The 288,358-nt window shown below is 44.8% G+C and overlaps 3 protein-coding genes and 1 non-coding gene across 4 annotated transcripts; 2 read left to right on the forward strand and 2 right to left on the reverse strand.

Moving 5' to 3' along the window:
• Positions 1 to 6,002: 6,002 nt before the first annotated feature.
• LOC115480546 (NADH dehydrogenase [ubiquinone] 1 alpha subcomplex subunit 7-like) lies at positions 6,003 to 21,562 on the reverse strand. The gene is made up of 4 exons (XM_030219301.1): positions 21,428 to 21,562; positions 19,245 to 19,294; positions 8,725 to 8,874; positions 6,003 to 6,234 (listed from the first exon to the last, which is right to left on the reverse strand). The coding sequence occupies exons 1-4, from the start codon at positions 21,476 to 21,478 to the stop codon at positions 6,138 to 6,140; spliced, it is 348 nt and encodes a 115-aa protein (XP_030075161.1). The 5' UTR covers positions 21,479 to 21,562; the 3' UTR covers positions 6,003 to 6,137.
• A 355-nt stretch (positions 21,563 to 21,917) lies between these two features.
• Positions 21,918 to 28,924, forward strand: RPS28 (ribosomal protein S28). The gene is made up of 4 exons (XM_030219302.1): positions 21,918 to 21,987; positions 24,747 to 24,794; positions 27,184 to 27,326; positions 28,807 to 28,924. Exons 1-3 carry the CDS (start codon positions 21,949 to 21,951, stop codon positions 27,304 to 27,306), a joined length of 210 nt encoding a protein of 69 aa, XP_030075162.1. The 5' UTR covers positions 21,918 to 21,948; the 3' UTR covers positions 27,307 to 27,326; positions 28,807 to 28,924.
• A 9,887-nt stretch (positions 28,925 to 38,811) lies between these two features.
• Positions 38,812 to 38,899, forward strand: TRNAY-GUA. Its single transcript is given in 2 exon segments — positions 38,812 to 38,848; positions 38,864 to 38,899. It is a non-coding gene; the product is annotated as a tRNA-Tyr (tRNA).
• Positions 38,900 to 56,319: 17,420 nt separating this feature from the next.
• Positions 56,320 to 227,166, reverse strand: LOC115479778 (KN motif and ankyrin repeat domain-containing protein 1-like). Its single transcript, XM_030217970.1, is given in 16 exon segments — positions 56,320 to 56,394; positions 57,502 to 57,503; positions 57,807 to 59,076; positions 61,487 to 61,585; positions 74,658 to 74,858; positions 75,383 to 75,525; positions 77,358 to 77,577; positions 78,809 to 78,902; positions 82,732 to 82,995; positions 83,632 to 83,731; positions 93,337 to 94,459; positions 94,461 to 95,335; positions 99,232 to 99,347; positions 105,828 to 105,944; positions 171,725 to 171,811; positions 227,085 to 227,166. Coding segments are annotated over 11 exon segments (3,240 nt in total). The 5' UTR covers positions 99,269 to 99,347; positions 105,828 to 105,944; positions 171,725 to 171,811; positions 227,085 to 227,166; the 3' UTR covers positions 56,320 to 56,394; positions 57,502 to 57,503; positions 57,807 to 58,992.
• Between the last annotated feature and the right edge of the window lie 61,192 nt (positions 227,167 to 288,358).

The following is a 288,358-nucleotide window of genomic DNA, read 5'->3' on the forward strand; positions in this document are numbered from 1 at the left end:
GTTTTCTATTTCTGTTGATGGCTCTCGTTTACCTACGTCAGAGGAGGGCGGGCCCAGGAAGAAAGAAGGGATGTCTGAGGCCTTCTGACTCGCCGATCAGCTGTTCTTGCCCGTGCAGCAGAGGTGAGAGGCGCTGCACGGGCCGGTAAGGCAAAGGGGGGGGGGTCGTTGGAGGAGGGGAGCGGCAGCCACGACCAAAGGGGGGCGGCGGGGGTGGGGCACGGGACCGGAGCATGGCGGGAGGCAGAGCTAGTGTGGGAGAAGACACAGGAAGGGAGGAGGGCCGGCCCGGGGCTGCTAAAATTTGAGGTTTTTTGTGCGGGGGGGGGGGGGGGGGAACAGCGACCTCGGGCGGGGGTGGGGGGGGCAAGGACGGCCATACAGGACGCTCCTCACGAGCACCTTTGCCCCCTCCCGACTTTTTTTTTTTTTCTTTTGGTGCTGAGGGAGAGGGGAGCAGCAGCGACCTGGGGCGTCAATAAAGGACGCCCCTGACGCGCGTTTTCGCCCCCCTAGTTATTTTTTTTAATACATTTCACTTTTAAACTTGTAGCTGACAGCCCTAACGAGAGGTACAGACCTCTCGTTAGATTTCCTGCCTTTTTCCTGCGTAAAGGCAATCGGAAAAGGTTAGTGCATCTCGTTTCTATGGGGTTTTTACACTAATTGCTCATCTCCATTCCGTTTTCGTTAGCTGCAAGCTTCCACAGTAAAAGCCCTTTGATGCATGCAACGGATCAAAATTTCCTCGTTGGAGGGTCATTAAAGGCTCATTAAGCTTTAGTGCATCTGCCTCAAAGTCAGCAGTGCACACTGCACCACCCTACCCAAAGCAAACACCACCGTTGCAAAGGCCGTGAAGGAAACAACACCACTCCCTTATCAAGGCCCTCCCTGATGATGTCACACTCCCTAGACCCAGGCAACAGCAAACTGACCCAGAGAGCACACTGAAACCCAGAGGCCCAACCCACACCAATGCAACACCGTGAAGCACTTGAAGCCAGTACACCCAAAGAGAGTTAGAGCTAACTCTGTCCACACGCACAGCTGTAGTAAAGTGAAACAATTAGCCCCATGCTGCTGGAAGCTGCCAGCACAGAGAGACAGAGCCAGCTCAGAAAGGGCAGACAAAAGAAACAGAAGCCAGCTAAGAAGCTGACCCACAGGAAAGAGGTAAGTTTGAGAGGGGTTCTGACCCCAATCATAACAGGGGGAAGTTATCAAGCTGCATTAGGACTTTGGGTTGCATTATTTGCCCCTTAATGCACTTAGGGCCCCTTTTACCAAGCTGTGGCAAAAGGGGGTCAACGCTGGCGTCTGCCTGTGTTTTACACACACACTGAGGCCCCCTTTTAACCACAGCTGGTAAAAGGGAAGTCTTGCGTTCCTACAGGAAATGGCCAGGCGGCAAGTGAAGAACTTGCCGCGCAGCCATTTGGGGGGGGGGGGGGGGGGCTTTTACCGCCACCCAGGAGCTAAAAACATTAGCGAGCCTTTGTAAACAGGGCCCTAAGAGATCACATCACCCCACTGCAGCAACGATACCCAATAACAGCAAGGATTAAATTTAAAATCTTTATCCTAGAATGTCATGCCTTTTGCACAGCTATTTACACTCAAAGCTTATCCCTTATAATCCCATCCATTCTCTCATCTCAGGCAAACCTCGCTGTTGTCCTGTCACACATTAGATATCTCATGACATATGCCTTTTAATTATGTAGCTCCTCTCTTTTGGAATTCATTTTCAACAGACATTAGGCAGGAAAGCTCGCATAAGAAATTTAAACTAGGAGTTAGGTTTTGATAAATGTCAGATTGGGAAGATCATGGGCAGTGTTCCCCCGATATTCGGCACTATTTAACCGGTCAGAATGGCTGCTGACTGGTTAAATAGTGTTTAACCGACTATCTGCCGATATTCAGCAGAGGATAACCAGTTATCCCACGCTTAATAGCCCCAGTTAGCGGCTAGCTGGTTATATCAGTTGATATAACCAGCTATCCACCGATTTTTTTTTTTTTTTTATTATTTTATTTATTCATTTATATAATTAACACAAGCATAAAACTTGTTACATGTAATTCAGAGCACAAAGAAATAAAGAAATATATATACATATATACCAACATCATAGTATATCTCCATAACAAAAAAGGAAAAGTTGTTATCTATTTCTTTGTCTCTTCCTTAGACCACAAATCTGTTTAAGAGGGGGTGTAAAAGTAAAGATCAGGAAAAATCTAAATTTAAAAAAGAAGAAAAAGGTACTAAAGTAAGACATGGCTGCCTCTCCACCAACATAACTTTGAAATTTGCCCTTCAGATGTTATGTCTTTACTACTCTTTTCAGGTCTATGAAAGATTTCAATTGTTCTGGCATAAAGAAAACATATTTAAGTCCTAAATATTTAACAATACATTTACATGGGTAAGCTAATAAAAATGTAGCACCCAGTAACCGTGTCTCCTCTCTTAAATCCAAAAATTTTTTCCTTCTATCCTGTGTGACTTTGGTAACATCCGGAAATATCCATATCTTCTGGCCACAAAATGTTTGATGCATATTTTTAAAGTAAAGTTTCATTACCGCATTTAAATCTTGTTCAAACACATATGAGACCAAAAGTGTAGCCCTATTTGTTACTTCGGATAGAGAGTCCTCCAAAATTAAAGAAATATCTTTCAATTCATCAGGATTTCCATAATCCAGAGCCGCATGGTTCTCTTCCTGGAATTTTTTAGGAAGATAATATATTTTGTTCACAGGGGGAAGGTTTTGAGGTAACATTTTCAAATTTTCAGTCAAATATTTTTTAAAGAGTTCCAGAGGAAGAATTCCAATTGGTCTAGGAAAATTTAATATTCTCATATTCAGTCTCCTGTTATAATTTTCTATTTGTTCGATCTTTTGTCTAATGTTCAAATTATCTTTAATTATCACAGACATATTTTCTTGCATTTTAGATATATCTTTTTGAGACATCCGTACCTGATCGTTGAATTCTTCCTTTAAATTATCTATTGATTTAGAGAGTTGATCCACAGTTACAATTAAGTTTGCTGTTTGTTGAGTAGATTTAGTTACGATATCTTTCAGACCTTCCATAGCCTGCCAAAGAGCTTCGAGAGTAACCACCGTAGGAGGCATCGGGATTTCCACCCTACCTCCTGTCCCTCCTGCCTTTGATTCCGGGAGGAAACCTCCTCCGCTGAGACCAAGTTCTCCGCCTTCCGGGTCTTGATTAACAGCTTTACCTTCCCGTAGTAAGGCAGGGCACGGTGGGTTGTCGGGCGCTGGAGGAGAGAGTGTTATATTGTTTTCCTGAGGTGTCGGGTTTCCTGCCCCGACATCTAGCAGAAATTCAACTCCAGGCTGATTTGGTGGCTGCCTCAGAGCGAAGCTGTCGATTGTAAGTTGCTTCGGGGAAGATGTCGAGGTGGTGGAGGGTTTACCCCTAACATTCCCCTTTCTTTTTGTATGCGGCATAGCAGGTAAGAGGAAAAACTTTTCAACAAACGCTCGATCAGTCTCTGCGTCTTCAGCTCAACGGCGCCATCTTGTCACGCCCCCACCATTGGAGTCCCATATCCACCGATTTTTAAACCGGGTTTCGTGGCCAAAAATCTGGTATATGTTTTTCCGGTTTAAAGATAACCGGCTAAGTCTGAATATTGACTGAGCCGGTTATCTTTAAACCGGCCAAACATATACCGGATATTCAATGCCGGTCACCTAAACAGCCATTGAATATCCAGGCTCAGCAGTCTAACTCCCACGGTCTGAATATCGGCCCCTGTGTTTATGGGCAGGTTTTGTAGAGCTGAGTCCCTCAATGAAGTTTTGTTTTTATGTGGTATTATTTGGTACATTTTACTGCAAGCTGCTTGGTTTCAGGCGGGGTAAAAGTTTTAAAAATAAATAAAACCTTGGGCTTTTTCAAAAAATTTGTGAAGAACTTTTAATCTGACAGAAATCCGTAGAAGCGGAGAACTCTACAATCCCAAGAGGATGCATGAACAGGAAATTTCTGTTGGACCCTCTTCTCGGAACTTTTAATCTGAGCCATCATTGCTATCCTTTCTGGAGCTGCATCCCAATTCTTTACTTATTCTTAACACTTACCCCCCTGTTTACTAAGCCATACTAACAGCTGCCATGTGCTAATGCTGACACAGCCCATTCACTTTCAATGGGCTGTGGCAGAATTTCTGCACAGCTTAGTAAACGGGGGGGGGGGGGGGGGTTAAGCTTTACCTTATGTTTTCTCAGTTATATGTAAAGTTTTTGGATTGAAAATTGTTGCGTTATTACTCCCTCTTCCCTTTCTGGTTGTATTTCTACATGTTTTTATTGTGACACTGACTGTTTGATATCCATTTGTTATACATTGTAAGCTGCTCTGCTCTATGAACTGTGATGAGCAGTATACCAAATCTTCTGAAAGAAATACATCTGAAATCAATCTGCAGCACAAAGCCAAGCCATGGCACGCCATGGAGCCTCTACAAAGGAAACCCACCAAATTGCTGAACCTATTAATGATTTGGGGTGGGGGCATTGCTAGGAATTTTAAACAGGGGATGAGTCTCATGCTGCACCTCCCTCCTGCCACTCCACTTCTCCGCCCCCCATACCTTAAAATCACCTCCAGTCTTGCTCTACTCTTCAGACAACAGAAAGTTGCATCAGAAAGGACAGGAAGTTGCATCAGAAGGGACAGGACAGTTCAGAGAGAAAGACCTGGTGCAGTCCACAGGCAGCCTATGAGTGCCACTGATGCTGCCCGGGCAAAGTCTGGAGGCGATTTTAAGGCATGGGAGGGGGGGAGGTGGAATTGTGAGAGTTTTGCAAGGCTGGGAAGAGAAGGGAGAGATGTGGCTGGAAGGAGAAGAGAGGGACTGACGGGGTGCATATGCAACACACGCACCTTAAATGGATAGGCAACGGGGGGGGGGGGGGGGGGGGGGGGAAGAGCTATTGGATCATTAACATTTTTAAAAGGCAGTTCTATAAGCTAGGGCCTAAGTTTGGATGCCAATAGTTTGCCTAGTTTATAGAACAGTAGCACGTCCGCATCTGAGTTCCATGCGTAAGTGCTAGGTGCTGTTCTATTAACAGTGAGGCTAGATCACTGGGCATGCAATGGGCAAAGCACAGGTGTGTCACCAAGGAATGCACAACTTATACAATCCTATACTATTGCATGGCACACTTAGGCGTGCTCACTCCAGCCACTGACCTGCTATAAGTAGGTGCACCAGTATTCTATAATCACCGAGGCACGCCCTTAGGCTGTTGGTGCTTCTGGCGCCTAAAATGAGGAGCCAATTTCACACCTCTCCCGCTGCGGCTGCAGGCACTCTTCCCTTTCTTCCCATTTCTCCCCCTTCCCTGTTGCCCTTTTGTATGTTCTCTTTTCCTTAATGGCTCTCTGCTCATTACGTCCTCTTCCCACCTCTCCCGGTCGGAGATGTTGTTGTGTGGACGATATTACCCTCTTTTCTGCAATCATTGTAGCTCCTTTCTCTCTTTGCCCTAGTCTGTACACCGCCTTGTCCTGCAAATCAGTTAAGGCACTATAGTAGAAATAAACATAAACCTTACCCTCCTGGACCTGCTAAATTCTGGACAACCAATTTTGTGACTCCTAAGATTGAGTTGTTCACAGATGACCCAGTCTATGGTTTGACTACACCAGATGGGTGTCTGAGCTATTTCCCATCACACTCAAGAACTAGCTATACATTATTACATATTTTTGAGCACAGGTCAGTTTAGACTCCTCCCATTTTCTGGAACACACTTCTGTTTTCCTTTGGTCACTTTTATTCTAACCAGACAGCCATGGCTCAGCTCCACACATTTGAGCCTCTGAAATACTGTCTGTTTTGCTGGACCTGCTGGCCTATGTACTTTCAGAGCCCAGCTATAACTCCAACATGTGTTCTGAGGCCAGACACAAAGCACTGTGGTAATAACTCATACCAGGTCAGGGGCGCTTATCAACAATGTATTTAAGAAGCGGCATGGCAAAACATTTTCCTTTTAAAGGTGAAAGTCTGATGCACTCTCAGTTTAGATTCAGAGTTTAAAGAAATCCATGTGATTCTCCTTCTCGTCCTGCCCCACTCAGAGGTAAGGCTCATCCTTTGACAATTCCCACTTGGGTGGAGGCATCCCTGGAGTAACGTGCTTTTTTGTTGAAGTGGCTGCAGCAGTTTCCGAGCTGGTAAGAAAGTAAAAGACGAGAGAAACAGTGTTAGCACAGCTGACAGCAAGAAACTTGGAATATGACAGCAGATAACAGTTCAGCTGTCCATTTTCTCTTTCTAGTGCAACATTACAGGTTCTGCATAATTTCTGGCTCTTCCCACTGCTAAGGATCCTGTGTTTTATTGCAGGATTTCTGGAATCCCCATTACTATTTTGGCCTCCACTACCTCCCATGGTAGGTCTTGTTATCGGAATGTATGTTTAAGATTTCCGCTTGTATAATAAACTCTCTCTCCCCATAATATTTATTTGGATTTTGCTCACACTTTTTTAGTAGCAGCTCCAGGTGAGTTACATTCAAGGGTGCTTGATATTTTCCTGTCCCTGAAGGACTTTACAATATAATTTTCTACTTCAGGAGGCAATGGGGAGTTAAGTGACTTGCCCAGGATCACAAGAGGCAGTACAGGGATTTGAACCAGGAACCCCTGGATATCAAGCACAGTGCTCTAACCACTAGGCCAGTGGTTCTCAAACCTGGTCCTGGAGGCACCCCAGCCAATCAAGTTTTCAGGATATCTGCAGTGAATATTCATGAGAGAGATTTGCATGAACTGCCTCCACTGCATGCAAATCTCTTTCATGAATACTCGTTGTGGATATCCTGTAAACCCAACTGTACATTCTTCCTACCCTTGCAGATTTGAATAGAGGTCTTCCTTTCATGTCACTTATCGAAGTCACCTAATCCAATGGCTCAAGCCCCAAATGTAAACAGCCCCCTCCCCAGATTTAATGAATTTATTCCAAGGTGCATCCTGTGATTTGGTTCTGCTTTGGCAGAACAGAAAAAAAAAAAAAAAAAAAAAAGACTACAATAGCTAGCTGTCCCTATCTGCATCAACTCACACCACGGAACCATGATCTCCCTGAAGATCCAGTATGATCACACCCCTGGGTGTACAGCTGGGGTACTGTCTGACGCTGGAATAAAAAATGGTTATAAGTGCATGGATAAGTGGTGTTTTTAGAAGGGAAAGTATGTATGTATTTTCCCTTTCTAAAATTACTTTTTAGATCTTCACAGGCTGCATCCACTCATACCCAGTTCTAAAATTAACTTCTATGACACTTAACCCAAAATGCTGGAAGAATAAAATGTTATTCCTAGCCAAGAGCTACCTTGGATGAGCTCCCCAAGGTTCACCAGACAATCCATACTGTACTTGCTTTGGAATAGACATGAGAGTATCTCACACGGAGAAATCCCTAACGTGCTTACAAGTTCTTCAAAACAGGACAGCCAATTAGTTTTTAATGCTAATTGTTCTGATAGGGCACGCCCAGATCTTATTAAGCTTCATTGGCTACCTATACGTGTGCATTGCTTCTTTAAAAATTGTACGATGGTATTTAGAGCTCTTGATGTTACATGTGTAAGCCTCTCCTTCCTCTTCTCTCTGTAAGAAATTCTTGTACTAAGAAGATTTTGTTATTACATTTTCTATCATTGATCGATGTTCATTTAAAAAAATAATTTACCAATTCTTTTTCATTTCAGGCTGTACAATACTGGAAATCGTTACCCCCTGTAATACACACAGAACTTTCTTATATTCGTTTTAGAAGATTGTTAAAGACTTTCCTGTTTAACAAATTTTTATCTTAATTTTTAATTTTATGTTCTTATTTTTTATTACTTTGTAATTTGAGAACTATATTGTTCTCCTATTCTTAATTCATTTGTAATCTGCACTAGACTTTTTGATAATGTAGCGGACCAAAGATATTGTATGGTACACATATGCCTGAATTCTATACATGGCGCCAAAAAAAGCGCCATTCTATAAAACACGCTTAAAGTTTGTGTGGTTTGGTTTATAGAATAGCGCTTACGCCTGGGAATTGTGCCTAACTTTAGGTGCGGCCATTTGCACCAACTGAAACATGATGCAAATGTTCACGCCTAATTTAGGCGCATATTCTCCTTATCCTATAATTACATGCGTAATTTTTTAGAACACTCCCATTCTGCCCATGACCCTCCCATTTCTGTGCCCCCTTTTTGAACCAGCGCCTAAATTTATGCATGCATATTTCAATTAAATCTAATTAGTGCCAATAATTGCTTAAGTCAATTATCAACACTAATTAGCTTGTTATTCAATTAAATTGGGCATGCAAATTGGACGCATGACCAAATTTGCATATGCATTTTTTAGCGACTTTTAAAGAATTTGGAGGATAACACCAGCCTCTGCAATAATATCCTCTTTATTTAAAATATTAGTTTGCTAAGTATGAGTAAAATCTTCCGTTTCTCCAGGCTTCTGCCATTTATACACCACTAGTTCTACAGCTAACGCTTTCTGTCTGATCTTCATAAGCTCCCTGCTTCTCCGGTGGCACCCTGCTCTTTCTGAAGCAGGCCCATCCTTCATCCTATCTTTAATTTGAAATTATGTATTACTCAAGTGAAATAACACTGCGGTTTGACCCTTACCTGGCAGATGGGGCTCCAGAAGCGAGAGCTTTCTGTGGTGACATTACAATGATGGGAGGGGATGACTCCCGCCGGCCATCACGCGTACAATAATAATTAAATGCAAACTTGTGACTGGGACCCACAGGAAGCTTAGGTGGAGGCTGAGTCCTAAACAAGCAATGATACAATGGTACGAATTGAAATGAGTAAAGCAGATAAAACTCTTGAGTGCAAGACTAACTCTTCAACAAATATTCAGCTGCAGTTTAAGTTGGATTGCTCAACTTTCCGAATCTCAGCTCAAGATTAATAACATTCAGATATAGTAGGTATTTCCCTTCCTGACAGGCCTTAAAATCTAAGTTGTCCCCAAAGCAATGGAAGGGAAAGTGACTTGCCCACAGACCAGCGAATCATCTTTAAAACTTCTCACACTTATTTTCGGGGCTTTTAGACATTGAATTCCTATCTGGTTCCTTGAAGGTAAAATTATGTATAATCATACCTGATAATTTTCTTTCCATTAATCATAGCTGATCAATTCATAGACTGGTGGGTTGTGTCCATCTACCAGCAGGTGGAGATAGAGAGCAAACTTTTGCCTCCCTATATGTGGTCATGTGCTGCCGGAAACTCCTCAGTATGTCGATATCAAAGCTCCATCCGCAGGACTCAGCACTTAGAGAATTACACCCACGAAGGGACACTCTGCCCAGCTCACCACCGCCGAAACGGGGGAGGGGAATTAACCCAGCTCATCCCCACACAAGTGGGGGAGGGGAATCCGTCCAGCTCATCCCCGCGGAGCGGGGGAGGGACACCACACCCGCCGATGCGGGGGGATCTGGCTTATCCTGCAACCGCAACCGCGGGAGGAGCTGACTGACCCTAACACCGCCGAAGCGGGAGGGGTACAAAACTGCCCTACAGCCGCACGAAGCGGGAGGGAGTGCCGGCAGAATTTTAAGTCTCAATCCAGCCCCGTAAAACGGAGGGGAGAGGAATGCAGCAGCTCACTGTAACACAAACTCGTCTTAACTCTTGAAGAATCCAAGTGAAAAAACTTGAACACGAAGTCTTTCTGAAGTAACTGAAGACTGAACTTGAACCTGAAATGCAACCAGAATAAAAACAGTACAGATATCTGGGAGGGGCTATGGATTGATCAGCTATGATTAATGGAAAGAAAATTATCAGGTATGATTATACATAATTTTACCTTCCATATCATCAAGCTGATCAATCCATAGACTGGTGGGATGTACCGAAGCAGTACTCACCCAGGGCGGGACATAGAAATCCCTGACCTCAACACTGAAGCTCCAAACCGGGCCTCCGCCCGAGCAGCCACAGTCAAGCGGTAATGCTTGGAGAATGTATGGGCCGAAGCCCAAGTTGCCGCCTTGCATATCTCTTCCAAGGAGACGGAACCGGCCTCTGCCATCGAGGCCGCCTGAGCTCTTGTGGAGTGAGCCTTCAGCTGGATAGGCGGCACCTTCCCCGCGGCCACATAAGCCGCTGCAATGGCTTCCTTGACCCATCTTGCCACTGTAGGCTTAGCAGCCTGCAGACCCCTACGAGGACCTGCATACAGGACAAACAGATGATCCGATTTCCGGAAATCATTGGTCACTTCCAAGTATCTGATGATGACTCGTCTCACATCCAGATATTTAAGAGCAGAGTACTCCTCTGGGTAGTCCTCCCTACGAAAGGAAGGGAGACAGAGCTGCTGATTCACATGGAAGCGAGAAACAATCTTGGGCAGAAAGGAAGGCACTGTGCGAATAGTCACTCCTGCCTCAGTGAACTGCAGAAAAGGCTCTCGACATGAGAGCGCCTGGAGCTCGGAAACTCTTCTGGCTGAAGTGATAGCCACCAAAAAGACTGCTTTCAACGTCAGGTCTTTCAGAGATGCCCTTGACAAGGGTTCAAACGGCGGCTTCTGCAATGCTCTTAGCACCAGGTTGAGATTCCACGCAGGCACCACTGAGTGCAGAGGAGGGCGCAGGTGATTAACTCCCTTGAGAAAGCGCACCACATCTGGCTGCGAAGCCAGGGAAGCACCCTTCAGGCGGCCCCTGAAGCAAGCCAGAGCCGCTACCTGCACTTTAAGGGAACTGAGCGACAGGCCTTTGTCCAGACCTTCTTGCAGGAACGCCAACACTGAAGAAATTGGAGCAGTGAAAGGAGAAAGTGAGCCTGCTTCACACCACGCTGCAAAGATACGCCAAACCCTGGCGTAAGCAGTAGAAGTAGAGCGCTTCCTCGCTCTCAGCATAGTGGCGATGACCTTGTCTGAGAAGCCCTTCTTCCTCAGACGCTGCCGCTCAATAGCCAGGCCGTAAGACCAAAGGGGGAGGGATCCTCCATCACCACGGGACCCTGATGTAACAGGCCCTGCTCCACTGGCAGCCGCAGAGGATCGTCGACTGAGAGCCTGATCAAGTCCGCATACCAGGGACGTCTGGGCCAATCCGGACCCACCAGGATTACCCTGCCGGGATGCTTTGCCACCCGGTCTAGCACCCTGCCCAACATGGGCCAGGGCGGGAACACATAGAGAAGCTCTTGTGTCGGCCACTGTTGGAGAAGAGCATCTACTCCCAGGGATCGAGGGTCCCGTCCTCTGCTGAAAAAGCGCGGCACTTGGCAATTGGCCGATGACGCCATCAGATCTAGGCTCGGCTGGCCCAGCGCTTCGTGATGTCCAAGAACGCCTGAGCAGATAGCTGCCACTCTCCGGGCTCCAAGGTATGGCGACTGAGAAAGTCCGCCTTGACATTCATGACTCCGGCAATGTGGGCCGCTGACAGCTGTTCCAGGTTCGCTTCTGCCCACTGGCATAGACTCATAGCCTCCTTGGCTAGAGGGGCGCTCTTGGTACCTCCCTGGCGGTGACATAGGCCACAGCTGTGGCATTGTCCGACAGGACCCGTACAGGCTTCAACACCAGTACCGGGATGAACTCCAAAAGCGCCAACCGAATGGCTCTGAGTTCCAGGAGGTTGATAGACCACTTTGACTCTGCAGGAGACCAGAGCCCCTGCGCTGTCCTTCCCAAACAGTGGGCTCCCCAGCCCGACAAAGAGGCGTCCGTCGTGACGACAATCCACTCTGGGGTCACCAGAGGCATTCCCGCAGACAACTTGTCTGTCTGCATCCACCAGCTCAGCGCCTTGCGCACTGCTGGATCCAAGGGAAGGCGCACAGCATAATCCTCCGACATCGGAGTCCAGCGCTGCAGCAGAGAGTGTTGAAGTGGTCTCATATGAGCCCTGGCCCAGGGCACTACTTCCATCGTGGCCGTCATAGAGCCCAACAGCTGCACATAGTCCCAAGCCCGAAGAGGAGAGGCTACTAGGAACTGGTCCACCTGAGCCTGAAGTTTGACAATCCGATTGTCTGGCAGGAACACTCTGCCCACTTGGGTGTCGAATCGAACTCCCAGATACTCCAGGGACTGAGTCGGGCGCAGCTGGCTCTTCTCCCAGTTGATGATCCATCCCAGGGAGCTCAAAAGAGCAACTACCCCGGTCCACAGCTTTGCCGCACTCTGCATAAGAGGGGGCTCGGATCAACCAGTCGTCCAGATAAGGATGGACTTGTACTCCTTCCTTTCGCAGGAAGGCCGCTATGACCACCATTACTTTGGAAAAGGTCCGCGGAGCAGTAGCCAACCCGAAAGGGAGGGCTCTGAACTGGAAGTGTCGGCCCAGGACTGCAAAACGCAGAAAGCGTTGATGAGGAGGCCAGATGGGAATATGCAAGTATGCTTCCTTGATGTCCAAGGATGCCAGGTACTCCCCTGCCTTCACTGCCGCTATAACAGAGCGGAGAGTCTCCATGCGAAAGTGCCGCACTTTCAAGGCCCGATTGACCCCTTTGAGGTCGAGGATAGGCCGGACAGAACCTCCTTTCTTTGGTACCACAAAGTAAATGGAGTAACGCCCCTTGCCAAGCTGACTTTCTGGCACCGGAACGACCGCACCCAGGCGGATCAGATTGTCCAAAGTCTGCTGCACGACCACAGCTTTGACCGGAGACTTGCAGGGAGAGAGTACAAACCCGTCTCTTAAGGGTCGGCAGAACTCTAGCTTGTAGCCGTCTCTGATGACTTCCAGCACCCAAGCGTCTGAAGTTATTGTGGTCCACTCGCCCAGAAACGAGGACAGCCGTCCTCCAATCTGCACTGGGGCGTGGACCAAGACCCCGTCATTGGGTACGAGACCCTGGGGGAGGACCGGAGGGAGCACCTCCGGGACGGCGGTCTCTGCGAAAGGAATGCTGCTTGGGGGAGAAATTCCTCTTAAAGGAAGAGGGGGCAGAAGAACCCGACCTGCCCGGGCGGTACCGACGGGCTTCCTGAAAACCGTCCTCTGGAGGGTACCGGGACGAGCACTAGCCCGAGCCCTGACCTCTGGTAACTTCTTGCCCTTAGACGTGCCGAGATCGGTCCCGATTTTGTCCAGCTCGACCCCAAAGAGCAGCTTGCCTTTAAAAGGCAATCTAGCCAGGCGGGATTTAGAGGCGTGGTCAGCAGACCAATGTTTCAGCCAAAGCCACCGCCGCGCAGAGACTGTCTGAGCCATGCCTTTAGCTGAGGCTCTCAAGACATCATACAGCAAGTCTGCCAAATAGGCTAAGCCCGATTCCAGGGCCGGCCAATCAGCCCTCAAGGAATGATCCGAGGGGGAAGCCCGCTGCACCATAGTCAGGCACGCCCTGGCCACATAGGAGCCGCAAACTGAGGCCTGCAAACTTAAAGCAGCCGCCTCAAAGGACGACCTTAAGGCCGCCTCCAATCTTCTGTCTTGGGCGTCCTTTAGGGCCGTGCCACCTTCCACCGGCAACGCCGTTTTCCTTAGTCACCGCAGTGATTAAAGAATCCACGGTAGGCCACAGATAGGCCTCACGCTCACTCACAGCCAAAGGATAGAGGCGGGACATAGCCCTAGCCACTTTAAGGCTCGCTTCTGGGGCATCCCATTGAGCCGAAATTAAGGTGTGCATGGCATCATGCACGTGGAAGGTTCTAGGCGGGCGCTTCGTCCCCAGCATAATGGCAGAGCCAACAGGGGCTGAGGGAGAGACGTCCTCCGGAGAGGAAATCTTCAAAGTGTCCATGGCCTGTAACAACAGGTTGGGCAAATCCTCTGGGCTAAAAAGCCGCGCTGCAGAGGGGTCATCCGCTCCAACCGAGCGGGGATCCGTCTCCTCCAAGGAATCCGCAAAGGACCGTTGGGAGACCTCAGACACGCTGCCCTCATCTACATCGGAGGAGACAAATTCCTCCAAGGCCTGGGAATCAACCCGAGGGCGTTTGCCTCTGGGAACCTCAACCTCTTTACCAGACGAGGGAGCAGGGGCAGCGTTGTGCATGAGGAAGGCCTGATGCAGCAGCAAAACAAACTCGGGGGAGAAACCCCCCAGACTGTGCACTTCCGCAGCCTGGGCAACAGCCCTAGACGCACTCTCAACCGGCGCTCGAAATAGCGGGGGAGAGACCTGCTGCGCATCCAAAATGGCGTCCGGCGCGAAACTCCGCGAAGGAGCCGCGCGGGAAGAACGGCTCTTAACATTAGCCGGTTTTGTGCCGTCGCCCAAATTAAGGGCGTTCATGGCATTAATGTCTCCAACCTCAAGGGCGGCCCCCGAAGAAGCCGTCCGAGCCGCGTGGCCGGCCAAGATGGCGGAGGCGAGGAGCGGGGGATGGGCGTTTATGGCGGGAAAAAACCGCCACGCCGGAGGAAGGACCGGGACATTCATCGGTCACTAAACTGTCACCCATCAAGGGCGAATCAGGCTGTAAAACCCCCGCATCCCCTCTAGAAGCGCTCCAGCGATCCGGGGAGCGACCCTTTGCGCCCTCGCCCTCCGACGCCATATGCCACGAGGAGAAGAATCGGGGAACCCCCTGCCCGCTATAAAAAGGTAAAATTACCTGCTTGCCGCTCCGAGCTGTAACGAACTGGTGTCCCAGTGAGTAGCTGCAATGAACGTTTAAATAAACGTCAAAATAAACGCCTTTAAAGACGTTTAAAATTTTTTTTTTTTTTTTTTTTTTTTTTAAACGGAGCCAGCGGGAGGGGGGAGGAAAAGGAGGGACCTGGCACCACCAGGTTTGCACTTGCTCAAAAGAGCCCTCAACCCCAGGCCTCAACAAAACCTAAGGATTAGGCTTGGAGGCCTAGCCAGAGCTGCTGCTGTGTGTGACCACCACCTGCTGAGATAGAGAACATACTGAGGAGTTTCCGGCAGCACATGACCACATATAGGGAGGCAAAAGTTTGCTCTCTATCTCCACCTGCTGGTAGATGGACACAACCCACCAGTCTATGGATTGATCAGCTTGATGATATGGAATATTCCCTATTCCCTGGTTCGTTTACTTTGCTCCAACAATGATTTCCGCCTAGTTCTTCCGGGCCCAAAATCTGCCCAACTCAAATCCACCCATCGCCGTGCTTTCTTCTTCACTGCCTCATTCTTCTGGAACTCTCTCCCCCTCTCTATCAGGGCTGAACCAACTTTCAAAAATTTAAAGGCTGCAATAAAAACTTGGCTCCAACATCAAGCTTACAATATGACCACCTGAAGTTGGATGCACTCGCATGATTATCACTGACTTCCTACTTCCTGGCTACTCCCCCCCCCCCCCCCCCCCCCCCCCCCCCCACTTTACCCCTCTTTATGTGCTCCTTTTATCCTTTGTTTACATAGTATGAATGCCAGGTTTTCTTTACTCATATGGAACGAATGTTGAACATCTTTCCTATCTTATATTGGAGTTCCTTTTCCACTCCGTTTTTGATTTTATATTATTTTATGCACACCGTCAGGTCTGCCAGTAGTTTGAGCGGTATATTAAATTTTAATAAAATATGACAAGAAGCGGCAGTAGGAGAAGCAGGACTTGAACCCTTTGTTCTCTGGTACTCAGATCACTGCTCTGATCCCTAGACTTCTCCTGCACTCCAGTATGACAGATTGTAGTGGGATGCACTGTGACACAACAGACTTAAGGTTCAGGTCTGCTCTCCACTGAGGCTGGCTAGGATTTGGCTCACTAAGGAACCGGGCAGGTGACTGTCCTCTTCTGGTTATGAAGAGCAGTGGTGCTGTGTGTCTTTCTGTCTCAATCATTTTTAAATACAGATGGCATTTTAAGAAGATTCTTATACCACTATCTTTTGTTCTTTTTATCCTTAGGTGGATTGTCTGTCCAATTTACACTTTTAAATTTTGCACATGAAGCACACACTCACTGTGTGCCGAAACATGTTGGGCTGATGGACTATTATGTAAAATGTTTTGACTCAATATTTCCACTTTTTACAAGGTTGTCTTTGATTAATTTAAGGATTTTAAATGAACTGCTACTGGCTCAATATCTGCTGCTCTGTGTTTTTGGACCCTTGTTTATTCTTAGCTCTTAGCTCTAAGTCCCTGCCAGGTCCTGTTTGGATTACTCTGATCCTTGCTTGTGCTTTGATTCTCTTTTTGACAGCACAGGGTTGAATGAAGCATCTGAATCCAGGGTGCTTGGGAGCTACTCTCTGATCCCTGCTGGGCCCTATCAGAGTGTCTTAAGTTGCTCTTAAGAAAAATTCTTGTGCTGACGGACACAGAACTGTAAAGCTAAAGGTCTGGGAATGCAATGAACCATTATGACCTCCTTTAAGGCTCTGATGAAGTTATGGAAACTTTGCACAGAATAAACCTTTCTGTAGCTATTCTACAAAAATAACAGAAAAGTCAGTGTGTAATTTCACAGATAATCTTTTTTTTTTTGTTACATTTGTACCCCGCACTTTCCCACTCATGACAGGCTCAATGCGGCTTACATGGGGCAATGGAGAGTTAAGTGACTTGCCCAGAGTCACAAGGAGCTGCCTGTGCCTGAAGTGGGAATCGAACTCAGTTCTTCAGTACCCCAGGACCAAAGTCCACCACCCTAACCACTAGGCCACTCCTCCACTCCACTTTTAACCTGCAATCTCTACTATAATATATTGCCTTTACAGTAGGCAAATCTCAGAGATATGAAATACTCAGTCTTCCGTCAAGGACTGAAATGAATTCTTCCAATGTAAAGCTTTTCTTCTAGCCAATATAAGCACAGTACTTGTTTGTTTAAAAGATTTATAGCCTGAGCTATCCACTGTCCTAGACGGGTAACAATAAAACATACATAGCCTAAATAAGATAAAATACAAAATTAAAAAGCTGAATTACATTATTTCAGGGCAGTATTTTCAGAAGAGCTTAGGACTCTTTTTACTAAGCTGTGTCAGGCACTAATGCATCTTAAAAAGATGAACCATGGGACACATTCATGGGTCCTGCAGCGACTGCTGAATTAGTGCATGCTAATCCAGATGCTAAACATTTTTTGTAATTATGGGGGGGAAGGGGGCGTGTCAGGGGACACTCCTGCGCTAATCAGCACAGATACATTACTGTGCGCTAATTAGCACAAGATTATCACGTGAGCCCTTACCACCTAGCACGAGACCATTAATTTAAAAAATGGAAAAGCGGCCATTTTACTGATGTGGTAAAAACGGCCTTTGAATGGGAAGAACCCACAAAAGGGCACACTAAGGCCAGTTTTTGCCACAGCTTAGTAAAAGGACTCCTTAGAGCCTCCTTATTTCAAGACTTCCGACTCACATGAATAAGAGAACCCTCTTTCTCACTTTTCCACAGAGAGAAAAGGAAAGGGAAAAATAAACCAGTCTAGAGAGTCTTAGGCTCCTATTACTAAGCTGCAGTAAAAAAAAAAAAAAGTGGTCTTTGAGTGTCCTTACGTGAATTTTTTCCCACACGTGGCCTTTTCTATTTTCTGTATTAATGGAAAAGCACTAGCGTTGCCGTTAGCCCGCAGCCAATAAAAAAAAAATTAAGTGTATGTGCTCTTGTTGCTACCTATTTTGTGGGCAGCAAGGGCTCACACGCTATTCCTGCGCTAACCAGTTAGCACACGGTAATATAGCTGCGCTGATTAGCACAGGAATGCCCACTGCCCCAAGTTTATTTAAAATTTCCTATCCCGCCCTATGGGGAACCATCACAGCGACTTACAATCCAACAATAGTATTAAAAAAGAGAGAGTACTAAAAATGAGAAAAAAAAATAACAAAGGAAATGACAAAACAGAAATAATAAATTCAAATAGGAAACAGGGAGTAAAACAAAAGGGAAGCGAAGGCTCTGTAGAAAAATATGATTCTTCGAATTGCAGCATCAATTTCCATAGGCATCTGCAAAAAGATATATTTTAAGAGTGGTTTTGAAGGTAGCAAGAGAGGGTTGGGAGCAAAGAGAATTGGGTAAAGCATTCCAAAGGTGAGGGCCTTGTACTGAGAAGATGGGAATGTCTTGTACGTTTCAAGGGTGATCAGACGGTAAAACGAGATGACAAGCAAATTCTGAGAAGAGGATCTAAGAGTAAGAGCTGGACTGTAAGGAAAGGAGGTTCGCTGGAGGACAGTGTCTTAAAGACAAGCTGTAAAAGCTTGTAGGTTATACGATGGGTTATGGTAACCAGTGTGCTTCTTTCAGATGGGTAATAATATGATCATATTTCCTAACATTGCAGATTAGACGATTTTATCGAGTGGTTATCGCGTGCACATTTGGCACTTACCACAGGACACCTGAGCGTGTCCCAAGGAACGCCATTTTAAGCTACGTTACGCATGCATCAGTGCTTAACGCAGCTTAGTAAAAGGACTCCTTAATGCATTATATTAAACCTTATGTAAAAATGTAGAGGGTAGCTCAGCGGAGTCCTGATTGTAGTTATTCTCAGGTATAAAAACATTCCTCATATGTAAGATATAGGACCAGGTGTCTCAAAAAGGATTTCCCAGTTTGTATCTAGAGAAAACATGTTCAGTACATCTGACCTCTATACATGGCCATGCAGTAAGATTGTTTTTACTGTGTGGCCGTGTGGGAGGGAGGAGGGAGAGCAGTTAATGCCACCCACTAAGGTGGTGATAAGGACCACCGCGCTAACCAGACAGCGCCGATTACTGCTGGGTAACCCCCGCGCTAGAAAACCAGTTCTGATTTTCTGTAGTGCGGGAAATGGCACACGCTGGGGCTGGAACTCCCGCTGGCACCTGCGTTGGGTTGGCGGTAGCTCCAGATTAGCCAAGCGGTAAGCCCATGTTGAGCTTACCGCCACTTTGTAAAAGGGCCCCTAATGCACTACAGGCAGAAATGTGTGTTGTGGCAATGTGTAAATGGTGTGTGCGGCACCCCTTTCCAAGGCTCCTTTACTAAAGCTTAGCATGTGCTAAAGGCTATGCTGCCCATTTTATACTTATGGGTCATGTAGCACTTAATGCACTCTAATGTCCATTACCACACACTAAGCTTTAGTAAAAGATCCCCTCTATCTCCAACACGTACCCTTCTTGTCTAAAGCTGAACTACAGCATATAACACAGAAGTGAACTTGGGGTTTTCAAGTTTATTTGAGAGAATGCATGTTTACAGTAGTGAAAATCAAAAATACAAGTTACCTCTTAGATATCTCTGTATATCGAAGCTGTAATTTGGCCTGAAGGTTTTGCTGCAAAAAATAAAGACAAGCTACATATTAAAGGAAATAACTGTGGCTTTTGTCCTAGTATATTTTATTCTATAATAGATAACTTGCTTTCAGTAATCCTCCTGTTATAGAAACAGCACAACAGGCACAAGTTGCAACCAAAAACAAGTATACTGCTGAGTCTGTATGCCATTGTGCTACATTAAGCCCTGTGGAGCCGGCACTAATCTGGCAAGTAACCCTGGTTTTCCTCAAAATGCTATTAGCTTGGTAACTCAGAGCAGAGATGCTAAGGGTGAACCACCTCAAAGAGTGAAACTGGAGGTCAACAAGAGATATTTTTCAGATAATGAGTCTATTTTTCATTAGCAAAGCAGTACTATATATAAATCTAAAAAGATTTAAATGTAGTACTGCTTTGCTAATGAAAAAACAAAAAGTTGGTACAAATTGATATTCGCTTTTCTCTGGAGCCTCTGAAAAGATGCAGACACAACAGTAGCAATATGGGTACATTCTCCCAGCTGAAAATAGCTCTCCACTCGGTGGCTAAAAGTAAGCACATCCCCCCCACCCCACCCCACCCACACACAAAATATTCAGCCGGTGGTAGGCAGCGCTTTTGCTGTCCGCCGCCAGATTAAACCAGGACAATCAATGTCGGGGCCATTTTTGGCAACCAGAATTGAACATCCATTTCATTTTTGATTGCAGCAACTTAACTGGTTAAGTCGATATTCAGCGCTAACCAGTTACGTCTCACTGTGGTTTGGAGCCCAGCAGTTTATCAAGAAAAGATCAAGGGTAGAGTAGAAGTAACTGCAGTGGTTCCCAAACCTGATCCTGGAGGCATCCCAGCCAGTCAGGATATCCACAATGAATATTCATGAGAGAGATTTGCATGAAGTGGAGGAGGTGCATTCAAATATCTCTCATATTCATTGTGGATATCCCAAAAACCTGTTGGGGTGCCTCCAGGATCAGGTTTGGGACCACTGAGCTACTACATAATGCACACCACTACTACTACTACTTAACATTTCTAAAGCGCTACCAGGGTTACGCAGCGCTGTACAATTTTAAACGAGGAAGGACAGTCCCTGATCAAAAGAGCTTACAATCTAAAGGACAAGTATGCAGTCAATCAAATGGGGTAGTGTAGGTTTCCTGAATAGAGGTAAGTGGTTATGTGTCAAAAGCTACAGTGAAGAGATGGGCTTTGAGTAAGGATTTGAAGATGGGCAGGGAGGGCGCATGGCATATGGGCTCGGGAAGTTTATTCCAAGCATAGGGTGAGGCGAGGCAGAAGGGGCGGAGTCTGGAGTTGGCGGTGGTGGAGAAGGGTACTGATAGGAGGGATTTGTCCTGTGAGCGAAGGTTACGGGTAGGAACGTATGGGAAGATGAGGGTAGAGAGGTAATGAGGGGCTGCAGATTGAGTGCATTTGTAGGTTAGTAGGAGAAGCTTGAACTGTATACGGTATCTGATCGGGAGCCAGTAAAGTGACTTGAGGAGAGGGGTAATGTGAGTATATCGGTCCATGCGGGAGATAAGACGTGCGGCGGAATTCTGGACGGATTGAAGGGGGGATAGATGGTTAAGTGGGAGGCCAGTGAGTAGTAGGTTGCAACAGTCAAGGCGAGAGGTAAGGAGCGAGTGGATGAGGGTTCGGGTGGTCTGTTCAGAGAGAAACGGGCGAATTTTGCTAATATTGTAGAGAAAAAAGCGACAGGTCTTGGCTGTCAGCTGGATATGGGCAGAGAGGGAGGAGTCGAAGATGACTCCGAGGTTGTGGGCTGATGAGACGGGGTGAATGAGAGTGTTGTCAACAGAAATGGAGAGTGGGGGAAGAGGAGAAGAGGGTTTGGGTGGAAAGACAATGAGCTCAGTCTTTGCCATGTTCAGTTCACCAATCCAGGATTTCATACAACCCCACCCGTCCTACTACAATACCCCTGTGCTCATGCCAGAAAGAGGAAACCACACTACAAACCCCACAATACAATGGGCTAGAAACTCTAAAACCATAGCTTAGCGCACTAGTCAATAGCCTCTCTCTATAATCAGTATCCTAGGAAGCGCCTCTATTTCAGAAAAGCGATCACAACCTCAACACACACCTTATAAACCTTTCTCTCGCTCCAAATCACTTACCCCGGACGCCCAGTTTCGCAGCTTTTGGATAAATTTTGTAGCCGATGCCATTTTTGTTGTCAAGGGCAAGTAAAACCCTGGTGCGCCCTGGGATAGAGGCGGAGCTGAATAAGCAGCCAGTCGCTAGGAAAAGGGTCAAAACGGGTTATGGGCACGTTACGCGGTACCACGTGACTAAAGCTGAGGCTCACTACGACCATTTTTTATTCTGGCAAAGGAAAAAAAAGCTAGAATATCTGCCATAGAAAAGTGAAAAGTTCAGCGACACCTGTGACGCTATAGAAGACCTAGCCTGGCAATTTAATGTATAGTTTATTAATAAATTATAAGATATCGGGAGTCTTTTTTTTTAACCCTTCCCCCAAAAATGGTCGCACTGCAGAGGCTGTAACTTAGTCACGTGCTTGTAGTGGACCCGTAACAAACGAGGACGCTGGACGTCGGCCCGCCCTCTTTCTTACGTAGCGGTATATATATGCCTACGGACCCACGTGACTTTCTTTCGCTTTGAGGCTGACATCATGGAAGCGAGCCGCGTGCAGCCGATTAAACTGGCGCGAGTAAGCGTGGGCCTGGGGTACTATAAGGGAGTGAGGTCTGGGGGAAGGAGAGAACGGGCTAGGGGAGGGGGAGGTATGGTAACCGTGAGAAGAGGGTCCTGGGAAAGGAGGCAAGACTCGGTAATGGGTGGAGGGGAGGATCCTAGGCCTGTATAAGGATGCTAGGTTTGCTTTACCCTCCCCCACTTAAATTGTTTTTCAGACCTTCCTGGGATTTTGACAATTCAGCTTCATAATCACGTTTACCCCTGTGTTTGTATAGTAACATAATAGATGACTGCAGGTAAAAGACCTGTACGGTACATCTAGTACCATCCGTTGTGAAATTGTATAGAAACATATGTATTTGGATTCCATATGTTTAGTATTGAACTTTAGTTTATATCTATCTATATATATATATAGATATATAGATATATATATATAATTTATTTTTTTTTGCTATTTATCCAGGTGAACGGGTTATTGGAAACTTGCTCACCTCCATTGTAGTGATGGTGGCTACTCAGTACTGCCCTAGATGATTGTTTAGTCTTAAGTTGATTCCTGGAGAATCGCTCTGATGTGGTGGAGGGGAGGCTAGCGCAGAAAATTTGAGGGTGCAATTCTGGTTACTACTACTTAACATTTCTAGAGCGCTACTAGGGTTACGCAGCGCTGTACAAATTAATAACCAAGGACAGTCCCTAATCTAAAGGACGAAATGTCAAATTGGGGTAGTCTAGATTTCCTGAGTAGAGGTGTTGTGATTAGGTGCCGAAAGCGACATTGAAGAGGTGGGCTTTGAGCAATGATTTGAAGATGGGTAGGGAGGGGGCCTGGCGTATAGGCTCAGGGAGTTTGTTGCAAGCATGGGGTGAGGCGAGGCAGAATGGGCGGAGCCTAGAGTTGGCGGTGGTGGAGAAGGGTACTGAAAGGAGGGATTTGTCTTGAGAGCGGAGGTTACGGGTAGGGACGTAAGGGGAAATGAGGGTAGAGAGGTAAGGAGGGGCTGCAGATCGAGTGCAATTGTAGGTTAGTAGGAGATGCTTGAACTGTATGCGGTATCTGAGCGGAAGCCAGTGAAGTGACTTGAGGAGAGGGGTGGTATGAGTATATCGGTCAAGGCGGAAGATAAGACGTGCAGCAGAGTTCTGGATGGACTGAACGGGGGATAGGTGGCTAAGTGGGAGGCCGGTGAGGAGTAGGTTGCAGTAGTCAAGGTGAGAGGTAATAAGAGAGTGGATGAGAGTTCGGGTGGTGTGCTCAGAGAGGAAGGGGCGAATTTTGCTAATGTTGTAGAGGAAGAAGCGACAGGTCTTGGCTATCTGCTGGATATGCGCAGAGAAGGAGAGGGAGGAGTCGAAGCTAACACCGAGGTTGCAGGCAGATGAGACGGGGATGATGAGGGTGTTATCAACTGAGATAGAGAGTGAAGGGAGAGGAGAAGTGGGTTTGGGTGGGAAAACAATAAGTTCAGTCTTGGCCATGTTCAGTTTCAGGTGGCGGTTGGACATCTAGGCAGCAATGTCGGATAAGCAGGCCGATACTTTGGCCTGGGTTTCCGCAGTGATGTCTGGTGTGGAGAGATACAGCTGGGTGTCGTCAGCATAAAGATGATAGTGGAAACCATGACATGAGATCAGGGAGCCTAAGGAAGAGGTGTAGATTGAAAAAAGGAGGGGCCCAAGGACAGATCCCTGAGGAACTCCAACAGAAAGCGGGATAGGGGAGGAGGACGAGCCATGAGAGTGTACTCTGAAGGTACGATGGGAGAGGTAAGAGGAGAACCAGGAGAGGACAGAGCCCTGGAACCCAAAGGAGGACAGTGTGTCAAGAAGTAGGTTGTGATTGACCGTGTCAAAAGTGGCGGATAGGTCGAGGAGGATGAGGATGGAGTAGTAACCTTTGGATTTGGCGAGGAACAGGTCATTGCAGACTTTAGATAGTGCCGTTTCTGTCGAGTGTAGGGGACGAAAGCCGGATTGAATCGGATCGAGGATGGCATTAGAGGAGAGAAAATCAATGCAACGGCTATGAACGGCGCCGGCGCGTTCAAGTATCTTGGAGAGGAAGGGTAGGAGGGAAATGGGGCGGTAGTTGGAGGGACAGGTAGGTTACAAAAAAGATACAGCAGAATTAGAAAAGGTACAGAGAAGGGTGACAAATGATAAAGGGGATAGGATGACTTTTCTGAGGAAAGGGTAAAGTGGCTCGATAGAAGAGAAAATTACCAAGTGGCTGGGTAGCTGTGAATTACTTGTTTACCCTTTCCAAAAACAGCATATAATGAAACTGAGTAATAAATTTAAAACGCACCAGAGAAAATCACTGTGTAATTACAGCAAACACAAGCATTCAATACAGCAGTAGTATAAAATATAAGCTCTGGAATGCATTGCCAGAGAATGTGGTAAAATTTTAGTAAGGCTTAAAAAAAAAAGTTTGGATAATTTCCTAAAAGAAAAGTTCATAAGCCACTATTAAGATGGACTTGGGAAAATCCACTGCTTATTTCAAGGATAAGCAGCATAAAATCTGTTTTACTGTTCTGGGATCTTGCCAGGTACTTGTGACCTGGATTGGCCACTGTTGGAGACAGGATATTGGTTTTGATGGACCTTGGGTCTGACCCAGTATAGCAACACTTATTTTCTTATAAATTTGAAGCTGCGGAAGTGGAGAGTACTCTCTGCCTGGTCAAGTTATGGGTGTGGGAGGCACCAGGCCCTAGTGTAAACTGGATGCTATTCCTGCTGATGATCTTTTTCCCTTTATAGGTCACCAAGGTGCTGGGCAGGACTGGTTCACAAGGACAGTGTACCCAGGTAAGACCCTACCTTGGTTTGGAGGAGAAGTATTCCAGTCTCGCATATTTGATATGCTGGTCCTGTTAAAGAGGAATACTTTGATGGCTTTTTCTTGATCCGACACGAGATATTTATTGTACTTGAGCTCTCCAAGCTTTGACACTGGAGAACTCCTGAGAGGTGCTAGAAGCTCACGTACAATAAGTTATACCTGGTGTTTTGTGTTACTCTGGTATAATGGTTCTCAACCTTTCTTCTTGTGTAGATCTGACAGACAATGTTTATATATGACACACCAAACACTAGAATTCACAGATGAACAAAGCATGCCTAAATATTTCATTTTTTAACTGTGTTTAGTATGGATTTGCATACAACATTTTGATATGGCATAGGCAACATATCAGTCCCAGATAAACGTGTATTCAAATTGTAGTGTCACCTCAATAACAGCAGCACAAAATTCCACCACAGCCAGATACTGTGAAGCAACACAAAAACCTGCAAATATGCTACTCGGAATCTATGCAAGAAAAAAAGGGGTTCCTCACAATTTCCACAAAAAATCAAGCAGAACCAACAAGAGTGAAAGTGAGGAGAGTTCCAAATGAGCAAGGCAAACAAGGAGTAAGAGCATCCAAGAGTTGCTATGCCTTTCAGCGCATATCATTCCAGCACTTCCATGTTATGTTCCCATTTAAATACTCTGCGAAGCTGATTTTATTTGAATTGCTGCGACCCCTGAGGAAGGCTTTGGGCCGAAACACGGCCTTTGTAGGGTCTTTGTGTCAGCATATTTTGGTAAATAAACTCTTGGATGCTCTTACTCGTTTTCTTTGGTCATTTGAAACTTGCCTCACTTTCACCCTTGATGGTTCTACTCAGAATCTATGGACAGCAGACCTGCAAAGTTTTTAGTTGGGGCTGGAAGCAGCAGTTATTATTGGGGGTTGTAGGGAAGCAGAAATGGGGACCAGTTATGGGGATTTCAAAAACCTGACTCTCAAGATCGCTGGTCTTCCCAGCTTTCAGGCTCAATGGTTTTAAAGGAAACTCGGACTTGCTGTCTACACCAAACTTTTTGTGACACACCTCCCACCTCTTGGCGGGCACCAGTATGTCCTGAAACACTGGTTGAGAACCAGTATTCTAGTAGTATATAGGAGGGTTAGTGGGGCCCATGGTGCTTTCATGGTATCTCTGGACATGTGAATTCTTATTTGTAACAGTTTTCTAGAAACTGTACAAGACTAAATGTATTCTAAGCATATATGTTGGCATGTTAGGATTATAAGGCTTGTCTATTCTGAATTCCTGTAACATTTTATATTTCATCTGCAAATTTTCTCCTGCACATTGAAACTGTCAGGTCAGTTTACAGTAGCCTTTACTAATGCTGTGGAGGTAGGTGCTAGAGAGTGGACCCAGCTGCGTGTGTGCTTTCCATTTGGCCATTGCATTGTTACCATTGTATAATAGCTTGTATTGGGGAAGAGTCACTGTCTAGCACCTTTGTAAGCATTTTCCTTATTGGATGCAAAGGTTTTGACTTGTGTACTTGCTGCTTAAATTGTGCCTATTCATGTGACTGTCAAAGAATTAATCTCTGGTTTATGTTCTTTGCTGTCTCTTACATCGGTTAGGAACTGTGCTCAGAAGCTGTACAGAATAGTCTTGGTGTATTTTTTATTGTACACAACTGTAAACTGGAAAAGGCAGTATATCACATTTTTAATAAACTAAACCTATGAACTGAGTCTGGCGTCATGAAAAGTTGATTCTGTGGTGTTTTGAGGAAATTTAGAACCTATTTAGAAAATACCTCTAGAAAAACAAAGGCATGCAATTTTGACTTTGATCTAGGTACGATGCTGTTTCCTTGTCTTATAAGACTGTATAGTAGGTTCTTTATGTGCACCAAGCTATCTATAGCTCTGCTCCATTATATTTGAAAGACACCTTGTGTGTATCGTCCTGCCAGGAGTTTGAGATGAGAGACTACAATGAGTTTATCATCTGTTCTAGTGTCTCAAGTTAGATATTGAAACTAGATCTGCTGCCTTTTCTGTGACTGGGGAGCAGTTATGGAGTGTATTGAAAGTCAATTGAGATTGTGCTGAAACTTCACAATTTAAGCGGCTATTGAAGACTGCATTGTTCGTGGAGGTATTTATGTAAAGTTAGCATATATTGGCACAGTTTTTGCTGCAAGTTCTTGAAATAATACAATGATGTATGTATTGATGTTTTGGGATTTTGTACGTTTTTATTGTAAACCACTTTGATTTAAGCGGTGTATAAATGTGTAAAATAAATGTGTATTAAAAGTACTCACCTCACCTATGAAATGCTCAATGCAAAGAGACTTGTTGACTGTAGATAATGCATTGTTCTCTTTTTCCTACAGGTCCGTGTGGAATTCATGGATGACAGCAATCGATCAATCATCCGGAATGTGAAGGGCCCCGTGCGTGAGGGGGATGTCCTGACACTGCTGGAATCTGAGCGTGAGGCCAGGAGGTTACGATGAGCTAAAACCAGCTCATGCAGGTAATATCTGCCTTTCTAATGGTAGCACAGTTTTATTTGTCTTATTTACAACCCCCTTACACCTAGTTTGTGACATAATGACTAAACTTCAGATAGCACTACTGTGTGCAAGAGAAAATGGTCTGTATGTTGTCTGGGGAGCAGGAGCAGCCACTCTGAGACCTGTAGTGGTTCATGAAATTATTGCCTGGTAGCAGCTTCTGGAGAACGTAGAGCACTGTGCTGCCATGCGCTCTAAAAGTAGTGCTGTTATGACATATTTTTAAGCGTGGCTATACTTGCTGATTGAGAAGAAACCCCTGACGAAGACTGTGTTTGTTGAAACATGGCCCGTGTTGGGTCAGTCTGTCAGCAATGTATGACTGGAGAATAAACTTTGGTCACCCTGGACATTGTGGTTGACTTTTTCCACTCTTCTTGGTTTGTCGGTTTAGCAGTCTACAGTGCCCATGACACCTGTATTTTGTCAGATTGTGCATGGTTTTCCATTCTTTCTAGTCCTGACCCCAGGGCATTTTAAAACTTTTTTTTTTTTTTTTTTTTCATATCAGGAATACCTACCATTCTCCTTTTGAAAAGCTGAAATGTATACTTTCTCAGGTTCTGGTCCTCTGAAATTTAATAATAAACTTGATATACCACCTAACCTAGTTGCAGGTCTAAGTATCAAGTCAACTGAGGCAGTGCATGCAAATCTCTCTCACGTATATTCATTGTGGATATTCTGAAAACCCCCGCGGGACTAGGTGTGCCTCGAGGACTGGGATGGGAATGGCTGCTATAGGGTATACCACTTTTCAAATAGAGATAATACACTTTTTCTCCTACAATAATCCCATGTGTCATTCGTTAAGTGTCCATGATAAGGCAGTGCATACAAATCTTTCTCATAAATATTAATTGTGGGTATCCTGAAGAGGGCAAGGATGCTAGTCGGAGCTAAATTCTGACACAAGTTTTAAATACTCTGTAAAGGTGAATGAAATAAAGTAGAAAATTTTTCCTCCATTCCCAGGTACAAAATTTAGATTGTGAGTCCACCAGGGACAGAGAGAGTACCTGCATGTATAATATGTTGGCTGTACCAAAGAAAGGTGGTATATCAAATGTATTACATTACTGTACCCATCCAATCTATTTACCTATTAAAACCTGAGAGGTCATACCAAAAATATCTGTTTGTTTCTAAAAGTTGGTACCAGCTTTCATGAAGCATTAAAAGTAGAAATAATTGCAAACAGTCCAGCAGGTGCCACCTGCATCTGGGGGGGCATCCTGACATCCAGTTTCCTGCAGGATAGGATGTGCTGAAATGTGATGAGGGTGTTGCCTACACTCTGCTGGTGTCCATCTTCTAATCTCCACTTAGCCAGCTTGACATTTTCGTGGTGGTCATGTTTAACTTAATTGGTTATTGTGTATCTCTAGCTGCAATAAGTAAATCCTGTGCTTATAACTGTTTTGTTTTTTTTGCTTTCAGATTTTTTGTTTGGATCTTGAAGACAAGACCTGGAGTTTTCACATCCTATTTCCCCCCATGTAAATTACATTACAGAAACAGTGCTGTTGTGAAATAAACATATTTGACAAATCCTTTTAAGTATTGTGTTGCTGTTGACCTATTTCCAGTCTGCATTCCTCTTTAAGAATTTTACTACTGGAAATAAAAGGATTGTTTCTGCTCTTCCAGGCTTACAAATGGTACTGTTTGAAAACTGTGCCATACTTTCTGGGTAATAAGGCATGTTCTGACAATGGGCAAAAGGGTTTGACCATTGGGGAGAGAGGGTGGCTTGAGGCAGGCCTGTCATAAGGGGTGGGAGTTGGTCTCTGAGCGCACAAGCCAGAAAGGAGAAAAGTCACTTAAATCTTTCCCTGGGTCCAAGCTCTGCTTTTATATAGTAAATGATGGCAGGAAAAGCCCCAAAATGGCACATCTAGTCTGCCTAGTGAGGTGATGTATTTTATTTATTGTGCGTTTATTTTACAGCCTTTGAAGACATTCAAGATCAGTGTGGTCATAGGCAATAGACAACCAAAAAAAAAAAAAACCCATTCATAATTGCATAGTATACTACTTACAATGTTGACAGAGGATGGGCAGACTGGATGGGTCATATGGCCTTTATCTGCCGTCATGTTTCTATGACAGTACACAGTAATCGCATAAATAACTGCCACTCCAGGTTCCTTAAGTGATGAGATTTTAATGCTGTTTTGAATAGAGCTGCCTACTGCTTTTCTTAACTAATTTATTTACAATTTTATTAATAAACAGGCAAATTACAGTACAGTAGGCAGAACTGTTGAGTGGTTTGTACGGCTTTCAGGGGGCCTTGGATTTGACTGGATACAGGGCACTATTTAACAATAGTGGGGAAAGATCAGGCTTCTTGAGGATAATTCTCCCCCCCCCCCCCCCAAAAAAAAAAATGTGGCCTCAACAATCTCCTCCTTCACTTTTTATTTGCCTTAACTTTCTATATTGCTCTAGCTGATGGGCAGAACAGAGCGGAGTACAGGCTAAAAAAATGGAAACAAGAAAAGAACTCAATATATAGGAGAGCAGAGTGTTAAGTTTAGAAACATAAACATTGCAACAAAAAAAAAAAGGGTAAAGCAAACACGTGAAGGACAGGGTCGAAGAGTAACACTGGTAATTTCAGCAAACATTTACCAAAAGCTAAGTGGAAAAGCCAGGTTTTCAGCTCAGTTTTAAAATCCTTACAAGGAGTTACTACGAAGGAACAGGTATGAGGAGCCAGGAAGAAGAATGCGCTGTGATGGGTATGTTTTAGAGAAGGTAGAACTAAGCGGTGATCGTTTAATGAATGGAGGGTTGTGGAGGGGCAATAAGGATTAAACGAGAGAGATAGTCGGGCATACCAAGTCTAAAGGCCTTGAAAGTGAGGGTGGCAATTTTATAAGTGATCCTTTGTTCAATGGGGAGCCAATGATATTGTTTCAGCAGAGGTGATGTATGATCATAGCGATGGGCACGACAGAGTAATCGGATGGCTTGTTTTCTGGAGCGATTGAAGTTACTTTATTGTTTGACAAGGTAGACCAGCATAAGCAATATTACAATAATCAAGACAGGTGTTAAAAAAAAGGATTAGTGCATGGAATTGTGATGTATCAAAGAGGTGACAACTTGCACGTAGCTTGCGGAAAACAAAACTAGTTTTGGTAAAGTGAGATAGCTGTGGCAAAAAAGAAAGTGAGAAATAGAGAGTAATACCTAAATAACGAAAGGGTAGATACTGATATAATAGATGTGCCAACTAAAGTGCTGGAGGAAGGAGAGTTGAACCAGAGAACTAACAGGTAACTCCGGATTGAGCACTAATTGATCACTTAGCCAGCTAGTAGTTGAGTCAAGACATCTGTAAAGGAGTAAGGGAAGGAGAGGAAGAGGATAAAGAGCAGCAGAATGTCATCGCCATAAAGATAAGCAGAGATTTTGAAGGATTGTATGAGAGCAGTAAGGGGATGAGAGAGAGTCTAGACCCTTGGGGTACACTGATGTGTCAGAGAGAATGGCCTGCAATGTGTGATGAGATAGAAAGGAAGCAAACCCAGAAAAAACTGTACCAGTGATGCTTAAGTTAGATGAATGTGCGAGTAAGAGGGAATGGTCAACCGGATCAAAAGCAGCAGAAAGGTCTAGTGAGACTGCCAGTACCTTTTGATACTGGTCCAAGTAGAAATGAAGTTCACTGATAAGTGCTGCCATGATGGTTTCTTTACTGTGGTGAGACCTGAAGTCAGATTGATGGGGATGTATAGGAAAAATGTTCTCAGAAAAGCATGCGAGTTTGGTAAACACAATTTTTTCTTAGCACTTGTGTCTTCTCTTCAGTGCAGCTTTCCCTTGTTGATTGAACTGGGTACATCCATCTAATATAAGAGTTCTCAACCCCAGTCTTCAGGAAACATCTACCCAGTCAGGATTTCAGGATACCCATAATAAAAATGCATGTGGGATCTTTATTTATTGTGGGTATCCTGAAAACCTGACTGGCTAGGTGTGTCCTAAGGACTAGGTTGAGAAACCCCTGATCCAAAGCAATATCATGATCAAGCTCTATATGACCAGCATCTGTATAAGCTTACCTCATTCATCACTTTGCAATAGCAGTTTCATTGCAAAAAAAACAGTTTGGCACATGTGCAGGCCATTTGTATGAGTGTATGTTCTACAAGTTCCACAGTGTGCATAACTGCAGATCTTACAATAATCTTAGCCAAATATTAGAAATTAGTTGATAACTATCAAAGCAAGAAGAGGATCTGGGTCTATCACACCACACACATGTATTCAAATTAGAGATTGACTAAGTTTTAGCTTCTGCAAAACCGAGCTGAAATTCAGGTGGGTTTCAGCTGAAACCCAAGCATTTCCAGTTGGAACTGAAAATGAGGCCCCTGGTATTGCCATTGCAAGACCACTTCCCACCGCCAGCCTGCCCACCAGCTTCGCATGCCCTCCTCGGGCCTACCTTCTAAAGGCCCTGGTGGCATTGAGGCAGGAGCATCCCTTGTTAACTCCTGCCGTCAGTGACTCCGTGTTCAAAGTTATGGATATGACTTCCTGGTGCAACGGTGTGGCTGCCATTTTGAAATTGGGAATAGCATAAGTAGGAAAAGCTTATGGTATTCCCAATTCCAAAATGGCAGTAGCGACCTCCCACAGCAGTCTTTGCTGCTGTTTTGAACATATAGCCACTGGGGGCAGGAGCAAAGTGAGATGCTCCTGGAGCAGGGGAGGGTGGCTGGAGCTGGTGGATGGGTTTTCTCTAGGGGGTGCAGGGCCATGTTTTTATTTCTGGTTCTGGCTGCAACCCAGACATGAATATGGTTTTGGTCATAACCAAAAGCACCAGCTTCAGTTGGCATCTAACTCAAATCACTACTGTAACAGTTAATACTATACTAGCACGGCTGGGTGAAAATCCTAGCAAATTAAAAAAAAAAAACCTGCAGTCTTGTTCCAGATTTTTCTTTACGTTTATGCTGAATCCTAAATTACAGCTTTGTTTTCAAGATAAGTACAAAGAAAGATAGTGAGGTATAAGACCCTTTTCTGTGAGTGTAGTTGTAGTGTTATGCCATTAGCCATTATATCCTGAAAATTGAATGCATAGAAATAATATGGCAACCATCGTTTTATCAAAGGGCTTGTTCCATTAGAGTTTTAAGTTTGTAACAAGAATTGCTAACTGGCTTCCAGCAGGTCATCTGTCAACCAGAAGGAAACTTGATTAAGATAATAGCTTTTATCTCGAACAGGAAACATCTGAGCAAATGTTTATGGAGCTAGACATCCACTTTCTCTACCATTTCCACATACTTGTTTGTGCTGCTTAACCAACCCGTCTGGCTGGGACTCTGATAATTTCAGCAACAATTCACTATTGGCTCCAAACGTTTCAGGAAGGTGGTGTGTGGGCTGAGCATCTACCATACTGAAAACGATTAAGTCATTTTTAATGGGGTCAGGCATGGGCTTGGTTTTCACGGCCTCATTAACATTAACGCTTAGATTTAATGAAAGGTGCTATTGTGTTGCCACATGCTGATGTACATGGTGGGATTAGTCTGATGATTATACAGGGGCGTAGCCACGGGTGGGCCTGAGCCCACCCAGCTTGGACTCAGGCCCACCCAGCAGCAGGTGCAACAGTGCCAGCGATAGTTTGGAACAGGCTGGGCTTCCCTGTCCTAAATCGTTTTGTTTCCAATGGGGCCTGTGCAGCATCTGTTCTTTGTTCCTTCCCTCACCTCATCCATCCCACAACTCTCCTTGCTTCAGTGGGTCCCCGACAGCGGCAGTGCGATTCCTATACACTGCCTGTCACTAAACCGGAAGCCTCTCCTCTGCTGCAGCTTCCTGTTTCTCTGCCTGGGTGGGAAACGACAGGGGGGAGGCTTCTGGGTTAGCGGCAGGCAGCATATATATAGGAATCGTTGCCGCTGCTGGGGACCCACTGAGGAGCTGAAGCAAGGACAGTCATGGGATGGGTGAGGTGAGAGAAGGAACAAAGAACAGATACTGCACGGGGGGGGGGGGGGGGGGGCAAGAGAGGGAAGGAGAGTTGCTTCACGGGGAGGGCGAGAGGGGAAAGGTGAATTGCTACACGGTTGGGGTGAGAGGGAAGGTGAGTTGCTGCCCGGGGGGGGGGGGGGGCGAGAGAGGGACAGAGAGTTGCTGCATGGAGGGGCAGAGAGGAAAGGAAAATTGCTGCATGGAGGGGGCAGAGAGGGAAGGAGAAATGCTGAATGGGGAGCGAGAAAGGGAAGGAGAGATGCACAGGGGAGTGAGAAAGGGAAGGAGAGATGCTGCACGGAAGTGAGAGAAAAAAGAGATGCTGCACAGGGGGGTGAGAGAGGGAAGGAGAGATGCAAGGAGGGGGGGGAGGGAGGGAGAAATGCTGCATGGGGGGAAAGATGCACAGGGGGGAAGGAGGGAGGGAGGGAGAGATACTGCATGGAGAGGGGTGCAAGAGAGGGAGAAATATTGGACATGATGGTGAAGGGGAGGAAGAGTGAGATGTTGGACCCTGGCCACAAGGGAGAGATGGTGGGGAGGGGGAGAGAGGGAGAATTGTTGGATATGGGGTGAAGGGGAAGAAGGGAGAAATGAGAAAGGGAGGGAGGTGGAGGGGTGAGAAAAGGGAGGGAGAGATACTGCATGGAAAGAGGGAGAGATGATGCATGGGAGAGAGGGAGAAATATTAGGCATGATGGTGGAGGGGAGGAAGGGAGAGATGTTGGACCCAGGGCACAAAGGAGGGAAAAACAGAGATACTGGACAATGGGAGAGAGGGAGGGATGTTGGTCAAGTGGGGGGGGGGGGATGAGAGGGAGGGATACACAGGAGGTGGAGAGGGGAGAAAGGGGGAGATGTTGGATCCAGGAGCAGAAGGGAGTGATGCAGAGATGCCTGACAATGGGAGTGAGGAAAGAGAGGGAGAAATACTGGGCCATGGGGCAGAAGGCAGAAGGGTGGAGGGAAGAAGATGCTGGGAATGGTGGAACCATGTGGGAGAAGCCTGGAAGGGGGTGGCAAGGAAATAAATGAGAGGATAGTGTTTACAGAGGGTAGAAATATGGTAATGGGAATGGAGGGCTGAGGAAGGAGTGAGATGGGGGAATGGGACAGCTAGTAGGTGAGAGAACATGGACATTTGATAGGTAGCTGAAAAGTAAAGAGGAGAAGACTGGAAAAGAGTGAAATTTGAGTTGACAGAAAATAAAATAAAAGATAGGAAAGAGATAAAAAGGATTGAAAATATGTCAGAGGCAGGTGTAGTGAGGGAATAGACAGGAGAGAGGAGAAAAGAAATGGACAGCAGCCACTTGAAAGAGAATTAGCAGATGACAGACAGGAAAGCATAAAAGAAAAACTGGGACCAACATGATGGAAAAATAAAATGACCAGACAACAAAGGTAGAAAAAAGCATTTTATTTTGAACTAGTAAAAAAGGCCCGTTTCTGACACAAATGAAATGGGCGCTAGCAAGGTTTTCCTCGGAGTGTGTATGTTTGGGAGAGTGTATGTGAGAGTGATTGTGTGAGAGACAGAGTGAAAGTGTGAGTGTGTGTGTGTGAGAGAGAGAGTGAGTCTGGGTGTGAGTGTGTTTGTGAGAGTGTGTGTGTGTGAGAATGAGAGTGTGTGCAAGTGTGTATGTGAGACACAGTGTGAGAGAGAGTGTGTGTGTGTGCGAGAGAGAGAGTGTGTGTGAGACACAGATTCTCTGTGAGAGTGAGTGTATGAGACCAAGCGAGTGTGTGAGTGACTGTGTGGCACATAGAGAGTGAATGTGATACAGTGTGAGACAGAGTGTGTGAGAGTGTGAGTCAGAAAGACATTGTATATGAGAGAGAGTGTGAGCCCTGCCCTCCCAATCCATGCCCATCTGTCCCCTGCCCCCTCCATTCATCCTTTTCCAGCAATTCCCCTCTCTCCCTGAGCCCTGCCCTCCCAATCCATGCTACTCTGTCACCTGCTCCCTCCATTCATCCCTATCCAGCAATTCCCCTCTCTCCCTGAGCCCTGCCCTGCAATCCATATCCATCCATGCCCATCTGTCCCCTCCATTCATCCCTATCCAGCAATTCCCCTCTCTCCCTGAGCCCTGCCCTCCCAATCCATGCCCATCCATGCTCCTCTGTCACCTGCCCCCTCCATTCATCCCTATCCAGCAATTCCCCTCTCTCCCTGAGCCCTGTCCTGCAATCCATATCCATCCATGCTCCTATGTCACCTGCCCCCTCCATTCATCCCTATCCAGCAATTCCCCTCTCTCCCTGAGCCCTGCCCTCCCAATCCATGCCCATCCATGCTCCTCTGTCACCTGCCCCCTCCATTCATCCCTATCCAGCAATTCCCCTCTCTCCCTGAGCCCTGCCCTGAAATCCATATCCATCCATGCCCATCTGTCCCCTCCATTCATCCCTATCCAGCAATTCCCCTCTCTCCCTGAGCTCTGCCCTCCCAATCCATGCCCATCCATGCTCCTCTGTCCCCTGCCCCCTCCATTCATCCCTTTCCAGCAATTCCCCTCTCTCCCAGAGCCCTGCCCTCCCAATCCATGCCCACCCATGCTCCTATGTCACCTGCCCCCTCCATTCATCCCTTTACAGCAATTCCCCTCTCTCCGAGCCCTGCCCTCCCAATCCATGCTCCTCTGTCCCCTGCCCCCTCCATTCATCCTTTTCCAGCAATTCTCCTCTCTCCCTTCCATGTCCCCCCCCTCGCATCCATGCTCCTCTCTCTCCCATGTCCCAGCCCGGCCCGGCCTCTTCTCCTCCCCCCCTTCGCATCCATGCCCCCCCTTCGCATCCATGCTGTCGTTTCTCCCCTGCCCTCCTGCTCCCATTGTTCAACTTTACTGCCCACCCTCTTCTCTCCCCCCAACATCTTTTTGTTTTTTTTTCTTTTTAAATTTACCTCCGTGGCGGTTCCGGCAGCGCAGCGTCAGGGAAGGAGGCGGCGCTCCCGACGTCTAGCCTTCCCTTCGCTGTGTTCCGCCTTCTTCTGATGTCATCCTTGACGTCAGAAGAAGGCGGAACACAGCGAAGGGAAGGCTAGAGACGTCAGGAGCGCCGCCTCCTTCCCTGACGCTCCGCCCTCGACGTCAAGTTTGACGCGTGGGCGGGGCAGACACAAAGCAATCTCACCCCCTTCACTTTTGGAACGTTGGGTAAGTGAGGCTTCATTCGAACGTTGGAGGTGCGTTTTATATAGAGAGATATTTTAAATGGAATATGTTAGCTGTGGGAAATGTGCATAGCAAATGTCTTTGTACTGTGTTTTGTAGAAAAGGAAATGCATTTCTGTTGGGGTTTTTTTGTCTAAATATTTTAATTTATGATCCCTTCTATATTTGGTGAGGGTAATGGCAGGTGGGGAAATCAGAGAGAAGGCAGGAAGGAGAAGGGATAGGGAGTGGGGGCCCTCCTTTATTTTTTATATTCTGACCAGGGCTCTAGCATGTCTAACAGTGGTCCTGACCCTTGCTGTAGAGCTTATGGGGATCCCCAGCTGAGGACCTCCTCCAAAGGTGGCCAGAATTCTCATCTACCAAGCTCTGCAGCTGGTGACAGCATCCTTGAGCCACCAACAACTAAGCATGATTGGGGTGCTGGCATTAGTAACTTAGAGACCTTGCTGCTGCCTGCCAAGCTTGTTAAAAGGGAGTTCTGGCCACCTTTAGAGAGAGAGCCTTTAATTGACAGGTGTGGGGATCCTCATTAGCTAAAGTATTTATATTTTGATGCGGGGCGGGACAGAGAAAATTTTTGTGCCCACCCACTTTGGGCTCAGGCCTACCCAAAATTGGCTGCCTGGCTACGCCACTGATTTACTAACAGTGTGGCACACTTTAAATGGTCTAGGATCAAATGTGGTTACAGCATTATTAATACAATTGGAAATATACAACCATCAGAATAAGAATTCAGTCCATGTCTCACAGGAAAGACATATCAATGCACCTGATATTATGTATTTCTTGAAATAAAATCTACACGTTTCTTTATGTGTCCTGTTCTGAGATGGTTATCACTAAGTAGACCTCTGGAGATGATTCAGCAGCATAGAAATCATTTCCATCCAAAGCAGAAAATTTTCTTTGATTTTCCCACATATGACGTGTTCTACTTTGGTGCATCCTTTGCACAGCAGGCTTGTTTCCTGAATGCATATCTGGGGCTTCCAACAGCATCACTTAAATCTGACCGCAATCGTCCACAGAAAAGATTGTAAGCTCTTTGAGCAGGGACTGTCTTTCTTCTATGTTTGTGCAGCCGCATACGCTTTGTAGCGCTATATAAATGCTAAATAGTAGTAGTAGAAAAGGAATAGAAAAACAAAGTCTTGTTGTGACCCTTTTAAAACAGAGTAGGCTGTCTCAGCTCAGCCTCTGTCCTACCTGGTAAGATTTGTGCACAAATTACAATGCATGGTCTGCTGTTCATTCCCTGCTCCATAACAACCACCAGCATGGTAACGGTGAGCGCAGCTAATGCACAAAAAGTTATCACATGTTAGTAAAACGACTCTATGTGTTTCCTGCTGTAGAGCAGCCTTAACTGCACTCTGCCTCTGATGACCTGCATCAACAAGAACTTTAAAGCACACCTGGGTATGTTGCCTGTATGGATGAAACCGTAAGCTCAAATCTGTTGACCTAATGCAAATTATTTTAAGAAGCGTTTGTCAGAAGTGAGGTTCATTTTTGTGACGGTATGCACAAAACAAACCCCTCGGGGGACGTGTGTGGGTGTGTGCATGCAAGTTTACCAAATCTCCGGAATCAGACCGTGTGAGCCGGAAGGGCAACGTGGCGGCACTTGTAGCCTGAAAGGTGGGTGGCACTGGCAAGCTTAGAAACTGGTGGGGGTGTGCAGGACTGGAGGTGAGAGAGTGACTGGGCTGGGGCAGGAAAGGGGAGAGCACTGGGGGTCAGGTTTGGGGAGGCGCAAAAGGGAGAGCACTAAGGTAATCTCGGTCTGGGGTGGGGAGAAGAGATAAAATGGTTGTAAGGTACAATTGGGAATTAAAAAAGGGAGTAAGTGGATCACTCTCAGGTAGGGTTACCAATACCTCCAGAAAAAGGAGGTATTGGTAACATTGATCCAGTCCGAGTTTTGCTTCCATTTTGAATGCAATGGAAGTAAAACCCAGACTGGCTCAATCTGTCCTCCTTTTCAGAACGCTAAGGCTCCCAGGTATTGGGTGCATGTGTACTCTTGAAGTATAGGTGCCAACTCTGTAGTTGCAGTGTTGAGCAAGCCATTTAGGGACAAGCAATTTGTGCTGTGGTTAGCATACCCAATAAAAAAACAAAAAAGAGTGGCATCTATGCTCTCTGGTTTGCTGCTACTGTATCCCTGACTCATAAATCAAATTTGAGTAATGTACCATACAGGAAAGAAAGCATAAAAGCCCTACAGACAGCAAGGAACTCGGAGGTCCCTTCGATAGCTCAGCTGGTAGAGCGGAGGACTGTAGTGGAAATACGCTGAAATCCTTAGGTCGCTGGTTCGATTCCGGCTCGAAGGAGATCAAAAATTTTTGTTTTTCACTTCTAATATTTTTTTTTGCCTTGCACATTCTTACTATTTTTATAGCCCATATAGTCAGGACACCTGCTTTTTACATTATAGGTGTTTTCCAGCAGTTCATACCCCTTGGTCTAAATTTTGAGATTTGCAGCCAGGGTATCTGGGTTCGGCTGGGTGCAAGAGAGGGGTGCTAAGCAGAAGAAGCAAGAAAGCCTGAGGCTTCCCAAAAAACACAGGCCTTATCTGAAGCACAAGAGCCTTCCAGCACAGGCCAAGATCTGTGAACGTTTATACATAAGTAAGCTATAATATTGAGTGCTCAGGGCCACATTTAATGCTCCATATTACACCTAAGATCTGATAAATTATATGGAGAGTACCACAGAACTGCCAAGACTCCTATCTGCTGGGGAGCCAGGATCTCCTGCTAAACAAATAATTTATTATAGGTAAATTATTTTATGTTTGTTTTTGTTAAATTGTAAGCTGCTTAGTTTATTAGGTGTGGAGGAGTAGCCTAATGGTTAGTGCCCTGGGCTTTGAGCCTAGCAACCTAGGTTTGATTCCCACTGCAGCTCTTTGTGACCTTAACCCTGCACTGCCCCAGGTACAAAAACATAGATTGTGAGCCCGGCCTCTAGGGACAGAGAAAGTACCTACACATAAAAGTAGCACTATAGAAGTGATTAGTAGTATTTATACATGCAATTCTGGGGTATAAATTTAAAAAATAAAATATATAAATGAATCTGCTGCAGCAGGACCAGACCCACAGCTCTTATAGAGATGAAATATCTTTGTCTTTTCTGCTTCTCTAGGTGGGAAACATCATGCTGGACACATTAAAAAAAGTGTGTATAAGTAACAGTAACATAGTAGATGACGGCAGAAAAAGACCTGCATGGTCCATCCAGTCTGCCCAACAAGATAAACTCATATGTGCTACTTTTTGTGTATACCTTACCTTGATTTGTATCTGCCATTGTCAGGGCACAGACCGTATAAGTCTGCCAAGTACTAGCCCCGCCTCCCAACCACTAGCTCCGCCTCCCCCCTCCGGCTCTGCCACCCAATCTCGGCTAAAACATCTTTAAAATATATTTTTTTAAAATAGTGATTTGGATATTTTGGCAAATAAAACATCCAAATGTAATTTGCCACTTTTTGGATGTTTTTCCGTTTCAATATCCTTAAATTGCGTCACAAAAACACCAACTCACAGAAGCGGCAAAAAAGAAAAAGCAAATTGTTGAGAGAACATAACGCGTAAAAGGTGAAATTAAAAAAAGAGGGAATATTCCTATTCTTTGATATTCTATAAGAAAGTTGTACAAAAAAAATCTGTTGTAGGAATCTCTGAGGATGAAAAAGCAGTATCATAATTTCAAAGGTCATTTGTTTGCTCAGGGTATCACAACACTGAATAACTATACCATTAATTCTCCACATAAGCTATTACAATGACTACAGCAGTCTTCTTTATTTCTATCAAGTGCAAAATGCACTGACCCTTTTGCATCTTTTGACCTCTTAAACCCTGAATGAGCAAATGTGCCACATCCTTTATGCCTGAGTGCACAAAACATATTTTAGTTTGAAGTGTTGCTCTTCTATGCCAAAAAACAAACAAACCAACCTCAAATACATCCAAGGAATCTATGTTCTACACTGATCACATAGCATGGATATGAATTTTTATTCATTAAAGGCAGACACAACAGTTAATATGATCAACCCCTCCTCATTCCATTATTATTAAAACATAAAAGCATCTCATTTTGAGAACATACAGGACATCAGCAAAGAAGTGGATCTGTTTGTCCTGCGGGAATCCATTTTGAAGGTTTCTTAACCACTGAGATGTCCATATGCGCTGTTGAATTCTTACAAAAAATATATATGTTCTAATTCTATTATATAGCATAATTTTTTTAATGTATACATGTTTTTATGCTTTATTATATATGTATAATATATTCATATGTTTTTTTAGAATCTCATTTGTGACCCCTGAGGCAGACGCCTTGTTGTGTCCCTTGAATAAGGGAGGATGCTATATTGGAGAAACAGGCCAGATGCTTAAGACAAGATTCAATCTGCACAGACATCACATGAAGATAGCCAGTGCCAGTCAGGTTCCCACCCTGGTGGGCCAGCATTTTACAAGACCAGGACACTGCACCAGTGATTTCATAGTTAGAATCCTGAAAGGTAACTTTAAAACAATACAGAATGATTGAATATTTTGACACCCAATAGACAGGACTTAGCAAGGATCTGGGTTTTCTAGCCCATTATTTTTTATTACATTTGTACCCCGTGCTTTCCCCACTCGTGGCAGGCTCAGTGCGGCTTACATGGGGTAATGGAGGGTTAAGTGACTTGCCCAGAGTCACAAGGAGCTGTCTGTGCCTGAAGTGGGAATTGAACTCAGCTCTTCAGTTCCCCAGGACCAAAGTCCACCACTAGGCCACTCCTCCACTCCTATATAAACCATAAAATTGTATTTCTCTGTTTACCACCCTCCTCTCACCTACCCACACTCATCCTGTTAGAATATCAATTAAATGCTTTGATGTCCCCATGCATACCTCCTACCCACCCCCACCCTGTCAGACTGTCAAAGTAATGCTTGGATGTCTCACTCATATATACTATCTGCTACCACATTTGCTTATTTCTGATCTGACGAAGAAGGGCAACCTTCGAAAGCTAATCAAGAAATGTATTAAGTTATGTCCAATAAAAAAGGTATCATCTTATTTTCTTTTCCATGGTTTATTGATAACCTTAAGAGTGGACTAACACAGCTACCACACCTCTCTACTTGAATAATCCATAAAGCGTTTTCTCAGCATTATCTCCCAAGTTGATTCAGTCTGTGGTCAGCCTCTACTCCTCTTGTGCCTCAGGCTGTGTGACATCGGTGTGGGGGAGGAGTGGGGCAGGGCTGGAGGCCATGCCCTAAATGTCCTCATGAGAGCTCTGTTACCAAAAGTTCAAATTATGGGCCCTCGGAGTGGGGCAGTCTGCCTCAAAAGATTTTAAAACATCTGCATATGGACCCCCTTCTTCCTTGGGGCCCCCTGCACTGCATCCACTTTGGAAGAATTTATATCACTGCATAGAAGTACATAAGCATCACAGTACTGTAGTGATTTCCAATTTTTTTTTAATGGTGGAATCCCACTTCCTCCTTCCTCCTCCTCCTCCACCCAACACAAGGAGCCCTTCTGCTTCGACTAGCTAGAACTCGCACTGACGAGAAACACCTGAAGAAAGTTGAATTCCATGGAACCCAGTTTGGGAATCACTGCAGTAGTGGGACAGAACAAAGGTTGATCAAACCAACTATCCTGTTTCCAACAGTGACCATAAATACCTGGCATGATCCCAAAAGAGTAAAATAAGATTTCATGCTGCTTATCCCAGGAATTAGTGGACTTTCCCAGGTCCACCTTAATAATGGTTTATGGTCTTTTCTTTTAGGAAGTTGTCCAAATATTTTACAATTCCTGCTATACCAAGTGGCAACAAATTCCAGAGCTTAATCACACATTGCGTGAAGAAACATTTTCTCCAATTTGTTCTAAATGTACTACTTAGTAATTTCATTGCGTGCCCCCTATTCCTTGCACATTTGAAAAGAGTAAACAAGCAATATATTACATCTACCAGTTCCACTCTACTCAGGATTTTATAGACCTATAATATCTCCCTACAGCCATCTTTTCTCCAAGCTGAAGAGCCCTATCTTCTTTAGCTTTTTCTTATAAGAGAGTAATCCCATCCCCTTTATCATTTTGGCTGCCCTTCTCCTACCTTTTCTAATTCCATCATATCTATTTTGAGATGCAGTGACCAAAACTGAACAGAATATTTAAGGTAGGATTGCACCATGGAGCGATACAAAGTAACGATAGTAACATAGTAGATGACGGCAGAAAAAGACCTGCATGGTCCATCTAGTCTGCCCAACAATTTTAAACTCATATTTGCTACTTTATGTGTATACCTGACCTTGATTTGTTTCTGCCATTTTCAGGGCAAAGACCATAGAAGTCTGCCCAGAACAAGGCCCACTCCCCAACCACCAGCCCCGCCTCCCCCCATCGGCTCTGCCACCCAATCTCGGCTAAGCTTCTGAGGAATCCCTTCCTTCCGAACAGGATTCCTTTATGTTTATCCCACACATTTTTGAATTCCGTTACCGTTTTCATCTCCACCACCTCCCGCGGGAGGGCATTCCAAGCATCCACCACTCTCTCCATAAAAAAATACTTCCTGACATTTTTCTTGAGTCTGCCCCCCTTCAATCTCATTTCGTGTCCTCTCATTTTACCGCCTTCCCATCTCCGAAAAAGGTTCGTTTGCGGATTTATACCTTTCAAATATTTGAACGTCTGTATTATATCACCCCTGTTTCTCCTCTCCTCCAGGGTATACATGTTCAGGTGCGCAAGTCTCTCCTCATACATCTTGTAATGCAAATCCCATACCATTTTCGTAGCTTTTCTTTGCACCGCTTCAATTATTTTTACATCCTTAGCAAGATATGGCCTCCAAAACTGAACACAATACTCCAGGTGTGGCCTCACCAACGACTTGTACAGGGGCATCAACACCTCTTTTCTTCTGCTGGTCACACCTCTCTCTATACATCCTAGCAACCTTCTAGCTACGGCCACCGCCTTGTCACACTGTTTCGTCGCCTTCAGATCCTCAGCTACTATCACCCCGAGATCCCTCTCCCCGTCCGTATATATCAGACTCTCCACACTTAACACATACGTCTCCCGTGGATTTCTACACCCTAAGTGCATCACTTTGCATTTCTTCGCATTGAATTTTAATTGCCAAACCTTAGACCATTCTTCTAGCTTCCGTAGGTCCTTTTTCATGTTTTCCACTCCCTCCCGGGTGTCCACTCTGTTACAAATCTTAGTATCATCCGCAAAAAGGCAAACTTTACTTTCTAACCCTTCAGCAATGTCACTCACAAATATATTGAACAGAATCGGCCCCAGCACCGATCCCTGAGGCACTCCACTACTCACCTTTCCCTCCTCCGAGCGAATTCCATTTACCCCCACCCTCTGGCGTCTGTCCGTCAACCAGTTCCTAATCCAGTTTACCACATCGGGTCCTATTTTCAGCCCATCAAGTTTATTTAAGAGCCTCCTGTGGGGAACCGTGTCAAAAACTTTGCTGAAATCTAAGTAGATTACGTCCATAGCATGTCCACGATTCAATTCTCCGGTCACCCAGTCAAAGAATTCAATGAGATTTGTTTGGCATGATTTACCTTTGGTAAAACCATGGAATTATAATATTCTCTGTTTTATTCACCATTGTTTTCCTAATAATTCCTAACATTTTATTTGCTTTCTTAGCCACCACTGTACACTCAGCAGAGGGTTTCTTTTTTTTTTTTTTTCATTTTATTTATAATTTTACTTAATTACATTCACATTTATCACATAAATGTAAGGAAAAACAGAAATTGATATTAAAAAAGAAAACATTTTCTCCCACCAATATATGTTATATAATCGTCCACAACTGGGAGATCCAAGATCAGGAAAACAATCTCAAAGAAAAACTCAAAATGGTTAATCTTACAATTCACTTTTTCTGAGGGAGGAAGGTTAATCGGTAATTGCAGCCGGTACAGTGGTAACTAAAAGAAGTTGCTGCAGAGGGTTCTTCATCTGTTCTTTCAACTCCACAAACTCTTGTAATTTCTTAGGTTCAACAAATAAGTAATTATTAAAATTCAAATAAATAGAACACTTACAAGCAGGGGCGTAGCTACGGGTGGGCCTGGGTGGGCCCAGGCCCACCCAATTTCAGCTCTGGCCCGCCCACTCCCATTGCTCCCATTGCCGGCCACTGCTGCTTTTCCTGTTGAGCAGCAGGGCCGGCGCTACAAAAAGAAGAAGTGCTCAGCTGACTGAGCTGAGAGTCACCGCCAACGTTAACAATGAGAAAAAATGTTTAAAAAAAAAAAAGCGCGGCACCGTAGGCAGCCTCGAAGCATTGGCTGCTGGCTCTGCAGGCTCCTCCTGTCTCTTACGTCATTGCCCCTGGAGCGAAGCAGGGGCAGTGACGTAAGAGACGGGAGGAGCCTGCAGAGCCAGCAGCCAATGCTTCGAGGCTGCCTGTGGTGCCGTGCTTTTTTTTTTTAAACATTTTTTCTCGTCTTTAGCATTGGTGGTGGCACTTAGCTCAATCAGCTGAGCGCTTCTTCTTTTTGTAGCTGGGGCTGGCGGGCCTGAATTGGGTGGGCCTGAATCGGGAGAGGGAAAATGAATGGCAGGATGGGGACTGGGGAGAAAGAGGGAAAACGGAAGGATGGGGAGAAAAAGAGGGAAAACGGATGGATAGGGAGAGAAAGAGGTAAAACAGAAGGATGGGCAGAGAAAGAGGTAAAATGGAAGGATTGGGAGAGAAAGAGGGAAAACAGATGGAAGGATGGCAGAGAAAGAGGGAAAACGGATGGATAGGGAGAGAGAGACACTGGATGGAAGGATGGGGAGAGAAAGAGGGGAGATGGATGAAAGGATGCAGAGAGAAAGGGGAGAGACTAGAAGGATGTGGAGAGAGAAGGGACACTGAACAGAAAAGGGTAGAGAGATAGACACTGGTTAGAAGGAGGGAGAGAGAGACATTAGATGGAAGGATCAGGAGAGAGGGTAGATGGGTAGAAGGATGGGGAGAGAAAGAGGGAAGATGCTGGATGGAAAAGGAGAGTAGTGAAAGACTGGAGAATAAGAGGAAGGGGCATGGGGGGAACAAGGGTGAGAAAAAGATGAAAAGCCATAAGTAGATGAAGGAAATTAAAGAATGGATAGTAAGAATGAATTAAATCTGGACACAGAGAGAGGCAGAAAAATATTGAAGAAAGCAAAGAAAAAGGAGAGAAAAATGATAAATGGCCAGGAAACCCTGGCAGAAGAGTTAAGCGAAAACAAAGGAAAGCAGAATCTAGAGACTGGGAGCAACACAATGAGAAAACGTAAATGGCCATACAACAAAGGTAAAGAAAATAATTTTATTTTTAATTTAGGATAAAGTAATATGGTGTTAATAAAGTTTCAGAGACCAATACTTCCTTCCTTAGGTCAGGTAACAGCATTATACTGACCTGAGGCAGGAGGTTTTGGCCTCTGAAAGCTCACTGAAAAGGATGTTAGGCTATTAAATAAATTGTCTGAAATCTGATGCACTGAAAAGCAGCACTTTACCCTTTGTGACAAATGCATCTGAGTGTGACTACATTTTGCTGGGGGAGGGGGGTAGAGAGAAAATTTTGTGCCCACCCACTTTGGGTTCAGGCCCACCAAAATTGGCAGTCTGGCTACGCCACTGCTTACAAGGGAATTGAACTAGGAAGGTCCCACTTAGGGCAATGATCTTTGGCTTAAAAGCCAAGAGTTCACACCTCCTAGTCTGCGATTCCCCTGATAAGTCAGGAAATATATTTATCTTTGAACCCAAAAAACTATCAACCATGTGTCGGAAATACAATTTCAAAACATTATTCCTATCTAAATCAAAGGTGAAAGTCACTAGTAATATAGCTTTTCCAAAATATCAGTTAAGTTCACATCTCTTTTCTCTGATAAAGAAGATTATTTAGGGGAAATATAAATTGCTTTAGACACCGGAGGGTGGCTATCAGAAAATGTTTGCAAATTATCAGAGAAATATTTCTTCAACAGTTCAATAAAAGAAAAAATTCCATAGTCAAAGTCTCTATTTTTATATCTTGGACTTCCACTTTGTTAGATAAGTATTGATATAAATTCTTTAATTCACATGTTTATTCCTGAAAAATTTTAAACATCTGAAGAAGAAAGTTATTCACACTCTGCAGCGCTTCTCATAATGCGTCCATTGTGACATTTTTTGGCTTCACCAGGTCCAATTTCTCTACAGAAACCGCTCCAGATATCTTCGAGGGGGGGGGGGGGGGGGGGGGGGGAGAGAACTCACTCTCCAATCCCCCAGTTGGTTTATTATCTGGAGTCGATGCTGCACCAGGACCTCCTCGGGTTGCGTGAAAATCCTGACCCTCGTCGGGCATTTCCACTGTCGACCTCCATAGCGAAGCGTTACTGTTTCCGGGTCTTGGAGGGGTCATGCCAACAGGGGGACTCAAAGTCACTCCCTCTCCACTGAGATTCGGCAATAAAGCCTTGCTGTTCCCCGAAGCAGGAACCGATATCCCCGACGTTATGACCCTGAATCTCTCCAAAGTAGGCTGAGAAGTGGTGGGAACCCGAGCCGTGTTTGAGGAGGACAACACCACGGCTTTACCTTTTCTCTTCCCCATTCTCTGGGGAGCATGCCTACTTCTTCAGGTATTCTGGCGTAAAACGGGAACTCAACTAATGTACGTCCTCCCTCAACGCCATCTTGGATCCTCCAGTGTGGGACACTCTTTGTCTGGTTTCTCCTCAGAGGCCTGTCTGATATGGGTAACCCTACAGCATAGCCCTCTGAGTCGATGAAACACTGAAGCCCCTCCACCACGACACGGTGGTGTCCCTTCGGAGGGGCAGCAGAGGGTTTCAATATATCATCAATAATGATACTCGGATCCTTTTCCTGAGCAGTGATTCCCAATGTGGAACCTTGTATTGTATAGCTATATTTGGATTCCTCTTCCCTACATGCATTACTTTGCACTTGCTCACATTAAGTTTCATCTACCATTTGGATACCCAGTCTAATAAATTTACAATTTAACAACTGTAAATAACTTTGTGTCATCAGCAAATTTGATCACCTTACACATTATCCCTCCAGTTCTTAATATATGATATGGATATGTTATTCTGGGGTTATAATGCACATGTATTTATTTATTGATTTGTTGGGATTTATTAACCACCTTTATGTATTACATGACATGGAATATATGTATTGACTAGCTGATACCCAGTGAAATTCACCAGAATTGGGTTCCACTCTTCACCCTGCTGCTGTTGCTTGTCCTCCATCTTTTTAAAATAATTGATGGTGCTAAACTCAATACAATTTGCCCCTCCCTGTACATAGTGAAGGAGTTTGTTCAGTATTAGGGGCAGTCAAGAGCCCACCGCCCCCATGGATCTGGTACCTGTCCTTACACTAGCACATTGCCTCCCCATGGTACCTGGTCAAAATAGCCCTGACAAAAAAGCTCCCAACATAAGCCACTATCAAAATGGCCTGCCCATACTACAGCCCCTGACAAATTAGCCCCCCGACAAAAGGGCCCGATCAGGCTGCCTAGAATATGGCCTCTGACAAAGTAACCCAAACAGTATCAGACAGGGGGAGAACTTACCTTGCAGCACACAGCATTTTTTCCTAATAATCTTACTTTGCCAAACAGGATATGGTTGGTAAGACTATGAAAATGATGACAATATTGGGTTTTTTAAAATTCGCATGTTGATGGAAGAATAGTTTCCTTAAACAGCAGAACAGATCATGAATACCAGTTAGTAGCTATAGAATATTGTTCATTTATATACTAGTAAAAAAAAGGCCCATTTCTGACACAAATGAAACGGGCACTAGCAAGGTTTTCCTCAGCTCTCCTGCAGCCACCCATGTCCAGCGACCCTCCTCTCCCCCTGCAGCCACCCATGTCCAGCGACCCTCCTCTCCCCCTGTGCCCACTGCAGCCACCCATGTCCAGCGAACCTCCTCTCTCCCATGCCCCCCCTCCTGCCACCCATGTCCAGCAAACCTCCTCTCTCCCCTGCCCCCCTCCAGCCACCCATGTCCAGCGATCCTCCTCTGGACATGGATCAGCTGTGAGGCATGTTTTTTTCCCCCTGGGTTCTGAAGTTGACATCATAATGGCTATGGTGATGTCAGCCTGATCTACGGAGCCTAGCAGACCAACTCAGAATGAGCCATGGTCCCAGGCAAGTCAGAACGTTTGAGGTGAGAATTATTATATAGGATGCTTTATATGATGCAATGCTAGTACGAGCCTTTATCAGTGATTTCACTTGTAGTTTATCATCTTTTTTTGTGATGTGTTATTTTTTTCTAGGGGGCTATTTTGTTAAGGGGGCTATTTTGTCAATGGTTATTTTGTGGGAGGGGCCATTTTGTCAAGGGCTGTTTTGTTGGAGGCTGATTTGTCAAGGGCTATTTTGTTACAAGGCTGTTTTGTCGGGCCTATTATGTCTGGGTGCCCCTCCCCATTCCTGCCTGATCACTGACCTCACCTTTGAAACCACGTGCCAATCGAGCCATCACAGGCCCTGGCTCCATCTGCTGGCTCACATGGCCCCCACGCATTGGGGTGGCACACACGTAACCCAACCAGTTGCTAACAGAGAGACACCATCCAAGCATATTATAGATTTAGATTAGGAGTGGGCAACTTTTATATACATCCCTAGCAGGCCACAACATTACGTGATGTCTGAGCCAGAAATGCACAGAACTCCATCTATCTTCTGTGATTAGTAAATAAATAAGTAAAAGTGTGACTATAAATGATGGAAGCAAACTGCTAGAGTGACTATTCTGAAAACATTTGAGGAATACAGTATTTTCTTTTCTTCCTCTTCCCTTGCTGTCCTTTTCTAGATTTTGGATGGAGTTCCTTCCCCCCCCCCCCCCCCCCCCTCTAATTATTTATTATAAACTACTCTGAAGCACTCAATAAACTAAACTAAAAGACACCAAAACTTTGGTTAATGATGTTTTTTGTGTATACTTCCCATAGTCTCACAAAGCACTTAAAATTCAGTACCAGATCACAGGTTGCCTACCCCTGATTTAAATAGTAATATATTAACACTGTAAATGACAGCAGATAAAGACCTGTATGGGCCATCCAGTCTTTGTGGACAAAGTTGTACCTGCTGATACACTCCTCTATGCCCTTTTTAAAATAGGAAGATCATTTAAATTTTGCTTTGATTCCATCCTCTTTCTATATAGGAATCCTCTGATAAATATGACAGGCTTACAGTGTATATTTGCTACTTGTATGGGAATGATAGAGAATGATAAATATGACATGGAATTCTATACTGCTTCTCCAGACCAGCAGCAGCAGCAAAACAAGTTGCAACCATTGTGGGGCCAACTCTCCATATGTGCGGCTGCCGGTCCCACCCCCTCTTATGTCACCTTCCTGTTCTGGGGCAGAGATGGCAGCCATGTTTATGGCTGCGATGAGCAGCAATGATGGGGGTGGGTGTTTTGGGGAGTGGGGAGGAGACAGAGAGAGGAGGCAGATGCTCAATGAAAGAGGGGGGCAGATGCTGGATGGAAGTGGGGAGAGACAAGAGGCAGACACTGGATGGAAGAGGGGGAGAAAGCGAGGGCAGATACTAGATGGAAGGGGAAGAGAGAGAGGACAGACTGGATGGAGGAGGGCAGAAAGAGAGAGGACAGACATTGAATGGAGGGGGGAAGAGAGGGGGCAGAGAGAGAGAAAAAAAAGGACAGATGCAGGATGGAAGAGGGGGAAGAGAGAGAGGGAAGATGCTGGATGGAAGAGAGGGGAGAGAGAAGGGACAGACGCTGGATGGAAGGGGGCAGAGACAGTATAAACGCTGGATGGAAAAAGGCAGAGAGAGGAAAGACGCTGGATGGAAGAGGGCAGAGAGCAAGGACAGATGCTGGATGGAAGAGGGGGGACAGAGAGGGAGAAGATACTGGATGGAAGGGGGCAGAGAGAGAGAGGACAGATTTAGAATAGAAGGGAGAGAGAGGGCAGACACTGAATGGAAGAGAGGGGAGAGAGAAGGGAGAGATGCTGAATGGAAGGGGCAGATAGAGGGGGCAGATGCTGGATGGAAGGGGCAGACACCGGATGTTAGGGGGAAAGAAAAAGGATAGAGTTATTGAGAGACGGGAATAAGAGGAAGTGGATTAGGAGAGCTGGGATAAGGGAAGGAGTTGGAAAGCTGTGGGTAAACCCAGTAAAAAGAGAGCAATTAAAGACTAAATAGTAAGAAAGAATTACATCTGGACAGAGAGGCAGAAAAGTAAATTGAAGAAAGCTGAAAGGAAAAGGAGGAATGAGAAAAAATATAAATGGACAGGAAATCCTGGCAAGAGATTCAACTTAGAAAAGAGATGGCTGAGAGGAGACATGATAGAGGTCTATAAAATTTTAAGTAGAGTAGAATAGGTATATGTACTTTTGGGAAGAGTAAACAAGCAATATACAAGGACTAAGGGAGCACACAATGAAGCTACTAAGCAGTACATTTAAAACAAATAAGAAAAAAAAAGTTTTCTTCACTCAGTGTGTAATTAAACTCTGGAATTCATTGCCAGAGAATGAGTTAAAAGTGGTTAATATAGCAAAATTAAAAAAAAAAGTCCATAAACCATTACTAAGATGGGCTTGGGAAAATCCACTGCTTATTCCTGAGATAACACAAACAATTGTGCCTATGCTCTGTCGAGCATCAAAATATAACAAAATATTTAAACACACATGAATACAAGTGTATTGCTTCTTCAGCTTATTGAGAGTGGAGTAGTCTCATATGTGACACACGATAGAGGTTATTTGATTTTTCACCCACTGACTGGGTGTATTATCTGTGTGTATTGTCTAATCATTGACTGAACCTCCACCACCCTTTGCTAATCTTATATATGAAGATATATTTCTATTTATCAATATGCTATCATCTAATTTTATACAGCACTTAGCTTGAACAAGTTGGTGCTCTTAAAACCCCGACAGGTCCCCGTTTCGTGGCTACTTTTTCAAGGGGGAGTCACCAGTTCTAAAACCAAAAACAAGATGCAGCACAAAGTTACTTACAAAATAGTTCTAAAAGGCATATTAGTTGTATAATTACTTGTATTCTAAATAAAATTGCTGTTAGCTTACCAAGTAACAGTCTCAAGTGCAACTGCAGCATTACTCTGTCTCTCTCAAAAATGGCCACGGCGTCTTTTTGTTAGTGCTCAGCCATGCCAGCTGGTTGTGAAGCTAGCTTCAAAATAAAAGTCCTTAACACAGTCTTCTAACTAAATAAAAGCCCTGTCTAAGACTAGTATAGAAAACTGCCACTGTTGATATTCATCTTGTATGTCTCGAGCAAGCACTCCTTGATTAACCATTTGTTTGTGGCAAAAGTTTTAACATATCAAAAGATTTTTCTATATATTAGGAAATGGAGAAAATTGAAAAACATTGAAAAAAAAATTTGTTAAACTTGGTGCCTACTCATCACTCTAGGACTGATATGGAAATATTCCAATACCAGTGTACGTGTTTGTTATAAACCATACAACCAGAGACAAGAACTGAATAGCTCACTTCTTATATCAAAAGGGGAATATTATGTTAGAAAAAACAACTCCACTGTGTGTAAGTGTTCAAGCCCCTTGGTTCTATAGTATCCAGTGTAAAAATCCAAAAGGTTTCAATAAGCTGAAGAAGCAATACACTTGTATTCATGTGTGTTTAAATATTTTGTTATATTCCTGAGATAAGCAGCATAAAATCCAGGTACTTGCCAGGTACTTCTGACCTGGTTTTACCACTGTTGGAAACAGGATACTAGGCTTGATGGACCTTCGATCTTTCTCAGTGTGGTGATGCCTATGAAGTTTCAGTGCTTGAGAACTGTGGCGCCTGTTTTGTCCTCATTGGCTGTTTTCCATCCTGAATAGATGTTGCACCATTAGCCTTAGAATGCTTCTAGCCTTTCTATATTCCTTCAGAGTGTGCATTATTGTCTCCTTTTTAACAACTGTGCCTCTCCATGTGTCCCTGCCACCCCAGAGTCCCCTTGGTTCTGGCCACCACCATATCACACTGTTTTACCATTTTGAGATCATTGGACATTAGTGCCCTGAGGTCTCTTTCCTGATTAATGCCGAATCTCCGTGTGTTATTTTCTTGGATTTCTGCATCCCAGATTCTTGTCTGAACTTTGTTGCACTGAATTTTAACCATCAAACCCTCACCCACTTCTCGGGCTTTTTTAGGTCACTGCTGCTCTTTCTGTCTTCTTTCTTCATGGTGTCCACTGTGTTGCAGATCTTTGTATCATCTGCAAAAAGACAAACTTTTCCTTCTAATCCTTCAACAGTATCACTCTAAAAGATGTTGAATAGAACCAGTCACATGACTGATTCCTGAGGCACTCTGTCCATTCTCTTCTCAGAGTACATTCCATTTACAACCACCCTCTGTCACCTACCACTCAACCAGTTTCTAATCCAGTCCACTGTCTTGGGACTTACCCCCAAGGCTTCTTCCCCTGGAGTAGTTAGACTACAAATAACAAGTTCTGCTATTTCATTTTTCCAAACTCAGAATTTTGTGATTGCTTCACATATTGTTTGCTGGAATTAGAAAATAGCAATGTGAAATCTACCCATACACACACTGCCCCACCACCAAACCAGAGTGACAAGGTGAGTGCTCCACCTAGGTGGTTGAACACAAAATCCCATGAAGTCAGAAGTGCAGGTAAAAGAGTGGGAAGTGGACCAATGACTCCAGGAAGCTGTAGTTATGGTGGTATAAAATGAATCAACTACAGCTTCCTGGTGTCATTGGTCCACTTCCCACTCTTTTACCTGCACCACCACCAAACCAGAACAGCACAGACAGCAGCAGTGCAAACTTCCCTCACACACTCCACACTACAGGAAGCAGCAGTGCAAGTTTCCCTTACACACATACACAAACACTGTCCCTCTACAGAATACATACAGCACAGGCACACACAGAACAAGTATAGCACAGGCAGCAGCAGTGCAAGTTTCCCCCACACACATACTCTGCCCCAACACAGGACAGTGTTTCCCCCACACATACACTGTCCCACCACAGCACAGTGTTTCCCCCACACACATTCACTGCCCCACCCCCAACACAGGACAGTGTTTCCTCCACACACATACTCTGCCCCACTCACAGGACAGTCTTTTTCCCACACACATACACTGTCCCACCACAGGACAGTGTTTCCCCACACATATTCACTGCCCCACCCCCAACACAGGACAGTGTTTCCTCCACACACATACACTGCCCCACTCACAGGACAGTCTTTTTCCCACACACATACACTGTCCCACCACAGGACAGTGTTTCCCCCACACACATACACTGCCCCACCCCCAACACAGGACAGTTTCCCCCACCACAGGACAGTGTTTCCCCCACACACATATACTACCCCACCCCCACCACAGGACAGTGTTTTCCCCCCACACATACATTGTTCCACCCCCACCTCAGGACAGTGTTTTCCCCAAACACATACACTGCCCAACCACAGGACAGTGCTTCCTCACACACATACAGTGCCCCACCCCCACCACAGGACAGTGTTTTCCCCACACACATACTCTGCCCCAACACAGGACAGTGTTTCCCCACACATATACTTTGCCCCACTCCCACCACAGGACAGTGTTTTTCCCCCACACACATACACTGTCCCATCACAGCACAGTGTTTCCCCCACCACAGGATAGTGTTTCCCCCCACACACATACACTGCCCCACCACAGGACAGTGTTTCCCCCACACACATAGTGTTTCCCATACACACATACACTGCCCCACCACAGGACAGTGTTTCCCCCACACACATATAATGGACAGGTGCAACAGTGACAACACCAGTGCAAGCTTCCCTCACACACTCAACAGACCAGGTAAAATAAAGACAGAAGCTTGCATAGGGAGATGAAGCAAATCTCCTTCAGGGCTGGAAACTAGTAACATTATTGACCAGCATGAACTATTTTTAGCTTCCTGCTTACAAACATAAGTGAAATCAACTGAATAAAACCCATTCTCATACAGTGAAAATAAAGGCAGTTTTTATTAACTGAAGATCTGTTAGTCTGCATAAATACTGTAAAGAAGGCTTGTTACATATCTGGAAATAAAATTGCATGACTGTGCTGTAAATATGCACAGTTAAACACTTCACATTTATATATGATGGACAAAGCACCATACAGACCGCAGGAAGGTGAAGGAGCAGTGGTGTTAAATGGCTGTAGCAAGGGACATTCAACAGGCCTAGGGCTCCCCTGAGGCTTTCTCTAGAAACAGCAAAGGAGACAGGAAGATCTGACAAATTACGTAGTTCCAGGAGGGAGACTTTTTAGTCAGTTCCAATTTTGAACTCACATCCTTAAAGCAGTGTGGCATTTGTGGTCCCTGAATCTACTCATTGAAATCAGTACTGTAGGTCTCATAATGCATTAGGATGGGGTTGTTAGACATTGAGGACTGGCCTAAAACTCCCTCCTCAAACTGGTTTACTTGGCAGCTCTCAGGAATGGGGTGCACACAGACAATCAGATTTTCAGATTACTAAACATTCCTAAATCTTGTAAGATTAGGATGATGGGGAGGGAGTTCAGGTGTTCATTTCTTGTTGGTTTCAGGTTTCCAGTTCCCCCTGCTCTGTGATTATTTTACACATTAGAAATCTTGTGTTACCCTTTGTCTTACTGCAGCAGGGAGGACCAAGTTGTCTAATGGTTGAAGTTCTGCAAGGGAAGGGGGGGGGGGGGGGGTCTTTCAGCCAGTTCCAATTGTTTGATGCATCTCATGACTTGTTGCTTTCACATAGGGAGTAGCACAGTGTACTTGGCTAAAGCTCACTCAACTGAGCTGGCCAGACTTCTCCTGACAGCTGTAGGTAAACAAGCTGTTTGGCTTGGGCTGTGCTTTTCCTGACCGTGATCTCTGGAGGGGCTGGGATGAGGTTCTGAACAGGGAAGACACAGCTGAAGCTTCCCAGTCCACATCGACTTGAGAGATAACTAGAAGGAGAAAACAATTTATTTCTACAAAGTGACTCTTTGCAGGGTTGGAAAATATTAAATTATATATGGGGTGGGGGAGGCGCAAGGGTTGGCCCTGCAGGTTCTTCCTGTTCACATAGACTTCCACCAGGGGTGTGCTGGTAAATTGTTAACAGGGGGCTCTCTCTCGCCAGCAAAGTAAAAGAGAATTCAGGAGGGGCCCAAGCCCACATTTTGGGATCCATTTGTTAAAAGTAGCCATGGAGAACCGGCTCCCAAAATTCTTAAAAACTTAACAAACGGCTCTCGAGAGCCTGTGAGAGCCTGCTCCAGCACACCACTGACTTCCACCTTCATCATAACCAGCCCCCACTAGGGCTATAGTGGTACAAGTTTTCATTCACAACAACCCCTATTTTTAACCCTCCAACCCCCATCCAAAGACCAGATAGCTCAAGCACCGAGTATATTTGCACCCACTGGATCTGCCCACCAGGTGTCACCAGTGTGCCACCACAGACTTCCAAGAGGTTCAGGAGGTGTTTGGGTTTAACAAGCTGCTCTGCTCTCCCCTCACCCAACTGCTATCACACACCAGTGGGTATTTGTGGTAATACTACATCTGCTTTTCCAGGTGGTGCATGTATTAGATTTGGATTAGAGCTGGGACTAATTCCCCACTGGATTATATTAATACCTGTCACCTCTTTTTTAAAACTTCATCCCATTGACGGAGCTCAGCCAGGAGGTGAGGGAACCGCCTCCCATGCCGGCGACGATGAGAGCCGAGAGCGGACGGGGCTTCCTGGCCTCCGAGGAGGGGGCGGATGGCTCAGAGTCAGGACCTGCTCTCGGCAGGAGAGCACAGAAGGCCCCGGAAGGGGAGATTTCCAGCGTGCAGGGAGGCGGCGCTCCAGGGGGGCAACAGACGGAGGAGGAGGCCGGCTTCTCTATGGGATCCCAGAGGAGTGCTGAAGTTTTGAGTAAGTCTTCACTTTTGCCAAAACCTCCAAACTTTACACTGGAAACTATTTGGGATGCATTGCTTACTTTGGAAACTTCATTGTCCCAGAAAATGTTATTATTGTCACAGGCCTCTCAGCTTCCAACCGAGACTGTTACTCAATTGGGCTTGCAAATAAAGACTGTGGGAGAAAGAGCGGAGGCCCATGATTTGGCTATTAAATCGGTTCAGGCTGTACAGACTACTATGATTACTGATAGTAAATGGTTGCACAGGAAGATTGAGGCGCTTGAAAATCGGCAGAGGGCTAATACTCTGCGAGTGATCAATTTTCCCAAACAACAGTTGATTGCACCGATAATGACTTTTAAAAAATACCTCTTTGAGGTGTTGAAGGTGTCTGAGACGGCATGCCCGCCTATCTCGCAGATTTATTACTTACAGCCTTTCAAGAGAGGGGTTCATGGAGAGCGGGCTGCTAGCGAGGAGTCTGCTGGGCGGTTTGACACCTTGGACTTTATTCGGGAGTTGGAGGGGGAAGAGGGGCAAGGGGAGCGAGCTACCCTTATAGTGACTTTTGTTACACAGATTGAGAGAGATAGGATTTTGAAGTTATTCTTTAAATATCGGAAAGAAAAGTTTTTGAATGTACAAGTACGGATGTATCCTGATGTGACCAAGGTAACGCAGAGGAGGCGACAGGCTTTTCTTAAGTTGCGCCCCACTGTGTTTCAGTTGGGGGGCCTTTTTTGGCTCAATTATCCCTGTAAATGTGTGGTGAAGCTGAATGCTGTAAAATATGTGTTTTTTGAACCGGTTCAATTAAAAGCATTCCTGGATTCCCGGGGGGGCAGGGGGACTCCTTCTCCGGCACCTGGGGCGGTGGTAACATCTCCACCTCAGCTATAATGGCCTTCCATGACTCCCTACAGTGCCTTTTTCTTTTGAGTGGATTAATTTTGGTTTTACTTTTCCCAGAATAGTGGCTTGGTCCCTGGCCTCAGTTGTGGACTAACAGGGGAGGCGGGAGAGTATGTTGATGGAGATTTTTTTTTTAGTGTAAAAATGTTCTTACAGTTCTCCTTGATTGTACAAGAGGTATTCTTGGTACTGTATATGTGAAATGTATAAATAAAGTTATAAAAAAAAAAAACAAAAAAAAAACTTCATCCCATTGGTCTTGTGTGGGCTTCAAAAAGATATAAACAGGATGGAGTCAGTCCAGTGGGTGGCTACCAAAATGGTCAGTGATCTTTATCATAAAGCATAAGGGGCCAGACTTAAAAATCTCAATATGTATATATTGGAAGAAGTCTCTTTGAACTGAAAGGAGGCTCTGGAATGAGGGGGTATAGGATGAGGCTGAAAGGGGACTGACTCAGGAGTAATCTAATAAAATGCTTCTTTGCAGAGGTAGTGGAGATAAAGACTGCATGGGGCAAGAAAAGATGATCTCTATGGGAAAAGAAGGGACTGTACAGCTCAGCAGTTGGGTTGGATGGGAAGACTGGATAGGCCATATACTGTACGGTCTTTATCTGCCATCATGTTCTCTGTTTCTTTGTTTTGTAATCCTTAGGAATCGTTTCTTTCTCTTTTTTTTTCCCTAGGGGAGATATATTGAATTCTAGCGACACTAGAGAGCCTCATGAACATGTTAAAAGCTTATGAATTGAAGAGAGTTTAAATCCTGACTATCTATAGGGCAGACACCATCCCCATGTCACTGGATAAGGTTACCTGCAAGCAGATCACTACAGGATAAAGTGTTTAGCTAATCTGGCTACAGGAGTGGCAAAACAAGAGTCCATGCTTTAAAATAAAAATATTACATAGATACATAGGGTAATGCATACATATGGGTATCAAATCCACTGATGCTTGCATCAGAAGTCAACAGATACAACTTCCTTTTCTAGCATAAGAAACATCTGTATCCTGTGTGAGATGAGGTCTCAAATACTCACACCTCCTGGTAACTTTAAGCAAGTCCAAACAAAACAGGTGTTGTTTCTGTAATGAGATTCCCTGAAATTTCAGGGAAGGGAACAGATAGGAATACAGAGGCCATCTGGGCTGTACAGACCAGCCAAGAGATATGAGGATTGTCGATGCATAGTGTGAGGGCTGAAGAGCCACTCCTGATACTGAGGACCTGAGACCTGGGATGTGGCTTGTCCTTGCAGCGGAGGGGGCTGCATCATGCAATGTGTGTGAGCATCACTGCAGGAGCACGCTGGAATCCATGACGGGTGAGAACCATGCGTTAGGCGAAAGGGCATGCTGAGGCTACATCACTGCAGGCCCAGATCAGGCCGTGACTGAAAGTTCCTGAAGAAAGAAAGGGAGATTCAGAGACCCACAGAGCTGCTTACATCTGGCTCCTGATCCAGGGGGCTCTTGAGGCTATTCTCAGCCAGCACCTGGGTCTCCTGCTGAACAAGACAAAACAGGAAAGCAATTATCAGGATTCTGTGGCTTCTTACCACTGTTCATTCTTTCAAACATTCCTGGAAGCTGCAGGGAACACAGACAAACTACAAAGAATATAGGGAAACTGCAGGAGCAAGTCACTGCCAGATGACCTATGCTATCTTCTCCACCCCAACCTAGTGCTCTCGTTCTCCTTCCATGTCTGATGTTTTAATTATCTCTCCTCCTTCCCCACCTCATACTCTGGGAGTCTCCCTCCTCCCCTTATTACTTATTTAAACTTGTTATACCACCCTTTATAAAACATTCATTAAACAGGCTTACAACTTAATACACAGAAAACCAGAAAGTGAAAGCTACATACCTGTAGAAGATATTCTCCGAGGACAGCAGGCTGATTGTTCTCACTGATGGGTGACGTCCGCGGCAGCCCCTCGAATTGGAGATCTTCCCTAGCAAAGACGTTTGCAACCTCATGAGTGGTCACTCAATTCCCGAGTGGTACGCAAGATCTTTCAAGTGTGGGGCACCTCCTTGGTGGATCTCTTTGCCGCTCAAAACAATCACAAGGTCCCTCAGTTCTGTTCCAGACTTCAGGCCCACAGCAGACTGGCGTCAGACTCCCTCGGCGACCCAGAGCTCTCAGTACCACGTCTGGAAGGTGACCGGTGCTGATGCTTCTTTGCCTTCACACGAAGCACGTCACCAGAACTTCCGGGTACCGACGAGGAGGATGTCGAATCCAAGCGCCTCTTCCTCGGGGCTGGGTCCGAAGAAGGTCAATCCCGGGGGGGCTGTACCGCAGGAGCTCTCGAGGCAGGGGAAGCCCTCACCTGCACTCCGGACGAAGAAGCACCCTCCGACGACATCAGTACCAACGATGATCTCGGTACTGTAGACGCTGGAGCACCGGTCGATGACCTCGGTACCGCCGACGTCGATGCACCGGCCGATGACATCGATACTGAAACCGTCGAAGCACCGGGCGAGGCCCCGAACAGAACGTTCCACTGGGCCAATCTCGCCGCCTGAGTTCTCTTTTTTAACAAACAACAGAGAGTACAGGCCTGAGGACTGTGCCCAGCCCCCAGACACTGAAGGCACGAAGCGTGCCTATCAGTGAGCGAGAGAGCCCGGTTGCACTGGGTGCACTTCTTGAAGCCGCTGGGAGGCTTCGATGACATGGGATGAAAAATCACGCCGGCGAAATAAAAATTCACGATGATGGCAAAGGCACCAAAAATAAAAGGGAGAAAAAACCCATACGAGTGGCCAACAGGGCCGCTATCGAAAGCGAAAGGAAACTTACACAGGAAAAAGAACTCGAAAATAAAGGAAAATTTTTTCTCTCTTTTTTTTTTTTTAAGAACACGCGAAGTAGAACAAAAAGAAGACTTCCAAAACGGAAGGACGGAAGAAAAGCGCGAGGGTCTCCTCAGGGCACAGAACGACGGTGAACACAGCCATCCCGAGCGCGGAAAAAAGAAGACTGACGAACACGAGCGAGTTCGGGCGGGAAGACGGTCACGCATGCGCAATGTGTGTGCACGCGTGAGGCCTAGCAAACGTCTTTGCTAGGGAAGATCTCCGATTCGAGGGGCTGCCGCGGACGTCACCCATCAGTGAGAACAAGCAGCCTGCTTGTCCTCGGAGAAAAGTGTGCTAAAGGATCAACAGGACAGGGATAGCACACATAAAATAAAAGTAGAATAGTAAGAACTACTACCAAACCCACCTCCCTTGATTCATACTCTCTCTGTGATCCACACCCTTCCTCTTCCCCAAATCAGGAAACATGGTTTCAAAAAAAGTGAGTCTTCAAGGCCACCCTAAATTGCTTGAAGGACCTCTGCCCCTACTTGATGCTTGGAGGGTTTCTTCTTACCCAACTAGTCTCTCCTGCTCCTTTCACAGATGTTCTGGGGGAATCTGTCACCTCCCTATCCCTGATGTTCTGGGAGGGTTGGGGAAGTCTCTCTCCTGTCTCTTATGGCTCACTGATGGTATTCTGGCTCCCTGCTCTCTCTGTTCTGTGCATTACTCTCAGAATCTTCCCTCCAAATGTCTTTTCAGGTCTCTCCCAGGGATCAGCAGTTACTAATCCATAGCAGGTAAATGTCAGACCCACAGGGGAACATGATGTGCCATTTGGCTGTTCTGTGCTTTGCCCTCCTGCCTGTGTAATGTGCTGGAGATTATATGAAGTACTGATATAATAAGTCAATGCTGTAATGGAAGTTTCTGACTGAGAATCATGTGCAACCCTGGTCCAACAGGCACATTTAAGTGTTGACACCCATCAACAGATACAGGATCTCTTGACCCCTCCACCTCCTTATCTTCCTGGAACATTTTTGGATGCACTGGTGAATTCCAAATTTGTTAGAGTGTCTTTGGTAGATGGATACTCACAGGCAATGGTGTCCTAGACGTGTTCATGTGTGCATACAGTAGCGTGGCAATGTCTTTTTGCTCAGCCTCCACAGCGACAGAGAGAGCACTGCTGCCATCCTGGAGGAGAAAAAAACAAACTGGTACAGCACAGTTGCATGTTCTGTAAAGGTCAAGAACAGGGAAATGCATCAGCATGCTTCAATAGACCAGGACAGGGCTGCTGAGAGGGAGGCAGGGGGGGGCAAAATTTCCCAGGCCTGGCCTCCAAGGAGGGACTTGGGCCCGGTGCCAGCAAGCTTCTTCTTGCTGCCTGTCTGTTTCCGGGTCTGTCCTCCCCTGCTCCTGTGTGCCGCCCAGGACTCGGATGATTGCATTAATGCAATCATTGGGGTCTTGACTCCCGGCATGGATAGGAGCAGGACAGACTGTGGGAGCAGGAAGCAGCTTGCTGGCACTGGGCCCGCCCCCCCCCCCCCTTGGAGGCAAACACAGAAAGGTAAGGGGGCGGGAGCGGTAGTGCAAGTTGGGAGGAGCGGCGGTGTGAGTTGGGAGGGGTGGTGTGAGTAAAGCGGCAGCTTGTGGCAGTCCGGTTCTTCCCCAGGCCTGGCTATTTCGGCAGCCCTGGACCAGGATAGCTGGCACTGAGGCATGGGAGAAGGATGGTGGGCCTCTATATTACATTTACATTTATTTAAACTTTCTATACCGCCTTAGCTGAAGAGGAGGTCAAAGCAGTGAACAGGCCACAATGGAAAAAGAAAAGAATTACATAGTGAGGATAGGAAGAGAGAACCTTCATAGGTTTTTAAGCTGGGAAAGGTGGTCAGGAACATATCAAGCCCAATCAAGTACTATAAGCCCGCTGAAACAGACAAGTTTTAAAACATGTTAAAGACAATTCACTATAAATATCCTATGACAGACTATTCCAGAAAGCAAGATCAGTAAAAAAGAAGGCACTTTGCCTAGTGGATTCGAGTTGGACAACTCATGGTCCAGGCAGGACCAATCAATGATCATTTAACAATCTGAGAAAGTGTAAAACGGAAAAGTTGGGAAGGAAGGAGGTATTGACAGTCACACAGAAGATCTGATGAGCTTGGGAGAGGCTTCTCAATGATATGTGTGGGTTACCGAGTTTGGGAGAGGATCGTCAATGACAGTTATGGGATAACGAGCCTGGAAGAGGTTTCTCAGTTATTCAAATGGCATGATGAGTTTTGGAGAGGTGTCTCGTATGTAGACATGGGTAAATGAATTTGAGAAAGGATCCTCAGTGATAGACAGAGAGGTTTGAGCCTGGGAGAGGCTTCTTAATGATAAATATACAAAGATAAACCTGGAAGATCATGACTGAACTTGGTAAAGGATCCTCAATAACAGTTATGGATTATGAACCTCAGTGATAGACAGGGCATTCTGAGCCTGAAAGAGGCTCCTTAGTAATAGAAATTACACAATGAATCTGGGAGATTTGTCTTAGAGGCAAACATTGGTAAATGAGTTTGAGAAAGGATTCGCAGTGATAATCGTGAGATTAGGAGTCTGGAAGAAGCTCCTGTCTATAAGTTTTAGCTATAATGTTCTACTTCAGGTATGCTACACTATTTCCCATCCCCAATCTTTCTTTACTATCAGCCACATGCAGGAATTTCTGGCTGGTCACAAACTCTGATGGGACCTCCCGTTGCTAGAGCAACTCAGCTACCTGGTACAATTTGTTACAAATGTAATTTACTGAGAAGAAGTATGGCAAGGACACCAATTGCAAGCGTCCAGCACATATGAAAGACCCAATTACAAGTCTCCAGCACATATGCAGCACCTATGATTGGTCCAGGGTAGAGGAGAGGTAGATGCTCACCACAGCCTATAAAACCACGCTGCAGAGAAATAAACTCTGAAAAACTAGCCATGCTTGGAAAGAGAGTTTCAGATCCGTCCAATGGCCTATTTTTTCCCGAAGGGGGTGCTCTCATCCCTTCGTAGAAACTAAGTCTCTATAGCTAAGAATCTTTCTTTCATTCATTCTTTCTTCCCTTCTTTCTCTCTGTTCCTTCCTCCTTTTTCTCTTCTTTATATAACTAGTCTGATTACTTATAATTACCAGAGATACTGATGTTAGATTTTGTAAGTTTGCTACAACTTGCAACTGATATCTGATGCTGTGCTAGTGAGTAAGAATAAAAAACTTCTAATTCTCTAATTCCTGTCCAATTTTTCTGTAATATGATATAAGATTTGTAATATGTTTAGAGAATAGCTGTCAGACCTGTGAGTTCTTGTACCAAGTAGAGCGCTGCTGAGCCTGATACTCGGACCAGGTTCTGCTTGGCAGCCGGACAACCCCTGGTTTCACCTGTGCTGACCGCCATTCCCCAGAGGTTGAGCCCCTAGGTGCGGGCGGCCTGCGGGGCTTACAAGATGGAGCAGGAAGCGGGGTGATGAACGTGAAGGCCAGACAGGCAGCAGGCAAGAGAGTGATCCAGGTACAGGCAGAGTCAGTAGGCAGGCAGCAGACACAACAGTAATCCAGGTACATGCAGAGTCTGATATCACCGAGGAGGAAACCGCCCACCTTGTTTCCTCCTCGAAATGCACCACTTGTTCCTCTGATCCCATCCCCACTAACTTACTAAACACCATCTCTCCTACTGTCACCCCCCCCCCCATCTGTCATATCCTCAACCTCTCTCTCTCCACTGCAACTGTCCCTGACTCCTTCAAGCATGCTGTAGTCACACCACTCCTCAAAAAAACCATCACTAGACCCTACCTGCCCTTCCAACTACCGCCCCATCTCCCTCCTACCCTCCCTCTCCAAGATACTCAAACGCGCTGTTCACAGCCGCTGCCTTGATTTTCTCTCCTCTCATGCCATCCTCAATCCGCTTCAATCTGGTTTTCGCCCTTCTACACTTGACAGAAACGGCACTCACTAAAGTCTGTAATGACCTGTTCCTTGCCAAATCCAAAGGTCACTACTCCATCCTCATCCTCCTCGACCTATCCGCCGCTGTTGACACTGTCAATCATAATTTACTTCTTGCTACACTATCCTCATTTGGGTTCCAGGGCTCTGTCCTCTCCTGGTTCTCCTCTTATCTCTCCCACCGTACCTTCAGAGTACATTCTCATGGATCTTCCTCCACCCCCATCCCGCTCTCTGTTGGAGTTCCTCAGGGATCTGTCCTTGGACCCCTTCAATTTTCAAACTACACCTCTTCCCTGGGCTCCCTAATCTCATCTCATGGTTTCCAATATCATCTTTATGCTGATGACACCCAGCTTTATCTCTCCACACCAGACATCACTGCGGAAACCCAGGTCAAAGTATCGGCCTGCTTATCCGACATTGCTGCCTGGATGTCCAACCGCCACCTGAAACTGAACACGGCCAAGACCGAGCTCATTGTCTTTCCACCCAAACCCACTTCTCCTCTCCCTCCACTCTCTATTTCAGTTGATAACACTCTCATCCTCCCCGTCTCATCTGCCCGCAACCTCAGAGTCATCTTCGACTCCTCCCTCTCCTTCTCTGCCCATATCCAGCAGACAGCCAAGACCTGTCGCTTCTTTCTCTATAACATCAGCAGAATTTGCCCTTTCCTCTCTGAGCACACCATCCGAACTCTCATCCACTCTCTCATTACCTCTCGCCTTGACTACTGCAACCTACTCCTCACTGGCCTCCCACTTAGCCATCTATCCCCTCTTCAATCCGTTCAGAACTCTGCTGCGCGTCTTATCTTCCGCCTAGACCGATATGCTCATATCACCCCTCTCCTCAAGTCACTTCACTTGCTTCCGATCAGGTACCGCATGCAGTTCAAGCTTCTCCTACTAACCTACAAATGCACTCAATCTGCAGCCCCTCACTACCTCTCTACCCTCATCTCCCCTTACACTCCTACCCGTAACCTCTGCTCACAGGACAAATCCCTCCTCTCAGTACCCTTCTCCACCACTGCCAACTCCAGACTCCTCCCTTTCTGCCTCACCTCACCCTTTGCTTGGAATACACTCCATGAGCCCATATGCCAAGCCCCCTCCCTACCCATCTTCAAATCCTTGCTCAAAGCCCACCTCTTCAATGTCGATTTCGGCACCTAACCATTGTACCTCTATCCAGGAAATCTAGACTGCCTCAATCCTGATTGACTGCACTTTTTGTCCTTTAGATTGTAAGCTTCTTTGAGCAGGGACTGTCCTTCTTTGTTAATTGCACAGCGCTGCACAACCCTGGTAGCGCTTTAGAAATGTTAAATAGTAGTAGTAGTAGTAGAGTCAGTGGGCAGGCAGCAGACACGAGAGTAATCCAGTAGGCAGAGTAATCCAGATACAGGCAGAGTCAGCAACGAAGAACAAAGTAGAGAAGTACACTACTGTGCAAGTAACACCTACCAAAGTAGAAGCTGAAGCAAGCTCAGCTGATAAAGTGCTGGCGCCTGACATCAGCAGGGAGAAGGGGCACAGCCAGGCTTGCCAAATTGAAAAAAAAATTCCCCCACAAAACCCCGCCCCCACCGTCATCACCCCGCCCCCGCCATCATCACCCTGCCCCCGCCAACATCAGCCCCACCCCTGACATCACTAACCCCGCCCACATCACCAACCCCACCCACAACATCACTAACCCCACCCACAGCATCACTAACCCCGCCCCAGCATCACTAACCATGCATACTGCAACCCGCAACGGCCAAATATTTCCTGCAGCGGGTCGCGGAAAGCCGCCCAATTGGGCGGGGAAAACTGCAACCTTGGCAACAGTGGGCACAGCCATAAGACAAGAGCAGGGGAAGGAGGAACTGGAAGACCAATAGGAGAGAAGCAAGGGAAGCCAGGCAGAGGAAGAGCAGACCCAGGTGGGTGGAAACAAAGCAATCAAGGAGCCTGGAAGCCAGGCAGAGAGAGAGCAGAGCCAGGTGCATGGAAGCAAAGCAATCAAGGAGCCTGCAGCCAGAGAACTACACACACATGGCTCAGGGCTGTGCCAGTCAAGTGTGCATGGCAACGGGACCCTGCGCAGCCGAAGGACGCCACTTGCGTTGAGGTAGGGGACATGACAATAGCAAACAAATGCGCAGCCTAGTACACTCCTCAGTGAAAGATACAGGATGATCAGTAGTAGACATGGGTGACTGAGCTTGGGAGAAGGATCCTCCATGACAATTATGGATTACAAGCCTCAGTGATAGGCAGGGAATTCTGAGCTTGAAAGAGGCTTGTAATGACAGATATATGATAATGAGCCTGGAAGAGGCTCCTCAGTAGTAGGAATGACATTATGAGTCTTGGAGAGTCATCTCAGAGGTAGACATAGGTGAATGAGTTTGAGAGACAATCCTTGGTGATAACCATGTGATTATGAGCCTGGAAGAGGCTCCTCAGTGCTAGAAATGGCATGAAGAGCTGGATAGATTTCTCAGAGGTAGATATGGGTGACTAAAGTTGAGAGGGGATTCTCAGTGAAAGTCATGGGATTATATTTAATGTTTAATAGTTTGATCAACTGCTTTTTGAAGCAAATAGGTAATCAATAGAAATAAAATAAAATAAAACATAGAAAAGAAATAAGATGATAACTTTTTTACTGGACTAACTTAATACATTTTTTGATTAGCTTTCGAAGGTAGTCCTTCATCAGATCAGAAATAAGCAAATGTTGGTATATAACAATCTATAAAAGTGAAGCATCAAAGTATTTCAGTGACAGTCTCACAAGATGAGTGTGGGGTGGATTAGGTGAAAGACAGGGAGAGCCAGGCGGATGAGGGACAGGGAGACATGCATGGTGATAAGAGGGTGTCAAAGCACTAGAATTTTATGGTTTATAATGGGCTAGAAAATCCAGATCTTTGTTAAGTCCTGTCTGGTGGGTGTCAAAATATTTAATCATTCTGACTTCAAAGGTCTTACGTTCCTGTATTGTCTTAAGGTTACCTTTTAGTATTCTCACCATAAAATCACTGGTACAGTGTTCTGGTTTTGTAAAGTGCTGCCCCACAGAGGTGACATCCTGATTGGTACTGGCATTTTTCATATGATGTCTATCTAAATGAAATCTCTTCTTTAGCATCTGACTTCTTTCTTGAATATATCACCCTTTGTCACACTTTTTACATTGAATGATATATATACCATATTGGAAGATGGGCATGTGAAGAATTCCTTTATGTTGAATATTTTTCCTTTGTGAATGACTGTGGGATCCTGAAAAATGTTTTGGCATAGTTTGTAGCTGGATAAATTGCAAGGATATGTACCATTCTCTTCTTTATGAGTCTCTATTGGGAGCTTGCTTCTCACTAGCTTGTGTTTTAAGTTGGGTGGTTGTCGGAAGGCCAGCACTGGTGGGGATGGGAATATCTCTTTCAGTAATTCATCCTCCTGGAGTAGTGGCTGTAGATCTTTTATGACTTTTCTTAATTCTTCTAGCTCTGGGTTGTATGTCACTACAAGGCGGATTCTGTCTGTGGCTTTCTTTTTCTTGTACTTTAGCAGATTTTCCCTGGGTGTTTTGAGGGAAGAGGCAACATTCTTGGAGATTATTTTGGGGTTGTAGCCTTTTTGTTTAAAGAATTCAGTCAGGATTTTGAGGTGCCTATCTCTGTCCTCTGGGTCAGAGCAGATGCAGTGGTATCTTGTGGCTTGGCTGTGAATAATGGATTTTTTGTATGTGAAGGGTGGAAGTTGGAGTTGTGTAGGTAGCTGCATTTGTCTGTGGGTTTCTTGTATATAGATGTTTGTATATAGCCATTGCTAATTGAAACTGTGGTGTCCAAAAAATTGACTTTTTCTGGGGAGTAGTCAGTTTTGAATCTGATTGTAGGATGGTATGTGTTGAAAGAACTGTAAAATTGTTTTAGAGTTTCTTCCCCCTCAGTCCAAATCATAAAAATGTCAATGATATACCGGTAGTATTTTAGGGGTGTGGTCTGATATGTATTCAAAAATGTCTCTTCCAGTTCAGCCATAAAGAGGTTAGCATACTGGGGTGCCGTCCTGGTGCCCATCGCAGTGCCCATGATTTGTAGATAGATATCATTGTTAAAGCAGAAATAGTTGTGAGTTAGAATAAATTTGATTAATTTTGTAATAGCTTCCGGTGAATTTTGATGGTCCAGGGTGGATGTTTTTAGGAGCTTCTTACATGCAGCTATGCCATCTGCATGGGGAATGTTGCTGTATAGTGATTCTACCATTTGCATATTTCTGATCTGATGAAGAAGGGCTACCTTCGAAAGCTAATGAAAAAATGTATTAAGTTAGTCCAATAAAAAGGTATCATATTATTTTCTTTTCTATGTTTTATTTTATTTCTATTGATTACCTTTAAAAGTGGACTAACACGGCAACCACATCTCTCTATTGAAGTAAATAGCAAAGCAGTGTACTTAGCAGCCAGAAGACAAAATACAGGTAACATCCAAATTATAAATCAATAACAGGTCAAGATTCAACATAGATATAGAGACTACTTCCAGTACAAGGTAAACACAGATAGAGAGGTGGCAACCCACCAACTCTTGCTGTAATTAGTACAATCTGAGGGGGCAAAAGATAGTAGCTAGCCAGTAGGCCTCTGGAGCATCAACCAGACAGACAAGAATCCTCAAACGGGAATGTTCTGGATAAAAACTAGGGGCCCGACATTCAGACCGCAGGAGTTAGTCGGGCTGGCGCTGAGCCCAGATATTCAATGCCATGCCATTTTCAGTGACCGCCATTGAATATCTGGGTGTTTTTTGGCAGGTTTCAATTTAACCGGCAAAGCCAATATTCAGCGCTGGCCAGTTGAAACCGACCAAAGATAGGCCTGCTATTTCGGCAGCCGAATTTGGCTGCCAATCTTAGCCGGCGATGCACTGAATACTAGTGGATAGCCAGTTATGTCATGCGATATAACCGGTTATCCGCGAAGTGCTAACTGGCAATACTCAGCGGGAGATAACCGGCAATGTCCTGCTGAATATTGCTGGATAGCCGGTTAAGTACTATTTAACTGGCCAGAAGCCGTTCCTGGCAAGTTAAATGGTTTTAAACATGGAGGAGAGGGGTAGGTTTTCAATTCCACTTTGAACTTTGGAGCCAATTTGAAGAGACAGCTGAGGGGAGATATGATACAGGTCTAGGGGATACTCCATGAAGTTAATAGTAGCATATTTAAAACAAATAGGAGAACTCATTGCTGGAGCAAGTGGTTAAAGTAGTTAATGTAGCTGGGTTTAAGAAAAGTTTGGACAAATTCCTAGAGGAAAAGTCCATAAACCATTCTTAAAGTAAACCTGGTGAAAGCCACTTCTTACCCAAGAAGTTAAGTAGCATGGAACCTTGTTACTTTTTGGGACTCTCCAAGTGGACTGGCCACTTTTGGAAACAGGATACTGGGCTACATGGATCCATGGGGCAACTCTTATCTTTTTACGTCTATTCCAAATTGCATGGCCAAAAAAATGTTTGGTTAGCGCTCATTTTAAATTAAATTTTCCTGATTTTTAGGCATTTTTGTGTGTTCATTTCACCCATTTGTTTTTTTTTGCACATGCATTGTATTCAAGCTAGAACTTTGTTAAGAGCACAAATCAGTTATGCTTGGTTAGTTCATAGGTATACATGCTTACAGCAATTTGTATGAATTGAATTTTAGGTGTTCAAAGAAATCAAAGGCGCGCTCATTAACACACATCACTCGTAAAGGCTAAGAAATAAAGAACTTTCTAGTGGCTTCTTGGGTAGGATTACCATACATCCAGTTTCACCCAGACATGTACTCTTTTTGAGGACATGGCGGGGCAACCGGGCGGATTTTGCCAGCCTGCCTGTTTGTCCGGATTTGCGAACAAACAGGTAGGCTGGCGGGCAGGTGGGTGGGCCTATCCACCCCTCCCCTCCTCTCCCTTCCTGTACCTTACTTTAGTGCCCTGAAGTCTAGTGACCTCTTTGGGGTAGGAAAGAGCCCCCTCTTTCCTGCCCGGCGCAACTGTCTTCTTGCTGCCTCCCATCCCAGCACCACTTCAAAATGGCTGCCAACAGTTCAAGTGGCAGCCTCGCGAGACTTCCGCAGAAGTCTTGCAAAGTCACTGCTTGAACTCTCAGCAGCCATTTTGAATCGGCGCTGGGATGGGAGGCAGGAAGACAGTCTACAGCTGCATGAGGAAGGAAAGAGGGGGATCTTTCCTGCCCTGAAGAGGTCACTAGACCATCAGGGCACTACAGTAAGGTAAAGGAGGGGAGGGGAGGATAAGACACCCTTAGGGGGAAGTGACAGAGGGCGGGGGATGTGGAGTGACAGAGGTCGGGGTGGGGAGTGACAGGGGGCGGGGTGGAGTGTGATAAGTGGTGGGACAGGATGTGACAGGGGTAGGGCGGAGGTGTGGCATGGGGCAGGCATGTGTCCTTTTTGGGAGGGGGGGAGTAAATATGGTAACCCTATTCTTTGGTGCATAGGAAGAGGAATGGCCAGCAGGAAAAAGAAGGTGATATTTGGAGTACTGTGTACAATTCTGGAGACTGCACCTTCAAAAACATATAAATAGGATGGAGGTGGTCCAGAAGGTGGCTACTAAAATGGTCACTGGTCTTCATCATGAAGCATATGGGGACAAACTTAGGGGTCTCAATATGAACACTTGGGAAGAAAGGTGGAAGAGAGGAGATATGATAGAGCAGGGCTTCCTAAACTGTGGGTGGAGTCGCATTTGGTTTCATGATCTGAGCAGGCTGTCCACAGAAATGCCATTAGCTCATGCCTCCAGGGGTCATATGCTTACTGTAGCCACAATAAAGGAGTGGTGGCCACAGAAAGTTTGATAAGCCGACAAGAGAAGGAAAAAGCCGACAAGAGAAGGAAAAATACTAGACTTAGTCCTTAGTGGTGCTCATGATCTAGTGCAGGGGGTAACGATACGAGGGCCGCTTGATAACAGTGATCATAATATGATCGGTTTTGATATTGGCATTGAAGGAAGTGAAACTAGGAAATCAAGTACGCTAGCGTTTAACTATAGAAAAGGTGATTACGACAAAATGAGAAAATGGTGAAAAAAAGACTGAAAGGAGCAGCTCGCAGAGTAAAAAACTGCATCAGGCGTGGATGCTGTTTAAAAACACCATCCTGGAGGTTCAGGACAAATATATTCCACGTATTAGAAAAAAGGGAAAAAAAGACTAAACGTCAGCCGGTGTGGCTAAACAGTAAGATAAAGGAAATCATTAGAGCCAAAAAACAATCCTTCAGAAAGTGGAGAAGAGAACCAACTGAAAGTAACAGGATAGATCATACGGAATGCCAAGCCAATGCAAAGCGGAGATAAGGAGGGCAAAAAAGGACTTTGAGAAGAAATTAGCGTTGGAAGCAAAAATACATAGTAAAAATTTTTTAGATACATTAAAAGCAGGAAACCGGCCAAAGAGTCGGTTGGGCCGCTGGACGAAAATGGTGTTAAAGGGGCGATCAAGGAGGACAAAAGCCGTAGCGGAGAAATTAAATGAATTCTTTGCTTCGGTCTTCACCGAGGAGGATTTGGGGGGGACACCGGTGCCGGAAAGAATATTTGAAGCGGGGAGTCGGAGAAACTAACAAATTCTCTGTAACCTTGGAGGATGTAATGGGTCAGTTCAGCAAGCTGAAGAGTAGTAAATCACCGGGACCTGATGGTATTCATCCCAGAGTATAATAGAACTAAAAAATGAACTTGCGGAGCTACTGTTAGAAATATGCAATCTGTCCCTAAATCGAGTGTAGTACCGGAAGACTGGAGGGTAGCCAATGTTACTCCGATTTTAAGAAGGGTTCCAGAGGAGATCCGGGAAATTATAGACCGGTGAGTCTGACGTCGGTGGCCGGGCAAGATGGTGGAGGCTATTATTAAGAATAAAATTGCAGAGCATATACAAAACATGGACTGATGAGACAAAGTCAGCACGGATTTAGTGAAGGGAAGTCTTGCCTCACCAATCTAATGCATTTTTTTGAGGGGGGTAAGCAAACATGTGGACAATGGGGAGCCGGTTGATATTGTATATCGGGATTTTCAGAAGGCGTTTGACAAAGTGCCGCACGAAAGACTCCTGAAGAAATTGCAGAGTCATGGAATCGGAGGTAGGGTATTATTATGGATTAAGACTGGTTGAAAGATAGGAAGCAGAGAGTAGGATTGCGTGGCCAGTATTCTCAGTGGAGGAGGGTAGTTAGTGGGGTCCCGCAGGGGTCTGTGCTGGGTCCGTTGCTTTTTAATGTATTTATAAATGACCTAGAGATGGGAATAACTAGTGAGGTAATTAAATTCGCCGATGACACAAAATTATTCAGGGTCGTCAAGTCGCAGGAGGAATGTGAACGATTACAGGAGGACCTTGCGAGACTGGGAGAATGGGCGTGCAAGTGGCAGATGAAGTTCAATGTTGACAAGTGCAAAGTGATGCACGTGGGTAAGAGGAACCCGAATTATAGCTACGTCTTGCAAGGTTCCGCGTTAGGAGTTACGGATCAAGAAAGGGATCTGGGTGTCGTCGTCGATGATACGCTGAACCTTCTGCTCAGTGTGCTGCTGCGGCTAGGAAAGCGAATAGAATGTTTGGGTGTTATTAGGAAGGGTATGGAGTCCAGGTGTGCGGATGTTATAATGCCGTTGTATCGCTCCATGGTGCGACCGCACCTGGAGTATTGTGTTCAGTACTGGTCTCCGTATCTCAAAAAAGATATAGTAGAATTGGAAAAGGTACAGCGAAGGGCGACGAAAATGATAGTGGGGATGGGACGACTTTCCTACGAAGAGAGGCTGAGAAGGCTAGGGCTTTTCAGCTTGGAGAGAGACGGCTGAGGGGAGATATGATAGAAGTGTATAAAATAATGAGTGGAATGGATCGGGTGGATGTGAAGCGACTGTTCACGCTATCCAAAAATACTAGGACTAGAGGGCATGAGTTGAAGCTACAGTGTGGTAATTTAAACGAATCGGAGAAAATTTTTCTTCACCCACGTGTAATTAGACTCTGGAATTCGTTGCCGGAGAACGTGGTACGGGCGGTTTAGCTTGACGGAGTTTAAAAGGGGTTAGATAGATTCCTAAAGGACAAGTCCATAGACCGCTATTAAATGGACTTGGAAAAATTCCGCATTTTTAGGTATAACTTGTCTGGAATGTTTTTACGTTTGGGGAGCGTGCCAGGTGCCCTTGACCTGGATTGGCCACTGTCGGTGACAGGATGCTGGGCTAGATGGACCTTTGGTCTTTCCCAGTATGGCACTACTTATGTACTTATGTACTTATAATGTGATAGAGACATTTAAATACCTCTGTGGCATAAATGCACAGGAGAAGAGTTTCAACTGAAAAGAAACTCTGGAACAAAGGGGCATTGGATGAAGATGAGAGGAGTAATCTAAGGAAATACTTCTTTATGGAAAGGGTGGTAGATGCAAGATTATATCTGAGTTCAAGGGAGAATGAGAGAAGGTCAGAGGGCCAGAGGGAGAGGAAGGGATAGCAGGGATTAGTTGTTGGTATAGATGAGCAGACTGGATAGGCTGTATAATCTTTATCTGCCATTATTTTCTATGTAAGATGAATGATAATAGGGGACAAGGGAGTCAGAAGATTGTCTTAGGGATTGTCTAGGCCTTAGGGAGCCTTTTGAGCCTGACAGAAGCTTCTGGGTGGATGCAGATCTTGGGTGGTGCTGGCTACTTAGCATAAGAACGCCTTAGTTTAACAAAAAGGGAGAGATGTATCATTTATTTTTATTTCACTTTATTGCTAGTTGTGCAGAGGGAAAAATAATTTGCTGCATTTTTGGTTCATTTCTCTTTTTTTTCTGATTTTCAGACTTTTTACGATTGGTTTCACACATTCGTTTTACCAAAAAAAATTAATGAGCATTAAAACGTTTCAATGTGTGTTAATAGAAACATAGAAACAAAAATGTAGGCAGATAAAGACCATATGGCCTATCAAAGTATGCCCATCCATGCCATTAACTCTCCCCATCACTCCTTTAGAGATCCTATGTATTCTTAGGGAGTGGTTTCACATGCACGTTAATTTGTAGGTTAACACCTGTCAAAATTTATTTGTTGCACACACTAGACTAAACCAATTAAACATCCCTATTACTCACTTAAAACACTAGCACTTTAAGTGAGGTGCAATTGAACAAAACCATAAAAATGAAATAAACTTACGCTGTCCATGATGAAAACATCACAACCAGGCTGTGCCAAGAGGAGCTTCACTGTCTCCAGCCGCCCATGCTCACTGGCACACATAAGTGCTGTGGAACCTTCATCATCCTGGACATTCACACTGGCTCCACACATGAGTAATGCCTGCACCATCTCCTGCCGCCCATGACTCACTGCCAGCATGAGGGCCGTCTGGCCAGCCTGAAACCAGTACCATAGCAATCAGAGCTCATATAGGGGCTACCTATACAGCACTCAGGGCCAGTTGCTTCAGGGGACCAAACGGGAATACCCATAGCTAGCTACCACAAGAGCTGCACAAGCAAAATCCAAGGCCTACTGCTACAGGAGCCAGATACCAGTGAGGCTGCACACCCTGGGCTAGGAGCTGGATGGGGGATGCCTGGGGTCAGCTTTTACAATTCCCCACATGCAAAATAGCAAGGGACAGATAGGAGATGTTTGGTTCTACGCTCATGCAACACCTGCATGTGCCAGATAGGGGATGCAGGGGCCTAGCTGCTCTGAGGGCCGCATATGCAACATCCAGGGTCAGCTGCTACAGGGCCATGATTGGAAACATTTCCTTCTTCGAGCACTTTCTTTGGATATTAGAAATCCACCAGCTTTTGGGCTCTCTTAGCTTAAGCTCTGGGTATTATTGATACTGCCCCCCCTACCCTTCAGGCCACCCCTCTCAGGGTCTGGGTGTCAAAGACACTAACCTGACTGGCTTTAGCATTGACATTCCCCAGGCTGAAGAGTCTCCGTACAACTTGCATGTCTTCGTCCTTCTCCACGGTGGCCAGGGCAGTTAGCATGATGGCTGTATACCCTGCTTTGTTCTGACGGTCAACATTACAAACGTCTGCAAGAACAGGGACAAGTATTTCTCTTCAGACATCAGTTTTAGATGCATCAGTGCATTAATTGAGGGGGAGACAGAGAAAGACAGAAGAAGCTGGAAACCTGCACACCTTATTCCCATCCTAAGTCACCCATTGAGAAAGGCTCCATAACTCACTTCCTGTTGAACTGCAGAGATATCACACATCTCCCAGGTTGAATCACTAAGAGGTCACGTGCCTCACTTGCTGCATAGTAATTGCGATGGATCCCACATCTCTCCCTCTGCTAAATCAATGAATAGAGATTCCACACTTCTCCACATGTTGAATCTCTGAAAGAGATCCAGTGCCTCTCCTTCTCTTGAGTCATTATTCATAGAAATCCCACACCTTTCCTCATGCTGAGTCACAGAGATCAGACGCCTCAGTCCCTGCTGAGTCACTAAGAAAGATCTCATACTTCTCCTGCTGAGTCACTTTTTCGTGAAGGTCCAACATTCCCCCAGTACTAAATTACAAAGAGATCACTTGCCTTGCTGCCTGTTAAGTCATTGAGACAGATCCTAGAAATCTCCTTCTGCTGTGCCACTATTCATAGAGATCCCACACCTCTCTGTTGAGTCGGTGATAACTTCCACACCCCTCCTTCTGCTGAGCTGCTTATGACAGAGATCTCATACCGCAATCCCTGTTGAGTCATTATTGGGAAGGATTCCACATCTCACACTCTGATGAATAACTGAGCGAGATCCCACATTCCTCCCTTTGCTGAGGTACTACAGACATCCCATATCTCACTCCCTGCTAAGTCACTAGGGGGTCATTTTACTAAGCTGGGGTAAAAAGTTGCCTGTGGTAGTGTGAGCGCGTTTTTTTTGGGCACGCACTGGGCCAATTCTTACCGCGTCTAGGAAAAAGGACCTTTTTTTAAGGGGCCAGAAAATGGACATGTGCTAAAATTGAAACCAGCGCACATCCATTTTTGGCCTGAGACCTTACCGCCACCCATTGACCTAGCAGTAAGGTCTCACACGCTACCTGTGCAGTAAGCATGCAGCGTATGCCAACCGCTGTTTACCGCCGGGTAAGCAGCCCGTGGCAGAAAATAGAAAATTATTTTCTACCGCAGGATTTGGCGTGTGCCAAATTCAGAATTACCGCCTGGCTCATGCGCTATCCGGGCGGTAGTGCTGATTTGACGTGCGCTGTACATGTGTAGGCCCTCCCGTGCCTTTGTAAAAGGGGCCATAGGAGAGCACGTGCCTGGCTTCCAGTTGAGTTATGACAGAACATACCCCTCCCTCTGCTGAGTGACTAATGAGAGACAGCCTCTATTTTTCCACCCAACCAATGCTGTTTCTCTGGTTTATATGTGCAGATAAGTTCTGATTCAATTGTAAATGCAGTGGTGTTCCTAGCCCCCCCCCCCCCCGGGGCTCCCCCCCCCCCTGGCGAAATGACACCTCCCCTCCCCGGCGAAATGACACCCCCCCCCCCCTGGGTGCACGCCGCTGGGGGGGGGGGGGTGCCACGGTGCGCACCTGTCGGCTCCGAGTTCGCTAACTTCGCTCGTTCGCTGCAGCTCCCTCTGCCCCGGAACAGGAAGTAACCTGTTCCAGGGCAGAGGGAGCTGCAGCGAACGAGTGAAGTTAGCAAACTCGGAGCCGACAGGCGCGCGCTGCAGCACCGCCCCCACCTTGGTACGCCACTGTGTAAATGAATACTGATGGAGGGTGAAAGTGATGAGGGAAATAAATAAGAGAGAAGGAATGAAATGTGGTGGTAAAGGGACAGTGTACATGCTTCTGACTCTGCTTGACCTATCAGACTTTAGAAAATTTTGGTGTCTCACCAGTGTCCAGCAGCAGTTTCACAATCTGGAAGTTGGAGTGAGAGACGCTGTAGTGGAGGGCGGTGTTACCATTGGCATCTACCAGGTTGACCACATAAGCCAGCATGGCAGGAGAGATCTCAGCAAAAGCCGTGAGGTAATCAGACACTGTGCCAGGATGGGATGATTTCTGGCTGGACACACGGAACCACTCTTGCTGGATGATGTGAGTGCTGGAGACCTGGAGAGACAGCAGGGTAGCCATTCCTGGCAATGTACATACAAGCATGATGTCTTGCGTGGGACTCTGTCACTAATAGAGAAAAGCTGTCTCACATAGGACTCTCTTGTCTCTCAGGAGAAGGAAGTATACTATAGAGTCCATACTGATGATACTCAGGGCTCAGTATTCAGCTCGTGATAGTAAGCAGCTTGTAAGCTCTAGCAACCATGGGTTGAACTAACTCCGAATATTCAAAGCCAGGGCATGTCCGGCTTCCAGCACTGAATATCCAGGTATAATTCTGCGGTCATCCAGAAGTTAACTGGGCACCAGGCAATGTTTAGACTGGTGCCTGGTTAATGCAATATGTTTTGCTATATATAATAAATAATAATTGTGAGATAATTCATAATTGTGGTAATATATTACATACACATTCATTAGAGACAGCCTGAAAACCCAACCAGTATGCGGCCCTCGAGGATAGGAGTGAATACTCTTGCCATAGGGGAGTCCTAGCATTTTCTGTAGTGAATGTTCTGGAAATTTCTGGCCTATTCCTTTGGTTTTACTTTTTCTGTGTGCTACTGTTACTCTCTACTGAGTTACATGCAGGAATGTCTGACTAACCACTAACTCTGATAAGACCCCCCCTTTGCCATGACAGCCTAACTGTCTTGTTACAAATAAAACTAACAGAGCCGAAGTTGTGGCAAGGACCCCATAATACCCTATCACAGTTCTCTGGTGTATGTGCAGGACTTATGATTGGTACAGGATGGGGGAGAGGTGATTGGGAACTACAGTGCTATAAAGGTACAGGACACACAAAGAACCCCAGAATAGCCCTCTAGCAGGAGAGTTTCATATCCTTGCTGAGGGGTGGGGGTGGGGGTATTCCCTAGGAAATATACTTTCCTCCCTTTTTTTTGTTATTGGTGAGGACTATATCTTTGCAGCTAAGAACCCTTTCTTCTTTTCTTGCCTAAGTTAGCATTGTTGGATTATGTAAGATTTCTAATGCCTGTTAGTTATACCAGCTCCTGCTGCAGAAAGTAATAAAGATACTTTTCTTTCTACTTTCAGTCTAGTTTCTTCTACGTCTACTTCTAAGAATAGCACAAACAAAACGCAGCATTACATGAACTATACGGGAGTCCTAGAATTTTCTGTAGTGAATTACTTTGGTCTGGTTGTGATTTTCTAAAGGCGATTATCCTGGTCTGAGAGCACATGCCTTGTTACTTACAGCCTCTGTGTTCTTCTGAGACTGGGAGGCGGGGTCATGCAAGTAGTCCTTCATGATTAAACAGGCCTCTCTTATCTTCATGTTAAGTTGAAACCTAGAAGAGAATGACCTCCTGAGTGACAAGAACCCAGCCAGACACCAGAAACATGCTGCCTGGTGTAGTACACTTATGGGCTCATTTTCAAAAGAGAAAGACGCCCATCTTTCGATACAAATCGGAAGATGGGAGTCCTTCTCCCAGGGTCGTCCAAATCGGTATAATCGAAAGCCGATTTTGGACGTCCCCAACTGCTTTCCGTTGCAGAGACGGCCAAAGTTCAAGGGGGTGTATCGGAGGCATAGCGAAGGCGGGACTTGGGCATGCCTAACACATGGACGTCCTCGACCCATAATGGAAAAAAGGGCATCCCTGACGAGCACTTTGACGACTTTACCTGGTCCTGTTTTCTTACGACCAAGGCACAAAAAGTGGCCGAAATCACCAATGACCACCGGAAAAGAATCGGGGATGACCTCCCCTTACTCCCCAGTGGTCACTAACCCCCTCCCACCCTCAAAAAATATCTTTAAAAATATTTTTTGCCAGCCTCAGATGTCATACTCAGGTCCATCACAGCAGTATGCAGGTACCTGGAGCAGTTCTAGTGGGTGCAGTGCAGTGCACTTCAGGCAGGTAGACCCAGGCCTGTTACGTTTGGGGAGAAAACAGCAAGCCCTCCAAAACCCACCACAAACCCACTGTACCCACATCTAGGTGCCCCCTTCCCCATAAGGCTATGGTAGTGGTGTACAGCTGTGGGTAGTGGGGTTTAGGGGGAGTTGGGGGGCTAAGCAGGCAAGGTAAGGGAGCTATGTTCCTGGAAGAATTTTATGAAGTCCACTGCAATGCCCCCTAGGATGCCCAGCTGGTGTCCTGGCATGTCAGACGGACCAGTGCACTACAAATGCTGGCTCTTCCCACAAGCAAAGGGCTTGCATTTGGTCATTTTTGAGATGGGCGTCCTTGGTTTACATTATCACCGAAAATCAGAAACGACCAAGTCTAGGGTCAATCATCTATCTCTAAGAACGACCAAAATTTCAAGATTTATACGCCTCCGACTGTATTATCGAAACAAAAGATGGACGTCCATCTTGTTTCGATAATACGGGTTTCCCCGCCCCTTTAACTGGACCACAACAGTTTTTGATCAAGTGGTGAGAAAGCCGAGAGTGGGAGGAGGGTCTGGAAATGAACTCCAGGCCCTTCCCCCATCAAGACACTTCCATATCTAACACACGCAGATACAGAATAGAGATGGAAACGAGTGTCATCATGTGGACATGCTGAGCAGGGCCTGCTTTTCCCTTACTGCCTTTTGGACTTGTACTTCTGTCTAGAGTTGGAACTATAAGTCCACAGAGGCAGTTAGGTTAAATCCTGGTCATGAAGTCAGTAGGTAGTGTATATTCCTTCCTATACTAGGCCTGTAATATGGCCCAGCTAGCCCTCAGATTTCCTAGTTTGCTGTCTTCAGCATATTTTTAGTTTATTCCTGCAGCTGCATGTAAGTTATAGTGCTTTCTCAAGAAATGGAAAGTACATGTTACATGTCAAGGTGACAGGAGGAACTGAGGCTATGCAGACCATATATGGCAGATATACTTCGATATAACCTTGGTGGTGATGAGAGACTGAGGACCCTCCAAAGAAGGAGTTGTTCCTGTCAGATAGAAGGACACCAGCAGGCTTATTTTCGAAAGAGAAGAACGCCCATCTTTCGACACACATCGAGAGATGGGCGTCCTTCTCACAGGGTCGCCCAAATCGGCATAATCGAAAGCCGATTTTGGACGTCCTCAACTGCTTTCTGTCGTGGGGACGACCAAAGTTCACGGGGGCATGTCAGAAGCATAGCGAAGGTGGGACTGGGGCGTGCCTAACACATGGGCGCCTTGACCGATAATGGAAAAAAGAAGTGCGTCCCTGACGAGCACTTGAGCAACTTTACTTGGTCCATTTTTTCTTATGACCAAGCCTCAAAAAGGTGCCCGAACTGACCAGATGACCACCGGAGGGAATCAGGGATGACCTCCCCTTACTCCTCCAGTGGTCACTAACCCCCTCCCACCCTAAAAAAAAAAAACATTTTTACATATTTTTTGCCAGCCTCTATGCCAGCCTCAAATGTCATACCCAGCTCCCTGACAGCAATATGCAGGTCCCTGGAGCAGTTTTATTGGGTACAGTGCACTTCAGGCAGGCAGACCCAGGCCCCCCCCCCCCCCCCACCTGTTACACTTGTGGTGGTAAACGTGAGCCATTCAAAACCCACCAGAAAACCACTGTACCCACATCTAGGTGCCCCCTTCACCCCTTAGGGCTATGGTAGTGTTTGTTGTACAGTTGTGGGTAGGTGGTTTTGGGGGCTCAGCAACCAAGGTAAGGGAGCTATGCGCCTGGGAGCAATTTATGAAGTCCATTGTAGTGCCCCCTAGTGTGCCCGGTTGGTGTCCTGGCATGTCAGGGGGACCAGTGCACTATGAATGCTGGCTCCTCCCATGACCAAATGGCTGGGATTTGGTCATTTCTGAGATGGGCGTCCTCAATTTCCATTATTGCCAAAAATTGGGGACGACCATCTCTAAGGACGACCATCTCTAAGGTCGACCTAAATTTCGCAATTTGGGCATCCCCGACTGTATTATCAAAACAAAAGATGGACGCCCATCTTGTTTCAATAATACGGGTTTCCCCGCCCCTGTCCTGCGAGGATGTCCTCAGGAAAACTTGGGCGCCCCTTTCGATTATGCCCCTCCAGGTGTCTTATAATATTTATTATTTGCTTGCTACATGGTTATTTGCACGCTGTGAGCACGCTGTACTGATAAGGAATTAGCCAATTGCCACAAAGTGTGCATGTGCACACAAGAGGAGAGGATGATACAATGTAGGAAACTGCCATATATGTATACATACAAAAAATAACAGAATATTACAGTAAGATCCATATATGACCATAAGTTAGTTTAGGAGAAATCACATGATTTGGGAGAAACGAAATGTACAACAGTATATATGTGATGGCTAAGAAAGTTTTTGCTGAGCAGTTTTGTTATTCAGTCTTTGCGTCTGGCTTTTCTGTGTGACAACCTGCTCCAGAGAGAACAATTATTTTGTATTGGCTTAGTGAGATGCCAATAAAGATTTTTTACTGGTTGCACCTATATTTAAGTCTGATTGTCTCTCTTATTCCAGCCCCTAGGGCTGAAGTGTTTTCCCCTCCCCAGGGACAAGGGACAGGATTACACATTGTAGCCATTAGAAGCAAGGAATTCTGGGTCAGGGATTCCCACTCCAGGCAAACAAGGCCTTCAGAAGAAGCTGTATATGCTAATTAGCACTGTGGATTGTACTAATAAAGTGGAATTAGTTACTTTCGGGATTTTTTTTTCCGGGGAAGGGGATTTTCTTTTATTTGGGGGGGGGGGGGGGGGGGGGGGGAGGAGAGATTCTTGTAACTTCTGTAAAGAAAGAAAGCAGTCAACTAATATTGTAGGCAGTCCCTGACTCCCTGACCCAGTCCTAAACATGCTGGGATCTGTAGTCCTGCATTTCTTAGCACACAATGCAGGGCTGGAAACTCCACAACACTTAGAGGTGGAATTATACACACCGGGAAGGTCAAAAGAGCTTAGCCTCAGCTAGTTGGCCTGGTAAGAAATCATACTAAGTCACTTAACCCTCCATTGCCTCAGGTACAAACTTAGATTGTGAGTCCTCCTGGGACAGAGAAATATCCAGAGTACCTGAATGTAACTCAACTTGAGCTACTACTGAAAAAGGTGTGAGCAAAATCTAAATAAATACTAATTTATTAGTTGTGGTGCTGAAGAATGAGAAATCACTGGAGCTGATCCCTGATTTGAATCCTTCCACTTACTTCTCTTTCACTTCCCCTAGATCCGCCTGCTGTCCTCCGCTTGCCTCGTCCTTTTTTCCCCCTTTCCCCTTCTTCTTTCTCTTCTCCTTTGCCTGGTTCAAGGTCTCCAGGTCACTGTCACTGTCGTGCAGATTCACATTCAGCTCCTCCTCTGAGGTCTCGATCAGATTGAGCCCGTCACTGTCTGAGCTGTCCAGGGACACCTTCTCCAAAGAGCTATCCTCTTCCTCCTCACTAGAGCCTTCACTGGAGGTGCTCTCATACCTGCTCAGAAATGGAAGTTCTCAGTATGCAAACTGGATTTTGTTTTTTTTTTCTCTAGCATTGACCCCAAGCCACTTATAAATAACTCCTTTGGTAATGAGGTAGTTTCACTATGGTTCAGCACTTTAAAAACATGAATACAGGCACCTCTGGAGTGGAACGTTTGCTACCAGTGTTCATATTTGATCAAAGATTTGTAGGATCAAGGAGGAACACTGATGTATCACTCCTTCCAGTTCAGTACATTAAAACAGGTAGAAGGATTAGAATGAGGCACAAGGAGTTAAAACAAGTGAGTAGTAGACCTGGGATGAAAAATGAGGGGCAGGGAGATAAAGTGACCAGTCTCTAAAACAAACAGTGGTTCAATAAAGGGGTTAAGAACAGAATGCACAAGTCACAGGAGCTGTGCTGTCATGGATGCACCAACTACTATAAAATGCATCTCTGCAAACATAACCGTCACATCACATACAATTGCATTAGCATTATCTGAAGATGACACATGTGTGCACATATACATATACGCACACACAGAAACACACACTTATTAGGGTGCTGCTTGTTCAGAATCTCAGAGTAATACATGCATCACAGACCACTTTACATGCAGGAGATACAACAGGTAGGACTCACTCTCCATTCAGGACGCCTACAAACTTCAGACTTTTTTTGTTTCCGGCAGTCTCACTTACTGATGTCCCATCTTTTTTCTTCATGATAGATTTCAAGGATCCTGGTGGATTAAAGAAAGGGGGAGAAATGTAAGGGATATGGAACTTTTGTGGGCCTACACAGCTGCTAAGGCTAACGGCAGATAAATTACAAAACTGCTGTGAGCCACTGCAGTCCCACAGAAAAGAGCACAGAGGAAATCTGAGCCCCTGAACTAAAGGATCTATCATTTAGTACCCTTCAAAACACATCTTAAATCTCCAGTTCTTGGAAACTTCAGGTATCTGAAAAACAAATTATAAAGCTTCACCATCTAGGTCTAGAAAATTCCGGGGAGAGTTCTACAGTATAAAGCTCCATCATTTATAGAAACGGAGAAAATGATGAAAGGTAAAGACTCACATGGACCGTCCACATCAACTGCTCATCTGTACAATCCCTTCCTCTCTTTCAGAGATCCTCTGTGTTTGTCACATGCTTCCTTAAATTCCAATACTGTTCTGGCTACACCACCTTCACTGGCGTCCTGTTCTTTAGATTACTCCTGAATCTATCTCCTTTTACCTACATCCTATGCCTCCTCGTCTAGGTGTTGAAATCTTCTGTTGAGTGAGTGGCAGTGGCCAAAAAAAAAAGCAAATAGAATGTTAGGAATGAAATAGAAAATAAAAGGCAAAGAACTTTATAATGCCTCTGTATCGCTCCATGGTGCAATCTCACTTTGAGTACTGTGGGCAACTCTGGTCGCCATATCTCCAAAAAGGAATTAGAAAATTAGGAATTCTACTACTTTGTTTGTAAACTTTATTTTTGAACAAGATTTAAATATGGTGATGCGTTTATATTTTCGCAACTTACAAGTACAGTTCTATGGTCAGAGAATATGAATATTTCCAGGAGTGGCAAGAGTGGCTCGGGAGAGACGAAAGGCCTTTTTGACCATGAGGCAGGAGGTCTTCTCTCTGGGTGCCACTTTTGTTCTTCGATATCCATGTAAATGTCTGATTAAGTATGTGCTCAACAAGGATGTCACTTTCCTATCATCACTGGTCTTCAGTTTTTAAATTTTAACTTTTTTTTTGTTTTCTTGAAACTAATCAAAATATCTTCTACACTTATGAATCAAATGTGCCACTTATCTTATTGAAGACAGTTTTCAAAGAGGATTTTTATTCGACATGGTGTCATGTTTCGCCCAACGGCTTTATGAAGAATCGTCCCCAAAAAGTATTTCTGCCATCCGTGCCGGCAATATGTTCTCTTGCCTGGCTAAGATCTGGCATGGATGGCAGAAATACTTTTTGGGGACGATTCTTCATAAAACCATTGGGCGAAACATAATCCGCCATGTTGAATAAAAATCCCCTTTGAAAACTGTCTTCAATAAGATAAATGGCATGTTTGATTCATAACTGTAGAAGATATTTTGATTAGTTTCAAGAAAACAAAAAAAAAGTTAAAATTTAAAAACTGAAGACCAGTGACAATAGGAGAGTGGCAGCCAAGAAACCATACAGCTCCACTACACCACCTGACTGAGGTCTTCAAAAAAAAGAATAAAAAAGAAAAAAGAATTGGGTATAAATACTACATAAGCACTGTTTTTATTGTTGAGTATCTATCTAATAGCTTATGTCAACATCAGAGCCTTTATTTTTGGTTAATTAAATATGTGGGCACTAGATACTTTTTCTTTGTCCCAGAACAATTGCATTTCATTTTGGATTTGAAGAAGCTCACTCTAAGGCCGTCTTTTACTAAGGCGCGCTCACGTTTTGAACGTGCGCTAAATCTGTGGGTGCGTATGAGGAAGACTCAGTTCCCATTATTTGTTCTGAGTATTATGTCAGGCTGGTTTGAAGTGTTTATAATGGGTTCTGTACACATGAAGGTTGATGTATGTTGCCACTTTTCAATAAACTATTAAGTACAACATCACATAGGGAGGAGGGAGGGGTTAAAATGGTTAAAAGGTTGATGACAGTAGATACATTCAATTGTTTCATATGTGTTCTTCTATTTTAACAGTTTATGCTTATATTTTTGGAGTGTATGCATTGGCTTGTCATCAATAAAATTGTTATAAATTAAATCTGTGGGTGCGCTAAATGTTAGAGATGCCCATAGGAATGCATTGGCGTCTCTAACGTTTAGTGTGCCCACAGTTTTAATTAGCACGAGCTAAAAATGTGAGCGTGCCTTAGTAAAAGGGAGCCTAAGTTCGCCCTCAGTCTAGCACAACTTAGATAGTACAGTAGTAATCCAGTTCGGATTGTCATCGTGCCAATGCCTTTTTTCTTTTTTAGTTGTTTTCCTGTTTAAGATATTCCACCTTATTTTTTTTCCTTTCTCCTATTCCACCCCCCTCCCACCCCGCTATGATAGTCTAAAGGATTAATCCTGGGATTGTTGATTTTCTTCTAAAAGTTTTTCATTGTATTATGTGTCTTTTTCCTTGGGAATTAATCATATTTCTGGAACAAGTGGATTGCTTGTAAAAACTATGTTACAGCTTAATAAAAATAAAGTTTAAAAAAAAGAAAATTAGGAATTGTGGATGGTGCAGGCTATAAAGTTTTAAATAAATAAATAAATAAAAGAAGGTTGACCAAAATGATAAAGGGGATGGAACGCCTCTCATATAAGGAAAGGCTGAAGAGGTCAGAGCTCTTCAGCTTGGAGAAGAGACGACTGAGGGGGAATGTGAGAGGTCTATAACATTCTGAGTGGAGTAAAAGTGGGTGGACCTGAATGAATTGTTTATTCTTTCAAAAAGTACAAAGAGGAGGAGACACTCCATGAACTTACATGATAATACTTTTAAAATGTATAGGAGGAAATATTTTTTCCGCTCAATGAATAGTTAAGCTCTGGAACTCATTACCAGAGGATGTGGTAACATCAGTTATCATGTCTGGGTTAAAAAAAAGATTCGGACAAGTTCCAGGAGGAAACGTCTGTAAACTGCTATGAAGGTAGTCATGGGAAAGTCACTATTTATCTCTGGGATTGGTAGCATGGAATCTTACTACTTGTTGGTATTCTGCAAGGTACTTATGACCTGGATTGGCCACTGCTGGAAGCAGGATACTGGGCTAATGAACTAGCAGCCTGACCTACTATGGCTATTTCTTATGTTATTATAGTCTTATTCCAGAATTTCCTTTCAATTTAAAGAGACTTGTCCCCCTGTACATTTATACCATGGATTTATTTACATGTCTGTATCATAAGTACCATTGGCGTAGCCAGACTGCCAATTTTGGGTGGGCCTGAACCCAAAGTGGGTGGGCACAAAATTTTCTCTGTACACCCCCCCCCCCCCCCCCCCCCAGCAAAATGTAGTCACACTCAGATGCATTTGTCACACAGGGTAAAGTGCTGCTTTTCAGTGCATCCGATTTCAGACAATTATTTAATAGCCTAATCCTTTTCAGTGAGCTTTCAGAGGCCAAAACCTCCTGCCTCAGGTCAGTATAAAGCTGTTTCGGTATCCTCTCCTGACCTAAGGAAGGAAGTATTGGTCTCTGAAACTTTATTAACACCATATTACTTTATCCTTAATTAAAATAAAATTATTTCTTTACCTTTGTTGTATGGCCATTTACTTTTTCTCATTGTGTTGCTCCCAGTCTCTAGATTCTGCTTTCCTTAGTTTTCGCTTAACTCTTCTGCCAGGGTTTCCTGGCCATTTGTCATTTTTCTCTCCTTTTTCTTTGCTTTCTTCAATATTTTTCTGCCTCTCTCTGTGTCCAGATTTAATTCATTCTTACTATCCATTCTTTAATTTCCTTCATCTACTTATGGCTTTTCATCTTTTTCTCACCCTTGTTCTCCCCATGCCCCTTCCTCTTATTCTCCAATCTTTCACTACTCCCCCTTTCCATGCAGCAGCTCTCCTCTTTCTCTCCCCATCCTTCCAGTGTCTCCCCTCTCTCTCCCCATCCTCCAATAGTCTCCCCTCTTTCTTTCTGCATCCTTCCATCCAGCGTCTTCCCTCTTTCTCTCCCCATCCTTCTACCCATCTACCCTCTCTCCTGATCCTTCCATCTAATGTCTCTCTCCCTCCTTCTAACCAGTGTCTATCTCTCTACCCTTTTCTGTTCAGTGTCCCTTCTCTCTCCACATCCTTCCAGTCTCTCCCCTTTCTCTCTGCATCCTTCCATCCAGTGTCTCTCTCCCCATCCATCTGTTTTCCCTCTTTCTCTGCCATCCTTCCATCTGTTTTCCCTCTTTCTCTGCCATCCACTTTCCCTCCAGGCCCACCCACCCAAATCCTTCATCGCTGTCGCTGCCTTTTCTCCCGCGGCTTCCGGGAGGCAGCGATCAGCGTTACCTGTCAGTGCCTGCCCTGAAATTGTGCTTCTCTTCTCCCCAGGCTTCGCCCCGCTCGTTTCTTCGCATAGTTTATAGAATAAGCTCACACTCAGTTCTTGTAACTAAAATATAGGCGCATCCATTTAGGCCACCTAAAACCAGGACTAAATACCTGTACCTAAGTTAGGTTGCAGATCGGGTGTATTCCATAATAGTGCACACAGTTTTTTGAAATGCCCACAACCCGCCCATTCCACACCCATGGCTATGCCCCCTTTTCGACTGTGTGCATTAGAATTTATGCACACTGCATTGTAGAATATGCCTAGAAAGTGTATATATATGGCCGCCCTTGCTCTCAGTAAAATACAGGTCAATGGCTCAGGCTAAAGAGCTAGGCCTCTACAAGCAAATGGCTCATAATAAGAGCTTGGCTTCTCTTAAAAATCCAAAGTCATCTCTGATACAAAATACATTTTTCTGCAGCACAAGCTGAACTGAGTTCTCAGGGAGCTGGCACGGGAGGGGGACTTTTGCTCTTATAAACATGCCTGGGACTGGCATCAGTGAAGAGTCATGAAAGATGTTTTGGGCTAATGAAAGTAGATAAGGGGGTAGATGTACGTAGTTAGAGAGTACTCAGAGGGAGGGGGGAGCTGAGAAGAGCTGAGAAGAGCAGAATGACCGATGAAGTCATCTCGCCACCTGTGCTTTGCACCCCTTTTGTGTATAGTTGGAACCTGGGACCTAATGAAGTCACCCTTATCGGTTCCTTATCAACTGATAAGGGATAGCAAGTTCTGCTGACAAAGCTGGATCCCATTGGAATCCATTGGGTTGAGACAGTATAAAGGAAGCACCCCAAGAAGTGTAAGACGCAGAAGGAGAGAGAGAGAGAGAGACAGACACAGATACAGAGGCAGATGCAGATGCTGATGGAGGAGAAAGACAGAGTACCACCGAGAGCTGATGTGTCGTGTGATTCTGTTCCACTGTATGATTGACTGAATTGCTGGTATCCTCATTATTGGGTAATGTATCAATGCTAATTAATACTAATAAACTATATCTCTTTAACTAATTAAAACTGGGTTCCTCTTTAATTACAGACTTAGCTACGGCTGAGCCTGTACTGAACTGCCATGAGCAGATTCAAGGTTGGGAAAGCTAGATATTTGGAGGGCATATGTAACTTTGCCCAGAGAGAGATGAGACGGGCCACTGCTTCCGCTGCCTGATTAGCAAAGGCAGATTCTGAGAAAATAAACAAAAGTTGTGTGGCAATTATTGTTAAATACCAAATATTGGCGCTGATTGGCTTGCTAATCAATTAAGTTGTGCACGCAATTTGGCCATGTGGCCAAATTAGTGTGCGCAGGTTAAGGCACCATTTATAGAATTTGGGGGTTAGTACATTATAGAGCAAAGGTTCTTAACCAGGGGTGCAGGAAGAGGTGAAACAAGATGAGGAGAAGGGTCTTGCAATCTGGTACATATCATTTTGAAACGGTCATTTTATTCAACAATAATATGTACAATTTATGTAGAATTGTAGCTCAAGTGTGACTTCTTTAGTAGTAGTCACTAGTGAGCATTGTCAGCTATCATGTCAGCTATCGTTGTCTAGGGTTGGTCCCGGGGTCCACTTCACAGAGGCAGTGGGTTCCCAAAGAATACGCAATCCACACGGATTTGGATATATAAAGTATATTATATTTTATATTTGCATATATGTATTGGCTCACAGCACTTAGTACAGGAAAAAGGGTACAAGCTGTCTTGGGGTGTGTGTTTAGAGGGAGGGAGAAAGAAAGGATAGGGTGTTTGTTCAGAGGAAGAAAGAAACCATGGACTAGGGCTGTCTGAGAAGGGGGGGAGCAGAGCCAGGTGCTCTGGTGGCTAAAGATGGAGGTGTGCAGAGAAAGAAGAAGAAGAAACAAAGAGCCCAGCAGAGTCCCGTGCCCTCTGCTGCAGGGAGAAAGAAAGAGGGAGACCTAGTGCCCTGGACACAGAGAAGTGCCCGGGACAGAGAGAGGGGGGGGGGCAATAGACCCCAAGCTGAGCTCTGTGCTCTGCTGCACAGAGAAAGACAGAGAGAGAGAGAGAGAGCCCTAGTGAGCTCTGCTTTATACCTAATATGAACTGAGGGCTACATGCACTAAACCTTAACGACCCTCTAACAACCCTTTAATGAAGGAAATTCCTAACCGTTGCATGCATTAAAGGCCTTTTTCCTACGAAGCAAGCAGCTAACGAAAACGGAATGCAAAGGAGAAACTACCATTGAAATGTGGACAATTCAGAATGTACTAACCATACCGATGATTACAACGAATCATTTACCGTCAGAAATTTTACATGTGCTCAGACCTGTCTTTAAGGCCTGAGCTATCATCTCCCCGCTGCCCCCTGCACCATAAAAATCCAACCCAGCATGTTTAAAAAGAAAAGTGAGATACAAACACAAACACGTGGCTCTCCGCTTTCCCCTGCATCATTACAAAACAAAACATACTGCTTCTCCCTGCAGCTTAAAAATCCTGTCTCTCCCCTTCTCCAACAGCTTTGAAAATTAACACTCTATCCCCTAAAGCCAATTTTCCCAGTACTGTAAACAAACTGCAAAGAGGTCTTTTGTTACAAAAGGGGATTTACGAGGGTCGTTCGTTTTAGAGTTATCTTCAACTGCACTCTTCTGCTAGATCAGACAGCTAAAAGGCTTGCAGATCGGGATCCCCCCCCTCGTACGCCCCAGTCTGACGTAAGCAACCTACGTAGGTTTAATACGTTTGTGGCTGCTCTGCGCATGCTTAAGGAGCAAATTAACGACGGGGATAATGTACGCTTGATACATTCTACTTTTCAATACCGCACCGAACATTTCTGAGCTGTTTTTTTTGTACATTCTTCGTTGTTTCAAATTCGTTAAGCACTTTTACGATTTAGATTTTTTAATGTTTGGTTGATGAATCTAGCCCTGAGAGGGAACAGGAGCAGAGAGAGATCAAAAACTTCTCTCTTTCCCAGTTATTTCCTTTACAGAACTCCAGATACTTTCTGAAGTCAGGAAAGGTGACAACTTTCACAGGTTGTCCTGTTTGAAGTTACTAGTCATGGAGCCTCACTGTCTGGCTTTGGTTGCTCTGAAGCTCTGCTCCCAGGTGGAACAAAAGGTATGTTAATCAAGAGTAATTGAGAAACCAAAGGGCTATCAGGCCTCTCTGAGCATCATTTGGTGCCATCCTCAGTGGTTCCTGAAGGGGAGGGGGAAGAGTTTATCAGAGGTCAGAAGCTGGTTTAATATTATGTATAAGTATGTCCAGCAATAATTTTGACCTCCCGTAATCCTGACAAGCATGTGGTTTACGAAAAAGACACGAGGGTTTCATTGATCTGTTAAAGGAGTGCGGAAACTAAAAATGGTTTAGAACCCCTGTTATAAAATTTAAAATTCTGTTGTAGGGACTCTCAGAAGAATAAGAAACACATTCTAAAACTCTGTAATTTTGCTCTACAGGGTGTAATAAACATGATGGAGTATTTATAAATGATTTAGAGATGGGAGTAACTAGTGAGGTAATTAAATTTGCTGATGACACAAAGTTATTCAAAGTTGTTAACTCGCGACAGGATTGTGAAAAATTACAGAAGGAACTTACGAGACTGGGAGACTGGGCGGCTAGGTGGCAGATGACGTTTAATGTGAGCAAGTGCAAGGTGATGCATGTGGGAAAAAAGAACCCGAATTATAGCTACGTCATGCAAGGTTCCACGTTAGGAGTTACGGACCAAGAAAGGGATCTGGGTGTCGTCGTCGATAATACACTGAAACCTTCTGCTCAGTGTACTGCTGTGGCTCAGAAAGCAAATAGAATGTTGGGTATTATTAGGAAAGGTATGGAAAACAGGTGTGAGGATGTTATAATGCCATTATATCGCTCCATGGTGTGACCGCACCTTGAATATTGTGTTCAATTCTGGTTGCCGCATCTCAAGAAAGATATAGTGGAATTGGAAAAGGTGCAGCGAAGGGCGACTAAAATGATAGTGGGGATGGGACGACTTCCCTATGAAGAAAGACTAAGGAGGCTAGGGCTTTTCAGCTTGGAGAAGAGACAGCTGAGGGGAGACATGATAGAGGTATATAAAATAATGAGTGGAGTGGAACAGGTGGATGTGACGCGTCTGTTCACACTTTCCAAAAATACTAGGACTAGGGGGCATGCGATGAAACTACAGTGTAGTAAATTTAAAACAAATCGGAGAAAATGTTTCTTCACCCAACGCGTAATTAAACTCTGGAATTCGTTGCCGGAGAACGTGGTGAAGGTGGTTAGCTTGGCAGAGTTTAAAAAGGGGTTAGACGGTTTCCTAAAGGACAAGTCCATAAACCGCTACTAAATGGACTTGGGAAAAATCCACAATTCCAGGAATAACATGTATAGAATGTTCGTACGTTTGGGAAGCTTGCCAGGTGCCCTTGGCTTGGATTGGCCGCTGTCGTGGACAGGATACTGGGCTCGATGGACCCTTGGTCTTTTCCCAGTGTGGCATTACTTATGTACTTATATCTCAGTGCCCTTCTCTTGGAAGACGTTGGCGTTGATATTCAAAAAGATTTATCTGGTTCACAAGTGTTAACCAGATAAATTGTTTGCTGTCAGTATCCAGGGCCTCTGAATGGGATAACTTTTGTCCAAGTATTGTGATATCTCACTAAAGCTTCTCTGTTCAAAATAAGGAGGAATCAGAAATGTGGCAGAGGCAGGTTTACACTTTAACCGAATAACAGTGAAATTCAGCTACTATCCAAATGCAGGAAATATTACATAACTAAGATACCTGGATAGGTAGTCTGGTTATCTTTAAACCAAGATATTCAACAGCTCCAAAATATCCAGATGTCTTGATGAAAATTCACTTACAGCTATTTGGATGACATAAGATATACTCCTCCTCAAATTCAGCTGGTGACTGGCAGCACGGTTAGCTGCTGACGCCGGCGCTGACCCCAGATGTTCAATACCGGGCTGTATCTGGCAACCAGCACTGAATATCTGGTTACAGTTTTGTCCATGGCAACTTAACCGGTTAAGCCGATATTCTGCGCTAACCGGTTAAGTGCTTAGCGGTTAAAGATAGGCCGCATAAATAGCAGGCCTATCTTAACCGTTAAACTTAGCTGGTTAGCACTGAATATTCACGCTTAACCGGCTAAGTCACGCGACACAGCCAGTAAGTGCCTAGCCTCTAATATTCAGCAGGGATAACCGGCTATAGTCCTGTAAGAAAATGATGGAAGCAGAACAGAATTTCGTTGATAGAGGAAAGTTGTGGAGAAACTCTTACCTGACAGTGGACTCAGGGGAGCACAGGCCTCTCCCTCCCTGTTGTTTTCATCTACCTGCAGAGTGCTCCTGGTGTTTTGGAAGATTAAACACTCATCTCTCATGGTACCCAATGAGGACCTCAATGCTGCAACCTTGTTTTCCAGATCTGACAATTTTTTGTTTTTATCACATGATCCTGCCTGCCTGATGGCCTCATTGATGCTCACTGTGACTCCTGCTTTCAAACTAGCTTGTACTACACTTTGGGCTTTGGAAACAGCCACATCTACTTCCTCACCACTTCCCTCCAGTACCAAGTCATGGGAAGCACAAGCTGCAAGAGGCATTGGCTCTAGGCTGACCTGGATGCATTTTTCCTGGTACTCGATCCTCAAATCTGGACCTACTGCCACATCCTTAACTTCCACATTACAGCTGATTGCAACACAGGCCATCTGTGGTGAGCAGTCCATTGCCACCTCTCTCATCTCCACATGGTTCCCCACTGCCTGATTCTGTACAGAAACCCTGGCCTCACTGTAAGCCTCCACCAGTTCAGGTCTGGCCATCACTTCCTTGTTGATGGAATTTATTGTTGACCTCCGAGAACAAACCTCTACTCTCAGTTTCTCAAGTTCCTCAGTCGCCTCTTTTAAATGGCCCTCCAGCATGGAGACAACATCCCTCTGATGGTCAATGGTATGTTGCAGTAGCTCAATTTCTCTTTCAGTCTCTGAGGTAAGCCCCAACAAAGACTCCATGACCCACACACCCACATCCTTCCTCTCTATCTCATGGCCTACTGCTACGTCCTGGCAGGGCCTCTGGGATCTGTAGTAAAACACTGCTTCATTCATGTCCACCTCTGCTCCGACTGCTACTGACTTTCTCTGCTTGTCCTTCTCAGATGGAGTTTTTAGTGAACCTGGGGACAACCTGGTAGCATTAGCTCTAGTGGTCCTAACATTTCTCTCAGAAACGGAAAGTCTCTCTGTCAGCTTCCTCAGCTCTGAGACCTTATTTGTTCGAGATTTCAGCAACTCCAATTCATTACATGACTCAGCTCGGAATTCTTGGCTTTTTTCTGGACCCCCATCCAATTTGTCAGCATTGTCTGCACTGTAGGATCGCTGCCGGAAGACAGACTTGGATAGTTTCTTTCTTCTGAAGGTCAGCCAGAAGTTTCTCCTTCTCCTTCTTCAGGGTGGAAACCTTCTGTTCCAGAACTGGGATAGTCTTCACTTGTTCTTCTAATTCTCTGAGTTGCTTTAGGGCAGCAGCCATCTGCTCCCGAACATACTGAAGATGCACTGGGCTGATGGTGGTGGCTGGAGTACTTCTCCCAGAGTTCAGAGGGCTGATCCTCACAGAACCCAAGAAGGAAGGGCTTAGAATGGCTGGTCCTTCCCCACCACCATTTTGTGGAACAGAAGAGGACAACTGAGTTACGTGTGAGAATCCAGAGCTGGAGACAGACACATTGGCTTTGGAGTCATTACTGGGGAGCCTAGGCCTGCTTTGAACATCCCCAGGATTCTGCAAGTTCAACTGTTCCTGTTCCAGCCTCTTGCTGGTCTCGAGTAATGTCTTCTCCACACGAGCATTCCGTATAAGGGATTTAGGTGATGGTGGTGGAAGAAGCTTAATGACAGGGGTTGGTGATCCAATGCTGGAAGTCTGTAGACTCGAAGGCTCTCTTGCATCAGAGGAACTAGACTGAGTTCTGCCCCTTGGAGAAAGTAAAACCCCATATTTTCCATCCTCACTGGTAGTAGATGCCAGAGACTCTGTGGAAGTCCAACCCCCAGTCTGGCTACTAGGGCTCCAAAGAGATCCAGAATGTTTGGGCACTTTGGGTTTGCGATGGACCGGTACTTTTTTCAGGGTCTGACCACTTTGGATGTCATCAACATACTTCAGAAAATCCAGATCCAATTGGAAGCCATAAGGAGTCTCCACAGTGTAGGTGCTCTTCTCGCTATTATTCTGGTCTTTGTACAAGAAGTTGCTCCCTATCTCTGTAAACAGAATACTTTTCTAGTTAGTAATAGGAAACAGATTATTGGTTCAACAGATAGCTCAATGTCATCATCAGTTTCAGTCCCTAGAAATCGACAGAGGGCATGAATTTTAAATGTAACACAGAAACTGATTAGCCTATTTATTTTATTCCATTTACATTTCTTGTTTGAAAAATATCCCCATTTTAAGTCTATTTTATAAAGGCTACATAAGCCTAATAGCATGAAAATTCACATGCACAAATATATACCCACTCCGAAGATGGTGTAAATTTGTTCAGGTATTCTACATGCGAGATCCAAATATTTTCTAAACTATGCATGTACAATGCAACTCTGCCTCCATTACACCCAGAGTATGCTCTCAGGAACACCTACATGTGATCTAAAAGTATGCATGATCTTTCGGTGCATGTAGCTTGTATGCACATACACCCCAGCTCAGTTATAACAGGCTTTTTGTATATAAACTAGGCTTTACATACAGAAAACCTTAATAAAATGATCCCCTATGTAGATATAGATAGGTAACAAAATGTTTGTGTTTACAAACAGTGAGGTAAATTTTCAGCAAGATTGCACCTGTAAAACTCTATACAAATACATTATCTGTATAAAGTTATCCATATGTTCAACGGCAGTAAACATACAAATGTCACCACTGAAGACATGGATAAAGTTATAGCTGATACTTGCTGCTAGAAATTAAATGTGTAAGTTATACAGAAAGCAGCTGAACATTTCCACTCTCTGTATAACTCCAAATGCCCCTCCTCTCTCAAAATGCACAACTTTTAACCACTAGTGTTCCATGGCCAACAAAATCCAATCAAAAGGACTTATGGGATTGACATCTGCTCTCTGCATAAATCCTTTTCAGTATTGACCTCAAGATGTCCACAGTGTCCAAGATACATTTTTAAAGGATTGTTCTGGGTGAGAGTTGTTGGGGTGATCATGATTTTAGAGTTTATCAAAATCTCAGTGGGGTGGAGAGGGTCAACAGTGTGAAAGTTAATTGGGGAAGGCACACAGCTGAAGGTTTTCCTAGGGTACCTAATATCTTTGCACCAGCCCTGAAGGAGAGAGGAGTGTAGAAAGAAAGAGAGGGAGACAGATACATATAAAGTGGGGGACACACAGGGCTGTTAATATGAAATTGGAGAATACATCTCTTCCCTGTTATCTCCCCTTCTGTGTCTGAGCACATGGCTACCTGAGCACATGGCTGCCTCTCCCCTTCTGTGTCTGAGCACATGGCTACCTAGTTCCCACTCTTCAGAGCTGATTGGATCTCAGAACCTGAGTAAGCCAGGAGAAAATCTATAGGATGCTTAGATTTCTTGCTAGGGTAGGGATACCTGTTTTTCTTCTCTTAGACTTTCCGCTCACCACAGCAGTGATCAGGACCATGCATCTGTGCTGAGGTTCTGATAAATGAGATGATGAGTTCACTGTATGCAAGAGTAAGATAGTTTCCAGTTGCATGAGACATTAAGTGAGATTTAGCATTAGGCCATATGAGTCTCAGTCATGAGGATATACAGAGTACACTGGATAGCACCATAGGAGTTAAATCCTAAAACAATATGTGAGTAAGTAGAACAAAGGCTTTGGCTGTATTTTTCTCACAAGCAGCTGACTTTCCAAGATGTCTGCCAAGGTTCTGCCATGGAACTTTGATCATTTTGATTGGCAGGTGCTCTGTCCAATTGTAGTTTTCCTATGGTCAACATGCAGCTATAACAATGATGGGTCAAACCCAGGTCAGGAAACTACAGTTACAAAGAATTACATGCAACTATTCTCAGGAAGGGCTTACAATAACTAGTGCATGTGGAGATAAACCACAATGCATCCAAATGACCATGGACCAAAAATGGACATTAACTAAGCACACAGGTAATTAAAGGACACACACCTGCTTATAATCGAATGAGAAAAACGCCCAAGTTCCGACCTAAATCGGGAGATGGACGTTTATCTCACAAAAACGAATAAAGCGGTATAATCGAAAGCCGATTTTTGGACGTTTTCAACTGCAATCCGTCGCGGATGCGGACAAAGTTGATGGGGGCGTGTCAGAGGTGTGGCGAAGGCGGAACTGGGGCGTGGTTATCTGCCGAACAGAGATGGGCGCATTTCACCGATAATGGGAAAAAAGTATGCGTTTTTAGCTAGAATTTAGGACACTTTTCCTGGACCCTGTTTTTTCACAAATAAGGCCCCAAAAAGTGCCCTAAATGACCAGATGACCACTGGAGGGAATCGGGGATGACCTCCCCTGACTCCCCCAGTGGTCACTAACCCCCTCCCACCACAAAAAATGAAGTTTCTCAACTTTTTATTTTCACCCTCAAATGTCATACCCAGCTCCCTGACAGCAGTATGCAGGTCACTGGAGGAGTTGTTAGGGGGTGCAGTGGACTTCAGGCAGGTGGACCCAGGCCCATCCCCCCTACCTGTTACAATTGTGCTGCTTAATGCTTATTAGTCGTCCAACCCCCCCCAAACCCACTGTACCCACATGTAGGTGCCCCCTTCACCCCTTAGGGCTATAGTAATGGTGTAGACTTGTGGGCAGTGGGTTTTGAGGGGGATTTGGGGGGCTCAACACACAAGGGAAGGGTGCTATGCACCTGGGAGCTCTTTTACCTTTTTGTTTGGTTTTGTAAAAGTGCCCCCTAGGGTGCCCGGTTGATGTCCTGGCATGTGAGGGGGACCAGTGCACTACGAATCCTGGCCCCTCCCACGAACAAATGCCTTGGATTTATTCGTTTTTGAGCTGGGCGCTTTCATTTTCCATTATCGCTGAAAAACAAAAACGCCCAGCTCACACATTGTTGAATAAAACATGGGCGTCTATTTTTTCCCAAAATACGGTTCGGTCCGCCCCTTCACGGACCCGTTCTTGGAGATAAACGCCCATGGAGATAGGCGTTTTCGTTCAATTATGCCCCTCACAGCATGCCTCACAAAGATCAGCAAGTCATATAGTTCTTCTTTGTGACTTTTTTAATGCTACCATCTAGGGTTACCATATTTTGCCCCCCAAAAAGGACACGTGCCCCACCACACCACCCCCACCCCCTTTCACACCCACCCCGTTCCCTTTCACGCCCTCACTCCGCCCCCTGTCACATTTTCCCCTCCCCGCTGTCTCACACCCTGTCACCCCCCCTCCCCGTCACCCCCCTCCCCTTACCTTACTACTGCCCTGGTGGTCTAGTGACCTCTTTGGGGCAGGAAAGAGCCCCCTCTTTCCTGCCTGGAGTGCTGCCCTGCATGAATCCTTCCTGTTGCTGATCTTGGTGCCGATTCAAAATGGCCGCCGAGAGTTGAAGTCTCGCGAGGTCACTTCAACTCTCGGCAGCCATTTTGAATCGGCGCCGAGATCAGCAACAGGAAGGATGCATGCAGGGCAGCGCTCCGGGCAGGAAACAGGGTGCTCTTTCCTGCCCCGAAGGCGGAAGAGGTCACTAGACCACCAGGGCAGTAGTAAGTAAGGGGAGGGGAGGCTAGCAATCTGCCCGTATGTCCGGATTTCTGGACAAATGGGCAGGTTGGCGGATGGGCCGTCCTATGGCCCAGCCACCAGTCTGCCCGTTTGTCCAGAAATCCGGACAAACGCGCAGATTGGCAAAACCCGACCGGTTGCCTGGACATGTCCTCAAAAAGAAGACATGTCCAGGTAAATCTGGACATATGGTAACCCTACTACCATCAACGTTAAATACTGCATGCAGTAAGACTCAAGGCCCCTGCCTACCCATGCCTGAAACCAGCTGTAAGCAGGTGATGCTGAGCTACTATTTTACAGAGGATAATCAAAGGGGTTACAAGGACAGAAGAGCAAGTTTTTCACCAAAAGCCAGACAGACAATGCCTATTACCTGGGAGGCTCGGATTCACATGGACCCCCTGTGCCATGGTTCTGAACGGATCAGAAATCCATACAGAAGATTTTAGAGTCTTCCCAAAAGGAAAGGACACGGATCTCCTTCAATATCTGAAAGCCAAATAAAAACAGTATTAGTTCTGATTCTTCTGCCCAGAACTCAGTGAGGCTCAATGAGAGAGTTTGTGCATGACGCAGGTTCAAACAGAAAGGAAGTACAGCAAATAGGGCTGTACTGAATATTCGTATTTGATTTGTTTCAGCTCCGAATACATTAATCTTATTCAGCTGAATAATGATTTAATTTCAAATATGAATGATCTGGGGCTCTGCTGTGCTAAATCCTACTGAAATAGACACTTGTGGGCTCATTTTCGAAAGAGAAGGACGTCCAAATCGGTATAATCGAAACCTGATTTAGGACGTCCACAACTGCACTCCGTGTCAAGGACGGCCAAAGTTTGGTGGGGGGGCGTTTCGGAGGTGTAGCGAAGGCGGGACTTCGGCGTGCCTAACACTTGAACGTCCTTGACCCATAATCGAAAAAAACAAGAACGTCCCTGACGAACACTTGGATGTTTTTACCCGGACCTGTTTATCTTACGACTAAGGTACAAAAAGGTGCCCAAAATGACCAGATGACCACTGGAGAGAATCGGGGATGACCTCCCGTTACTCCCCCAGTGGTCACTAACCCCCTCCCACCCTAAAAAATCTTTAAAAATATTTAATTGAATAATGAGCTAATTAGCGCCAATAATTGGCTTTTTAATAAGCAATTATTGGCACTAATTAGATTTAATTGACATTTACGTATATAAATTTAGGCATGGAATCCGCACCTAAAATTTACACGCGATCTGAAAAAGGGGACAAGGAAATTGGAGGGTCAGAAGCATAGAGGCGTTCCTAAAATTAACACGCCAGTGATATAGCTACAGGGGGCCATGGGGGCCTGGGCCCCCCCAAATTGGCTCTGGGGCCTCCGATTTGGCTGGCAGGGGTCCCCAACCCCCGCCAGCTGGTGTTTGGAGTGGAGGAGTAGCCTAGTGGTTAGTGCAGCAGATTCTGATCCTGGGGAACTGGGTTCAATTACCACTGCAACTCCTTATGACTCTGGGCAAGTCAGTTAACCCTCCATTGTCCCAGGTACAAATAAGTACCTGTATATAATATGTAAACCTTTGAATGTAGTTGGAAAAACCACAGAAAGGCGGTATATAAGTCCCATTCCCTTTGTCCCGCACTGGTCTCAACACATTGCCTACCCTGCTCTCAGTTACACCATGTACACTCATTTTAGTGAAACTGAGCATGCGCAACACTTGCAAATGCATGGCAAGACTCAAAACAGAGACCAGCGTGGGACAAACGCTTCAGCTGGCAGGGGTTGGGGAACCCCACCAGCCAAGGTACCATCGTGCAGCGTTGGTGGGGGGAGCAGCAGCAGCGGTGACAGGGGGGCGGCAGCAGGGAGGTGGGCCAAAATGTGCCCCCACATTGGGCTTTGGCCCCCCTCCCATCAAGGTGTGGCTACGCTCCTGTAACATGCATTGTTATAGAATAACGGGGAAGACATCTAAAAAGAGGAGCCATTTTCAAAACTGATACGTCCAACCTATAACCGCCAAAAAAACAGGTACAACAACGTCTGTCTGACATCATTTTGAGAAAAACGGCTACACAGATGACCCTGCAGATCAGAGGGGCAGCCTAGTGGTCAGTGCAATGGACTTGAAACAATGGCACCCGGCTATAATTCCCACCATAACTCCTTTATTTTGCATTGTGAGCTGTCCAGGAACAGAATAAAGCCTACTTTACCTAACTGTACATCATTACAATAGCCTTCAAGCCTGCATGTATCTCCTATATGTAGGTACAGTAGGTATTTTGTTGTATTTGGAGAGCTCAGAATTTCCGCCACAAATGCACTAGTTATAATGGGATTTGGACCTGGGTCCCCTTCAGGGCCGTGCCTAGGGTCTCTGGCGCCCCCCCTACAGACTATCAGTTGGGAGCCACCCCCCCGTGAAAATGATCACGCCCCCCCACCCCCATGAAAATGATCGCTCACCACTTGCCACACTGAAAGGAATTGTCAGCAATATTCTTAGAAACAAATTGCTAAACATTGCAAAATAAGATAGCAGATGTAAATTCTCAAAGTGGACATATTCCAAACGCTAAAATGAAAATAAAATGATTTTTTTTCTACCTTTGTTGTCTGGTGACTTTCTTTTTTCAATCATGCTGGTCCAGTATCTGATTCTGCTGCTATCTGTCCTCTTAACTCCATTTCCAGGGCTTCCTTTCCATGTATTTCTTTACTTTTCTCCTTTCTTCTTCATTTTTTGCTCTATATCCATTTCAAGCAATTTCTCCTCTCTCCCTGGGTCCTGCCCTCCCATCCATGTCCATTCTTGTCCCTCTCTGCCCTTCCCTCCTCCATCCATAGCCAGCAATCCTCCCCTCCCCTCCATTTCCAGCAATTTGTCCTCTCCATGGGCCCCCATGTCCATCCTTGTCCCTCTCTGCCCTTCCCTCCTCCATCCATAGCCAGCAATCCTCTCTCCCCTCCCCTCCCCTTCCAGCAATTTGTCCTCTCCCTGGGCCCTGCCCTCCCATCCATGCCTCTCTGCCCTCCCATCCATGCCTCTCTGCCCTTCCCTCCGCGCCCTGGGGTTTTTAAATCTTTTACTTCCGGTCGCAGCAGCATCAGTGAAAGCGGAGCGCTGCCGACATCTCCCTTCCCTTTGCGCTCTTGGTTCCCTCAGTGTCCGCCTTCTTCTGACGTCAGAAGAAGGCGGGACACTGAGGGAACCAACGAGTGCAAGGGAAGGGAGACGTCGGCAGCAGTGGCGTAGCTAGGGTAGTTGACACCCGGGGCCGGTCATTTTTTAACACCCACCCCCCCCCACCAAATCCAGTACTAGGCATACCGAGAATACAAAACACTCACGACCTATAGAGCAATTTTACCATACCATAAGCAGTCGTTTCTACGAGTCACACAAGGAAAAGGAAAGCATCTTAAGCACTACAGTGAGCACTAGAACATCAATTCACCTATTGTAAAACGAAACCAGACAGAATAGTACAGATCGTCCATCCTGCACAGTCAATGCCAACTGAAAGCCATGTCTTTTTCACAAACACAGATACACCCTAATCCACTATAGAATAAGTAATCATAAACTTTCTATTTAGACAAAAATTAAACTGAACCCCCGATGCCAGACTCTGCATACAATGCAACACCACAGAAACAGAAAATGTCTCCTAGTACTGTGCAAAATATAAAGACAGCAGATGTAAATTTGAAAAAACTAACAAATACCAATCACCACTTTACAAATTAACAAATAGAAATAAAACAAATACAGAAAATAAAATAATACCGTTTTATTGGACTAATACATTTAGCTTCCAGAGGCCAAATCTCCTTCCTCGGGTCAATACAGTATAGTGCTGTTACAGTATCCTATCCTGATCTGAGGAAGGGGGTTTTGTTCTCTGAAAGTTAAGTCAAAATGTATTAAAATTAGTCCAATAAAAAGATTACCTTATTTACATGTTCTATTTATAAACATTTATTAACACAGCTAAAATACTATATCCTAAAGCAAAATAATAAAAATATATATTTACAGTTTGTTGTCTTTGGTTTCTGCTTTCCTCATCTTCTTTTCACCGTCTTCCTTCCATCCAGCATCTGTCTTCGCTCTCTCTCTGCCATCCAGTGTCTGCCCTCTCTAATGTTCCTTCCATCCACATCTGCCCTCTATTTCTGCCCCTTCCATCCACCATCTGCCCCAGTCTGCCATCTCTCTCTCCCCCTTCCATCCACCCTCTCTCTCTCCTTTCCCTCTAGCATTTGCCCTCTATCTCTGCCCCCTTCCATCCACTGTCTGCTCTTTCACTCCCTTCTATCCACTGTCTGCCCTTTCTCTCTGCTCCTTCGATTCACCATTTGCCCTCTCTCTTTCCCCCTCCCATCCATTCAGGGTCCGCCCTCCCTCTCACTCCCCATTCCATCCAGGATCTATCCCCCCTCTCTCACTGCCCCCTCTTTTCGGCTCCCAGTTCCCACCTGCGGCTGCCCCTAGTTCCAGATCCATTGATTCTCCCATCCACCCCTGCCCCAGGCATGACCCCATTCTCCCTCCTGCTCACTTTTCAGACCCCAGTTCCAGCTCCATGCCCCTTCTCCCATCTGTCTCCCACCCAGTCCCTCTGCCCATCCGAGTCCCCCTCACCCCATCTGGCTCCCACCCAGTCCCTTCTGCCCATCCGAGTCCCCCTCACCCCATCTGGCTCCCACCCAGTCCCTTCTGCTATCCAAGTGCCCCCACCCTCACCCCATCTGTCTCCCACCCAGTCCCTTCTGCCCAACAGAGTCCCCCTCACCCCATCTGTCTCCCACCCAGTCCCTTCTGCTATCCAAGTGCCCCCCCCACCCTCACCCTCACCCCATCTGTCTCCCACCCAGTCCCTTCTGCTATCCAAGTGCCCCCCACCCTCACCCCATCTGTCTCCCACCCAGTCCCTTCTGCCCATCCGAGTCCCCCTCACCCCATCTGGCTCCCACCCAGTCCCTTCTGCTATCCAAGTGCCCCCCACCCTCACCCCATCTGTCTCCCACCCAGTCCCTTCTGCTATCCGAGTCCCCCCCACCTTCACCCCATCTGTCCCCCACCCTCACCCTGCCTCGTCTTCTCCCTGCCACCCGGTCTTTAAAAAGAAATTGCCGACGCGATAGCGAGCGCAGCACCTCGTGTGCAAGTAAAAGAAGCGGATCCGATCATCTCATTGGGCCTTCCTTCACTGTCCCGCCCTAGAGGAAATAGGAAGTTGCGTCAGAGGAGGGCGGGACAGTGAAGGAAGGCCCAATGAGATGATCGGATCCGCTTCTTTTACTTACACACGAGGTGCTGCGCTCGCTATCGCGTCGGCAATTTCTTTTTAAAGGACTGGTGCGGGGGGGGGGGGGGGGTGCCAGGAAGAAGAGCAGCAGGAGCGGTGGCACCCCCCTTTCTGGTGACACCCGGGGCGGACCGCCCCCACCGCCCCGCCCTTGCTAAGCCACTGGTCGGCAGCGCTTTCATTGCCGCTGCTGCGACCCAGGTAAAAGATTTAAAGGCCTCGGCGGCGTGGGGCAAGGGTAAGCACCGCGGTGGCGCCCTCCAGAGGTGGGCGCCCCCCTGCGGCGCTTACCTCGCTTACCGCATCGGCACGGCCCTGGTCCCCTTGTTCACAGTCTACTGCAATGACCACTAGCCTACTCCTGGGAGCTGCTTACTGCTCTGCAGGGTTGGATTGAGAGTGGTGTAGGCCCCCAGGCACTGAGGGTGGTCTGAGCCCCCCCCCCTGCCGCCGCAGCTGGTGCCCCTGCTGCCCAGGTCCTGGTAGTCTGGTGGCCTCTGCGGGGGGGGGGGGGGGGGGGGGGAGATGTTCTTTTTAGCCCGCTGCACTGCTGTTATTCCTCTGCCTGCCAGCAGTGAGCAGGTCAATGGCAGTGCCGGGCAGGAAAGTGGGGTTCTTTCCTGCCCCAAAGAGGCCACTAGACCACCAGGGCAAGATAAGCTACATGAGGTGAAGGGATGGAGTCGTGTGGGTAAAGGGAGGGGGCTGTAAAAAAGGTGAGTGGAGGGAGGCTGGAAAAAAGATTGGGGAGGGGGATGTACATGGGGGTAGAGAAAAGGAGGAAAGACAACAAATGGATAGAAGGGGATGAAAAGGAGAGGAGATGGGGATATGCTGCTCATGGAAGGGAGGGAAAGGAAAGGGGGACATGCTCATGGAATTTTGCTTTTTTGGAAATGTACATCTTTTCATTTTGTATTTAGCAGCGTACAGAAGAAAATGCATTTCTGTTACTTTACCGGTATTTTCACTGCTTATAAAATCTGGCTTTCCTTGGGGGGGGGGGGGGGGGGTCAAGGTGACTGTGTGGCACAGGGGTGTGGCGGTGGTGGCAGGGTAGGGGTGGGGCTGCATTTTATTTTGTGTGTCCTCTTTTTTGTCATGGCAAATATTGTAACCCTTATCTTTCTGTGGTTACAGTAAAAGTACTTTACATATTATATGCAGGTATTTATTTTGTACCTGGGACAACAGAAGGTTCAGTGACCTGCCCAGAGTCGCAAGGAGCTGCAGTGGGAACTGACCTGGTTTTCGGGCCACTGCACTAACCATTAGGCTATTCCTCAACTCCTCAGTGTTATTTTTCTGTGCACTTACGCAGGCATGGCATACGTGTAATTGCACACACACAGTTCTAGAATTGTCTTTCACATGCCTTGTAAGATGATCTGCTGGAACCTTTTGCTAGTCATTGCTGGTCTCATATGAGATGAATCTCTTAAACAGTTAGAAAGTATCTCCCACAAGACACATCACCAATGTTTTAATCCTGATCTTCCCAGGATTGACTCTTGTGCCATGGGATCATTAACAGCCCACCTGTCTTTCTTTCCAAAGGAAATTTATGTTATGGATCAAACATCCTTATTATCGGCCCCGCATAGCACACAGTACATGAGTCTGGACAGTTGTATATTGCTTGGTATTCGATAGATAGGAATGTACCTGCTGCAGTTCTTCAGATCTCTTTGCTCATTCCTCAGAAGTAGACAGGGTTGAAATCTTCATTTGTTATCAACAGCAGTGCAGTCCTTCCTCTGTCCTCTTCACTTCATTTTTCTACTTGGAAAATTAAACACAGAAGGTTTAGTGTTCAGTGGCCATTGTTTTTACTGAAAATTTCCATGGCATGCACCTGCTAGTGATTTCCCAGAAAATCATCCCCTCCCTTTCAAGAGCAAATCCTGGACTGTTTGCCATTTATATGAGGTGACCAGACTACGACCCATCCCGTGGAACCAAACTCCATGCGAGAATGCTGGGATTCTAATCTCCTCTGAAAAAAAGAGCCCGTCTAGGTTATCACCTTCCTCCCCTCGAACGCACAATTTTGCTCGTTCTTCTTTTCTATGGACAGATCAATTTTCAGAAGCCTTTACCCAGGTAAATACCGATTTACCCGGAGAAACTGCCCTCCCCCCTTTACTCAGGTAAAGGTTTGCAAGGGAATCATCAACAAGCCTATTTTCATCCAGGAGAAAAGGAAGAGGGCTGGGGGGGGGGGGGGGGGGGGGGGGGGGGGGGGAGGGGAGGGGGGGTAGTAGCACAAGGAGAGATTTGATTTTTAAATTCAGGCATACTGTTTGGAAGGGAAAATGTACTCACAGTTAAAGCAGGTTCAAATGCCTGCAGGTACTTTTTAATTTAATTTAATACAGAGTTTTATAATCTGCTACTTTCAGCCAAATGACCGTACAATGTGGAGTACAATTATAAACAAATACATAATGATTACAATTCACAATCTCTCCCCTGAAAAAAAACAAATCTTCTTCCCACCCCCACCCCCCCTTATAATCTGGACCCTAAGAAAAACCTGAAAAGTGCTGAGCACATAACCTAACCTTCAAGTACTATTTTCTGCGCAATATTCAAAGGTTAAATATACGCCTGTTTTCTCTTTGAGAACTGTTGTGATGTCCACGAGTTAAATACCAGCAGACTGTGTATCTATTTGGTTATTTTTGAAAATTGACCCACATGCTGGTTAAAATTAGATGGTCCTGTCCCAAAGATACATAAGAACTCCATAGGGCAAGTGTTATTATATATCCTGGGGCTTCCTAAGATATCTTTTCCCTTGTCCCAGCAACTTCCTCCTAGTTCCTTGGGCTTCCAGCTCAACTGGAAATGGCCCTATGTCAGTAGAATCACCTTGAGACTTTGCACACATCCACACCAGGGTGGGGAGCATTTCCCCATTTTAACCCCTAATCCAGGAGTGCTCAATGGTACTCCTTGAGGGCTGCAACCCAATTGAGTTATCAGGACTTTCACAATAAATATACATGAGATCTATTTGCGTACAATGGAGGCAGTGCATGGAAATAGATTTCATGCATATTCATTGGGGAAATCCTAAAAACCTGACTGGGTTGCGGACCTCGAGGACTGACATCGAGCACCCCTGCAGAAATCTATCCAATCCAGACAGTGCGCTCTGGCTGAGGGTCAAAAACCATGGCTTCCTGTGGAACCTTACACGGATGCACTTGAGAGACAGTCACCTCAAAAGGAATCGCTGTTGTTGATTTATGGCCTGAACCCTTTTCTTCATACATGGCTGTGCAAGCTGCCTCTGCTTTGTCCCTCAGCCCAGTCAGCTCAAGAAACAGGATCTAGGTCTGGAAATCAAACCCAGATTTCCTTGCTGCCATGTTCAGATCTGTCACAGAATCATCGGACCAGACCTGAAGAGCTGCTGAAGGTTAGATCTTCATCATTCTCCTTAACCTTGTAAACAACCATATTCAGAAAAGAGTCACCAGTTATCTCATGAATGCTGCAAGTGATTGGCTTATATGAATTGTGATGTCACAAATGTCATTACACACACAAAATATGATCAAATAGCTGCATGTGCCAAATAGGTTTCTAGCATTATCTGGGCCGTCAAAACCTAAGTTAGCCAGTGCAACAGCTGTCGGGCTGAGGTGGTGCCTCAAGCTCCGGGCAGAAGCAGGATGGTATTTCCCTTTTTCCTACCCCAAACTGTTGGTTGTCAAAGTAGACTTGGCCTGCCCTCCCTATATCATTTTGTTCTCTTGTCCCCCGGCTCTACCTGTTGGGAATTGGGACCTCTGTCTTCAGGCTCTTGCAGACGCTACTATTCGCTATCCTAATGTACTTATTTTAGGAGATTTTAATGTCCATGTAGATAATCCTACAGATCTCAGAGTGAAGTCTTTTCTAAGTTTCCTAATTGATCTATCTCTTTCCCAATGAATCTCTTTCCTACTCACACTGCATGGCATACCTTAGACCTGGTCCTTACTCATCAAGACTCCCTAGTTCTCCCTAATTCTTTTTCTTCAACATCCTTGCCTTGAACAGATCATTCGTTAATTTTGTTTGACCTTTCTGTATCTTCTATTTCTTCTCCACAACCCCTGTGTCTGCCAGTGGGTCGCTGTGATAGACCTTTGTTCCATATTGAACCTAGTTCCCTTTATCCATCTATTTTCAATGTTCCTGAGGACTTCTTGTCAAAATCTCTTAATGATCAAACAGAATCATGGTACTCAATACTATCACAAGGGTTAGATGCAGTGGCACCTAAGATTTTTCATCGAAAAAAATGTTACTAAAAAAAAAAGAGTTGGTAAACTCCTAGTCTACATCTGTTGAAACAGAAATGTCATTGTACTGAAAGGCTTTGGAGAAAATCCAGGACATTATTTGATCTTCAAAAATGTAAATCACTTCATCAAGAATATAACTTGCTTCTTAAAAAAAGTGAAATCAAACTATTTCTCTGTTACTCCAGAGATCTCCAAATCCTGTCAAAGAGCTTTATTCTATTTATCAGTGCTTCACTAATCCTCACAAGCCAATGTTACAAAATGTCCTACTGCCAAGACACTTTCTGAATTTTTTGTGGATAAAATTGAGAAACTACAAAATCTACTTTCATCTACACCACCAAGTTCTACTTCACTGCCTCTTGATCTAAGGACTAAAGATGCCTTGCCTGTAATCTCTTCTGTGGTTGGTTTAACAACCTGGTCATCCTTCCAACTCCAAACATTGACATCAATGAAGAAAGTAATGTCCACTATGAAATCTACATACTGTTCTATTGATCCTTTTCCCTCTTCTTGGTTTAGGGTGTCAGAATCATGTTTGCTCCCACCATTTTTCTATCATAAATCTTAGTCTATCAATCGGTCAATTTCCCGATACTTGGAAGTCTGCTATGGTTCATCCATTTTGAAAAAAACATCAATTGATCCTTAAGTTCTAAATCGTTATCACCCTGTGTCTAACTTATGTTATATGTCTAAGATACTAGAAAAGACAGTTTTTCTTCAATTGACTTCCTTTATAGAGCATTAGCACTCTGTCCTCGGCAATCTGGCTTTCGCCATTACTTTAGTGCTGAAACTGTTATTACAGCTCTTCTCAGTGAAGTTCATGGTCATTTTGAATGACACAATATAGTCTTGGCTATATCCCTTGATCTTTCCATGGCTTTTGATTTAGTTGCCCATTCATTGTTCCTTTCTCACTTATCTTCACTAGGGATCACTGGGACTGTATTTTCCTGGTTCTCTTCTTTCCTGTTGCACTGTTCTTTTAAGGTTTCTACACTGAGCGCTGATTCAGAAAAAAGGGATTACATTGTGTGGTTCCTCAGGGCTCTATTCTTTCCACTTCTTTTTAATGTATTTCTGAGTACTCTTGCTTTTCTAATTCAAGTAGAATTGGAAAAGGTGCAGCGAAGGGCGACTAAAATGATAGCGGGGATGGGACGACTTCCCTATGAAGAAAGACTAAGGAGGCTAGGGCTATACAGCTTGGAGAAGAGACGGCTGAGGGGAGACATGATAGAGGTATATAAAATAATGAGTGGAGTGGAACAGGTGGATGTGAAGCATCTGTTCACGCTTTCCAAAAATACTAGGACTAGGGGGCATGCGATGAAACTACAGTGTAGTAAATTTAAAACAAATCGGAGAAAATGTTTCTTCACCTAACGTGTAATTAAACTCTGGAATTCGTTGCCGGAGAAAGTGGTGAAGGCGGTTAGCTTAGCAGAGTTTAAAAAGGGGTTGGACGGTTTCCTAAAGGACAAGTCCATAAACCGCTACTAAACGGACTTGGAAAACTTCAAAATTCCAGGAATAACATGTATAGAATGTTTGTACGTTTGGGAAGCTTGCCAGGTGCCCTTGGCCTGGATTGGCCGCTGTCATGGACAGGATGCTGGGCTCGATGGACCCTTGGTCTTTTCCCAGTATGGCATTACTTATATACTTATATAAGCTTTTGGTGTCTCTGCATATTTTTATGCAGACGACGTCCTCCTCTTATACCCGACTAATCCTTTTTCCCCTTCTCTTGCCCCACTCCAATCATGTTTGGATGCTGTTTCCGAATGGTTGCTAGATCATAAATTAATTCTTAATAAAGACAAGACAGTTGTCTGTTGGCTATCTGGCCCTATGACGCATTCTTCTTCTCAGTTCTCACTATTTGGTAACCAAATAAATCCTGTCTCAAGTTTTCGATATTTGGGAATCATCCTAAACTCCTCACTTTCTTTTCTTCCACATATTTCCCATTTATCAAAAATTAGTTTTTTTTTATTTTCTGTCAACTGCACAGTATCCGTTACTTATTTGATCCAGCCAGATTTCATGCACTTTGTTATGAGCCACTTAGATTATTGCAATGTAATCTATGCAGGATTACCATATTCTTCTCTAAAGAAATTACAGACTCTCCAAAATACGGCTATCAGGCTACTTTGTCATGCACATCGAACACCTTTATTGAAACAATACCATTGGTTACCTGTAAAACAAAGGATTAAATACAAAATAGCAGTATTGACCTTCAAAGCTCACTACTTTGGCTACCCAGAGTACTTAGCCAATCTTATGATTCTCATACTCCCACTCGAATTTTATGATCCCTGAATGACCACCATCTCGTCCTTTCAGGACCAAGACTTGCAAACTATGAGTTGATTCGATATTGTGCTTTTTTCTTTCTGGCACCTTGCATCTAGAATGGTCTACCATTACATGTCCACAGTATTCTTGAATTTAAGAACTTTAAATCAGAGTTGAAAACATGGCTGTTCCAACAAGCCTATGGCAGTTCTGACTGATTAGGATGACAAGTAGTTTGCTTTGTTATTTTATGTTCTTTTATGTTCCTTTCTTTGTTATCTGTTAGCACTCTCTCCTTTTTTTATGTATCTGTTTCTTTCCTTTACAAAAAATGGAGTTCTTTTCTTTTTCTTTTTATAGCCTGTACACCGCTTAGTTCTGTTTGTCAGAGCAGTTTAGCAAATTTTTAATAACTATAACTATAAACACTGGAACGGGGCTGTTGTGTGGACCTCAAGCCTAGCTCTTTCTAAAAAGACCAAAGAATCTGACCTTTGTCTGACCAGTATCACTTTAGCGTTATAAGACTCTGGCGTTTCTGCCTAGTGTCCACCCAACATATGGATCCTGCACAAACACAGAGAGAACTAACAGGCTGTGCTGGTGCCATCACCCCTTACAGTCAACTAGCCTCCCACTCTCAGCTCCACTCCAGACTCCTAGTTCATCCTAGCTGGGAGGCTAGATAGGGATGCCATCTTCTCTGGCAAAACCCCACCAAGCTCATGGGCACCAGGGAATTTTATTCCAAACAATCAAATGCAACATCATCAAACAAAGGATCCTTAGAACTATATTTTAAATATTTGGTGATATGAAATCACAATCTCAGAAGAAATTCACAGATTTTGAAGAGTTTAAATCATAGTACACTGGGCTAAAATATTCAAGCAGTCTGCAGATATGATTTCTGATCATGTGATTTGCTATAAAGATTATTCATGTGGCCCACACACACGTATGGATTTCTGATTGTGCAGCCCCCTGTCTTGGTCCAAACTCGGTAATATCTTGAGTCTCTCCAATTCCTCCAGCTATGTATTCTGCATGCCTCTATTATTAGCGCCTGCCTCTAAGTCTTGATACATGTGGCAGGCAAGCATATGAATCATGGACGCTTAGGGAAAATCGTCTCTGTTGCAGGGTGAAAGGGGAGGGGTACTAAGCTTGGAACCATACTTAATCCAGCCTGGAATAACACATATATTCTCAGAATGCCTGAGTCAGCAGATCCTCTTTTCTGTGGGTTTGCAGAGGAATGAGGCTTTGGCTCAGACAACGTTTCTAGGTTGAAGGGCTTCCCTGAAGCTTGCGGACAGCTGGCATTTCAGAAATTAATACCTTTAAAAGGCTCAGAACCCCGAAGACGGAATATGTATTTCCTGTCTGAGAAACAATACTGCAGCCAGGAATTTTTCAGTACCACATTGTTTCATAGATTGGGACATTCCTCTAAGGTGTGGGCTCAGATATCATCTGAGAAACACGGCTGTTAACTGTTAATTCTAGACCTAGAGGCTTTCCGAGAGCTTTAATCTAGGGCACAAAATACAATCTGCATGCCAGAAGGGCATAACTAGTACCAGCAGCCAGCGGCATGCACTCAGATAGGGAAATTTTCAAATGCACACTGTGGGTAGAAACGAAGGAGCGGAACTAGTTTTGATATCTTTGTGGAATTGAATTTTTCCTCATCTTAATTTTAGAATTATTTGAATTGTTTAGTTTGCTTTGTTTAGTTTGTTTACTTTAATATTGATTGAGTGAATCTGAGTCTGTCTCTTTCCTGTCATATTTTTGTAATTCTTTTCCTACTTCTTTTAGTCTGTAAACTGCCTTGACCTGACACCAGATAAGGCGATATAGTAAACTTTAATAAATATAACCATAGTCAATTGCCAAGAGCTCAGAAGCTCCATCTCAGTGACATTATTCAGCTTTGCCAATGGAATCATTTATGCCAGGACCCCAGGCAATTGCCCTGCTTAGCTGTCCACCCTTACCAGATTGGTCCCTGTGCACAGCAAATAGCTCCTTACATCATTCTTTCTGATGCTTAACTTATCAGGTGATTGTTACAACAGGCATCTGACCACCTGTGGTGCTGAGTTCCAAATGGTAGAATCAGGGGCTCCAAATATTACCAGGCATTGGAATGGATGTTCGGAAGAACCCAACAGCAGCAACGTCTCTCTCAATGAACCAGATTCCTTATAATTCTGGGTCCATGTAGGATGAACTGTCTGTGCTGAAATCCTACAAGAGCACATCCATTTCAATACACTTAAATCAGGAGTGGGGAGATTTGGGGGATAAGAGCTGTTTCCATTCCAAAGACTGCTAACTACCAGAGAGCAGTTCCTCTCCTCACACTGGCCAGTTGGGGGGGGGGGGGGTCCAAGCTGGCAGCAGCCCACTGCCTTTGGTACAGGGACCTACAGCATGTCTCGGTTGAAGGTGTCACTCTCACAACAGGCTGTGTCCAGAAGGCTGATCAGAGCTAAAAAGGAGGAAGACCTATGATCAGCAGAGAGTCATTAGATACACTGGGGGGGGGGGGGGGGGGGCTGGTTTTATTTTTCTTTATTTCTGTGGCAAACACTGTCATCCTCCTGGTCTCCTCAGCTTGCAACCTTGAGACCATGTTCGACTCCTCTCTCTCTTTCTCTCTGCACATATTCGACTTCTAAAACCTGTTTCTTTCTCTATAATCAACAAAATCCATCCCTTAGTTTCTGAATACACTACCAAAACTCTCATCTATCACCTTCTGCTTACATTACTGCAATTTGTTCCTCACAAATCTCCCAAGGAGCCATCTCTGTCCACTTCCATTTATTCAAAATTCTAATGAATGACTTCTCTTCCACCAGTGTCGCTATACTCACATAACCCCTCTTTTCAAGTCACTTCATTGGCTCCTTATCCATTTCCGTAATCAGTTCAAACTCCTCTTACTGACTTACAAGTATGTTCATTTCGCAGCTCTTCGGTATCTCTCCTCTCTTCTCTCTCCTACGCCCCTCTCCGGGAACTCCATTTATCAAGTCCAGTGTGTTTTTTCTAGCAAAAAAGGTGCCGGTACTCATATGCTAGACTATCCTTCAGTGTGGTGTGATCACTGAGGACCCACCCCACAAAAGCCAGGCCCCCTGCAACCAGTCACAGAATCTATGACAAGGCAGACTTGGTGTGTAGAGCCTGAGCTCTTTCATTAAAACTTGGGGTTCATGGGTCAATTTTAGCAGGCAATGGAAAAGGTGCCTGTACTCAGTACCCCAAGTACCTCCTCAAAAAAAGCCCTGAGTAAGTCACTGTTATCTGTACTCTTCTCCTCTACTTTCAGCTACAGGCTCCGTTCCTTCCATCTTTCTGTGCTGTATGTCATAATCTCTTTCTGGTCCTATTCAAATCCCCGCTAAAAGCTCACCTTTTTGAGTGTTTAAACACTGGCTGCCACATGTTTTTTATGCTGACATTCAGCAACAGGCTGTATCCGGATACCAATTCTGAATATACCCAGGTATAAGATGGCCGCCAGCACTTATCTGTGTACCAGCGAAGTTTAGGTTGTTAACTGGATAAGACTAGGACAACCTTTTTGCTGGCCTAACTTTATCTGTACAGTTACCTGGTTGCCACTAACTGGATAACTCCCTGTTCTACCCTAGACCATCCCAGCTTTACACAAAGAGTGCCAAGGCAGTCTGTCTAGATTTTCAATGGATAAGTCCTACTGAATATTGGGGTTAATATTCAAAGTGATTTAACTGGCCAGAAGCAGTTCCTGACCAATTAAATTGCTTGTGTGGGGCTATCCACTGATATTCAGCAGAACGTAATGGATAGTGCTGCTGAATATTACCACAGACTGCTAAACTGAGAGTTGGCTATTTTGTGGTTGCTCCAGGGGCGGAGCTGGCACTTATGCAGTTAAGTGCCAATATTCAGCACTTAACTGCCTAAGTGGCTATATTGGATCACATAAAAGACATTTTATCTTTATGCGATTTCACTTAGGCAGTTAACTGCATAAGAGATTTTACTTATTTACTTATCAAACTTATATCCCGCCTAGCCAATCCATCTAAGTGAGTTACAATGTAACATCCATACAGCAAAAACATCACATACAATAAAACATATTTAAAAACTACAATAAAACATAAAATACATAAAAACAAAGAATACACCCTAAAACTACACTATAACTAACATAAAATCCATAATCAACAGAAAGCCTCGTGAAACAAATATGTTTTCAATTGCTTTCTAAACATTGGCAAAGAAGCAATCTGGTGCATTTCCAAAGGAAAAACATTCCACAAGGTGGGCCCTTTACAGAAAACATTCACAAACGGTTCTCTGTAAGATGGACCTGGTGAAATGACGGAACATCCCAAAAACATCCACTTTAAGATCCCAGAACTCGCAAGGGATTATAGGCCTCAGACCCTGCATAATGGCCACTGGGGCATCACCACATAGGGCCTTGAAAACCAACAACAACATTTTAAACTTAATGCGCCAAACCACCGGAAGCCAATGCAACTTATGGAGTAATGTGATCCATCCTACTCTTTCTACTTTGCAGAGCTTTGAGCACGATAGCTGGCCACATAAACCTAACATGGCCCGGCACCGAGTATCCTTGAATATCCGGGAATAATGCCACCAGCTAAAAACACGCTCACTGCTGCTGGCTGAATATCTACCGCATTGTTTGTAGTCTTTCCCTGTAATGGATGTAAATCCATAATATGTTATTTGTTTGCCTTGAATAGATGGTAAGCTCTGTCAAGCAGAGACTTTCTCTTACGTGTTTTTGGACAGCACTGCGTACATCTAGTAATGATATAGAAGTAATAAGCAGAAGTATATCTATCTTAGTTGCCCCTCCTCAGAGCAAAGGCAGCTCTGCCAGTCCCCTGCCCCCTCTGATGTCAACTTCCTGTTCTGGGGCAAGGGACCAGCAGCGCCAACAGCCCTATGCCTGCTCCACGGACCTCCTTGCTGCCTGCACCCGGAGTAGACTGCCCCCACTGCCCCACCCTTGATACTTTAGAGGTAATAAGTTGTGGTATTAGCTCTTTTCCAATAATGCAAAACGTGATAGATTTCAATTTGATTTCACTATGCTGTTGTTGATTGCTAGGGAGGCCCAAGACCTTCAGGGCTACAGATATACACTAACATTTCTCCTGGGATTTTTAAATGAAAGAATTCCACATCAAAGAAATGATTTTTATAGTGATAGTCAAAATTGGACAGAGAGCCTTATATTCCATAAACATCCTGCTTTTGACCAGGAACCAGCTGGACAGTGGAGATAACAGGAGTGTCCCTGCTTTCAAAAAAAAAAAGGGGGGGATATTTATTTGTTATATTTTTCTGTTCTGTAGAGTCACCTGGGTTTCTATCAGATTAAAGTAAATGCTCACAGAGTCTCATGACAGTGAATGCCTGGTTTTCAAAAGAGGCTTCTCTGCTTCTCTGTCATTGGCAAAACTTGTGTTGAAACCAGAGCCAAAAGGAATGAAAACAAACAGATTTTGTCTAGATGCTGATATGTTGCTTTAGCAAAGAGGGATATGTAATAGACTTCAAAGAATAAGACGCAAAGGGATAACAGGGTCCTTAATCAACTTGCATCTTATTAAGCCAGTGAGACACAGGAATAGAGGAAAGAAAGTTGGATTTGGTTCATGTCTTTTTCAGTTGCAGGCTCAAGATGACCTACATTCAGGTACAAGCAAGGAGTGTGCTCACCCCTCTATTTTTCCTTTTCACTAATTTGATGACTTTAGATGTTGGGAGAGAGCAGGGTCAGAACAAAGAACAAAATTAAAGTTGCCAGCCAGGGTGGTCAGGAGGGGGTCTGGAAAGCTCCAGAGGCAAGATCAGAAGACTAGTTACACAACAGTGAGAAATGTGTAGATTAAATTGAAACCAGTGATTCCAACAATGAAGGACAGGGAATCCAGAATGATGAGATAGTGTAAACCAGAAACACAGTCAGACACTCAAACTGGTGGGCCTGTGCCCAAATTGGGGGGGGGGGGGAGGAGAACCCCACTCAGCATCTCTCTCTTCCCTCCCCCTCAGGCAATCAAGTGTCTCTTAACTCCACTCCACCAACTCTCCAGTACCTTTTAAATCGTTTAGTTCTTCGCTGGCAGCGAGCAATGACTCATACCTGCTACTTGCGCTGGCCCTGAGTCTTGCCTCTGATGCAACTTCCTTGTCACGCAAATAGGAAGTTGTGGCAGAGGAAAGGCTTGGGGTCGGCACTAACAGCAGGTATGAGTCCCTTCTTGCTGCCAGTGAAGGATTTAGAAGGTACTGGGGGGGGGGGGGGGGAGTGGAATTAAGAGACCCCTGATCTCCTGGGGGAGGGAGGGGATGGAGAAATGCCGGGAGTCTTCAGCCGGTGGAGCTTGGGGATCCCACCATCCACATCACAGTTGTGCCACTGCTGAGTGGGCCTGAGTTCAAAGTAGGTGGGCCTGTGCCCACTTGTGACTATGCCACTGGTGCAGACTGAAGATGCAGGGTCAGCACTGGAAGGGCAGGGCCTCCTGCAGTGTAGTACCTCGCCCATCATCACCTCCAGTGTCAGCAAGGAGAGGACAGCACCTCCAGCAGTGCAGAATTATATAATCAGTGATGTTGTGGAAGATGTCACTGAGGGGTGTGGCTGCGTTCCCTTGCTCTCTATAGAGAATCCCCGTTACAGATATAGCAGCTTTACCCCATGCCCACTCTCTCTTTCTCCTTGTGATCTTGGGCAACTAATTTAAATCAGGTCACTTAACTCTCCATTGCCTCTGGTAGAAACTCAGATTGTGAGCCCTCCAGGGAGAGAAAAATACCTTTCAGGCTTGCAGGCGGTATATAAAAAATTAAATAAATAAATACTGGGTAAGAAGCAGTGTATATTTGTGGTACCAAAAATGGGGTAACAAATAACAGAGATAAAGGCTATAAAAGTTTGAAGGAACAACTTTCATTTTTGAAAGTTTTGTGTACTCTAGGGTCCGTAGAATGGGACTATGCAATTTTTTTTCACAACATTGATGTTTTTCATGTTCTATAGTCTATAAACTGCAGGTACCTAAAGTGGGGTATGTGATTTCTGGGTTAATTACTTTATTGATAAATGTTTCTCATTTTTTAAAGACATAGGGGTCCTTTTACTAAGCTGTGGTAAGTGCTAACAGATGCTTGCAAAAAAAATCATTTATTTTTCAGTGCTGGGGGCGTGTTTGAGGTGGAGAGTGGTTGCGGCTATGCTATTCAATTAGCATGTGGGCATTTCCGTGCCCTAACTGATTAGCACGGGATTAGCTCGTGATCCCTTACCGCGCAAGAGGCACAAGATAGGTGTCAGTAAGTGCTCACGCAGCAGTAGCTATGCACTAATGAGAAAATTAGCAAGGGGCCATTATTGTAGAAATAGGAAATTCAGCCATTTACCAGCCTTAGCGCATAGGAAACACCTGCGCTGGGGGATAGCGCAGGCCACATTTTAGCGTTGCTTAGTAAAAGGGTCCCATAATTAGTTCATACCTGAGGCCACTGCTCCCTGTAAGCTGAGCAGCAGGGGTTCTCCAACTGCATTGCTATCAGTAGGGAGTGGTGCTTCAATATTGTGTTTTCAATCGCTAAGGACTGGCAGGTTCCCTGGAGTCCTACAGAGCTTGCCTGTCCCTCACTATTTAAAATGTTATAATAAAACAGCGCCCTCTGCTGGCAGTATTGTAGGTGGAGGACTCCCTCTCAGCTCAGCAGGATCATGCAGTTGATATCCCTCTATCTTGTGATATAAATGTCACATACCCCATTTTTGGTACCTAAACGGTCAGCGGCTCACATTTATTGCCTTCCCATGCACTTGTTGAAGGTGATTTACAACATAAAGGAGCATGTTTATTAAAATGCGCTAAGTAGTTATCATGGGATTTAGAGTGCACTAATTGTTAGCACAGTCCTGCTCTAATGACGACTGTGTGTTAGAAACAGCCAGTGCACTAAAAGTAACACAATAACCCCCCAGATTCAATAAACGGCAACTAAAGTTGTATACAAATCAGCATGCATAGCCTATTTGCATGCTACTTATTGCTTAACTAGACAATCAGCACCAATAATTAGCTGCTAACAACCAATTATTGGCATTAATTGGCCTTAATTAGGATTTACGGGCAGATCATATTCTATAACGATCCATGTGTAAATCCTAATGTGCGTAAATAAGTACATAAGTACATAAGTAGTGCCATACTGGGAAAGACCAAAGGTCCATCTAGCCCAGCATCCTGTCACCGACAGTGGCCAATCCAGGTCAAGGGCACCTGGCACGCTCCCCAAACGTAAAAACATTCCAGACAAGTTATACCTAAAAATGCGGAATTTTTCCAAGTCCATTTAATAGCGGTCTATGGACTTGTCCTTTAGGAATCTATCTAACCCCTTTTTAAACTCCGTCAAGCTAACCGCCCGTACCACGTTCTCCGGCAACGAATTCCAGAGTCTAATTACACGTTGGGTGAAGAAAAATTTTCTCCGATTCGTTTTAAATTTACCACACTGTAGCTTCAACTCATGCCCTCTAGTCCTAGTATTTTTGGATAGCGTGAACAGTCGCTTCACATCCACCCGATCCATTCCACTCATTATTTTATACACTTCTATCATATCTCCCCTCAGCCGTCTCTTCTCCAAGCTAAAAAGCCCTAGCCTTCTCAGCCTCTCTTCATAGGAAAGTCGTCCCATCCCCACTATCATTTTCGTCGCCCTTCGCTGTACCTTTTCCAATTCTACTATATCTTTTTTGAGATACGGAGACCAGTACTGAACACAATACTCCAGGTGCGGTCGCACCAGCGATATTTGGGGGCATGGCTATTGCACTTTTTGCTGTTAAAGCGGCAACAACTTACCACACTGGGATTCCAAAGGCATAACAACAGAAACAATATAAAATTTACAAAAATAAAGTTAGCACCAAAGAGAACCAATAACATATGAAAGTTATTTCCCCAAACAAGGCCATAGATCTAAATAAGGATATTTACTCAAGGAGAAACCAATTGGAAAGCAACAGATGACAGAATCCTAACACCTAGGGACACACTTAGCCAGTCAGGTTTTCAGGATACCCACAATGAATGTGCGTGGAATAGATTTGCATGCATACCTCCATTGTATGCAAATTTGTCTCGTGTATATTCATTGTGGGTATCCTAAAAACCTGACTGGCTAGGTATGTCCAAGGACTGGGTTGAGAACCCCTGCTACCACCCACTCAAGTTCCCCTATAACTTTAATTTTATAAAGATTTTTCCCCAGAAGAAAAAAGGGAAAAGAAAACTAAGTAATACCCAATCTCCCCCAAACTACTCACACCAGTCAAAGGAACCCCGATCATTGCTCCAGATTTGATTAAAAAAACACCTTAGGGCAACCCATTCTGCATTTCTGGAGCCTTGCAGGAAAACACACCTTGTCGAGTTCTAACTGAATGTGCTATATGCAACTGATATTTTTCTTGATTATTGTATGTCGCCTGGAGCAATCGTTTTGACCAAGGATACTGAAAAAGGCCTACTGATGCTGAAGAAGGAAGGGGGAGGGGGGATTAAATCTGAGCAGATGAGCGTGAAGATAACGAGGGATCACACTGACCTGAAAACTGATGAGGACCTTACATAGCCACAGAGAAGGGGGGGCAGGGGGGCAAGACTCCCCGGGCCCAGCCTCCAAGGGGGGCCTGGCACCTGCAAGGCTTCCGGAGGCAGGCAGAAGGTTCTGCTCCTTCAGTCTGTCTCTCTCCTGCTCCTGGGTGTTGGGACCCGGGAGATTGCATTAACATGTTAACCCGGGTGACAGACTAAGGGGTGGGGGTGGCCTAAGTTGGGGGGCTGCAGCGGCTCAAGTGGGGGTGTGGCGGGTCTGCCCCAGGCCCAGCTGTATCTCTCGGCAGCCCTGGGTCCTTATACTAGTTACCATACATCCCCTCAAAACCACCGAAGGCTCTTTAAAACCAATGCAATATGAATTTTTTACCACTTGCTGTCTGTAGCCCAAATTATAAAGAGAGAGCTAACAAAGCCCTACTACTGCAGTCAAACAGAGATGTGATAAGTGCATGGACTACTGTTAATGCTGCTCTGGAAAAGTAGAAATGCATTTTACAAACATATGTAAACTGTACTAGCCTGGGAATATCCACTTCAGAGAGCAAAGGGGAGAGAAGAAAAAGGGATGGTTCATGTCCTAAAAAACAAAGCAACAGGATATTCAAAATGCTGGGACTCAGTGCCAGAAGCACTGGGCCTCAGCACAGGCTTCAGCAAAGTTAAAGGAGCATCAGCTTTAAACCTCTCTCAAAAAATACAATGAACAGGGCTGGATGCACCCTTAGGCAAGACCAGGCAGTCACTTAGGGCAGCAGCTTCCAGGGGGCAGCAAGGAGCAGCTGTTGTCAAAGCAAAACCATAGATCCTGACAGCCACAGAAATTCAAAGAGCCATCAATTTAGTTTAGTCTAGTTAATTAGACGTGCTTGATTCTGCAAAACATCATCGCAGTACATACTTTAACCTATAGGAAGGGTGGGCAATTTTCAAATAGCCCATTTACCTGGCTAAATGGCTTCTGGAAACTGCCCTTATTTGTATGTGTTTAATATTTAAAAGCATGATATCTTGGGATGGGGGTGCAGATTATAGGCCTGAAAGTAAATTGAGGGTGTAAGGCAAAAAGTTTGCCTAGGGCAGCCAATACCCTTGCACAGTCCCTGAACCAGGCCCAGCATGTAAGGATCCAAAGAGATCACACAGCCTGCAGTGACCGTACATTTCAAGAAAGCACGCCCAGCTTAGTACATACAAGAAGTTACTTTATGTTCTCCGGCATTCAAGGGTTTATGAAAGGGTACCTGACCCCTTGCATTGCAAAATCCTGTCTCTTCTCAAATGTGGAAGACCGTTCTATAGAAATAATGATTTCAGCAACTTCTGGGGGAAGAAGGTGGATGTTGGCTGAAAATGAGAAGGGGACATGAGACACCCTGATGTGAACTGTCTGCAGCGTTTGCCTCTCTCAGGGCAACCCATGAATTTAGCAAGACCCAGGCTGCTGCCAAACAAGGCTAGCACAAAGGTATCAGGTACCCTAGGCAATTCTTCAACCTTGTGCCCCCCCCCCCCTCAAGTAACCTGGTTCCCCTCCATCCTGATTCTTCAAAATCATACCTTTAAATATTAAACTTGGTTTCATGCACATCATTGTATCATGTACGCACACATATATAAGGAAGGCAATTTCCAAAAGCCATTTACTTGAGTAAGTGGGTTATTTTAAAATTATTTGCCCTCCAGGCAGGTAAAAGTATACCTTGCTGTTTTTTTGTTTTTTTTTAGTTTATGTGGCTGTCAGGTCTGAATGTTTTGTCCTTTGACTTCTGCTACTCTTTGCCACCCCTTCCCCAGAACCTGTCACCCTAGGCAACTGCCTAATTTGTCTACTGGTTAAGCCAGCTCTAAGAACATAAGAATACCCATATTGGGTCAAACCAGTGGTTCATCTAGCTGAGTATCCTGTTTCTAACAGTGGCCAATCCAGGTCACAAGTACCTGGCTGAAACCCAAATAGTAGGAACATTCCATGCTAACAATCCCAGGGGAAGCAGTGGCTTCCCCCATGTCTGTCTCAATAGCAGACTATGGACTTTTCCTCCAGGAACTTGTCCAAACCTTTTTTAAACCCAAATATGCTAACTGCTGTTACCACATCCTCTGCAGTGAATTCCAGAGCTTAAGTATTCTTTGAGTGAAAAACTATGTTTTAAAAGTATTTCCATGCAATTTCATTGAATGTCCTCAGTCCCCTGCCACAAAAGACTCACGAAATATCCACGCAGTAGACTGTACCCCCTTTCCTAATACTGCTCAGCACCCATGAATGTCCCATGGCAAGGGCATTGGCCTCCTAACACTGCAGGAGCCCTACCAGTTTCAGCTGCCAGCTGCTTTGGGAGTTTCCAACAAAGACTGTGATGCCTTAAATAACAAAAGTTCCCATGGACACATCTGGTTTGGAAATGACAGATAAACAGGTTCCAAGTAACATGTAGTAATTTTGTGCTGGGCTTGACATTACTTCTGGACTCTGAAAGGAAGATAATTATCTGTTTTTCACCAGAGTGGCAGAACACAACCCACCGATGTCCTAATCATCATCCGACATCCACGCAGAACAAACACTGTTTCCTCCAGTCCCGGAGTAGAACATCAGAGGGCACAGTTAATGAATGTGAGTCAGGCCCTGTTCTGGCCTGTCCACCTCCAGCTCCGGCCCCAAGTGCATCACTGTCATAGTTGTTCATAATGTTAATGCTAGTGGAGCTCTACAGGATGGGCTGATCCTGCAGCTTCATTTAACATAACCTTCCCTGCTTCATCACGGGAGAAAAGGAACATGAAAAATTCAACTTGCAAAAGTGATGGAAGCATTGGTACAAGTCAGACCTAATTACAATTTCATGCATGTCACATAACGTTTGGGTACTGGGCAAAAGGAACTTGAAATGACTATCTTTAATAGAGTGCATTAACATTAACAATATAACTTATGTTCCACATATACCTCTCGATTCAATGCGGATTACATTTTAAAAGAAGCTAGACATTTCTAGGACATACAACAATTAATCATTACGTTAATATACAAGTACTGACTTAAACCAGAAAATGTAAATGTAATACCCAAACTAATTATTAGAATTCAGGACATATTTCCTGAATTAAGTAAGTTTTGATTTGTTTTTGGAACTGACTATAACTTGTGGCAGAAAGCTTCAACATCTTTATCCAGATGAGCGGCTTGGGATGAAAAGAGATCATGTAATAGTTTAATTCTTTTCATAATCTTCAAAGCAGAAAGTTGCAGGAGGACAGAAATTTCACCTGTCCTCGCCCATCCCTGCTGGAATCTAACCCATCCCCACCCATCCCCTGTGCTAAAATAACCCGACTTGTGGTAAAATAACTTAACAGTAGCCCCATGTTGATAACTTATCATCTCAACCATATCCATTTTTTTTTTTTAGTGCTATAGCTGCCACATTCTTTATCAGTTGTAAATGACTAATATCAGTCATGCAAAGCCATGGAATTAGACAGTTGCATGGCGACAGAAATTTTACTCATCCCCACTGGAATCTCGTCCATCCCCTCCTGTCCCCTGTGCGAAAATAATCTGACTTGTGGTAAAATAACTCAACAGTAGCTCATGTTGATAACTTCCCCTCTGAGTGCATATGGGGATTTCAATGCTGTCAACTATAACCCTTAATTTTTTTTAGTGCTATTATAACTGCTATAGCACAAGGAAAGGATAGGTAGGCTGGCCTGGCAGTACACTTCCACGGAAACCCTGCAGGGGACCTGTGTCCATTCCCATGGGATCCCCGCAGGACCTGTGTGAGTCCCGTGGACCTGGAGAGGACTCCTGCAGGATTCCCACTAACCCCATTCCCATGCAGCTCTCTACATAAAGGAAGGAAAAGTAAACAAAGCCATTATTCTACTAACCCTGGATTTTTGCAGAAAAATAAAATGATACAGTGGCGCTAACTCATAAAATACCTTATAAATGAAACAAAGAAACAAATGAAACAAAGAAATTTGAACAAAACTTGTGCGCACACAGGACGCCTTTTTAAAGAGTATATCAAACGAAGTGCGGTATTTTGGATAGATTGTATCGTCTTTAGTAATTGTTTAAAAGACCCCAGATAAATAATGTTACAATAATCTAACAGACTCAGGATCAATGATTGTACTATAAGATGGAAGTGCTCCTGATCAAAATATTTACGTACCCGTCAAAGATTAAGCATAATAAAGAATGCTCTTTGAGTAAGTCTATTAACCTGAGACTCTAAAGTTAACTTGGCATCTAACAGAATAGCTAGTACTCTTATAGAAGGTGAAAATTGTACAAAATCTGAATTATCATCACACTTTTCTCTTCTTCACCGGTAGAATGACTAATCAACAGAAATTTTTTTGTTTCTGCCTTCATCCACTAATCCAAGGTGTTAATGAGTAGACAGAATAAGCAGTGATCTTGAAAAGCCTGAGGAGTGGTCAATTGCTTGGCAGTTCAAATTCAATGCAAAAAAGTGCAGAATGATGCATTTTGGGTACAGAAGTCCACGGCGGTTGTACATGATTGAGGTGCATCTACCAGGAGACAAACTGACAGGTGCCTGATAATGTCAGAGTGGCAAAAATGTGTGACACAGCAGTAGCTAAAGATATTGGGCTGCATAGAAAAAAGCATAACCAGCGGTAAAAAAAGGAGGTGATAATGCCTCTGTACAGGTCCTGGCAAGTAGGGTAGCCAGACCTCAGTTATTGGGTGGGCCAAGCAGTGAACCGGGTAAGCATGACCCACATTTCCTCTCTGCCTGCTACTCCCCCTTGCCCTCCCCCGCCCCATTAAAAATAAATACCTTGGCTGGTGGGGATTCCTGGGCCTCACCAGCTAAAGGATCTCAAGCAGTCTCATCCTCCTGGCTGTTAGCAGTCCATATGTAGCCACCAACATCAGCACTGCCCCACTGCACGCTCACACACATGCTCAGTTCAACCAGCATGCCTCATGCACACATGTGTGGGGGTGTCAATTGAAGTGAGCATGCACAAGGTGGGGGGGGGGGGAGTACCAGTGTCAGCAGCTGAAAATGTGCTGCTGACTGTTCCGGGGACGAGACTATCAGGGGAGGAATCTCTAGAGAGGACTCATCAGCTTGCGGGGCCTGGGGATCCCCGCCAGCTACACTAATGATGTGAACTGCCACTGGGTGGGCCCTTGCTCACCCGGGCCCACCCGTGGTTACACCACTGGTCCTTGGTAAATCCTGTTTCAGGTTTGGAGGCCGCATCTCAGAAATGACAATAGAGGTAATCCAGGTAACGGGAACCAAAATGGTGTAGGGCCTACAGTAGACATCCTATGAGATTTCAGGGTCTAGGCATGTGTACCTTAGAGGAGAGGAGAGACAGGGGAGCTATGTTACGGACATTCAAAAACATGAAAAGTATTAATGCACAAACTGACCTTCTGCAAAGGAAATGAAGCAACAGAACCAGGGCTCTTGATATAAAGCTTTAAGGAGGTATGTTAAAGAATGACATCAGAAAATATTTTCTCATGGTCATGGAAAAGGTGGTAAATGCATAGAATGGATACCCGGAGGAGGAAGTGGAGACAAAAACAGTAAATGAATTCAAAAAAGGTACAACAAGGTAAACACAAAGGATCCCTCAGTGGCAAGAGGATGGCAACAAAGTGCAGGTATAACCTGAATGGAACAACAATTTAGTACAAAATAGCAGTAAAATTATTCTATTGTGCCTCTAAAAAGACATGGAGGGGAGGGGGAGGTGCAAAATACAGAGACAGGCAGTTACATCCATAAACTGAATGGCACCAGGTTGTGGGTGGGTGGGGGATAACCTGCCTGGAGAGGAAATTATAACTCTAAAGAGAATGGCACGGGTGGGAAGGTGTAACATACAGTGAAGCAGTTACAAACAGAATAGCATTGGGGGGGGGGGGGGGGGGGGTATTCCAACATACACAGAGAGGCAGTTACAACCCTAAACAGAATAGCATGGTGGTTAATTCCTCTATTTAAAATGTTTCGGAAAGCTCTGAAAACATATTTGTTTGAGAAATATGTTTTAAACCAGTTATAATGTACAATATAATAACTTTGCCGCTGTCTGATATTTTTTTATTACATTTGTACCCCGCGCTTTCCCACTCATGGCAGGCTCAATGCCAATGTATATATTTGATTGTAATTCCTGGACAGTCCAGTTATCTTTTTATGTAAATCGCACTGAACCCCATTGGGTATGTTGTGATCCATAAGAAATAAAGTAAAGTAAAGGTGGGGGGGCTGCATGGAGAGGCAGTTACGAATGGGGTGATGTGCGGGGGGGGGGAGCAGCAGTGACCCATCCCGGGTGGCGAACAAGCTAGGTATGCCACTGGGGTAACCTGCATGGAGAGGCAGTTACAACCTCAAACAGAATGGCATAGGGGTAGGGGAGGTGTACAGCCAGTTACATCCCTAAATATGATGGCACTTGGGATGGGGGGGGGGGGCTAATCTGCATGGAGAGGCAGTTACAAACAGAATGGTATGGGGGGAGGTATAACATACTGAGAGTGGCAGTTACAACCCTAAGCAGAATGAGATGGGGAGGCGGTATTTTGCACAATACAGCTGTTACAACCTGGCTGAGCTTTGTCTTTATCTAGTATTGTTTACTATCTTACAATGAACCACTTTATGACTCTCACCTACCGCAGTTTAAAAATGGGCAACATGACTGGCCCGTGACCCTGCTGAGGAGTCCTGATGAGCTGCAACACAGAATTTGCAGATCTTGACCTCTGCTGTCCACAACTCGGAACTCCTCTTTCACAGTCCTGGCATTGTCCCCATAACTCCAAAAAGAAAGTACAGGAGGATCAATCAAATTCTAACACAAGGAGAAAAAACAAACTTATTGGTCAAACTCTATTTCTTCAAGGGAAAAAAAACCCCAAAATTTTATTAGTCAGATTCGACGCACATCTGTATTTCGGTGTCAACAAATCAATCCAAACGAGTGTGAATGTCAATAACCACCACAACCTCATATATACAGTTTGCAAAATGCATATGTAAACAACGTCCTAGATAATACAAATATCAGCAAGTTGAATGTTTTGTGCTGCAGCCAAATTGCAGTTAAAACACCAGCAAAGTACCAGGAATCAGCAGTACTTTCTTTCTGGATTTGAGCTACTCCATTGGGTGATTTTCTTCTTTTTTGTTTTCTATTGTCCCCATAACTTCCAGGGAGATCAGTCTCTCTTCCACTCTTCTCTGTATGATTCTTTTCCTAGAGACCAAGGCTTCACTAGAGAGCAGAATCCGATGACAGACACGCCCCTGGAAAGCAGGAGGCATGAAGGTCTAACTATTTTATAGCTTAGAAATTAAGGGCTTTCCTCACTTGCTGAGAAGTCAAAAATGGTCACAAATTACTGTGCCGCTTTTATCTCCAGCATCCAGAGATTCCTAACATACTGTTTCCGGACAGTATGATCTGTGCCTGAGGCAGGGTGTTAGAAAGAGACAACCTTCCAGGCATGGATTCTGGCTACCTCTCCAGTCCCAGCTAAATGCAATTCAAGTTTCCACTATTCACCCCGCTTCCACCCCAGAAGGTGAGACACAGGGTAAACAGAGTAAGGAGTATGAGCAAGAAGGGGAGGCAGGAGCAGGACCAGCGTTAGAGGTGGGCAAACAGGGCAATTGCCCTGGGCCCCCATATCACTCGGGACCCCAAACCTGCCTAAAGTTGAAAGAGGGGCAATCTGAAAGCAAGCTTTGGGGCCTCCTCCCTAATGTCTGCCCTGGGCCCCATCATGTTTAGCACCAGTCCTGGGCAGGAGTGAAGGCAGAGCTTGCAAGTGTGGAGGGGACAGGCAGAGAATGAGACAGAAGCAGCATACGGATAGGGAGGAGGCAGACTGTGACAGAGAATGGAGGGAGATGGAGGATGGGTGCAGAGAGTGACAGCAGAGCCAACACAGGGTGGGGAAGACAAAGAGGGTGACAGACTGAGCATAGGGAGTTGGAGGAAAAGAAGGAGGCATAAAGTTGAAAGAGAATATGCGCAGGAGCAATACTAGAAAGTATTTCTTCAAGGAGGGGGGTGATTGCATGGAACACTCTGTGAGGGGGACGGTGGAAACAAAAACAGTTACCACATTTAAGAAGACCTGGTGTAAATGTAAGGGATCTCTAATTAGATGGTGATACGGACACCTGGGCTAATCTAATTTCCACACCTGAGGTGACTGGCCCAGTCTTCCATGTAGCCAATGGAGACAGCCCGTTCAATCATGTGCAAAAATCTGCAAAATTCATTGGCTTTTAACTTAGTCCATTTGTCTGACCGCCGTTCCCCAGAGGTTGAGCTCCTAGGTGCGGGCAGCCTGCAGGACTTACAGGATGGAGCTGGAAATGTGGTGATGAATGTATCGGCCAGGCAGGCAACAGGTCAAGAGAGTAATCCAGGTACAAGCGGCAGTCAGCAGGCAGGCGGCAGGCAAGAGAGTAATCCAGATGCAGGCGAAAGTCAGTAGGCAGGCGGCAGGCAGAAGGGTAATCCAGGTACAGGCAAAAGTCAGTAGGCAGGCAAGAGAGTAATCCAGGTACAGGCAAAAGTCAGCAACGAGGGACCAGTAGATAAGAAGCAGACTACAGAGTAAGAAACACCTACCAAAGTAGAAGCCGAAGCATGGAGTCCAGGGAGAGCTCAGCTGATAAAGTGCTGGCATCTGACATCAGCAGGGGGAAGGGGCACAGCCATAGGACAAGAGCAGGGGAAGGAGGAACCGGAAGACCAATAGGAGATAAGAAAGGGAAGCCAGGCAGAGGAAGAGCAGACCCAGGTGGGTGGAAGCAAACAATCAAGGCCTGGAAGCCAGGCAGAGAGAGAGAGAGAGAGAGAGAGAGAGCAGAAACAGATGCATGGAAGCAAAGCAATTAAGGAGCCTGCAACCACCGCTCTCTGAACAACCCAGAGAGAACTACACACACACACAGAGCTCAGGCAGTGCCAGTCAAGTGTGCATTTCGATGGGACCCCGCGCAGCCCATGGACGTCACTTGCGTTGAGGTAGGGGACATGACTGAGTTAAGTGCTGCTTGTACAGCACAGGTGGGACTCACAAAGGAGAAGTCTTTGGCTGGCAGGGCTTGGCATCCCTGCAGCCATTAAAGCAGAGGAGGCCCAAGCTGAAGGTGAGGAGGCTCAGGACCCTGAGCTTCCCCCCACCCCTCTCCGTCCTTATGCCTTGTTTCTAGAGTAGCTAGCTTTTTAAAAATTGGACAGACCAGATCTGGGGGTTTCAACATTTCCACAATGAATATGCATGAAATTGATTTGCATGTAGTGCTTCCATTGTATGCAAATCGATCTCATGCATATTCATTGTGGAAATCTTGTAAATCTAACTGAGTTGTGGCTCCCGAAGACTGTGGTTGCCCACCCCTGGACTAGATGGATTTTCCAGTCTTCTTACTCCCCCCTCGAACTCTTTGCCTAGTTATACACCCCCTAACCCCGTAACATCCCCCCACAGCAAAAATCAACATATCACAACCTATGTACATAACATTCTTATAACTTGCTGGAATTATCTCATTAACTGTTGCTCGAGAACTCTGCACTTTTCTCCGGAACTTTGGTCTAAACCGCCACTGCGCCAGTACATCAGGTCCATGTTTACTACCTCACCCACTCGCTTAGTTCCAGACTTCATAGAAGCAGTGTCTTTGATAATAGCCGGATCATAACTTTTTAGCCTGTTTGGGGGGCATGAGTTTTTCTCCCGATATCACAGGTCTGACCCCAGTCACAGGGGATCTCTTAATATCAATGTTGCCCCCCGCCCAGGTCTTTCCAGCTAGGCTCTCATTATGCAAACAAGGAATAAATTCAACGTTAAATCAAACCATTAGATCCCATTCGATCTGTCCCACGAAGAGGTGTCTCCTTCAGCAGTTATTCTCTTGCTGGTACCTCTCTGTTCAATCTCTCCATGAACGCTTTGGCCTCTGCTGCTTCTTGGAACATCAGAGCTTTTCCTTCATGCCACACTCTTAGCTTCGCAGGGTATAGAAGTGAAAATCTGATGCCTTTGCTGTACATCTGAGAGCACGTGGGAGCCATTGCTCGTCTAAGCTGCGCCACCGCCAAGGAGTAATCATTGAACAGTAAGAGTTTATGTCCATTGTATTCAAGTTGCGTTTGTCTAGATCTTCCCTGCTTTAGCAGTGCTTCTTTCTCCCGCCAGTTGGAAAAATGAGCAATTGCTGTTCTGGGTTTGTTATCTCCTTCTTTCCGGCTCCCAATACGATGTGCACGGTCGCATTGACAAGTGCCGGTTCCTCCTCCTAGGCCCAACTGCATAGGGAGCCATTCGCTAAAAAATTTGTAAAGTTCTCCCTCTTTCACTTCCTCTGGAAGCCCTACAACTCACAGATTATTGCGGCGATTTCTGTTCTCTTGTTCCTCCACCTGTGCCTTGAGAGCTGCTGCTTCTTTTTGCAGGGTTTCGATCTGGGCCGCCATACCCGTTGTCGTATCTTCTTGGGCAAGCACACGCTGTTCCACCTCTGTTAGCCTGCGGGCCTGCGTGTCAAACTTCTCATTAATTTCCTCGACCGCAGAATGGATTTTGTTTAATCGGTCCTCCAGTGCCGCCGCTACTGTTGAGGATATCTCTTTCGCCCATTCTCCCGCGTTTTTCTCAGGCCCAGGTAAAGATTCTGGAGACATCGCCATCTTGGCAGCCTTTCCCGCGGGAGTGTGCTTATGTTTTATGGCGCCCTGATTTCTAGTGGGCATACCGCTCGTCCCGTTTCTCCGAATATGATCCGGTTTGTGCTGTGAGTTCTCTGACCCTTCGCGTTATCTTGGGGCCCTTCGGGGTGTAAAAAGGATTTCAAATAGCAGGTTTTTGCAAAGAATTCGAGGGAGCTCTCCCTTCCTGCTGCTGTTCAGGAAGCAGTCATCACGTGACCCCTCGGATTTTCCAGTCTTTATCTGCCATCACATTTGATGTTTCTGTGGTACCAGGGGAAGCATGGATAGGAAAAATGGAGAGTATAGAGAAGGAACAGAGGAGCAGCACTGACAGAGTGCAGACAGCTAAAGGGAGAGGATTAAAAGAGAAATGGAGTGCATAGGGTGGTGTGTAGTTTCTGTGCCAGTATGTGTGGGTGTGTGGCTATGTGTCTGTGTGTAATCTCTGGATGAGAATCTCTTACACTGAAGTAGGGCCTCAGTGTTGATAACATTAATGCTCAGAGTGTGGTGGGAGGAATCCTGGCACCTGGCCTGTAGTACCCTGGGGTTGTGCAGCCTGTCATACTTCTAAAATAAGCTCCTGTTTTATCAGAGTAAATATATTCGTCAGGTGCCTGAGTAGACAGCTCTCAGCACCTCACACTGTGACATTCGAAAGTGTTGCAAGTGAAATCATAGGCCAGGGAAAGACAATCTTTTCTGACCAAGTTATCAAGAATGCCGCACCATGGTTACTAATAGTAGTGTTGAGCAGTGGCCAGTGGGAAGGGTGGGAGAATTCCCCTCACTCATACTCACATCTTATCTTCTCAAGGGACAGGAGGGCTTACACCTTTCTCACATTCAATTCCATTTTTGGGTGAAGCTGTCAGCTCGGAGTTCCTCCTTGTTTACATAGAATTCTTTCAGGTGAGGAGGTCCCTGTCTCCTCAAGGGATAGAGAAATGTGCTCCCTTGCTCACATCCAGTTCTCTTGGTGGGGGAGGGTCCCACCTCCTCAGGGATGAAGGGACTTGTTCCTTCATTCCATTCCATTTCTGACATATCCTGCTAACACCTCACAGTTCTAAGTGGATCACAGTGGTAAAGAGGCCAGGACAATCCCTGGGAATTACATAAACCCAACATAAAATACCATTAACTTAAGATACTAAACTTTAAAATGAATCTCTTAAATAGACATCCAGTTCTCTTGGTGGGGGAGGTCCCTGTCTCCTCAAGGGATGGAGGAATGTGCTCCCTGGTTCACATCCAGTTCCCTTGGTGGGGGAGGGTCCCATCGCCTCAGGGGTGAAGGTACATGCTCCCTGGTCCACATCCCGTCCTTTTTCTGGTGCCTGCCTCCTGGGGGTGCGGTGCTCCTCGCTCGCATCCAGTGTCCTCAGTCCAGCTACAGTAAAGCACTGTATCACTCATAAGGTGGTAGGTCGCCATTTATTTATTTTTACACATTTATAGACTACTCCAAACTGAATCGTCTCCTCATCATTTGCTTATTTTACTGTTTTCCATCACATGAGCTCAAAGCGTGTTACAACAGATCGACAACATAAATAACAAAGGATAAATGTTTCAGAAATTCAAATTTCTTGAGATTCGTTGTCCAGGCATGTTCGGCCAGAAACGTAAAAACTGCTCACAGGCAGCGCCACATTTTCCTGCAGCTGAGAACTGAGCTGAATGGTTACACCAATGTGCCATCAGAAGTGTCTTTGCATGTCAGGTGTTGGCATGTCTGCCATCAATTACCCACCTCTGCTGTAGGCAATGTCTGGCGAACATGGCATGAATTTTACAAACAGAGCGTAAGGAGCAACAGCTGGGAAAAGCAAGCAAGGAGTGGCCTAATGGTTATGTGATTAGGGCAGCAGTCAGAGAATTAGAGAAACTAGGGTTCAGATCCCATTGCCACCACTGTTTCTCGTAACCTTGTGCAAGTCACTTTACCTTCTATTATCTCAGGGGCCATCTTATATTTTAAGCTCCCTGGGTCAGGGAACTAACTAGCTCCTGTCCCTGAATGTACCTTGCCTTGAGTTAAGGAATGAAATCTAAAAAAAAAAAAAATCCTATCCAGATTCCCACTTTTTTTTTTTTTTTTTTTACCTCACTAGTGTTTTTAAAACCATCTCAAAATTGAATTTGGATTAATTTAGCTCACATCTTTATTCAGCTAAACTTGAGGTGAGTTACAACCAGGTCCTATAGATAATTTCTTGTCTCCAGAAACCTTACAATCTGAGTTTGTACCTGAGGCAATGGAGGGTTAAGTGACTTACCCAAGGTCACAAGGAGCAGCAGAAGCAGGATTTAAAGTGGGTGGCTTTCTCTTGTAGTTCATGCCAAGGAGGTTTGAAGAACAGGAAATGGCATGATGTCGCAAAGCTGAAGCCGGTCCACCCAAGGAGGTTTTCATTCCCCAAATGCAACCAAAACAAAGTAACTGATAGGGCAAAAAGCCTCACCTACTGGCTTCAACACATTCCTGCTGTCTCCTGTTCATCAAACCTCCTTGGTTCATGGCAATCCGTTACAGAACACTAGTGCAAAGTACACCCTCCCCCCCCCCCCCCCCCCCCATTTACAGCAAGTCCATGGGCACACGCAAATGCAGCAAGTTACTGGTGAATCTCATGGTATTCCATACGGTGTGACATCAGTATGAGACACGCCCGTGTCCCACCCAAGCTCCACCCACATATATGCCCTTCTCGCAAATGCACACAATACCACTTACTCGTGCCCTTATAGATTAGCGCTTAAGGCAAGTGTGTGAGTAAGTGGTTTTTAAGGTACCATTCACATGTACACGTGGAACCTAACTGCTGGCGAAGAGTTTTAGAATTGCCCTTGTAGGTTGTAACCCTTGCACTTCCACATGGGGTGGCCTGAGGAGGTTGTGGAGACATTTGTATAAGTCAGTAGGGCTGAAAAATGGAGCCATGTGTGAAAAACACAGTTGCTGAATAGCAGTGACGGCCCTGCTTTTACATTCAAAACCCCCAAGGGACACCACTCTATTTTTGAATGTTTCTTTCTAAAGAAAAACTGTTCCCGAGGTGTGTGCTGCAAACTACACCTGTATTTTCCATGGTCTCAAACATCTAATATAATAATTTGTAATGTCAACGTTCTATGACTGGTTGGCTGTCTGGGTTCATAACATCCTTACCTCAGCAAGCCTCCAGCGTTTCCTTCCCTTTCAGTGTCCCGCCCTCACATAAAGACAAATTGACATCAGAGGAGGGTGGAACAGTGAGAGGGAAGGGAACGCTGGAGGTGAGCTGACATCAGGATGTTACGAACGCAAGCAAGTAAAGGCAACAGAATGCTGGACATGGAGGAGAGGAGAGAATCGTGGGACATCGAGGGGAGGGCATGGCAGGGCAGAGGAGAATCGATGGACATGGATGGGATGGGAGGAGAGGAGAGAATCGCAGGACACAGATGGGAGGGCAGGGCAAAGGAGAATTGCTGGACATGGAGGGGATGGGCGGCGAGGGGAGAAACGTGGGACACAGAAGGGAGGGCAGGGCAGAGGACAATCACTGGACATGAAGGGGAGGCCAAAATCGCGGGACACGGAGGGGAGGGAAGGTGAGGGGAGGTGAGGTGTGAGAATCGTGAGGCATGGATGGGAGGGCAGGGCAGAGGAGAATCGCTAGACATGGAGGAGATGGGAGGCAAGGGGAGAATCGCGGCACATGGAGGGGACGGCAGGGCACAGGAGAATCGCTGCACATTGAGGGGAGGTCAGAATTGCGGGACATGGAGGGGATGGGAGGGGAGGGAAGAATCGTGGGACATGGAGGGGAGGGCAGGGGAGAGAGAAATCGCTTAGACGAGAGCCTTCCTAGGGCCCGTTTCATTTTTGACGAAACGGGCTTGGTTGCACTAGTCTAATACAATAATTTGAACAGTCAATGTTCTATGACTAGTTGGCTGTCTGGGTTCGTAACATCCTTATGTCAGCAAGCCTCCAGCATTCCCTTCCCTTTCAGTGTCCCGCCCTCTCATAAAGACAAATTGACGTTAGAGAAGGGCGAAACAGTGAGAGGGAAGGGAACGCTGGAGGCGAGCTGACATCAGGATGTTACAAACCCAGACAGCCAACCAGCCATAGAACGTTGACGGTACAAATTATTATATTAGACTAGTGCAAGCAAGCCCGTTTTGTCAAAAATGAAACGGGCCCTAGGAAGGCTCGTACTCCGCAGTCTGGTTGCCAAGATGATGATATGTTTGTGCTAGCTTTCATTTGATAGGTTCTAGTGATTAGGAAGCCCTTGATCCATTTGAATATGTTTCCACTGATTCTGAAGTAGTCTACGAGTCTTAGTAGTATATTATGATTGACCATGTCGAATGCCCTGGACATGTCAAATTATAGCAGAAGTATGCTTTTACCTATTGCTATTTCCTGCTTGAATTTAGTTAAGAGGGTGAGTAGTACTGTTTTGGTGCTGTGTAAGGGGCGGAATTCTGATTGTGATTCGTGTAGTATTGTGAATTTGTCTATGTAGTCATTAAGTTGTTTGGTTACCAAGCCTTCCATTAGTTTGACTACCAGTGTGATGGATGCCACTGGATGATAGTTGGTGATGTAATTTGTTTTTTTCTTGGTGTCTTTTGGTATTGGGGTGAGTAGGATGTCGCCTTTTTCTTTAGGGAAGGTTCCTTGTTGGAGCATGAAGTTTAAATGGGATGTGAGGTCTGTTATGAAGCGATGGGGGGGGGGGAATTTTATTAGGTAGGGACAGGTATCCAGTTGACAGTGGCTGTTGGAGTACCTCTTGATCGCCTGGGTAACTGTATCGGTGGTGAGGAGAGCAAATTTTGTCTAGATTCAGTCCGCTGGGTATTCACCAGGGGGTGGGTCCAGTTCACTGATGAAGGTTTCGATGTCTGTATTGTCCTGAGGCAGAGTTTTGCGTAGATTTGCAATTTTTTCGTTGAAGTATTTAGCAAGGTTGTCTGCAGATGGGATGTTGGTATTGGTTGTAGTGATCGGTTTTATGTCTTCTAGTAATTTGTTCATGATACGATGTAGTTTTTTCGTGTCTTTGTATTCCGGCCCTATTTATTTATTTATTTTAGTTTTGTAGTATGATCTTTTGGTCTGTCTATTGCGTATTTGTATTTTCTTTGGATTAGTTTCCATGCGTTGAGTGTATATTCATCTTTTATTTTTTTCCATGTTTGTTCCAGTTGTCTTGATTGTGTTTTTAATTGTTTAATTTCCTCATTGAACCATGGTATCGAGTTATGTCTACGTGAGGTTCTTGTTCGTAAGGGTGCTATTTCGTCATCTTTTATCCCATTCTGAGAGGTAGTGTGTGGAGTCCGTTGTGCTGTCCAATCATTATTGTATACCTGTTTCCAGAAAGTTTCCGCATCTATTTGGCCTCTTGTGGTATAGGTTGTATGTTCTTGTTTGTGGATGGAAACCTTTTTCCACCATTTCAGGGCTAGGTTTAGTTTATAGTGGTCAGTCCATGGTGTTTCTGACCATTTAGTTTCTGTTATTATTAGGATTTGGTCCGTAGACAGTTTATGTGAGATGAGGTCGAGTGTGTGCCCTTTCGCGTGGGTTGTTTGCATGTGCAGCCATTTAAGTGCACATAGGTGAAGGAAGTCCTTGCAGTCACGTGCATTGGTAGAGTTTGGGTCTTCTAGATGAAGGTTGATGTCTCCTAATACTAGTATATTGGAGTTGGAAATGCAAGTATTTGAAATGAAGTCCATGAAGTTTGGCTGGCTTTCCTTCCAATTGCATGGTGGTCTATAGAACAGGACACAGTTTAGATGGTCGAGCAGGGTTTTATGTTGGATTCTGATTGAGGCTATTTCGAGTTGGGTTGTTATGGATTCGCCAGTGGTTTCGATGGTGAAGTGGGATCGGTATATGAGCGCTATGCCTCCGCCTCTCTTTTCCTTTCTGGTCCAGTGAGTGATTTTATATCCTGGAGGGCATAGGTTTAGTATGATTGGGTCTTCTTGATTATGAATCAAGGTTTCAGTGATGAAAAGTAGATCTAGTTTTTCTGACGTAATCCAGTCTGTTACTATTGATGTCTTGTTTACTACAGATCTGGCATTAACGTAGCCTACTTGTATTTTGTGGTATGGGTCTTTTGTGTTCGGTGTTATGTGGACTTTTGTCAATTGTCGTTTCATAGCATGTGAGGGTTTTTTTGGACCTTTCTTTCCCTTCTGTTGTGGGTGTTCGTTTGTTTGTGTTTTTCTTTCATTTTGGTTGTTGTCGGTGTGGTGAGTTGTGGTGTATCTGTTTGGTCTTATGGTAGTTATATAATATGGATATTGTGTTATTGTCTGCAAGTGGTTTGGTGAGTGTTTGGTGGATTAACGAAAGGGAATAGATTGCTAGGAAGGTTTTGACGGTGTTCATTGTGGCTTAGGTCCTGTGATCTTTGGTGCAATATGGTGAGCCTAGCTCTGTTTATGATTTCCGGGGACGGGTCCTCTCGCTCTCAGTGGTCGGGGCCCCTTTCCCACATAAATGCCTATGCAGAATCAGGTTGTATATGTTTTCATTTGATAGAACAGGCACATGACAAGCAGCAGCAGAGTAAAATTGTTGTGACAATAAATTTATCAGAATCGGAATCTAATTTCTTTGCTGTCACCCCTCCACCTCCTACCCTCACTGTACACATGACAGTCTTTCCAGGGAGAGGTGGAAGAAAAGGCAGGGGAGGAGAAGAGATGTAATGCCCCTGGGAGAAAATAAAATAAAAATGGGATAAAAGAAGAAAGAGAGACAGTGTTGAAACAGAGACAAGAGAATCTAAGCCACAGAGAGAGAGAGAAAAAAAAGTTTGCAGGACAGTGTGATTTTTGTGGCAGATACTCAGCACATATTTTCCTATCCAGACAACCGAATCACATTTTATGATGGTTTTTGTAAGAACAATTTCTGTTTCAGTTCCACCTCATTCCGCCTCTGGCACTTGCAACATCCATTCAACCACATTTCACCCTCAAAAGAGGTGTCGTCAGAGGGCAGGAGCTCTACATTCCAGGCCCTCTTATCTGTGTAGAAATGTCACCTCTCCCTACATTCCACACAGATCAGCTTGAAAACAGCTCTGCTCTGCTCTGCAGCAAGCAATAAGAGGGGGGGGGGGAATAGAAATAGGGCTGTAAAATGAATTCCAGTAACTCCTTTCACACCCCATTAGGTTTTGTGCTTTTTAAAAAGAGGCAGAGAACTATGATAGTACTTTCCTGGCATACACCAACACCCAGCCATACTTGCCTGCCACAAAAAAAGCATATCACAGGCTGCAGCAGTGCAAGCTTTTCTTATACATGCAGCAATGCAAGCTTTCCTAACACACACACAGCCACACCATAGAACAGGCACATCACAAGCAGCAGCAATGCAAAGCTTTTCTAACATATATACACCGCTGCAGCAAACAGGCATGTTATAGGCAGCAACAGAGCAACATTTCCTAACATATGCACTGCCCCACCACAGGCAGCAGTAATGCAAGTTGCTCCACCATAGAACAGGCACATTACATGCTGCAGCAGTGCAAGCTTTCCTAACACATACATACTGCTCCACCACAGAACAGCCATGTCACAAGCTGCAGCAGTGCATACTTTTGTAATACACACACTGCCCCAGCAAATTGCAGGCACATGGAGAACACACTCTCTCTCTCTCTCTCTCTCTCTCTCTCTCTCTGCCAGATGCATCAACCAAACGTAAAAAAATATAAAACGTAAAAGTCCCTAACAAATTTGAAAAAAACGAAGAATGCACCAAAAAAACAAGTCGCATATGTTTGGTGCGGTATTGTAAAGTACAATGCATTAAACTGGTGTAATCCCCGTTGGTAATCGGCCCCTAGAGCATGCGCAGAGCAGCCATGCGTTATGCTGGCTGCTCTGCGCATGCCACAAAAGTCAAAACAACAACAACAACAAAAAACAAAACAAAACACAAAACATGGTTTCGGGAGGGGGCAAAGGCGCTCGTCAGAGCGTCCTGTATGGACGGCCTTGCCCCCCCCCCCCCCCCGCCCGAGGTCACAGCTGAGAGGAAGGGATGGGGGCCGAGGCTGCTAAAGTTTGGATTTCTATGCTGCAGGGGGGAAGCGGGGTGCAGCGGCGACCTCGGGCGGGGGGGGGGCATGGGGGCGGAGGATGGCGGGAGGCGGAGCTATGGGAGAAAGAAAGGAGCAAGGGAGGGAGGGAAGGGCGCCGGGGCTGATAAAGTTTTTTGTGCTTTTTAATACAGGGGGAGCGGGGAGCAGCGGCGACCTCGGGGCGGGGGGGGGGCGCAAGTACGCTCATAAAGGATGCTCCTGACGAGCGTTTTGCCCCTCCCTCCAATTTTTTTTTTTTTTACATTACAGTTTGGAAGCCGGGCAGCCCTAACGAGAGGTACAGACCTCTCCTTAGCTTTCCGGTGGTTTTCTTGCGTTAGGGCAAGCGGTAAACTTTGATGCATCTCATTTCAATAGGGTTTCTACACAATTTGCTCATCTGCATTCCGTTTTCCGTTAGCTGCTGTCAGAAAAAAGGCCTTTAATGCATGTCAAGGTTTAAAGCTTGTTTCCTTAAAGGATTGTAAAAAGGTCTTTAAAGTTTAGTGCATCTGGCCCTCTGTCTCTCTCGCCCCCCCCCCCCCCCCCCCCCTTGCAGGCACAGCAGGCAGCAGCAGTACCAGCTTCCCTCAAACCCACAGAACAGACACATCACAGACAGCAGCACTGCACTTCGGCACAATAGGTACAGCACACCCAAGTTTCCCTCAGACACACAGCACAGACAGTAGCAGTACAGGCACATCACTTACACACACACTGCCCCACCACATTACAGGCAGCAACAGTGCACTCTTACAATACAAAATCGTTTCCAAGCTTCCCACATACAGAGAGAGAGAGAGAAAGGACAGGTATATAGTATAGTATTGCCAAACAGGACTACTACACCCAACTGACTAACTCTCTTGGCTCTAACCCTCGTCGTCTCTTCGCCACCCTTAACTCCCTCCTCAAAGTGCCCTCCGCTCTCACCCCCCCCCCCCCACTCTCTCCTCAATCTCCTCTACTTCAGCCACAAGGTGCAGAAGATCACCCTTGAATTCACTACCAAGCCACCTCCTCCTCTTCACCCTGTAACCCACTCCCTCAACCAACCAACCCATGCCTCCTTCTCCTCTTTTCCTGATATCACCGAAGAGGAAACCACCCACCTTCTTTCCTCCTCGAAATGCACCACCTGTTCCTCTGATCCCATCCCCACCAACTTACTAAACACCATCTCTCCTACTGTCACCCCCCCCCCCCCCCATCTGTCATATCCTCAACCTCTCTCTCTCCACTGCAACTGTCCCCGACACCTTAAAGTATGCTGTAGTCACACCACTCCTCAAAAAACCATCACTAGACCCTACCTGTCCTTCCAACTACCGCCCCATCTCCCTCCTACCCCAAGATACTTGAACGCGCCGTTCACAGCCGCTGCCTTGATTTTCTCTCCTCTCATGCCATCCTCGATCCGCTTCAATCTGGTTTTTGCCCTTCTACACTTGACAGAAACGGCACTCACTAAAGTCTGTAATGACCTGTTGCTTGCTAAATCCAAAGGTCACTACTCCATCCTCATCCTCCTCGACCTATCCGCCGCTTTTGACACCGTTAACAATAATTTACTTCTTGCCACACTGTCCTCTTTTGGGTTCCAGGGCTCTGTTCTCTCCTGGTTCTCCTCTTATCTCTCCCACCGTACCTTCAGAGTACACTCTCATGGATCTTCCTCCACCCCCATCCCGCTCTCTGTTGGAGTTCCTCAGGGATCGGTCCTCGGACCCCTTCTCTTTTCAATCCACACCTCTTCCCTGGGCTCGCTGATCTCATCTCATGGTTTCCAATATCATCTTTATGCTGATGACACCCAGCTTTATCTCTCCACACCAGACATCACTGCGGAAACCCAAGCCAAAGTATCGGCCTGCTTATCCGACATTGCTGCCTGGATGTCCAACCGCCACCTGAAACTGAATATGGCCAAGACCGAGCTTATTGTCTTCCCACCCAAACCCACTTCTCCTCTCCCTCCACTCTCTATTTCAGTCGATAACACCCTCACCCTCCCCGTCTCATCTGTCCGCAACCTCGGAGTCATCTTCGACTCCTCCCTCTCCTTCTCTCTGCGCATATTCAGCAGACAGCCAGACCTGTCGCTTCTTTCTCTATAACATCAGCAAAATTCGCCCTTTCCTCTCTAAGCACACCACCCGTACTCTCATCCACTCTCTCATTACCTCTCGCCTTGACTACTGCAACCTACTCCTCACTGGCCTCCCACTTAACCATCTATCCCCCCTTCAATCCGTTCAGAACTCTGCTGCGCGTCTTATCTTCCGCCTAGACCGATATGCTCATATCACCCCTCTCCTCAAGTCACTTCACTGGCTTCCGATCAGGTACCGCAAACAATTAAAGCTTCTCTTATTAACCTACAAATGCACTCAATCTGCAGCCCCTCATCTCTACCCTCATCTCCCCTTACGCTCCTACCCGTTACCTCCGCTCACAGGACAAATCCCTCCTCTCAGCACCCTTCTCCACCACCGCCAACTCCAGGCTCCGCCCTTTCTACCTCGCCTCACCCTATGCTTGGAATAAACTTCCTGAGCCCATACGCCAAGCCCCCTCCCTGCCCATCTTCAAATCCTTACTCAAAGCCCACCTTTTCAATGTTGCTTTCGGCACCTAACCATTATAACATATTCAGGAAATCTAGACTGCCCCAATTTGACTGACTGCACACTTTGTCCTTTAGATTGTAAGCTCCTTTGAGCAGGAATTGTCCTTCTCTGTTAAACTTTACAGCGCTGCGTAACCCTAATAGCGCTTTAGAAATGTTTAGTAGTAGTAGTAGTCAAAAATGCTACAAGTTTCCCTCAGATGTAAATATATCTTAAACTTGCTCTTGCAGTATAATTAATTCAACTTTCCTTGCCCTTTAGTACATAAGTACATAAGTAATACCATACTGGGAAAAGACCAAGGGTCCATCGAGCCCAGCATCCTGTCCACGTCAGCGGCCAATCCAGGCCAAGGGCACCTGGCAAGCTTCCCAAACGTACAAACATTCTATTCCTGGAATTTTGGATTTTTCCAAGTCCGTTTAGTAGCAGTTTATGGACTTGTCCTTTAGGAAACCGTCCAACCCCTTTTTAAACTCCGCTAAGCTAACCGCCTTCACCACTTTCTCCGGCAACGAATTCCAGAGTTTAATTACATGTCGGGTGAAGAAACATTTTCTCCGATTTGTTTTAAATTTACTACACTGTAGTTTCATCGCATGCCCCCTAGTCCTAGTATTTTTGGAAAGCGTGAACAGACGCTTCACATCCACCTGTTCCACTCCACTCATTATTTTATATACCTCTATCATGTCTCCCCTCAGCCGTCTCTTCTCCAAGCTGTATAGCCCTAGCCTCCTTAGTCTTTCTTCATAGGGAAGTCGTCCATCCCCGCTATCATTTTAGGGTCGCCCTTCGCTGCACCTTTTCCAATTCTACTATATCTTTCTTGAGATGCGGCAACCAGAATTGAACACAATACTCAAGGTGCGGTCGCACCATGGAGCGATACAACGGCATTATAACATCCTCACACCTGTTTTCCATACCTTTCCTAATAATACCCAACATTCTATTCGCTTTCTTAGCCGCAGCAGCACACTGAGCAGAAGGTTTCATTGTGTTATCGACGACGACACCCAGATCCCTTTCTTGGTCCGTAACTCCTAACGTGGAACCTTGCATGACGTAGCTATAATTCGGGTTCTTTTTTCCCACATGCATCACCTTGCACTTGCTCACATTAAACATCATCTGCCATTTAGCCGCCCAGTCTCCCAGTCTCGGAAGGTCCTCTTGTAATTTTCACATCCTGTCGCGATTTAACGACTTTGAATAACTTTGTGTCATCAGCAAATTTAATTACCTCGCTAGTTACTCCCATCTCTAAATCATTTATAAATATATTAAAACGCAGCGGTCCTAGCACGGACCCCTGAGGAACCCCACTAACTACCCTTCTCCATTTAACCCCACTCTCTGTTTCCTATCCTTCAACCAGTTTTTAATCCACAATAGGACATTTCCTCCTATCCCATGACCTCCAATTTCCTCTGTAGCCTTTCATGAGGTACCTTGTCAAACGCCTTTTGAAAATCCAGATACACAATATCAACCGACTCCCCTTTGTCCACATGTTTGTTCACTCCTTCAAAGAATGGAAGTAAATTGGTCAGGCAAGATTTCCCCACACAAAAGCCATGCTGACTTGGTCTCAGTAATCCATGTCCTCGGATGTGCTCTGTAATTTTGTTTTTAATAATAGCCTCTACCATTTTCCCCGGCACCGACATCAGACTCACCGGTCTATAATTTCCCGGATCTCCCCTGGAGCCTTTTTTAAAAATGGGCGTTACATTGGCCACCCTCCAATCTTCCGGTACCATGCTCGATTTTAAGGATAAGTTGCATATCACTAGCAGTAGCTCCGCAAGCTCGTTTTTCAGTTCTATCAGTACTCTAGGATGAATACCATCTGGTCCAGGAGATTTGCTACTCTTCAGTTTGCCGAACTGCCCCATTACGTCCTCCAGGTTTACCGTGAAGTCAGTAAGTTTCTCCGACTCGTCCGCTTGAAATACCACCTCCCACCCAAATATTCCTCGGTGAAGACCGAAGCAAAGAATTCATTCAGTCTCTCCGCTACGTCTTTGTCTTCCTTGATCGCCCCTTTTACCCCTCGGTCATCCAGCGGCCCAACCGATTCTTTTGCCGGCTTCCTGCTTTTAATATACCGAAAAAAAATTTTAATATGTTTTTTTGCCTCTAATGCTATCTTTTTTTCATACTCCCTCTTGGCCTTCTTAATCTGCGCCTTGCATTTGCTTGGACACTCCTTATGCTGTTTCTTGTATTTTCAGACGGTTCCTTCTTCCATTTTCTGAAGGCGTTTCTTTTAGCCCTAATAGCTTCCTTCACCTCACTTTTCAACCAGGCCGGGTGTCTTTTGGACTTCCGTCTTTCTTTTCTAATTCGCGGATATGTATGGCCTGGGCCTCCAGGATGGTATTTTTGAACAGCGTCCACGCCTGTTGTACAGTTTTTACTCTCTCAGTTGCCCCCTAAGTTTTTTTTTTTACCGTTCTTCTCATTTTATCATAGTCTCCTTTTTTAAAGTTAAACACTAACGTATTTGACTTTCTGTGTACAGTTACTTCAAGGTCGATGTCAAAACTGATCATATTATGGTCACTGTTATCAAGCAGCCCCAGTACCATAACGTCCCTCACCAGATCATGCGCTCCACTAAGGACCAAGTCTAGAATTTTTCCTTCTCTCGTCGGGTCCTGCACCAGTTGCTCCATAAAGCTGTCCTTGATTTCATCAAGGAATTGTATCTCTGTAGCATGTCCCGATGTTACATTTACCCTGTCTATATTTGGATAATTGAAGTCACCCATTATTATCACATTGCACATTTTGTTCGCGTCTCTGATTTCTTTTATCGTTTCTGTGTCTACCTGCTGATCCTGGCGAGGCGGATGGTAGTACACTCCTATCACCATTTTTTTCCCTTTTATACATGGAATTTCAACCCACAGTGATTCAAAGGTGTGATTTGTGTCCTGCTGAATTTGTAATCTATCTGAGTCAAGGCTATCGTTAATATACAATGCTACCCCTCCACCAGTCCGGTCCACCCTATCATTACGATATACTTTGTACCCCGGTATGACAGTGTCCCACTGGTTATCCTCCTTCCACCAGGTCTCAGTAATGCCTATTATAACCAATGTTTCATTTAGTGCAATATATTCCAACTCTCCCATCTTATTTCTTAGACTCCTAGCATTTGCATATAGACATTTCAGAGTATGTTTGTTGTTCTTATTTGCATGATGCTTAGTACCTGACACTATTGATTTGACATCTTTTGTCTGATCTTTAGTTGTATTTAAGGGCACCTGGCCTACCACGGTCTGTTGTGCAACCTCACTATCCAGAAACCCTACCTTCCCTGTTTGTGAGGTATCTTTGCAAGATACCTTTTCCAGAACCATGCGCTTTTGAGCGACTGTCAGCCTTCCCCCCCATTTCTAGTTTAAAAGCTGCTCTATCTCCTTTTTAAATGCCGACGCCAGCAGCCTGGTCCCACCCTGGTTAAGGTGGAGCCCATCCTTTCGGAATAGGCTCCCCCTTCCCCAGAATGTTGCCCAGTTCCTAACAAATCTAAAACCCTCCTCCCGGCACCATCGTCTCATCCACGCATTGAGACTCTGGAGCTCTGCCTGTCTCTTGGGCCCTGCGCGTGGAACAGGTAGCATTTCAGAAAATGCTACCCTAGAGGATCTGGATTTGAGCTTTCTACCTAAGAGCCTAAATTTGGCTTCCAGAACCTCTCTCCCACATTTTCCTATGTCATTGGTACTGAATCTGCCAAGAATATGCCAGTAACTTATTACAAATCATGTGGGTTATACGCAGTATGTTTTTTCTAGCAAAAAAGGTGCCGGTACTCAAATGCTAGGCCACCCTTCAGGAGTGGGGTGATCACTGCGGGACCCACCCCATAATATCCAGGCCCCCTGAAACCAGTCACCGAATCTATGACAAGGCAGAATTGGTGTGTAGAGTCTGAGCTCTTTCATTAAAACTTGGGGTCCATGGGTCAATTTTAGCAGACAACGGAAAAGGTGCCGGTACTCAGTACCCCCAAGTACCCCCTCAAAAAAAAGCCCTGGTTATACGGAGAATGGCAAACAAGTATCTATACAGACCATGGAATGGTTTTAAAGCAAGACAAGCTTTTCAGTCACTCCCATCTAAAGTGAGATTTGAGGCTTTCAGCTGTGGATCTAGAGGTGTGTGACCCAGCGGGCGCAGGATCTTTCTTTGTGCCCTTTCAGGGGTGAACGGGGTACCCTAGTGGACTTTGCCCAGAGGAGGAGCTAGGTGGGTATCCTCAGCTTATTTTGAAGGAAAAGTTTTTTCTTGGTTTTTTTTTCTGGCATCCAGCAATAAGCAGTCCTAAGGACCATCCAGGTCTCAGGGCAAAAGATACCCCCTTACAGGAGGAGGGTGGCCTAAGCTCTGCTGAGGGAAGAAAGGTCAAGGTCTGTGAGGGGGTCACACTGTTACATAGTAGCATAGTAACATAGTAAATGACAGCAGATAAAGACCTGTATGGTCCATCCAGTCTGCCTAACAAGGTGTTCAGAGTTGAACCTGCCATTATCCAAAGTTGTTAAATCGCAAGAGGATTGTGAAAAATTACAAGAGGACCTCACGAGACTGGAAGAATGGGCATCTAAATGGCAGATGATGTTTAATGTGAGCAAGTGCAAAGTGATGCATGTGGAAAAGAGGAACCCGAATTATCTACTATAATAAAACTCACCCTCAACGTTCTGAGGACACTGACGTCAATGAAGCCAAGCTCTGACTTCCTTCAAAAAAGTTCGAAGGTTCGTGGTGGTGAAGCCACCAAAATCGCTCCGGGCCCCACCCTCGAGGGCGGAGCAATGGCAGAACAACGAAGGGGTTGGTAGGGAGGGAGGCAGGGAGGCGGGGGGGTGGGAAATCGCTCCGGGCCCCGCCCTCAAGGGCGGAGCAATGGCAGAACAACGAAGGGGTTGGCAGGGAGGGAGGCAGGGAGGCGGGGGGGGGGGAATCGCTCCAGGCCCCGCCCTCACGTCAAACATCATGACGATGGGGGCGGAGCAATGCCAGAACAACGAAGGGGTTGCCCAGGGACGGAGGGGGGTGTTGGTGACGAAAACCTTGCTAGCGCCCGTTTCATTTCCTCTGAAATGGGCTTCTTTTACTAGTAGTTATATAATGCAAGGTTCCACATTAGGAGTCACCGACTGGGAAAGGGATCTAGGCGTCATCATTGATGATACGTTGAAACCCTCTGCTCAGTATGCGGCGGACACTAAGAAAGAAATAGAATGTTAGGTATTATTAGGGCAGGAACGAAAAACAATAATGAGGACGTTATAATGCCTTTGTATCGGTCCATGGTGCAACCACACCTCGAATACTGTGTTCAATTCTGGTCAGCGCATCTCAAAAAAGATATAGTGGAATTAGAAAAGGTACAGAGAAGGGCGGCGAAAATGATAAAGGGGGTGGGATGACTTCCCTATGAGGAAAGGCTAAAGTGGCTAGGGCTCTTCAGCATGGAGAAAAGATGGCTGAGGGGAGATATGATAGAGGTCTATAAAATAATGAGTGGAGTGGAACGGGAAGATGTGAATCGCTTGTTTACTATTTCCAAAAACACTAGGACTAGGAGGCATGCAATGAAGCTAGAAAGTAGTAAATTTAAAATGAATTGAAGAAAATATTTCTTCCCTCTATATGTAATTAATTTTGGAATTCATTGCCAGAGAATGTAGTAAAGTGGTTAGCTTAGCACGATTACAGGAGGACCTTGCGAGACTGGGAGAAATGGGCATGCAAGTGGCAGATGAAGTTCAATGTTGACAAGTGCAAAGTGATGCATGTGGGTAAGAGGAACCCGAATTATAGCTACGTCTTGCAAGGTTCCGCGTTAGGAGTTACGGATCAAGAAAGGGATCTGGGTGTCGTCGTCGATGATACGCTGAAACCTTCTGCTCAGTGTGCTGCTGCGGCTAGGAAGCGAATAGAATGTTGGGTGTTATTAGGAAGGGTATGAAGTCCAGGTGTGCGGATGTTATAATGCCGTGTATCGCTCCATGGTGCGACCGCACCTGAGTATTGTGTTCAGTACTGGTCTCCGTATCTCAAAAAAGATATAGTAGAATTAGAAAAGGTACAGCGAAGGGCGACGAAAATGATAGTGGGGATGGGACGACTTTCCTACGAAGAGAGGCTGAGAAGGCTAGGGCTTTTCAGCTTGGAGAAGAGACGGCTGAGGGGAGATATGATAGAAGTGTATAAAATAATGAGTGGAATGGATCGGGTGGATGTGAAGCGACTGTTCACTGCTATCCAAAAATACTAGGACTAGAGGGCATGAGTTGAAGCTACAGTGTGGTAAATTTAAAACGAATCGGAGAAAATTTTTCTTCACCCAACGTGTAATTAGACTCTGGAATTCGTTGCCGGAGAACGTGGTACGGGCGGTTAGCTTGACGGAGTTTAAAAAGGGGTTAGATAGATTCCTAAAGGACAAGTCCATAGACCGCTATTAAATGGACTTGGAAAAATTCCGCATTTTTAGGTATAACTTGTCTGGAATGTTTTTAACGTTTGGGGGAGTGTGCCAGGTGCCCTTGACCTGGATTGGCCACTGTCGGTGACAGGATGCTGGGCTAGATGGACCTTTGGTCTTTCCCAGTATGGCACTACTTATGTACTTATGTACTTATGTACTTATGTACTTCCTAAAGGAAAAGTCCATAGACCATTATTAAAATGGACTTGGGGAAAATCCTCTGCTTATTTCTAGAATAAGCAGCATAAAATGTATTGTACTGTTTTGGGATCTTGTCAGGTACTTGTGACCTGGATTGACCGCTGTTGGAAACAGGATGGGCTTGATGGACCTTCGGTCTGTCCCAGTTTGGCAATACTTATGGCAATACTTATGTACTTATCAGGGGCATAGCCAGATCTCAACGGGAGGGGGGGCCAGAGCCCAAGGTGGGGGCACATTTTGGCCCGCCTACCTGCTGCCGCCCTCCCTCTGCCACCTCTGCCTCCCCGCCGCCACCACTTCTGCCTCACTGCTGCCGCTGCTGCTCCCCACCGCTGCAGCTCACCGCCACAAGGTACCTTGGCTGGCAGGGGTCCCCAACCCCCACCAGATAAACCATTTGTCCCACACTGGTCTTACATTGCTGGCACCCTGTCCTGCTTTCAGCACCATGCACGTTCATTTTAATGAAAATGAGCAGCGTGTACGGCGCTGAAAAACAGGACAGGGCGCCAGCAATGTAAGACCAACGTGGGACAAACGGTTTAGCTGGCAGGGGTTGGGGACCCCCGTCAGCCAAACTGGGGGCCCTGGAGCCAGTTTGAGGGGGCCCAGGCCCCCGTCACCCCCCCCCCCCCTAGCTACACCACTGGTACTTATGTACTTATATACTGTAGCCCTGTTTAAAGTGTGAAGATCATTTAAGTTTTGCTTTAAATCCAACCTCTTTCTATAGAGGGATAGTCTATGTTTATCACATGCATTTTTCAATTCTGTCACTGTTTTTGTCCCCACCACTTCCCCCATGAGGGAAATCCAGATATCTACTACCCTCTCTCTGAAAAAGCATTTGCTGGTGTTACTCATAAGTCTACCACTCTGCAACCTCAATCCATGTCCTCTAGTTCTGCCGCTTCTCCATCTCTGTAAAAGAATTGTGTATTAAGAATTTTAAGTATTTAAATGTCTGTATCATATCCTCCCCGTCCCTCCTTTTCTCTAGGGCAGAATTTCTTAAAGGAACGTATGAATCAAAAAAAGGTTAACTGATCAATTAAACCTTCACACCCCCTTCTTAAACCTTGTGTCCATTAGTGTCTGCTGACGGCTGCATATGTCACTGCTAGCCACTGACAGACAGTGCTAAAGTTTCAATAAATTGCCTCATTTTTCAAGACTACACTTCATTTGAGCTCTTCCAGGGTGCAGGAACCACTAGTTAAGCACCCCTGCTCTAGGGTATATGTATTCAGGTCTTCAAGTTTCTTTTCACATGTCCTTTGGTGGAAAAAAAATTTTTTTTGGTACATTTGTACCCTGTGCTTACATGGGGCAATGGAGGGTTAAGTGATTTGCCCAGAGTCACAAGGAGCTGCCTGTGCCTGAAGTGGGAATTGAACTCAGTTTCTTAGGACCAAAGTCCACCACCCTAACCATTAGGCCACTCCTCCACCTTCTGCTGAATTGCTTCAAGTCTTTTTATGTCTGTAGCATGAGACAGCCTCCAAAAGTGAACACAACACTCCAAGTGCTGTCCTCACCTCTTTTCTTCTGCTGGTTATGCCTCTCTATAAGCCAGGGCTACTCAAATGTTTTGAATGGAGGTCCAGAAACTTTGGGTGTCTGAAACGCAGAGTCTGCAAACCACCACATGCACATCCTACCTCATGTGATGTTTTTTATACTTACTCATGTAACTTCTACACAGTTTCTCTTTCTCTCTTCTCGTCCTCTAACACAGATTCTTATACTCTCCTTTACTTACCACAATGTCACAGTCTTTTTGTCCAGATCTCCCTCTCAGATACATACATTCTCATGCTTTCCTCTCTCACTGCCCCCATAACCCTTTTGTGCTCTCTCTTCTGCCCCCACACACTTTTACTTCCCACAAAGCCACTGTCTCGCATCTCTTCAGCTCCCTTCCTTCCGTCCCTCCCACCCCCTCTCATTCTCCAGTATTTCTATCTCTCTCCCCTCCCCTCCTCCTCCAGCTCCAATATCTCTTTCTATCTCTCTCTTCTGCTCAGCCACTGTCCAACTTCTTTTTCCATCTCTCTCTCCCTCCCCCTCCAGTCCCAGGTCTGACACTTACCCTGCATCTGAATTCCCCCCTCCTCCTGTCTAACTTAAACTGTTTCTCTTTACAGGTCACCTGCAGCAGTAGCGATTCACATAGGCCATCTGCCACTAAGCCCAGAGCCTTCTATCTGCTGCATCCCGCCCTTGCGGAAGCAGGACATTAGGTCAGAAGGGGGCGGGATGAAGCATAGAGCAGGATCTGGGATTGGTGGCAGGCAAACTGTGTGAATCACTGCTGCTGCCAGTGACCTGGACTTAAAGGTAGTGGTGGGGGTGGGGGGGGGGGGGGGTTTGGATACAGGGAGAGTGCTGGGCTTGGGGCCAGAGGAAGGGGTTGAGGGAGGGGGTCAGTCCACTCTTGCTGCAATATCAGGGCCAAAAAAACAGCACCCCGGTGGTTCACATGGGAAAGCTTGGTGGTCCAGATTACAGACCATGGCTCACCATCTGAGCAGCCATGCTGTACGCAGAGAGAAGAGGTCATGAACCAGATACCAGCTGAAGGAAATTCCAGAGCGGAGAGAAGTTTTAGAGTGTTCCTGGAAAGGAACTAGTAGAAGGGAGGCTTTTTTCGCAGGATAAACTCCGGTTGTAAAGTTCAATGAGGAGTCCTGTGGTTCAGGACAGGAGCTCATCTAGCTGGTGAAAGCCATGTTGAGTTAACCCAGCTGTGAAAAGGGAAGGGTGGTGTCATCCCCAGGGAAGAAAGGAGTTGAGAAAACATGAGAGAGAGGATGAAGAATTTCTAATGAGAGAAGAAGGTGAGGGATGAGCTGAACTGTCTGTTGACTTTCAAAATAATTTTCACATGTCTTTCAAGGAGATATTGTACTATTAAAGTTGACTGGTTTTTTCAATAAACTTGAAAGTCTAGTTATATAATCTGTGTATGCTGTGGACTTCTTCATGATAAGCCCACCCCTCATTGAGGAGTAGAAAGGAGGAAAGAGTGGACTTAAATTGGCCGAATGGGATATTTGGAGTGGATACTGAGCTGGAAGTGCTGTAGGGCCTTGAAGAACCTCCCTCCTTCCATATACTTGGGACCTACAAAAACAATTGTTTTGTAGCTCCACAAATCCAACAGGGGATTCACACTGAAGGTCCAGCTATAGAAATTATGCCCGAGCAGGGACTTTAAGGAGGTTGGGTCCATAAATTTCCTATGAGCCTGTTTGGCCAGCTCTAGAGGTAAAAAGGCCTTTCTCAGATTATTTATCTAGATAAGAGTGTCCCACTTAGTGGAGCACAGCTCATGAGAACTCTTGGATAAGAAATTCATAGAATGATAAGTCTATACCCTCTGTGTGTGTTTGTGAGGAGCAGGGAAGTGGGCATGTGGGTGTGAGGGACCAGGGCTCTGAGTCACTTTTACATTCAGAGAGGGTGTGTAAGCAACACTTAAAAGGAAGGAAGGGAGTCTCTTTGTTTGGAGAGGGGGCTGTGAACAGGCTTCTGAAGCGCTTACTTTCAGAGGGCAGGAAATGGAAATCCCCTTAGTATGGTCATGGTAATTATTCTCATCCGTAAAAACCTGACAGTGATATATATAGAGCGTATCCAGTTTATTTTATATGGTTTGGGTAATCTGTTTTTGTCCAGACTGTCTATTCTTCAGTGCTGAAGTCCTGTGGGATCCTGTTTGAATGAAACATACTGTCCACATACTTCGCATTGGATGCATTGGGCAGTACCATAACTACATCCTGTGCTCCAAGGGACAAAAGCCCCCTGATGTGTTAAATCATCATATTATAAACCACAGTCTCCTTACCTCCCTCATCCTGATGGTACTGTCCTTTAGGGTGTGTCCCCTCTAGATTCTCAGGTGACTGCCATGGCCCTTCTATGGATAACATACCTGGTTCCGGGCTCCTTGTTAGCTGCCTCGCTACTCTTCCCCCAGGATAGGATGTGCCTGATGCTGGAGCTAAGATTACAAAGGGAGATTATCTTTTCCTATTTTAGAACAGCAGTGAAGGAGGGAATGTTCTGGCTAGCACCCAGGGAGGGTGACACATCTGCCCAAACCAGAGACAGGAGTCATGAACTTCCCTCCCATCCTTCAGAAACACTCAGGAGAGACTCTTCCTAGGTCTCTGCACTCATCCCATGCCACCTGAGGAATCCCTAATAGGGAACTGTGAGAAATGCTACAAACTGCAGCTTTCCTGAAACTCCACAGCAGGACCCCAGTGCATCCTGCAAGACTGTTCCATGTTAGGAGATGTGCACAGGGAGGAGATGTGGCATACTGAAGCCTGCTATCTTTCATCAGAATGGACTGTTGGGTTTCCTGAGGAAGAGAGAGCCCTGGGACAGCTCATCCTGAGGGAAGCATGGCATTGTATTCAGTGTACAACGGTCACCAGGCATGCCAGAGAACTTCCCCTCTTCCAGGCCAGACTTCCTGAAACAAACAGGTGGCGAGGCCAGTGATAGATGTTCAGCATTATTATCTGCCCCTGGACAGTACAGTCTCCCTTCCAGCTGCTGGGGTCCTGCTCACCTACCTGACATATTATATTAAATCCAAACTTCAAAGCTGGGACCTCTCACTCCCTTCCTGTCCCAAATACAGACTTCTCCTTCTCAATACCAAATGCAGACAGGGCCAGTCTTAGACAGGGTCGGTCGCACAGGGCCCCGCGCTCCTAGGGGCCCTGCATCTCTGGCATGTCTGTCCTCCTGTCTTGGAACACCTCCCTGCTCCGTACCTTAATGTGCATCCACATTTCAGTAGACAGCATCAGGCAGCAGCAGCCTCCTTTCTGCTGCGTCCCGCCCCATTTTGATGTCACTTCCTGCTTTCACAAGGGCGGGATGCAGTAGCGAGGAGGCTCTGGGCTCAGCAGCTGATGGGCTATGAAAATCGCTACCTCTGTCTGCCGCTCTCTACTGAAACGTGGTGGATGCACATCAAGGTATGGGGTAAGGTAGGGTTCTGAGAGCTCTAAATCTACTTTTAAACAATGATAAATTATGGATTATGGTGGCAGGTGCGGGCAGGAGGTGGATGAAGGCGGGGGGCCCCCACTGAACTGGTCTGCGCAGGGCCCCGCAATTGCTAAGACCGGCCCTGAATGCAGACCCTTCCTCCCAAACCTGTTTGTCTCCCTGTCCCAGGTACACACCTTTCCTCCTGATCCCATTCCCTCTCTGTCCCAGATTCAGACCCCTCCTTCTCAATCCCAAATACAATCCCTCCCTCTAGTTTCCAAGTTTATTCAAATTTGCTACCCCGTCCTACGGAAAACCTTCGGGGCAGTTTACAATCTAATACAGTGGAAAAGGGGAAATAACATTACTAAGTCAGGATGCGATACAAAAGGGTAGGAGGGGTAGCACTACAATCATGGCAGTAAAGAGGATGGGTAGAACGACAGGATAGCTCTGTAATGTACCGGCCAGCCCTGAGCTGCAGCCCTGTAAGGAAGGGCAATTTATCGATAGGCATCTGCAAAAAGGTAGGTTTTAAGATCAATTTTGAAATTTGCCATTGAGGGTTGTAAATGTAACCTTAATGAGTTGGGGAGGCCATTTTCCCCAGCTGCAAAGGAGTGAAATACAAACAGGTTTATGCTACGACCTTTGCATACAAAAGCACATCGTTTTGGAATACGTTACCCAAGGCCCTGAAAACCAAAGCTCTGAAAACACACCTCTTTAACAAACCTTACAAAAGTCACCCTCAATGATACAAATCATCCCCCAAACCACCCAAGCACACCTAAAACACTTCTCACACAACATCCGCCCATCTAAATCCTCTTTTACCTCAGCTTATGATCAACTGTATTTAAATCATGTACTGACTTTATCATAACCTTGTATCATAACCATACTCTGTAAGCCACATTGAGCCTGCAAAAAGGTGGGATAATGTGGGGTACAAATGCAATAAAATAAATAAATAAACAAACGGGGGCCTTGCACAGAGAAGATACGTCTCTGATGTGTTCATGGACTATTATGCTCTCTTCTTTGTCCTCTCTCCCTGTGCCAGGCACAGACACTCTTTCTAATCTCAACATCTCCCAAATCTACAAATGTTATCTTTGGTTACAAATTTTAGCCCCCCCCCCCCCCCCCCCCCCCATTCCAGTTGTCCTAAAAAATCACTCGTGTACTGAGCATGTCTGTTTCTTGACACACGTGCTTTGTAACAACTATACTATTAAAATGATTAATACATACTTCTACAATGGCATCATATCTCCCTTTCCTCTTCTACTTTCCAAATTAAACATTCTCCATCATTCCAGATTATGCTCAGTTACATTTCAAACTTTGCAAGTAGAAACATTTCAGTTACCCAAATTTGGAAGAATCTAGCCTCAAAACAAAAAAGAAAAAAAAAGACACCATTTGCAAGCCAGTTAACTTCCAGCTATTGATTTTCAGAGGCCGCCACTTTTTCTTAGTATATGATTTAGAAATGAAGGCGACTGAGAGCAGTGAACCTGATTATTCAAAGGATTTGAGAGTTATGCTCACAAATTGGCCTTGTTAGAAAATTTGCTAGGACTGAGTGCATAACTTTATACTCAAAGGGGTCGGGAGCTGCCAAGGGGGCCAACCCACTCAGAAGGAGATCTAGGCCCCAGCCTAGCCCACTCTGTCCCTAAATCCTCCGTATCCCACCCATTGCTCCAGCTAACTCCACCCACAACTCTGCCTATTGCTTCGCCCACCCCAAATCTTGCACTCATGGGCGGATGCATTTCAATTAAAACTCAATGCAGAAAAAACACAATGAGGGGCATAATCGAATGGAAACGCCTATCTCCATGGGCGTTTATCTCCGAGAACGGGTCCGTGCAGGGGCGGGCCGAACCGTATTTTCGAAAGAATGGACGTTTTTGAGTTGGGCGTTTGTTTTTTTTAGCGATAATGGAAACTAAAAATGCCCAGCTCAAAAACGTCCTAATCCGAGCCATTTGGTCGTGGGAGGGGCCACGATTCATAGTACACTGGCCCCCCTGATATGCCAGGACACCAACTGGGCACCCTAGGTCAGTGCGGTGGACTTCAGAAAAAGCTCCCACATGCATAGCTCCCTTACTAAGAGTGCTGAACACCCAACCCCCCTCCCCCAAAACCCACAAATGTACAACACTACCATAGCTCTTAGGGGTGAAGGGGCACCTACATGTAGGTACAGTGGGTTTTGGAGGCCTCCCATTTACCAGCACAAGTGTTACAGGTGGGGGGGGATGGGCCTGCGGCTACCTGGCTGAAATGCACTGCGGTACCCACTAAAAGTGCTCCAGGGACCTGCATACACGCAGGCCTCTAGGACTGGTTGCTGCTATATAACATTGGCACATCAGTTGACACCTGAAGACTAATCTCTCCGAAAACGTCCTTTATTAGAATAACCGCCTTTACTCACAGTTAACTGCGGATCAGAGGTTGTGCCCCACTGGCAACGAGTCTCCCTGGTACTGAGATGAGCAGTAGGTCAGAGCTGGCAGAATGCTGTACAATGCCCTCTTCAGCCACATTCAAGGGAAGAAGTTGTCTAACGTGGCTAACACAGGAAAGGGAAATAAAACTGGCTTACAAAAATGGCCACTACCGCATGGACTACAAGAGGAAACACAACAGGGCACACTCTGACCCAGGTCAGCAGGGGGAAAAGCACCATGGGAGAAGAGACTACCAACTACCAACATCGTGAGACTGTAACACAAGCTAATGAAATCACGGAGCCAATACCCTACACCCACCACAATGCAATGCTGATGTGACCCTGTAGTGCACCCGAGAGCCACATCTGACCCAGGGAAAGGCTGTGACAGGATCGAACACATTCTGCTGTCATGGAGGTGGGTACGGCATTTGAGGCTGGCATACAGGCTGGAAAAAAAGTTTTTAAAGTGGTTTTTTTTTTGTGGGAGGGGGTTAGTAACCACTGGGGGAGTCTGGGGAGGTAATCCCCGATTCCCTCCAGTGGTCATCTGGGCAGTTGGAGCACTTTTTTGGGACTTGTTCGTGAAGAAAAAGGGTCCAAGAAAAGTGACCCAAAATCGCGGTCAAAACGCCTTTTTTTTCGATTATCAGCTAAAGACGCCCATATCTCCTCGGCTGATAACCACGCCCCAGTTCCGCCTCTACCACGCCTCCGACACGCCCCCGTCAACTTTATTTGTTTCTGTGATGGAGTGCAGTTGGAAACGCCCAAAATCGGCTTTCGATTATACCGATTTGGGCGCCTTTGCGAGACAAACGTCTATCTCCCAATTTAGGTCGCACTATAGGCGTTTTTCTCTTTCGAAAATAAGCTGGAATGTCTTATAATCACTTCACAACACAACACAAATAAATTCTCCACCATAACCACCCCAAACTTTTCCCTCCCCGTTTCAAACAATTTGAAAATTCTGGGTCTTACCATTGACCGAAATCTTACACTTGAAAACCACGTGAAAAATATAACTAATAAAATGTTCCATTCCATGTGGAAACTCAAAAGAGTAAAATCTTACTTCCCAAGGGCCATCTTCCGGAACCTGGTACAGTCAATGGTATTGAGTCATCTGGACTATTGCAATGCACTTTATGCTGGCTGTAAAGAACAGACCATCAAAAAACTTCAAACAGCCCAGAATACCGTAGCTAGACTCATATTTGGAAAAACAAAATATAAAAGTGCAAAACCCTTGAGAAAGAAACTACACTGGCTTCCACTTAAAGAACGCACCACGTTCAAGATCTGCACAATTGTTCATAAAATCATCTACGGAGATGCCCCGACCTACATGCTAGACCTAGTGAACCTACCACCCAGAAACTCAAAAAAATCTTCCTGCACCTTTCTCAACCTACACTTCCCCAGTTGTAAAGGATTAAAATACGAACTATCTCACGCGACCAGCTTTTCTTATATGGGCACACAGCTGTGGAATGCACTTCCAACTCACCTGAGAACGATCAACGAATTAACTAACTTCCGCAAATCTCTGAAGACGTACCTCTTTGACAAAGCCTATCACGAGAACCCATAGATAACCATAATACAACACCTTTCCAACTTTAAGCAGAATGTATCTCTCTACAAATACTTGATCAAATCCTTTTGTCTTCCTTGACTTCTTTGTTAACACCAAATGTATACTTCATCCTGTATGGCGATGCCTCAACAGGTCTTTGTAAGCCACATTGAGCCTGCAAATAGGTGGGAAAATGTGGGATACAAGTGAAATAAATAAATAAATAACCCTTTGCTCCACCCCAGCACAGCTGATTCATGGCCAGCGGCAAAAGAAGTGGACTCATCCAGCAGCAACAGGAAATGCCTCCATAAAACGTCATCTCCTGCTGCCATGGGATCATCAGCAGCAGGAGATGTGCTCTATGAAGGCATTTCTGCTGTCGCTGGACGGGGAAGCCGGCTTCTCGGCGGGAGCGAAAGAGATGACCTACAAAAGCGGGAATCTTCTGCTGAAAGCAGGAGACTTGGCAGGTCTGCAGTGCTCAGCGTTTTGCTGACAATCCACAACCGTTATGCCTGGCAATTCAGTGTGGCCATGTCTAGGCACCAACACTGAATTTCTTAGGTTACTGAACCAGCTAATAAATAGCCGGTTAAGTGTGTTATCCAGCACTTAACTGGCTATGGATTACCACCTAAAATAGAACTGACTTTTATGCGGTCCTATTTATGCAGTTAACCTGGCTGGTTAAGTGCTGAATATCGGTACTTAACCGTCCAAGTGCTGATTCCACCCCCGGAACGACCCCAAAATAGCCATTTTTCAGTTCAGTGCTTGCTAATTGGTCATTTTCAGCAGCACATAACTGGTTAGCCCCAAACAAGCGATTTAACCATCCAGGAGCTGTTTCTGGCCAGTTAAATTGCTTTGAACATTGACCTGAAAATTTTTACTAAACTCCTAAATTTAGGAGCATGAAAAGTGGGTGGCAACAGGGGCAGATTAAGGGAGGGGAAAAGAAGTTAGGAGCTAAGCACTGATTTTCAGGCTCGTAAATCTAGGCAAGCAAATGGCAGTCCTAAATTTATACAATAATTACAAAAAACATTTGCTACTAATAAATTTGACAACTACCAAAGGCCTGGAATTCACACCTATATATTAGAAAAAATGAAGCCTCAACTGCTCTGGGAAAGCACCAAGCTTAAAAAAGCACAGACTTTTAACAAACCCACTACTGAGCTACCATCACTAACTACTATCAGAATGGTGAAAAAACTCCTAATGGAGAAAAAAACACTGCTTCAAAAACCATTCTCCATTACTGCATTACTATAAACATGTCCATACCCTTTGAAAGTTCTCAAATGAAATACTAATTAGAAGAAAAAATACTTCTCAAAAACATTTCACAAGTGTACTTGAAAAAAATGAAAAATCACTTATCTGAAACTTATAACTGTGCTTCTGTGACCAATGTGCTGTCCTCTTGTTGATACCAAGTTGAACACACATAAGATCTCAACAAGCGTTAAGGGTCCTCCTCGTTTTGTAAACCTGCTTCAGCGGGGCTTTCTCTCTGAACCGTCCCGCCCCTTCTGATGCAACTTCCTGTTTTGTGAAGGGCAGGATGGTTCAGAAAGAAAGTCCTGGTGCAGGCTGCAGGCAGCCTTTGACTGCCGCTGCCTGGGCGAAGACTGGAGCAGAGGTGATTTTAAGGTACTGGGGGGGAGGGGGAGGTGGAGAGACATACCCTCTGTTCAAAATTTCTGGCTACGCCACTGTGCTCAGCGTGCTTCATGAAGTGTGGCACCTAACATATGGCACCCAGTTACAGAATTGCCCCCATATTTTATAAGCTCTTAAATTAAAGATGAATGTTCAATTGAAAACTTAGGGATCAATATTCAGCCAGTGGTGAAAAGAGTTTTGCCGACTGCAGCTGGTGCTAAACCTGGAAATTCAATGCTGGGCCATGACCAAACACCGGTGTTGAATTTCTGGGTTTGCGGAGCTGGCTAACAAATAGCCGGTTAAGTGAGATATTCAGCACTTTACTAGCTATGCGTTACTTCATAAAGATAGGACTGACTGTTATGTGGGCCTATTTATGGCATACTATACTACATGATTTTTATATTCCGCTAAGTTCAAAAGAGATTCTAAGTGGATTACAAACAATAAGTTCTTCTTCAGGAGAGTTTACAATTGCATATCTAATAAATTGAAACAAAAAAAAAAAATCTTTCTCATCAATTGCACATCTCAAACATTAATTACAGTTACATATCTAATACATTGAAACTAAAAAAAACATCTTTCTCATCAAACAAAAAAGACTTTAACGCTTTCCTGAAGGCATAATATTGTGTTATTCTCCGAATTTCTAAAGGCAGTCTGTTCCAAAGCTTAACTCCCTGTTATAAAAAGGAATGCTCTAGCATGGATTTCAAACAATTTATGTGGTTATCCTGGCTGGTTTATTTTATTTTATTTCGATTTTGCTCACACCTTTTTCAGTAGTTAAGTGCTGACTTCCTATCCGTTTCCGCATACAGTTCAAACTCCTCTTATTGACCTATAAGTGCATTCACTCTGCAGCTCCTCAGTACCTCTCCACTCTCATCTCTCCCTACACTCCTCCCTGGGGAACTCCATTCACTGGGTAAATCTCTTATCTGCACCCTTCTCCTCCACTACTAACTCCCGACTCCGCTCCTTTTATTTTGCTGCACCATATGCCTGGAATAGACTTCCTGAGCCGGTACGTCAAGCTCTATCTCTGGCCGTCTTCAAATCTAAGCTAAAAAACCACCTTTTTGATGCTGTTTTTAACTCCTAACCCTTATTCACTTGTTCAGAACCCTTATTTTATCATCCTCACTTTAATATTCCCTTATCTCTTGTTTGTCCTGTCCTAATTAGATTGTAAGCTCTGTCGAACAGGGACTGTCTGTTCATGTTCAAGTGTACAGCGCTGCGTACGTCTAGTAGCACTACAGAAATGATAAGTAGTAGCAGTAGTAGCTCAAGGTGAGTTACATTCAGGTACACTGGATATAAGTTCTGAATACTTATTTATTTATTTATGTATTTATTTCTGCATTTATAATCCCACATTTTCCCACAGGAGTCCGGAGTAAATTGGTTACAGTTTGTATAGCACAAAGTTACAGTTTATATAGAACAACGAGATTAACAGTTGTCTTGAATTTGACTAGCCGTATGTGTTTTATAGTTGCCTCAGATAAGCATTTTAAGTGTTTGGGATGATTTGGGTGACGGAAGCTTAGTTCAGTTCTGTATATTGTCGTATTCATGTAGTGTTATCCGGTAATTTGTTTAGTTAGGTTGGTTAGCAGGGACAAACTTTCTGAATAAGTGGGCTTTCAAGTGTTTACGGAAGATTAGGTAATTGTCCATAGATTTTACTTCTTTCGGTAGTGTGTTCCAGAGTTTGGCGCAAACATATGAGAAGCCAGTAGCATATGTTGATTTGTATTTAAGGCTTTTACATCTATGGAAGTGGAAGGTAAGGTAAGATCTCGCTGACTTAGTTGCGTTGCAGATTGGTAGATCCATTAGGTTGGTCATGTAACCCGGTGAGAGGCCAAAAATTATTCTGTAGGCCAGAGAACAGATCTTGAAGGATATGAGCGCCCTGATTAGTAGCCAGTGTAGTTTTTGGAGTAGGGGTCTAGAACCATGGTTTGGATCATGCTGCGGAATACATCTCTTGGGAAGTATTGTTTTATATGTTTAAGTTTCCACATTGTGTGGAACATTTTCTTCATAGTGGCCGTAGCCTGGTTTTCGAGTGATAAGTCACGGCCTATGGTGATTCCTAGGATTTTCAGATTGTCTGAGATAGGGAGAGATGATCCCAAGGTGTTGATGGTTTTGAAACGTTCAGTAGTGTGTGGAGATGAGCGTATTAGGCAGTGTGTTTATTCCCTGTTCAGTTTCAGCTTGAAGGCTGATGCCCAGGATTCCATGGTGTTCATGCTGCTTGTGATTGTGGAGGTAATTTCTGACAGGTTATTTTTGAAGAGGATATACATTGTGACGTTGTTGGCATAGATGAAGGGGTTAAAGCCTTGTTTGGATAGGGACCTGACTAGCGGGACCATATCAGCACTTAACTGGCCAAGTGCTGACTCCGCTCTCAGAACACCCTCAAAATTGCCAGTTTTGAGTTCAGTGTTAACTGGTTATTTTCAGCAGCGTTAACCGGTTAAGTACCGCTGAAAAAAGCCAGTTATACCTGAACAGGTAATTTAATCGGTCAGGAGACATTCTGGCTAGTTAAACTGCGTTATCGACCTCTTAGGCTCCTAAATTTGGCTGAACATAGGGCATGCATTTACGAGCCTAACCTAGGAGCATACATTTAGGAGCTCAGTTTTTTAATGAAGCTTTGCTCAGATTCCCTAGGTGTTTTGTTTTCTTTTGACCTCATTCAAGGTCATCAGTATCTATCCAATGAAATAAACAAAATTGTATCGCAGATTCTAGCTGCGCCTTAACAAGACTTTTGCAGGGACAAGGGAAGACTGCGGCTCTCCATGCACTTGCACAGAAAGATCTGCTATGTCCTGCAAATTAACAGCAGACTCTGTAACTTGAATTTAAGCTGATTATTGTTTAGGAATTTTTGCTATTTTGTGATCCAGGTGTATGACTTTCCATTTAGCTACACTGAGCCAAGGAGACACTGGCCCACCCATTTTTCCAGTTAGCCACATGCCTCCCTCCTTTTCTCAGCCTTTCACTGTGCAATCTAGCAATTCAGTGCAATATCAAGCACAGTGCCATCAAGAGCCATTTTTTTCACCCCTTTTCCCAAACCACTTAGGGGTCCTTTCACTAAGTTGTGGTAGAAAGTTGTCATAGCATACACTTATGAAGCTTTTTCTTAGTTGCTAAGGCCATTATTACTGCAGCAGGAAAATGGCCGCTTTCGCTTTTCTATTGTTTCTATTAATGGCTATGCTGTAATGTTGTTTCTATTAATGGCTGTGCTCTAATGTTCACAAATATATCTAGCAAGAGATACTCTTTTCAGGGTCTAACTTGCAAAATAATTAAGAAGCGTGAGGAGGAAAAAAAGCCTCGAGAAGCTTCCAGCATAATTTAGCAGCGGGAGCAGAACTGCTTCATCATCGGCTTAAAAAACCTCCTACTTTAGCATTGTAACGCCCCTTAATATTGAGCCAAAACAGATTTATATTAGTCCAGAACAGTTTTGTATTGTTTGCACTCCCTATCTAATGCAGAGTAATATATATTGTAGTGACTTTCAGCATTCACTTAGCTTCTTATGGTGCTTCCTTTTCCACGAGTAGAGACCAGCATTTCGTCAGCCTCCTTCAGGGTCTGGCGGTCAAAAAGTTATATAGCAATGTACCTCCGCACGTATCTTAGATTTTTTGCTCTAATGTTGCCGTGAGCACATGGCCATTAAAAAGAATTAGTGCAGGAGCATTTCCCAACACCGATTTTGTATCGGTAAAGGCTCTCGCGGTAATCCTGCACTAACTAGTTAGCATGCGGTAATGCGGACATGCTAACTGATTGGCACAGGCACACCCACTCTCCGCTCCCCCAGTCATGCCCCCTTCAACAAAAATGATAAAATATTTTTACCATACGAGTAGCACATGCAAATTTGGAACTTACCACAGGATGCTGGACTGCATCCCGCAGTAAGCCATTTTAAGCTGCGGTAAACGTACTAGTGCTTACCGCAGCCTAGTACAAGGACCTCTTAGCATGCTGTGAGGAGCAAGAATTTCAATACAGATTCTTATAATGCATCTGCATGCCTTTTGGTCCTTACCCCATCAGTGAAAGTTAGTCTTAGCAAAATTCAAACGCATAATGTTCACAGTCCCCATCCATTCCACCCATCTCTACAAACTACTTCAAAGAGGTTTATTAGGTTCACATGACATGATCAGTCTGCAGTTCTGCAAAAACACCATCATTAGGTGTATCTTCCTTTCATGATGATTCAACGTTTTCAACAATGGACTCAAAAAGCAGCAAGAGTTCTAAAAGCCAAAACACTAAAGACCCATGAGAAAAGTTGCAGTTAAATTTCCCAGTAAAGGATTCCAGAAAGGACGTTAAGTATAACCTTTCAGGGCTATCTACAAAGGTTTTTAAAAAAACCTGGCACTGTGTTGAAACATGGGATCCTCAGAAAAATTAACAGCAAAACAACAGTGTGTGTCGTTTTAAATCCCAAGTGGTCACCCGTTTGAAAATCACCCAAAGAAAAGCATTGGTGGGAATAACGACACCTAACATATCAAAAACCTAAATTTGTTTCCTATTTTGAATCAAACATAAGGGCCTTGGGGGGGCCCAAAGGTGGACTGGAGGGTCCAGTGTTCTTTCTTTCTTCCCCCCCCCCCCCCCCCACCCCAGCCACCACAATAAAATATTACCTTTGCTGGTGGGGATGCCAAGCCCTACCAGTCAAAGATGTTTCCTGCATGAGTCCTGCCTGTGCTGTATGAGCAGCACTTAATTCAGCAGGCACACTTTGGCCGCTAATGCTGGGTCTCTCATGCCTGCTCAGTTCAGTGACTGCTTCAGCTGCTAATGCCAGCTCTCTCATACATGCTTAGTGACTGAAGCGCACCTGCTGAATTAAATGCTGCTCATTTAGCACAGGCAGGGCTCATTCAGAAGACATCTTCACTGGCGGGGCTTGGTAAATCAGCCAGCCATGAAAGCAGAGGGGGCCCGAGCCAAAGGTGAGGGGTCCCAGGCCCCTGAGGTCCTCCCCCACCCATGGCTATGCCACTGGATAGACATCTCAAAATGCACATTATTATAGAATACATCGGATCTGCGCCTAATTTAGGCATCAGGATTTATATCACGTAAAACATGGCCTAAATGGATGTGACCAAATTTGGTCATGTGGCGAGCCACTCAGTGTATTTTATTTACTACGTGGAAATTTAAATCTATTATATAAAATATAAGTGTACTTTAGAGAATACGCCTAGGTGCAATTTTTTCCGCAAGGAATTTTCAGGTGTCAAATATAGAATCTGGCCCTTAGTGCTGAAAATCAATGCTAAGCTCCTAACTTTTTTCTCTACCCTCAGTCTGTCCACTGTTCCCACCCACTTTTTACACTATAAAATGTAGGAACCTAGTGGAATTAGACATAAATTAAGGAACTTAGCCCTAGCAAATGTTCAAAGAAAGAAGTTTAGGATCCTCAGTCTCAAAGATAGGAGCCTAAACTTTTTTTTAATATAAGTTACATATTTAAACTAAAGCTTTACCAGTACCAAATAGAACAATTCAGGCCCCCGAAAGACAGAGCCTGGCCCGGGATAGGGCCGCCGCTGTCACCCGCCACCCCCTCCCCACTCGGGATGCAGCCGCCACCTCCCCTTCCCCTATCAACTCGGGACCGAAGAGGTTAGATTCTAATCTCCTTGCTCGGGACACTGCTGCCCCCACCACCCCTCACTCGCTTACTCAGGCCACCACCATTCCCTGCCCTCTACTTTCCTATGTCAGTGCATCTGCTCCTCCCCAGCCTCCAAGGGGGCCCGGCGCCGGGATCTGTCTCTCTCCTGCTCCTGCGTACCATGACCAGGTTATCATGTTAACGCAATCACCCGGGTCCCTCTAACTCTATAAAAGTCACCAAAAATTGCATGCACAAATTTGGGCACATGCCCAATTTGCGCACACAATTTAATCGAATAACGAGCTATTTAGCATCAATAATTGGCTTTTTAACAAGCAATTATTGGTTCTAATTAGATTTAGTTGACTTTTAGACATGTAAATTTAGGTGCAAGAACCTTGCCTAAAATTTATATGCAATCTGAAAAAGGGGGGCGCAGAAATAGGAGGGTCATGGATGTAACAGATCATTCCCAACGCGCCGACAATTTTAGCTCGTGCTAAAAACATGAGCGCGCCTTAGTAAAAGACGCCCTTTAAGCGTGGCTAATAGAATACTGCTTTTTTCTGTGATTTTTTTGGCGACATATATAGAAACTAGCCCTTTGTGACTATCCGATGGCGAAGGGCAACCTCACCCCTGAAAACATCGCTCCTATGGTGGCCCCAGGAGCAGTTCACGGCTAGCTGCTTGTAGGCAGCAGAGACGAGAGAGAGATGAAACTATTTCAATTGCCAATTATTATTACCTTCCTAGTTTGAGGGTTAAGAGGTGCCCCGGATAATTCAGTTCCCAATGAGGAATTCAACTTAACCCAGTTTTTGGAATCCTCTGATGGTGACATTAAAACTAGGGCTATTTTGTTGGTGAACTTTGTAACACAACAGGATAAATCTATGGTTTTGAGAACATATTTTTAAAAGAAAGAGATACAATTTTGTGGTCAAACTGCTCATGGCGTTTTTAGATGTGGCTAAAGCAACCCAACTCTGTTGTATAATGTTTCTTCAGCTGAAACCCAAATTGCTTTCATTAGAACATAAGAACATAAGATTAGCCATATTGGGTCAGATCAATGGTTCATCTAACCCAGTATCCCATTTCAAAACAGTGGCCAAGCCAGGTCACAAGTACCTGGCAGAAACCCAGTTATTAGCAATATTCCATGCCACCAATCCTGGAGCAAGCAGTGGCTTCCCCATGTCTGTCTCAATAGCAAACTATGGACTTTTCCTCCAGGAACTTGTCCAAACCTTTTTTTAAACCTAGATACGCTAACCGCTGTTACCACATCTTCCGGCAAAGAGCTCCAGAGCTTAACTATTCGATGAGTGAAAAAAATTTCCTCCTATTTGTTCTAAAAGTATTTTCGGGTAACTTCCTTGAGAGTCCCCTAATCTGTACTTTTGGAACCACAGACACGGTGAGGAAATGGAGATGCTTTGTGTGCCTGGGATATGGTTTAAACCAGATGGTTTATGGGTGTGGATTTTTTTCCCTTCTTATTTTTTTTATAATTCTTGTAGTGAATCCTTTCTGCTCTTCATTTTTGGGAGCTAGAAAGTGGCATTAGAACTATATTTTCTTGGATGGTTTATGATGGTTTTTCAAAACATAATCTGTGCTGTTTATACTTAAAATTGTTTTGATACTGCTGTATCTTATATTTTAAATAAAAAAAAAATATTGGTGGGAAAATAATAATCCAACATATGCGAGGCCTCTATTCAAAAGCTTAAATTTTCTGTCAAACATAGGAGCCTAAGGGGGGGGGGGGGGGGGGGGGTGGCAGTGGTGTGCTGGAGCAGGCTCTCACAGGCTCTCGAGAGCCGTTTGTTAAGTTTTTAAGAATTTTGGGAGCCGGTTCTCCATGGCTACTTTAACAAATGGATCCCAAAATGTGGGCTTGGGCCCCTCCTTAATTCTCTTTTACTTTGCTGGCGAGAGAGAGCCCCCTGTTAACAATTTACCAGCACACCCCTGGGGGGTGGTGACATTATCAAAGTGCAGTAAAAGTCGGATTTTTACCACACCTTAATTTACTGAAAGAGTTAGCAACCGGTGGAATTTCAGTACCGCAGGTTACTGACTCCAGTGGCATAAGAATAAGACTACTTCTACCATCCCAGCAGCATTCAGACTGCAAAGCTACGGCCCGATGTTCTCACTAGCATCTTAAAGGGGCTATCTGTGCTGTCACAGTTCCCCTAAACAGACCCCCCGCCCCAATTAGGCCACCCCAAACAGAACCCCCCCCCACCCAGACCCCACAATAGATCCCTCCCTCAAAGACCCCCACTCCCAATGAGACCTTCGATCAGGCCCCCTGAGTATTCTCCTCCCCCCCCCCCCCCCCCACTTGTCCCCTCTTTTGCCTCTCTGGGCTTATTTTTTTTTATCCCTGACGGTTCGGTGGGTTTTGGAGCAGAAGCTATCCTCAGTCACCTCATGCCCCTTCCTGTGCCAGGTTCAAAATGGTGCTGGTGACCTCTAGAAATAGTCTCACAGTAGTACTGCTAGGGTTCAATACTACTGCTAGGGGTCACTGGTACCATGTTAAACCTGGTGCTGACAAGGGCAGGAGTACAGGCCAACCAAAACCAGGTTTTTGAAATTAGGCTGAAACTAAATCTGAGGCCAAAAGTCATTGCTGGTTTTGGCCAAAACTGATGCTGAAACCGAAACTGGCCCAGTCCGGCCCCCTCCCCACAAAACAGCGTCCATTCCCTCCCCTTTTGACCAGACTGAGCCTTCCTTAAACCCTGGTGGTCTAGTGGCCTAACCAAGCCAAGAGCGAACATAAGAACGTAAGAATAGCCATACTAGGTCAGACCAACGGTCCATCTAGCCCAGTATCCTGTTTCCAACCGTGGCCAAGCCAGGTCACAAGTACCTGGCAGAAACCCAAATAGTGGCAACGCTCTATGTTACAAATCCCAAGGCAAGCAATAGCTTCCCCATGTCTGTCTCAATAGCAGACTATGGGCTTTTCCTCCAGGAACTTGTCCAAACCTTTTTTAAACCCAGATACGCTAACCGCTGTTACTACATCCTCCTATTTGTTTTAAAAGTATTTCCATGTAACTTTCTTGAGTGTCCCCTAGTCTTTGTACTTTTGGATTGAATAAAAAAATCTACTCGTTCTACACCACTCACCATTTCGTAGACCTCAATCATTTTTCCCCTCATCCGTCTCTTTTCCAAGCAGAAGAGCCCTAACCTCTTTAGCCTTTCCTCATACGACAGGAGTTCCATCCCCTTTATTATTTTGGTCCCTCTTCTTTGAACATTTTCTAATTCCACTATATCTTTTTTGAGATATGGTGACCAGAACTGAATGCAATACTCAAGGTGAGGTTGCACCATGGAGAGATACAGAGGCATTACAGTATTTTCGGTCTTATTCACCATCCCTTTCCTAATAATTCCTAATATCCTCTTTGCTTTTTTGGCTGCTGCTGCACACTGAGTAGAAGATTTTAGTATATTATCTACAACAACACCTAGATCTTTTTCTTGGGTGCTGACTCCCAAGATCGACCCTAGCATCAGGGTTCCAATGTGCATCAATTTGCATTTGTCCACATTAAATTTCATCTGCCATTTGGATGCCCAGTCTGCTAAAGGTCACAGTAGCCATTTCGAGATTGGAGCCAGCATAGGCGGGAGTTCTAGCGGGGGTCCGTTGGAGCAGCAGTGATGCCCATTCATTCCTGCCTATGCTCACAGCCGCACTCAATATAGCGGCCACGACCTTTTACCCTATTCTCACAGTAACATGTGTCTACGGTGAAAGTCATGGCCACCATATTGGATACAGCCATAGCCATGGGCAGGAGTAAATGGGCATTGCTCCTGCTCCAAAAAACTCCTGCTAGACCACCAGGAATTCAGGTAGGCCAGAGGGGGCCTTTAGAGAGTGGGGAAGGCTCACAGGGCCATTGGAGAGGAAGGAGAAACTGCAGGAAAGATGAGGGAAATGTCTGCTCTTGTCGCAAGAAGGGGGCCCAGAAAATGTTTGTTTTGTGTTATCTCCCATGATGACAAAAAGGGGGGAACCTGTGAAGAAAACAAACATTTCCTAAACAATACAAGAAATGGCACAAAATGAAACATTTCTGGGAAAGGGAAAGGGGGGTGGGATTTTATATACTACTTTTCTGTGGTTACAGTCAAAGAGATTTACATATTATGGACCAGATTCTATATACCATGCCTACAAAAACAGCACCAAAATGAAACAAGTCTAAACTTCTGTGCGGTTTATAGAAGACACCAAGAGTCCATCCGCGCAACTAAATTTAGTTGTGGGCAGTTACGCCAAGTAAAACTTGATGTAAATGCCAATGCCTAAATTACACTCCCATGGCCACACCTACTTTTCAACTATGTGACTTAGAATTTATGCGCATCATGTTATAGAATATGCTTAGATAGTTCTATGTGTAAATTCTAATTAATGCCAATTAGTGTTAATAATTGATTGTTAAGTGGCAATTATAAACACTGAATGGCTTGTTAACTAATTCTCGGTGTGTCAAATGAGAGGAAGCCCATTCTATTCCTATGGGCTTCCTCTCATTTTCATTTACCACGCAGGAATCACTAGCGCTGGATTTGCATGCGAAATTTAAGTCATGCTATATAGAATCCAGAGGTATATGTGCAGGTACTTTTTTTTTTTGCACTTGGGGCAATGGAGGGTTAAGCGAATTGTCCAGAGTCACACGGAGCTGTAAAGGGAACTGAACCAAGTTTCCCTGGTTCTCAGGCCACTGCACTAGGCATTAGGCTATTCCTCGACTCCTTTTTGCTGCCCATCCCTAAAAATCTAGAGCCCCAAGAGCAATCAAACAAAAGACAAAGACAGGATGTTCAAAAACCTGGCTCATACAAGGTATTAGTCAAATCAAGACTAACTTCTCTAATAAAGTCAGACTTTTCAAAACTTACGGATTAGTATTCAACCACTGAGGTCACCGTTGTTCTTAAACACTGCCCACAGCAGTTAAAGAAAACATGGCTGCATTTAGATTGCAGCCAGCGCTGACTACTTGGTATTTGGAAGGGAGTGTATACTGATGTTAGTTTCAATGGATGTTGTTTTTAATTGTCTCTGTTTGTTTTACTTCCCTATCAAATTTTGTAGATCCTTTTGTTAAACTTTTAGATTTGTTTGTAAACTGCTTCAGTCTGCTTGAATGTGAAAACGGTATATCAAATCACGAATAAATAAATAAATAAATTCTTTCATTCATTAATTGCCATCAGTACCAGGGCTATTCAGATAACGTCAGCTAAAGCATTTATCAGGATAATAACAGCCATTAACAATGGCTTTGAATATCAGGCCTTTATTTTTAACAATATATAGATATAGATGTATAGGGGCCCTTTTAATAAGTCGCGTAGGTGCCTGCGTGCACCCAACATGCGTGCCAATTTGGAACTACCGCATGGCCCAGGCGGTAATTTCATTTTTTACGTGCGTCCACTATGTGCGCCGGTAATAGGCATTGTACGTGCACTGACGATTACTGCCTGGTTAACACGTGAGATCTTACCGCTAAGCCAATGGGTGGTGGTAAGGTCTCAGGCCCAAAATGGACGCACGCAAATTTTAATTTTGCCGCACGTCCATATTCTTAAAAAAAAAAAAAGGACTTTTTTGCAGGTTCATTGAAAAATAGACCTACGCGCGTCCAATACACGAGTCTACACCAGTGCAGGCCACTTTTCGGCACACTTTTAAAAGGACCCCATAATAAGGCAGACTGCCTCAGCATTTGGCATTAACTGGATAGCACTGTCGGGTTAGTGCTGGGGTAGTCCGGGGGCAGAGATATGTTTTATCTAAGCAATATTTTTATTCTTTTGTAAGGATCCTATATAATAATTCTCACCTCCAACATTCTGACTTGCCTGGGACCGTGGCTCAATCCGAGTTGGTCTGCTAGGCTCCGTAGATCAGGCTGACATCACCATAGCCATTATGATGTCAACTTCAGAACCCGGGGGGGAAAAAAAACATGCCTCGTCGCTGGACATGGGTGGCTGGAGGGGGGGCAGGGGAGAGAGGAAGGTCACTGGACATGGGTGGTTGCAGGGGGGCAGGGGAGAGAGGAGGGTGGCTGGACATGGGTGGCAGGAGGGGGGGCAGGGGAGAGAGGAGGTTCGCTGGACATGGGTGGCTGCAGTGGGCGCAGGGGGAGAGGAGGGTCGCTGGACATGGGTGGCTGCAGGGGAGCCAAAGAAAACCTTGCTAGCGCCCGTTTCATTTGTGTCAGAAACGGGCCATTTTTACTAGTTGTATAATAACAGTTAAACATCTCACAGTATCACAGGGAAATGTTCGGCTCCAACAGAACTGTTTCAACTTTAAATTACTATTCTCTATCCTTCAGTCTTATTCCCTGCCTATTTGCTATTTTCCTGTAAGTACTATAAAGTAGATCAGATATTACAGCTTGTAGCTTTTTGAATGCTGTCAAGTGGAAGTCATCAATTACTGGAGCCTTATTACTAATTAGTGTTGCTTGAAATTTTCTTACTGTGTTTATGTCTCAGTTCACCTCCGATAAATGATTAGCCCAGCTGAATTGGTATTTGCATCTTCTTCCTCTATGCCCTCTTCATCTCTGGGAGGAAACAGAATTTGGGGGATTAATTTTCAAACTGTCCATGTGAAAAAAATGTCTCTTATAAAATTCTGTTAAGGGTATATGCAATCTGCATGTAGGTAATCCCAGGGGAGTAGTTTTGACAGAGCTGGGGTAAAGTTGTCGGGATCAATATTCAAAGTGATTTAACCAGTCAGAAAAGGCTCCTGGATGGTTAAATTATCTGTTCAGGACTAACCGCTACTTTTCAGCGGCACTTAATTGGTCAGTGTCACTGAAAATAACCAGTTAGCAGCTATTTTAGGGCATTCCAGGGCACAGCTGGCACTTGGCCGGTTAAATGCCAATATTCAGTACTGAACGAACCAGGTTAACTGCATAAAAGTCAGTCCTATTTTTACACAGTAACCCATAGCTGGTTGAGTGCTGAATATCACACTTAACCAGCTATGCATTAGAAGGCTCCAGAAATCTGGAAATTCAATGCCATTGCCGGACATGGTCCAGCATTGAATTTCCAAATTTAATGCCAGCGGTGGTCAGCAAAACTCTGATTGCCGCCAGTTGAACATCAGGTCCTTCTTGAACATGTGAATGCTATAAAACATGCATGTAACAACAAAGTGGCCACCAAGGTGGAGGAACAGCACAAAACCACTATGATAATTGCAGGGGTAATAAAGAACAGTAGGGTTGTAGGTGGATCTTCCAACAGACACTCATACACTGCACTAGAGCTGGAAGAGTGACGAGGTGTTTTTTTCTCATTGAATTGCCAGTGCTAGGTCCTTCACTCTGTGAGAACAGAAGAATTAGTTGTCATTGAGGGGCATAATCGAACAGGGGCGCCCATCTATAAGGGCGGCCATCTCCATGACAGCCCTGTTAAGCGGCATACCCGACTATATTATCGAAGCAAGATGGCCAGCCATCTTTCGTTTTGATAATACAGTCGGGGCCGGCAAAATCTCAACATTTGGGCCGCCCTTAGAGATTGCTGGCGTTAGAGATGGCAGCCATTGGTTTTCGCCGATAATGGAAACTTATGGCGTCCATCTCAAACCGGGCCAAATCCAAGCCATTTGGTCATGGGAGGAGCCAGTATTTGTAGTGCACTGGTCCCCCTCACATGCAGGACACCAACCGGGCACCCTAGGGGGCACTGCAGTGGACTTCACAAATTGCTCCCAGGTGCATAGCTCCCTTACCTTGGGTGCTGAGCCCCCCAACCCCCCCCCCCAAACCCACTCTCCACAACTCTACACCACTACCATAGCCCTTAAAGGGTAACGGGGGGGGGCACCTAGATGTGGGTACAGTGGGTTTCGGGTGGGTTTTGGAGGGCTCACATTTACCACCACAAGTGTAGCAGATGGGGGGGATGGGCCTGGGTCCGCCTGCCTGAAGTGCACTGCAGTACCCACTAAAAACTGCTTCAGGGACCTGCATAGTGCTGTGATGGAGCTGGGTATGACATTTGAGGCTGGCATAGAGGCTGGCAAAAAATGTGTTTTAATTTTTTTGGGGGGTGGGAGGGGGGTTGGTGACCACTGGGGGAGTAAGGGGAGGTGACCCCAATTCCCTCTGGTGGTCATCTGGTCATTTCGGGCACCTTTTCGAGGCTTGGTCGTGAACAAAAAGGGACCAAGTAAAGTCGGCCAAATGCTCGTCAGGGCCAGCCTTCTTTTTTCCATTATCGACCGAGGATGGCCATCAATTAACCACGCACCCGTCCCACCTTCGGTACACTGCCAACAAGCCGCCTTGAACTTTGGCCGTCCCTGCGACGAAAAGCAGTTGAAGCCGGCCAAAATAGGCTTTCGATTATACCGATTTGGCCGGCCTTAGGAGAAGGCCAGCCATCTCTCGATTTCTGTTGGAAGATGGCCACCCTTCTCCTTCGAAAATAAGCAAGATTCTTACATATAAGCAGACCCTTGAAGCAGGTCTTTGTGCTGAACACGGTCCCATGTTGAGTCTTAGCAACTTTTTCAATACATACATCTTGTGACCCCCACAGTGTACAAGTGTCTGTTGGAAGATCCATCTACAATCCTACTGTTCTTTATTACCCGTAAAATATTTATTTATTTATTTATTTATGATGACACTTATACCCCACATTATACAATAATGAATTGTTTCAATGTGGCTTACAATAGAGGTGAGAGGTTGTAAACAGGAGGCTATCGAAGAACTCACAGTTTATGTTTTATATTAGGGCGTGAATTACTGGCTGAGTCCATCTAATTACATATTGAGGGGCCCTTTTACTAAAGCCTGTAGGCGCCTATGCGTGTACAATGCAAATCAAATTAGAACTACCACCCGGCTACCGAGTGCCCTGGGTGGTAATTCAAATTTTTACGCGCATCCAAAATGCGCAGCAGAAAATAATTTCTATTTTCTACCGTGTGGTGCTAACCGGGTGGTAATCGGCGGTGTATACACAGACGATTACCGCCCAGTTAACACATGAGACCTACTACTAAGTCAATGGGTGGCGGTAAGGTCTCAGGCCCAAAATGGACTCACGCCAATTTTTATTTTGCTGCACATCCATTTTTGGCCCCCCCAAAAAGGCCTTTTTTGCAGGCGCACTGAAAAATGGACCTGCGTGCATCCAATACATGCGCCTACACCAGTGCAGGCCATTTTTCAGCGCACCTTAGTAAAAGGCACCCTGAGTGATTAGTTCTATGTGTGAATGGACGATCAATAGATTGATCCTTTGGGAGTTCTTAATAGAGGAAATCATTTTAGTATTAGAGGTGGGGGATGAATTCCCGTTTGGACATTGCAACGGTTGTTTGGTTTAAGAGTTGTTGGATTCGTTGGTTTATGTAGTTTTTTTTGTGTGTACATGTACATGCATTCAATATGCAAACCTATTACATCTTCTTTACAGCATGTATAAATTTGTATGGGAGAATCTGTGCTACTAGGAGTTATTGTAAGGGCCTGTGCTGCTTATATAAAATAATATCAAGAAAGTACCAATAAGAGGCGTGAAAATAGACAAAATAGCTTCACATAAATACCTCAAAACACTTTCCCAAAAATTACACTTTCTATAAAATGGTACTCCGAATGACATAAATAATTTAACTCAAAAAGTATAGAACCACCATACCAGGAGCTGGGAGCATTTGTTTCGCTGTGCATTTCATACCTTTCAAAGCCTACCTGAAATATAATCATTGGTCCATATATTCGATAATCGGTCCAATACAAAACAATCCTCTTTACCATAACACGGAATATAAGACTTTTTCAATAAACAATAAACAAATGCCAAAGAAGAAAAAATACTTAGCTTGAAAATAATACTTTCACAGCTCACAACACCGAAATGATCACATTTTGAGCCTTCTGCCCTGCGTCAAGGTATGTACTCTTTTAAAAAATATTTAATTAAAAAAAAAGAATCCTTATGAGTTTCATCAGTGAGGGTAACCCTTTTGAGTTTCATTTACAGTGGACATTACAAAGGATTGTTACCCCCTGACGCAGCTTCGGCGAAACAGGGAATCTCTGTTGGGTATCTGGATTTGTGGACATGCTCTGGTTAAACTCTACAGTGGATGAGAAGATAAGTGAAGTATAACATGTGACTAGCATGGTTTTGTTTGAATGGTGACTATATTTTTGATTTCCTGTGGGATATATATGCGTTTTGATGCTTTGAAATACTTTGAGCACCTTGTTGAAGTGGAGTTTTTTCAGTCCTGTGATGGTGAGCTGTCCTATGCCCTATAACTTTGGTTGGCTGGGTGGCTTTACTGAAGCTTTTTTCTCCACTCTGTTGTGAGTGCTTAAATGTTTTTCTCTTCCAGTGTATTAGTAAAAAGGCCCTCAAATGCCTTAAAAATCTTGCAATCCTCGTATCATTATTGCCAGCAGCTCCAGGGTCAAAATAAATAATAACAGTGAGAGGGGACAGACCTGATGGGTCCCATGCTGAAGTAAAACAGGGTGTGTAAAATGATCCTTAATCAGCAACTGGGCCTCCAGAGCACCATAAAGAAGTTGAAGCCAGCCCCCAAAACCCCAAAACAGCCCAGAACAAATAGTCCCAGTTCTCTCTATCAAATACCTTTTCAGCATCTAGATTGGCTAACACAACAATGCTCGAACAATATCGGTTGAAGAATACCCTTTAGCATACTAAGGGTGGGGCAGTGGGGGGCGGTATGTCCCAGGTGCAGGCAGCAAGGGAGTGCCCTGAGCATTCGCATGGCTGCTGGATCTGCCGGTCCCCCACCCTGGAACAGGAAGTTGAAGTCAGAGGGGGTGGGGGACCAGCAGAACTAGCAACCACGCAAATGCTCAGTGTACCCTCTTGCTTGGAGGAGGAGGTGCTCCGCCCAGAGGGAGGACTGCTCCACCCCGGGTGGCAACGAGAGTAGGTACGCCACTTAACATACCTACCAGACAATCTCTGTCTGATCCAAGTGAATTAAATCAGGGCCACCAAGAGACTGAGCCAGGCCCAGGGCAGGGCCACCCCGGTCGCCGCCACCCCTGCCCAAGGATCGCCACCCTGCAAATACTTTGGCTGGCAGGGATCCTGAGGCCCCACCAGCAGAAGAGGCCTTTCTCCAGCACTGCTCTTTCCTCTGCCGCTTTGCCTGCCCCAGCAGTTGCTTTTCTCTCACATTGCATGCTCTGTTTCAAAACTGAGCATGAATGGCCTGAGGGCTCAGCAGCTGCTTGGCGGTCAATGCAAGGGGGGCCCAGCGCCGGAGTTTTCTCTCTCCTGCTGTCGGGACGCAATCACCTGGGTCCCATCAGGAGCAGGAGCGAGAGACCCCAGTGCTGGGCCCCCCTTGGAGGCCCGGTCCCAGGGAATTTTGCCCCCTCCGCCCCTCTCTCGGCAGCCCTGAATTAAATGTGGCAGGAACACATTCAACCTCGCAGCCAGGATAGAAGTCAAAATTTTAAAATCTTGATTTATCAGTGAAATGGGTCTATACACACTTACTAGTTCTGAGTCTTGACCCGGTTTGAGCAGAACTCTGTTCTGATAGTGACCCATTACTCTCTTTTCCACCAGTTTAGAAACATCAGCCTCATGGGATCTACTCTTAGATCACTCAAAAATAAGTTTCACTTAAAAATCATAACCCACAGAAGGCATATGTTATATTTTTTAATGTGAATACAAATACAGGAGGTCTGTTACTAAGCCGCAGTATCGTTTTTAGTGCGAGCTAATGATTAGCACACGTTAAACACTAGTGACCCCAGTATATTCCCATGGGCGTCTTTAGTGTTTAGCGCATGTTAATCATTACAGCGCTAAAAATGCTACTGTGGCTTTTTAAAAGACCCCCACAGTGAGGAAGAAAAAGGCTCCAGAACCCCACGTGAGCAAAACTGTTAGCTCTTACACTAAAAAAGGTAATAACTTCACAGGTTTCAAAACCTCCTCATACCGTTTTTTATATAAATGATCTTGTTTCCTGAAATAAAGTGTATTCATCAAACTCTAATACAGCGTTGTCATTGATGATATGTTGACCCTCTGCTCGGTGTGTGGCAGCGGCTAAGAAAGCAAATAGAATGCTAGGTATTATTAGGAAAGGAATGGAAAACAAAAATGAGGATGTTATAATGCCTTTGTATCGATCCATGGTGCGATCGCACCTCAAATATTGTGTTCAATTCTGGTCACTGCATCTTAAAAAAGATATAGCGGAATTAGAAAAGGTACAGAGAAGGGTGACGCAAATGATAAAGGGGATGGGATGACTTCCCTATGAGGAAAGGCTAAAGAGGCTAGGGTAGTGGGTAGAAACACCCCAGGCACACATGGCCATGCGATGAGGAGCCCTTACCGTCACCCACTGAGGTGGCGATAAAGGCTCCCGCGCTAACCCGGCGATAATCGGGCAGTGTGCAGCGATGCCCAATTACCGCTGGGTTATCGCCACGCAAGCCATTTCTGGGAGTTTTCTTTTTCCCCCCCAGAAATGGCATGAACTTGGGGCGGGACTACCGCCGGCCCAATGCGGCCACTGGTGGTAGTCCTGAAAGGCCAGTGGCGGTAGTCCAGAAAGAGCAAGTGGCAAGCCTGGTTGGACCCCTAAGAGTGGAAACACTGAAGAATTCCATAAGAGCAGAGTTAAACGAATCGGGACAAACTCTATGACTGACCTGGGCTCAAATGCTCAAGTCTGCATTAGACCAACGATTCAACAAGAACAGGTTTCCTTGCACAGGCCCAAAGCTGGTGGCCTGTGAACTCTAAACCCCCAAACCACTGGTGTCAGTGCAAAACAAGCTTTAGACTGCCTTAGTCCCTTAATCTGAAGAGGAGCCATTTATGGGCAAGTCTGCCCTGACCCTTTATATACTTTAACCCTGCTCCCCTCCACCTGATCCACTCCCACACTTCTCTATTGTGTTCAGTTTTGGAGGCCAAATCCTGCTAAGGATGTAAAAAGACTTGAAGCAGTCCAAAGGAAGGCAAAAAAAAATGGTATGGGGTTTGCGCCAAAAAATGTCTGAGAAGAGACTGAAAGACCTGAATATGTATATCCTAGAGGAGAGGAGGGACAGGGGAGATATGATACAGACATTTAAATACCTGAAAGCTATTAATATAGAAACAACTCTTTTCCAGAGAAGGGAAAACAGTAAAACTAGAGGACATGAATTGAGGTTGCGGGATGGTAGACTTAGGAGTAATGTCAGGAAATTCTTTTTCACGGAGAGGGTGGTTGATGCCTAGAATGTCCTCCCAAGGCAAGTGGTGGAGAAAAAAGTGGTGATGGAATTCAAAAAGGCATGGGCTGAACACAGAGGATCTCTAATTAGAAAATGAATGGTATAAAAAACAAAACTTAAATGGCTGCATGTGTGTTTGCATGTTGAATGGCACTTAGATAGCAACTTTGGCTGATGCTGGGCAGGCTTGTACGATCTGGGTCTTATATATGACAATCCGGTTTAGGATGGGCTGGAGAAGGCTTCGACAGAAACTCCAGAAATTTGGAACGTGAGGACAGTGCCAGGCAGACTTTTACGGTCTGTGTCCCACAAATGACAAGACGGATTCGGATAAGCTGGAGTGGGTTTTGACAGCAACTTCAGTAATTGGGAACCTAAGGACAGGGCCAGGTGGACTTCTACGGTTTATGTACCAGAAATGCCAAAGAGAGACAGTGATCGACTGTTTTATATCACATTCATTGTTGGTTTAATCATGACTTGATAATAATGAGTGTGACTGTTGGGCAGACCGGTTGCACCGTTCAGTTCTTTATCTGCCGTCATATACTATGTTACTATTGGGGCTCATTTTTGAAAGAGAGGGACGTCCATCTTTCGACATAAAACGGAAGATGGACGTCCTTCTCTCAGAGACGTCCAAATCAGTATAATCGAAACCCGATTTTGGACGTCTCCACCTGCAGTCCGTCGCAAGGACGTCCAAATTTCAAGGGGGCGTGTTGGAGGCATAGCAAAGGCGGGACTTGGGCATGCCTAACACTTGGACGTCTTTGACCCATAATCAAAAAAAAACAAGGACGTCCCTGACGAACACTAGAACGTTTTCACCCGGACGTGTTTTTATTATGAATAAGGCACAAAAAGGTGCCCAAAATGACCAGATGATCACCGGAGAGAATCGGGGATGATCCCCCGTTACTCCCCCAGTGGTCACTAACCTCCTCCCACCCTCAAAAAACATCTTTAAAAATGTGTCGTGCCACCCTCTATGCCAGCCTCATACTCAGGTCCATGACAGCGCATGCAGGTCCCTGGAGCAGTTTTAGTGGGCACTGAAGTGCACTTCAGACAGGCGGACGCAGGCCCATACCCCCCCTACCTGTTACATTTGTGGAGGAAACAGCAAGCTCTACAAAACCCACCACAAACCCACTGTACCCATATATAAGTGCCCCCCTTCACCCGTAAGGGCTATGGTAGTGGTGTACAGTTCTGGGTAGTGGGTTTTTGGGGGGGGGTTGGGGGGCTCAGCACACAAGGTATGGGAGCTATGCTCCTGGGAGCAAATTATGAAGTCCACTGCAGTGCCCCCTATGGAGCCCGGTTGGTGTCCTGGCATGTCAGGGGGACCAGTGCACTAGAAATGCTGGCTCCTCCCACGTCCAAATGGCTTGCATTTGGACGTTTTTGACATGGACGTCTTTGGTTTTGAAAATTGCCGAAAGTCAGAAACGTCCATGGGACGTCCAAATTTAAGGATTTTAACGTCTCTGACGGTATTTTCCAAACGAAGGATGGACGTCCATCTTTTTTTTTAAATATGGGTTTCCCCGCCCCTGGATTTGGACATTTTGCAAGGACGTCCAAATCGCAACTTGGACGTTCCTTTCGAAAATGCCTCTCTATATGATTCCCTTAGCATTCTTTCAGCTGTTTCTCTCTGCAAGGACTGGAAAGAGATTTAGAGGAATTGCTTCTTTACTGAGTGACTGGTAAATACCTATTGGCAGAAGTGGTAATTACCAAACCAAAGCCAGAATTTAAGCAAATGCAGAGGTTGGTAGTAAGGCTAAAGAAGGAGATGACTGGAGATATAGTAGATTCTATGTTAACATCATGGATGGAGGTAACTAAGCAGAATGAGTAGCAAGTCACAAAGACATAATCTGCTATGTTACGCACTCACTTTTCAGAGCAACAATGAATTTGTTTGTACCAGAATCTGAAGAAGGAAGTGATGTGGTCTCCAAAGCTTATTACTGTACTATCTCTTCATTCATCATACATTGCCTGAGTACAGATTTTCACATCCTAAAATTACCCAATGTTCTCCAGAGCCAACATGACAATTAGACCTCTGTTCTACCAGAAAATTTCTCATCTTTGAAAGAAGTACAGTACCGGCTGATGGACAGCAGAATCCTTAGGCTTCCTCATACATTTTGATTTAATCCTCGGATCAGTACAACTTATCTATCTTTGTCAGAGTATTAAGAGATAACATCCTAAATGCAGTATGAGCTGGGAAGTAGTGTGTCCAAAGAAGGAGTGTCAAAGCACACTGCCTGGCTAGCTGGCTGATTCTCAGGCTTCAAATGGGAACTCATAAAAGCATACAGCAAGGCTTGCACTGTTCATTCTCCCATAAGTCCCTGACCATAAAAACTTATAAAGTCATTTATAGGCTTCACATTTTGCCCTATAACACGGTTTAATTGTGACATCACAATGCATGATATTCAGACTGGAACAATGAACTATTCTTCCTTTGGAGTGCACACATCTGCATGGTCTCATTGTCCAGGTCTCTTGCTCTCCGGGGAGGGGGCTTCATAGTTTGGGAAGCAAAGCATATGTCTGCATAATTTGCTCACAGAAGATATGACACATGGTGCACAATGGCCCAGGCTTTCATACCAGCCAGAGGGGATTTGCACCCTTAGCTTCAGATAGCTGAATGGACAGACACATTATTTTACTGTAAGAACAGAAGGGAATTCCAGTGAACATGCAGGCCAGAGACTTGACAAACAATAACCCTCTTCTTTGGAAATGTATATTCAGAACATGGTTCAGACTACACCACTCTGTATTCTGATTGTTTGATAGCCAGCAGAACTTAAAGAAAGTTGAGGGCCACTTTGCTTGCTGCCAGTTGTGACTACATTATGCAGGGCCTAAGGTCAAAGGCTCCCCACTGGGGTGTACTAGAGATTAAAGGTTTCTTCACATTATCATAATGCTCTTTGCCTGTTAAAGTGAACCGAAATCTGCATGCACTTCCTCAGAATGTTCTTCTGGACATGAGATTCAACTATGTAGAAATCAGCCCCTCTGAGGCAAGGATTGCAACCTTATCTGGGTCCACTTTAAGGATTAGTCTTAGTCAGTCCTGTATTTCAATTCAGCAATTATATACCACTAATATCCCCTGATTTGGCAGTTTACATAATCAGTGGAGCAGAAGATGGTACAATATTATAAGTAGGACACTGGGTTAATACAATCTTGTTGGTAAGATACAATGTTATATAACACTATAGGGTGTGAGGGTGGTTGGTGTTTCACCAACGAAATCAACCTCGGCTTCCATATCGTGAACTCATGAGCAAATGCATTCCAACTAAAACTCAACACAGAAAAAACACACTGCCTTATCCTCTCATCCCAATACAACACGAATATACCCACAAATTTAGTCACCCTGGACTACGCCCTCCCCGTTTCAGATAGCCTGAAAATCCTTGGTGTCACAATCGACCGAAACCTTACACTCGAGACCCAAGTTAACTCTACAATCAAGAAAATGTTCCACTCAATGTGGAAACTTAAACGCGTGAAACCATTTTTCCTGAGGGCAACTTTCCACAACCTGATACAATCAATGGTGCTAAGCCATGCTGACTATTGCAATGGACTTTATGCCAGGGGCGTAGCCACGGGTGGGCCTGGGTGGGCCCAGGCCCACCCAGTTTTGGTTCAGGCCCACCGAGCAGTGGAGGCAGCGGAGCGGAGGGAGCAGGCTGAGCTCCGTTCCCGCATCTGCTTCCCAAAAGCTGCCCACCGCCGCCACGATCGCGGGATTTACCTCCCTCCGTCTCAGCACTCAGCAGCAGCGGTAGCGAATCATACACGTTGCCTCCTTCTAACCCGGAAGCGCCGCTTCCGGGTTAGAAGGAGGCAGCGTGTATGATTCGCTACCGCTGCTGCTGAGTGCTGAGACGGAGGGAGGTAAATCCCGCGATCGTGGCGGCGGTGGGCAGCATTTGGGAAGCACTGCCGTGAGAGTGAGGGAGGCAGATGTGGGAACGGAGCTCAGCCTGCACTGTAAATTTTTTTGGGGGGGAGAAGAGGGCTCCGGGCGGGCAGGTGGAATCGCAGGACATGGATGGGAGCGGGAGGGGCGAGAGGAGAATCGCTGATGGCTGGAGGGAGGGGACAGGGGAGAAAAGAGAATTGCTGGTATAGATGGATAGAGGGGGGCAGGGGCAAGAACAGAATTGCTGGGTATGGCTGGATAGGGGCAGGGCAGAGAGGAGAATTGCTGGGGATGGATGAATGGAGGGGGGCAGGGGAGGGAAGAGAATTGCTGGGGATGGAGGGGACAAGGGGAGAGAGAAGAGAATTGCTGGGGATGGATGGATAGAGGGAGGCAGGGGAGAGAAAAGAATTGCTAGGTATGGATGGCTGGAGGGGAGAGGAGAGTTGCTGGACATGCGTGAATGGAGGGGAGGAAAGAGGAGATAGGAAGGTTGCTGGACATGGGTGTATGAAGGGGAGGGCAGGGGAGAGGAGGGTTGCTGGACATGGATGGAGGGAAGGACAGGGGAGAGGAGGGTTGCTGGACATGGATGGAAGAGAGGGAAGGGACAGAGAAGAAATGCTGGACATGGATGGAGGGGATGGAAGAGTGAGGAAGGAGATGAGGGAAAAGGAAGAGAGGAGAAAAACTGCACATGGATGAAGAAAATAGGCAGAAGCTGGATCCACTGGACAGTCAAGTCTGTGGAGGACCCAGCTTTTACTTATGGATATAGAGCAAGAAATGAAGAAGAAAGGAGGAAAGTAAAGAAATAAATGGAAAGGAAGCCCTGGAAACGGAGTTAAGAGGACAGATAGCAGCAGAATCAGATACTGGGCCAGCAAGATCAGAAAAACAGTCACCAGACAACAAAGGTAGAAAAAAATCATTTTATTTTCATTATAGTGTTTGGAATATGTCCACTTTGAGAATCAGGTGCTCAACATTAAAAGTTTATATTTATTTACTTATTTACGGCATTTTATCCCACATTAAACATGAATTAAATTGGAACCTGGGATCATTTAATTTTTTTTTCCTGGAGAGAGTAATGCATTGCCCCCCCCCCCCCCAGGCTCTCTCCCCGGCTATAGCCAGCTTTGCAATTTTGAGGGGAGGTGCACAGGTGGACGGGGGGGGGGGGGGGGGTGCAGAGGTGGACCGGGGAGAGAGCCTGTTGTTAAACATTTACCAGCACACCACTGTCTAGTGCCCACCCAGCCAACCTGTTGGCCCACCCAAAAATTGACTTCTGGCTACGCCACTGCTTTATGCGGGATGCAAAGAACTACTCATAAAGAAACTACAGACTGCTCAAAACACAGCAGCCAGGCTTATATTTGGAAAATCGCGATTCGACAGTGCCAAACCCCTACGAGAAAAACTGCATTGGCTCCCAATCAAAGAACGTATTACTTTCAAAATCTGCACCATGGTCCACAAGATTATCTATGGTGAAGCCCCAGGTTATATGACTGATCTCATAGACCTACTAACCAGAAACACAATTAGAACATCACAAACATACCTAAATCTTCACCACCCTAGCTGCAAGGGACTCAAGTACAAATCAATTTACGGATCCAGCTTCGCCTATATAAGCACGCAACTATGGAACACATTACCGAAAGCCATAAAGACAACGCAGGATCACCTCAACTTCCGGAAATCACTAAAGACCGATCTGTTCGAGAAGGCATACCCTACTGATCCAACTTAAGTGCCTGAACTTAGCAACACAACAAAACCAAAACTTGCAATGAACATTATATAACTCTTCTTCTCTTGATTCTCTAATGTGACTGTATTTGTTTCATCACCGGAGGTAGCTAACACCTCACGGTACTATGTAAGCCACATTGAGCCTGCAAATAGGTGGGAAAATGTGGGGTACAAATGCAACAAATAAATAAATAAATAAAATATAATAGTTCTATAGTCCGTCAGGAGCTGAAGAGTGGTGATTGCTATTTATTTATTTATTTGCACATTTATATCCCACTTTTTTCCACAGGGATGCTATGTAGAAGTCTTTGGGAAGAGGTAAGTTTTTAGCCTCTTCCAAAAGCTGAGGTAGTTAGTATCTGATCTCATGGCCCGAGGGAGTGAAGGGGTCTGAGGAGTGGTGATTGTTATGTAGCAGTCTTTGGGAAGAGGTAAGTTTTTAGCCTTTTCTGGAAGCTGAGGTAGTTAGTCTCTGTTCTCAAAGACAGTGTAAAGGCTTTTTGATAAAAGAAAGATCAGATTAGACGTAGTGGTCTCATTTTAAACATTGCTTTCCTCCATGGTTGATATGGGGTGAAAATGATAGGGAGGAGTCTAGGAGGACCCCAAGCACTTTGCTTCTGATTGAACTGGGAAGGTTCTGTCTTTGGGTAGTGTTATTGAAGTTGGGACCTCTACTCCTTGATATTGGAACCAAAGGTTCTTAGGGGCCCTGTTACTAAGCCGCGTAGGTGCCTACGTGCGCCCAATGTGCGCCAAATTGGAGTTATCACTCAGTTACCGCGTGGCCCTTGCAATACTTTCAAGTTTGGAGAGCGTCCGCTACACGTGTTTGAAAAATATTTTTTATTTTCTGACACACGGCAGCTATGCGCGTCAAGTGGCATTTGACACGCATAGACCATTATTGCCCGGTTACCGCGTGAGACCTTACCGCATGTTCATTTTCAGCAAAAATAAAAAAGGGCATTTTTTTTGTAGGTGCGGTGAAAAATAATTCTGCGCACACCCAAAACACGTATCTATACTACCACAGGCCATTTTTCAGCGCACCTTAGTAAAAGGACCCCTTAGCTTTTTGTGCATTCAGTTTCAGGCTAGGTGTTTGTGGTAGGCTGTACGTGTGTGTTTGGATTAAATTTAGTGGGAGAGGGGTCATCCTTTTTTTTAAGATGTGTGAAAGGAATGTTAGGAATTAATTCCCTTTATTTTTTGGGGGGGGGGGGGGGAAGGAGCAAGTAGATATAATCTTATTATTATTAAAGTGTGGCAAAGACTAACGTTAGGGCTCAGAAATCACTGAGAACATTTATCTCATTTAAAATATCAGCTAATGTTTCTGTTAGATAGGAAAGTCAGTGTGTCTGGGGATTATTCAATGCCTGTTCTATTGCCAACACATCATTTTCTGACCGCTGATTTGATTAAAGGATTAAAACTCTTGAGTATTATATGCAGAGCAGAAACTTGGGCTGGGAGAAAGGTATAGTTTCTTAAGAAAATTGGGTTGAGAGTCAGGAAGAGAAAAGAAATAAAGAAAGACTTTGGCTTCTGGTTGAAGAAATTGATGGCCAAAAGGAACAATGAAAGTAAATGCGGAATGGCGGTGGTTGAAGCCACAGGGGTCCTTTTACTAAGGTGTGCTGAAAAATGGCCTGTGCTGGTATAGACACATGTATTGTATGTGCGCAGGTCCATTTTTCAGCGCACCTGCAAAATAGGCCTTTTTGGGGGGCCAAAAATGGACGTGCGGCAAAATTAAAATTGGCGTGTGTCCATTTTGGGCCTGAGACCTTACCACCACCCACCGACCTAGTGGTAAGATCTCACGTGTTAACCGAGCGGTAATGGTCTATGCACAAACAATGCCGATTACTGCCCGGTTAGCGCTGCTCACCAGAAAATTTCCAGCGCGCTTAATGGACATGTGTAAAAAATGAAATTACCGCCCGTGTCACATGGTAGTCAAGCGGTAGTTCAAAATTGACACATGTAGGATGCGCGTATGTGCCTTCACGGCTTAGTAAAAGGGCCCCACGGTGTTTTGGTGAAAGATGACAGTTTTGTCCTTGAAGCAGTCAGCAAGGTCCTCATAAGAAATAGGGAGATGCAGGGGGACGAAGAAGGGACAGTTTGAGCAAAGGGAGAGAGATTGGGAAGAAATGTCTTGGGTGGATATAAAGTTTCCAAGGAGAGAGAAGTAGTGTTACTTGTCAATGAAGAGCAGAATTAAACCAGGAAAACAGAAATGTATGATGTAAAAAATCAGCCCCATAATGTGATTTTCCCAAAGACGAGCACATATGAAAGAGTGTGGAAAGCAGGCTTGAGGACAAAGCCAAGGCTGAGGAAACACGAAGAAGACATGAAGGAGTTGGGAGAAGGTTACCTCACGAAGGGGAGGGGAGAGAGTAGGAGGAGGATGCTATGAAGGCCAATCTCTGAAAGGAAGAAGAATGTGTTAAATGAGAATTAGCAAAAAAGTTGGGGAGAAGGCTCTAGCTTCCACAGTGCTTTCCTCTTCCCTCCCCTGAGACCTGTAGCGCTTTTTCTAATTCTTTTTTCCTTTCTTATATAGCTTACCTTCTGACTCACTTCTTGATGCTGCCCCTTCCCATTTGTTGTTTCTCTTTGCCTTCCATTATTCTAGATTTAATTCATTCCAGTCTCACTGAGGGCTTCATCCCCCAACCATGGACACATTCTATTATTCATCCTCAATTTATTTATTTATTTGTTGCATTTGTATCCCACATTTTCTCACCTATTTGCAGGCTCAATGTGGCTTACATAGTACCGTGATGGCGAAAGCCAATTCCGGTGTCAGAAATACAGAATGGTAATTGTGTTAAAGTTCATGAGTAACAGAGTGTCTTAGGCAGTTGGGGATGAAGAATTAGGTGTTAAGGCATTAAGTTAAATGCCTTAAACTTGACACCTCTCCACCCTCAAATTTTTCCCCTATAGCAACCTTGCATTTCCAGGGAAATTGACCGAGAAAGCTGTTTTTCAACAGCTTAATAAATTTTGGGTCTCTAATAACACATTCCATCCCAGGCAATCTAAGTTTAGGGAGAGCCATGGTATGGAAACTGCCCTTCTTGCTATGATGAGTGATAAAATCTGAAACAGAGATGCTAGGAAAGATGTTTTGGTAATTCAACTAGACCTTAGTGGTGGTAGACCATGCCATCATTCTGGATCATCTTTACAATGCTAGGCTGAGGAATGTTGCTCTTAGTTGGTTCCATAGCTACTTTTCTTCCCATTCCTATCAAGTTATGGTTGATACTTCATTGTCTGATCTTATTCCTCTTTCCTGGGTGTCCCAGAGGGCTGGCTCCTAATTTTTCCAATATATTACACCTCTGGCCACGCTTATTCAGGACCTAGGCAACACACCTCACATTTACTCAGATGATATCCAACTACTGATTGTTCATGATATCTGGGCTTCAGCTTCCAACTCCAGCTTACCAATAATCTGTTCCAGATAACCTCTTGGTTTGGGAACCGTAACCTGGTCCTTAATCCCTCAAAATCTGAGACCCTCTGGTTTCCAGCCATAAATTGCCAAATCCCTTTTTTCCAATGATTAATCAGACACTCATTCCACTCCCTTGCTGTTTCTTTTTTTTTTTTTTGTATGTGTTCATCTCCTTTCAACCCCAAATTTTTAAGATGATGCAGAAATCACCTGCTTGGATTACTGCAATTCTCTGTTGATAGGTATTCCAATGCATTCTCTCAAGCGGCTGCAGCTGATTTAAAATACAGCTGTCAAACTTCTTCATAACGCTACCCATTTTGATTGTGTTACCCCACTATTCACTGCACAACACTGGCTGCCTGGCTGCCTATCAGTTAACTAAGTCACCAAGATCCTTCTGGTTGCTCACAGAGCTTTTTACACTGATTAGCCAGTTTACTTACCTCTCACACCTATTTGCTCCCTGCATTCCGCTAATGCAAACCTTCTTGTTATTCTGTCCTTCTCAAGACTTCATTTAGACTCCTCTTGTTCTACAGCATTTCTCTCTCCTTCAAATTTTCTTCCTTTGCTGCTCCGACTGGAGACTTCTGGGGAAAAGTTTAAGAGTGCCTTGAAGATCTGGCTAATTTCCCAGGCATTCCTTAATCACTTTAGTAGTTCCCTGGTTTTAATGGTCTCATATTGTTCCTTAGACTTTTCTTTTGTTTCATGTTTCTATTGGTTTAATCTTTGGTTGAATTATTATTCTGTTACTCATTATTCCCATTTCTTCCTTTTTCTGTCTGTTATTTATTTATTTATTTTTTTAATAACAGTTGATTTTTATGTTTTTTTGTGTTGGTTCACTTTGCCAGTATTGTAAACTGCTGTGATGGTTCACTGAACATTGGTATACCAAATGATTCTAGATAAATAAATAAAGGATAAAGAGACAATGGCAGGCATATGGGGGGGCTTTTAAAGACGGCTTAACCATCAGGCAGGGTCAGGTAAATGGCTTTTGGAAACTGCCCTCAATATGTTATACACAAAATTAAGGTAAATATTTACAACTTTATCCCCAGATTCTATATAGCGCACCTAAAGATTCCCACCAAAATCCAAGCGGCTTCTATAACAATGTGCGTAACTTAACAAGCTAATGAGCGCTGATAACAACACTTAACAAGCAATATAAGAACTAATTGGCACTGATTAGAATTTACATTAAGGGGCTCATTTTCAAAGCCCTTAGACTTACAAAGTTCCATAGGTTGCTATGGACCTTTGTAAGTCTAAATTCCTTGAAAATATGCCGCCATGTGTATTCTGTAATGAAGTGTGCCAAACATCTAACGCGTGTAAGCAAAAAGGGGCTTGGTTATGGGTGGGGAAATGGGTGGAAGTTATAATACCTTTGTATCGCTCCATAGTGCGACTGCACCTTGAATACTGTGTTCAATTCTGGTCGCCGCATCTCAAAAAAGATATAGTGGAATTAGAAAAGGTACAGAGAAGGGCGACGAAAATGATAAAGGGGATGGGACGACTTCCCTATGAGGAAAGGTTAAAGCGGCTAGGGCTCTTCAGCTTGGAGAAAAGGTGGCTGAGGGGAGATATGATAGAGGTCTATAAAATAATGAATGGAGTTGAACGGGTAGATGTGAAGAATCTGTTTACGCTTTCCAAAAATACTAGGACTAGGGGGCATACGATGAAGCTACAATGTAGTAAATTTAAAACGAATCAGAGAAAAGTTTTCTTCACTCAATGTGTAATTAAACTCTGGACTTCGTTGCCAGAAAATGTGGTAAAGGCGGTTAGCTTAGTGGAGTTTAAAAAAGGTTTGGACGGCTTCCTAAAGAAAAAGTCCAGAGACCGTTATTAAATGGACTTGGGGAAAATCCACTATTTCTGGGATAAGCAGTAAAAAATGTTTGTACTTATTTGGGATCTTGCCAGGTATTTATGACCTGGATTGGCCACTGTTGGAAACAGGATGCTGGGCTTGATGGACCTTTGGTCTGTCCTAGTATGGCAATACTTATGTATTATGTACTTATGGGTGTTTCGTGGGCGTTCTGAAATTTACACATGCAGTTATAGAATATGGCCCAGTGTGAGATTTATGCCATGTGTTCACTGGTGTAAATGGATGGGCGTAGTCTTAGGCGCTGACATATCAACTAAGCGAATTCTATAATCGGCACCTAAATCTAAGCGCCAATAATAGAATGCGCTTAGTTGGCTCTGATTTCAGTGCCGATTTTTTAGGTGCCATATATAGAATCTGAATCTCCCCCTTAATGTTTAATTCTAGCTTTCTGAAGGATTGTTCTGGGAGGGGTGGTGTTGAGTTGGTGATGATAGTTGAATGTAGTTATCAAAATCTCTAAGAGGAAGCAAAAGGCCTGAAATTTAATTTGTGGGGGAGGAGGGTGCAAGGCTAAAAGTGTTTCTAGTAGCCAAAACTAGTTGAAGTGAAACAGCATCACAGTGAGTGAATGAAGCAGTCTATCAGTGAGGCTTAAAAATGACAGGGAAAGTCGGGGGTGGGGGGGGTGGGGAGAGGTTACAGACAAGGCACTGACAAAGATTCTAATTCTATCACAGAGCAGGAGAACCAACTCATTCTGACAGTGTCAATAAACAGACTCTTGTGTGACAACACAGAATCTTTAAAAGAGACTTCAGCCACACTTATCACAACCATGTACCTCAGAAACAAATGTTAGCAATTTTTAAGAAAAGTTCTCCAGGATGAGAACAGATAAATCAGGGAACAGGAAGAAACACAACCAGGTACTGTAGACAGATGTTTGATCAGGTGGTCTATACAGTTTGGTAACCAGACAAAGAGAAGCAGAAGGACATATGATATTAAGTTTAAAACAAGAAATGGTGAGAGACTGGGAAGGTAGACAGGTCTGGAAGAAATTAAGAGAATAATCAGAGCTCCTGTACATTGCAGTCATGATCTTTGGGGAGGAATTATGGCTGAAGAGAACCACAATTGATCGAAACCTCACACTAGATACCCACGTGAAGAACACAACAAAAAAAATGTTCCAATCGATGTGGAAACTCAAAAGAATTAAACCTTTTTTCCCAAGAAACGTCTTTCGCACCCTGGTACAGTCACTAGTAATAAGCCACTTGGACTACTGCAACGCTCTGTATGCAGGCTGTAAAGAACAGACCATTAAAAAACTCCAAACAACCCAAAACACGGCAGCCAGACTCATCTTTGGAAAACCTAAATATAAAAGTGCGAAGCCCCTAAGAGAGAAACTACATTGGCTTCCGCTCAAGGAACATATTGAGTTCAAGATCTGCACAACCGTGCACAAGATCATTCATGCAGACGCCCCACTCTATATGCTAAACCTAATGGACTTACCGCCCAGAAACGCCAAAAGATCGGCTCGCAAATTCCTCAATCTGAATTTCCCCAGCTGCAAAGGAGTGAAATACAAACAGGCTTATGCTACAACCTTTGCATACAAAAGCACACAGTTTTGGAATGCGTTACCCAAGGCCCTGAAAACCATGAACAATCTAACCAGCTTCCGCAAAGCTCTGAAAACACACCTCTTTAACAAAGCTTACAAAAGTCACCCTCAATGATACAAATCATCCCCCAAACCACCCAAGCACACCTAAAACACTTCTCACACAACCTATCCAACATCCGCCCATCTAAATCCTCTTTTACCTCAGCTTATGATCAACTGTATTTAAACCATGTACTGACTTTATCATAACCTTACTCTGTAAGCCACATTGAGCCTGCAAAAAGGTGGGATAAAGCGGGGTACAATGCAATAAATAAATAAATAAAAACTATAAGAGAGTTGGTTTTCAGCAGGGTGCAGAACACAAGGTGTGTCATTTACACCACTGGTGGTATGTAAGAATACCAGCAGAAGATCAGGGAGTGGGAGAAGCGAATGGAAGAGTCGTATGTAAGATTGCATTAATCTCAGTTCTTTTGAGGGGCTGCCTTCAGTGAGACCCTGCTTTGGCGGAAACATGCTTCCTTCCCTGAAGTTTCCTGCCTTTGTGAAGAATTTGAGAAAGCTGTGCTGGGGGCCTAAGAAAACAGCTGGCGATCAATATGTGCTATAATTCTAATCCAGGTGTCACCAAAACCTGGATGTGCCTGGCGTGAGCTGTGGCTTTTTATATCAGGAGCATCGGCCCTGGATTATAAAAAGATTCAAGGTGGTAAAAAGAGGATGGTCTTTTATATCGAGCATTACTAATAATACAGCAAATGCAAAATAGCCAGGCGGAGGGAGGTAGGGGGATGAGAACAAAAAGAGAAATAAAAACGTTCCATCCCTGTCCATATTTCAAAACACAGATCAGCAAAGATAAAGCTGTTGTTTCCCTTCAGGAATTAGGTGGGCTTTGCGAATATGCTGGGTAAGGATCTGGAACTTCTCAACTCCTCATATGTTTTTTCTCAGAAGCTGTGCCCCCTTTCATGTCTTGGCCTCAGATGAGATATACAGGAAGAGCCCAGAGAGAAAAGATGCACTGTTGAGTGCCAATCAGGGCAGAGATCTCAGGAAAAAACCTCAGGGTTGCTCAACAATACAAGGCAGCAGTGGGAAGAGTCTGAGGAACACCAGCATCATTGTTGCCAAAGTTACTTTGGAAAAGTAATATATTATAGTTACGAGTTACTTATTTAATAAAAGTAATGTTATGTTATTGTGACTATATAAAGTAATGAGGCATTATATTACTCATCAGTGGAAAATGTAATGATTAGAGTTATTTCATTACATTTGCACGAAAAATAAAAATTGTTACAATTACTTGCTGCTTTTAAAAGTAATAAATTACTGCCCGATACTGACCAGCATACATAGGGAAAGACAATTGCAAACAGAAAAAAAGAAACAATGATTTCTCTGTCAAAGTTACTAGTGAAGTCTCACATGGAGTTTTGTGTCTGGTTCTGTTCACCATATGTTCACAAAGATATGAAGAAAGAAAGGTGATCCAGAGAAGGCTCTCTATCTTCTGCACCATCAGATCAGACTTAAAAAGCAAAATATGGGTATATGTTAGAGACATTCAAGTGGCAAATAAACACAGTGAAGGAGACAAGGAGGATGATGACCCAAAAAAACTTCTAACAGACTCAAAGAGTTCACATCAAAAGTTTATTACTAAAAGCTGGACTCGACACGAATCATGTTTCGGCCACTCAGGCCTGCCTCAGGAGTCCCTGTGATATGTATTAATGGCGATTTCTGGAAAAACTACTGTTCCTCAGAATTGTGTATCAACGTAGAGCAAAAATACAGTTTTGGATCGAGTTGGTGTGAACTCTTTGAGTGCGTTAGAAGTTTTTTGGGGGTCATCATCCTTCTTGTCTCCTTCACTGTGTTTATTTGCTGTTTGATCTGTGCGGATGCTATTTGTTCTTCTGTATTTGTCGCTAGAGACATTCAAGTACCTGAAAAGCAGTGAGGAGAGCTGCTTAGAGGAAGACAGAGGTGTATCTAGCTTGGATGCCACCCAGGGTGGGGCACCCCCTCCCTGGAACAGAGCACCTCCATCCCCCCTTCGCCAAGCAAGGAGGTGCACTGAGCAATTACACAGCTGTTGGCTCTGCCGGTCCTCAGGTCTGAAACAGAAAGTTGACATCAGAGGCGGCAGGGGACCGGCAGAGCCAACAGCCAGGAGACTGCTCAATGTACTCCCTTGATACCTGCACCCGGGGCGGACCACCCCCACCTGCCCCGCCCTTGGTATGCCACTATGTGCAGAAACACTTTGTGACTGAGAAGGTGCTGGATGTCTGGAATAAATCTCCCACCAGCAGAGGTAGCAACCACAATTCAAACATTGCCAGGACAGATAGAGGATGGCAGGCAAGATATGGAGATGATTCAGAGATCGTGTAGAGTCTATGAAGACAAAACAGACAGGGTCAATTGGAAGGACTTATTTGCAGTCAAATAGTAATTACAATATTTAAATGTACAAATAATGCGCTTGATGGAATGGAAATTTTGTAGGTAATAATGGAAATCTGGGAAGGGATAGGCTTAGGAGTGATTTTAGAACTTATTTCTTAACAAGAAAAAAAGGTGATAAGTGTATGTAACAATCTCAAAATAAATATTGTAGGGACAAATTTGGTAACCAAATTCAAAAAATCATGGGGCAAGAAAAAAGGATAGGGGGAGTGAGGAAAACAGGAGATCAGACAGGGGTTTGCAGTATTGCAAACGCCCCTAGATTCCAACTTATTGCAAGCTAATGCTTGCTGAGTACACAGCACCCGCTGCTGTAAGCAGCTTAAATAAATTGCTATTTTGAGCTGCAGTGAACTCTGTATGTACTGCATTAAGTGGTCTTTGGTTTACCACAACCTCAGACACTTGAGAGAATCCTTACCAAGGAATCCCAGTTGGGACAAAGCCCATGCCGAGACAGCAGCTCCAGGGTGTGCATTCGCTGTACCTCTGTGTGAGAGCACTGAGTGAGTCAGAAAATGATTGGTTTAGAGTTGTCCCCACCTTCCCCCCCCCCCCCCCCCCCAGAATATGGGACCAGTTGTGTGGCACAGGTCACCTCTCCCGGAGGCACTGTCTCCAAATAGGTTATTGCCTAGTGGTTAGAGCACTGGGCTGAAAACCAAGGAAGCCATATTCAGATCCTGTGCACTTAATCCTCCATTGCCTCTTGTACAAACTTTTACCCTGTTTCCCCGAAAGTAAGACATCCCTCGAAAATAAGACCTAGTAGAGGTTTTCCTCAATTGGTAGATATAAGGCCTCCCCGAAAGTAAGACCTAGCAAATTTTTGTTTGAAAGCAGGGCCGCCGAGAGCCGGACAAGGCCGCCCCCGGGCCGCCCCACCCACCCTCCATCGCTCCCGGAACTAACCTTAAACGTCTCCTTTCACCTTCGCAGCAAGCAGCAGCAGGGCAGACCTCTCCTTCCTTCCGTGCCCCGCCCTTGCGGACGTTATGTCAGGCAAGGGAGGGACACGGAAGGAAGGAGTGGCCTGCCCTGCTGCTGCTTGCTGCGAAGGTGAAAGGAGGCGTTTAAGGTTAGTTCTGGGAGCGACGGCGGGCGGGCCAACCCCGATCCAACCCCGATGTTTCCCAAAAAAATAAGACAGCCCCTGAAAATAAGACCTAGCGCATTTTGGGGGGCAAAAATTAATATAAGACAGTGTCTTATTTTCAGGGAAACACGGTACTAAGCTTCTCTGAAAAGTAGCCTGTGGTAGTTTTAGCATGTGAATTTCCCACATGCTGAGGCCATTTTTGCTAAAAATGGCCACATTTTTCTTTTTTCCCTCAATGGCCATGTGCTAATTTCCCAATTAGCGTGTGGCCACTAGCATGGGAACTCTTACTGCTATCCATTTTGTAAGCGCTAGGGGCTCCCGCACTAATCAGTTGGTACCCAGCAATGCCCCCGCATTAACCAATAAGAGTAAGGAATGCCTATGCTCCGCCCATAAACACGTCCCCCTGAAATAAAGCCTATTTTTTAGCACAGGATTGGTGAGCGGTGAACTATCAGCGCATCCCACGGCAGCGCTTCTTGGCACACGATAGACAGGAGCTAGTACCTACCGCCATACCTGAATATAAGTCATCTTGAACTGTAATGATACTACTGAAAAAAGGTGTGAGCTAAATCCAAAATAAGTATGTCGAGTATGATTGCAGAGTCTCAGATTTGTTACTAACGCACTTACGAATGGCCAAAAAGAGATTCCTTCTGGAGTTCATGAGATGTAACATGTATAGGCAACCTATCCAGGAGTGCTTCCAAATTCCTTTTAATCAAGACTGTGGAGCTCAATACAATGGTAAAGTCCAAATGAGTGGAGGATGTGAGCAGCAGGGTCGGTCCTAAGAATTTTGCTGCCCTAGCGACATGTTTGTCTCTCGGCCCAACCTTCTCCCAATTTCTCTCACCTTGCGACACTGGTGGGTACTTTTCCCCCTGTTCTTTTGGAACATTTATCTTTCCCTCACACTATTCTCCACTATTCGTTTGCCACCCTGCTTCGGCTCCCCTTTTCAGTCACACCATTCTTTTTTCTCCACAATCCATGCTGTTCTCCTAAGTGCTGTCACCTTTCCGTTGTCACATTTTTTAAGCCTAACACTTGTTATTTTCCCCCATTTTTTACTGAATCCTCCAGTTTTTTTTTTTTACAAAACTGCTTACTCTTCTGACAGAGTTGTGTTCGTATGTGCATGGTGTTTTTAAAGACCCACATCGAACTTTCAGTTCTTACCATCACCACTAATCATTTATCAAACCACAACAGGTTAGTTTTATTCCTTCTTTCCAATATTTATATAAGATTGTTTTCCTTATATTATTCTCATGTTTGTAAATATAAAGCATCTTATTCTTCCTTTTTTCATATCGATTATGCAAATTAGGCATTTTTTTCACTTTGCACACATTTTATGTAATATTTCTTTATATATGAAAAATTCTTTTTATATATTTTTATTATATTATATATCTTTTATATATTTCTATTTGTGTTGTTTGCAAAGGTTTTTTTAATCCTTAATATGTATGTACTCTAATATCCTCATTTACATTCTCTTTATTAATATTACTTTTAATGTAATTATTTTATTAGTACTTGTATATGAGTTCATTATTTATTCCCCTTATATATGTAAGTGTATTTTCTCTGTTTGTAGACTCCTGAGGCAGGCATCCTGCATGCCGAAACACGGTTGCCGTGTCGAGTCTTTTGGATTGGTTGAACCACTTCTGCATCCCCTGTTGATCTTTCCATGGGATTTTTCTGTTCAGCTACCGCCAGGTTCCTCATCAAGGATTATCATGACTCTCCTTTTTATTTGAGCACGGATGCCTGTTTACTCTCAACACCAGATTTGAGGAATTTGTGCTTGTAAGTCACTAGAACTGGTACTCTGCCTGTGACTGGACCTCTAGAATGGAGCAGGTTACCTTTGCCTTTGACGCCTCAGCAGAATATCACACCTTTTAAGCAGATGCTGAAGTGTTATTTGTTGTACCATCCTACTGATTTGCAATGCCTTCAGTTATCTGATCTGCTATATTTATGCTGTACTGGTTCTTTTGTGTTTTGTATTTTTAGATTATGTGTGTTGAGTTGTTTCCCGCCTTGGATAAAGGCGGGCTATAAATAAATAAACATAAACATAATTTGTGCATGTTCAAATTTAAAATCTATCCAAACACAAATGAGGGAGTGTCTATGCAAATTAGATTTAACTGGGCTCACAATAGAAAGCATGGAATGCTGACCTGTACCTTGGGCCTAAATATGCCAAAAGGTTAAGGCCTGCTTCAGGCTAGGTGTTGACTTTTTCCTGGCCATGGAAAGTCTTGAAATCCCCCTTGTTAACTAAAAAGGGCTGGCTAGCAAGAGGAATGTCATCTCTCCCCTTCCACCTGAAGAAGCTTATGGGCCCCTCCATTTCTTCAGTAACTCCTCCAACTCTCCCCTCTTACTCCTTAAAATGCAAGCCAAGTATCTTGGGAGCAAGCTGACTGAGCTGGGAGTAGGGTGAAAGGGAGGCTTGCTTTCAATTCGGAATAGAGCAGAGGGAATCAGCAACACAAACAAAACGTCATGAAAAGAAAAATGCAGTGGGCCTCTGATGGGACATACAAGGTGGAGACTCTAAGTAGAGGAAGCAGAATTTATTGAAGGACCCAACATGGTCTGTGTTTTGACATAAATGCATGTTTTGGGGGTCTTATAGTAGGTTCATATACAGAAAGCTTCCTTTACAGCTCAAATAGGGTGTATTTGGAAAAATCACAAACGAAAAGGCTGGCAGCCTTTTCCTTTCAGCACCTTGCTTCAGCATACTTTCCGCCTTGTTAATGTTTGTCCCATCAGAAGCCCTCTACACGTTTTCTTTTTGTTGATTTTAATTAGCTGTGTTCTACAGCAGTTTCCCAAGTCCAGTCCTGGAGTACCCCTTGCCAGTCAGGTTTTCAGAATTTCCACAATGAATATGTATGAGTTTGATTTGCATGCACTGTCTCCATTATATGTAAATCTCTTCCATGCATATTCATTGTGGATTTCCTGAAAACCTGACTGGCAAGGGGTACTCCAGGATCAGACTTGGGAAACACTGTTCTAGAGCAGTGGTTCTCAACCCAGTCTTTAGGACACACCCAGCCAGTCAGGTTTTCAGTATACCCACAATGAATACGCATGAGTTATATTTGCATACAGCGGAGGTAGTGGATGCCAATCTCTCTCATGCATAGTTATTTTAGATATCCTGAAAACCTGACTGGCTAGGTGTGTCCTGAGGACTGAGCACCCCTGCTGTAGGGAAATAGATAAAATGTCCTCTGTTATCCAGCTTTTTGTTGCAGCCCAGTTAGCCTGGGAGATTTCCTGACAGCTAGCAAGGATGTATTTACATCCAGGTTGGTTGGTAGTAAGACAATGCAACTGTGGGAACGCTTTAGCAAGCCTTCAGTAAAATTTAGTGCGTAACACATTCATTCTCATTTCAGTATGCACTTTAATGTTTTGTGGGATCACAATCTAGCTTGTTTTTTTTAAGCTTGAGGCTTTATGATCAGGTCCCAAGATGAAACTATACGCAACCTTTTCTGATTTAAAGTCTCCACAAACACCCCTCATCCCCTGTCACCCTCATGTTTCCTGCTGTTTAGATCTTTTCAGGAAACAGGATTTCCCTCTTTAACAGGTCTCAGCAAGAAAGGAAAAAGCACAGAACACACCCCTCTCAGTGAGGAATGAGCTGTGGAAGGACTGGAAACTATTTAGAAAACCAAGCCTGCCTCACTACACTGCCTGAAAAATCCCCATATGACTGCACAGTGTCCCACTCCCCAAAATGTTCCTTGCAGTGCAGAGTATTACCCAACCCCCCTCCCACAACTGTTCAAGTTACAGTGTAGTCCTTCGCCATCAAAAGAACTGTTGTACATCACAGAGCATTCCCCCCCAAACCTCCTTATATTTCAACATAAAGCATTTCTCCTCACCCAAAATAAATTCCTAGTGTTATAGGATAGGGCAGCCCCTCCTTCAAAATGTGCCAACTTATGACATATTCCTTTCCCCACCCCCAGAAAACCTCCATATAGTATAGTGCAGGGTGTTCCTTCCTACACAAAAAACTCTCCCTACATCCAGGACCTGCCATGAATTCTCAGGGTTCAGTCTCAGGCCCCAGAACTAGAATATGTGGCCATGAAGGTTCATCTCAGAACCTCTCATTGTAACTTCATTTCTAGTGGAGCCCATAGAGCCCTCTATCCTTGCTCGGGGAAAGAGGAGGGTGTACGATGAAGGGCAAGATGACCTTCATGGATGAAAGGTCAAGGGGAAGGACTCATTTCAGCAGTGACCCTATCCCTTTTCTTTGTGTGTCTTGAGTGCTGGTAAACTCCAGCACTAGCCAGCTGACTAGCTCAACACCAGAATCTCCATAAAGGACATTCCAGGGCAGTTGGGCCTAGTACTAGAAACTAAGTTATAGCATCACTTTCCTGCCCCATGGCAGAAAAGCTGTTCTTTGACATCTCCCCAGTGAGAACTGGATGGGGAGGGTGGAAGCTGTTTATGATGACTCCTTGACGTTTAATTTGCTTACAAGCAGTTTTTTCGAAAAAGGTCTTTCTAAAGACCCACCTCGCAGATTTATATATAACGGGTCTCCCCACGGATGCATCAGCTGTTCACCTGTGGCTGAGACCGACTACACTAAACACCTCATCGTCACATTTCAGTGCGTGCACCAGACGGTTTCCGTCGGGTGTGACTCCAGATGCAGCAGTTGTGTCGAGTCTTTTTTCTTCAATAAACAAGTGTTTGTAAGATCCATCTCTCCAGGCTTTGTATCTCCGTGGTCAAACATCCCACTTTCTCCTACACCTGTGTTTTCCCGTGGGGCGTTCGAGTTCTCTGCTTACCGGCGGATCTGTCTGAACATATATCCCTGATGAGAACTAAATAGGACAGTTTAAGGAGAGAGGGTGTGCCCTTATGTGCTGGACAACAGCTGAGAATCCAGTGTTCCAAGCAATGGTTATAGTCAACTCCCTCCACTCCTCATGATACTCTCCCCCACCCCACTCCCACCCCGTCTCCTAGCTGTGGTGACTTGCTCTCATGTTGGGGCCAGACTGCACCTCTATAGGAAACTAAGCAGTGCGCAACTTTCCCCTCTCACCTTTGTCCTGCATTGTCTCCTTGCACTGTACTCTAGGCAAGAGCCATAAAAGCCCCCCCCCCCCCCCCCCCGCTTATGTATATATCTTTCATAATTCATCAATTTAAGAACCTTGCTTATGTGAGTCTTTCATTAATTCATGTTATTTCCCATTTTTTCCATGCATACAGTCAGATGCAGGCTTCCCAATGAGCAACTACCTAAGGGCAGGCACCCTGCCTCCAGACTAGAATTCCATCTGACTGTGACTTTGGAGGGGGATCCACCCCGAGCCACAACCTTGGAAAAAGCCCTTCCCCCATGACTTTAGAAGGGGTGGTCCAGCTGTTTGAGAGCCTGCATAGGGGTTACATTTACCCCACTATGCACAGACACAGTGGATTTAGGTATTCCCTTCCTTGTCCCCTCTGCATGAATTCCCATCTTCTAGAATCCAGATGTATTGGTGTGGTATAGAGAGAAGCCCAGGCTGCATTCTGCACTAACATTCTGGCAACAAATATATACCGAGGAATGGACCACAACTACAGAATCACCCCAATTTCTACAAGAATGGGACAACAGATGCAGAACAGTGCTAGACAAAATAGCACCGCTCCAAACAAGAACCTCACACAGGAACAACTCAATCCCATGGTTTAACGAAGAACTGAAAGAACTAAAAACACAGGTCAGAAGACTAGAAAGGGCATGGAGCAAAAAAAAAAAAAAGATGATCACACACTCAAAGAGTGGAAACAGATACAAAGAAAATACAAATACAAAATCAGACATACCAAAAGAATGCACTACAAAAGTATAATAGGACCAAACTACAAGGACACACACAAACTCTTTTCACTTGTAAACAACCTCCTAAACACCACACGGGTCACCTCGAATAGCACAGACACCCCATCGGCCACCAACTTAGCGAAATATTTCAATGAAAAAATCACAAAGCTCCGACGTATGATACCAAGCAATACCATTGAGTATACAAGCATCCTTGAATGCTTAGACCCAAATCCTGGGGAATACCCAGCCGATCGATCATGGACCAATTTTGACCTGATTTCAATAAATGAACTCAGACACTAGCTCAGTAAATATGCCAAATCTCAATGCAAACTTGACATTTGCCCTACCAGCCTAATAAGATCCGCACCCAAACAATTCAAACAAGACCTCACGAACCAATTAAACTATAGACTCATAAATGGACTCTTCCCCACGGAAAATGGAAATATCCTACTCACTCCACTGCCTAAAGATGCCAAGAAAAGCACAATGGACTTAACCAACTACCAACCAGTCGCTTCTATCACACTCAACAAAATTGATGGAAGGCATAGTGACGAAACAACTCACGGAATACCTGATCAAACACTCAATTATACACGAGTCTCAATCAGGATTTCGATCAAATCATAGTACTGAAACTGTACTAGTGTCGGCAATGAACACATTCAAAAAAACGATCGCAACCGGCAAGAACATACTCATACTACAATTCGACATGTCTAGTGCCTTCGACATGGTGGATCATGAAATACTATTACACCTACTACAGTACTTCGGAATCGGAGGCCCAGTTCTCAAATGGTTTGAAGGATTCCTCACCACCAGATCCTACCAAGTAATAACGAACACGGACAGATTGCCACATTGGAAACCAGAATGCGGAGTTTCTCAAGGATCCCCCCTCTCACCAACTATCTTCAACCTTATGATGATACCATTAGCCAAACTCCTAGCTAATCAAAACCTTAACCCTTACATATATGCCGATGACGTTACGATTCATATCCCATTCAAAAGTGACTTAAACAAAATAACCAACGAGATCAATCAGAGCTTCCAGACCATGTACTCTTGGGCGGACTCATTCAAGTTAAAACTCAACGCAGAAAAAACTCAGTGTCTAGTTCTCACCTCCCAATACAATACAAACAAATACCCCACAATAACCACACCCTACTGCACACTTCCTATCTCAGAAAATCTGAAAATTCCTGGAGTCACTATTGATTGAAACCTCATTCTCGACACCCACGCAAAGAACACGACTAAAAAAATGTTCCGATCGATGTGGAAACTCAAAAGAATAAAACCTTTTTTCCCAAGAAACATCTTCCGCACCCTAGTACAGTCAATGGTATTAAGCCACTTGGACTACTGTAATGCTCTGTACGCAGGCTGCAAAGAACAGACCATCAAAAAACTCCAAACAGCCCAGAACACCGCAGCTAGACTCATTTTTGGAACACCTAAATACGAAAGTGTGAAACCCCTCAGAGAGAAACTGCACTGGCTCCCGCTCAAGGAACGAATTGAGTTCAAGATCTGCATGACTGTACACAAAATCATTCACGCAGATGCCCCACTCTATATGTTAAACTTAGTGGACTTACCGCCCAGGAATGCCAAAAGATCGGCCCGCAAATTCCTCAACCTGAACTTTCCCAGCTGTAAAGGAATGAAATACAAACAGGCTTATGCTACTACCTTTGCGTACAAAAGTACACAGTTTTGGAACGCACTACCCATGGCCCTAAAAACCATGACCAATCTAACCAGCTTTCACAAAGCTTTGAAAACACATCTCTTCAACAGAGCCTACAAAAGTCACCCTCAATGAAACAAATCATTCCTTAAACCACCCAAGTACACCAAAACACGTGTCACACGACCTTACCTAACACCTTCTACCTAAATTCCTCTTTCACCTCAGCTTATGATCGACTGTTTTCTTAAATCATGTAATGACGTTCTCATTTCCATACTTTGTAAGCCACATTGAGCCTGCAAAAAGGTGGGAAAATGTGGGGTACAAATACAATAAATAATAATAATAATATTAATTCTATTTTTTATTTTTTCAGAGAAGTCAGTGACTTTTAAACTGCTGGTGACATTTATTTAGAGGTGCCACCCACCCTACCCCTTTCCCACCTAACCCTTACTCTGATCCTCTTAGATGGAATGTTTCCAAAGCAAAGACTTTTCTGCGATTTCCCCTAATTGGGTATTTAGGTTATTTATTTATTACAAGTGCTTATTATATTGCTCTGCCCTTTTCTTCAGCTGGACTCAATCCACTATCCCAGCTCTGAGACTCTCTAGACGCTTCACTCCTTGCAGCTGGCCCCACTGTTTTAACTGAAAAAGACCTCACCCAAACATGTTTTGTCTGTGTTTCTTGTTGGTATATCTGTCTTTATTAGATTGTAAGTTTCAAAAGCAGGGCTGTCTACTCTGTGTGGCTGTAAAACTCTGTCGCCCCAATATTTACTTATTATTTATTTATCTGTGACATTTATATCCCGAACAAGTTTGAGTTCAAGTGGCTTACAATAAACAGTATAGGATACATAACAAAGAATAATGCATAAGAAAGTAATTTGTTGTAAGCATCCAATATTACAATACAGCATCATAAACATACTGGGATAGTTATGGATGTTTAACATTTAGAAAATCTATTATGAATGAGAAATTGTACATGAAGCAAAGAGAAAGTTAACGGTAAATAGAATAATAACCAATTCAGGTAATAATTATGTATTTATTAATTAATATTCAGCCAGAAGTGCTTTAACTGGCCTCCGCCAGTGCTCAACCCGGATATTCAATGCCAGGCTGTTTTCATTGGCTAGCACTGAATATCTGGATTTTTCAATGCTGGCTAATGCATGATCGGTTAAGTCAATATTCAGAATTAACCGGCTATGGCTTAGCAGGCAAAAGATAGCCCTGCTTTTTATGCAGCTTTATTTGCCCGCTAAACCTGGCTGGTTAAGTTCCAAATATCGGAGCTTAACCAGTCACGCCCCCGGAACACCTCCAACATCGCCAGCTTTTTTCGGCTCTGACTGGGCATTTTCAGCAGCGATCACCAGTTAAATGCCACTGAAAATGACTGCTTATCTGCCGAGACGCGAGTTAACCAGTTAGAAGCTATTCCTGGCTGGTTAACTCACTTTCAATATCAGCTGGTGTGTACACCTGGAAGTGCTATGCAAATAACGATCAGGTCAATATTTAATGCTGGTGGTGATTGTATTTTTGTAACTGTCAGCACAGCGCTTACAAAATATGTATATTAAGCACTATTATACAGACGGGTAGTGGTGCCACATATTGTAAGGAAGAGGCTGTCCTACCCTGGTTAGGCCCCTAGAGGGCGTTGTTCCCCTAAATTGTCCAGGGAGAAGGGCTGGTGAGTTGCTGAAGGGAGCCAGAAAGGGGAGGTATAGCTGGAGGTCGCTAGGGCCGGGGAGAGTCCTGGAGGGGGAAACAGGTGCAGCAGGTTATGGGCTGGGTCCTGTTTAGCCATTAACCACTTAAGACCCCACCTGAGGGGTGAGGGAGAGGAAAGAGACCTGGCAGCTGAAGAAGAGAGCGGGTAGCTGAAGCCAGGGGATCCCCATGAGAAGTACTGGCTGTGCCCTGTGGACTGGTGGTAGAACTGTGTGTTCCCAAGAAGGAAGCTGGCTGGGGTAAGAAGGCCCTAGAGTATCAAGAATAAGAACTATGTGTTCAAGGAGGTACTGTGTGTCCCAGATGAAAAGACTGTGTGTCTAGAACAGTGAAGAGGGACTGTGTGTCCAAGATGAAGAGACTGTGTCTAGAGCTGTGTGCTACAAGGAGGGACTGTGTGTCCAGGGACTGAGTTAGTACTGAGCCCAAATGGCTGTGTGAGAGGGCTCAGGGGAAGAAACCTATGGATATTGAACTGTGCAAGAAGAAATGTTTAAAATGGAAGATTGCACTGAGTAGGAAGAAATGAAATGGTTAAGCTGGAAGAACTGTTTAAGCTTGTGAAAGTGTTTTAAGCTAAAAGAAGTGTGCCCCAGAGGCTGGAATATAGATGTGTATGAAAATAGCCTGATTGGTGAGACCTGACTATGTTTGCCTTTTGAGAAGCAGGTCACCCTGAGCAGAAAAGGGTAGTAGATTAAGTTGCATAAAATCTGCATATTGAGAACCAGCTCACCCTGAGTGAAAGAGGGATCTGGGATCCTGAGGTGGGAGCTTCATCATTTTCACAATATGCCTATAATGTGGTCACCAGCACTAGCTAAATATATATACAGTGGTGGAAATAAGTATTTGATCCCTTGCTGATTTTGTAAGTTTGCCCACTGACAAAGACATGAGCAGCCCATAATTGAAGGGTAGGTTATTGGTAACAGTGAGAGATAGCACATCACAAATTAAATCCGGAAAATCACATTGTGGAAAGTATATGAATTTATTTGCATTCTGCAGAGGGAAATAAGTATTTAATCCCTCTGGCAAACAAGACCTAATACTTGGTGGCAAAACCCTTGTTGGCAAGCACAGCGGTCAGACGTCTTCTGTAGTTGATGATGAGGTTTGCACACATGTCAGGAGGAATTTTGGTCCACTCCTCTTTGCAGATCATCTCTAAATCATTAAGAGTTCTGGGCTGTCGCTTGGCAACTCGCAGCTTCAGCTCCCTCCATAAGTTTTCAATGGGATTAAGGTCTGGTGACTGGCTAGGCCACTCCATGACCCTAATGTGCTTCTTCCTGAGCCACTCCTTTGTTGCCTTGGCTGTATGTTTTGGGTCATTGTCATGCTGGAAGACCCAGCCACGACCCATTTTTAAGGCCCTGGCGGAGGGAAGGAGGTTGTCACTCAGAATTGTACGGTACATGGCCCCATCCATTCTCCCATTGATGCGGTGAAGTAGTCCTGTGCCCTTAGCAGAGAAACACCCCCAAAACATAACATTTCCACCTCCATGCTTGACAGTGGGGACGGTGTTCTTTGGGTCATAGGCAGCATTTCTCTTCCTCCAAACACGGCGAGTTGAGTTCATGCCAAAGAGCTCAATTTTTGTCTCATCTGACCACAGCACCTTCTCCCAATCACTCTCGGCATCATCCAGGTGTTCACTGGCAAACTTCAGACGGGCCGTAACATGTGCCTTCCGGAGCAGGGGGACCTTGCGGGCACTGCAGGATTGCAATCCGTTATGTCGTAATGTGTTACCAATGGTTTTCGTGGTGACAGTGGTCCCAGCTGCCTTGAGATCATTGACAAGGTCCCCCCTTGTAGTTGTAGGCTGATTTCTAACCTTCCTCATGATCAAGGATACCCCACGAGGTGAGATTTTGCGTGGAGCCCCAGATCTTTGTCAATTGACAGTCATTTTGTACTTCTTCCATTTTCTTACTATGGCACCAACAGTTGTCTCCTTCTCGCCCAGCGTCTTACTGATGGTTTTGTAGCCCATTCCAGCCTTGTGCAGGTGTATGATCTTGTCCCTGACATCCTTAGACAGCTCCTTGCTCTTGGCCATTTTGTAGAGGTTAGAGTCTGACTGATTCACTGAGTCTGTGGACAGGTGTCTTTCATACAGGTGACCATTGCCGACAGCTGTCTGTCATGCAGGTAACGAGTTGATTTGGAGCATCTACCTGGTCTGTAGGGGCCAGATCTCTTACTGGTTGGTGGGGGATCAAATACTTATTTCCCTCTGCAGAATGCAAATAAATTCATATACTTTCCACAATGTGATTTTCCGGATTTAATTTGTGATGTGCTATCTCTCACTGTTACCAATAACCTACCCTTCAATTATGGGCTGCTCATGTCTTTGTCAGTGGGCAAACTTACAAAATCAGCAAGGGATCAAATACTTATTTCCACCACTGTAACAGTGATATTTAGCTACTATCAGGGTAATTCTATGGGTGGGCACCTGCATTTAGGTGCCCCGATGCTGTGCAGTGAGACTCTATTCTAGAACAACATCTGGGTGCCAGAATGTGTTCTAGAATACTAGCATAATCCAGCATCTAGGTGCTAAAATCTAGGCATAAGAACGTAAGTGTTGCCATACTGGGCCACACCGAAGGACCATCAAGCCCAGTATCCTGTTTTCAACAGTGGCCAATCCAGGTCACAAGTACCTGGCAAGATCCTAAAAGAGCAAAACAGATTTTGTGCTGCATATCCTAGATATAAGCAGTGGATTTTCCCAAGTCCATTTTAATAATGGCTTATGGACTTTTCTTTTAGGAAATTATCCAAACCTTTTTTAAAACCATGCTAAGCTAACTGTTTTTACCAGATTCTCTGGCAGTGAATTCCAGAGTTTAAGTACATGTTGAATGAAGATATATTTCCTCCCTTTTCTTTTAAATGTACTACTTAGTAACTTCATTATGTGCCCCCAAGTCCTAGTATTTTTGAAAAGCACAAACAAGTGATTTCTACCCATTCCACTCCAGACTGTATTTTATAGACCTCTATCATAAACACCCTCAGCCTTCTCTTCTCCAAGCTGAAGAGCCCTAGACTGTTTATCCTTTCCTCATAGGGAAGTCATCCAATCCCCTTTATTATTTTTGTCTTCACACCTGCAGTTACAGCAGCCATAGACCTGACATCCCTGTGGACGCCTAATCGCAGCAAGGGAGCATGTACATTTTAGTATTGTGTAAGTGACAACACTGCCAGCTCCCCAAACTCTGTTTGCCAGATTGGGCCATTTAATACTGAAGTAGGCTAGTGTTTTTCCTATCATGTGGGAAAGTTTTTTGGGGGGAGCAGAGGTTGGGATAATTTTGAGCTACCTCTGCCTACACAAAAAAGAGAGCCTGCATTATTTTTGGAGGGTATCTGCCTTATGCACTGACTGGCTCAAGGAGACTTGGAGTACTGGATTCAGTTTTGGACTAAAAAAAACTTGAAGCGGTTTAGAGAAAGGCAACAAAAATGATATGATGTATGGGAAGAGATTTGAGGACCTGAATATGTGTACCCAAGAGGAAAAGAGGGATAGAGGTGATATGACACAGACATTTGATATGTGAAAATAATGTTAGGAAGTACTTTTTCACAGAGAGGGTGGTGGATGGCTGGAATGCCCTCCTACAGGAGATGAAGAAGATAAAAATGGTGACAGAATTCAAGAATGCATGGGATAAGCACAAGGATTCCTATATGGAAGGAGAATGGAGTGAAAACAACTTAGCCAAAGTTGCAAATCCAGTAGTTGGGAAGTAAGGCTAGTGATGGGCACATTTTTACAGTCTGTGTCCCCATTATAGCTAGATAGATCTGGTTGGGATGCAGCAAACATCAACGGCAAGTCCAATAGTTGAAAATTAAGCGAGTGGCAAGGACAGTTCAAGATCAAGTATGCATATGTTATCATATTATATACTAGGAGTTTATCTTGTAGGGCAGGCTGGATGACTCCTTTTGTTCCTCCACCAACAAACGCCACCGAGGTGGAGGAACAAAAGGACCACTACGGAAGAAACTCAAGGAGAATGAGATCAGTAGGGTCAGTGAAGGGTCTTCCAATATAAAGCAAAAATAGTCACAAATTATTAACACAAAAAAAGTTTTTTGTGATTCACCACTAGACTCGACACGGGGCCATGTTTCTGCGTTGCTGCCTGCTTCAGGAGTCTGCCAGTGTGCGGCCTCAAGCCGGTTTCTCTTTGTGGTAAATGTTTAATGAAAAACTGCTCTGTTACAGCACCAAAGATCAATGGACTCTCATGTCTGGGAGCCTGGTCCTCCCTAGGAACTATAACAGAGCAGTTTTTAGTTAAAAAAAAATTACCACAAAGACAAACCGACTTGAGGCCACACACTGGTCTTTATCTGGCATCATCTACTATGTTACTCACATAATAATAATAATCACCAGTGCCTTCTGAACTTCTGAGGGGGACTCCTTTACTGCTCTTATCAAATTTTGGCCTCTGTTGAGAAACTAAACTGGCAATGGTAAAGCCCCAGGAGACGGAGCAAGATGGTGACTGCACTCTGCCAGCATATTGAGCTCTGTGCTCACCTTTGTTGAACTTTTCTTCAGTTTCCTATGATAAGATGGGGAACATAAAGAAAGGGCTTGGCTGCTATAATTGGGATCTCTTCAGCCTCAGTTCCTGTTACCAGCTGAATTAATAGACTTGTACTTTGGACCTCTTCCCCAGTTTTAGCTACAGAGTGCTCGCTGCTGGGAGGGGCCTTTGGTGTGGGAGCTCCAGTTTCTCACCTGACTCGCTCCAAAGAGAGAAGGCGTCCTCCCTGCCCCACCAAAGTTTTGATGGTTACTTCAGAGGAGCAGCTTGGGGAACCACTGGAGACCCTGGTGGAATTGCACTGCCAAGAGAACGAGTCTTGGCTGCCAGATTAGATTTGCCTGGCAGATTAACAAGCCCGACAATTGGGATAAGGAGCCTGGCCCATTTGAGTTGAACCTGCCTTCGTCGGAGACACTGGTAATCACAGGAAAACCACATGTGATAACGTGCTATTTTTGACTTTAAAAGAGCTTTGACTGATCATTTTAAAGTTCAGTCTGCTCAAATGTTGCAATTAACTAAGGTGACAACTTCTCATACAACTCAATTGTCTGAGCATGAAAAAAAGATTCAGGACATTGATCTAAAATGGAATAAATTGGAATCTATGGATTTGGTGTTAATGAAGGATAATATTGTGATTAATAGAAAGCTGGAAATAATGGAAAATATTTCTGTATAGAGAGAGGTGTGACCAGCAGAAGAAAAGAGGTTTTAATGCCCCTGTATAAGTCGTTGGTGAGGCCCCACCTGGAGTATTGTGTTCAGTTTTGGAGGCCGTATCTTGCTAAGGATGTATAAAGAATTGAAGCAGTGCAAAGAAAAGCTACGAGAATGGTATAGGATTTGCGTTACAAGACATATGAGGAGAGACATGCTGACCTGAACATGTATACCCTGGAGGAAATGAGAAACAGGGGTGATATGATACAGATGTTCAAATATTTGAAAAGTATTAATCCGCAAACGAACCTTTTCCATAGATGGGAAGGCAGTAGAACTAGCGGACATGAAATGAGATTGAAGGGGAGCAGACTCAAGAAAAATGTCAGGAAGTATTTTTTCACGGAGAGAATGGTGGATACTTGGAATGCCCTCCCGCGGGAGGTGGTGGAGATGAAAACGGTAACGGAATTAAAACATGCATGGGATAAACATAAAGGAATCCTGTTCAGAAGGAAGGGATCCTCAGAAGCTTAGCCGAGATTGGGTGGCAGAGCCGGTGGTGGGAGGCGGGGCTGGTGTTTGGGAGGCGGGGCTAGTGCTGGGCAGACTTCTACGGTCTGTGCCCTGAAAATGGCAGATACAAATCAAGGTAAGGTATACACAAAAAGTAGCACATATGAGTTTATCTTGTTGGGCAGACTGGATGGACTATGCAGGTCTTTTTCTGCTGTCATCTACTATGTTACTCATGTTACTATTTCAAGAACGAAAAACTTAAGATTTATTCATTTCCTGAAGCATATCGATCTATCTCCTGCAGATTCATTAATGGAATATCTGAAGGAAGTTTTGAAGATATCACAGCCCCTACCTGTGATTCAAGTGTGTTATGTTCCCTCTCTTACTGGAATATCTTCTGGTAATAGAGAAAAGTTGCTAATAGCCTTACAGACAGGCCTAGGTTCCAGAACCAGGTGGCTACTTTAATAGCAACCTTTCAAGAAATAACAGATAGAGACTTGGTTCTGCAGAAATATTTTACTCATAGTAAACAACTTTATTGTGGGAATTTGCAGATGTGGCTACAGCCACACAAATTCGCTGTCATCAGTTTCTTATTCTTAAGTCAAAGGTCTTGCAACTTGGGACTTGATTTTTCCTTGTAAATGTTTGATTTGGTAAAATAATGTTAAATATGTTTTTCATGAGTCAATTCAGCTACGAACTGGTTGGTTACATTAGCTCCCTGTACTTGTTCTTCTTTGTCTTTTGCTTTGAAAAATACACCCATGCTTAAATTTGCTCTGCCCCGTAATATGGTGGATTTGATTGTTACAGTTTTCCAGGTCTTGCCACATCTGAGTAAGTGGAACTGATGGTTCAAGTCATCATGCTGTGGCTTTCTTCAAGGTACCCTTCCTCAAATGCGGCAAGACCCGGAAAACTACAACAACCGTGTTGCCAGCCCCGGAAGCCTAAGGGGCCCTTTTACAAAGGCCCATAAGGTCCCATGTGTGTCCAGCGTGCGCCAAATCATGATTAGAATCCAGTTACTATGTGCCCTGTGCAGTAATTCTGAATTTGGCACACTGAAAACACGTGGTAGAAATATTTTCTATTTTCTACCGCGTGGTGCTTATCCAGCAGTAAACGACAGTGGGCGTGCCCTGCATGTCTACCACCCGGGTAGCATGTGAGACCTTTTCGCAAAGTCAATAGGTGGTGGTAAGGTCTCAGGCTGAAAATGGGCGTGTGCTGGTTTTTATTTTGCTGCATGTCCATTTTCCGGCCCCTTAAAAAAAGGCCTTTTTTACAGAAATCAGCAAAAACTGGCCCGGTGCACACTCAAAAGACGCACTCGTACTGCCGCAGGCCACTTTTTGTCGCAGTTTAGCAAAAGGGCCCCTAAGAGAACACATTGTGGATTTGATTAGAGGATCATGTTATTTTTTTTTCCTTTTGTTTTTTTCTTGGTAACATGTTTTTTCTTTATTGTATCCACTATTTCCTTACGAGTTCTGCTTGGATGCAAATAAAAATTTAAAAAGAAACGTTGGCCTCTGACACCTTTGGGCCTACTTTTTTTGGCTACAATTTTTGTTTGTTTTCACTTTGGGCTAGTGACCCATTTTACTCTATGACAACACTGTATAAGCTGGATCATTACTTTAACAGAGGCCTACTCCAGTACTTGGAAACACTGATTTCTGGAAAACACATGAAAAGCATTAAGGTAATGTTACCCTGAAGCTGTCTGCTACAGATGACTAATTTCTTCTTCCAATGAATAATGGCTTAAAAGAAAACAACCCGTTCTACTGTTCTTAACTTAATTTGCAATGAATGTGTTGGCGTTTCATGCTCCAAATGCATCTGTTCAACTCTCCCACAATAGCAGTGGAATGACTGTCTTAGATCCTTTAATTACAGGGTGCCCTGCCTTCCACAGCTCCTCCCATTCACGAATCTGAAATGATTTCTTGGGGGGGGGGGGGGGCGCGGTGGGCTGCAACTCACAGTATAATTTTAGACTTTAGCAGAGGCCTCCCTCAGCACAAAGTGGTTTAAAGCTTTCCCCCACTCCATTAACAACGTTTTGGATTTCTCTTCCTTAAGGCCATTCTTAAGGTCTTTCCCCATAAATATAAGGTAATAAAAAGAAATAAAACAAACCAAAGAAAGAAAAGAAAAGAAACTAAGATGATACCTTTTTTATTGGACTAACTTAATGCATTTTTTGTTTAGCTTTTAAAGGCAAAACCTTCTTCATCAGATCAGAAATGAGCAAATTATGGCAAATATCAGAATATATAAGTGAAACATAAAAGCATTCCAATGGCAGTTTCATGGGGAAAGATAGGGGTGAGAGAGTGATCAGAGGGTGACCAAGCAGTATCATTTTATGGTTAATAATGTGATTCAAAAACCCAGATCTTTCTTAAGTCCTGTCTGATAGGTGTCAAAATATGCCAAAAGACCACAAAAAGTGGAAAGAACACAAAAGTTCCATGGGATAGACAGAGTCAAAAACAAGGCATGGGAACTGGATCAGGCTCTTCAAAACAGACCACGGACTCACAATGTAGAATTAAAGACATTTATTTATGCATTACAGTGGCATTTATATGCTATATACACTTTTACTCTCATCAACGGTCTTTTTAAAGACCAGTTTATGTTTGTTTTGCAAGACATACTGCCAAGGATAGATGTGATTGTCAAATATATGCATGAAGACTCCTGATGCAGGCACGTGAGTGCCGAAACATGGTACCATGTTGAGTCATCTTAAATAAAAGTCTTTAATTGTACATTGTGAGTCTATGGTCTGTTTTGAAGAGCCTGGTCATCATTTTAACGTCAAAGGTTTGACATTCCTGAATTGTTTTAAATTTTCCTTTTAGTATTCACACCATAAAGTCATTGATGCAGTGCTCAGGTCTTGCAAAATGCTGTTCTATAGATTTGCCACCATGGTTAGTTTTTTTTGTTTATTTGTTTTTACTTGCCGTATGGTCATTTCCTGCAGGAAGGCGGGACTTCCCTTTTACCAGATGCAGTAAAAGGGGGCCTCAGCGGGCATGTAAAACACACGCCAACACTAGTGCCAGCCCCCTTTTGCCGCAGCTTGCTAAAAGGGGACCTAAGTTGTGCACGCAAATACAGAATACAACTGTATTTGCATGTGCGACTTAAGTCACATTATATAGAATCCGGGATAGAATGCGGGAAAAGGTCTTCGTAAATCAGGCCTTAATGCATATAGAAATATGAGCAGACATGAAAAACTCACTTTTCTGTCTATCACTAAAAAAAAAAAAAGATACCCTCTCCAACAAGAAGATAACTGAAGTAACAACCATATTTCATGCACACACTGGTTTCACAGTCAACTAGGGCAATGGTGGCTGGAGTCTTCACTCACAGCTATCTGGGAAGGTTCCCTGGCTGATGTTTGTAATTCCTCTCAAACCCTTTCCTGTAACCCAGCCATCATGGACTCCTAGCTCCCTTCTTTTCCTGGTACGTGCGCTCTCAAGCCCAGTCAGTAGGCTGTCACTGTTGTGTAATGTTAGGGATTAACATAGGAAATCTTATATACCGTATTGACCGAAGGCTCAGCACGATTTACATAAAAGGGGCTAGGCCCCAAATTCTACATATTGCACCTTAATTTCCAGGGAGAAATTGAAACAGATTCTATAACAATGCGTGTAACTTAATTGGTTAACTAGCTAATCAGCGCAATTAGATGTTAACAAGCAATATTCAGCACTAATTGGCATTAATAAGGATTTTGCACACAACTCGCTAAGTGTATTCTGCAACACGGTGCGCATAAATTCTACGTCACTCAGGGGTCCTTTCACTAAGCTGCGGAAAAAAGTGGCCTGCGATAGTGTAGGCGCATGTTTTGGAAGCGCGCTGGTCCATTTCTTCAGTGTACCTGGAAAAAAGGCATTTTTTGTGCCAGAAAATGGACATGTGGCAAAATTAAAATCAGTGTGCGTCCATTTTTGACCTGAGACCCTAACGCCACCCACTGACTTAGCGGTAAGGTCTCATGCACTAACCAGGCGGTAAGTGTCCAGCACAAGCCGATTACCGCTGGGTAAGCGCTCTGCGGTAAAGCCCTTGGAATGTGGTAGCTGGGCGGTAGTGCCAATTTGACATGCGTTGGACACGCGTAGGCGCCTACATGCCTTAGTAAAAGGGCCCCATAGTTAAAAAGGGGTGTGGCCATAGGCAGGCGGGGTGTTTCTACAATCTATGCATATTATTATAGAATACATCTGCTCTGCGCCTAATTTAGGCATTGGGATTTATGCCAAGTAAAATATGGCCTAAATGAATGCGACCAAATTTGGTCACGTAGAACGGTGTTCGGTGTGATTCTATTTATTATTTATTTATTTGTTATATTTGTATCCCACATTTTCCCACCTATTTGCAGGCTCATTGTGGCATACATGGAGGGGCATAATCGAACGGGGCTGGCCATCTATATGGCTGGCCATGTTCAAGGCCGGCCCCGTAAAGTGGCGTCCCGACCGTATTATCGAAACAAGATAGCCAGCTATCTTTTGTTTCGATAATACGGTTCGGAGCCGGCCAAATCTCAACATTTGGGCCAGCTTTAGAAATGGCTGGCATCGGTTTCCAGCGATAATGGAAACTAATGGCAGCGATCTCAAACCCGGCCAAATCCAAGGCATTTGGTCGTGGGAGGAGCCAGCATTTGTAGTGCACTGGTCCCCCTCACATGCCAGGACACCAACCGGGCACCCTAGGGGACACTGCAATGGATTTCACAAATTGCTCCCAGGTGCATACCTCCCTTACCTTGTGTGCTGAGCCCCCCCAAATCCCCCCCAAAACTCACTCCCCAAACTGTACACCACTACCATAGCCCTTAGGGATGAAGGGGGGCACCTACATGTGGGTACAGTGCGTTTGGGGGGGGGGGGTTGGAGGGCTCCCATTTACCACCACAAGTGTAACAGGTAGGGGGGGGGATGGGCCTGGGTCCGCCTGCCTGAAGTCCACTGCACCCACTAAAAACTGCTCCAGGGACCTGCATACTGCTGTGATGGAGCTGGGTATGACATTTGAGGCTGGCACAGAGGCTGGCAAAAAAATGATTTTTAAATTTTTGGGGGGGTGGGAGGGGGTTGATGACCACTGGGGGAGTAAGGGGAAGTGATCCCCGATTCCCTCCGGTGGTTATCTGGTCAGTTGGGGCACTTTTTGGAGGCTTGGTCCTAAAAATAAATGGACCAAGTGAAGCTGGCCAAGTGCTCGTCAGAGCCGGCCTTCTTTTTTCCATTATCAGCCGAAGCCAGCCATCTCGTAACCACGCCCCCGTCCCGCCTTCTGTACCCTGCCAAAACACTCCCTTTAACTTTGGCCGGCTCTGCGACGAAAAGCAGTTGGAGCCGGCCAAAATCAGCTTTCGATTATACCGATTTGGCCGGGTTCAGAAGATGGCCGGCCATCTCCCGATTTGTGTCAGAAGATGGCCGGCCATCTCCTTCAAAAATAGGCAGGAAAGTGATGTAGTGGTAGAATAAGGTTCATGTGTAAAAGACACAATAGGGAATCGTAGAGAGGAGGAGTTGTGTTATGTCCATTACGTTCTTTGGGTTCGCTTGTGTTGCAGGGTTCAGGCATTTAGGTTGGGTCGGTAGGGTATGCCTTTTTGAACAGGTTGGTTTTTAGTGATTTCCGGAAGTTTAGGTGGTCATACGTTGTTTTCATGGCTTTTGGTATACTGCTCTACTACTACTACTTCTCATTTCTATAGCGCTGAAATTGAAGCCTATTCTATAAAATGTAGGCGTACTATAAAGATTACGCCTAGGTGTACTTTTTTACTGTGCAGATTTTTCTGGTGCCATATGTAGAATCTAGCCCTATGCCCTTAATAAAAGATCAAAATATACAATGCTGACTGCTATGGACTGAATATTGGCAGGTACAAATTTAGGTGTTTATTTGTCAGCTACTTAATTGGTCTTTGAGGATACACAAAAAAATCAGTCTTTATCAGTGGTTTTGTGCCACAGCTACTATTGCTGGGTATCTTTTCCAGTGGAATCAGATATATACACCTGTATCACTTAGGAGTCTCAGTACAGAGAAGACCCAAAAACTGAGTGGAGAATACAAGACAAGCCTGGGGGGGGGGGGGGGGGGGGGGAGTAAGAGAGTCCTAGGGCAAAGTGATATTTTTCTTGTGTTTCTCCAATAAACATTTATTATCATTATTTTGCATTGGGGTGTTTTATTGGTGTTTATCAGTTAAAAACTAAAACCAGAAGTCCTAATTATTAATATTAGTTATATCCGCTGTTTTGTCTGATACAACTTGGATGGTTAATTTATTCAGCGGATGGCAGAATACTGCCAATTGCTGGATAACTTTTGGCTCCCTCCTCAGACCGCTCCAAATCACAACCAAAACTGAAATAACTTTAGCCATCTAGTGGACAGTTTTATAAGGGGAGTCGCTAAAAATTTCCAAATTTGTACTCGCACAAATTTACACCTGCCCTGAAGCAAGTGCAAATGTGTGTGTGTATGCATGTAGCTTACAGAGGAGCCCTTTTACTAAAGATTGTTACATAAGAACTTAAGAATAGTCATACTGGGTCAGACCAAAGGTCCAACTAGCCCAGTATTCTGTTTCCAATAGTGGTCAATCCAGGTCACAAGCACCTGACAGAAAGCCAAATAGTAGGAACATTCCGGAATCCAAAAGAATAGCAAGATTCCAGAACCCCAAATAGTAGCAACATTCCAGAATCCAAAAGAATAGTAAGATTCCATAATGCCAGAGAATAGCAATCCCAGGGCAAGCAGACTATGGACTTTTCCTCCAGGAACTTGTCCAAAGCTTTTTTAAATCCAGATAAGCTAAGCTCCTAATGCGCGATTAGGAGGAATTCTACAAATGACACTCACAAATGGGTACCGACAAAAATAGGCACTAAGTGCTATTCTATAAAGGATGTCCCTCTTTAGAAAACAGCACACAACACCAATTCCTGCACCTAACTTTAGATGTCAGACTTACAGCTGCTGAACATAAAAACATAAGTGTTGCCATACTGGGACAGACCGAAAGTCCATCAAGCCCAGTATCCTGTTTCCAACAGTAGCCAATCCAGGTCACAAGTACCTGCCAAGATCCCAGAACAGTAAAATAGATTTTATGCTGCTTTTCTAGAAATAAGCAGTGAATTTTCCCAAGTCCATCTTAATAATGGCTTATGGACTTTTAGGAAATTATTCAAACCTTTTTTAAACCCTGCTAAGCTAACTACTTTTACCACATTCTCTGGCAACAAATTCCAGAGTTTAATTACACGTTGAGTGAAAAAATATTTTCTCCGATTCGTTTTAAATTTACTACTTTGTCGCTTCATTGCATGCCCCCTAGTCCTAGTATTTTTGGAAAGAGTTAACAAGCGATTCACGTCTACCCATTCCACTCCACTCCACTCATAGCCCTCTATCATATCTCTGCTCAGCCATCTCTTCTCCAAGCTGAAGAGCCCTAGCCGCTTTAGCCTTTCCTCATAGGGACGTCGTCCCAACCCCTTTATCATTTTCGTCGCCTTTCTCTGTCCCTTTTCTAATTCCACTATATCTTCTTTGAGACGCAGTGACCAGAATTGCACACAGTATTCAAGGTGTGGTTGCATCATGGAGCGATACAAAGGTATTATAACATTCTCATTTTTGCTTTCCATTTCTTTCCTTATAATACCTAACATTCTATTTGCTTTCTTAGCCACCACTGCACACTGAGCAGAGGGTTTCAAAGTATCATCAACTATAACACCTAGATCCTTTTCCTGGTTGGTGACTCCTAATGTGGAAATCTGGTGTAAATACTGGCACCCAATTTAGTTGTGATGAGGCAGTATTCTGTACTTATGCATGCAGCTTTTCGGAACGCCCCTGGCACACCCATGGACATGCCTCCTTTTCAGTTACGCACTAGTAGAGTTAGGCGTCATGCATTATAGAATAGTGTGCAGCCAGATGCATGCACAAATTTTAAAGAGTGCCAATTAACATCAATCATTGGTCGTTGGCACCCAATTATTGATGATTAAGATCGCATTAATGTAGACAAAAGGATATGGTCCCCAGGATGAAGAGACATGGGGATAAGCTGAAGAACAACAACAGATGATGGAGAGACTGAATGTCACATCAACTTGTCTTAATTAAGAGATACAGTCACTAACAACAGCTGCATAATACGAACTGAAGTCGATCCGTGGCACAAATAGACTCAACAAGGCTGTGTTTCGGCACTAGGCCTGCATCAGGAGTCACAGTACCAGAACTCAGTGTAAACCTCACAAACAGTGAGAGCCTTGTCAGATAAGCTCAAGCTCAGACCTCAAGGATACCAACCTCAGGAGGCTGATAAAGACAAATGTGTCTGCATACCAGTACCGCTGTAGATTTTACATTCAGTCTCTCCGTCACCTGCTGTTGTTGCTCACCTTTTTTCCATGGAAGATCTCATTAACCAATTCATTTGCATGCACACCTTGGGAGAATCCTGTGGTTAGTGCGTGTGAACAGGCCTGTTTTGTACGCACTAACCTGCACATTACTGATTTTTTAAAAATATTTTTCGGAGGGGGCGTCATGGGCAGAGAAAGGGCGCTCTCATGTTATCCAGCTAGTGCATTATGATTAGTGCACACTAACTAGATAACACAGGGTTAATGCAGGAGCACCTGGCGCCCACTGTTCTGTCTCAGCTGAGCGGATGCCATCCAACTGCATTGCTGCCAGTAGGGGGCAGTGCTTCAATATTGTGCTTTCAATTGATAGGGACAGGCAGGTTCCCTGGAGTCCTGTAGAACTTGCCTGTCCCTCACTATTGAAAATATGATACTGAAACAGCACCTCCCACTGGCAGGACTGTAGGTGGAGGGAACAGTGCTGGCACCTGCTAAATATGAGGCAGTAAGTGTTCATTAGTGTACGATTTGCAATAAAATATATATATTTTATTTAATCCGCTGTAAGTGCTACATGAAATCTGGGTTTAATGAGCAGGAAAGTCCTGCATTAAATCGAGTTCCCAGATTTTACTGCATTGTAGTAAAGGGCTCCAGACGTTTGTAAGTGGCAGGTGTAAGTGGGAGCCCTGCCCATGCTTTTTACATTTCCTTTGCATTTCCATGCTATGCCACTTAAGTGCATCCTTACAGAATACCACTTAGGCTCCCTGCTAGGGCTTTTGCAGACATGTAGGTGACAGTATTCTGCCTGCCCAATGCTCAAAGTGATTTAAACAGCCTGAAAAAGCTCCCATTTAAATAGCCTGTCGAGGGCTAACTGCAAATATTCAGCAGCACTTAACTGCTAACTTGTGAGTGTTCCAAGGGCAGAGTTGGCACTTATTTATTTAGATTTTGCTCACACTGTAGTAGGTCAAGGTAAGTTACATTCAGGCACTCTGGATATTTCTCTGTCCCAGGAGGGCTCACAATCTAAGTTTGTACCTGAGGCAATGGAGGGTTAAGTGACTTGCCCAAGATCACAAGGAGCAGCAGTGGGATTTGAACCAGCCACCTCTGGATTGCAAGACCGGTGCTCTAACCACTAGGGCACTCCTCTACTCCACTCTGATAATCAGCTCTTAACCACATAAGATAAGCACTTAAATTAAGCCGCATAAAAAGAAGTTCTGTCTTCCGCGGTTAAGGGCGGAATTTTGGACTTAGCCACATAAATTTTAGCAGCCAACATATATAATCGGATATTCAATGCCGGTGCTCGGACCTGGTCCAGCACTGAGTATCCGGGAATACAGTCAGTGGCGACATGGTTCAGAACTGAATATCCAGGAATACAGCCAGTGGTGGACATAAAAATGCTGACCACCGCCGATTGAATATCAGACGGTGTGAATTTATGTGCACAAAGGGCAAAGAAATGTGAGTACCCAGTTACATAAGTACATAAGTATTGCCATACTGGGAAAGACCAAAGGTCCATCAAACCAGGGAGAGGGAGAGGCAGAGATGGTGCACCTGGGGGAGGGAGAAAGAAAGAGATGGAGATTTTGCAACTGGGGGGGGGGAGAAAGATGTTGGATATGGAGAGGGGTGAGGGGGAGGGGAGAGAAATGTTTGAACCAAGAGGATGAAGGGAGGGAGAGAGGGAGAGATGTAGGACCTGGAGGGGACCCATGACTCTAATTGCCCAGGGGCCCAGATCCCTGTCAGTTTGCCCCTACACTCCAGTGGTCTGCGCTGAATCATTTGATTGATAGATTTTCTAAATCACATGGTCAAATGGGTGACTGTCCTTCTGCTTTCATGAGATCTGCCTCTCTCAAATTTAGATCTAAGGTGTAGGATTGGATGACTACTTCTCTTTCTTGTGGCTTCTTTCCAGCTTTATAGGGGAAATTATTCTCACCCCTATACTGAAAAATAAGAAGGAATCACGGGCAACTGTAAATAATTACAGTGGCCTCAATTCTATTTTTCACAAAGCTTATGAAAGGCTTGATTACTGTTCAGTTGGCTAATTATCTAGATTGGTTTGATATTTTGCATTACTCTCAGTCGGGGTTCCGGACTAATTTTAGTACTGAAACCACCTGAGATTAAAATTTTGATGAGTGAGGAGAAAAAAGCTCTTCTTGTGCAATTTGATTTATCAAGTGCATTTGATGTTGTGGATCATGAGTTATTATTGAAAACTCTATATTAGCATAACAGGAAATGTTTTTAATTGGTTTAGGGGTTTTCTCACCAAAAGATCATATCTGGTCATGATGAATGGGATTGTCTCGGATAAATGGTCTGCGAAGTGTGGGGTCCCCTAGGATTCACCACTCTCCCCATCCTGTTCAATGTGCTTATATCTTCGCTGGGTTGTAAAATAAAGACAGCAGGTTTTTGGGTATTTATAAATGCTGACAATATCACTGTGCTACTTGCACTGATATTTATGAGATTAAGGGGCTCATTTTCAAAAGAGAAAAATGTCTCCAAAACATTGTGGCATAAAGTGGCATTTGGATTTTTTTTCTCCAACTCGGATTTGAGATGCTTTTCCCTGCAGTGTGAAGAAATCACATGGGGGGAGTGTTGGGGGCAGGATTTGGGCATTCCCAAAACTTGGACTTTTTTTGCTATGATGGAACAAAGCAAAAATGTCCATGGCTAAAAGTTAGATGGCTTAGTCTAGACCTGTTTCTAGTCTAAATTGGACTACTATAATATAATCTATCTAGGTTGTTCTAAGAACTTGTTAAGGAAATTACAAACTGATCAAAATCTGGGGAAAGGAAGGAGGGAGGGAGGGAGGGAGGCAGGCAGAGATGGACAAAATACGGCTCTATGGTTGATTTTGTTCATTGAAGAAATTTGATAGGATTATACTTTATTATATTCGGCTGCATTGGTTGACTGTGGAGACTAGGGTCATTTTTAAATTATGCTGTTTATTATTCAAAATGATTCATGGAATCACCCCAGCTTATATGTTTACATTGATTTAAAGTTCTACATTTGAGGTATGGCACCCAAAATGTTTTAAGGCTATCATTTCCAACATGTAAGGGTTTAAGATCTAAGAGAATTTTTCTTACTCTTTTTTCCTTTCAGGCAGCCAATTTCTGGAATGCACTGCCTGCAGATGTAATTTGACTCACTCTGTTTCCTTTCGTAAGTCTGTTAAGACTATTTTATTTAAAAAGTATGTACTTTTAAACTAGGGGTTTTCAACCCAGTCCTCGGGACACACAGCCAGTCAGGTCTTCCGGATACCCACAATGAATATGCATGACAGAGATTTGCATGCACTGCCTCCGTTGTATGCAAATCAGGTTCATGCATATTCATTGTGGATATCCTGAAAACCTGACTTGTCTTTACTCTAGGACAGTGGCATTCCGAGGGGCGCTGACACCCCGGGGTGGATCGCCGATGCGCCCCGCCCCCCGGGTGCAGCGCCCCCCACCCCCATGCAGCGCGACCCCCCCCCCCCCCCCCCGGCGAAAGAACCCCCCCGGGTGCACGCCGCTGGGGGGGGTGCCGCGCGCCGGTCAGCGTCGTTGGTTTCCATGCTCCCTCTGCCCCGGAACAGGTTACTTCCTGTTCCTGGGCAGAGGGAGCATGGAAACCAACGACGCTGACCGGCGCGCGGCATCCCCCCAGCGGCGTGCACCCGGGGCAGACCGCCCCCACCGCTCCCCCCCCTTGGTACGCCACTGCTCTAGGATCAGACTTGGGAAACACTGTACTAGGTGATGTAATGATACGTGTTTCATTTTATCCAAGTAGTTTTCCAGTTAGCAAGGCCAATGCTCAAACTAATGCCAGTGTTAAAAAGTGGTTAGCATCTGATTTGCACACGTTATTGTACACAGAATGCTCAAAGAGGTCAAGCGCGGATGTTAACGTCAGCGCTAAATATTGCCGCAAATTGTATTGAACTGCATATAAATGGATGCTAATGAGGTCAGTTAGTATTCCTTCCCAATGCACAAACGAAAGTGATGTAATGCAAGAAGGAAATTATGTCCCATAATGCTGAAAATTTACCACCAGCTGAGGGATAGCATACGTGGTTTTCAGGAGAAGATTTCTTGCCAATTTCAGTGCATTGCACTGTGGTTTTTGTCTTCTTCTGCAAGCGGAAGGAAGCCCATGCAAGTTTGCATGCTGCTAATGAGAACCAAGCATGTGCGCGAGTCCAAGGAAAACCAAAAGTGAAAGCAATATAAGCATTTCCAAAAATTAAAGTGCAAGCAATTTTTGAAAGGCTCAAATTTAACAACGCAGAAGAACAGCACCAATGTGCGCTTACATGGCCAGGTTTGTCTGGGCATGCATACAAGAGCTGCGCCTACTGCAACCCTTTTGAGGGCAAGTGCCAGGCACGGTCCTCCCCTTCTTTTGGTTTATTGGCGCCAATTAACCGTGCATACTATTTGCATAAGATTTTTTTTAAGCATCACTTCACTATTTCTTTGCGTTCCTTTCTGCTTTATGGGCTTTGTGTTATGCTCTTCTGCGCGTGGCTTTCAGCGTTGGCCCCTGAACACCAGTCTTAACAGTGTAACTTCCAGTTCTGCCCCAGTACCACCCTTGCACTTTGATAGTGCCCGGTGATGAGTAAGGACTTTCAGAGACGCTATCTGCATAACGCCACAAGAAATCACCAGATAGTCCCAGCCAGTAGCATTTATTTGGATAGCAGGTGCTGTTATCCGGATGAATGCTTTTGAATATTGAGCCAATAACAATCGCCAGTATTATCCAAACCACTGTACCTGCTGTGTTCTGCACCTCTCACTTCACTTTTCAATAACTGTAATGGGCTAATGTTAATATTTCAGAGGTTGACAGCACCAGAGTTACACAGGTGCAGACAGTCACACAGGTTGAAAGAAGACCAGGTCAATTTTCTCTCTACCCACTAAGCCAATGACAGTAACATCACTGTCCATCTGTAGCCAATTCTAAACCTATCAAAAAAGACAAGGGTTGGGGGGGGGGGGGGGGAAAGAGAGGGAGAGAGCAAGGAGATAAAGGCCTCCCTGTGAAGTGAGGAGGTGGGGAGCTGAAAAGTATGTACCTAATCCTATTGACTCCTCATTTACAAAATCATAACATTTAATTTAATATGAGCAATTAAAATCAGCCATTCTAAGAAAACACCTAGGGGTGGAGAACAATAGAAACACATACAATAAAATACAATAAAAATGAAAGGGTCAATATTCAAAAGTGATTTAAGCAGCCAGGAGAAGCTTCTGGCCGGTTAAGTCACTTGTGCCGGGCTATCTGCTGACATTCAGGGGTCACTTAACTGGTTAGTGAATTTCAGCACTAACTTTTAAAGCCCTAGCAGACTATTTTGTGGGTAGTCCTGGGGCGGAGCCGGCACTTATGTGCATTGTGCCAGTATTCAGAACTTAACTATCTAACCTGCCTGTTTACAATGCAGCATTAGCGCATGGCTTTGTAAACAGAGGGGTAAGTTAACTAGATAAATTGGACCACATAAAACTCAGAGGCCGATGCACAAAGCTTGCAATGTTTGCTTTAGACCGCTTGTAGCCAGTCTAAAGCAAGCATTATTTAGCGTCTAATGCACAAAGGGGTTCTGCGTCCCTTTTACCATTCACCGTAGCAGCTATCGATAACCCCATGGAAATGTATTACAAGCTCATCATAATTAAAATGAGCATGCTGGCGGATGCACAGAGAGGAGTGCCTACCTTTAAAGTGCTAGGTTTTAGAGCAGGCGGAGCTGTCAGAGAGAAGCTCTCCTCATCCATGCTGGCAACTCTGACTGACCCCCTGTCCAGTTCCCTTCTTCCTTCAGCCTCTGCCTCCAGACCACCCCCCCCCCCCCCCCCAGCCTGGTACAGGGAGCCCTCCCCTCCTTTTCGCTCTCTGCTGACCTTGTTCAGCTTCACGCACCTCAGCCCCTGCTGCCATCTTTATAAACTGGCTATGCAGGTCCCCCCACCACCACAGGCAGCTGCAGGAGCTACTACTACTACTTGACATTTCTAAAGCGCTACTAGGGTTACGCAGCGCTGTACAGTTTAACATAGAAGGACAGTCCCTGCTCAAGGAGCTTACAATCTAAAGGTCAAATAGGGGCAATCAAATTGGGGCAGTCTAGATTGCCTGAATAGGTTAGGTGCCGAAGGAGACATTGAAGAGGTGGGCTTTGAGCATGGATTTGAAGATGGGCAGGGAGGGCCCTTGGCGTAAGGGCTCAGGAAGTTTATTCCAAGCATAGGGTGAGGCGAGGCAGAAAGGGCAGAGCCTGGAGTTGGCGGTGGTGGAGAAGGGTACTGAGAGGAGGGATTTTAACCTACAAACGCACTCAGTCTGCAGCCCCTCATTACCTCTCTACCCTCATCTCCCCTTAGGTTCACACTCGTAACCTCCGCTCACAGGACACAGGACAGCTGCAGGAGCTCTGAAGTTTTGCCCTGAAGATGAAGTTTCGTGAATGCAAGAGCTCCCCCCCCCCTCTCTCCCCATGTCCTGGAAACAACTCCTGTTCTCTGCATGTGTTAGGCACTTCCAGGGACTGATGCACAAAGGTCACCATTAAATATCTGTGCATCTCAGTTGCATGCCATCCCCTTTGTGCATCGGTCGCTGTTTGTGATTCTGTTTATGATTCGGTGCGTTCACCTGTGGTTGTCGTATTTAACCGCGACCTTTGTGCATCGGCCCCTCAGTCCTATCTTTATTTATTTTATTTATTTGTAGCATTTGTATCCCACATTTCCCCTCATATTTGTAGGCTCAATGTGGCTTACATAGTACTGGGAGGCGTTTGCCGGCTCTGGTGAGAACAAATACAAAGTGGTATTGTGGTAGGATAAAGTTCATGTGATGCAGTCACATTTAGGGAAATGTGCAGCAGAAGAGCTGAATTATGTCCACTACGTACTTTAATTTTGATCTGTCACTGGGGTCAGGCATTTAGGTTGGATCGGTAGGGTATGCCTTTTGAATAGGTTAGTTTTTAGTGATTTCCGGAAGGTTAGGTGGTCTTTTTTCATTTAGGTAGTTAAATGCTGAATATCACTCTTAACCAGATAAGAGGTAACCAACTGCAGGGCATAATGCTGGTAGCAACCAATAAAACGCTGACTGCCGACGGCTGAATATTTACCCCTAAAACATTTTTTTAAAAACAAGAGCATAATAAAACCTAAAAACTTCACAAGACAATACACCTATAGTACTACTAAAAAAATAAGAATTAAAACATGCTGCTTCTTATCCCAGTTGGATTTCAGAATACGGGGAAGGGGTGGGAAGGAGCTCCTTCACCTCTGGCACTTGTAAGATTTACGCTTATTCTTAAATCCTCCACTGTATCCTGATCTGTCTAACCTAAATTCCTGGTTATAGCATGGGAAAACATTCTGCAGTCCTGCACTGGTCGTCTGCATCTGGCTAGGATTAGGTGACAGCTGTTGTGTTCCTGTGTCTGTGAGATGAGACTGTGAACATTTCTCAATCTCCCACCCTTTCTTTCTAGAGATCAAACTGGGAGTCAGGCCTTGTTTTGGACCCTCTTCAGAACTAAACCAGAACCCCAGACTCTCCTCTGAATGATGTCTGACTTCAAGTCTAATCCCCCCCCCCCCTCCCCCACACACACATACACTTTTGATTGTCTGCAGTTTGACTCCTTTCCAATCTGGAAGGGGGTCCAGGAATGTCTTTCAGACCACACCTGCATATTGCTCGGGTCTTTTTTTTCACCCAGCTTCCTTCCCTTCCCTTCATCAGCTAAACAACAAACTCACAATTAAGCACTTGTACAATGAATCCATCCATGGCCACCCACCACAGGAAAGAAGCAGCACACATCTGCTCAGTCTTCAACTGAGAAACAAGCTTTGCCCAAGAGGGTTTCTCTCTCTTCATAGTCCTAAAGGACATGAAGAGAAAGAAGTCTTCACGCTCCCAATTCGGAACAGGGTATAACTGTTTTCCTGCCCAAAGAATCCACGCCAAGGGCCAGCTGCCAATGCACATCAGCCCAGCTGTGAGGCTCTAAGCCATCCAGAGAAGCTGCAGTGCACCCCACAGCACCCTGTCGGCAATGATTCACTGGGGAATTAAAGGATTAACAGGCATTTGACCTACATAGCACTGCCAGAAAGTGACTGAAGTGCAATATACCAACCTCAAAAAGAAAGAAGCGCCCAACAATCTCCTCCCCTCCCCGACCCCAAGCTGACCCCGCTTCTATGTTCTCCACTGACCAGGGGAATGAGGTGTGATCCTACCTGGAAGTTTCTACTGAAGACAGACAGGATTATTCCTGTCATCTGAGAGCAAACAGCAGCTTTACCACCCTGGCACAGATTCTGCGGCAAGTACTCAGTCTTTCCCTAGCCACAACATGCCATGCCCTACCCGAGGACTCAGAGCAGTTGCAGTATGTGTGACTTTCCTTCTAGCAAGAAAAGTGCAGATTCCAGCTCCCCGATCACCCCACTACACACACACACACTCCCACCAGTTTAGAAAATGTGAAGCTGAACAGCATGGACTTACCTAAAGCTCCCTGCCTCTTACAGTTTGCAGTGATCCGGCTGCTGTTCCAGCGGTGTCTGCAGCTGCCCTGCCTCCTTCTCTCTCCCTCTGACACTCCAGCCAGAGCCCTGCCTCCCTCCCACCCCAGTGTGAGCTCCAGCTCCAGGAGTCCCATCCATAGGACTCCCAGAGAGGGAGGTGGGACTGTGCAGCTCAGAGAGCCCAGAGTCGTAATAAGGAAGATCACACTGCAGGAGCTGCTCATTTCTTAATGCTATTTAACAATCTTTTCATTTATTTGAAAAAAAAAAAAAAGAAAGCCTGACTTTTGCCCACTGGGTTTCCATTGGGTCCCCTCTGTTGAAGAGGAATTTCAATTCAACAAACTTCCTTAACTACTGGATCTACTTTCTTTTTTCAGGCTATTACAGGTTTCAAAAGTTTCACATTTATTCGATATATCGTTTACTGTGTGTAATCCTGTAAGTCATCTAGGCAGTTTACAATGAATACAACAATATATACGGTAAAATACGTGCTACTCTCTGGAAAAAAGTGACTGAAGTGGAGGAGTAGCCTAATGGTTAGTGCAGCAGGCTTTGATCCCAGTGATCCGACCGGATTCAATTACCAATGCAGCTCCTTGTGACCTTGGGCAAGTCACTTAACCCTCCATTGCCCAGGTACAAAAACCGAGGGGCACCTTTTACAAAGGTGCGCTGAAAAATGGCCTGCGGTAGTGTAGACGCGTGTTTTCAGCACACCTGTACAAAATGCCTTTTTTTAAAAATTTTTGCCAAAAATGGACGTGCGGCAAGATGAAAATTGCCGCTCGTACATTTTGAGTCTGAGACTTTACCGCCAGCCATTGACCTAGCAGTAGGTTCTCACGCGGTAACCGGGCGGTAATGGTCTATGCACGTAGAATGCCGATTATTTTCCGGCACGTGTAGCGGACAAGTCAAAAATGAAATTAACGCAAGGGCCACGCGGTAGCCAGCCAGTGCATGTTGGGTGTGCGTTGGCACCTATGCGGCTTAGTAAAAGGACCCCTTAGATTGTGAGCCCTCTAGGGACAGAGAAAGTGCTGCATACAACTAGTAGCACTATAGAAATGATCAGTAATAGATGCAAAATGTTGAGACTGGCAGATTTTTCATGTCATGGGCCCATAAGCAGTCTGAAAAAGTCACACGTTTGGAGGAGTGGCATGGAGGAGTGGCCTACTGGTTAGGGTGGTGGACTTTGGTCCTGGGGAACTGAGGAACTGAGTTCAATTCCCACTTCAGGCACAGGCAGCTCCTTGTGACTCTGGGCAAGTCACTTAACCCTCCATTGCCACATTGAGCCTGCCATGAGTGGGAAAGCGCAGGGTACAAATGTAACCAAAAAAAAAAAACTGTTGTATTACAAATTGTTTGCTGTAACAGAATTCATTAAAATTTCATTTTTTGTTTTTGTTCACTTTAGTCACATTTTTCCCCAGAGATGGTCACATATATTAGAAAAGGGACAGAAAAGAGACAAAATGTAGGATTTTGTCATTGCACATCCCAGACTCTAGGACTCTAACACAAGCCTCCCTGAGCAGCTGTTTGAAAACTGACAACTTGGAATTTTAAGAATCAAAGGTTTTGTGAAAAAATACGTTTTGAGGACAACTTCATATTTCTGGAATTAAGTTTCCAAAGGTAAGTACGATGAGAAGGCATCCCAAAGAGTGGGACTTGTGACCCTAAAAATGGAGTGCTGAATCATGTCTAATTTTACGTAGTGGAACGAGGGGATCATTAGAAGATTCTGCTGGGATGAACGAAGTGTGCATGAGGAGGAGTAAGGGATCAATCATGATATGATGTCCAGATAGTCAATTTTATGGATTAATATCAGAATTTTATACAGTATCCGTAATACTATAGGTAGTCAGTGCTTTGCTTCCAAAAGTTGGGTGACGTGATCATATTTTCGAGCACACATTTGGTATCAATTGTAAATGGCTAATATCAGTCATGCAAAGCCATGGAATTAGAGAATTGCACAGAGACAGAATTTTGCCCATCCCCACTGGAATCTCTTCCATCTCTGCCCGTCCCCTGTGCTAAAATAACCCAACTTGTGGTAAAATAACTCAACAGCAGCTCATGTTGATAATTTTCTCTCTCACTGCTTATGGGGTTTTCAATAATATCAACTATATCCATTATATTTTTTAGCGCTATTATAATTACCATAGCACAAGAAAAGGATAAGTAGGTTGGCCTGGCACTATACTTCCGCTGGAACCCCACAGGACCTGCATCCATTCCCGCAGGATCCCTGCATGACTTGCGTCCATCCCTGAGAGAGTCCCGTGGACCTGGAGGGGATCCCTGCGGGAACTGCGGGATTCCCACTAACCCCGCTCCCATGCAGTTCTCTACATGGAATAGGGCATTAAAATAGTCAAGGTTGCTGATTACAAGTTTACTGGTATGCACGAGGATCTGCAGTGCTTTGGGATCAAACAGGTTCTGAATTGAGCGGATCAATTGCAGTTTGAAAGAACATTACTCACTAATGGGGAGATATGAGGATGGAAATTCAGCTTGGAGTCCAAAGTTGCTCCCAGCGTTTTTACAGGTGTTGCAATAGGGATCTTATTGTCTGCAATATCTATAAAACCTAAAGATGATGTATTCTGTTTTCTAGAGAACAGGAGGGCCTTTGTTTTTTCAAGCGTTTTCAGCCATACAGCAACGGTGGCTAATTTTGTGTTAAGTAATAGAAAATCTTGTGGACTTTGTGGATCCAGAATTTACCAATATATCCAGCTGTAAACTATGCCAAAACATTTCACAGGCCCCCACAGTCATTCACAAAGGAAAAATATTCAACATTAAGGAATCTTTCACGTGTTCATCTTCCAATGTGGTATATATCACTCAGTGTAAAAAATGCAAGGAAGGCTTCTACATTGGTGAAACAAGTCAGATGCTAAAGAAGAGTGTAACCAGGTCTCCCTTCCAGGTGGGAGCCAGGGTTGACCCTGCTTAGCTTTCACCAGCTTCCGTCTGCTTTCCTAGCCAGCCACCGCACTTTTGCTCACTCTCTCTCTCCACCTTGCCAGCTGCTGAGAAAATCAGTCCCACTCCAGCAGTAAGAGCAATCCAAGTTCTTTATTGTTACAGATGTCAGCCTTGTTTAAACACCTCCAACTATCAGCAAACTTTAATCCATTTTCAATTACAGGCTTTTGTTTTAAATTCTCCCTCCCAAACCTCCAGCCACACTATCTTCACCGCAGATAGTTTTGGAGATTTAGCTGGAACCACCTCCTCTCTCACCTCCTACAGTTTTAAGTTCCCCCAATGCACATGCCTTTCTGTCTTAAAACCCTTCCTCCCCCCCCCCCCCCCCCCCCCCCTTCCACAGCTCTACCTCTTGGGAACCGCCAATATGGTAGCAAGTTGTGCTTTCCAGTTGCTCCCCCACTGCTTTGCTCCCAGCTTCCCCCAACTCCACAACCAGGGCAATGCTGAGGCCACAAAAGCTCTCACCCTGTCTGCACGGGTTAGAGCCAAACCGCCCACCTCCATACATTCCCCCTTACCTTCTCCTTCTACCTCTTCTTTATTCCACTCCATCTCCTCCTCCTCCTCCCAAAGCTCCACCAGCTGTTCCCCATCTCCAGGATCAGACCTCATCTCCCAATCAGTCACCCCACCCTCCCCCTCCTGAGAGTTCAGCTGACCCTACACTGGCTTCTGGGGAGTGTAGTTTTTCTCCTGCATTACAGCTTTCCCTGGCAGTTTGACCCCTAGAGGGCGCCCTGCTCTCCTAGCTGGGCTGAATGACCGGGGATGATGCCGGCTGAAAGAACCACTTTCCCCTTTCCCTCGTACCAGCCCTCCAGAGTGCTCACAAGAGATTTAATTTACATAGACACCATATGAAAAATGCTAGTACCAATAAAGATGTCACGCCTGTGGGGCAGCACTTTACAAAACCAGAACACTGTACCACTGATTTCATGGTAAGAATCCTTAAAGGGAACTTTAAAACAATACAGGAACGTAAGACCTTTGAAGTCAGAATGATTAAATATTTTGACACCCACCAGACAGGACTTAACAAAGATCTGGGTTTTCTAGCTCATTATAAACCATAAAATTGTACTGCTTTGTCACCCTCCTGTCTCCATGCATATCTCCCTGTCCCTCATCCACCAGACTCTTCCTGTCTCTCACCTATCCACCCCCATCCTGTTAGACTGTCACTGGAATGTTTTGATGTTTCATATATACTGCCATCTACCAACATTTGCTTATTTCCGATCTGACGAAGGGCAATCTTTGAAAGCTAATCAAGAAATGTATTAAGTTATGTTCAATAAAAAAGGTATCATCTTATTTTCTTTTCCATGTTTTATTTTATTTTATTTCTATTGATTAGAATTTACCAGAATATTGATAAAATATTTCCGCAGGGGGTTACCCAACAGTAATCGGGCAGGGTCACGCACTGTCCGGTTACCACCGGGTTGCTGCAGGAGCCCCCACCGCCACCTCAATGGGTAGTGGGAAGTGCTCCCCCCCCCCCCCCCCCCCTCCAATGGCTGCATGGCAATTGCGAACTTACCGCACGGCCATTTCATCATTCTACCTTTTTTACCCACTGCGGTAAAAGGGGGACTCTGCATGCGGCAAAAACTCACGCTGCCGCTAGCGTAGGGCCCCTTTTACTGCAGCTTAGTAAAAGGGCCAATTAGGCAGTTAAGTGCTGAGCCACATGAGCAGCAACTGCATCCCCAGACCACCCACAAAATCGCTGGGTATAGCTTCAGTGGTTAACGTTGGTCTTCAGCAGCACTAACCAGTTGAGGTCAGCAACAGATAGTCCGGGCCTGGTTAAATCGCTTTGAATATCAGCCCCTTAGCATCTAGCTCTCACTTTTCCAGTGATAGTTCAGAGTGAGTTACATTTAGGTACTGTAGGTATTTCCCTGCTCCCAGAGGGCTTCCAGTCTAATTTTGTACCTGAGGCAACAAAGGGTTACGTGGATTACCCAAGCAGTGTCAGTGGGATTCAAAGGCTGGTTTCTCTGGTTCACAGCCTGTTTTTCTAACCACTAGTCTACTCTTCCACATTTTCTGTCATCCTGATTTCTTACAGTCTAGTAATATAGTAGATGATCTGGTTAACGAAATCAAACACTGCTGAGAGATCAAAGAAAAAAGAATCAGTTTTATCCTGATCTACATTGGCTTGAATAAAACTAAGCATGCCAATGAGATCTATTTCGGTATTATGATATCTGCCGAAACTGGGCTGATTGGGGTGCAAGAGAAGAGTAAGATGGTCTACTACAAGAAATTCCACTATCTTTGATATGAAAGAAAGATTCTCAATGGGACAATAACTGGATAAAATGCTACTGCTAAGGCAAGGATCTTTCTGATGGGGATGGATGTAGGCAGATTTCCAAAGGAAGGGGACTACCCCACGATCAAGACTGGAGATCATAGCGTGTATGAATCAAACCAGAAGGTTGTCTAATCATTTAATCAAAGCTGATGGGGAGGGGTCATGAGGTGCAGTCATGGGCCTCATAGATTTTAATGTTTGTGAGATAGTAAAAAGCAATGGAAGCTCAAGACTCGTCGAGTACTGCACAGTGATTGTGCTAAGGATGATGATTGAGTTGAACATTTACAATCTGCTGAAGATGAGCCTGAGCATGTATTGATTAAAGAGATGAAGAGTTCACTGGTGCCTTAAGGGCTGGTGCCTTTTGAAGAGCTTCTGGAAAATATGTAGATAGATCCCTAGCTGTCAGAATGAATGGGGAAGTATTAAGTTTAGATGTTTAGGTTAAATTCCTTACAATCCCGAATAATTTTGCAGCATGGGGTGTCTTAGCTATTAATGCTGTATTTTGGCCACATACACTTTTATTTTGTTAGAGTTAGCCATGTGTTTATATACATAAGAACATAAGAGTAGCCATACTGGGTCAGATCAATGGTCCATCTAGCCCAGTATCCTGTTTTCCAAACAGTGGCCAAGCCAGGTCACAAGTACCTGGCAGAAAGCCAAATCGTGGCAACACTCTATACTACAAATCCCAGGATAAGCAGTTGCTTCCCGTGTCTGTCTCAATAGCAGTCTATGGACTTTTCCTCCAGGAATTTGTCCAAACCTTTTTTAAACCCAGATATGCTAACTGCTGGTGACTTGCCTGCCTGGCAATAATCAATGCTTCAATATTTTCTCCACTGACACTCGTGATATCAGAGCTGACAAACCATGAGAAGTCTGACATGAAACCAGGAGGGACAGAAGATGTTTTTATCAGAGCTAATTTGTTTAAGGAAGAAAGAAGTGATTTGTTCCAGGTCTGTGCTTGGTCCTCTAGTGAGAGAGTGGAGAATTGTTCAAAAGTCAGATCTAGTTTATTTATTTCATTTATATCCCACATTATCCCAACAGATCAGGTTCAATGTGGCTATCAACTTATTACGATTAACAGTACAAAAAGCGATGCACGATAGTATACATTAAGTAGTAATAACAAAATAAGAGGATTGAGTAATTACAATATATAATATGGAAAGGAATGCTAGATGAAAAAAAGGTAACAATTTATAGTCATCCATGTATAATAACAATTATAATAGAACTGAGAAATTGAATAATTGTACAATTAGGGGTTTAAATTAATTATGATCATCAGTGAGAAACTGCTTAAACAGAGAGCCTTTATGATATTTCTGGAATATCAAATAATTAGATTCCCATCTGATGAATTCCGGGAGGGAATTCTGTCATTTGATACAGACGTAAGAGAATCCTGACATGTAGACTGACTTGTAGTTCATGCTTGAGGTCTCCTATAGTTATAGTGTAAAGATTTCTGGTGTGCTTAAACTGATGTTATGAATTGTAAAGCAGTACAGGCACATTTCAAGTGCTGAATGTTCAGGTACAGTCAGCTGCATCCTTGGATGATTCAAATATGGATGCACTTAAAAATATATCAGTCTGCACAGACTCTAAATATTGAAGTAAAGAGCTCTGTCCATTTCCAGATAAGTTCTGCTTAGCTTTGGCTGTGCCTAGCTGAGGGGGGACATTTTGAATGCAGTTGCTGTAGCAGAATCGGAGGGCACCTGGCATGGAATTTGGCTCCAAGTTGCTTCAGTTTATAAGGAGGTTCCTTCCCTGCAGTGGCTTCTCTAGCTAAAAATATTTGAAATATTTGAGGTAGCAATGGGAAGGCAATTCAGGTACGAGGAGTTTGGGGGGGGGGGGGGGGGGGGAAGAGCCAAAGTGACATTTCTATACACCATTATTATCCCCCTTAACCTTTAAATAAGCTATAAAAGACACTAAAAGTTCCAAGGGACTTCTATGCATAAAGAATCCCACTGGCTAGTTTCAGCTACCCAGAAACTTCCATTTCTAAATGATAGCATTATTTCATAGATTCTTCTAAATGGGAGTGAAATCTGGATTCCACGCAAGATAAACCAGAATCCAGATATGCCAAATGACCTAGTTCCAGGAGGGAGACATGGCCAATCCTGGTTCTGAACATACACCCTAAAGCAGTGTGGGAGTTGGGAGTCCCTGATTCTACCCATTGAAATCCATGCTGCAGGTCCAGCATAGGACTGACAGAAAACCAGAAATAGCCCCCTGTTAGCAGTGCTAAGAATCTCAGTAAAAACCCTGTAACACACACCACAATGGAGCTAGGACCTTTCCCCATACAGCTCACCATACAAAGATATGATTCAAATTGCAAAATATTTATTTATTTATTTATTATGATATTTCTACCCTGCATTTTCCCAAGAAAAATCAGGTTCAATGCAGCTTACAAAACAAATTAGGAGAAAGCATTACAAGACAATTAATATTAATACAAGAATACAACTATTTAAAAAAAATTTCTTTTCATATTAGCTGAACACAGATCTAAAGAAATGGGCTTTAAGTAAACTTCTAAACGACATTTAATCAACTGAGTATCTGATATACTTGGGTAACGAGTTCCAGAGTTTGGTACTTTGGTAAGAAAAATTAGTATTACGGATAGTTTTGTAGGTTAAGTTTTTACAACTTGGGAAATGTAATATGAGATATTCTCTAGATGATGAAGTGGCATTTCATGGTGATAACTTAATGAGATCTATCGTATAAGATAGTAAGATACCATAAAGAATCACATGAAGAAGAACACAGAGTTTAAATTAAATTCTTTCATTGATAGGTAACCAATGTAGACCCTTAAGAAGAGGAGATGCTTTAACGTAACGCAGCAATCTATATATAAGGTGGGCAGACGTGTTTTGTGCAGTTTGTAGTTTTCTTGGGAGACTCCACTTAATACCTGCATAAATTGAATTGCAATAGTCCAATTTGGTTAAGACTAACAACTGAACTACAGTGCGAAAGTTTGATCTTGAAAAGAATGGTCTTAGGGCCGTTTACTAAGCCGCACTAGAGGAGCGTTAGTGCTTTTAGTGCTCGTTAACCATTAGCCAGAACAGTGGCGTTCCTAGGGTGGCTGACACTCGGGGCGGATCGCCGATGCGCCCCTCCCCCCCGGCAAAAGGACACATCCCCCGGCGAAAGGACACCCCTCCTGGGTGCATTTTTACCTGCTGGGGGGTGCCGCGCGCCTGTTGGCTTCGCTCGTTCCATGCTCCCTCTGCCCCGGAACAGGAAGTAACCTGTTCCAGGACAAAGGGAGCACAGAATGAGTGGAGCCGACAGGCACGTGGCACCCCCCCACCCCCCAGCAGCATGCATCCAGGGCGGACTGCACCCACCGCCCCCCTTAGGAACACCACTGAGCCAGAAGATATGTGGACACCAGCGATATTCAGTGCTGCTACCCACATATCTAGCTGGGCAGATAGGACCGCATAAAAAGCAGTCGTATCTTTGTCTGGTTAGATATACTGGTTCTGGCAGTGACCTGGATATTCAAAGTCATGCTCAGACATAGCTCAACATTGAGTATCTGAGTCTAATTTAGCTGGTGCCAGTTAGCATTTAAAGAAATGCTGACCACTGCCAGCTAAATACTGACCTATATGAATGCACCTTTTTAGGACCCCCCCCCCCCCCCAGTGTATCTATCCAGTTAGTGCCAGCACCCAATAAGCTGCCATCCCCTACCCCTCATTGAAGCCCAGGCACCCTTCAAAACCTCCAACCAATAATATTGATCAGTCTTGAAGCCCAGCTGCCTCTTCCTATTGATGTGGCCCTTTATAAAATGAAGGGTCCAGGTAAGCTGAGATCACAATTCTTCTCACAGGTATAGTGGGGTGGTCGGGCTGAATAGTGAGAGGCTTAGTGGGTGGTAGGGTGGGGTGGAAATGTTTTATGGGGGTGAGGTACTTGATAGGCAGGGTGGAAAGGGAGGCTGCATTGGAGAGTGGGGGTCTTACTAAGTAACAGAGCAGAATGGGGATTGTGTTGGGGGCTTCTAGAAACATTATTATATGAAAGCAGCACACTGTATCCTACATGTGATATTTCATAGTTCCTAATCTTCAGGACATTGTGTGTGTGGTCCAGAAACTTAAAGAGAACTAAGAATCCTCTAGTCCATCTGCATGTTCATGTCAGGCATTAACCCTTTAGTGTCCAATGTTCCCATCAATCTGTTCCCATATGGCTTATTACGAGAACATTGGACACTAAAGGGTTAATGGACGTTTGAATTCATTGCTTAGAAATAAAAGCTAGTAAGTGCGTTAAAGGTGGCACCTTTTCACTGGGCTAATTTAATGCCTTAAAAAAAAAGTGAATTTTCCCAGAGCCTAGTTATATATATATATATATATATATATATATATATATATATATATATATATAAAATAACAACCAAAAAAAGAAGAAATATCCCCCTAACCACAGAAGAAGAGGGTAGACCAATGTGGCTCCAATGTGAGTCATTTTTAGCCACTATTCATCAATAAACCACTTGCTTTGGAACCACATTGGTCTACCCCCTTCTTTTTGTTTTATATATATAATAATGACACAGATCAAGTGCGAAAATTGTCAAAGAAGGTAACTGTATAAAGAGGCACCTGAATGTGCCTATTTGGAGCTTATTCTACATAGAAAAAGTTGGTGGTGGTCAAAAAGTAAACAGGATGCTAGGAATTATTAGGAAAGGGATGGTAAAGAAGACCATTATAATGCCTCTGTATCACTCCATGATGTGACCTCACCTTGAGTATTGTATCAGTTCTGGTCACCGTATTTCAAAAAAGATGTAGCGGAATTAGAAAAGGTTCAAAGAAGAGTGACCAAAATGATGAGGAAAGGCTAAAGAGGTTAGGGCTCTTCAGCTTGGCAAAGTGACGGCCAAAGGGAGGTATGATTGAGGTCTACAAAATCCTGAGTGGTGTAGAACGGGTAAAAGTGAATCGATTTTTTACTCTTTCATACCGTACAAAGACTAGGGGGCACTCAATGAAGTTACATGGAGATACTTTAAAAACAAAAAATAGGAGGAAATATTTTTTCACACAACAGATAAAGTTAAGCTCTGGAACTCGTTGCCAGAGGATATGGTAGCAGCAGTTAGTGTACCTGGGCTTAGAAAAAGTTCCTGGAGGAAAAGTCATGGTCTACTATTGAGATCGACATGGGGAGCCACTGCTTACTCTGGGATTGGTAGCATGGAATGTTGCTACTAACTGGGTTTCTGCCAGGTACTTGTGACCTGGATTGACCATTATTGGAAGCAGGATACTGGGCTAGATGAACCATTAGTCTGACCCAGCATGGCTATTCTTATGTTCTTATGATATTGATTCAATGGGGGTCCAGGAAGGAGGGGGGTATTAATATTTCTGGGAGATATTGCGAAGGAGGAAAGGGGATACTCAATTGGCAATGCCACATTTGGATTTTAATACAGTGTTTGAATCAGGTTTCTATTTCTTGCCTTTAGCTGTGTCACTGGGCATGTTTATGTTGGATTATTGATATCACACAACCTCCGATGTAGGCACTGTGCGCCAAAACATGGCACATGTCGGGTCATTGATGTACAGGAATCTGGGTCATTGATGTACAGGAATCGGTCATTGATGTACAAGATTGATCTTGTTCTGTTTTTGAAGGTTCTTGATACTTTTGTTCTTCCAGAGATCAAATCTGCGTGTACCAGAGATGGTTTTCAAGGGTGACAATGCAATTTCCACCACAAGTGTAACAGGTAGGGGGAGGTATGGGCCTGGGTCCATCTGTCTGCACTGCACTGCACCCACCACTACACTACTCCAGGGACCTGCATGCGGCTCCAATGGACCTGGCTATAACATCTGAGGCTGTCATAGAGGCTGCTGAGTACTATTTTTATTCACATTTTTGGGGGGTTGGAGGGAGTCGGTGACCACTGGGGGAGTAAGGGGGGGGGTTCATCCCTAAATCCTTCCAGTGGTCATTTGGTCATTTACGGCACCATTTTGTGTCTTATTTGTTAGAAAAACAAGTCTAGACCAAAACATTGAAGTTTTTGCCCTAGACGTTTTGGAGTTGAAACGCCCCCTATATGCCCCCTTGTGAATTGGACGCATTGCAGATGAAATGCATAGACAGATGTGTGCAAAACAGGTTTCAAAATTACCAATTTGGATGTTTTGATAAGAAATCTATCCAAATGGTGCTTTATGACACTTTTTGGATGTTTTTCTCTTTCGAAAATGAGAATCATAGTAACCTATGGAACTTTGTAAGTCTAAGTGCCTTGAAAATGAGCCCCAAAGTCTCTTTATTTTTTATAAACCAAAGAAAAGTAGCCATTTAGTAGAACAAATACAGAGTATGAAAACAAAAGGAAGGGTGGTAGTGGATACATCATGATTTGTAACAGGTCAGTTTCTAACAAAACATAGAAATTACTTTTCCTTTTAAACATTTACATAAAAAGTTAAACATACATTAACACATTTAAAAATTCAAAGTTACATGGATTTGTTTTGTTTTGGGTTTTTTTTTTTAATTTATTTTTTGCAAAGAAGTCATCACAAACTGGAATAAATTGGCAAGGGCAGATATACTAAAAGATAAAATAAAACTTTAAAAAGGTGATTGGGCATAACTACAATACCTTCCTTTGTTATGGCTTTCACAAGCATGCCATAGCTCGGTACACTGACAATTCCACAAAACCACTATTTATTGCTTATAAACCCAACTTACAGGTTTGATCTTGCTCATGATATTGAATAGAAAGTAAACAAATAGCTCTACTAATCCATCCACTGTATAAATTAAATTACATTTATTTACTGGAATTTATTAACTGCCTTTATGAAGAGATTCACCCAAGGCAATGTACAGCAGGTACAGTTTAACATAAAACTTACAACTTTGTTAACACCATAACAATAGTAAAATAACCAAGAACAAATATAAATAAAATAAATGAGGTAAACTTGAAAACAGTCAATTGAAACCTAATAATAGAACTACCGTGAAACAGTATCAAAAATACACACATTTAATAGCACTGGAATTCAAATACCAGACGTATTTATTTATTTATTTTATTTATTACATTTGTATCCCACATTTTCCCACCTATTTGCAGGCTCAACGTGGCTTACATAGTAAAGTAGAGGCGATCGCCAATACCGGTATGAACAAATACAAAGTGAGGTTATGGCAGAGTAATGATCAAGTGTGATAGGCATATTGGGGGTTGTAAGGAAGAAGGGTTAGGTTATGTCCAGTACGAACTTTTATCTTGTAGTGTAGCGGGGTTGAGGCATTTAGGTTGGGTCGTTAGGGTATGCCTTTTCGAACAGGTTAGTCTTCAGGAGTTTTCGGAAGTTTAGGTGGTCGTATGTTGTTTTCACGGCTATTGGTTGTGTGTTCCATAGTTGCGTGCTTACATAAGAGAAGCTGGATGCATAGGTTGATTTGTATTTGAGTCCTTTGCAGCTTGGGTGGTGGAGATTTAGGTATGTTCATGTTGATCTTGTTGTGTTCCTGGTTGATAGGTCTATGAGGTCTGCCGTGTATCCCGTATCATGTATAAGACAATGTTAGCATAATACTAATGATACACCTAATAAGCATATGTTGGAACATTCAACTAGCATAGGGGGTCTTTTACTAAAGGTTAGCTCGAGTTATCTGCACCAGGGCCCATGATATTCCTATGGGCCCTGCTGCAGGTAACTCGAGCTAAGCTTTTCTACAATACAGCTTACCATATAGCTGAGGCACCAAGAAGATATATGATGGGAACAAGATGCGTGGTAAAGAGTCAGCTGGGATAATTTGATGGTTAGCTAAAATCCGGGCAAGTTCTTTGTATTGTTAAGCAAGATATAAGGAACTGATCCTTAGTTAGAAGTATGTGTAGCAAGCTAGTCCAGGTGCAGAATGGGTGCATAGGCTTAGATGAAGAACCAGGCTTTCACTTGCTTCCTGAAGTACAGGTAGTCTCAAGTTACATGCAGCCCCTCTGAGAGTAAATTCTAGAGCATGGGGGCTACTCCTGAGAAGGCTTGCTGGCAGGTATCACATCATACAATTTATTTTGATGAGGGTACAGATCATGATGACCCTTGAGAGGACCTTAGAGGTCTTAAAAGTGTGTAAAGGGTTAGCTTATTCTTTAAGTACTCTGGCCTTTTTGTCTGAGGGCCTTGAAAATCAAACAGAGAGTTTTAAATGTAGCCCTGTAAGGGCTATTCCAGGAAGAGTGTAATGTGTTCATGCCACTTGCAGCCTTCTATCAGTCGTGCTGCAGCATTCTGAATTAGTTGAAGCTGATACAAACTCTTTTTGGTTTGGCCAGTGTACAGAGCATTACAGTAGTCTAGTCGTGATGTTATCATGGCATGGGCCACTGTGGTCAGACTCAATATATGGAGAGAGATTTTGTAGTTGTCATAGGTGATAGAGACAATTTTTTAAGGTTATTTGGATTTGTGGGATCAAAGTGAATGAAGAGTCTAGCAGTATCTCAAGATTCCTGACCTGTGATTTCAGGGGGAGTTCATACTTCCCAAAAGGGTATTTTGAACTTGGGTATTTGTCCACTTGTGTTTGGTACCCAAAGAATTTTGTTTTATTTGGGTTCAGGCAAAGTTTGTTGCTGTTCGCCTATTCCTGAGTTGCGATTAGGCAGGCATTCAGGTTACTCAGAGCTGTGGGTAGATTTGGTTCAATGGGTATGAACAAATGCACATCATCAGCATAGATGTAGAATTTTGTGTCCATTGAAAGAAGCAGCTCAGCCAGAGGCTTGAGGTTGATGTTAAATAAAATGGGAGACAGTATGAATCCCTGTGGCACCCCACAGTCCATTGCCCAAGGTAATGATGTGCTGTTGCTGAACAGAACTGATTGCTGTCTATCTCACAGATAGGATTTGAACCCAGTAAATTCTGTGCCACTGGTACCTATTTCTGATATTATGATCCACAGTGTCGAAGGCTGCCAAGAAATCGAGCAGCACTAATATTGAGGCAGATCCCCTGTCATGGTTTCTATGCAGATCATCAAGGAAGAACACAAGAACTGTCTCTGTTCAGTACCCAGGTCTGAAGCCAGATTGACATAGGTCTAGTCAATTACTTTCAATTAGCCAGTCATTGAGTGCAGACTGTCCAGGAAAGGAATGTAAGAGACTGGTCGGTAATTTTCAAGCTTATCCTGGTCCAGGGAGCTCTTTTTCAGTAGGGGCCATACCACAGCTCTTTTTAGTGTTGTTGGCAGCTGCCCATCCATAAGAGAGGAGTTAACAATTTTAGTGGCCCCTTCAATGAGGCCTGTGCTCACTCGTTGGACAATGTTTGCTGGGCAGGGACCAAGAGGGCAGGTTGTAGGCCGTAGACCTTTCAGGATATTTCCAAGAGCTTCCTCTCTGACCTGGTTGAATGAGTCCCAGATGACTGTGCACAGAGGGGAAGAGGGAGTGTTCTCTTCATTAGCTGATAGGAGCTTTGATGGAACTGTCTGTAGGTCCTGATGGAGACCTTTAATTTTGTTGGTAAAGTAAGTGGCAAAATCATTGCTGGTTAATTGAGACTGAGAAGGCTGGTTCTGTTGTGGGTTTTACAATAGTCTGTTTACTATTTTAAATAGCTGCTTGGTTAAATTTGCAGCTTGTTATATGTTTTAAGAAAAATATTGTTTTTTGGCTGTTGTTACGTTCTTACAGCTGAGCCTATCTTCATCTAGCTGAGATGTTCTCCTTTTTCTTTCAAGTTGGCGTCCTTGATGCTTAAGGATCCGTAGTTCTGGGGAGAACCATGGGAACCGTTTGCTTGTGGATCTTAGGACCTTCTTTAGAGGGGCTGTTTTTTCTAATGCCATTGTTAAGCATGCATTCCAGATATGCAACTTTTGTATGCACTTTTCCATGACTCTCTTCTCAAGATGTGTGCATACATAAGAACACTGTCAGCATGCCCCACCCCACCCCCACAAATGTCTTTACTCAGTTGTGATTCCTAAATGTTACATGTTCTAAGGGCTTTTTTCTCCTTGATGGCAGAACTCATCTCAATTAGCTCCTAAAATAAAGATGAAATTCTTATGAAGAGTGCTAGTTTCCCTTCACAATGTTGAAGTGACGCTACTGAACAGCAGGTGCTCTTGGATGGGACCCAAAGACTTTTTATCTCTTTCGTATCCTTAACTCTTTGTGAGAAGATATGAATATCTTCTCTGTAACTCTCCTTGCTTACAGCATAACCAGCAGTAAAAGTGTGTTTAATAGAAGACAGAGTTCTTATTGCCAACTATGTTGAGAGTTTCAGGAGTTGAAAAAAATAGGACAATTCAATTGAAATGGGCTCTTTAGACAATTTGTACTGTGTGAATCATTATACAAATCTTTGTGTTCCTCATCTTCAGATTCTGATTGTGGATTTAATAGTTAAGGATTATTGATTTATTTTACTTGTTATAATTCTGATTTCTACATTACAATTTATTGCATATCTGCCTAGAGAAATATTTTGATTAGGCAATTCATAAAGTGAATATATAATATCCTCCTCCAGTCTGCCTCTCCCACCAGTCAGCCTCCACTATCCTATCCCATCTCCATCCATCAAACTTGATTTCCTCCCAGTTTGTTCCCCCTACCCCCCCCCCCCCCCCACCACCACCACCACCACCACCACCACCACCACCAACACACACACATTCCCAACACATCTTTTCTGGAAGCATGCAGCCAGCATTGCCTCTGGAACAGTCTTGCAAGAATTGTGTGGGAGGTCCATCAGCACATGGTTCAGACTCATTGAAAGTAGTGCAGTGCTGAAGACATCCAATCACTCTCTGTTCCCGAGGCAACATCGGCAGCAACTTCTAGAGAAGGTTTGGGTAAGAGATTCAGAGAACTGTCAAGGGGAGCTGCCACTGGCTCCCTGACCTTGTCATGAAGAACATTGCTATAAAGATTTGGAAACAAAATAAAATGTAGAAAGTGACATGTCTCACTCATTAAAACAGAGTCTCTTTCACTGAAAGACTCTCTCAGACCAAGGTTTATAGTAAGTTTGCCAAGTCTGACTCAATGGAGCTGGAATATCATCTCAGTCATGGTCTGAATTTATATCAGAATATGTTTAGCCAGAGCGGCAATCATGAATAAATACAAAGAAATCCCTGCCAGTTTCTGTAGGCAACTTTCACATGGTCACACTCTCCTTCAACTGGCTTTCCCTGTAACTTCTCTTTACTCTCTTTCCAACTTCTCTCTAAGGTCTTTTCCAATTACATTTTTTTATTCAGTCTCTTCCCCAATAAACAGGCACAACCAAAGAAACATATTCAGGAAGAGGGATATAACACAAAAGGTAGAGATGTAAAAAAATCAAAATCACAGAAATAGTTATGAAAAGTCATTAAAATCCAAGGTGGGAGCACTTGCACCCATGCTGATAGAGCTAACACCCATGTTACTGGCCAGCGTTTGCACCATCTCCCCTGACACTGTCCATCCAATAGCCGTCTTGGTTTGATTTGTTACAGGAACCAGCAACGATAGACAATTGACCAACGCAAACACTCCTTCCTCCCTACAGCTCACAGCCTCTGCAGACAATTACTGTGGGAAACTGCTTCCAACAGTGATACCACTAGAAGCATGGAACATGAAAGCTGACAAAGATCACACAGCCAATCTAGTCCACCCATCCTGAGTTCCTGCTCAGCTCTACTTCCCTTCCTGGCTTTCTCTCCCTCCTGTGCTCTCATAGGGTCTCTTTTACTAAAGCTTGGTGTGTACTAACAGGCATTAGCCTATAAAAAAGAATGTGTAGCGTGAGGTGGGAGCCAACTTTTCAAAATTATTGGGGATGCTAAACCCAGAGGAAATAACCCCTCCCTGGATATATACAAGGAATTTTCTCAATATTGTGGGGGTGCTCAAGCACCCTCATCACCCACAGAGCCGGCTCCTATTTAGCGCATACAAATGTCCGTTAGCATATTAAACTTTAGTAAAAGGGCTCTGATACTGTTCTTGTCTCCATCCCATCTGCTGGAAAGCTGTTCCACACACCCACCATCTTTTCTGCAAAAATTATTTCCTTAGATTACTCCTGAGTCTATCCCCATCATCCTCATCTCATGACCCTCATTCCAGAATCTCCAGTCTCCTGTGCATTTCCTCTTTGAAAGTATTTAAATGTCTCTGTCATATCTCTTCTTTCCTTCAGGGTATATATATTTATATCTTTAGGTCAGTTCCCATATGTTTTATGGTGAAAACTATTGACCATATTAGTAGCCATTCTCCTGACCAACTCCATCTGGTTTCTATCCTTTTCAATTACAGTCTCAAGAACTGTACACAGCACTCCAAATGGGTGGAGGACTGGCCTAATGGTTAGTGTAGTGGGTTGCAAACCAATTCCCACTGCTGCCTAACAGTTGGCAGTGGGTTGATATCCTGGTGAACCAGGTTCAATTCTCTCTGTAGGTCCACGTGACCCTGGACAAGTCACTTAGTCCTCCATTACCCCAGGTACAACAGATTGTGAGCCTATTAGGGACAGTACTAGTACCTGTATAGTAAAATTGTACTTGTTAACCACTGTATGCCTAGGTGAAGGCCTCAGCAGCATATCAAAAAAATGTGCTAAAATAAAAAGGGTAATTGTTAGCACTCTAGACAGACAGAGGCATTCTCACCTCCTTTTTCCTGCTGGCCATTCCTGTCCCCTGTGCCCCCCTCCCCAAAGCATCCTTCTGGTTTTTGACATTGCCTTTTCTACCTGTTTGGCCATCTCAGTATCATCGGATACTCCTAGTCCTAGATCCCCTTCTCGTGTTGTGCATAGATAATCTTTATCCTCCCTACTGTATCGCTCCCAGGAAGTTTTGCAGTCCAGAAGAATAATCATACATTTTTAGCATTCAGTCTTAGAAATATATGAGTAGATAGTCAACTGGCAGAGGTGAATGTTATTTTAGCCACTACTGGTGTTGAATATCCAGGTTTATGTGGTTGTCTATCTCTTACGCGGTTAAATGTGATATTCAGCACTTAGGGGCCCTTTTACTAAGCGATGGTAAGCCCACTGTGGGCTTACCGCACGTCAAACACAAACTACCACTGGGCACTACCTGATTACTACCAGTGTTTACCTGGCAGCAGGGGCATAGCTACGTGGGGCCACGGGGGCATGGGCCCCCACAGATTACGCCCTGGCCCCCTCTACATTTGACCCCCCCCCCACCCCGCCCCGACGCCACATCAGGCACCTTGTTTGCTGGCAGGGGTCCCCAAACCCCGCCAGCCGAAGAGTCTTCTTCAGTGCCAGTTGACTCTGGCGCCTTCGTTGTGATCATCTGTTTCTGACGCCTTATGTCCTGCACCGTGCATGTAGCCCCGTGCAGGATGTAAAGCGTCAGAAAGATGATCACACAATGAAGGCGCCAGAGTTGACTGGCGCTGAAGAATCATCTTCGGCTGGCGGGGATTGGGGACCCCCGCCAGCAAACAAGGTACCTAATGCAGCATCGGCGGTGGTGGTTGGTGTGGGGGGGGGGGGGGTTGCGGTGGTGGTGGCAGCGGGGGCGGGGGGGTTGCGGCAGCGGTGGGGGAAAGCAGCTAAACAGTGCCCCCCCCACACATACATCAGGTACTGACCCCCCCCCCCCCCCCTCCTGCCGAGGTCTGGCTATGCCCCTGCCTGGCAGTAATCAGGCAGTGCTGCAAGCTGCCAAGTTACCACCAGGTTAGCACAGGAGCCCTTATTGCCCTTATCACCACCTCAATGGGTGGTGGTAAGTGCTCCCCTCTGAAATGGCCACTCAGTAAGTGGTTCACTTACTGCACAGCCATTTCTTTCAAAAAAAAATGAAAGTCTTTTACTCACTGCGGTAAAACGGGGCCTCAGCATGCGTCAAAAACATGTGCTGATGCTAGCAGAGGACCGCTTTTACCACAGCTTCTTAGTAAAAGGACTCCTTAACCGCCTAAGCAACACTGTATAAAGGTAGGAGTGACATTTATGTCGTCCGATATAGCTGCTTAATTTAGGCAGTTAAGTGCTGAATGTTGACACAACCACAAAAGTGCCAACTCTGCCCCTGGACCGACCACAAAATAGCTGGCTTTCATTTTAACGGTCTGTGGTCATTTTCAGCAGCACTAACTGGTTAAGTGCCACTGAATATCAGCGGATAGGCCGTACAAGCGATTTACCAGTTAAATCACTTTGAATATTGACCCCTTTGATTTGCTGAGTTTCCCTGTTTCTTGTGAGCTCCCCATTAAACTTTGGCTCATAATCACAGTACCGAATAGTCACACTGTGTCCTTCACACAATTAGCTGAACCTGGCCAATACTATATGAACTTTATTATTTAAGGGTGAAATTTTAATTCAGGGCACCAAGGAGAAATGTCCAAAATGGTGCCTATTTTAAGCTATTGTACAACAATGGTGTAGCCAGACCCACTATTTTGGACTGGTCCAGAGTTAACTTAGATGGGCCCTTTGACGGCACGCCATTTTCCATGCCACCCCCCCCCCCCCCCACACACACACACACACACATACACACCCTCGTAGATATTTTAAAAATATATAGTTTATTTTTCACCTACCCCACATCAACATCTCTCCTTCTCCGCGGCATCCCAGCATCTGCTCACCTGTCACTGAACCCTGTCCCTACCCGGTGTACCTTACAGGCATCCTTGGTGCCTGCAGTGATTCATTACTGCTGCCTGCGCTGGCCCCGCAGGCTTCCATCGGCCAAGTCTGCCAGACAAGAAACAGGAAATGACATCAGTGAGGGCGGGACCCGGCTGATGGAAGCAATAATGAATCACTGCAGGCGCCGGGGACGCCTGTAAGGTATACTAGGGAAGGACGAGGTTCAGCGACAGGCGGGTAAATGCTAGGACACTGTGGAGAAGGAAAGATGTTGATGTGGGGTGCCGCCGCTGGGTGGGCCTGTCAGGCCCACCCGTAGCAACAGTGCCTACATGCATTCATAAAGCAGGATTTCAGAACTATCCCTGATAGCATACAAATTCACTTGCACTAATTTACACTTGAAGAAGGCATAAATGTGAATGTGTACAGGGTGAAGCAAAAAAAAAAAAAAAGTAACCGTTTTCCTAGCAACCACTTTGAATTTCAATGAGAAATTTTACATATTTATTTAGTCATCATACTCACAACATTTAATTATCTTAAGTTATGTTGATGTTACTGAGATTTTAGCATTACTGCTTAGTGATTTTTGCACGTTAAAAATGTTTTACATAAAACACAGTAAAAAAAACGTCCGTGTGGAACGCTCTGCCTGTTGAGCTTCATTCTTTGCAGAACATTGCTCAGTTCAAGAGAGATTTAAAAACCCATATGTGTATTTATTTATTTATTGGGATTTATTAATCACCTTTATGAAGAGATTCAAGTATATTGGTCAGTAGATTAATGATGCGGTTTTGTTTTGGTAGTGGATGATCTTGTATTAGTGTTGAGTTATTTTTCTTGTATTTTATGTTGTTTGCTTAGTATTGTCATATTTATTTGGTATGTACCTTTTGTTCCCTGCTTAGAATGTTTCAGATATAGCGGGATAGAAATAAAGTTTTATTATTATTATTTTTATTATAACTTACAGAACACTATAAGTTATACAAGTATCACTTGAACTTAGGCACACACCCTTACGCCAGCTCTATAGCTGAGGCAAGTGTTTGTGTCTAAATACATACATGCGTATATATCCAGTTATGCTAGTATTTTTTAAAGGAACACAGGGGCACAGCCAGGGGGGGGGGCCTGGGATGCCTAGACCTGCAATTTGTGTTTGGTCTCCTAGCTGGTGGAGGTCCCCTATGCCCCACCAGTGGGAGTGCTCCACCACTCGCAATGCCGCTGCTGAAATGCAGGGCCTCCCCCAAGCATGCTTTGTTTTTGCGAAACTAAGCATGCGCTGGGGTGGGGCTCTCCTGCACATGCTCAGTTTTGCGTAAAACGAGCATGCACTGGGGGGAAGGCCCGGCAAGGAGGTGGCAGCGGCCACAGGTGGGAGAAACACTTCTGCTGATGGGGTTGGGGACCCTCACCAGCTCAGGTATGTGGGGCTCATGGGGAGGGCAAAGAGCAACAACAGAGCAAGGAAATATTTTGTGCCCCTCCCACCTTATACTCTGCCCCCTCCCCCCCCCCCCCCCCCCCCCCCCAAATTTGAGGTCTGGCTATGCACCTGAAGAACACTATCCTTTTTATAGAATATGCATCCATCAGGTGCCCTCTCAGGGCCTATGTATAGACATACAGTTATAAAATTACTCCCAGCGTGAATATAATTATGTGCAGTCTTACCAGGATTTGTATTTTCCACATGTAAAATATGGTTTCTTTAAAAATTACCCCCAAAATATATTTGTATTCTGGTCCTTTTTATGTCATCTGTTTTGTTTTGTTCTTACAAGCTAAACATCCTCTTCCTTTCAGGAAGGCCCATAACGTCAGACTCAAAAGTCCCTGAAAGTCAGTAAATCTCAAGTCTATAACGTTCCCACTTTCACCTTTGGGGTTGGAACCAGTTTCCCATAACTCAAGATCTCCTCTAGAAAGAGCAGGTTATTGGCACACTGTCTCAGGACACGCTTTCATCCTGTTTGATATTTTGAGAACATTCTGTAAGCGATCAGATAGGTATCTTAGAGAGAGGGAAGTGGTTCTCAAATTCCAGGTTTTTCTTGGCAAGCTTTTTGTGTGTCACCCTTATCGCAAACTTGGAAAAGAAAGCAATTCTGTGGAAGCGCGGCTCCATTTCAGAACTCCTCACTGTTTATCTTGGCTGTGGCCCAGTCATGGAGTAAGCTACAGAGACATTTCTTAACATTATGACATGTTAAAGCCTCCTGTTGCATAGAACATTGAGGTACAAATTGGAACATCCAGGCCAAGACATTCACAATTCCCTCAGCATTTTACACAATGTTCTGCTGAACGTGGAGCCTTTCATAAATATGTATAAAGGTGTGTGTGCATTTGCAGGCATGTAAAGTGGGAGCAGCCACTCAAAATAAAAATTGTTCAAAAAAAAGTGCGGCATCACGTGAGGCTTTACACATACAAACACCAGTAACTACATGTGTTGGTGTCAATCTTGCACCATATATATGTATTTGCTGACAACATGGGTTACTGGGTTGAAATCGCGCCAGGGCCACTGAGAGGGGGGAAATTCCCCAGGACCCGACATCCAAGCGGAGAACCGGCGCTAGCTTTACTCTCCTGTTCCTCTGCGTGGCAGCGCCGCTGAGCAGAGTACTTCCTTCTTGCCGCGTCCAAACAACCTCTTTGGACGCAGCAGGAAGGAAGGAAGGACTCTGCTCTGTGGCGCTGCCGTGCACAGAAACAGGAGAGCAATGCTAGCACCGGGCCCTAGGGAAGTTTGCTGTGCACAGGAGCAGGACAAGTAAGCGGGGCGGTGGGTGGGCCCACCAGGAAGGGGGTAGGAGGTGGGCCTGGGGGGATGTTTGCCCCGGGCCTGGCTTTGTCTCTCGGCGGTCCTGAATCTCGCTGCTGCTCCTTGTGATCACTTAACCCTCTGTTGCCTCAGGTACAATATTAAAGTGTAAGCCCTCTGTGATATAGAAATACTCAATGTACCTAAATGTAACTCATTTTGAGCTACTACTGAAAAACATGTGAGCTAAACACAAGCAGCTAAAATGTGCCATATTCCACAAGCTGCATGTACATGAGAAGACAATGAAGGAGGCGAGTAAAATAATGCTATTAAATTATATTTTGAGGTGGTGTTAAACACCACAGAGGTGAGTTCAATGGCCTCTTCAATCATTCGCTGAAACACCAAATCCAAACTGGTAGCCGGCACTTGGAGCCCACATGGGAATTTGAAAAAAAAAATATTCAGCCTGAGGCAGTCAACAACTTTGTAAGACGCTCACAGCCGCAGTCTGAATTAAACCTGAATATTCAATGCTAGAGAAGAGCACGTCCAGCCTCCAACACTGAATATTCGGGTTAATGTGGCAACTCGGATGTTAACCAGGCACCGGTCAATATTCAGATCAGTGCCCGGTTAATTTGGCAGATAAATGTAGGACAGCATTTTTGCTGCCCTAACTTTGTCCACTTACTTAGATGGTTACCTGATGAGCAGGCTGATTATCACTGCTAACTGGCTAAGTAGTTGATCTACCCTAACACTGCCAGGCTGCCCTAACCGAGCCAGTTAGGGAATAGCTAGTTAGAGCCCATATTCAGTGGGACTTCCTGCTGCTCAATAGAAGGGGCCAGCCAACTTGGTGGGATTTAACCAGGCAGGAACTTCTCCTGCCTAGTAAAGACCCTTTGAATACTGACCTCCTACATATATTCCCATGCTAAAATGGGAACTCCACATTCAATTTTTCAGGTCACACAAACCATTCCCAAACAGCACCCCCTTGAAACCTCTATGTCCCATAGAATCTACCTGTGTAAGTAGCAACTTTCTATAAGGGCCATTTACATGTGTATCCAATCGGTGCACATTAATGCCACTATTTCCATGTGTAGATACTTCTAGAATAACCTCCTTAATTTGTTTTTCTATACAAAGCCCATGAAATGTCTGTTAACCTACAGTCAGGTTCCAGTAACTAGCAAGTATTATTTGCCCTGCACTCCTATGGACTGCAGTTCAATTCAACTTTTATTCATCAGTCAACAGTCACTATGTCAACTGAACAGCACAAATGCAAAAGGAAAAATTATGTTCTTACCTGATAATTTTCTTTCCTTTAATTGCACCATGTGATTCTAGAAACTGATGAGTTATGACCATCTACCAGAAGGTGGAGATAGAGTTCAGTTGTGCTCTCTGTCTCATAGGTTGGTGAGGCTTCTGGTCAGTTAGTATTTCTCATAACAAAGCAGAAGGAATCCTTAAACAATTCACCACAACTTCTCCTGCCCCACAGGGAATAAAAATACAACAGCAGCATTAACAGAGTAAACTGGAAATATGGAACAACAAACCTGAATAGAGAAACAACTATGGAATAAACAGGGTGGGCTTCTGGATTCATATGCTGTGACTAAAAGAAAGAAAATTATCAAGTAAGAACATGATTTTTCCTTCCTTGTTGTCAGTAGCATATGAATCCAGCAACTGATGGGATGTAGCAAAGCAGTCTCTTAACTTGGACTGGAAGCAGAGACAGCAGCAGAGAGGACCTAGAATCCAAACAAAGCATCCGACTTTGCCATGACATCCACCCGGTAATGCATCAAAAATGTGTGCAAAGAAGCCCAAGTAGTTGACCTACAAATTTCTTTGAGTGAAAAAATACGAGACTCTGAGCTTTCAACAACATATGAGATTGTTTACCCACAAGAATATAAGCAGAGGAAATGGATTCCTTAATCCACCTAGCAATTGTAGCTTTAGAAGTTGTGTGACCCTTGTTTAGACCCCCAAAAGGACAAAAAGATGATCTGAGCAGCAGAAATCATTAGTGCAAGTCAAATAACGAAGTAAAATGAGCCACATATCAAGGGAACATAAGATCTTGTACTCCTCACCACAGTCCTCTTTCCTGAACGAAGGCAGAAAGAGAGGTTGGTTAAGATGAAAGTTAGAGATGACCTTAGGCAAAAATGAAGGAACTGTCCTAATAGAGACCCCCAGCTCCCGTAAAGGAAAGAAAAGGGTCCCTACAGCTCTGAAATCTTTCTGGCCAAAGTGATAGCTACAAGAAATACCGCCTTTAAGGCTCTCTATAAGGCCTCTTTTGAACCCTTAAAGAATATCACTCTTAGAGGCCTTATGGAGAGCCCAGAGCACCAGATTTAAATTCCAAGAAGGACAAGGCGGATGAACAGGACTCAGGAGGCTTAAGATGAATGACCCCCTTAAGGAATCACACCACATCCAGATGAGACCCTAAAGAAGAGTAAGACACACAGTGCTTTTTTTGTGCCAGTACAATAGATGGTGACCCCGCCCATAATGAGTACTGGTTCCTTTTTTCCTACAAAAAAAGCACTGGAGACACATGGCTCCTATAACAAGATAAGGCTGCAATCTGAACTTTGAGGGAGTTCAGAGCTAGACCCTTTTTCAAACCATCTTGTGAGAAGGCTAGAATCTGAGGTAAAGAAGCTACAAAGGGAGTGATCGCTCTCTCCGAACACCAGGACTGAAATAAGTGCCAAACTCGAGCATAAGCTTGTGCGCTTGCAGAAAGATAGTGATCACGTCTTCTATATACTCCTTCTTCCTCACCTTCGACCTCTCAATAGCCAGGCCATAAGACCAAAGAGGGAAGGATACTCCATTCGAATGGGTTCCTGAGACAGAAGGAGAAACCAGAATGGATCATTGACCAGTTCTGCATACCACATTCTTCTGGGCCAATCAGGAGCAATGAGGATCACCAGTCCCAGATGAAGAAGGATCTTTCCTAATACTCTTCCTATCATTGGTCAAGATGGGAATATGTAGAGTAATTCCTGTGCCAGCCATTTTTGAAGAAGCACATCCAGGCCTTCTGATCCAAACTCTTTTCTTCTACTGAAGAATCTGGGGACTTTCGAATTGCACCTGGACGCCATGAGATCCAAGGCTGGGGTTGCCCCCTGCCCTTCTGTAAGATCATGCAAACACTTTCTGTGACAACTCCCACTCTCCAGGGTCCATATCATTCCTGATGAGATAATCCATTTGAACATTGAGACTCCCGATAGGGCTGCTGAAATCAAAGGAACATGCCCTTCCGCCCATTGAATCAAGAGGTGAGCCTCCCCAGCTAGAGAGGCTGTGCAGGTACCCCCTTGCTTGTTTATGTACACCACCACTATGACGTCCGATAAAATCCCTACTGGGTGTCCCTGAAGAATGCTGTGAAACACTTTCAGAGTCAGACGAACAGCCCTGAGCTCTAGGTGATTGATTGGCCAAAGTATTTCCGCTTTGGACCACAGGTCTTGAGCACTGTGATGGAGACAATGTGCTCCCCAACTGGTCAGGCTGGCATCCATTGTCACTACCATCCAATGAGGGTTTGCCAACGAGGTGCCTCTGTTGAGAGTGTGGGCTTGAAGCCACCAGTCCATGCTGAGTCGTGCATGTGGCACCCAAGATGACGGCGATCATATTTCTGAGAAACAGGGGACCATTGAGGGACTGTTACAGGGGCCTCATGTGAGCTCTGGCCCAGGAAACTATATTGAGAGTCACTGCCATGGACCTTAGAACCTGGACATAATCCCAGACCTGGGGATTCTGAAGCTGAAGTAACATTTGAATCTGGGATTGGAGTCTCTGTTGATATGGAAGGAATACATAAAAATAGCCATACTGGATCAGACCAATGGTCCATCTAGCTCAGTATCCTGTTTCCAACAGTGGCCAATCCAAGTGACAAGTACCTGGCAGAAACCCAAATAGTTATAAGCAATATAGGAATGATAAACATGTGGCAACAATATTAATAAATGCACCAAACTAATATTTAATTCATATTTATAAACACCACTAATTTCCAAAGTCTCATGAATTTTTGAAAAATGTTTTAAAATGTTTTCAAAGACAAAGAGGCATCATATATTAACAATAAAAATGAGCTGTAGGATCTCCTGTAGCGCACAGCTATTCCAGATCCGAGCGCTCAAACTGGCATCAATCATTTGCCTCTAACATCTCTCTTTTTTTCTTTCACATACAACTCTATTTCAAAAATATATATCGATAGTACAGCAATCTTGAAACCTTAAACAAATATCTGACTAGCAAAACAGCGACCATTTAACTTATCTGAATGTACAGATTACAGCGCTGTAGAAACTTGATCAAAACACCCAATTCCCACATCACTCTCAATAACGTTTCGGTCTGAATGACCTGCTTCTGGGATAGTCAAACACAGTCGCTGAATGAGTTAAATTCACTGGCAAAAAGACACCGTCTGCAAAGACTCTCTCTTTTTCTTTATCCCTGTCCCCACTGGTCTCTATCTCCCTGCTCCTCTCTTCCAGTCTCTTGCTATTCCCTCATCCTCTCTAATCCTCTCTAATCTCTCCCATTCATCCCCAGCTCCACTGGTTTCTTTGTCCCCAGCCCCTTTCCATCGCTCTCTTCCCAGCCTATATCTATCAATTTCTTTCTGTTCCTTGCTCTTCCAGCCTCTTCCTGCCTAGAGGACCTCCACAGAGGATGGTGGTGAATGGAATTTGTTCAGAGGAAAGAAATGTAAGTAGTGGAGTGCCTCAAGGGTTGATACTAGGACTGATTATATTCAATATATTTGTGAGCGAGATTGCCAATGGGCTAGAAGGAAAAGTTTGCCTTTTTGCAGACAACACGAATTTGCAACAGAGTGGACAACAAAAGTGGAAAACATTCTTCTAAAAAAAATTAGAAGAATGATCTAATGTTTAGCAGTTAAAATTTAATGCAGAGCAGTACAGAATGATGCACATAGGATATAGAAATCCAAAAGAGCTGTATTTGCTGAGAGGCTGATAAACACAGACCAAGAGAGAGACCATAGGGTGATAGTGACAGAGGATCTTAAGGCAACAGGGCAGTGGCAATAGCCAGAAGGTAGAGGCATATCCAGTAGAAGAAAGGAGGCATTAGTGCTCCTGTACAAGTGTTGGTGAGGCCCCATCTGGACTACTGTGTTCAATTTAGGAGGCCACATCTCACTAAGGATGTCAAAAGACTTGAGGCAGTTTAGAGGAAGGCGACAAAAACGATATAGGACTTGTGCCAAAGATGTAAAAGACTTGAAAACCTGAATATGTATACTCTGGCCTAAAGGAAAGGAGGGATAAGGGGAATATGATACAGATGTTTAAATACTTAAAAAGTATTGATATGAAAACTAATCTTTTTCAGAGACAGGGAATTGGTAGAACTAGAGGTTATGAACTGAGGTTGCAGGGCGGTAGACTTAGCAGCATCAGGAAATACTTTTTCACAGAAAGAGTGTTGGATGCCTGGAATGCCCTTCCGGGGGAGGTGATGGAGACAAAAATGGTGATGGAATTCAAGAATGTGTGGGATAGACACAGAGGATCCCCTCATAGAAAAAGGATGAAATCAAATTAAAACCCAACTTAAATGATCTCATAGCTGGAATGAGCTTTGATGGCGAAGTCAGATAAGGATCAAGGTTGGAAAGGGCTTTGAAGGCAACTGCAGTAGTTGAGAGGTAGAAACAGTGCCCCCAAATTGGCAGGGAGAGCTAGGAATTAAGTATGCACATAGCATAGTGGTTCCCACACCTGGTCCTGGAGGCACCCCAGCCAGTCAGGTTTTCGGGATACCCACAATGAATATTCATGACAGAGATTTGCATGCACTACCTCCACTGCATGCCAGTCTATCTCATGAATATTCATTGTGAATATACTCAAAACCTGACTAGCTGGGGTGCCTCCAGGACCAGGTGTGGGAACCACTATGCTATGTGCATAGCATATGCTTTTTAATGTGACATGATATGACTGCAGGTTCTGCATATCTCTATGGGATAGAATCATAAAGTTGGTATTATCAAATAAATTATGCTAGTCAGCGGTGGTGGAGTGGAAGATATTTCTAGGATTGAAAGCTATGGTATTATGTTCCAAGCTTGCACTTGCTTTCTCCCTTTCTCTCTCTGTCCTGCTGATCTCCTGACCTGTGAGGGCCTTTGCTGCCCTGCTGATCTATGGGCACTGGGCTGTCACTCCCACCACTGATCTCCCAGGTCACATGGGCCACTGCTAGTTCCCCCAGGAGAGAAACTTCATAAGATACTGATTTTTTGCCTTTCCTATAGAGCCCATGTGATGGTCTTGTGAGCTGCATCTCTGGACTTACAATTCCAATTTCTCCAAGAGGAACAGGACTAAAAGTCTATGAATGAATCAGGGACTGTTTCAGCCTGTTCCCTGTCAAATGGACCTTGTCAGCAACCCTACCTTTGACCCATTTGTGTGAATCTGTTCCTTTTGGGAAATCATCTTTCCTGCCTTATTCTTCAGACCCTAGCACTTTATATCACACCAGTTTACCTTCCTTTCGCTAGTGCAAGCCTAGTGCATTACTGAGAGAACAACCTCTAACTAGCATGCTTGAAAAAAGCCCAAGCCAGCACCCAATGGGGCCAGCTTACTCATGACTTCCATTTGCAGTGCACATTCCTGACATAGCAAAGTTATTATCCGTCACTTTTTGAGGGAAAGCATTCATCTGGCTGGAAACAGAAAGAACAGAGAGCTGGCAGAGAACGCTGCTGGACCAGTAGCTGTGGCAGAAGGCCCTGCGGAACCTGCGGCTTCTTACGCACCCAGACACACCACCATAGCAACTGGGTTGTGACAGGACCCACTTCCCCAGCACTAATTGTTTTCATTAGGGGAATGCAGCATTCCCTGATGAGTTGTTATTGATAAACCAGCTGTCTTAGGATGTAACAGCCCACAGCTGGTTAATCTGCATGCTTTCAATCTGTTGACCACTGCCAGGTGCCAATTATCTTGGGTTAATGGTCCATGGATGTTTTGTGTCTTTTTTTCCCTTTCTACCTCCTCTTGAATGTTGACTCTTTGGAGTCCATCTGCTCTGCATGCAACAAAGTCTTCAAGGCCATTCACCAGGCACTGAATGGTTAACAGTGTCAACAGCTGTCATGCCTCATCATCCCTTATCTGTACCTAAAATAACTTCCCCTTCAGCTGCAACTGAATCATTGATAAGTCATATCCTGGTAACTTTCAAACATTATAATCAGAAGTTTCTAGCATTTTCCTACCTTGTATTTTACAGGAATTTGGTAGTTTATTTATTATATTTATTCTGTTTACTACCTGACAAGTGCTTTGGTTCAGGGTTAGGGAGCAAGTTGTGGTTGACTGGCTTAACCATAAGGCAAACTACACAGTTGCCTAGGGCAGCAGCTTCTGGGAAGGACGGCAAAGAGCAACTGCTGTCAAAGCAAAAAAAAAGAAAGTAATATATATTCAAGATGAACACTGACTTACATTCCTCTGACCTGCCGGTTGAAAGTGGTATTGAGGATACTGAAGATTAGATTGGGTTCTTCTGTCTTGCAAGAATACAACGAAAGTATATGTTTATCAAGCACTGCAATATTGCTCCAGTACAGTATAAGGAGTTATAATACTGATATGTGCTTCCAGGACTGGTAACCGTATTGAAATATATGTTGTCAACTAATCAGAAGAGGAACTATACTTGATAAAAGGAGCAACAACTTAATATGATGAACGTTACAGCGGTTCTTGATAAAGTATCTAGTGGAATAATATTAACTTTGTATTGTGATTTCGATATTTTGTAATTTTGCACAATGGTGTTGTATGAATGGTGGAATGAGTGGTTTATGAAAGTGGATTTTTAATGTTTGTATATTGAACAATAATGTGAAAGATTAAAAATAATGGTATTTGAATAAAGATTTATAAATTTACTATAACGGTTGTTTATGTATATGCTTGTATGCTTAGTGCAACCAATTGAAAATATTGAACCTAATTTTGGACTATTATATACTAGCCGTTAAGCCTGTAACAACGGGCTAGTTTTTTGTTTTCCTATGCCCCCCCCCCCCCCCGGGTCCACCAACCCTGCTCTCTCCCCTGTCCTCCCCCCAGCGTGTTTCCCTCAGTTCCGCCCCCTCCTTCTCTCCCTGCTCCCTCCTCCTCCAATTTCCATGCTCATGTCCAAGCCCTCCTCCCTATTGGGCTGTACTGCTGGTGGAGGCGGGGCTTGGACTTCTACACTCTTAGCGTTCTGAGTGACTCTACTGCGCATTTGCAGGTGAGTCGGTCACTTGCCGTTTATATGTTTTATATATATATATATATCCTAACAGCTACACCAACCTCAAAAATCAAATACACACAAAACAAATCTAATATTTTTTTAAATGTATTTAGATTTTGCTCACACCTTTTTCACTAGTAGCTCAAGATGAATTACATTCAGGTGCACTGGGTATTTCTCTGTCCCTGGAGGGCACACAATCTGAGTTTGTACCTGAGGTAATGGAATGTTAAGTGGCTTGCCCAAGATCACAAGGAGCAGCAATGGGATTTGAACTGGCTACCTCTGAATGTCAAGACTGGTGTTCTAGTCTAACCACTAGGCTACTCCTCCACTCCATTCCACTTCACACACAATATTGGGCTGACTCTGCAAAAACCTGTGCCATATTTTACTCAAGCTTTTCCAGCATAAGAACATAACATAACAACATAAAAGTAACCATACTGGGTTATACCAATGGTCCATCAAGCCCAGCATCTCGCCTCCAACAGCGGCCAAGCCAGGCCACAAGCACTCGCATAAACCCAAATCATGGCAACATTTTAAGCCACAAATCCCAGGGCAAACATGATGTCCATTACAGCATTGTAACATTGAGATGATCATGATTGTAGAGTCTAACTACCAAAGTCTTAGTAATGAAGGGTGGACGAGGGCCTGAAAGTCATTTGAAGGGGGTTGTACAGCTAAAGGTTCAACTAGGGCACACAATACTCTTGCACTGGCCATGTGGTAGACACTTTCAGACAGTGCAAGTTTTTTTCCCCATGATGTCTCCCTGCCCTAGCCTGCCTGTTGCAGGGACATTCCTCAGGTGACATGGAGTATAGCTCTCTTCAGAGCCTGGTGGACATTGATAAAGAATGGAAAGCTAAGGGCTCCTTCATTCCCTAAACTATGAACTAGGCCATTGCTGTTTGAACATCTCGTAGCCCAATCAGCCTACAAGAAAATATAACAGCAAAAGGCCTCTCAAGTAGGAATGGTGAACTCTGATCCTTGTGATGTGGATTTCAGAGTAACAAAATCATACCGATGTAACTGCATACGGACAGGAATGAATATTCATTGTGGATACTCTAGAACTTAGGCCTGTGGGTGGCCTTCAAGGACTGGAGTTGCCAGTTCCCTACTTTCAGGATACAGGGAACACCAACTGCATCACCAGTGTTGTAACTAAGGGCAGCCACTCAGGGCATGAAGCTCTTGGTGGGACGAAAGGAAACCCTAATCCATAAGTGGATGGAAAGCCAGAAAAAATTACGAATGTAGCTCTCCTCCTGTTATCTAGGTTAGAGTGGACTGAGAGCTGGGAGAGGAGAGAGGGGGAAATCAGTATGGAAGGGGTTTGGAGAGGGACAGGAGTGGGTATTAGGGTGGGATGTGGAGGGCCATAAAGATTTTGGCTAGTCTTCATTTTAAACAAAGTTTTAGTGATTTTCCTGTGTGGGGGTGTTTCATGTTTTCCCACACATTTGTGTTTTTTGCACACATGAAGGATGCACTGATACATGTCTTTTGCGCATGCAAGCAGTCTAAGACCTACAGCATGCAACTGCAAGGGGGGAGGGTGCATGGATGGAGCGTGGGCAGAGCTCTCAGTTACACATAATACTTTTCCCGCATTTAGATACCTGCAATTATGCCAGGTCTATGGCACACCCTAAATATAAGGTGGACCGATGCTGAGTTACACCCAGATGCTGTTAAAGAATAGGCTCTGACCACGTGGCATCAGACCACCTAAAAGAAAACATCCACTCATAGAATGCATCATTCGACGTGCGCAAATCCATCGTGAGTGGATTAATTCATAAGTAGACACACACATATGATTTGCACACACTTTAAATTTTTAGGAACCCAAACACACCGAATGCACGCTCACAACTGCACAACCCTAGGGGACACAAATACACTTGATTGTCCTGGCTGCTCAAATGTCTGAGTCCCACTTGCAGAAGAGAGCATCCATTGTGAAATTACAGAGCCTTCTGCCAGAGAACCCATCCTGACAGTGAAACTTACATGACTTTTTAATTTCAAGAGGAAGAAGGCATGGGTGGGTATGATGAGGTAAGCAAACTCCGGGGCAAAATGTTTATCCAAGACCTCGAGCTAACTGCCAAATTCAGGGCCAGAAAGGATGTTGTTTTTTCACCAGGATCCAGAATTGCTACAGATGGTGGGTTTTCTTTTTTATGGTTTTCTCTGTAGAGAGGAAGCCACAAAGCAATCAGGGTAAGGTCAAACTCGATAAAACTCTACTGTACTCTTTTTGCACTGATTGCTATTACCTCATAGACCTACCAACCAGGAACACAAAAAGATCAGCACGCGCATTCTTGAGTCTCCACTACCTCAGCTGCAAAGGACTAAAATATAAATCAACATATGCATCCAGCTTCTCATAAATAAGCACCCAACTATGGAATGCACTACCAAACACCATAAAAACAATACACGACCTAACAAACTTCTGAAAAATCACTAAAAACCAACCTGTTCAAAAAGGCATACCACAATGACCCAACCTAAATACCAAACAACGAAACGTATATCAGATCTGGACAAAACCAAACTCTCTACACTTGACTGCTTCATTCACTCTGTCACTAAGGATCATGAACGCAATTCCACTTTAGTTCTCATTCCGGAAATTAACTCTTTATACTTGAATGCTTAATCTATTCTGTCACTTATGAACTTTAATGCAATACCACTTTGTATTTCTCAATCCGGAAATGGCGATTGCCATTACGGCATAATGTAAGCCATATTGAGCCTGCAAATAGGTGAAAAAATGTGGGATACAAATGCAACAAATAAATGAATAAATAAATAAATAAAATTATAAAAATATTTAGCAGAGCAGCAAGTTAAAACTGGATAAAAATTTCCGGGTTGATATACAAAGTGATTTAACTGGGCCAGAAACAGCTCCTAGCTGGCTAAATCTCCTGATGGGGCTAATCGCTAATTTTCAGTGTCATTTAACCAGTTAGTGCTGCTGAAAATACCTGGTTAGCGCCAAACTGCAAACTGGTTATTTGGGGAGCATTCCAGCTATGTATTAGCTGGCTCTGGAAACCCGGAAATTCAATGCTAGTGCCCGGACAGGGCCCAGTGGGGGCGGCCCGACCATTAGGCCCCCGCTTCAGGCGGCACTCTTCAGGGAGCAACATCTCCCCCTTCTTCCTCCACCCCTTTCCCCGACATTTACCTTCATTCTACATTACAAAAGCCGAAGCAGCAGTGATTCCAATACGCTGCCCTGCCACTGGCACCTACCTCTTCTCTTTACTGCGACCGCCTCTCTGATGTTTATTATCCTTTCCTTTTATGGGTTTGCCTTGTAACCTCTAGACTTGTGGAGGTGATTTTATAAACCATTTTCATGCCAAAAAATGTCTTTTTACACAAGTACATGCCCATAGGCATGCATAATTTTATAGTCGGTGTGCTGGGGAGGAGTTAGGGCAGAGCATAGGGGGCAAGTTACACGAAGTATGTGCTAACATATATATCTGCTCTTCAGTAGATGTAACGCCTGGGCCTTCAATTTAGGCATGACTTCTGCAGGATTTTGTGCTAGTATTTTGTAAAGACACACAGCTGCCTATATGTTTTTATAAAATAGGCCTGTTCCTTCCCTATTAACTTAGGCATCTTGTTATAAATTACCTTCCTAAGAGTAATTCTATAACTGTGCACCGATGCATTTGTGCTCAGAGGGTGTCTGATTGGCACATATTCTATAAGGGAACATATGTGCCTACTTTCATTTATAGAATATTAGTGTAACTGGGTATATAGCAGGTATGTATTTAGGTGCAAGCAGTAACACCAGTCATAGAGCTGGGCATAAGTCTGTGCACCTGTGTTCCAGAGATACGGGTGTAACTTTGCCCCCACCCATGCTTACACATACACAGGTATATGCTAGTCCTAGATAATAAAACACACCTCCAACATTCTGAAGCTGACTGCATGGCTGAGGCATTCCTGCTTTCTGTATCCATCTCCTGAATTGACACCATGTACTTCCGGGTTCGTCACAAGCAGAAGTGACCAATCACACGAGGTTTCTCGGCTTCAGAATGTTGGAGGTGCATTCTATTAAATAGGATTGGTCAGTTCCTTGAATCACAGCCAGAGCTCAGCATCCTGCACAGTAACGCTCAGACACCAGAGAGAAAGGGGGGGCCTGACACCAGAGAGAGGGAGGGAGGGGGGGCCTGACACCAGAGAGGGGGGGAGGTATCTCTGTCACACACACACTCTCTCTCACACATACTCTCTCTCACAGTCAATGTCTTTCTCTCACTCTCACACACTGTCTCTCACTCATTCTATGTCTCACACTGTATCACATTCACTCTCTATGTGTCACACAGTCACTCACACACTCTCTTGGTCTCATACACTCAGTCTCACAGAGAGTCTGTGTCTCACACACACTCTCTCTCTCTCTCTCTCTCTCTCTCTCTCTCGCACACACTGTATCTGTGTGAAACACACTCTCTCTCTCACACTGTGTCTCACATACGCACTTGCACACACTCTCATTCTCACATACACACTCTCTCTCTCACAGACACACTCGCACCCAGACACACTCTCTCTCACACACACACACTCGCACATTCACTGTCTCTCTCACACACAATCACTCTCACATACACTCTCTGAAACATACACACGCCGAGGAAAACCTTGCTAGCGCCCGTTTCATTTGTATCAGAAACGGGCCTTTTTTACTAGTATTCTAATAATTTACATGTTAGCTGACGTGTGAATGTTAATGCCTATGTCATAGAATTACTTCACCCTTGTGTCAGTGGAGTGACGTGCCTAGTCTGAGAATGTTGTAGGCTCCTGAGAAGGCTTCGTAGCAGAGGCATAGCCAGACACCCAATTTTCGGTGGGCCTGGACCCAAGATGGGTGGGCAGAAGAATCCCACCCCACAGGCAATTTGGTCTCACTCTCTCCCGCCTGCCCGCACGCCATATGGTCTCTCAACCCCCCCTCCCCCACATACCTTTTAAACAGCCGATCTTCGCCAGCAGCAACTGATACACACTGCTCATGCCGGCCCCACGGCCTTCTCTTTGATGCAACTTCCTGTTTCTGCATTGGTGGGAGTATGTCATAGGTATGCTGCTACTAGGTGGGGCCTGAGCTCAAAATGGGTGGGCCTGGGCCCACCTGTGGCTGCGCCACTGCTTCATAGTAGCCAGATAAAAAGGCAGATTGGAGTTAAATATCTTTGTCTCTTCTTACATTTCTCTTCTCTCATCTCCATATTTTCTCTCTTTCTTTGGCTCTTTGAACAACAGGTAGTCTTTCATTCTCACTCCTGATAAATCCTTCTCTGATTTTTCATAGTCCAGTGATATCTTGTCTCTTCTGAGAAGTTCTGAGAGAAAAGGACATTTCTCTGGTAAGTGAATGCTACTTTGCTTTGTGCTTTGGGAACTTAAAGATTGGGTTTAAAGAAGGAATTGTAGGTTAGTGTTAGGCAAAATAAAAATATAAAAAGCACATTTTAACAACTAATCTCCATAGTCTTTTCCACTTAGTTTTAAAAGCCTTGTACCACAGCATTAACAGATAGAATAACAGGCACTGCAGGATCTAGTTTAGTCTTCCCACCCATCCCTAGGACAACTCTTCAATTATAGTAAGTTATTGTAATTAGGGTAACAAGCAAGGAGTGCTCTTACAGAGTTTTAAATACATTTCATTATCATCTAAGAAGGAAACACTAAATAAATCATACAATATACTATATAAACTAAAAGACACTTTTATATTAGGCTAATATCCTTAATACTGTAGCAAGTTTTAAATTATTGAAAAACTCAAAAACACTAAGATGGAGTCAGCAGTCCAGCAGCGAGAGGGGTGCTATCCAGTCTTTTGCATTGAGTGTCACATGTATGATTATCTCCCAGTTGGTGAGATGTCATATGTGTGTGCCCGATGCAAAGAGCTCCTAGCTCTTAGAGAACGTTTCCGTTCTCTTGAGGCTAGAGTAGCAGACTTGGTGGAGCTGAGGGAGACAGAGAGGTACATAGAGGAGACCTACAGGGATGTTGTAGAGACGTCCCACCTCCAGTCTGGTAGCCCTTGTGCTACCTTGGAGGAAGGAGGTCTCCTAGAAGGAGAGCATCACCCTGGTGAAGTAAGAAGTACTCCTGAAGCCAGGACCTGCCCACCAGGGGATGTACTATCCTCTCGCACCAAGGATATGGCTCCAAGTGCTGCCCGGAAGGGAAAGGTTAGGACAGCCGTTGTAGTTGGTGATTCAATCATTAGGCATATAGATAGCTGTGTGGCTGGTGGACGTGAGGATCGCCTGGTGACTTGCCTGCCTGTTGCGAAGGTGGCAGACCTCATGCGTCACCTAGATAGGATTTTAGATAGTGCTGGGGAGGAGTCGGCTGTCTTGGTACATGTGGGTACCAATGACATAGGAAAATGTGGGAGAGAGGTTCTGGAAGCCAAATTTAGGCTCTTAGGTAGAAAGCTAAAATCCAGATCCTCTAGGGTAACATTTTCTGAAATGTTACCTGTTCCACGCGCAGGGCCCAAGAGACAGGCAGAGCTCCGGAGTCTCAATGCGTGGATGAGACGATGGTGCAGGGAGGAGGATTTTACATTTGTTAGGAACTGGGCAACATTCTGGGGAAGGGGGAGCCTTTTCCGAAAGGATGGGCTCCACCTTAACCAGGGTGGGACCAGGCTGCTGGCGTCGGCATTTAAAAAGGAGATAGAGCAGCTTTTAAACTAGAAATGGGGGGAAGGCCGACAGTCGCTCAAAAGCGCATGGTTCGGGATAAGGTATCTTGCAAGGATATCTCACAAACAGGGAAGATAGGGTTTCTGGATAGTGAGGTTGCACAACAGACCATGGTAGGCCAGGTGCCCTTAAATACAACTAAAGATCAGACAAAAGATGGCAAATCAATAGTGTCAAGTACTAAGCATCATGCAAATAGGAACAACAAACATTCTCTGAAATGTCTATATGCAAATGCTAGGAGTCTAAGAAATAAGATGGGAGAGTTGGAATATATTGCACTAAATGAAAAATTGGATATAATAGGCATTACTGAGACCTGGTGGAAGGAGAATAACCAGTAGGACACTGTCATACCGGGGTACAAAGTATATCGTAGTGATAGGGTGGACCGGACTGGTGGAGGGGTAGCATTGTATATTAATGAGAGCCTTGACTCAGATAGATTACAAATTCAACAGGACACAAATCACACCTTTGAATCATTGTGGGTTAAAATTCCATATAGAAAAGGGAAAAGGATGGTGATAGGAGTGTACTACTGTCCACCTCGCCAGGATGAGCAGGTAGACGCAGAAATGATAAAAGAAATCAGAGATGCAAACAAAATGGGCAATGTGATAATAATGGGTGACTTCAATTATCCAAATATAGACTGGGTAAATGTAACATTGGGACACGCTAGAGAGGTACAATTCCTTGATGAAATCAAGGACAGCTTTATGGAGCAGCTGGTGCAGGAACGGACGAGAGAAGGAAAACTTCTAGACTTGGTCCTTAGTGGAGCGCATGATCTGGTGAGGTACGTTATGGTACTGGGGTCGCTTGATAACAGTGATCATAATATGATCAGTTTTGATATCAACCTTGAAGTAACTATACACAGGAAGTCAAATACGTTAGTGTTTAACTTTAAAAAAGGAGACTATGATAAATTGAGAAGAACGGTAAAAAAAAAACTTAGGGGGGGCTACTGAGAGGGTAAAAACTGTACAACAGGCATGGACGCTGTTCAAAAATACCATCCTGGAGGCCCAGGACAAACATATTCAGTGAAATAGAAAAGAAAGACCAAAAGACAGCTGGCATGGTTGAAAAGTGAGGTGAAGGAAGCTATTAGGGCTAAAAGAAACGCCTTCAGAAAATGGAAGAAGGAACCGTCTGAAAATAACAAGCAGCAGCATAAGGTGTGTCAAAGCAAATGCAAGGCGCAGATAAAGAAGGCCAAGAGGGATTACGAAAAAAAGATAGCATTAGAGGCAAAAAAACATAGCAAAAAGTTTTTTTCGGTATATTAAAAGAAGGAAGCCAGCAAAAGAATCGGTTGGGCCGCTGGATGACCGAGGGGTAAAAGGGGCGATCAAGGAAGATAAAGACTTAGCGGAGAGATTGAATGAATTCTTTGCTTCGGTCTTCACCGAGAAATATTTGGGTGGGATACCGGTGTCGGAAGTGGTATTTCAAGCAAACTTACTGACTTCACGGTAAACCTGGAGGACGTAATAGGGCAGTTCAGCAAACTGAAGAGTAGCAAATCTCCTGGACCGGATGGTATTCATCCTAGAGTACTGATAGAACTGAAAAATGAGTTTGCGGAGCTACTGTTAGTGATATGCAATTTATCCTTAAAATCGAGCGTGGTACCGGAAGATTGGAGGGTGGCCAATGTAACGCCCATTTTTTAAAAAAAAGGTTCCGGGGAGATCCAGGAAATTATAGACCGGTGAGTCTGACGTCGGTGCCAGGGAAAATGGTAGAAGCTATTATCAAAAACAAAACTGCAGAGCACATCCAAGGACATGGATTACTGAGACCAAGTCAGCACGGCTTTTATGTGGGGAAATCTTGCCTGACCAATTTACTTCAATTCTTTGAAGGAGTAAACAAACATGTGGACAAAGGGGAGCCGGTTGATATTGTGTATCTGGATTTTCAAAAGGCGTTTGACAAGGTACCTCATGAAAGGCTACAGAGGAAATTGAAGGGTCATGGGATAGGAGGAAATGTCCTATTGTGGATTAAAAACTGGTTTAAGGATAGGAAACAGAGAGTGAGGTTAAATGGAGAAGGGTAGTTAGTGGGGTTCCTCAGGGGTCTGTGCTAGGACCACTGCTTTTTAATATATTTATAAATGATTTAGAGATGGGAGTAACTAGCGAGGTAATTAAATTTGCCGATGACACAAAGTTATTCAAAGTCGTTAACTCGCGACAGGATTGTGAAAAATTACAGAAGGACCTTACGAGACTGGGAGACTGGGCGGCTAAATGGCAGATGACGTTTAATGTGATCAAGTGCAAGGTGATGCATGTGGGGAAAAAAGAACCCGAATTATAGCTACAGTATGTCATGCAAGGTTCCACGTTAGGAGTTACGGACCAAGAAAGGGATCTGGGTGTTGTCGTCAATAATACACTGAAACCTTCTGCTCAGTGTGCTGCTGCGGCTAGGAAAGCGAATAGAATGTTGGGCATTATTAGGAAAGGTATGGAAAACAGGTGTGAGGATGTTATAATGCCGTTGTATTGCTCCATGGTGCGACCGCACCTTGAGTATTGTGTTCAATTCTGGTTGCCGCATCTCAAGAAAGATATAGTAGAATTGGAAAAGGTGCAGCAAAGGGCGACTAAAATGATAGCGGGGATGGGACGACTTCCTTATGAAGAAAGACTAAGGAGGCTAGGGCTTTTCAGCTTGGAGAAGAGATGGCTGAGGGGAGACATTATAGAGGCATATAAAATAATGAGTGGAATGGAACAGGTGGATGTGAAGCGTCTGTTCACGCTTTCCAAAAATACTAGGACTAGGGGGCATGTGATGAAACTACAGTGTAGTAAATTTAAAACAAATCAGAGAAAATTTTTCTTCACCAAACGCATAATTAAACTCTGGAATTCGTTGCCGGAGAACGTGGTGAAGGCGGTTAGCTTAGCAGAGTTTAAAAAGGGGTTAGACAGTTTCCTAAAGGACAAGTCCATAAACCACTACTAAATCTTGGGAAAAATCCACAATTCCAGGAATAACATGTATAGAATGTTTGTACGTTTCGGAAGCTTGCCAGGTGCCCTTGGCCTGGATTGGCCGCTGTCGTGGACAGGATGCTGGGTTCGATGGACCCTTGGTCTTTTCCCAGTGTGGCATTACTTATGTACTTACATTTCTCTTCTCTCATCTCTATATTTTCTCTCTTTCTTTGGCTCTTTGAACGACAGGTAGTCTTTCATTCTCACTCCTGATAAATCCTTCTCTGATTTTTCATAGTCCAGTGATATCTGGAAAATGCAAACATGTTCTTGGAGGGACAAGCAAAGAAGATGGGATAAACAGGAACTAGAAATGAAGCAAGATTTGTGTTCCACATTTCTACCCGGTCCTAACCACATGTCACTTCCTATAATACCTGCAGGGAACAGGCACCCACCAGTGTCACTCACCCATCAGCTCTGAGGTGTGGCACAGTGAGTGCAGAGGGAATTACTTTGCAAGAGTATAGGCCAGGACTTAAAATCATTGAGGGGTTATGATTTGTGGTCTTGTGAGGTGCATCTCTGGATCTGCAATTTCAGTTTCTCCAAGAAGAACAGGACTGAAAGTCTATGAATGAAACAGGGGTAAAATCAAGGACTGAGTGGAGGTGGGAAGGGCTGTAACCAAAGGTCCTCCAGGCCTGGATGTGCTCACTCTTGGTGATATCAAAAGATGGGGAATATTTACTCGCTGTGTCACAGACTGCGAGAGGTCTCACATACACACAGAAAAAGTGAAACCCTCAACACCGTTCCCTGGAGATCTATGAAAGTAGGACCGAGGTCTTTTCAAGAACATCTTAGCTCTGTGGCAGCAACACATGTCCTGGTGCCCGGATCCAACCTGCTCCTGGGAATATTCCTCAGGAATTTCTTAATGCTCCTTCTGTTTTGTGGGCATGAGTATTCCAAATGAAGGGACACCAGAATCCAGGGTGCAGAGGCTAGTGTGAACCCAGAACCCACCCCTTCGCTTCGATAGACTTCTGCAAAAGGAACACACCCCTCCATACCTGCACACCACTACAAACACACTTTTGTCTCTTCCTTGGCTGCAACACAGGAAACACTTCAAGGCTCAGGAAATGTTCTGACCCTCCATCTAGATGTGTCCTTTATTGCTATTTATTCCTCTTTTTATTTTTGTACAAAGGAACAAACAGAAGAAAAAGAACAGACATTTCCTTTTATACACAAACCATCCCTGTACATAGATACACATGCATGCACATATGTGCACCCCTTCCCAGCACACACACTCATACATACACCATATTCCTGTACAGACACACACAAGTATATGCAGATGCTTGCATTCATGCACCCCATTCCTGCCCATAAACACATTCCTGCAGATAAACATATACAGAGGCATATTTATTTATTTAGATTTGCTCACACCTTTTCAGTAGTAGCTGAAGGTGAATTACATTCAGGTACACTGGGTATTTCTCTGTCCCTGGCGGGCTTACAATCTAAGTTTGTATTTGAGGTAATGGAGGGTTAAGTGATTTGTGCAAGATTACAAGGAGCAGCAGTGGGATTTGAACTGGCTACCTCTGAATGTCAAGACTGGTGCTCTAACCACTAGGCCACTTCTCCATAATGCACCCCATTCCTGTACATAGACACACACAAACATGTGTATACATGTATCCCGTCCGTCACTACCCATACATACACACAGATACATATGAATACATGCACCCCATTTGTGCACATAAACACATACAAAGACATATGAATTAAGGCTGCAAGTTAATTGCAGTTAATTATGTGGTTAATGTGTTAATCATTTATTGTGATTTTAAAAAAATTATCATGATTAAAGGATTTAATCACATTGCAGCATCTCCTCCTCCAAATGTCTCTTTTGCTCTCTTCCACTTCCAACCCCTGCCCTTGGCACAATCCAGCTTCTCTCAAGCCAGGATCTTTTTTTTTTTTTTTAAATATCTTTATTGAATCAGAGGATCATAAAAATGCTTATAACAAAGTGCATCAAGAGCACTACAACAAAATACATGGCAAATCATAGCAAAAAACACTAAGGCAAATTAAAACTGAACAGACTTCATCCCAAGCTTCCAAGGTGCCAAGACGAACATTAACTCCCCCCTCTGATTCACAACTTTTGATTTTATCCCCCCACCTCCTCTACCCCTCCTCCCCTTTCCCTTCCCTCCCCCTCCTTCCACACGAACACTCAAGGAAGTGTATCCACCACAGCAGTCTCTGATACATATAAAGAAACGTATCTGCTCCATATATCTCGGTACTGACGGTGCCCCACTGAGGTCGAAAACTTAAGAGACGTAAGCAGCCAACTTGCCATTTCCCGCATAAAACCATGCCAGGCAGCTATTGAAGGAGGAGCCGTATCAGCCCAGGACTGTAAAATACATTTTTTGATAAGGAAGGTCACCAACAACACAAATGTGCACTGCGCCTCTCCAAGGCCATTCTGTAACAAGGGATCCACACTACCCATCAGCCCTACTAAGTAAGACCAATCAAATGTACAACACAAAGTGTCTTCAATGACTCTCAATGCTCCCACCCAAAACGAAGACAGCGCCGGGCACTCCATGAAGGAGTGCAAGAAGGTGCCAACGCTCGCCTTGCATTTAACACACAAATCACTCTCCCACAACCCCATGGCCTTCCCCCTCTGTTTGGTAATGTGTACTCTATGTAAAACCTTGAACTGAATGTCTTGTAATGCCACATTAGGTGTCACCTTGCCAACACTGTCAAATGCAGCCCCCAGCTGAGCCTCTGAAACACAATCCACCACATCCTGGCTCCACTGTCCAGCTAATTTTGTCAAATAATGGGCCATACTGGAATCCCGAATAAACTGATACCACTGGGAAAGCCCATTTGACTTGGAAGGCAGGTTTAGAAAAAACAAGTCCGCCCTTTGGAAAGTCACAGGCATCCCACAGCGTTGCTCAAGAGTCAGAACATAATCCCGCACCTGAAGATACGCGAAAAAGTGAGGTTTCGGGACACTCCAAGCACACCGGATTTGATCAAAAGATGGAAATTCTTTGCCTCCCGCTTGCCTCAGATGCCCCAAATATCAACAACCACTCTCAGTCCAGCATTTGAACATGGGGGAACCACAACCAGCAGGAAAGTTGGGATTACCCATCAGGGTTAAGAAAGGACTGCCTCCTCCTCCAACTCCAGTTCGAGCTCGCCACCACTCCCACGCTCACCGCAGAGCACCCAAATAAGGGTTTCCCTGCAAAACTACCAGACTCCGTGGCTGATGAAGACCTAGCACTACAAAGGGATGATAAGGGGCACTCCAGCTTTCCCAAAAGTCAGCAGGGGCAAAGAAATAGACTCCCGAATGGATCTCATGCACCCAGTGCATAAGCGCCGAAACATTATACATCCTCAAATCAGGAAGCCTAACCCCCCCCCCCCCCCCCCCCCCCTGGCCCTGCCAAACGTTAACTTATTGAAAGATATCCTAGGTCTCTTGGCATGCCAAATAAAAGTACTAATGACGCTTCAGAATAGACGATCCTCTGACCCACGTACCCAGAGTGGAAGCATTTGTAAAGGATACAATATTTTAGGCAGGAGAACCATTTTGACTAATGCATCACGACCCAAAATATTTACAGGGAGGTCCTTCCAGCGGTGACACAATTGTTTTATCCCATCTAGCTTTTCCAAGACGTTCTTCTTGTAGACCCAGACCTGATCCGCCCCCAAGTATACCCCAAGGTATTTAAGGCCCACCCTAGCCCAGGACAAAGGGAAGCTGGACAGAGAAGTGCTTGCACAAGGACGATTAATAGGCAACGCCTCCGATTTCCCAAAATTTATACTAAGGCCGGAGATGGCACCGAACTCACGTATAATATTCATAACCTGCGGCAAACCGGTGGACGCATTGTCTAGCACTAGGAGCATATCATCTGCAAACAAATTAATTCGGTACTCCCTACCCCCCATAGACACCCCTTTCAAGGCAGAGTCCTGACGAATCCGCACTGCGAGGGGCTCTAGGGTCAATATAAATAAAAAGGGGGGATAGTGGGCATTCCTGTCTGGTTCCTCTATGCAGCGAAAACTTCTCAGTCAGAGCGTCGTTGATAATAATCTAAGCTGAGGGGTTGCTATAGAGTGCACGAATCCAGTCTAGAAATGACCCCCAGATGCCAAATTGCTGTAGTACCCAGAACAGATACTCCCAGCTTACTTTGTCGAAAGCCTTTTCCGCATCCAGACTGGCCAGAATAGCATCCCCCGACTTGAGACTCCCCTCTAACAAAATACGACACCTTTAGTATGTTGGCGGAAGCATACCTTCCCAGGACAAAACCCACCTGGTCTTTATGAACTAGGAGGGGCAGAAAAGAATTAAGTCTAGACGCCAAAGCCGCTGCCAGAATCTTAACATCGTGATTCAGCAATGAGATAGATCTATAAGATCCCATAAGATCAGTATCCTTTCCCGGCTTGGGGAGGACCGTGATATAAACATGATTCAGGGAGGGGGCCCATAGCATGCGAGTCTTTCAAATCTTTGCACATTGGGATGAAGGAAGGGATCATCAGATCCTGCAAAATTCTGTAGAATTCTGTACCGAGGCCATCTGGACCTGGCACCTTAGCCAACTTCAGCTGCCTAATGACTCTCTGCACCTCAATTCCCTGCAGATGGAAGATTCACTTTGGTAAAGAACTCCTTGCACTTTTCAACTGAAAAAGGATTTTTACCATAAAGATTGGTGTAAAACCGGATAAACTCCTTCTGTATGGCTTCTCTGCACGTGTGGATGGCCCCCGCAGCATCCCTAATTCGGCCAATATAACTTTTTGCAGACCTCTGCTTCACTAAGGAAGCCAGCAATTTGCCAGTCTTATTACCCCATTGGTGTAGGCGATATTTATAAAGCTTAATACTGTAGAGTGCTCTGGCATCCAACACTACCTGAAGCTGTTTCTTAACATCAAAATAGGCCTTGCGGGATACATCAGATGGGCTGAGAATAAAAGTTTTCCTAGTATCCCCCAGTTGCTTCGTAAGATCTCGAATGTTATGCTCCCTATGTTTATTCAAAGACGCAGTGTACGCTATGATTTTGCCTCAAAGCACCACCTTAGCTGTCTCCCAGTAAACACGAGGCCCCACTGACTGAACATCATTCTCATCAACATAATCCAACCACCCCTGGTGGAGATATTTACGAAACTCCCGGTCATGGTAAAGAGCAGGGTTCATTCGCCAGCGGAACGTGTCCGCCCTATCTCCCCACTCTAGCTCAACCCAAACTGGGGCATGATCAGAAACATCAGGCATCCCTATCCCTGCCTGAATAGCCCCCCGAACCAAAGAATGCGAAAGCAGGATGTAATCCAGGCGTGCATGAACCCCATGAGGGTAGGAAAAAAACGTATAATCACGCTCGTCTAAATGATGCAAATGGCAATAATCCACTACCCCCAACTCTTGAATAAGGAAGTTTACCCCTTTCCCTTCATGGTCTTTGGATGGTCTTTTGGGCGGCTTGCAGTCTATCAGTGGGTCACTAGTAATGTTAAAATCCCCTCCCAGGATTAAGGGATATTCATCGAAGGCAGCCAAACGTGCTGCCAATAGTGTAAAGAATTTGTGAGAGTATAAATTTGGTGCAAAAATGTTGCAAAGAGCCACCCGCTTGCCTTGCAGTAATCCAGCCACAATTAGAAAACAACCTTCTGGGTCCTGATTTAGCTTATGCAGCATGAACACCACGCTTCTCTTAAACAAGATGGCTACTCCACACTGCCTGCTGTTATATGCAGCAAAATAAAGATCCCCCACCCAGTCCCTCTTTAGTTTGAGGTGTTCTGCTTTCCCCAAATGGGTTTCTTGTAGAAACGCTATGTCTGTGTGCAGTCTCCTAAGCGCCTGCAAAATTTTTGCTCTTTTCACCGGAGAATGGACACCATCAACATTCAGTGATACCGCTTTAAGAGCAACCATGGAGCACCGTCAGCAATCGAGGATCGAACGAATACACTACTATCCTCAAAATGCCCAGGAGACCTCCCAGCTAAGTCCCCCAGACAAGAGCGAAACAGACATCATGAAACAGAGACTTCCCCATCCAAACACTCTGTGGAAGCAATCCCCCCCCCCCCCCCCCATACTCTATAGGAGTTCAACAAACAAAAACCGCACGTACAATGTGCAGGACATCAGACTCAGAAACAGAACGAAGCCTTGCGCCGGAAGAAGGGGACCTCGGCTGGCGGGGGTTGGGGTCCCCTACCAGCAAAGGTAGCCCACGGCGGCGGGGGGGATGGTTGGCGGCGGGAGGGGGGTCAAGAGGGTCAGCGGCAGGGGGGATCCAGGGCCAAATCTACGGGGGCTCAGGCCCCTGTGGCCCCACGTAGCTACACCACTGCTAAAGCAGTAACATACTTAGACAAACTCAAACAACCCCGAAAAAAATCAACTAACTAGGAAGAAAAGAAACATAAAGTCCAGCAGGTCCTTCAGGCTCACCCAAGCTCCAGGCCGAGGCCCAGGCTTCTAAACGACATCAGGCCCCTCAGCCGTAGTAGGGCGCGTGAAACACAAACCAAACCCCTGATCAGCACAGGTGTGTCACAGTGGAACAAAGTCGTGCACCTCTTTCAATCATTGCAACTTGTTCACAAACGAGCCCATATCTCCAGGCTCCGTAAAGAAGATAGTTTTGTTGTCATGCACCACACGCACCTTCGCCAGGTATAGTAGTGCAAACCTTATCCCTTTGTCAAAGGTCCATCTGCTTCCTCTGATCTGCAACACGTGCTGAGTAATCTTGGAACAGCAGTAGCTTATGTCCGTTGTAGTCAATCAATTTCTTTCCTCGATATGCCTGTAGTATTCGATCTTTATCTGCATAATTGAGTATTCTGACCAGCACAGGTCTCGGACGCTGCTCCCCCTCACGCAAGGCCCTAACACGGTGAATCCTCTCAACTCTCATCACCTTATCTGGAAACTGGATGTTTAAATGTTCCAACAACCACCTCTTGATAAAGTTCCAGAGATCCGACTCCTTTACAGACTCAGGTAAGGCTATGATTCGGAGATTATTTCGCTGTCCTCTATTCTCTTGATCATCGACTTGCTGCATTAAAAGTGTGCACTGCTTCTCAAGCGCCAGAATCTTCATGTTTGCCGTCTCAGCACGATCCTCCTGGCATGAGAGACGATCTTCCGCCTGCTGGATTCGGGCGCCCTGTCTCTCCAAGGAGTCTCGGATGTGATCCACTGACGTTTGCAGCTTAGACAATTTATCCTCGAGTACAACCGATATCTGCTGCACTAAATCTTTAATGGATTCCGCCGAGAGGCTCGTCGGTGGAGGACTCACTGGCGTCGCCGCCATCTTGGGGCCCAAGTTCTGCACGCAGAGCTTTCCTGTCCGCAGGGTCTTTGTGGGCATAACCCCTCTCCACCATTATAATGGACTTCAGCTCCGTCACAGGGTGCACTGGGATTTAATCTCGCTGTCAGGGATCTTCTAGACTTGCATATGGAAGATCTCACAGGTAAATTTAAAGAATTTGGGGTGGCTGGAGCGGAGCTTGGCTTACAGATGTCCGCTCAGCTAAAGAGCATCACATGACCCCCCCCCCCCCCCTCCAGCCAGGATTCAACATCACCTCCCACACATCAGCCTACTTTAAAAATGGTCTTCTGTTGGTCCCCAGCAACGGCAGTGGTGCACATATGCTGCCTGTGGTCTACTCCAAAGCTTTCCCTCTGGCCTGTTCTGCCTCCTCTGATATCACGTCCTGTTTTTGCATGAGCAGGATGGGTCAGAGGGAAAGCATCGGACCTGGTCACAGGCAGCCACTGCTAGGGACCAACAGACCACCTTGAAGGAAGACTGGGGGGGGGGGGAGAGGAGAATTGAGAGGGGGCAGATGCCAAACCCTGAGTGAGGGGAGTGGAGTGAGCTTCAGACCTGCAAGCAGAACTGGAGGGGTCACCAGTGGCAGCTATTGCCAGAGCAGTAAGCTCCAGCAGCCACCAGAGGAACTTTCTGTTGCTCATCACCAAGTTTGTGTTGCTACTCATGAGGGTGGAGGGGATGGAGGGTGAGGTGCTGAACAATAGGAGGGAGGGAGAGAGAAAGAAATAATGCACCTGAGGGAAGAGGAAAGGGAGGGACCATAGTAACATAGTAAATTATGGCAGATAAAGACCTGAATGATCCATCCAGTCTGCCCAACAAGATAAACTCATTTTACATGGTATGTGATACTTTATATGTATACCCGAGTTTGATTTGTCCTTGCCATTCTCAAGGCACAGACCGTAGAAGTCTGCCCAGCACTTTTCTTGTACTAAAAGTTCTGAAGCTAACATCGAAGCCCCTTAAAATTTACACTCCAGCCTATCCATATCTATTCAGTTACGATCAGGGCGTAGACCATAGAAGTCTGCCCGGCACTGATTTTGCTTCCCAGTTACCAGCGTTGCCACCCAATCTCCACTAAGATTCCGTAGATCCATTCCTTGCAAGAGGGTAGAACACAAACCATACGCTCCTGTTGTGTCACCTTAGTCTTGGATGGTCTTAAAAGTCATTCCTAATAAGCATTCCTTGCATATACAAGAGGGCGAAATTTGGGCAAATTATTAAAGTATAAGGATGACCATACGCATGTGAATAGTAATGGAAGGCACAATAGATGCCATAAGTGCGTGTACTGTCATACATCCGGTTACCGGACGCAATTACACATTACGAGGCAGGACTAATTGTGAGTCTACGCAAGTTGTCTATGGAATTCAATGTCCATGTGCAAAGTGGTATATTGGCCAAACTAAACGCATGGTCAAAGACCGTATAGCAGAACACCTGAGCAACTTATGTCATCAGAAGATGGAGGCCCCTCTGGTTGCCCATTGGACACAAATGAAACATGTAGCTAAGGATCTTCAGTTTGTAGTTTTATTTCAGAACAGCTGTACCATGGGGGGGGGGGGGGGGGTGATATAACATCTACCTTGTTATGTAGAGAACAACAATTTATATATCACTGGCAAACGGTCAGCCCTACAGGTTTGAATAAAGAGATTGATTGGAGGTCCATCATACACCTCCAGTAAGGGTTATAAAACAGAGGGTGGGGCTGATTGAATTTCTGCGCATGCACCGGCATTCTCTGCCAGTTGGGAGCATGAGAGAGCAGCTCTTGCTACAGGTTTGCTGTATATTGTTAGAATTGAAAAGATAGTAGGAGTACACCAATGTAGGTGAATATGCAATGCTGCTAGGTTTTTGTGAACTCTGAATGTTAGGTTTTTGTGTTTTTTGTTTTTGTTTAGATATTGGTTCCCCTGAGGATGCAATAATAGCGAAACACGCCATCATGTCGGGAACTGAAGGACTGATAAGGGAATTCTTGTTTTAAACACTTCACTTTATGCTTTCATTCACGGGCAGTTAGAGGCAACCACCGAACGTGTTTACTTGTCACAGCTCCAGTGGATTTTATTAAATAGGGTAGGAGGTGGCTGGTGCAATGATGGCTGGATGGGCTTGACACTATAATCAACTGCCAGTCAGTTTGAGTGGCAGCCTAGTTACTGAGCACTATTTGCATATTAAAAAACAAAAAAATATTTTAGAATGGATATACAAGTTTAGATTTCTAGACATTTTGTGAATTTATCTAGAGAGAAATCGATCTGTTAATTTATACCCCAGTGGGTTTGATATTAAATTATATACCATTCTTCTAACTTATTGTTTCTACTCCCTCCAGGGTATCCACTGTATTGGCTATCTTTGTGTCATCGGCAAAAAGGCAAACCTTTCCTTCCAACCCTTCAGCAATATCTCTCACAAATATATTAAACAGAATAGGCTGCAGCACCAACCCCTGAGGAACTCCACTGCTCACCTTCCTTTCCTCCAAGCGGATTCCATTTACCACCACCCTCTGCCACCTGTCAGTCAACCAGTTTCCTATTCAGTTCACGACTTTTGGTCCTAAGTTCAGCCCTTTCAGCTTATTCATGAGCAGTGGTGTACCTAGGGTAGTTGACACCCGGGGCCGGTCATTTTTTAACACCCCCCTCCAAACTCCAGTACTAGGCATACCAAGAATACAAAACACTCAGGACCTATAGAGCAATTCTACCATACCATAAGCAGTCATTTCTATGAGTCACACATGGAAAAAGAAATCTTAAACACTACAGTGAGCACTAGAACATCAATTCACCTATTGTAAAACGAAACCAGACAGATAGTACAGATCATCAATCCTGCACAGTCAATGCCAACTGAAAGTCATGTCTTTTTCACAAACACAGATACACCCTAATCCACTATAGAACAAGTAATCATAAACTTTCTATTTAGGCAAAAATTAAATTGAACCCCCAAGATGCCAGACTCTGCATGCAATGCAACACCACAGAAACAGAAAATGTCCCCTAGTACTGTGCAAAATATAAAGGCAGCAGATGTAAATTTGGGAAAAAAACTAACAAATACCAATCACCACTTTACAAATTAACAAATAGAAATAAAACAAAAATAGAAAATAAAATACCATTTTATTGGACTAATACATTTAGCTGTCAGAGGCCAAAACCTTCTTCCTCAGGTCAATACAGTATAGTGTGTTACAGTGTCCTAACCTGACCTGAGGAAGGGGGTTTTGTTCTCCGAAAGTTAGTCAAAATGTATTAAAATTAGTCCAATAAAAAGATTACCTTATTTACATGTTCTATTATAAACATTTATTAACACAGCTACAATACTACTTTATCCTAAAGCAAAAAAAAAACAAAAATATATATTTTATTTACAGTTTGTTGTCTCTGGTTTCATCTTCTTTTCATTGTCTTCCTTCCATCCAGCATCTGTCTTCGTTCTTTCTCTGCCATCCAGTGTCTGCCCTCTCTCCCTGCCCCTTCCATTCACTGTCTGCCCTCTCTCTCCCCCTTCCATTCACTTTCTGCCCTCCCTCTCTCCCCTCCATCCATCCAAAGTCTGCCCTCCCTCACCCCCCCATCCATTAAGGGTCTGCCCTCCCCTCTCCCCCCATCCAGGGTCTGCCCTCCCTCTCCCCCCCATCCATCCATCCATCGTCTGTCCCCTCTCTCTCTCTCTCTCTCTCTCTCTGCCCTTTTTTTCAGTCCCCTGTTCCAGCCCTCTTATCCCACCTGCCCCTAGTTCTAGCCCCAGCCCACATCTCCCACTTGCTCCCCCTTTTCAGTCCCACTATCCCACCAGTCCGCAGTTTCAGCCCCAGCCCTTTTCTCTCACCAGTCCCGAGCTTCAGCCCCAGCCACTTCTCCATGTCCCCTTTTCAGCCCCCAGTCCCCCCAGCTTCAGCCTCTGCCCCTTTTCAGCCCCCAGTTCCAGTACTAGCCCCCTTATCCCACCTACCCTCCTTTTCAGCCCCCAGTTCCAGCCCCCTTCATCCACATGCCTTGCATTAGGGACCCCTTTTCTGCCCCAGACCCATTTTTCCACCAGCCCCAGGCATGGCTCCCATTTTCTCGCATGGCCCCTTCCCCACCCCCCTTCTCCCCACCCGTCCCCTTCTCCCCTCTTCTCCCATCTGAGATCCCCCTCCCCAGCCCAGTCCCCTTCTTCCCTCTTCTCCCATGAGACCCCCTGCCCACCCCAGTCCCCTTCTCCCATCGAGACCTCCCTCCCCATGTCCCCTTCTCCCATCTGAGACCCCCCTCCCCACGTCCCCTTCTCCCATCTGAGACCTCCACCCCCTTCTCCCCAGCCCAGTCCCCTTCTCCCCTCTTCTCCCATCTGAGACCCCCTCCCCACGTCCCCTTCTCCCATCTGAGACGCCCAGTCCCCTTCTCCCCTCTTCTCCCATCTGAGACCCCCCTCCCCACATCTCCTTCTCCCATCTGAGACCCCCACCCCCCCTTCTCCCCAGCCCAGGTCCCTTCTCCCCTCTTCTCCCATCTGACCCCCCTCCCCACGTCCCCTTCTCCCATCTGAGACCTCCACCCCCTTCTCCCCAGCCCAGTCCCCTTCTCCCCTCTTCTCCCATCTGAGACCCCCTCCCCATGTCCCCTTCTCCCATCTGAGATGCCCAGTCCCCTTCTCCCCTCTTCTCCTATCTGAGACCCCCCTCCCCACATCTCCTTCACCCATCTGAGACCCCCCACCCCCTTCTCCCCAGCCCAGGCCCCTTCTCCCCTCTTCTCCCATCTGAGACCCCCCTCCCCAAGTCCCCTTCTCCCATCTGAGGCCCCCACCCCCCTTCTCCCCAGCCCAGTCCCCTTCTCCCCTCTTCTCCCATCTGAGACCCCCTCCTCACGTCCCCTTCTCCCATCTGAGACGCCCAGTCCCCTTCTCCCCTCTTCTCCCATCTGAGACCCCCCTCCCCACATCTCCTTCACCCATCTGAGACCCCCCACCCCCTTCTCCCCAGCCCAGGCCCCTTCTCCCCTCTTCTCCCATCTGAGACCCCCCTCCCCAAGTCCCCTTCTCCCATCTGAGGCCCCCACCCCTCTTCTCCACAGCCCAGTCCCCTTCTCCCCTCTTCTCCCATCTGAGACCCCCCTCCCCACATCTCCTTCACCCATCTGAGACCCCCCCACCCCCTTCTCCCCTCTTCTCCCATCTGAGACACCCCTCCCCAAGTCCCCTTCTCCCATCTGAGGCCCCCCTGTCAAGTCCCCTTCTCCCATCTGAAACCCTCCTCGCCCATCTAAGCCCCCCCCCAACTCGACCCACCTACCACCTTCGACGACAGCCCTGTCTCCTGCCTCCATCCGGGGCTTTTAAAAAAAATCTGAAAAGCAGCATGGCAGGCAGCGCTTCGCGTCTGCCCTGCCTGCTTGTAAAAGAAAGCGGCAAATCTCCTCGTCGACGTCACGACGTCGCGTCGGGTGTTCCCTCACTGGGTCCCGCCCCCCGCAAGGGCGGGACCCAGTGAGGGAAGACCCGACGCGACGTCGTGACGTCGACGAGAAGATTTGCCGCTTTCTTTTACAAGCAGGCAGGGCAGACGCGAAGCGCTGCCTGCCATGCTGCTTTTCAGATTATTTTAAAGGCACAGGATGGAGAGGAGACGAGGGCTTACTGCAGTCAGCAACGGAGCACCCCCCACCCACTGACACCCGGGGCGGACCGCCCCCACCGCCCCCCCCCTTGGTACGCCACTGTTCACGAGTCTTCTGTTGGGGACCATATCAAAGGCTTCGCTGAAATCCAAGTAGATTACATCTAGCTCACGTCCTTCATCTAGTTCTTTGGTCACCCAGTCAAAGAAGTCAATAAGATTTGTTTGGCAGGATTTTCCTTTGGTAAGGGGAAGGAAGAGAAAGGGAGATATGTTGGATCTGGGGGCAGGAGAGAGGTAGATTTTCAGTCCTTTAGGGAAGGGAAAGGGGATGGGATTTGATATACTGTCTTTCTGCGGTTGCAATCAAAGCAGTTTACATATTATATACAGGTACTTATTTTGTACCTGGGGAAATAGAGATTTAAGTGATTTGCCCAGAGTCACAAGGAGTCGCAGTGGGAAATAAATAGATAAACATATAACATAGTAACATAGTAGATGACGGCAGAAAAAGACCTGCCCGGTCCATCCAGTCTGCCCAACAAGATAAACTCATATGTGCTACTTTTTGTGTATACCTTACTTTGATTTGTACCTGTCCTTTTCAGGGCATAGGCAGTATAAGTCTGCCCAGCACTATCCCCGCCTCCCAACCACTAGCCCCGCCTCCCACCACCGGTTCTGGCACAGACCGTATAAGTCTGCCCAGCACTATCCCCACTTTAATTATGCAGTTAATCGTGATTAAAATGTTTTGATCATGGGATTAATTATGATTATAAGTTTTAATCGAAATGCAGCCCTAATATGAATATATGCACCCCATTCCTGCACATAGACACACGTGCAGATGCTTGCATACATGCACCCCATTCCTGCACATAGACACATACAGAGATATACAAATACATGCACCCCATTCCCACACATACACACACACACACAGACATGTGCATCAATGCACCCAATTCCTGCACACAGACACAAAGACAGAAATACGCATACATGCACCCAATTCCTGCACACAGACATGTGCATATATTCACCCCATTGATGAACATACCTACATAACTTAAAGTATTCTGTATGTTATGTAAATTAGTGGGAATCTTGCCCAAGCTCCACCCCTTTGTACACCCCCCTCCCCCCGTGAAAATGCATGCTATGTACGTTAAGCGGTATTTGCAGAATAGTGCTTAGCTTGCATGCTGGCACATATAGGCCTAAGTGTGCATATAAGCACGTATATACTGGTATTCTAAACATTTATATACATAATGCACATGTAAATGTTAGCGTCTAGTTTACAGAACTTCCCCTATTATGCATATAGTTAGGAAACAAAATTTAGCATTTAAAAGTATGATGTCTAATTATTCATCCTTACCGGACTGTTCTAGAAGGGGTGGTGGTCAGTTGATCTTTGCCTGTTCAGTTAAGGACAATTTCTTCTTTATTTATTATTTTGGAAACAACTGAAAACTTATTTGTTTGAAAAATACTTTGTTAGGCTTCATGTTTTTTTTCAGTTTCTGGGTTTTTTTTTTCTTATTATTTCTCATTTGTAATCTGTATTCTGTGTTATCTGCTTTTAACCTGTTGATGGGAGTTGGCGGATTAAAAATGCCATTACCATTACCATGATAGTCAAGTGTAGTTATTGAAATCTCAGTAGGGAAGGTGGGGCCTGGTTGTTGTTGAGGAAGGAGCACAAGACTGAAGATTCGCTTAGGGCATAGTGGAGGAGAGGAAAACAGTGACAGAATTCAAAAACGTGTGGGATAAACACAAAGGATTCCTATATGGAAAGAGAATGAAATCAAAACAAAACTCAGCGGTGCTCAGATGGTAACTCCAGTAATTGTAATAAGTAATAAGGCCAGTGTTCAGCAGACTTCTATGGTCTGTGCTCCAATTCAGGACCATTGAGATACATAGCTGGGCTCAGGGCAGAACCGGACCAATGCAAGCCATATCCCCCCACACACTCGTGCCACCACTCCTGCTTGCCTGCCCCCTTACCTTTGTCTTTGCCTCCAAGCGCCGGCAACCTATTTCCTGCGTGCCTGTTCCCACAGTTTGTCCTCTCCTGCTCCTGTCCATGCCAGGAGTCAGGACCCGGATGATTGCATTAATGCGATATCGTTGCTAATGCAATTATCCGGGTCCTGGGCAGCACTCAAGAGCAGGGGAGGACAGACCCGGAAGCAGGCAGCAAGAAGAAGCTTGCTGGCGCCAGGCCCCTCCTTGGAGGCCAGGCCATGGAATTTTGCCCCCCCCCCCCCCCCCCCCCCCTCAGCAGCCCTACTCCGATTATGGCTAGACACATCTGGATGGGCTGCAGTGGGGCTTCAGCAGCAACTTCAGTACTTGGAGATTATGTCCAGTGCCGGGCAGACTTCTACGGTCTATGCCCTGAAAATGGCAAGGACACATCAAGATCAAGAAAAATATATGTTATATTGCAACACATACCATGAGTTTATCTTATTGGGCAGACTGAATGGCCCATATAGGTCTTTTTCTGCTGTCATCTACCATGCTACTATGTAATACCATCACAAACAATGGGAAAAATCAATAAATAAGGGGAAAACAATATCAAAGTCATATAACACAATCCCCATATATCACATAATGATGGAACTTATTCAATGCTTTCATTGCATAAAACTTTTTTATGTGATCATAGGTATCTTAAGGACTATCACTGACCGAATGGTCTTATCCTGTCCACTGGTTAATAATGATTGCACATATTTTTCCTTTTTGTGTGCCAAAACGTGCAGTCTTATATATAATATAACAATGATCAAAAAACTTAGCTTAATGATCTTAGCCCTCGACATGGACCATGTTTCACTGAGTAGCTGTCTCAAGGGACCCGACTGAAAAGTTTTGTGTCAGCTGCAATAGTTCCTTATTCAAATGCGAAACGTTCTCAGTAAATGTCAAAAAACACCAAAATCAGCCCATATGTGCATTGATTAGTAGCAGTGGACAAGATAAGACCATTCAGTTTGTGATAATTCTTAAGAAAACTTTAAAAACAAAAAATAATTTAACAGCACTTTTCTGCACTGAGAGCACTGAATAATTTCCATCATTATGTGATATATGGGGATTGTGTTATATGACTATCCATCTTATTTTCGAAAGAGAAAAACGCCTATAGTGCGACCTAAATTGGGAGACAGACGTTTGTCTCGCAAAGGCGCCCAAATCGGTATAATCGAAAGCCGATTTTGGGCGTTTCCATTGCACTCCATCGCGGAAACGAATAAAGTTGACGGGGCGTGTCGGAGGCGTGGTGGAGGCAGAACTGGGGCGTGGTTATCAGCCGAGGAGAGATGGGCGTCTTTAGCTGATAATCGAAAAAAAGGCGTTTTTACCGCGATTTTGGGTCACTTTTTTTGGACCCTTTTTTTTCACGAACAAGTCCCAAAAAGTGCTCCAACTGCCCAGATAACCACTGGAGGGAATCGGGGATGACCTCCCCGGACTCCCCCAGTGGTCACTAACCCCCTCCCACCAAAAAAACCCCACTTTAAAAACTTTTTTTCCAGCCTGTATGCCAGCCTCAAATGCCGTACCCACCTCCATGACAGCAGAATGTGTTCAATCCTGTCACAGCCTTTCCCTGGGTCAGATGTGGCTCTCGGGTGCAGTACAGGGTCACATCAGCATTGCATTGTGGTGGGTGTAGGGTATTGGGCTCCGTGATTTCATTAGCTTATGTTACAGTCTCACGATGTTGGTAGTTGGTAGGCTCTTCTCCCATGGTGCTTTTCCCCCTGCCTACTGGGTCAGAGTGTGCCCTGTTGTAATCCATGCGGTAGTGGCCATTTTTGTAAGCCAGTTTTAGTTCCCTTTCCTGTGTTAGCCACGTTACAGAACTTAGTTCTTCCCTTGAATGTGGCTGAAAGAGGGCATTGTACAGCATTCTGCCAGCTCTGACCTACTGCTCATCTCAATACCAGGGAGACTCGTTGCCAGTGGGGCACAACCTCTGATCTGCAGTTAACTGTGAGTAAACGCGGTTATTCCAATAAAGGACGTTTTCGGAGAGATTAGTCTTCAGGTGTCAACTGGTGTGCCAATGTTATATAGCAGCAACCAGTCCTAGAGGCCTGAGTGTATGCAGGTCCCTGAAGCACTTTTAGTGGGTACCGCAGTGCACTTCAGCCAGGTGGCCCCAGGCCCATCACCCCCCCCCCCACCTGTAACACTTGTGCTGGTAAATGGGAGGCCTCCAAAACCCATTGTACCCACATGTAGGTGCCCCCTTCACCCCTAAGAGCTATGGTAGTGTTGTACATTTGTGGGTAGTGGGTTTTGGGGGAGGGGGTTGGGTGTTCAGCACCCTTGGTAAGGGAGCTATGCATGTGGGAGCTTTTTCTGAAGTCCACCGCACTGACCTAGGGTGCCCACTTGGTGTCTTGGCATATCAGGGGGGCCAGTGTACTACGAATCCTGGCCCCTCCCACGACCAAATGGCTCGGATTAGGACGTTTTTGAGCTGGGCGTTTTTAGTTTCCATTATCGCTAAAAAAAACAAACGCCCAGCTCAAAAACGTCAATTTTTTCGAAAATACGATTTGGCCCGCCCCTTCACGGACCCGTTCTCGGAGATAAACGCCCATGGAGATAGGCGTTTCCATTCGATTATGCCAGACATGGGATCTCTGCATGAATAAGTGAGACTTGGGGGACCTGATCCCAAGATGTGGGGGAGTGTTTGCCCAGAAACACTTATGGGCTGCCCTAGAATTGCTGCAAATGATAAGGGTCATTTTATCACAGGTTACGTAGGTCAGAAGACCAAATGGATACTTATGCATGTCTATGTCTGGCATAAATACTCATGCTTAAATTTGGCATTTACATGCATAGCTTACAGTATTCTATAAGCAGCCCACGTAAAATGCCAGCCCCGTTAATGACATGCCCATGCCCCTCACCTGTGAATGCCCCCCTTGCATTTATTCACTAAGGGGTCCTTTTACTAAGCTGTGGTAAAAAGGGCCCTGCAGTAGCAGTGGGGGCCATTTTACTGTAGCAGGTATAAAGTCCCTAAAAAATACATGGCCATGTGGTAAGATTATTCTTACCGCGTGGCCATGCAGGAGGGAACACTTACTGCCATCCACTGAGGAGGTGGTAAGGGCTCCCACGGTAACTAACACCGGGTTATCGCTGCGCTAGAAATTATAGAATTATTTTCTGCAGCGCTGGAAATGGTGTGCGCTGGAGGCAGAACTACCATGAGCAGCCGAGTTGGGCTGGCGGTAGTTCCGGGTTGCTGCGCAGCAATCCTTCAGTAAAAGGGACCCTAAGCCATTTTAGCATTTATAGAATCGTGGGTTAGGTGTGCTACTGCCATTTAAGCATGAATGCGTACACTTACTCACTGAATGGCAGTATTCTATGGGGCCTGAATGTTGACCGCCGCCGGCATTATTCCTGGAAATTCAATGCTGGGCCATGTCCAGGCTCCGGCACTGAATTTCCAGGTATACAAAGCTGGCAAAAACATAGGACCCCTTTTACCAAGCTGCCATAAAAGGGGGCCAGCGCTGGCATCGGCACGTGTTTCAGACATGCGCCGAGGCCCCCTTTTACCGCAGGTGGTAAAAGGGAAGTCTTGCCTTCCTGCAGGAAATAGCCATGTGGCAAGTAAAGCACTTGCCGCACAGCCATTTTGGGGGGGAGCCCTTACTGCCACCCACTGAGGTGGTGGTAAGGGCTGCCACCCACTGATGTGGTTGGTAAGGTCTCCCGCGTGAACCCGGCAGTAATTGAACAGTGTACACTCCAGCTTTACAAAAATAAATACATTTTGTAGCGCTGAAAATGACGGTGCGCTAGGGGTGGGAAGTACTGCTGGGCTGCTACGGTAGCCCAGTGGTACTTCCTGTATACGGCTTAGTAAAAGGAGCCCATAGCCAATTAAATGCGATATTCAGAGAGTTACATTGACAATTCAACTGAATCCTTTAGAGTAAAAAATTGATATAACAAATGATTCTACATGAGCAAGAAGTGGTTATGATAATAGACCAGAAATTTTGAATAATAAAATGAATATTATTATAGATGATTAATATCGAGATTATTGTTTTTCCCAGAGTTCCGGGTATGACTCCTAAAGTTTTCCTCAGAAATATTTCCTCAAATTATTACTTTAAAAGGAGTGAAGCCTGTGAAAACTGGGATTACTTTAATCAGTGGGATTTGAATTAGAGACTTAAGTATACGTATTGTTAAATAACTTCTGGTTTTTAAAAGAGAAAGAATGTAATCAGATGTATTCTTTCTAACTAATATTGGACAATAAGTATGTTTTTCAATGAAATGATTTGACTATACACCGTATTGGCCTTGAAGAAGCCAACCAGATGATCAATGTGGAATAAATGCGATATTCAGCACGTAACAGTTATGGTAAACCACATAAAGATAGAACTGTGTTTTATGCAGTCCTACTGATGCAATTACCTTGGCCAGTTAAGAGCTGAATATCGGCACTTACCAGCTCATTTTTCAAAGAGATCCCCGGCCATCTTCCGACACAAATCAGGAGATGGCCGGCAACCACCTGAACCCGGCCAAATTGGTATAATCGAAAGCCGATTTTGGCCGGCGCCAACTGCTTTCTGTCGCAGAGCCGGCAAAACTTCAAGGGGGCATATCGGTAGGGTAGTGAGGGCAGGACGGGCGCGGGACAGGGGCGTGCTCACCAGATGGCCGGCTTCGCCCTATAACGGGAAAAAAAAGCCAGGCTTGACGAGCATTTCGCCGGCTTTACTTGGTCCCTTTTTTTTCACGACCAAGCTTCACAAAGGAGCCCCAACTGACCAAATGACCACCGGAGGGAATCGGGGATCACCTCTCCTTACTCCCCCAGTGGTCACCAACCCCCTCCCACCCCCAAAAAACCCAAACATTTTTTCCAGCTCTATGCCAGCCTGAAATGTCATACCCGCTCCCTGACAGCAGTATGCAAGTCCCCGGAGCAGTTTTTAGTGGGTGCTGTACACTTCAGGCAGGTGGACCCAGGCTCATC

The sequence above is a fragment of the Microcaecilia unicolor genome, chromosome 11 (assembly GCF_901765095.1).
Source record: "Microcaecilia unicolor chromosome 11, aMicUni1.1, whole genome shotgun sequence".
NCBI lineage: Eukaryota > Metazoa > Chordata > Amphibia > Gymnophiona > Siphonopidae > Microcaecilia > Microcaecilia unicolor.

Bases quoted from the DNA above. Each gene is read 5' to 3' on its own strand.
- LOC115480546 (XM_030219301.1), bottom strand. From the start codon at position 21,478: ATGGCATCGGCTACAAAATTTATCCAAAAGCTGCGAAACTGGGCGTCC. The intron at 19,295-21,427 runs GTAAGTGATTTG...TATTTTTTGCAG, and splicing joins TGCGAAACTGGGCGTCCGGG to CAAAACCTTCAGGCCAAATT. The intron at 6,235-8,724 runs GTAAGGGTCAAA...CTTTCTTACCAG, and splicing joins TCTGGAGCCCCATCTGCCAG to CTCGGAAACTGCTGCAGCCA.
- RPS28 (XM_030219302.1), top strand. From the start codon at position 21,949: ATGGAAGCGAGCCGCGTGCAGCCGATTAAACTGGCGCGA. The intron at 21,988-24,746 runs GTAAGCGTGGGC...TTCCCTTTATAG, and splicing joins AGCCGATTAAACTGGCGCGA to GTCACCAAGGTGCTGGGCAG. The intron at 24,795-27,183 runs GTAAGACCCTAC...TTTTTCCTACAG, and splicing joins CACAAGGACAGTGTACCCAG to GTCCGTGTGGAATTCATGGA.